Genomic DNA, 285,055 nt, shown 5'->3' with positions numbered 1-285,055 from the left:
AATTGTGTATACATGCAAAAGATCTAAAATTGTACTGTTAGTAGCTTATGTTTGCCCATTTGTTTCAGGATGAAATGCAGATGAGAAATCAATCTTTGTTCCTAAATCAGCAAACAAAGTAGTCCAGAAATTATTGCAGAATCTAGAATCATAGTCAGAAATAATAACTTTTGGCAAACCATGGTTAGTGAAAACAATCTTCAAAAACAATTGAGCAGCTTGAGATGCAGTTAATGTTTTCTTACATGGAATGAAATATGCTTGTTTGCTAAATCGATCTACAATAGTCCAAATCATATCATGATTAGCTTGGGTGTTAGGAAAACCAGTAATAAAATCCATTGAAATATGTTCCCATGGTGGTTCTGGAATTGGTAAAGGCATTAATAAACCATATTGCTTACCATGGTGTCGCTTAACTCTTTGATAAATTAAACATTCAGATACAAAGTTAGAAACATCAAATTCCATCTGTGGCCAGTAACAATCTTCAACCAATGTACGCAAAGTAGAAATAATACCTCTATGGCCTTGATATGGGAGACAATGAATTTTGTGCAACACAAATGATCTAAATGGAACATTTATACATAACATTTTCTCATAAAACATAAATCCATCAAAATAAGACAATGAATCTATTGGAATCCAATTACTTGTAACTAATTTATTCCAATCAGCTTGAAAACTAGGGTCTTGATCATAGGTATCTTTAATAGGGTTAAGGGAATCAAAAGATATAACGAAGATATTATGGATAGTTGGTCTTCTACTCAAGGCATCGACAACAACATTTTCTTTTTCGGGTTGATATTGGATAAGTGGATGAAAACTTTGAATAAAAGCAGCCCATTTAATATGACGGTCAGAGATTTGTGGTTGATTAAGGAGATGTTTGATACTTTGTCGGTGAGTTTTAATCATGAATTCAGATCCCATTAAATAGTGTTTCCATTGTCGTAAAGCTTGTACTACTGCTAGCAATTCCTTATCATAAGTAGAATACTTGAGTTGAGATGGTTTAAGTTTGTAGCTAGAGTAGGCTATCGGATGTGAATCTTGCATAAGGATATCTCCTATTCGAGATCCACTAGTATATGTGACTACTAGGAAGAATGGTATAGTAAAGTCAGGTAGTTGCAATACAGGGACATGTGTTAAGGCATATTTTAGTAAATCAATAGACTTTTGCTGATTATCAGACCAATGATACACAATACCTTTCTTTAATAATTTTGTCAAAGGTAATGCAAGCAATGAAAAATTTCTCACAAATTTTCTGTAAAAGCTAGCAAGACCTAAGAAAGAATGTAATTCATGCACATTTTTAGGTATCGGCCAATTCAAAATTGCTTCTATCTTTTTAGGATCAACTTTAATACTGTCAAAAGAAACAATGTGGGTTCGGAAAAATTCACTCTTTTGAGGATTAGCATATAATTGATTCTCTTTCAATAATCTGAAAACCAAGGATACATGTTCATAATGCTCATTCTCATTCTTACTGAAAACCAATATGTCATCAAAGAAAACAATTACACAATATTGATGCTTCAAAAATATGCGATTCATCATACGACTCAATGTGGTTGGTGCATTAGTTAAACCAAGGCATAACAAGGAATTCATAATGTCCAAATTGTGTTCTAAATGTAGTTTTGAAAATATCAGGTGTATCCAAAATCGTACTTGATTGTATCCATATTTAAGATATATCTTGCTAAATATTGTAGCCCCTTGTAGTCTATCCATGAGGTCATCTACCCTAGGGATTGGATATCTATTCTTGACAGTGATCTTATTTAGGGCACGATAATCAATGCACATCCTATAGGTGTTATTTTTCTTTTTAACTAATAGGATAGGTGCACCAAAAGGAGAACTACTGGGCCTAATGAGTCCTCGAGTTAACAATTCTTCAACTTGGGTTTAAATTTCTTTCTGTTCAATTTGATTATGTCGATAAGGTGCTTTACATGGTGGTTGAGAACCTCGTATTAAGTCTATTTTATGATCTTTAGGGCGTGTAGGTGGTAAGCCATGTGGTAAATCAACAGCAAAACAATCTAGGATGCATCTGATTTTCCTTAACTTCAATTTCAATGTGTAATAAGCAATCAATTTAGCGGCACTCAAGATTGCCCCAATAGGTACTGAGAAATCCTAAAGCAACGAGAGCTCAATATGAACCTCAAGAGGTGGAGCTTTGGTTGCCAATGGTGAAACCTTGTTGTAGGTAGCTCGAATGAGAGCTGTCGAATTGAGCTCAAGCTCATGGAGAATGAGAGCTTTGGTTGCCAATGGTGAAACCTTGTTGTAGGTAACTCGAATGAGAGCTGAAGTAATTCCGAATGAGAGCTAAAGCAATGCCGAATTGAGTTCAAGCTCATGGAGAACATGATTCTAATACCAGTTGAAGGGAGAGGCCCAAGTGGAAGCATGAGCAAGCAGAAGTAAGAGAGGTGTGAGCTATGGCAGGTGGAGCAAGAGAGCAAGAGAGAAAGACTCAAGATGTGGAAACTCCAATAGTCACAATGTGTGATTGGCCTTTCTTTTATTCAAGTGTAACTAAAAGAATAAAGAATGAAGTGATAGTGATGGGCACCCATCGCCTTGTAGAGTGCTAAAGCGGGTACTGTCAATGTAGTAATACACAGGCGGCTAGGCACAGACACCTTTAACCCCAACACTTTTGAGGACTAATCTGTGTTGTCATTATTCAAGTTTAGACAAATATGTGTGGGCATTTCCTAAATTCTCATTTGAGTTGCTTTGATATAATTAGTTGACAATCAATATTATCCAAAACTCCCTCTAGCTGAATGAGTTGTCCATGCATAACAAACTCCACATAAAGGTGAGAGAAGTCCATAGTAAAATTTTCCAAGTGTTTTAGCTAGTCACAACCCAAGACAATATCAATGGGGCCCATTTCTAATGTAATTAGATCAATTGATGTCGCATAGTTTTCAATAAAGCATAGGAAAACCTTTGAGTATACATGTGTATTGAATTCTTTATCACCATTTTCCACTTGAACTTTGAGGGGGTGTTGTAATTGTATATGAAAACATTTCAATCTATCAATGGCTCATTTGTTGACAAAACTATGTGTGCTACCACTTTGACCAAGATTAATACATGCTTTCCATTAATTTTGGCCTGAATGCACAATGTTCTAGGCCTCCTAGATTCTATCCTTGCATCCATAGAGATTGAGCAAAGGGAATTGGCAGCTTGAGGGGGTTTGGTAGGAGTATTCAAATCAATACCATTAGGCAAGCAACCACCTAGATTAGAGAAAGGAAAACACATCCTCCAGGTCATAGAATTGTTCTTTCTCTAAATTCTTTGCATAGTCCTCATTCTTAGTATGTACTAAGGTATTTGTAGCATTTAAATCATGTGATTCCTCATCTTCATTTTGCCAATCTTCCATAATATACATGTTATGAACTTTAGCATTTACTACTTTGTAGGGACATTTTGAGGCATGGTCCGCCATCTCACACTTAAAACGTAAGCCCTTTTCTTTCCAATCCTTCATAATATCCAGTGGAATCAATATTTTACCACTTTGACCACTCAATGTTGATGTATTTTGAGCCTTGTTTTTAGCATACTTACCATCTTTATGTGGGCTAAGTGCTATCCCAAAACTCCCTTGTTTGAGATATATATATATATATATATATATATATATATATATATATATATATATATATATATATATATATATATATATATATATATATACACTAGAGGTTGTCCAAGAAAACCTTCCCTTGATTCATGACCCTCTAGCAAGAAAGCGATGTATCCCTTTACATACCATCTTCTTCATGGTTCGTGACCTTTGCGAGTCTAATAACTATGGCGCACACAATGGACATGTATGATAACCTAAAGGTAAGGAGACCTGTCTCAACACCCCTATTTAATCAATACAAACTTGAACGAGCTATGTTAGATATCACCGACAAGAACAGAAGGCTACTTACCTGAGCACTCTCCGAATCCTGGAAATTCATGCATGGTCCACATGAGAGAGAGAGAGAGAGGTGATTTTATTTAAAGAAGAAAATTTAAGAGAGAGAATATAGATTTTATGAGGAGAAAGTAATCATAAGAATAGGTGGCCTTAGTTAGGGTGGGAGAAGATAGCTCTAGCTAAGGTATAATGAAATGGGTATTAAATAGCACATCTCATGTAAGTCTAATGAACTTACATGAGACCTCCATATATTAATGGAGCAAAGTAAAAATGTGCACAAATGGATATTATTTATCTCACCATTTAGAGTAGGTTCATCATATCCTTCTCTTGCCAAAATCTAGGTGAATTTCTCGATAAATTTTATGATTTAACTATACCCTTGTATAAAAACATTTTACATGAAAAATAAATACCCCTCTTGTGACTAAATATGTAGCTTGTAAAATATATTATTTTGTGGATTATATATTCTTTCTTGTGGATTTTGGGGAGTTGAAGAAAGTCTTGGCTAAAGGTAGTGACCTCAAGGGTCTATTCAAAATTGATATGGTTACCATTCTATTGTGTTATGCTACCATAACACACTATCTATCGAACACAAGAGAGGTTAGAGCCACTTTATCAAAGGTTGAAAATAGAAATTAAGAGATGGTTGGTATGGACTTGAGATGTGCTCAAGCTCCATCTTAAAGAGAACTCAAAGACACATAAACATGAAGAGGGTCTTCATAGACTTGAGAAACAGTTGATGGATGCTCTAGCATGTGCTCAAGCTCTATCTAAAAGGCATCTGAAAGACAAAGGAGGTACCATGAATCTATATTACAAAGGTTCCTCACCATAAGGAGAGAGTTCATACAACTCAGAGCACGTGCTCAAGCTCTATCTCAGAGATAGATAAAAATTCATAGAGAATAGATAGTGTTAATACAACATGTGCTCAAGCATTGTCTCATAAGTGTACTAATCACACCTTGACTTTCACTTATCAATGCCAAATTATTTTTATGAGCTAGACTTGAATTTAGGTTCCCTAGATGTGTAGGCTACTTGTCATTGTGACTCTATCTCCTTTGCTTGTGGAATGTTCATATCTATATTAGTAAGATAAACACTACTCAACTGCATTTGGATGTTGAAGTCCAATCCATGTAAAAAACACTAGTCAACTGCCTTTTTGCCTCTTCAAAATTTTGACAGTCCTTCCGCTCATGATCTGGACTATCACACCACATGCAATGATGGACATGATCATTCCTGGAAGAATTTGCAGGAGTAGAAGTTGGGGCTGTTACTCCATTTTGGTCATCTTGATTTGTAAGTCTTTTAAGTTCTTTGAAATTTCCTCCACCATATCTTCAATAGTCAATTTTGCAGATGGACTGACAATTGCAGAAGGATTAGGCATAGACATAGACATAGGATGAGAAAAAGGAGAAGTAGTGGATGGTGCAACATGAGAAGTACAAGAGGTTGTGGTAGGAGAAGACATCATTGATGGTGACTGCATTCCGTTCTACAAGCGAGCCTTCCATCTCTACCTCTTTGCAAGTGTAGAAACCGCATTGATAGCATCATTTAATCCATCTTCAATCCCATACGCTATGCAGAGTCTTCAATAAGTTCTCCCAACTCATCCTAAAGTGCAAGATCAGCCACCTACAAGAATAATTCCACTTTCTCCGAGTTCAGAGCTCTTTGCTCTAGTGCATACAACTGGTTGTATCGCTCTTCAAACTCTTGCAACAAGACCTTTGTTGGGCTAATAGACCCACTCTCTGAATGTCTTCCACGTGTAGCAATACCATAATCCTCTGATAAATATTCATATTTGAGTGCTTTCTTGAAAACATTCTAGTTAGAGTCTTGCACAAACAAATCTGTCACTCTAACCCGCAAAGCGGGTCGGCCATCAAATAATTTTTGCTCGCTACCCATAGCCTCAATTGCCTTGGTTGCACCAAGCATATGCTATTATTCTTGATACAATAGTCATTGTTGATCCAATTGTTGATGTTGTAATTGTTGCTACTGTAACTGCTGTTGTTGTTGCATAGATAACTGCATCTACTGATTTTTCATCATAATGATTGAAGAGAGAGTTTGTAATTAAGTCTTCATCTCATTGGTCGAAAAGGAAGAAGCAATCGATGATGAAGGTGGATTGTTCGAAGAGTCTTCCATCATGATGATCAGAAGGGATGTTTCACATCGGGTTTACCAGATGTTGCACAGAATTCGTGTGGGAGTTCGTGAAAGTCACTCGCCACAAGGACGCTTTGCGATGGGAGAACTCAGCGTAAATAATTATCCAAAAGAATTTTAGATTCAAGAAGAATGAGGAAACAAATTCTTGATTAAAGATATAGACAAGATATAGGTTCAAATGATTCTCGGATATGATCAAAAGATTTTGAGGAAGACAAGGTCGAATTCTCAAACTAAGAGGGAAGAGAAGAAGGTGGAATGTCAGGTTTTGAGGAAATGTTTTCAAGGAAGCAAGAAGCACCAAGCTCAAACTGAAGCCACTCTCATAGAATTTGACAATGAAAACTTCAAAGAGGGCAAGGAGCTCATAGCTCAAAAGCCACTTCATGGATCGACCTTCAAAGTAGGCAAGAAGATTAAAGCTCAACTCAAGCCACTTTCATACGCGACTCGATGTCAGAAACTTCAATGTAGGAGAGGGTCTTAAAGCTCGACCTCAAACCTTTTCTCCTGAACTCGATGGCAATCTTCGAAGAGGTAAGGAGCTTAAAGCTCGACTCAAAAGCCTCTCATACATGGTCATCATGGAGAGATCAAGAAGGGTATCAGTTTGTGGAAATGCTACAGAAAGAAATTCCAAGGAAGACTTTGATGAATGTATATTAGAGCATTCCATAACTTACGAGGCTTGACAACACTACCTTAGAATAATCAAAGAGCTGAGCCAAAATCAATGGCAGTCATAAATTGCATTCAAGGAAGAAGAGATGATTGACATGATGTGTTCCAATGTAGAAGTCTCATCATAAAAATTAGGCCATAGTTAATTCTCCAAGTACTGACTGATCTCCAATACCATGATGGAACATGCTTGCTCCTTGATGCTACAAGAAGCTCTATTCTATAAACTTATCAACAAGTGATTGATTGAACTTGGGCTTTGAGCCACCCTCCAAGGTGAGTTGAGGCAGAAGCTGCCCTACGTATTTGTTGAAGCCTCATGGGTTTTGTCAAAAGATAGGACCCAAGTCCCTTTTTAACAACCAGGTCAATAGGGAAGCCAACATTTAAAACTAGCTTTGCATTCTCGATCTATCAAGGATGCAGTGATAGGCAATAAATTCCACTTAAATGTCCATGATATGAGCAAATAACCTTGTTGTATTCAAGGTCCCAACATTTGACTTGCTTATCATCTCTGGCAAAGAACATGTAAAGAAATCTTGGACTAACTGCAAGCCCTCGTGCTTGCTCAATATGCCCTTATAGCCTTTGTAGGCTGCTAAATGTTAAACCTATTTCACATATGAAGAGACATATCATCTGCATTGGCAACATTTTCAAGAAATACTCACTGACGATGTAAAACTTATGACATTTTCCTTTGATCCTTGATTATTCAAAAATGGATACCTTCATATGAACCTATTTTTCCATGCAATGTGCCCTATCAAGAATATGCTTTGGAAGATAATTTCATGCCCAATCATTCATGTGATTTCCAATTTAAAATAGGCTAGGATGATTTTTCTTCCAAGAGATACATCAGTGCCAGGTTGATAATTCCTTATTGGATTCAGCTATAGGGATAGAATAGTAATATGGGTTTGGAAAATGGATTCTCAGGAAGTGGTAAGTCACGAAAAGTTTAAGAAATCCATGTTTTTTATAGTCATGATGTTTGTATCGCCCCATTACTTTAATTCTATCTGCCAGCAAGACTTTGACCACCTCCTCATAGCTGTAGTGATTCTGTTCAATTTGTTGGCGTTCGATGTGCAGGATCGAGTTCACATGTGCCTCATGAAAGATGAATAACTTAATAATCTTCAAGTCCTCCAACCATTTTAGCCGCTTCAAATTGTTTTAAAGATAGGTAAACCAGTTGGCATCTATATAGCAGTAACCTGCACTCCAAGTCTAATGCCTTTCCACATACAGTGGTGAAGGGTTGTAGAGGCAATCCAGGATCCCCATCATGTCGGTTCTTTTGCGATAACTTGAAGAATTCATTGCAGTCTTGAATATGATATGAAATATGAGGAACTTGCTCCATGCCTCGTAGGTCTGGAAGCAACAACAACCCAGCAGCGAGTAAAAGAAAAATATATTTTAGTAAAAACATCACTTCACTCTTCTTGATTTATTCTTATCTTGATTGTGTTATTCGTTGGTTCACTCTGATACCAACTATAACATGTTCAAACATTGACACGTTTTAGTAGCCCATCAAGAGGGATACCTAAAGGATGCCATCAGGCACTCCTGAAGAATGTCACAGGTTTAGTCAGATAGCACCTTCAGAGTCTTCCTCGCAATAGAGTGTATCGGCCAACCCTATGAGGATCGACCTGAGTTCTTCTGGGTTCTAACATATAGGTCATTCTAGCATCCTTCTTGCATCTTTAGATGATCAATTTTGTGAAGTTATCTGAACCAAAGCAGACTCGTATTGCACTTGGTTCAAAGGGAATGGGAAATGAGAGGGATGCACTACTCAACCTCTTTGCCCATAGGCAAAGTCCCATTCCGACTCCCTAAAATGCTACGAACCAGGGTTCTAACCTAGACACCCTAAGGTAAATATCTTTATTGAATTTTTGAGAAGCCTCCCAACTCACCAGGACCACCTAGCCATTGGTTGCATCCATCAAGGGATTTGCACCCACGTGCTTCCCTTGGCGAATAGGAACATTTTTAGTTTTTTAATTACCTAAGAGTACATTAATGAAGACATATACAAATAGCTTCATTGATTAGTCCCATTAAATACACGTTTCTTCATGTAATCTTATGCACTGACATGAAGACAATATTAGACAAGTTTTTTTTCAAGGAAAAGTAATTATTATATTGAGAATCCATGTGAAGTACAGGTTTCCATCCACTGTACAATCTCGCAATCCCTAAGGATACTATATCATTTTTCCTCCAAGAATCTGCCATTGCACTAGTAACAGGGGCCTCAAGAATCCATCTTGAGTCACGTAGACCATTTGAGTAGGACCCAAAGGCATGGGATTTATAGCCAAAGCCCCCCTTGGCACCCAAGCATCCTCCTACTTGTTTGGTCCACATTCCCGTCATGGTTATTTAGAACCCCTTGGATAGGGTTGGTGGCCAGCTACTGGGGATGGCTTGGCATACACCTCCAAGATTTTAACCTGATTCATTATACAAGATTCGTATGGAAGCTTTGGTTAAACAATCCTTTCACAAACAGTGCTCCTAAAATTACAAGCACAAACAATAATGTGGTTGAGTGCTCAAAATACCTCCTAAGGTGGAGTTCCTTTTTGAACTCTTAGCATTCAACCTTCGGATTTTCTTGTCTTGATGTTAATTGCAATGCCCCAATGTGGGGGTAGGGAGTATCCTTGTTTTCGGATGGTAAATTTTTTCTAAGTTCTATAGCTCTTGGGTTGGGTTTTCGGCAAGATCTAGATAATCCAATCTAAGATCCCCAAGGACCATTTGAGGGGGTTGGCATTGATGATGGACCACTTGGCTAGATGGGTTTGTGTGCCTACACTTAGCACATTGGTGGTCATTATGATCCTCACATGGCCACTGACTTATCACTTATTATATTTAATTTGTTACACCTACCTACAATTGGCATAGATATAGCTCTAATTGATTAATATAGTTAGTTATGCACTGTTTGACTTAGTAGGCCACTTTTCTTTATGTTATATCTTATCTATACTTTGTATACATTGTATTGTGTGTGGAAGAAGAAGAAGAAACTAGCAAGAAAATGTTTTGGTATCCATCTCTCTTCTTATGTTCTTGAGTGATCTTCCTCCTATGTGTATAGTATGTGTTTGGTGCAACAACTCAAACAAGTCCCCCACCATGTGATTCTTGACATGGTATCAGAGTAGCATCACTAAGAAAGGCTAGTTTTGAAGGCTGAAGTAAAGAAAAAGCAAGGATTTGAGCAAGCATGCAACCAATAAGAAGCTCTCACTACAAGAGAAAGGCCCTATAGATGCGTACTGTACATGCAAAATAGCGGGAGCGTTTATCAACACGTCTATTGGCGCTAGTATATAGACGTGAAAAACATGTCTATATACCCGGTTTTTAAACGCGCTTATAGATGCGAAAATAAATGCATAGATTTTTCCTTTCTCATAAAGTCCCTAAATATGATCAAACATCTTAATAGCTAGTATTTTTTAGAATACATTGAGGCATCTCATATATCCTGTGGGAGTTCAAAAGCTACATATCTGCTGCTTCACCATTTTTTCTTCGGTCTTCGACAACATCCAAGGTGCACGCTGTCGTCGCGTTAAGAGTTGAAGGTCTACCACTGGGGCTTTTAGTGCAGAAGAAGAGTTTAGGATTCAAGAATCGGGAAGGGAAAATAGATTGGGGTTTAATAAGATCCGGGATTTAGAAATGATTTTGGTTCAGAAGAAGAGTTCAAGCCTATTTACTATGTACTTAGCATACATGAACAGAAGGAATAAGTCTATTTTGATCACATCAAATGCCTTTGAATACATACATCATATCATAAAGGATATTTTCAGATTCTCAATTTATTTATGAATGTCAAATGCAAGCTCTAATGGCATTTATTTCAAGTACATAGATGGATTTCAACCCTTTGGATCAAGTATATTGAAGATAGATTCAAATGCATCCAAGATTTGGGCCAAAGATACATGAAATGAATTGAAGAAGTATAATTTTAGCTTCAGCCCTGTTTTAAAACAGAAAATTCCAGCCCATAATCAAGTTTAAATTGAGTGCATAAACTCAAGAAGAAGCACTTCTGATCATACATGAACAAAGTCCTGAAGAAAAGAGGTCATTTCCTTCCATTACAACCATTAAAAACCCATGTTTGCTCATAAAAATGGACCATAACAGTGGGCTGCCCTGTTTATGACTAGTTATTTCAGCCCATAACAGCCCGTATGTCTTCAATATCCTCGCCCTTTACTTGCCCCGAAGTCACTCAAGTACTTGGGTACAAGTCGGGCTTCATTGGACCAAGAATATGGTAGACAAAATGAGAGAAATTGTGCATAAGAGCAGGCTGAATACTCTTCTCTCAGATTTCCCTCTTTTATAGAATGTTTCAGCATGCATTTTCGTCAGACCAAAGAGGCAGAGAAGTGGATCTCTCACCATGTTTACATCTTCAGTAGTTGGGTATGTTGATCTTCAGTTTGCATGCTCCATTTCATGCACCATAGCTCCAACTCTCTCCAGTTTGCCTCAGACCGTGCAGCCCGCATTTTGCGCCAAAAAATGCGGGCTGCTCCCTGCTCAGTCCCTGGTCACTTTTTTATCAGCCTAGGTCACTTGCTGGTCACTTAAGTTTGTTACTCCAGGTCCCATGTGGACCTAGTGGACTTTTGGCAGTTTTTGGCATCTTTCTTGGGTTCTGACCATATTTTTGTACCTGAATTAATGTGATTTATCCTGCAGACTGTCAATTTCTTCCAAATGACCAAGTTGTAGGTTCCCATAGACTTATTTTTCATAAGTATACATGGTATAACTGAAAATTATATGCTAAATACAAAATAACTTGTATAACTAAGGTGGTTATTGGATAACAATGTCTGAATTTTGTATGCAAATTTCTCATATAACTTTCAGTGAAGCTCTTCTGTGTTCATAAGAATCCCATGATTTATATTATGAACAGTAAACTCTTTGACAATGCGGTAACTCGATCTTTCCTTTGGGTCCGATGCGTGGTCAAGCTCATCTCATACGTCCAATGCTACGTAAATCCTCCCTTACATTGACAGAATCAAGAGCCCCAATTAAGTGATCCCATAATGTAGAGGCAACATTCTTGAATATATGTATGGGATCCAACAGGTAATTGATCTTGAGTTCAGTCCAATATGGGAGACGAAAGAATATAGAGAATCTAAGGCACAAATAATATATTATTTCTCGTTCTCATAATGGAGTGTACTTTAAAGACAAACAAAAGAAGTAAACTAGTTACCGACTCATGCCAAGTGGAGGATGATCATTGGCGTGTGTCCAAGTGTCCTTCCAATCTTGAATGGTCAGAGATTGTGGAGTTCTTTCATTAGTGGGGGGTGCATATGTGGGGTGGTCAATAGGAAGAAAAAGATGATCATTGTCATAGATAACCTTCTTCAAGCGTGTTGGTCTAGAAGAAACCAGAGAGGGACCACAAATTGGACATGCATGATATCCTGATGTAGTTAAACCTGTAGAAACAAGTGGATTAATGATGACATATATTTGATTAAGGGTAAGAATGAATAAAATAGAGTACGCAACTACCTGAACACTCTCCATAGCCTGGAAAGTCATGCATGGTCCACAACAACATGCCCTTTAAAGTGAAATCTCTAGAGGACAATGATGCGTCACACCTTGCACCTCAATACCTCTCCATAGCATTTCTAGCTCCTCGATCAAAGGCTCTAAGTAAACGTCCATGTTTTTTACTTTGTGTTTTCTAGGAATCAAAAGGGACAACATTACATGTCCTTTTTTTATTGCCATGGACAGAGGGATATTATAGTTAACCAATACCACTAGCCATACACTATATGAGGTGCTTTTGATGCCAAATGGATTTATTTCATCTAATCCTAGACCAAATCTCAAATTTCTGGGCTCTTCTTTGAAAGTAGGCCACAAATTGTCTACGTGTTGCCAAGCTGGTGTGTCTGAAGGAATTCTCCACTTTCCATCACTTGAATGGTGACTAGCCTGCCATGACATGAGTCTCGCAATAGATTCACACTTAAACATAAGTTGAATACGTGGAATAATAGGAAAATGTCGCAAAACCTTACGAGGCACATCCATTGATTTCATCTCCTGGTTGTATCTTGGCTCACCACAAATAGGACACTATCGTGCAGATGCATGATCCCCACGAAACAAGATGCAATCATTGACACATGCATGGATTTTAACGTAATCAAGACCTCCAAGGGATGTCAAGAAACGCCTTGCTTTCTTCCTTCTAGTTGATAATTTATTTCCATTTGGAAGTATTTGTGACAATAACATGCATATATTGTGCAAATAGAGTTAACAAACCGCGAATATTGTCTAGAAGTATTTATGAATTAATATCAAATGATACATACTTCAATAATGCATTCAAGCTAGCATTACTCCACCCATAAATGGTTTGTAAGTTCAGTACCTCGAGAGATGCACGTAGAACGGAGTATGTGCAACCTTCGTACAATGGAGTTTTCGATGCTATGTGTAGTGGGTCATCTATCTCTCTAATGGCGCCCTCCCCCCGAACCTCATGGAAAAATAAATCATGTACCATGTTGTCCAAAATCTCTTCCTCCAAAACTTGATGGGGCATTTAAAGAGGGCTGCTATCATCGTCATTAGTCTCTACTCTTCTTGAGGACTCAGCCTCCTCGCGTTGACGCTTCACAACCTCTCTACGCCCTGGAGGGACCATTTGAGGATGTGGTACCGCATCCTACTCAATTAAAAAAATGAGGTTTTATTTAATGGTGAAGATGCAACATAGACCAATACTATTTGTGCAAATAAAGTAGTAAAAATTACTGGGTCTTTTTCTTGGTCCCACTCTCCGTACATGCTGAGGTGTGACATTGTGATTCAACGTGCTTGAAAAAAACATCATCGACAACAATCATGCATACATTTGATTTTCTGTCGCAGCAAAGTGTCTTGATTGTGAAGACGCAATGTCTCATCCTCACTGGAGGATGTACTGTTTGTTGACTCAGCATGTCCCATACTAGTAGAAGATGACGACATAATTACACCTGAATCATAAGGACATATATGATTTCATTTGGCATATATGTCATATTCGCTAAACATTTTGATACTTACAACATGGAGACAAACATTTTGATATTGAAAGACTAGGAAAGTCATGTTGATCCAAAAACAACCATAAGCTAGCGTTTTAATAAGTTTAATTGTAATCGCATCTATCAACGTGTGTAGTATCTTTTATCTGCAGATATAGATGCGCAATTACATGCACTTACAGACGTGCCATGCGAATATAATTTTTTTTTAAAGTTGTGGCTTTTTTTCAAACCAGTGCTTTCCTGTGTTTTTTGCGCGTTTTTTGCAGTTCGAGCTCGACATCACTAATCATATCTATTTATCACTTCATGAAGACAAGGAGGGAAGAAAATAAGAGTAAAAAGAGGAGGAAGGAAGAGCTAGAGAGTAAAGAACAAGAGCCAAACAGCAAGGAAGAGAAGAAGAATCAAGAAACCTACCAAGGGAAGGGAGGAGGAGGACAAGGAGCTTGCAACCTAGCCGCCACCCATCGGAACAAGCAAAGAAGGTGAGTTCTTCTTCTCTCTCTCAATCTTCTTTACTTTCTCTTTGTCTGTTTGTCTCACTCTCTCTCTCTTTACATGCTTTAGACAATCTATGGAAGCTTCACGCCATTTTTTATAATAGTTTTTGAAAATATGGACCGACTTTGCGCGTCTGTAGATGCGCCTGGCTGACAGTCTAGATGCATTTTTAGATGCGTATATAGACGCGCTGTTGGCCTAATTAATTAGAGTTAAGGTCTGAGTTTTTTTTATTGTTTAGTATTATGCTTTCATGTCTGTTGGCCCATCCACAATGCAAAGTAGACGAGGGTATAGACGCGCTAACAGACACGAATTAGAACTGCATCTTTCAAAGCTTCCTGATTTTGTAGTAATGGATTTTTGCTTGTGTAGATGTGGAATCCTGGATCTTCCAGCACTGATCCTGATTTGGAACGCATGAACAACATGTTAGCAGAGTTTTCTAGAGGTGTTAGTAGTTTTTTTGGAGGTTTTCAGAACAAGGAGGAATTCATGGGGGAGATGACCAGTTATCTTGGTCGCCCTCCCACTGCAGAGGAGGTTTTTAGTGTCATGTATGGGACACCTATCACATCTTTGTCTAGCACTGATGCACAAACACCAAACCTTGGCACACCAAACCTTGGTACACCTCTAACAGGTACTCCACGCACTATACATACACACAGATTAGCTGATGCACAAGGATCAGCTGAAGTACATGGATCAGCCGAAGCACGTGCATCTACAGAAGCACGTGCATCGAGTGAGATAGAGGGTAGTGCCCGTCGAGGGAGGAGGGAGAGTCGTGCGGGAGGACGAGGAGGTCGAGGGCTTTGTGGGGGTTGCCTAGGAGGTGGCTCTCGATCACCCTCACCGGGAAATGAGAGAGGTGAGCCTCCACAAATGTACTACTCTGTCCAGATGTTGGTGGTATCATGCATAACCCTCAGGGGAGGGAAGTGATAGCCTACTTGAGGAGTGTCGTGCATGCCATATACAAAGATTGTATGATTTCCTTCAAGCACCAAAAAAGTGGTTTATGGCAAGAGGTGCTAAGGGCAGTACATAGAAGGTACCCTAATCCCGAGAATTCATGATTCTCAGATGATTGGGGATGGTCAAAGGTGAGAGACACACTTCATAACAAGAGGTCTCACCTTATGACCCGCGCCAAGGAGTCATTGCGGAGACAAGAGCAGAGGCACCCTAGATATGGCCAACCACCCAATTACCACCGCAGGGAGTGGAAAGAGGCCAAGAAGAGAGCAGCAGAGAAAAGGATAAGTCGCTAGCATGCAGATGTAGGACCTATCTAGATGGCAACCATGGGATCGTCGCATTATGGATTGGGTGGCAGGGAGTCATGGGAGACTGAGTTTGTAAGTATTATTTGATTCCTTTTTTTAAATTAAAATTTGTAATTTGTTTCAATTCATTATGTAGTTTGTTCTAATATGTTGTATGTTAAAATTGTTTTGTAGTATCATATCGTTGGTAGGATACCTACTCCTAGAGAGGTAGGCTACCATTAAGGTCATAACCGGGCATCCACTTGCCAGCATTTCTACGAGGAGGGACTAATCACAGAGGAGCAATACAATCGTGCCATTGAGAAGCTAGATAAGAGGATCTCCCATGTCCCCTTCTTGAACTTGAGTAAAATTCTTGGACATGTTTATCATTTCTTTCTGATGAGTCACCCTGCATATTGATCTCTTTGGTAATCATGAGAGAGACCAACTCATCAAAATCTAGAAATAGCTTCCGTATACATAAAAAAGTGACAAATGATTTCCAAGCCTTCTCATTATTCAGGCCACCAAAGTAGATAAAATTAAATTATCATCATCAGGTATTGCATCAATAATTGCTAAAGCATCTACAATGCTCCTTAACTTCAAAATATATTCATTGATAGAGAGTTTTCCTTTCTTCAAGGTATTCAACTCTTGCTTGAGTTGAATCTTTCGTATCTTTGTATTTACTGAAAACATGTTTTCAAAAAATATCCAAGCTGCATGTGAAGTTTCTGCATTCTTAATATGTCCCAGCAAGCCTAGTATTATCAATAATTACATATAGCCAATACATCACCTTTTTGTCTTTTGCATTCCATTATTTCTATGCCTTTAATTCATTTGTAGCCTCACAAGCACGCCCATCTCCTCTAACTCCTTTTCTTCACCTCAAACAAACTCATAAAGGCCCTTTCTAATGAGGTAGTTCGTCACACTAAATTTTCATGAAGGGTAGTTGTTCTTATCTAGCTTCTCAATGATGAGACTTCCACTGTTCTCTACCATTATCACAAAAATGATACAAAATAGCAAGCAAATCTTCTGCAACCTTTCACAACAAGTGCATAGCAATACATTGAGCAATCTTTTTCACTAATTTCTCAATATTACATGTAATCTAAAACCTATTTGAATATAAAACTTATGTTTGCTTCATGGCAAACACCTCAAAAATTACATATTCAAAATATGCAACCCATGTATTCACTTTTGGTCGATACAGCTAAAATCACATTATACCTTGAAATTGTTGTCCACAACCTTTTTGGCTCTAAAACAGGGCCCGAAACGGCCACACATACCCAAAAAAGTAATGGGATATCCCGAAAGGGCTTATCTACAGAATATACGGTGCTCTACTTGCACATTAAATTTCACACAGCAATCTGAGATTTTCACTCCGCCCTACCTTCAATGCCTCCACAAGAACTATCCAAGAGAAAGAGTGGATGAATGAGAGACACTACAACAAAAAGGCTCCATAGACGTGCTTGTAAACGCAATATTTGAGTTGTGTTTAAAAATGTCGGGCGCATTTATTACCGCGTCTACTAGCGCGTCTAAAATTTCGCGTCTACAAGATACATTACTTACAAAATCTAGGTTATGTGCAGATGGGTGATGATTCATGACACCCAATTTCACATATTGGAAAGGTTCCCTTGTCCTTACATGATGGCGCGGCAAGAAATATACTTGATGTTGTGCATATAGATGTTTGGGGGCGTACATAGAATCTATCTCTTGGTGGCAGTGAATACTTTGTCACATTTATTGATGATTGTTCAAGGAAGCTATGGGTATATTTCATGAAGGAAAATAGTGATGTGTTTGAGCACTTCAAATCTTCTAAGATAGCTGTTAAAATAGAAACAAACTTGAAAGTTAAGTGCTTGAAATTAGATAGAGGGGGAGAGTACCTCTCTAATGAGTTTATAGCTTCTTAAGGTCTCATGGGATAAAGAGATAGTTTACTTGCAAGTATATCCATAGCAAAATAGGGTTGTAGAAAGAAAATATACATATTGTAGAAGTTGCATAGGCATTGATGGGTGAAAAGAATATGCCAAAACATTTAAATTGGTTTGAAGCTCTTTATACTACTATCTATATTATGAACAGAACTCCCACAGTTGCAGTTCATGGGATGACCCTGGAAGAATACTTTACAAGCAAGAAGCTCAATGTGTCATATTTGAAAGTGTTTGGTTGTACATAGAATCTATCTCTTGGTGGCAGTGAATACTTTGTCACATTTATTGATGATTGTTCAAGGAAGCTATGGGTTTATTTCATGAAGGAAAACAATGACGTATTTGAGCACTTTAAATCTTTTAAGATAGTTGTCGAAATAGATACAAGCTTGAAAGTTAGGTACTTGAGATCAGATGGAGGGGGAGAGTACCTCTCTAATGAGTTTATATCTTCTTGAGGTCTCATGGGATAAAGAGATAGTTTACTTGTAGGTATACCCACAGCAAATGGGGTTGCAAAAAGAAAGATAGGCATATTACAGAAGTTCCACAAGTATTGATGGGTGAAAAGAATATACCAAAACATTTTTGGTTTGAAGCTCTTTATACTATTATCTATATTATGAATAGATTTTCCATAGTTGAAGTTCATGGGATGACCCTTGAAGATTATTTACAAGCAAGAAGCTCGATGTGACATATTTGAAAGTGTTTGGTTGTATTGCATATGTTCATGTGCCAAGTGAGTTGCAAAAGAAGCTTGATCTAAAGGTGAAAAATATATTTTTATTGGATACTCTTTTGAGTAGAAAGGGTATCGTCATTATAACCCTGTCACATGTGAGTTTAGAGTAAGCAAGGATGTTATTTTTTATGAGATGAGAAGTTGGCATGCATCTACTTGTGATGTATTAGATTATGACAATGATCATGATAGCTATGTGCAAAAAGAAAACCAAGAACTATGGAGCCTTAGTGGACTAGAAATATTATTTGATACTACATCTATAGTTAGTTCTTCATCTACGAGACTAAGGAGTAGCCCCACATCTTCAGGTGGATCTACAAGTGTTGTAAGTAAAGACAAAGGAAAGAAGAAAGTGTTGGATGGTAATGATGTATCTATGAGAGCAGGATTTAAATGTCCAAGACATGCCAAAAAATAGTAGAATGATGCAAATTTAAAGTGGAAATTAAAGCTCGACGGAAGCGGAAGACGTAGATCCGACGATTTTAAGTGGTCGTGGAAGACGAGAATGTAAATTTTGACCTTTGCAGCAGTGGTTGCAAATTTTTCCTAAATTTTTCAAGTGTTGGACTGAAGTAAGATAACTTCTTGATTGTTTCAGGACTTCAAGTTAGACGCATAAGATTTTTCAAATGTGGAATTGGTGGCTAGACGAAGGAGAAGCGGGAGGCCAAAATTTTGGAGGGGTCAAATAATACCCAAGATTTGAAGGGTCGTAACCCTTAAGGGCCCTTAGGTCCAAAATTAACTAAATGGAGAGGGGGAGTGGGATGGGCATTTTTGACAACGTTGATAAGAACATTGCCATTTTTGGTAAGATTTGGAGATTAGGGAGGTGTGGGGCAACAAACAAGTACCCAACTTGATCAACTCAATGGATTTCTCAAATTTTTTGCTCTCAATCACCAAATGTCTTGTGTAAATTGGCTATCTGGATGGAGACTTCAAGATTTAGTCTTTCTCTCTCCTCTCTTTTCTCTTCTCTTGATGCATGTTTCTATGGTTAACCTATGAGAGAAGGGGGTGGGCTCATTTGAGAGATTTTGATTGAGAGATAATGTTGAGACATGATGTATCATAGATTGATGTTTGGAGGAGTATTAATAGCGGCTATTAGTGAACATCAACGGTGTTTACCACAGCACAGAGGAGCGGGAAATGGAAAAAGAGAAAAAGAAAAGGCACCTTAAATGGCAACTAGACTCGAGAAAAAATTAAATGCACGGGCACGATCCTCAAGAAGTCTTGGAGTCGCCCAAGGAGAGTAAAAGAATAAAAAAGTGCACCATTAAGTGCGAAAACACTTCCAAAACCTTGTAAAAGAGCGCGAGGCTCACTCCTGTGCAAATTGTATGCATTAGTTGGGGATAGGATAGCCTAGAATGGTGGGAAATGAGGAAATGGGCCTAGGCTAATGGTCGGCCATGTAAAAAAGGGGGATGACCACCCATGGAAATTAGGGCATGTATATAAAGTTGAAAAGTGAATGGGAAGCTCATTCTTGTGTGTGGCTAAAGCTTCTTCTTCTTCTTCTTCTCTTGTTTCTTGCCTTCTTGCTTGTGCTTGAGAGAGGGATTGAGAGAGTGTGAGGGAGTGAGGGAATGATTGTGTGAGAGTGAGGGATCTTGGAGAAGAAGCTCTCCATCTTCTCTCTTCATCTTCTCCTCCTCTCTTCTCTTCTTTTGTCTTGCATATGGCTATGGAGGATGAAGCTCATGGGAGAGGGATTGAGGTTGCTTGAGCTTGCCTCAAGGATCATGGAGCTACCGATGTGCAAGAAAGAGGAGGGCACTTGATCAAGCATCAAGGTAAGCTCACTACACCCGTAAGGAAGGCATTGCGCGTCGGCTATGTGAGAGGTAGCCATGGCCGCTCGGTTCGAAACACTTGAGCAATAAGTGGTCCGTAGGTCTCAGGGTAGAGCTTGAAGCTCCCTGCCATTTTGGTTCCGTTGCCACAGCACAGAGGGGGGTAATGTTTACCGCAGCACAGAGGAGCGGGAAATGGAAAAAGAAAAAAAGAAAATGCGCCTTAAATGGCAACTAGACCCGGGAAAAATTTAAATGCACGGGCACGATCCTCAAGAAGACTTGGAGTCACCCAAGGAAAGTAAAAGAATAATAAGCGCACCATTAAGTGCGAAAACACTTCCAAAACCTTGTAAAAGAGTGCCAGGCTCACTCCTGTGCAAATTGTATGCATTAGTTGGGGATAGGATAGACTAGAACGGTGGGAAATGAGGAAATGGGCCTAGGCTAATGGCCGGCCATGTAAAAAAGGGGGACGACCGCCCATGGAAATTAGGGCATGTATATAAAGTTGAAAAGTGAATGGGAAGCTCATTCTTGTGTGTGGCTAAAGCTTCTTCTTCTTCTTCTTCTCTTGTTTCTTGCCTTCTTGCTTGTGCTTGAGAGAGGGATTGAGAGAGTGTGAGGGAGTGAGGGAGTGATTGTGTGAGAGTGAGGGATCTTGGAGAAGAAGCTCTCCATCTTCTCTCTTCATCTTCTCCTCCTCTCTTCTCTTCTTTTGTCTCGCACGTGGCTATGGAGGATGAAGCTCATGGGAGAGGGATTGAGGTTGCTTGAGCTTGCCTCAAGGATCGTGGAGCTACCAGTGTGCAAGAAAGAGGAGGGCACTCGATCGAGCATCAAGGTAAGCTCACTACACCCGTAAGGAAGGCATTGCACGTCGGCTATGTGAGAGGTAGCCATGGCCACTCGGTTCGAAACACTTGAGCAATAAGTGGTCCGTAGGTCTTGGGGTAGAGCTTGAAGCTCCCCGCCATTTTGGTTCCGTTGTGGGGGCTGGCGAAATCGAGCCTTGAGCGTCGCGCGCATCAGATCGAGCATGGAAGTAGGGTTTGCAACCTGAACCAGTGCTCGAGATAACTAGGAGATTTAGGAGGTTTTAATCCGTGGAACACGTAAGTATTTGGGTTTGTTGGAAGCATTAGATTAGGACTACTATTTTGCATTTCTCTTTTTCATATTGGCTGCACTAGATTAAGGTTAGATTAGGGTAAGAAAAGAGAAAATAGAGGTTCTAGCTGCTGCTGGAAATAGGAAAACAGGGGATCAGATTCAAGTTTTTGGGTGGAACAGGGACAGGGAACTGGCTGTAAGGTTTTGCAGTGCTGGAAAAGGACTTTAAGAGGCCTGGGAGGCCAGGATAGACCTCATTTCTTTAGTTGGCCTTGTGTGTGTATGTGTGTGTGTGTGTGTGTGAGAGAGAGAGAGCTTCTGGTTCACAGGACGAGGAAAGGCGACCCCGATTCTAGGCCCATTCGATTCGTGCTGCTTAAGGTGAGTCTGGTGTGTTCCATTAGTGCTCTAATCAGTTATGGGGAGTCTGTGGTGATTGAGTGCAGCAGGCATTAGGAAGGATTCAAACGCGCCGGAATCACGCCCGCCACTAACGCACTCAAACCAACCCGCAGTGGTCCGATCCCCAAAATCGAACCACCCGAGTTCTAGAGTCGAACCGTCCGACTGAGAGAGAGTCGGACTAGCCTGGTCCAATTGCCAAAATTGAACCAACCCGATCGGACGTGCCACGTGGCACTCGGACTGTCCATTAGAATCGGACCATCGTAGTCGGACCATTAGAGCCGGGACTCGGACCAGTCCATAGCGGAGCACTTCGAAAATAGGACCACCCTCTTGGTCCGATTCCCAGAATTGGACCACCAACCCCGTTCGAGTGTTAGAGTCGGACCAGAACGGTCCGATTGCCAGAATCGGACCGTCCGACTCCTAGAGTCGGACCAGCCTTGTCCGATTCCCAAAATCGGACCATATTGCCAAAACAAAAAGATAAGGATCTTTTGCTGGCCTTGCCACAGACCTGACTCCAGGGCACAACCCTGAACACCCCCAGGACCCAGTTGGCCATTAGAACCTCAGAGATTAATCGAACTTAGGGTGTAGAAAGACCATAGAATAGCCAAGAACCGAGTTGGGAATTCAAATTAGGCTGGGAACGGGGGTAGAAACAAGGTGAAGTTTGCATTAAATGTTTTCTGCATCGGCATTTCACACTTGTGCTCCACTAAACCTGCACAGCAAGAAAAGAGAAAAGCCTGTTTTCGCACCAAGCACCACAAACGCACCAAGCACAACATGTGAGTAAGGATCGCCGCTGCTTGCAAATAACAAGGAACGCATCTGGATATCTAATAACCTTAAGGAACCCACTAGTAGGAAAAGACCACCAAGACTTAGATAGGTGCCTGAGTGCCCTACTAGTAGTATCTCGAGAAAACACGAAGACACGGGAAGCAACAAGATAGAGGAGTGGAAGCTGCCGGAGCTGATTGGATTCATTGACAATCTCATGGAGCTGGAAGCAGAAACAATGTCGGGATCAAGAGGTGACCAAGGGGAAGACCAATTAGACTTAGGAGAATTTCCAACCTCGGTCCAAGAATTGGTCCACTACTACGATCTACTCACCAAGACCGTGATCCAAGGTAGACCTGTAGAGGAAGTGGTGGCTAACCTGGAAGAAGAGAGAAGAGCTATCAAGAGAGCGCTGGAAGGTATAATTTCCTACAACCATGAGCAAAGGGCTAGAAGGCTCCAGCAAGACGTGGACATGTACGAGGCTAGACAAGTGCTAGACCTAGCTGGGGCAGCCAAGTCTGGACCGAACGTAGAGAGGGAACGGGCAGCAAAGGCTGGCATGACGTTGAGTGAACTGGTGGCAAAGCGACTCATGGACAATACATCTATGGAACAAAGTGCTACTGCCCTAGCCACCGCACTACTGTCAGGATTGGGAGTTACGCAAGGGGCTAAAGGGTAGCCTAGAATCCCCGTAGTAGCAAAATAACTAGCTCGATATGAACCTAGCAGTGACCTGTACAGCTTCATGGAGCAATTCGAGCAAGTATGTGAGGCGAATGGTCTTACTGACCCTATGCAGTGAGCTCAAGCCTTTGGCCTGTGCTTAGGCAACAAGGGGAGGACCTGGTACTCTAGTCTGGATGATGCAAAACGTACAAACTTCACTCGCTGTAAGGGCCTCTTCATCAAGAGGTTTTCGGAGGCAGGGTATTCGGATAACCTCATTGTTAGGTTGATGAATATCAGTCAAAGGGAGAAGGAGGACGTTAGGGACTACGTTACTCAGGTGCGTAGCCTCTACAAGAGAATCCCTGCCAATGAGCGACCTACCGAGAGGGCAGTGTCTACAGTGTTCATGAACGGGATTCAAAGCGAGGAGCTCTACAAGGATTTGGCCAGTAACTCCACCTTACAACGAGATGTGCTAGCTCGAGTCTTCGAGGAGGCAATACGCGTAGATGATCAACTCAGGGAACGTAGCATGAGGACTACCAACTGAGACAGTGCAAGCCAGAGGGACCTTGAGAGATCAATCACCTTAGGGAAAAAAGCAACTGCTAGCGCGCAAGACAAGGGAAAGAGTGCAGACCACCACCAAGGGATGGCAGAGATGAAAATGGAGATTGCATGGTTGCAAGAGCTCATTAGAAAGCTTGTGAGATTGCATGTACAATGTGTGTACTGTGGCGGCAATCACCTCCAGTGGAGTGCCAAGACCCTGGATCTCGACCGTGCTCAAATTGCCTGAGATTCGGGCATGATGCAGAGCATTGCAGAATGCCGAGGAGATTCCCATACACGTAGTAGTACAACCCTCCATACTTAGGTAATAGGCCACCTAATTTCTTTGGCAGGGGAACCCAGTTAGCTCTTCCAGCACCAACTGATTCAAGACCTGCCGTGCCTAGGCTGGAGATGAACCCAACTGGTATACCCAAACCATCAGGGCCTTTTGTGACTCACCCACCTAGCGATGCTCCTGTTCACTTTGTGGAGGAGCCTAATGAGGAAGAGGCATATGTAAATCCATATATATCCTACGACGAGGAGGGCAACCTAGTCCTGATGGACTATCATCCAGTGCCGTTGATAGCTTTAGGAAGAGGACGAGGCAGAGGCTTTGGAGGGCCTAGCCAGGATCCAGCCACATGCTGGACTTGCGGCCACCCATGCCACATTTCATCATGCTACCCAGAGCGAGAACAAGCTAACAAAGACAAAGCGGATCTCCGATGCACAGAGTGTGGAATCACACATCTGTTTCCTGACTGTCCTAGGTGGAAGCCATCAATGAGCACTGCCAACATGCCATCGGTGCCTTTGGGGCTCTTTGGAGTTGAAACTTTTGATAGTGAGGATATGCCCATCCCACTACATGCTATGATGCGAGCTCAAACGAAACAAGCAGGCATCTCCTTGCCAGGACCAAGTAACCTTGATGCAACCTCAATAGGGAAGAAAAGCCGGAGGAGACGAAAAAAGAGAACCGATGTGAAGATAACCCTTAAAGATGAGGAAACGACTACTTTAGTAATGGGAAAGAAGGTCACAGACGTAGAGGCAGAGACCTCGGCTCCTAAGACAGCAGAGCTAGGGAGTGCCAAGGTGGGGGAATATCCCCACCCCAAACGGCAACTCGAGGCTATAGCCAAGGTCAAGGAGTGGATCAAGGACGCCCAAAAGCACCTCAAGGATGTTGAACCCATATTGGAAGACCCTATGGACGACTTCTCCAGTGTTAGCACACCAGTCTCACCCTCAAAACCACAGGCTGGGAGCATACCTGCACCACTAGGAGCGACTCAGCAGCAAGGCCGGGGGGAAACTTACCAGGACAAATAGAATGCATGGCCTAGAACTGCTAGCCTCAGAGGAAGACAAGGGTCCAGTAGCCTCCTCACAACCTTGCTGTCCACTCCAGTAACTCTAAGCTTGGAGGATCTGCTTAGGCAAAACCACTCCTTGTGGTGGCAGGACTTAAAAGACTCGATCGAGGGACACGTAGAACTTGTGGGTGCTGATCCGCAAGACCATGATGCAGTTACACGGATCCCAAGTCTAACTCTACACTCAGATCCTAATTCCTTGCACATCAATGCTTTTTGGGAAGGCACTGAAATGCACGCAGTTTTGCCCGTCCTAGCCTTAGGAGACATGACTCGGAAAGGAATTGTGGACACAGGCGCCAGTGTTAGTGTGCTAAACCATGCAGTCCTAGAGGCATGGGGAAACCCTCTTGTAGAGATCGCTAGATTCAATGTCACGCTAGCAAACGGAATGAGGGTAAGACCATTTGGGGTCTTAAAGAATTGGCCGGTAAAGATTGCCGGTGTGCAATTCTCGGTAAACTTCATTGTCATGGAGGGAGTGGATTACGACATACTATTAGGCCGATCTTGGATGAGGAATGCACGAGTCATAGAGGACTGGGGCAATGGATTGATTTTCTTAGGGAACAGAACTAGTGCAGTGAGGGTAGTGATGGACACTTGGACGACGACGCCTGTTGACCTGGTTGCCATCTTAGCCATGCTAAAAGGTAATACTCAAACGACCAAGCCCTATGGATCGCTCGCTAGATATATTCCTTGCCTTGAGGATGAGAGGGATTGGATGCACGTGTTGGCAACCATTGACCTACCATTCTCGGATGGGGAAGGACCACATCAGAAGGCTGCTAAAACCACTACCATGCCAACTGAGGAGCCAGTTGTGCCGCTTTGCATGATGGCAGGAAGCTCACTCAACCCAGGCAATCTGGCCTCGTCCCGCATCCCCAACAACAAATTAGAGCTTTAGGAAATCGTAGAGTATCTAACCGATAAATTGAATGGCAATTTGGCTGCTAACTTAAAACCTCTACGTGACCTTTTAGCTAAACCAGAATGGAAATGGACCAAGGTCCATGACCTGAACTTGTTATATAACTGGGCTTTAGTTACTGACGACAAGGAGATTGAAGAGGGAAGCTTAGGGGATGATGAGCAGTCGGAAGGACCGGACCTGGATGATGAGGAGTATGAGGACTGTCACTCTACGGGAGAAGAGAGTGAAGAAGAGGTAGACACGATAGAGTACGACACAGAGGGAAAAGCGATAGAGCAAATCAGGGAAAACTTAAGGCCTAGGAAAGAAGGGATCAGTCGGAACGAAAAAGGAGTCATGCTAATGGAGTGTGACAGATCGTGGCTAGAACAAATAGGAGCTATGGACTACGAGCAAGCCGGAGTAGCACAACCATGGGTAATCCTAGTGCTCAAGACAAATTCACCTACAGAACTACGACCCCCTAGGGAAACACCTTCCTCAAGTGAGAGATGCGAGTTCAACTCAAAGTCAGAAGTTAGCACTGAGAGTGATCCCGAGATACCGCAACCCTCTAAGGTCAAACGCACCAAGGGAGACTTGCCAATCCACCTGAGGCGCAGGAGGCTAAAAGAGGAGGCCACGAAGCAAGCAAGGGACTCAGAAGCGGAAAGGTAGAGGAAACCACAGGATCTACCCAAACGGTTTACAAAATTTAAAAAAGGTGACAGAGTGATGGTTCTGTTAGGTGCAAAAAGACAAGGTCAAACTAGTGAACCGATTGAGGGACCCGCCAAAGTCAAAGAGGTTAACTTGGCTGGGAAAGGGAAAAAGTCAAGACCTGTGTTCGTTGCAGATGACTTGGGGGAGGAGGAAGAGACCAAACTCATTGCGCTCCTGCAAGAGTACATTGACGTATTTGCCTCGAACTTAAGGGAGTCGACCCTAGGGTCATGACTCATAACATCCCAATGGTTCCAGATGCAGTGCCAACAAAACAACGACCTTACCCCATGAATCCCAAGCACGCCCTTGCAATGGAGGAGATTGATAAACTCATGAGGCCAGGTTTCATATATGAGATCGATCACACGGACTGGGTGTCACCTATCATGATTGTCATGAAGAAAAATGGAAAAATCTGAGTGCGCGTAAACTACAAAAAGGTGAATGCCGCTACGAAAAGGGATAACTATCCTTTACCTTACACCGAGCACATGCTGGAGAGGGTAGCAGGGAAGGAAGCCTATAGTTTTTTGGATGGTTTCTCGGGTTATAATCAAGTGCAAGTGCACCCCGACGATAGGCACAAGACTGCCTTTGCCACGGAATGGGGCGTGTTCGCCTACATTGTCATGCCTTTTGGGCTAATGAATGCACCTGCAACTTTCCAACGCCTAATGTGCACTATCTTTAAGGACATGCTTAGGCGCGAACTGGAAGTGTTCGTAGACGACCTATGTTTACACTCTAGTTGGGCCGAACACTTGAAGAATTTGAGAGCTGTCTTTGAAAAGTGTAGGCTGTACCACCTCTCGCTAAACCCCTTAAAGTGCCAGTTCTGGGTAAAACACGGATACACGAACTACTGATTTTTCCAAAGTCAGAGTCATTGTTGACCTACCGCCGCCCGACAACTACAAGGGAGTTCAGTGCTTCTTGGGACACACTGGATATTATCGATGATTTGTGCTAAATTATGCACTAATAGCTAGACCATTGTACAAGCTATTGATAGTGTTTGAGTGGACAGAGGAATGCCAGCGCGCATATGAGGAGTTGAAAAAGGCTCTTACGACTGCACCAATCTTGCAAGCCCCAGACTGGAACGTAACGTTCCATGTACACATAGACGCCTCTAAGTTCGCTATTGGAGCCGTGCTATGCCAGCCTGGTGAGCATAACTTGGATTATCCGGTGAGTTTTTCCAACAGCAGGCAGCTCACAGAGACCGAGATGAACTATTCCACGATGGAAAGGGAGGGGTTGGCCATGGTATTTGCGGTAAAGAAATTTAGGCATTACCTGTTGGCCACTCCCTTTGTCTTCTTTGTTGACCATCAAGCCCTACTGTATCTTGTGAACAAGCCTTGCGCTACTGGGCACATAGCTAGATGATTACTCCTTTTACTGGAGTTTGACTTCTCTGTGGTTGTATGCAAAGGAAAGTAGCACTACATGGCTGACCACATGTCCCGCATACCCACAGGAGAAGCTGCTGGGCAAGGCATGCCTGACGATTTGCCGGATGCCCATCTTTTTAACTTGTCTAGTGAACGAGAATTATTTAAAGCAGATCTAACGCCGTATTGTGCCGATGACATAGTGCAAGTGCTAGAAAAAGGACTACCAGAGCGACCCATTGAGAAGGCCAGGCTGAAGAGACTTATCTTGAAAATTCAGCCATACCAACTGATAGTAGCTGGCCAACTCTATAGGTTGGGACAAGAAGATTTATTGCAGAAATGCGTATGTGAGCGCGAGATGCACGATGCATTGAACGAAGCACATGGCGGAATCGCTGGAGGACACTTTAGCGGGGACATAACAGCCCGAAAAGTGCTACAATCCCAGCTATAGTGGCCCACCCTATTCCGCGATGCAGCTAAATTTGTAAAGCACTACGATGAGTGCCAAAGGACCAAAGTACCTATGCGAAAGGACAAGATGGAGTTGACCCCTGTCATAGCCCGACAACCCTTCGAAAAATTGGGCATCGATTTTATTGGACATGTCAGTCCTGCAGCACAATATTCCCAAGCTCGATACATCATAGTGGCGACCGATTATCTAACGAAATGGGCAGAGGCATGAGCCACGAGGAAGAACGATGCTAGGACCACCGCAAAGTTCTTGTGGGAGCAAGTCATTTCACGATTTGGCTATCCAATCGAACTTGTAAGAGGCCAAGGCACACACTTCATTAATGAAGTGATTGCCCACTTGCTCTCTACCTTCCTAATAATTCATTGGAGGTCCTTTCCCTATTACCCTCAGGCTAATGGCCAAGCCGAATCCACAAATAAAATCCTAGTCAACATGCTTACAAAAGCCGTGTCTACTTCGAGAAGTGACTGGGACAACAAGCTAATGGCGGCCTTGTGGGCCTATTGCACAGCTTATAAAACAACTGTAGGACAGACGCCCTTTAGGCTGACGTACGGAACTGAAGCCATTTTACCCTTAGAATTCTTCATCCCTAGTTTGAGGCTAGCAGTCTAGGAGCGTTGGGAGGGAAGAGATGCTTGGACCAACTGCTTGGTGGAACTCGAGCACTTAACGGAGACCCGACTCCTCGCCACTCACTCTCTGATTTGTGCTCTGATTTGTGAAAAGGCTCGACAAAAAATGTGGTTTGACAAGCATGTCAAGCAGCGAGACTTTGAACAAGGGGACTTGTTCTGTTGTACTTGGTAAAAAGACATAAAAAGAAGATGAAGTTTCGGGGGCTAGGGTCTTTCAGAGTACGCATGATCGGTAGGACCGGGAATGTCGAGTTGGAGACACTTGACGGTGAAGGAATAGACTTTTTAATGGCAGCCGCATTAAGAAGTGCTATTCTCCTTCACATCCATTACATGAGCCACCCATGCTAGAACCCCCACTAAACGTCCGCATGGCTACTATAACTGACCTTACAGATCAGGACGAAGAAGCAGTGGCACCGGCGTACCTGCAGATCATAGTCGCAATAGGAGCAGTGTATTCTTTCAAAGCCTTGATTGATGAAGGTGCCGACTACAACATCTTGACGCATGACCATTGGGCACGCATTGGTCAATCGAAACTACAGCCCACTAACGCTAAACTCACCCTGTTTGGGGGTACCGCTTACCCACTCCTAGGGAAGTGCAAGGTGGTCATTTCCATCGAGTCTGAAAGTTTACCAGCCTTCTTCCATGTGTTACCTGACACTAAAGGAGCTGGTAATGTGTCACTATTGAGTCGAACTTTCAAGAAGCAAACCAACTGCAATGTGGATTACAACCTAAATCACATACATCTTGCTATCAGCAATGTGGACATAGTGACGACTTTCAGCAAGGGCTGTCTTAATTCCCCCACCTTTACGAAGCCACCGGTAGAAACCCCTACGATCACGCTCCAGTAGGCCTTCTTGACAAAACGCTTGCTTCGGATGTTCGTGCATTACCATGGCACTTGGGAGGAATACGAACTTAGACCACTAAAGTTCCCAAAATTGCTGCCGAACTGATAGCAAACGATGAAATCTCGAAGGATCAAGCTGCCCTCAAAAGACTTATCACTTCGTATCGTAAGCCTCCTTGTTCTGCCCTGAACAGGAGTTGCACGAGCTCACGCAGATGGCAAGCTCACCTTCCACATTCTTGCAGCAGTGGTTTACGCTAAGGATCCAATGGGAGAAAAAAGGTTGTCGAATAATGACCAATGCTGAGCAATGCAGGGCAGTTAAAACTATCAAATATGACCCCACTTATGTGGCACCTATCTCGTTTAGGGTCTTGGCCATCACCCGTAATCAGCAGTTGGACAGTCGCCCACCCCTACATTGACCAATTCCTCACCGAAGAGGAATTACATGTTGCCAGTCGCCTCAATACTGGAGATCTCTTCCACGACGTTTTGACCTACATTTCCCAAGTCTCCATCCAACCATCTACTCTAGATTGTCATGCCCAACTCGAATACAATCCAAGCTTCTATGATTGGCTATTGGCACCTTAGCTCACCTAAATCCTTCATCTCAAACTTCTTCAAATGGTTCTTGATTTCGTGATCCTATTGTCACTGTCACCTGGACCAAGGACATACTTAGTATAGAAGATTAATAGATTGAAGAAGATGAGAGTGCCACACGAAACGGCGCTTACCTTGTCCTTCCTCTACTAATCCTAGGAAGGATTCTTTGAAAGATCCCCGACGGAGGGGGAAGCAATGTGAGCAAGAGCAGAGCAAAACTGAAAAGTTATGCTATCTAGCCAACAAATAGTTATAATTAAGTAAGTTTCTATGGAAGAATAATGCAGAGTAAAACAATAGCAATGGTCAAGCCTCTAAGCAAGTGTACCCATTTTGGGCACATATATTTTTCTCTCAAACTGAGTTCTGATTAGAAATAAGCTGATTGTTAGGCATTAATGTTGGCATGGTGTGTTGACAGGTCACCACCATGGCAGGACAGGACAAAGGGGGCAAACTCCCATTCTCTGAACAGAAAATGACGAAATTCGGCATCAACATCGAGACGCGAGGATTCAGTTAGTTCACTTTCAAGCACACACTGAATCTGGACGAGGCCATCCTGGAGGAACCCACGATCAAAGACTTGGTGGACAGATGCCACTTCCACAAGTACGTGGAAAAGGTGGGGTAGGCTGTGGATTACAGCATGTGTACGGATTTCCTGAGGAACTTCGACAAAAACAGGAACTGTGGCACCGTCACAGTAAGGACAGGGGAGCAAGAAAGAAGAATCAAAGTGCCTCTCAATGCAACAATCATAGAAAAGGCCCTGGGGCTTATGCCCAAGAAAGAGAGACGGCCGAGACGAGATGTTTACACCATGCTGGGGGTCAAGAAAGAAGCGGTGCACACCGTGGATGGAATCAGCTTGGCTGACATCCCAAACCCAGCAGTGAAATTACAAGCGAAGATGATCCATACCCTCTTCTTGGGCCAACGGTACAATGCGTTGATGAACAGGATCGGGGTCCCACTGTTGGAAAGCATAGCAGCAGGAGTTCCTGAAGAGATAGACTGGAATGGATTCGTACAGAAGACCATTCAAAGTTCAGCTACCCTCCTCATTCCGGCAGAAGCACCAGCAGGAGGAGAATCCCCTGCCTCCACCGCACGCTCCGCAAGGAAGAAACCTGCGTCAAAGGCAGCTACAATCAGATATGGGGGTATCCTGACAGCCATCATAGATGAAGAAATAAAGGATGAGGGCATCATGGATGAGGAAGATGCGCATCAAAGCCCACCTCACCACGAAGGAGGGGAATATAGCGAAAGAACAATAAGTGACAAGGGAGAGCAGGAGGTGCCACCTCCACGAGCGAGCAAGTATGTGAGGCGAACGGTCTTACTGACCCTGCGCAGTGAGGTCAAGCCTTCAGCCTGTGCTTAGGCGACAAGGGGAGGACTTTTTACTCTAGTCTGGATGACGCAGAACGTACAAACTTCGCTCGCCTTAAGGGCCTCTTCATCAAGAGGTTTTCGGAGGCAGGGTATTCGGATAACCTCATTGTTAGGTTGATGAATATCAGTCAAAGGGAGAAGGAGGACGTTAGGGACTACGTTACTCAGGTGCGTAGCCTCTACAAGAGAATCCCTGCCAATGAGCGACCTACTGAGAGGGCAGTGTCTATAGTGTTCATGAACTGGATTCGGAGCGAGGAGCTCTACGAGGCTTTGGCCAGTAACTCTACCTTACAACAAGACGTGCTAGCTCGAGTCTTCGAGGAGGCAATACGCGTAGATGATCAACTTAGGGAACGTAGCATGAGGACTACCAACTGAGATAGTGCAAGCCAGAGGGACCTTGAGAGATCAATCACCTCAGGGGAAAAAGCAACTGCTAGCGCGCAGGACAAGGGAAAGAGTGCAGACCACGACCAAGGGATGGCAGAGATGAGAATGGAGATTGCACAGTTGCAAGAGCTCATTAGAAAGCCTGTGAGATCGCATGTACAATGTGTGTACTGCAGCGGCAATCACCTCCCAATGGAGTGCCAAGAACCTAGATCTCGGCCGTGCTCAAATTGCGGTAGATTCAGGCATGATGCAGCACATTGCAGAATGCCGAGGAGATTTCCATACACGCAGCAGTACAACCCTCCATACTTAGGTAATAGGCCACCTAATTTCTTTGGCAGGGGAACCCAGTTAGCTCTTCCAACAGGAGATGAACCCAACTGGTAAACCCAGACCACCAGGGCCTTTTGTGACTCACCCACCTAGCGATGCTCCTGTTCACTTTGTGAAGGAGCCTAATGAGGAAGAGGCATATGTCAATCTATATATATCCTACGACGAGGAGGGCAACATAGTCCTGATGGACTATCGGCCAGTGTCGGTGATGGCTTTAGGAAGAGGACGAGGCAGAGGCTTTGGAGGGCCTAGCTAGAATCCAGTCACATGCTGGACTTGCGGCCACCCAGGCCACATTTCATCACGCTGCCCAGAGCAAGAACAAGCTAACAAAGACAAAGCGGATCTCCCATGCACAGAGTGTGGAATCACACATCTGTTTCCTGACTGTCCTAGGCGGAAGCCATCAACGAGCACTGCCAACATGCCATCGATGCCTTTGGGGCTCTTTGGAGTTGAAACTTTTGGTAGTGAGGATACACCCATCCCACTACACGTTATGATGCGAGCTCAAACGAAACAAGCAGGCATCTCCTTGCCAGGACCAAGTAACCTTGATGCAACCTCAATAGGGAAGAAAAGCCGGAGGAGATGGAAAAAGAGAACCGATGCGAAGATAACCCTTAAAACTGAGGAAATGACTACGCTGGTAATGGGAAAGAAGGTCACAGACGCAGGGGCAGAGACCTCGGCTCCTAAGACAGTAGAGCTAGGGAGTGCCAAGGTGGGGAAATATCCCCACCCCAAACGGCAACTCGAGGCTATAGCCAAGGTCAAGGAGTGGGTCAAGGATGCCCAAAAGCACCTCAAGGATGCTGAACCCATATTGGAAGACCCTATGGACGACTTCTCCAGTGTTAGCACACCAGTCTCGCCCTCAAAACCACAGGCTTGGAGCATACCTGCACCACTAGGAGCGACTCAGCAGCAAGGCCGGGGGGAAGCTTACCAGGACAGACAGAATGCATGGCCTAGAACTGCTAGCCTCAGAGAAAGACAAGGGTCTAGTAGCCTCCTCACAACCTTGCTGTCCACTCCAGTAACTCTAAGCTTGGAGGATCTGCTTAGGCAAAACCACTCCTTATGGCAGGAGTTAAAAGACTCGATCAAGGGACACGTAGAACTTGCGGGTGCTGATCCGCAAGACCATGATGCAGTTACACGGATCCCAAGTCTAACTCTACACTCAGATCCTAAGTCCTTGCACATCAATGCTTTTTGGGAAGGCACTGAAATGCACGCAGTTTTGCCCATCCTAGCCTTAGGAGACATGACTCGGAAAGGAATTGTGGACACAGGCGCCGGTGTTAGTGTGCTAAACCATGTGGTCCTAGAGGCATGGGGAAACCCTCCTGTAGAGACCACTAGATTCAATGTCATGCTAGCAAATGGAATGAGGGTAAGACCATTTGGGGTCTTAAAGAATTGGCCGGTGAAGATTGCCGATGTGCAATTCTCGATAAACTTCATTGTCATGAAGGGAGTGGATTACGACATACTATTAGGTCGAACTTGGACGAGGAATGCACGAGTCATAGAGGACTGGGGCAATGGATTGATTTTCCTAGGGAATAGAACTAGTGCAGTGAGGGTACAGATGGACACTTGGACGACGACGCCTGTTGACTTGGCTGCCATCTCAGCCATGCTAAAAGGCGACACTCAAACAACCAAGCCCTATGGATCGCTCGCTAGATATATTCCTTGCCCTGAGGATGAGAGGGATTGGATGCACGTCCTTGAGTATATCCAGAAGGTCCTTGAGTGGTTTCATATGCAGGATGTTAAGCCTCTTGGCTACCCTTTGCCTTCTCATGTGAAGGTGAGCTAGGACAATTGTCCATAGTCTAATGATGTCGTGATGTTGCGCATCCACCATTGTAAACTTGAGGGCGGAATTTTTTGCCAAGACTTTGAACACATTAGTCTGCATCATTAGGAATTTATTTTCCATTGCGTGTATCTTTTTGTTTGCATTTGCATAACGCACAAGCACAAGTAGTTAGGCTAGGCACAATTTCTTCAATGCATTCATAATTTTTTGTGTGGAAGTATCGTTTGAATGATTGTATTACATGGTTTTTAATTTGCAAACCGCTTGAATGATTGGGCACAAAAGTCTTTTTCAAGGTATATTTTTTATTAGGGCACAATGCATGGAAAAATAGGTTCATATGAAGGTATCCATTTTTAAGACTCAAGGGTTGAAAGTTTTACATCATCAGACATCGAGGAACATGGAATTTGCCCTCTAACTCAAGGAGAAGACTGGAGATGTTTTTATAGCCTCAATGCTGCAAGCTGTATTGTGATGATGATAGAAATTCTAAGAGGGATGCTTTACATAGGATCTAAAGTTCTTGAGTAGGTTACTTGGATCATCTTAGATGAATTTCATTACATGAGAGGCAGGGAGGTTTAGGATTGTATCTTGTTGTTGATAAAAAGGGCCAATTTAGAGATGATAACTTTAACAAATCAGGCAACATCTTCCAGGAGGATGGCTTGACGGCTTGACCTCTCCCAATGGAGGTGGATGAGGAATGGGAAGGGGCAAGAGATCAGAGGGAAGGAGAGCTTGTAACCAATCTCATAACAACCATCAAAGCTGATGGATTTTGCTATGAAGGATAATTGATTCAGAGCCAGACATGAGGGATGTCTTGAATAATGCAACACAATGCCTCAATGAGGAGGACAGGGAGCTACGTCCAAGTAGTGTCCAACTTACTGCTTTTGGAGAAAGGCATAGTAATGCATCATGCAGGACTACTTCCTATTGTGAAAGAGGTGGGTGAGATTTTGTTCCAAGAAGGCTTGCTAAGAAGGGTTTGAATATGCTTGCAAAGACTGTAGTGTTTACAACGGTTCAAAAATGGGACGGAGACAGTCAACCGCGCAGGATGTTTTCTCAAGAGTTCATACAAATGAGTGGAAGGGCAGGCCGACGTGGAAAGGATGAGCGAGGCATCTCTATGATTGATGAGGAGATTGACATGATTACCTGTAGAGATGGCTTGCTCAGACTTCTTTTGCAGTCATGGCATGCGTCGTCCGTTCCTACACGCTCTCTGCCCTCGTCCTCTGCCTCCACCGGCACTCCCGCCACCCAAAAAGCGCCACCCTCGCCTCCTCAAACCCACCCCGACATCGCTACCCTTATCAATATTTCCACCGTGACGGCAACTGCCATCGCCGAATCACATCACATTGGACCTCAATCAGCCTTGCTGTCATAACAACACCACTCATCAGACATCACGTAGGATAATCAAGACATTAATCCTGGTGCACCGGTCCCAGCTGATGTACCTGCAATAATACACACTCCCACGAATATTATTATCCACATTGGGACGTCCACCGGCTCTCCAAACTAGGACCACAAGACGTCGAACAGGTACCAATACTTCCTTAGAAACAAGGTCGACCATGGAACGTCGTCAACAACATATTGCGCTAGCAAACATGCCGCCAAGATTGCTTTACGATGAAAAAAACAAAGCGACATCTTTTTGCTTAATAGCCTTAAAAGCTATTATTGCATTAAGGCTTTAGCAATAAGTTAAACGGTAGCCTTTAAAGAAGGACTATGGAATAAAAAGCCTAAAGCTTTGTTCAGAAAAGCTAAAAGTACAACGTAAGAAGAAGAGGAGGAAAATCTATATAAGAGAGGTTCTACCCGTGAGAAATTAAAAAAAACAAGTGTGTAAGGCTTGAGGTTGAGAGTGAATCCCTCGCCTCCTTCGAAGACCGCCATCGAATTTCGGAGAGAAGGTTTGAGGACGAGCTTTAAGCCCCTTGCCTACATCGAAGATTCCATCATTGCAAGTTGCTATGAAGATTGGTTTGAGTTTAGCTTAAATCTTCTCACCTATTTTTTTGAAGATCATCAACAAATTTCGTTGACATCAGGCTTTCGAGTCGAGCTTCGTGCTCCTCAAAATCTCTCCATACATCAAGCTTTCGAGTCGAGCTTCGTGCTCCATGCAATAAAGTTATCTTAACATCCATTTGATAAAGGTCCAGATCTAGATGAGCAACCAAAGCTAGTACCAAGCATAGGATAGTCATCTTGACTACAAGAGAAAAGACTTCATTGAATTCAATGCCATGCTCCTTTTCAAAACCCTTAGAAACCAATCTGGTCTTATAGGCATGCTTGGATGTCCAAGGGTGCTCTTCAACTTGTACATCCACTTGCATGGCAATGCATGCTTTACACCAAGCAAAGGAACCAACTCCCATGTATGATTTTTCTATAAAGAGTCAAACTTTGATTGCATGGCCCTCTTCCAAGAGCAACTATCACCACAATGCATGGTCTCATTGTAAGTGAGAGGCTCACCTATGTACCACCATCACATAATCAACGAAGGGCTAAAACCACTTAGTAGGAGTGGCTCTAGCAGAGAGCATCTCAAGGTAGACTTGCATGGCAATGCATGCTTTACACCAAGCAAAGGAACCAACTCCCATGTATGATTTTTCTATAAAGAGTCAAACTTTGATTGCATGGCCCTCTTCCAAGAGCAACTATCACCACAGTGCATGGTCTCATTGTAAGTGAGAGGCTCACCTATGTACCACCATCACATAATCAACAAAGGGCTAAAACCACTTAGTAGGAGTGGCTCTAGCAGAGAGCATCTCAAGGTAGATAGAGGAGCTTGCGCATTCTGTTTAACATCATGGTCATGGACTACTGGAGCATGAACTACTATTGTAGGCTATCTAGTTGGCTATACAGGAGCACGAGGCTCCTCTTGAAAGATAACTATGCGTAAAGTTGACTATCTACTCAAGTTGCTCATGCATCTAAAAGAAATTTCTTGGAGTGGAACAATGGCTAAAGACTAATTAGAAAGATGTACAGGATGCAATATCTAAGCTTATGAAAAGACAAATATGAAAAGACAAAATAGCTATTCTAGGAACCACTCCAATTCCATGAAAGATAGAGCAAGTAAGTGGCCAACTACAACTATAACTCCAACTTCAAACAAAGATGATATGATGGAAGAATTAGTGAAAAGGATGCGGGATTTGTAGTTTAAGATTTCAAAGTTAGATTAGAAAGGCCGTTATTCTCGGCATCTTCCAAATCTAAAGCTCCAAAATCATAAAGGGTTTGTGTGCAGATGTATATGATGTGATAGTATAGACTATGCCCAAAAAGATTGTGATATCTACAAGGATTCCAAGGAAGTGAAAAGCATGATGCTATGCCTCATGAAATTTTCTCACCTAATGTATCCATGGAATTTGCATCAAACGAAAAGAAGCAAGACCAAAGTAAAGCTAAAGACAAAACATCCAACTTATAAATTACAATCTTATATTGAAATAGCCCACCAATTTGAAGAAAATATTAAAAGAGAGGATTATGAAGACACGAAGTGGATTCTACTTTGGCTGAAATTCTTAGAGTTGCTAAGTAATAATTTCATGATGAAATCATTGACATTATAATGAAGAAGCACCAAATTGTGGGTGAATCAATCAGTGCCATTGTGCAAGGAGAAGAAGAATTGTTTTCACAAGGTATATAAGATATATAAGAATGAGATGCATAGACAAGAAGAAGAAGATACTAAGTCCCTATATAAAGAATCATTAGGTCAAATATGCTACAAACACTCTCCTAAGAGTAGGTTACCTTGAAGAGATGACACAATGCAACGTGTGCCACACTGCATCCAAATGAGACTTCCTTAGAAGTTGCATGAACTGACTCTCCAAACCAATTGTGTAATTTAGATATTCCCTAGTGATTGTCAACTAAATAAGGCTTACCACAACCTTTCTACACATAGTGACATCCTTAATTGCATCACTCTCATATGTATAAGCTTAGCATTAACATCTAAAGGTATCAAGATTTTCTTACAATCAACCATACTATGATTTTTCAATATATCCAAAGCATACTATCTCTGTAACATCCATATGTCCTCTAGATTCTTGATTATCTCTATACCAAGAAAATAGTGCAACTCTCTCAAATGCTTCATTTCAAACTCAACCTTGAGAAGACTCTTCACATTGTCAATATTTGTCTTACTATCACTATAATAATCAAGACATATACATATATAGTGATAACCACAATACCCATATTACTCTCATATGTATAAACTGAGTGATCAACCTGTCCTCTGTAGTATCTAATGCTAACAAGATATTCTATAATCCTATCATGCCATGTATTGGATACTTGCTTCAGCCTATATAAGGCCTTATGAGATCTATATACATAATCAAGATAACTGTCATCCACATAATCAGGTGGCTACTCAACACAAACTTCTTCATGCAACTCCCCATGCACTACAAGGATTTGGGCCAATAGCGACGCCGATTAGCGACGGCGAATAGCAGCGTCGCTATTAGCGTCGCTATTGGCATCGCTATTGGCGTCGCAAAATGCGTCGCTATTTGCATCGCATTTGCGACGCAAATAGTGACGCCAATAGCGAAGGGCCGCAGGGAAAAAACGCGGCCGAAACCCGAGTGCGATTTTCATTTCTTTTGCTTCGAGTTTTGAGAGCGAGAGCGAGGGAGAGAGCGACTATCGTGAGAGAAGAAGAGGAAGAAGACTTGCCGCCGCCGCCGTTGTTCGCGAAGGAGAGGAGGAGCCTTCATCGCAAAGAGAAGCCGCCCCACGCTCGCCATATCTCATTGGTGAGTTTCCCTCTCTCTTTCTTTTGCTTGTTCAAGGTTTAAATCACTCTCTTTTACTTGTTTAGGAGAGGAAATGAAAGAGAAAGAGAGGGAGAGGGAGAGAGAGGGAGAGAAAGAGAGGGAGAGGGAGAGGGAGAGGGAGAGAAAGAGAAAGAGAGGGAGAGTGCATTCTCTCTCTCCCTCTCCCTTTTGCTTGTTTAATGTTTAAATCACTTTCTTTTTTGCTTGTTTAGGAGAGGAAATGAGAGAGTAAGAGAGAAAGAGAGGGAGAGGGAGAGGGAGAGGGAGAGGGAGAGGGAGAGGGAGAGGGAGGGGGAGGAAATGAGAGAGGGAGAGAAAGAGAAAGAGAGGGAGAGGGAGGAAGAGTGCATTCTCTCTCTCCCTCTCCCTTTTGCTTGTTTAATGTTTAAATCACTTTCTTTTTTGCTTGTTTAGGAGAGGAAATGAGAGAGAAAGAGAGGGAGAGAAAGAGAGGGAGAGGGAGAGGGAGGGGAAGGAAATGAGAGAGGGAGAGAAAGAAAAAGAGAGGGAGAGTGCATTGTCTCTCTCCCTCTCCCTTTTGTTTATTTAATGTTTAAATCACTTTTTTTTTGCTTGTTTAGGAAATGAGAGAGAAAGAGAGATAGAAAGGGAGAGAAAGAGAAAGAGAGGGAGAGGGAGAGGGAGAGGGAGGGGAAGGAAATGAGAGAGGGAGAGAAAGAGAAAGAGAGGGAGAGTGCATTCTCTCTCACCCTCTCCCTTTTGCTTGTTTAATGTTTAAATCACTTTTTTTTTTGCTTGTTTAGGAGAGGAAACGAGAGAGTAAGAGAGGGAGAGGGAGAGGGAGAGGGAGAGGGAGGGGGAGGAAACGAGAGAGGGAGAGAAAGAGAAAGAGAGGGAGAGGGAGGGAGAGTGCATTCTCTCTCTCCCTCTCCCTTTTGCTTGTTTAATGTTTAAATCACTTTCTTTTTTGCTTGTTTAGGAGAGGAAATGAGAGAGAAAGAGAGGGAGAGAAAGAGAGGGAGAGGGAGAGGGAGGGGAAGGAAATGAGAGAGGGAGAGAAAGAAAAAGAGAGGGAGAGTGCATTGTCTCTCTCCCTCTCCCTTTTGTTTATTTAATGTTTAAATCACTTTATTTTTTGCTTGTTTAGGAAATGAGAGAGAAAGAGAGATAGAGAGGGAGAGAAAGAGAAAGAGAGGGAGAGGGAGAGGGAGGGGAAGGGGAAGGAAATGATAGAGGGAGAGAAAGAGAAAGAGAGGGAGAGTGCATTCTCTCTCTCCCTCTCCCTTTTGCTTGTTTAATGTTTAAATCACTTTCTTTTTTGCTTGTTTAGGAGAGGAAACGAGAGAGTAAGAGAGGGAGAGGGAGAGGGAGAGGGAGAGAAAGAGAAAGAGAAAGAGAAAGAGAGGGAGAGGGAGAGGGAGGGGGAGGAAATGAGAGAGGGAGAGAAAGAGAAAGAGAAAGAGAGGGAGAAGGAGGGAGAGTGCATTCTCTCTCTCCCTCTCCCTTTTGCTTGTTTAATGTTTAAATCACTTTTTTTTTGCTTGTTTAGGAGAGGAAATGAGAGAGAAAGAGAGGGAGACGGAGAGGGAGGGGAAGAAAATGAGAGAGGGATAGAAAGAGAAAGAGAGGGAGAGTGCATTGTCTCTCTCCCTCTCCCTTTTGCTTGGAGGATGTTTAAATCACTTTATTTTTTGCTTGTTTAGGAAATGAGAGAGAAAGAGAGATAGAGAGGGAGAGGGAGAGAAAGAGAAAGAGAGGGAGAGGGAGAGGGAGAGGGAGGGGAAGGAAATGAGAGAGGGAGAGAAAGAGAACGAGAGGGAGAGGGTGAGGGTGAGAGAGAGTGTGTGCATTCTCTCTCTCACGACGGGTTTGGTTGTTTGTTGTTTGAATCACTTTCTTTTTTGCTTGTTTAGGAGAGGAAATGAGAGAGAAAGAGAGAAAGAGAGAAAGAGAGGGAGAGGGAGAGAGAGGGAGAGAAAGAGAGGGAGAGGGAGGGGAAGGAAATTTAAGATGATAGACTTATCGATAATGGTATGCAATATGCTTTGCCATGGGCCACGTACATTGGTGACTCCTTAAGATGGCTTAAAAATGGTCAATTCCTTCATAATGTCCAAGTAGGGGATCTAATTGTGATATGCATAATTCATTGTTTTTGTATTAACTTTATAGGCATAACAAATTAGAAATCATGCCAACTAGTCAACGGAAGGACTAAAAGAAAATGATACCCTAGCTAATGGTCATTACGGTACTTCATCAAAATGAACCCAAAAGTATTGTTATAGAAGAAGAAACCCTTAAATTGAGTATAGGATATTTTCTCTCAGGTCTTATGACTATGAGTAGAATTGATTGAAATAATTTTTATTACTATAGTTATTAAATTTCATAGATGGCGCGCATTAATTTTAATACGCGATCCTAGGACAAAAAAACCACATTTCTAAGATGCTTTTTGTTGAGACTGATTTATTATTAGACTAAGAGATCCTCAATGATGCTCAAAATGGATTACTTATACTCAAAGCCGAGATATAACAAATAATTATCTACCGGGACAAACAAATCCTTGAGCATGATACAAGGCCGAGATATAACATTGGAAAATCTCTCAACTACTATATACAATGCAAGATTTATGGTCAACTTGCAACTTGACGTACATCTCCATAAAGCTATCCATTTAAGCCTCGTTTGCTGTAATGTAGATAAGATGGAAAACGAAGAAGGTCTTATTGTTCAAGACCGCGAGACGTATCTTAATTAGCGTGTCCCATGTCCTTGCTCTCAATGCAAGTTGGCAATTAGACGAAAACGCCGATTGTCTATAGAACACGTACGACGATTTGGCGAGTTCCAATCTGAGAACATTGATCAGGCGATTGCGGATTTTCAGCAAACGGTAATTTGAAGTTAATATTAATCATGCATTGTACTCTCAAGCTAATTGAAAACCATACACAATAAGATTGAGTCTTGTTGGCAAATTTTCTATCCAGGGGGGTGATGTCTCGACCCAAGGGGGAGTGCACCCTTTGCGGCCAATTAGAAGAGTTCGTGGACGTGCGATGGATGGATTGCAAGAGCCAATCGACCACTCGCAAGGCCCATCTATCTATACCATCAATGCCAAAGGAGACAGACAACCTTCCCGACCTACCTACAATCTTGGAGCCTGAGATGGAGGCAATGATCGATGCATTGATTCCCATGGATGTTGAGACATCTGACCCGCTTAGAGAGGAAGCATCCATACCATTATATAATGGGTGCCGAGTATCTTGGTTGAAGACATTGCTTGCACTCTTAAGTGTGCAAGCAAAATACGGTTGGAGCGATACGAGTGTGACTGAGTTATTCAGGTACCTTGCACATAGGCTTCATTGATTTTTTTTTAAACAGTATTATTGCAAACATTTGTGTTTTTTCAAGGTGTTTTATGATTTTTTTCAGGTTATTGAAATATCATATATTACCACCTGCAAATACCATGCCTGAGTCTCGTGATGATGCACGACATGTTTTACGGAAGCAGACAATGGCTACCAACAGTGAAACCAGACAATGAAATGCTATGGACGCTGAAGGATGATGATAGGCTGACTGGAGATGTGGTGGTTGGAAATGGGGTAGAAAAAAGAATGGATGCCTCAATGGAAGAGAAGGTGAATCGCTTTTATATGTTGCACCATGCCTCCATGGAGACGTGGCTCGCCAAGTACCAGATTGCAAGGCAAGATCGTGAGGAAGCGCGAGCTGAATTCTGACGCAGTACGCGTCACCGACCGATTCGATATCCCGAAGGCATGGAGGAGATGCCGCGGTTTATGTCAACACGATGGTTGCATGGAGTCTTGACCGCAGCATCCAGCGAAGGGACAGAGGTCTCAATGGAGGAGTGGGAGTTCTCGAGGGGATGTAGTCCAAAGGTAATGAGGGGTTTAGAATGTGTCGTATCTAAATTTGCTTGCTACATCTAATTTGAGTGTTTCATTGTACAATACAAAATATATAGTGCAGCGTGGTCGCGTGGATGGCATTTTCAGTGGAGCGTATTGACAAAATGCGCTCCACAATGGACTATGGTGTCATGGCAAGGTTTGAGCAAGAGAGCTGGTGACGAGCAACGGATCCGAACACGGTTGTGGATGAGATGGAGTATTTTGGGAACTTGCAAAGTATTATTACGGTGGATTACCGTAGCTTCTCCATGATACTATTCGATGTGCAGTGGTTCAAAGTGGTACTTGGAGGAGCTGGAGCAACAGTTCGACGAGGTCCATCTGGATTTCTCGAAATAGATTTCGAAAAAAAATGGACGGATTTGCGTGACACCTTTGTGTTGCCGGCCCATTGTGAACAGATGCAAATAGTCATTTGCTTGCTAATTGTAATATGACATGGTTTATGTCACAATGGTTTGAACTCACTTTGTAAGTGTTTGTGAACAAGTAATCTTCTATCCAAACCCGCGACAACCTCGATGGTGGTATATTATACCTTCAACTCCTCGAGGTGCGAGAGTATATGATCAAAGCGATGTTCCAGGCATAGATGAAAAAAATATGCAAATAGAGGGGTCGATATTACAAGGGGTGGAGGCCATCGCAAGCTTGGAGCCCGCATCGGCTAACAATGATGGAAATACATAAGTCGTAGAATTTTTTGAGAACGAGGCAGACTCGTTCTTTTGTGGTGACATGTCTATCGACCTTCCAGTGTATGCAGAGTTATGTCAGGAGATTAACATGGGACCATAGAATACTTCATTCTTGGAGAATTGTATTACTCAATTCGTTGTTTAGATCTTCCATAAAGGTAGATAAGATATGCATTTTAAGAGGGATTTTTCAAAAATGATTTATATTATTGTGCTTTGCATAGTTTAAATTGATTATTCTAACATCATTTTTTATCTGTGCAGGTGACATTTTCAGGATGAGTCGAGGGATGAGCGATGAGGAGTTTCAGAACATGATGGCACGCATGTCTCCAGATCAGCTCGCGAGATTCAGAGAGATGGCAGACCAGGAGCTGTCTCGTTCTTCGTCAGGGCGCTCTACTAGATCTGCTTCAGCGCGATTAGATGCTTCAGCTTCGAGCAGACGATCTCGACGCTCACGACTTGGGCCAAAGGGAGGGACTGCAGGAGGATCAGGGGGGTGCTGATGTGGAGACACGGACGTGGTGTCTCCGTCTCGTCGTTCAGCTGGAGCTGCGTCACCTCCAGGATTTGTCACACTTGTGGGGACGTCTACTCCAGTTACTCCGGCTTTTGCGCAGCCGTCGGCAAGTGGCACGCCTTTTGGTGGCACTCCTTTTGGTGGCACCCCTTTGAGTGGCACTCCGGGAGAGGGTACCCCCGTCGGTACACCGGATGTACAGGGGTCTCCTGGATATGCCTAGGAGCGTGGACGGAGATGGGAGAGGGCCCATCTTAGGCAGACTCCTAGGGGTTATGGATACCTAGTGGATAGTAGGTCAAGAGCCATCATCATGAATGATGAGGGGAGGAGGGTGATGGCTCGCATGAGGAAGTTGTGCCAATAAGTTTTTCGGCACAACGTCCTGGATCATTGAAGGAACATACCGGAGGGGAGCAAGGACTACATAGTAGCATCCTTGCACGAGGAGTTTCCGGTGCCAGCCGCAGTAGATAGATTCTCTACGGGCTGGATGATGGATTGCATGCATACATACATGTCACATAGACGATCCGACGCATGCAAGGCAATCAAGAGTGGGGCTCCAAAGCCCAAGTAGTTAGATGCAGACGACTGGCGCCAACTAATGAAGAAGGCTACAGATTCGCCAGGATGTTGGAGTCAGCAGCAGCGGGAGGCGGCGAGGGCACGAATCGAGGCCGGAGCAGTGCATCATCTTGGCAGTGGCAGCCACAGGACATATTTGGAGGACTTTGTAAGTTTCTCTTTTGTTTTGCTTATTTGTTTTTTTGAAATATTCTTTGTACTGACAATCATGTTTCTAACAGTTAGCATTTTGTTTTCTTTGCAGCACTCCATTACAAATCGCGATCTGCAAGGCCTTGAGACTCAATATGTAGAGAGGCACGGTCTCAGGGCATTGATCGACCGATTGTATAGACGCGGCGGCCCTGTAAGTCACTCATCTTTCTTGTCCGTAGTTACCATGAGATATTTGAATGCATTATTGTATGGTGGATTGATATGTTGTTTCTTTTTCTACAGAATCCGTTTGATGCTCCTTTGCGGCGGGATGAGCTTTCGGGGGACGAGGATTTGTAGCTCGCCCTTGGATCCTTAGAGCTCACACACCTTTAGTCTTTAGTCGCCTGATCTATGTAGACATTTTCTATGTATTAGTGATATCGTTTCATGATTATACCAATCGCATTTTATGCGATCATGTATTTATTTCATGTATCAGTTTTATGATTTCAGTATACATTCTTTTTGTTTGCAAGCGCTTTGTATGCAGCAGTGCAGAAACTATTTTGTATGGCTCTCATACAGCACACAATGCTATATGTGGCAGGGCAGCTTGTTGCCCTGCCACAAAAAAAAAAATCTCTGTTACCGTCGCTATTTGCGTCGCAAATTTACTGCTCGCGTCACTATTGGCATTCCTATGAGCGTCGCAACTTTACAAGTTGTGTCGCTATATGCATCGCTATTTGCGTCGCTATCTGCGACGCAGATAGCGACGCATATAGCGACGCATATAGCGATGATTCTATGGCATCGTCAATAACGACGCTTTTTGCCACGACGGGGGCAAATTTTGTTGTTTGTATTTTCATCGCTTTAAACGTCGGTATAAGGTCTATATCTTGTAGTGATGTAAAAAGTCATTTTTAGTATCCATCTTATGCATGATCCAACCCTTTCATGCAAACATTGCTATGATAGCCGTCATAGTAGCTATTTTAGCTACTAGACCAAAAGCCTCCTCATAATCAATATCATGAGTATACACACCCTTTAGCAACTAGCCTTACCATATAGCACTCAATCCATCCATCCTTATATAAACCCATTTGTAGCCAAAAATTTTCTTACCTTCAAGTAAAGATACCAAATCCCATGTGTCCTTTTCCTTAAGTACATTCATTTCTTTGTCCATAGAATTATTATCCCAATGCTCATTACCTATTACATCCTCAAAACTAGTGGCCTCTATATCTTGCACAACCTTAGCCGTGTTTGCATACTGATGAGCTACATAGCTATCATATGTCAATCATTGCATGGGCTTTCATACTCCTCTGGACTTGGATCACTAGTAGGCGGCTTAGCATCCTCTTGTGCTTTCCTTACACCCAGTATCTTCATAGATGGAATATCAAGCTCTTCATCTAGGCTTTGTCCAAAACCATCCAAATCCACATCAACATGAGAGAAACCCAAACCATACATCAATCATAATAGGTGAGTTCCCAACATGTCTATTAACAAACCCATGACTAGGAGACTCCTATGGCCCACTCAATCTCTATGACTATTCACCTATTTTTTGCATAGCCACTCTCATGCACATCAGCCCTAGCTGTATCATGTACATCAGTATACTAGCTACTCATTTCATCAAAGACAACATCCTTACTAACTCTCAACTCATGTGTAAGAAGGTTATAATATTTGTATCCCTTTTCTCAAGAGAATATCCCAAAAAAACACATTTTTTTGCTGTAGGATCCAATTTACTATGCAAATAATCAAGAATATCCATATAAGCAATGCATTCAAATACTTTCAAGTGGGAAAATTTTGGCTTTTTACATGCATACTTTTCCTCGGATGTCATGCAATATACAGCAACATGCATCATAGGTCTCCTATTTATAATACATATAATAGTAGCAACTACTTCAGCCCAATAGTAGTCGGACAATTTTATTTCAAATATCAATGCTCTAGCCACCTTTGCAGTATGCATGTTTTTCCTCTCACCAATTCCATTTTGGTACAAAGTGCACTTACATGTAAAACTATCTCTAAGAACTTTTTTTCAAAAAATTTAAAAAACTCATTAAAGAAGTACTCTCCCCCTCCATCCAACCTTAGGCATTTAATATATAACCTTATATCCTTCTCAACCAAAGGTTTAAAGCTTTTAAAGTGAGTAAATACCTCACTTTTCTTATGCTACATAACGTCAACCTATACTTTTCGAGTATGATTATCAATGAAAGAGATATAATACTTCCAACCACTCATAGCTATAGTTTTTGCAAGAACCCATACATCAAAATTTATCAACTCAAGTGACTTCTTACATATATGCTTTTCATGTGGAAATGCATACCTTGACATCTTTCCGAATTGGCATGCTACATATACCTTATACGTGCTATCAACTCTAAACTTTGGTAATCCATCCACAATTTATTTTGACTGCGTATTTTTCAATCACTGCATCTTTACATAACCAATCCACTTATGCTTAATTTCAATGGCAACCATAAAACTTGAACCTTGTGCAAACACAGCAGCATCCATTTTAGGCAAACCTATATCAAAAGTAAACAATGTGCTAGTATGCTTACACTTTGCAATTAATCTGCAACCATTTTTAGGGTCCTCTACATGACAACCATCATATGTAAACCAAACCTTGTTCCCCCATTTGACTAATAGAAACCCAATTTTTATCTATATTTGGTACATGTAGAACATCATCTAGGTACCTTATTTTATGATCTTACATACTCAAGGGAACATTGCTATCAAGAATCTCATGGTGGGAGGACTTGCTTGAGCTGCTGCACCAAACATACACTATAGACACAAGAGGAAGCTCACTCAAGAATACAAGAAGAGAGATGGAGGCAAAAACGTTTTCTTGCTAGTTTTTTCTTCTTCTTCCACACACAATACAATGTACACAAAGTATAGATAAGATACAACATAAAGGAAAGTGGCCTACTAAGTCAAACAGTGCATAACTGACTATACTAATCAACTGGCATTGTAATTATGCCAGGTGTAGGAAGGTGCAATAAACTAAATATAATAAGTGATAAGTTAGTAGCCATGTGAGGATCATAATGATGACCAATGTGCCAAGTGTAGACATGCGGACCCATCTAGCTAAGTGGTCCATCATCAATATTCACACGTATTTAGCTTGCCATCTCAAGATGCAACAAACTGAATATAATAAGTGATAAGTTAGTGGCCATGTGAGGATCATAATGGCCACCGATATGCCAAGTGTAGACATGCGGACCCACATAGCTAGGTGGTCCATCATCAATGTTCACATGTATTTAGCTTGCTATCTCAATACTCCCCCTCAAGCTCAATTATATCTCTGCAACTCCAAGTAAGCTTCAAAACTTCCAAAGCTTCTCTACACCCAATGCCTTTGTGAAAATGTCAGCTATCTAATCCCGTGTACTAACATATACCAAGTTAATATCTCCTGCACAAGTACATTCTCTCTCACAAAGTGGTAGTGCACCTCAATGTGTTTTGTCTTAGCATGGAACAATGTGTTCCTAGCTAGTTGTATGCTGCTCATATTGTCACAATAAATGACAACTAGACCATCTCCCTGCACATCCAAATCACCTAATAGCTTTTGTAGCCATACCACCTCACATGCTACCATAGTAGCACCTATATACTCGTCCTCTGTGCTCAATAAAGCAAGTCTAGATTGCTTTTTGCTGCTCCACTACACTATCAAGGGAAAACATGAATCCACTGGTAGATCTTCTGTCTGACATGCTATTAGCCCAATTTGCATCATCTGTGTATCCAAACACATGGAAATCCTTACCTACCACATAAGAAAGGTCCATAATGTAAAGTAGACTTTACATACCTTAATATACATCTAGTTGCATCCTTACCTGCCATATGGAAATCCTTACCTGCCACATAAGAAAGGTCCATAATGTAAAGTAGACTTTACATACCTCAATATACATCTAGCTGCATCCAAATGAGGCTTTCTAGGCATCTGCATAAACTGATTGGCAAGGCCAACAACACAACTCAAGTCTGGTCGTGTGATAGTCATGTAAATCAAACTCCCTACTATCCTCTTAAACATAATAGGGCCTTCTATCTCATCCTCAATATGCCATCATACCATACTTGGATAACATAGCCAAGCCATATTGCCTTTGGGATAGCCATATACAATCATCACATCCAATCACCTCAATACCAAGAAAGTGTCTCAGCTCACCCAAATCCTTCATCTCAAACTCTTTCTTCAAAAAGTCCTTAACTTCAACAATCCCATTGTCATCACTATCACCTGTAATAATCAAGTCATCCACATACATGACTATGATGACTAAACTTGCATCTCCCTTGCTCACATAAAGTGAGTGATCAACATTAGAAATATAAAAGTCAATATTAACAAGATACTCTCCGATCTTGTCAAACTATGCTCTAGGTATTTGCTTTAGCCCATAGAGTGTCTTCTTTAACTTGCACACATATGTGGAATGCTCTAAATCCTCATAACCTATTGGTTGCTCTATATACACCTCTTCTTGCAATTCACCATGCAATAACGTATTTTTAACATCCATTTTTTGTAAATTCCAACCTTTGGCTACTTCCAAATCAAACACACATCTAACAATTGTTATCCTAGCAACTATATTGACTATCTCTTCATAATCTATGTCATATGCTTGAGTATAGCCTTTTGCAACCAATATAGCCTTATATATGCTAACCGAACCATCTGCATTATGCTTGATTTTGTAAACCCACTCTCAGCCAATAGCTTTCTTGCCCTTAGGCAAGGGTACCAAATCCCAAGTCTTATTGGCTTCTAATGCAGCCATCTCCCCGCCCATTACTACATCCCAATGAGCATGACCAATAGCATCTTCAAAACAAGTGGGCTCAATATCCTCAGCTACCTTCACCATATAAGCATAATGGTGAGCTACATAACCTTCAAAATCAAATTTTTTAATAGGTTATCTGACCCTGCTAGATGTACATACCATTGGATCACTCAATGGAGCCTTTACATGACTACATGCTCTGTGTGCACCTGGTGTCCTAATTGAAGGAATACAAGCTCAACATCCAAAATCTTTGAGCCACTAGAATCTCCATCAAATCCCAAATGACTAGTAGATGCATCATTACCATCCAACACTTTCTTCTTCCCTTTGTCTTTATCTGTAATACTTATAGATCCACCTAAAGATGTGGAGCTACTCCTTAAGCCTCATACACCAAGGGCTAACTATAGATGTAGTACCAAATTATGTTTCTGATCCACTAAGGCTCTGTGATTCTTTCTTTTCTTTCTACATATAGCTATCATTATCATTATCATCATCTAATACATCACCAGTAGATGCATACCAACTGCTTATCTCATAAAGAATAACGTCCCTGCTCACTATGAACTCCCCTGTGATAGGATTACAACAATGATGCCATTTTTGCTCAAAAGAGTATCCAATTAAAATATATTTTTCAGCCTTTGGATCAAGCTTCTTTCGTAGCTCATATGGCATGTGAACATATGCAATATAGCCAAACACTTTTAAGTGTAACACATCGGGCTTCTTGCATGTAAAGCATTCTTCGAGGGTCATCCCATGAACTGCAGCTGCTATGGGAGTTCTTTCATAATATAGACAACAGTATGAACAGCATCAAATAAAAAAAAATTGGCATATTTTTTCCAGCCCCATCAATGCCCATGTAACTTCTACAATATGTCTATTTTTTCTTTCTGCAACCCCACTTTGTTGTGGGATATACCTACAAGTAAACTATCTCTTTATCCCATGAGACCTCAAGAAGCCAGTAAACTCATTAGAGAGGTACTCTCCCCCTCCATCTAATCTCAAACACATAACTTTTAATATTGTTTCTATTTCAACAGCGGCCTTGAAATATTTAAGGTGCTCAAATACATCACTCTTTCCCTTCATGAAATATACCCATAGCTTCCTTGAACAATTACATAAATGTGACAAACTATTTATTGCCACCAAGAGGTACATTCTATGTAGGCCCCCAACATTTGTATGCACAACATCAAGTATATTTCTACTCACATCTCTGTCATACAAAAAGGGTTTTCTTGCCTACCTACCAAATTAGCATGCTTCACATACTTTATGAAATTTTGCAACTCTAAAAGCAGGCAACCCTATAACCAATCCTTTGGACTACATTAATTTCAATATTTGCAAATTTACATGTCCAATGCATTTATGCCATATTTTAATGTTTTCAATAACCACTCCTTTTCCTTTAGCATACATTAACTTGAAACAAACTCATAAAGGGCCTTTCCAATTAGGAAGTTCATCAGACAAAACTTCCATGAAGGGCAGTTGTTCATCACATTCTATTTTTGGCACTAAAAGAATAAGCTTTAATCGCAACTAACATACATGTGATTCTTAAGTAGTTGAAAGATAATACAAAGATGTACAACTAGCATACAAAAGAAATGAAGAGGCTGAAATCTTTGTCACTAATAGCACCCACACTAAGAAAAGTGGACTATAAAAGCAAAAGGCCTATGATTGTCACAATGGATACTAGTCCTATAGGGATTGGATGGCCTATTTGGTAAGTTGATGAGGAAGGATGTAGGTATGAAATGAGGCTTGGTGCTATGGTCTTGAATCAATGATAAAAAAAGTATCCACAAATAAAAAGGGAGTTATGGAGAGTGGTTACAACATTAAAGTGTGACTCAAAGAATATTGTATTGGAGCTTCAGTTATTATTCAATTATTATTGAGATAGATTTCTTACCTCTACTTGGCATGATTACTAGTTTCTCCACTCCAAACATCATTATGCTATGGTGGATTGCCTATATGAAAACCTTGAACTTGGAGTTTCATCATATTTCAAGAAAACATAATTCAATTGCAAATATACTATCAAGAGCTATGAGGAAGATATGGTTTCTAAGGGTGAAGAAGTTGGTTGTGCATGTGTAGTACTTGACCATATATTCCTTGTTTCTTCAATTGACTATTTTTTGGAAGACATGTATGATGGTCAATGGCTGCTAATTGGTCATTACTTGAGCATGTTGTCAAGGCAAGTGGGGCAAATTGATCGAGTATTCAAAGGCATATTGGTATTTCTTAAACAATGGGTATTTTTGGAAGTATGCAAACCAAAGAAATGGAACCACATTGAGGGTAATATGTGACAAAGTGACACAATAGTAGATGATGGAAGAATTTCATAAAAGTCTATGGGCTAGTCATAGAGGTGTATGAGATACCTTTGCAAAAATCAAAGAAAGATATTAGTGGAAAGGTATGTAAAAATATGTACTATAGGTTGTGGAGACTTATTCTACTCTCCAAATGTATTCATTAGTACATTATCATGATGGGCTACATCCTACATATCCATTTAGCCATGCATGACCTATGCTTCTTTGGCAAATGGGGTACATTGCACTTGTGATAGAAGATCTTACAAATAAACTAGAAGGATGAGCTTTGAGATTAAGACTACCAATGTGGTATGCAAATTTCTCTTAGAAGATGTGATGTGCCGCTATGGTTGTGTTGAAAAAGTAATTACTGATAGAGGAGAATTGCATGTAGATGAAGGTAGGGAATTCTTCTCAAGGATAGGGATAAAGAGAGGATAAAGCTTGCCTTCACTACAATTTATAAGGAAATGGAAAAAGTAAGAGATCGCATTGAAGACTTGGCTGAAGCATCCAAAGGGAAAATTCATGAGTGGTCTAGGTTAGTTCCTTATGGTTTATGGGTTGATTATACTACACATAATGCAGCCACTTGAAGTTTGGTCCATATTACTCATCCATGGGAGTCATACCTTCATTAAAGCATTAGAATGATTACTTGGCTTGTGCATAATGTTAAAAATGCAATCCATACTTGCAAGACAAAACCAACTCACTATTGATGTAGCAACGGTGTGTTAAGAATGAGGTTGAATCCTAGGCCAATAGAGGAAGATTCATGTAATTGGATAGATCAAAGGTCATTTGTCACCTTAAGGTTCTAGGCTAGATGGCTATTCCAATTTGCATAAATCTTCCAAATAGGTGCAAACTAGTGTGAACAATATTGTGATGGGTAACCTCCCAAGAACACTAGGATGTAACCTCTCAAGAAGAGGAGGAATGGCACTCCCAACCCAGTCTCTAACATAGCATTAGAGCTAAGGTTACTCGACTTAGGTGGCATTGGACCTCAACCAAGGTGTGACTTGAGGGGATATTGGAAATGCAATCCACACTTGCTAGAGAAAGTCGGCTATCAATATAGGAGTGATATGTTGAGATTGGGTTTGAATCCTAGGCCAATAGAGGAAGGTTTCCACGATTGGATAGACTAGATCCATCACCTTAAGGTTTTTGAGGGCTAGATAGCTATTCTAATTTGTGGAAGATTTTCAATTAAGTGCACACTAGCATGAAGAAAAACAGGGTGGATGATAATAGTGCTCCTCACACAATTTTTAATATGGTATCAAAGCTTAGGTTGGTGAACCAATGGCACTAAGACCTCAATCTCAATGTTTCTTGGAGGGAGGGGGGTTGTTGAAAATTCATTCCACACTTGCCAGAGAAAACTAGCTCACTATTGGTGTAGTGGTGATGTGTTGAGACTCGGTTTGAATCCTGGTCTAATAGAGGAAGTTTTCCATAATTGGATAAATCGAAGGTCATCCATCAACTTAAGGTTTTGGGGGATAGATGGCTATTCTAATTTGTGGGAAGCATGTAGTTAAGCATGCACTAACATGAACAATATTGGGATAGATGACCTCATGGGAAGGTGTGACCTCCTTCAAACAATATTGGGATATGTGACCTCTTGCAAAGGGGAGGTGTAGCACTTTCCCACCACCAATTTCTAATACATTGTAATATCCCCACCGCATCTACACATGAATGAGGAGCTTGCAGAGGGGATAAAGCAAAGGGTTAAACTAGCCTTAGTATTCTTTATAATACATATATATTCTCTATTTTCCATAATTCACTACAACCATCATTGTATCTTGATCAGCATCATCATCATCAACAAAAACTATTGAGACTCATCATCCTCACCATCAACATATCAAATGCTTCAATCAACATGACTAGACGAAAGAAAGGAGGGAGAGAGAGACATACTGAGAATTACAATAAAAGAGTGATAGTCGATGAACAGTCCAAGGGATAACACGAAGGCTAAAGGCTATACAATAGTCATACAATGAGATACCACTAGTATTCTTTTATATTTTATTATTGCTAAGCTAGCACCATATTGTGTAGAGGGAGGGAGGGAGGGAGGAAAGAGAAGTAGGAAAAGAGGAGAGAGGAAGAGATAGAGAAGAGAGAGAAAGAGAAAGAGAAAGAGATGCAAGGCTCAAGGGGGAAGGAGGAGATTAAAGGTAAAAGAGCAGCTCAAGATTTCAGAGCAAGATCTGACATCCTCTTGCCATTATCTACCTCACTGGCCATCGACCCTTGTGTCCCTCTAAACTTCTCCATTCCCCCTAATATTGCACTTCATATTTGATTAAATTACTCTACTCATGAACACCTTAAGCTTTGTTATCCAATGACTATTGAATCCCATATGCTCTTCCCTCCTACCACCCTTCATCTGTCACTCAAATCCTCATACAAAGAGCTATTCTTTTTGTAGCCAAGGATACCCTCCTTTCTCATATCAAAATATTATACATCCTACTTCCTGTCCAAGCACCACTCCCTTGTTTGGCCTTCATATGAACCCAAGGGTACCCTCCTTTGTCATATCAAAACCCCACATAGTCTACTTCTTATCCTAGCACCACTCCCTTGTTTGACTTTAATCCAAATCCAACAACATGTTGTCGAGACCAAAATGTACCCGACAGTGGCTCTAGGTCTCTAGCCATGTCTCCTATGCTCACCAAACCACCCGCATGGCCTCGTGGCCAAGAGTATCTAGAGGCTACACACTACTCTAAATAAATCTTGCGGTTGTATCAATTTGTAATCCAACAATTTTTTCCATTCCCAACTCGTAGAAAGGGAGTATATCACACATACAAGTGATCAACACCTCATTGCACACACACACAGAACACCCCCCAGTCGATCGTTGTGGCTCCTGTGACTCTCCTACACCCGGCACAATTGGCCCAAGGATACATCATCTAAACATAAAACACAATCATAACATTGTGACTCCTGTGACTCTCCTACACCTTGCAGATTGGCCCAAGGATATGTCATCTAAACATAAAACACAATCATAACATTGTCCACTCTTGTGATAAAGTGTTTCAGGAAATATTTCTGTTTCCTCACTTAATCAGTCCCCAAAGTAAATCGTACTATCCTATAGCCCAAGGATCCTCACGCTCTCATCATTGGTCAGTAGTTTTAGCAGCCAATTGCAATGCATCCAGGAGACTTTCTCTTTCTTAATACCATGTATAAGAATACAAATGCAAGGTGTGACTCCATATAGTGCTCAAACAAATTAACCACAAATTAGCCAATGTGTCATGTGAAAAGTATTCTTTCAACGATTTCCTTTCTAACATATTGCTTCATTGCTTATAAATGACATTGGACTAATCCGTGCTATTATTCTTTTAAACTTAAATGAAGTGAGTCATATATGCCATGATATGTATGAAAATCAAAATTCAATTGATGCTTAACTTTCCACAACTCTTTTTCCCCTATCGTTTAGATTTTGCAATTGTGCACTAGTTTAAAAGAGTGTTTTGTGTCATTTTTTCATGTAGAAAAGTGATAAACACACACTTTCACATAAAGATGGAGGTAGCCTGAGGTAAATCTCCATGCCCTACCTTCACCATACATCCACACACATATACCTAATTTATTGTACTTTTTTATGCATGAAAATCAATTTGTTTCATTTTAAAAAACTATTTTTATGACTTTTTATCATTTATTTTAATATTAATTAAATTTTTTAACTTTTCAAATTTATCAAGCTTATATGGATTGTAATTCATCATTATATTCGATATAACTCTATAGGAACACCATTTGAACCATAGAAACCCATGAAATTATCATTTTTCTACTAAATCCCGCATTGCGGGTTTTACGATTTTGATTTTTATTATGTGAATTGCTAGAAATTACTAATTATTCTATAATTTTAGATAGATTCAAGTATAGCAACCATTTTCAATCAAGTATTTCGAAAATGAGAAGCCGTTGTTGACATCTCTTTTGCGTTTTCTTTTTCCATTCCTTATATCTCATCACAAACTGGCACCCATTCCCTCTCATCCTCTCAGCCCATATGAACCACGTTTATGGCAAAGGAGAAAGAGAAGAGACAAAGACTAAAATCTAACCTTTTCATTTATTATGTCAAATCTTGCATGGTCTTGAGCAAATCAAAGCATAGAATTGCAGCAATCCATGGCCAGGTGGAGGAAGCCTGATGCGAACAGTTGCAAAACTCCATTTTTCCTTAAAAATAGGATGCAAAAAGATTTGCACTCCCTCCCTTCTCAAGATATTATTTTTGGTTTTTGTGGCTCTTTAATCTACTTTAGTGAATCAAATTTTAAAATAACCGGTTCACTCCTTCACATTCACACACTCTCATAAGTGGTTTGGGGCAAAATGAAGAAAAAAACTACCTCAGATTCATGATCTGACTGGATCGGCGGCTTTCTAGCATCGAAATTTATTACCTTGGCCTCTGTCACTTGCTTTCTAATTTTTGGATCAGGTAGCTACTTCATAGCACTAAATCTTACTGCCATTAAATGGGGGTTCAAACAACGGACTCCGATCGATGAATGGACACTTGCATTGGATTCCCAATGTCGAAATGTGTCTAGGAAAACTCCAACTCCTTGATCCGTAATCATTCCATTTTTCGCTCAAAACACCTCTTTTATAGCTCTCATGCCACTTTTGCACTCTGAATGCAGCTCTAAAATTCAACTCTCGTTGGTGACACGGGATAGGGTGACTCAGCCCATCGAACCCATGAACTAATCTACATAAAGAGCATCCAAATGCTACAAATAGGATACACGACAAAGCACAAACACAGCCATTACCCTACCCCTAACAAAATCATGACATGAATTCCACAAGAGATAGGCCAAGCTGACAAAGATCTAGAGCTAGTCGCTAACCAACTTCTCCAACACAGACAGGCTAAAAAAACTACCAAATGGGTTATCCTAAGTGGTGGTCTGGCATGCTTACCTAACTTAGGATAACTAGACCAAGAACTCCAACTAGGCGAGGACTCCTATAGCTTGGGCTACTAAAAATCATATATTTTTTAGTTTACCACATTTTTCTTCTGTAGTACTTTATACTTAGGTGCATAAAAAGGAGGGAGCTAAACTCAAGGAGAATAGAGCATCGTCCTTAGGTCTAGTCTTGGTATCCAAGTGACACAATTCTCTTTTTTCCTTCTACTCACTTTTATTTTTGCTCTCCAACCATCCTTATTTATTTATTGGCTAAATGTCACCCCCAAGAAGACAAGACGTCCGGGTCAAACTCATCCCCATATCAAAAGAAAATGGCAATTTGTGGGAGAGCCTAGTCAAGCATTGAGGCATGTTGATAATGGGAAAATGGATTGACAAGGCATTCATTGGGAAACTATTAATGATTCCATTATTGTCGTAAAGTGGCCTGAAGCTAAAAATGGGGTGATTAAAGATGAAAAGAGAGATATATTGGCTAAAAATATCATTATAAGTAGCACTACATAGAGAAGTTATGAAGCAACAATCTCATGAAGAAGAGGAAGGCAATTTTATTCATAGAAGTGATTACTTCCGTACACACTAGGCAAGAGCTAAACTGAAATAGTTGTGAAGATAAGTGAATAGGAAACTTTGCTTTTGCTCAAGACAAGGGCAAGCAATCAATCTCTAAGCTAGATAGAAAACCTAGGGAAGAACATCAAGCAATTCTTAGAGAACTCTTTAAGGCACAAGAACAACAATGGATTCCCATCAATACACAGTTTCCCAGTCCTAGTGCGAAGGTCAATATACTTAACAACTTTCAATGCTGCTAAAAATAGACCCCCCATGCTAAAAACTATGATGATCTTGGGGATACCGCCATAAATGATGACGGAGAGTTAGCATACAGCTGCAATGGGTTCCCAAAGCATTGCTACATGCTCAAGGGTATTATGCAAAAAACCCATGGTTTCAATTACCCAAACCACCTATACCACCACCTCTATTACTCATAGCCCACAATTCACCCAAAGCAAGAAAAAGAAGGAAATTACCTAAATATGGATCAAGGAAAGAGAAACCCAAGTGCCCACCTCATGGTATTGCTCTTGTTGCACATGAATGCTTAAATGAGGAAAATTTTGCGCCATTAAGAAGAAATAAGTAGCCATTTGAGGCACCACCTAGCCCTGCCTAGAAGTCCCAAGTCTTTTAGAAACTCTTCACCTAAGCAGAAACACAAAGCCCAACAATAAAACAGACTCATGCAATAGCTTAACACGTGCAAATAAACCAAAAACTAGTCATGTACATTGCCACACCTGACCATGATAAGGATTTGACCATGCAGTCATCCTCGACCAGAAAAAGTAGCTAGTCAATTTACTCTTCTACTACTACTACTTTCCAATGGGGGTCTCAACAGTCACAGCCTTTGGCCATGACATAGGCCACATCCACAAAGGAACAATCCACTCTCAAAAGTGATGTTTCAAAAAATGTCTTCATCGCATCAAAACCCCCAATACACCTAAAGCCTAGTCTCATGAAGAAAACTCTTGAGATAGTGGTTGATGAGATAGCACAACAAACCAATGAGCCATCAATGAAATATTTAGTCTAGCTAGATACAAAGTTGGCATTGCTCACAAAAGCACATATCTACAATGACATTGGAAATTCAATGGACGAGCACAAATAGCTCTTAGAAAATCCATTGACATTGGATAAGCAACAACACATTTGCTCTCGCTACACAACCATTTCCGAGGAACTTATAAATGGTATGCCAAAAGCCACAACTAGAGAGTTACATTCAATTCCATCTTTCTACATCGCCCTTTGAACAAAGGAAACCTAGAGGCACTAAAATGGAAAGAGAAAGGACAAGGTGCCTTTGAGCACAAATGGCATTATAACCACAATCCAGCAGCTAAAATTGGCCATTCACTCGTGACAATAGCTAAGCAAAGGAAATCTATTTGGATCTCCATGCTTGACCTCACATATGTTAGCAAGATTTCACATATACTCTTGTAGAAGAAGTCCTCCATCGTTCTTCCTACTCCTAGCCTACTAGCCTTGTGTAGGTCCAAAAACATCCCTTATGTGATAAACTCCTTGTAGAAGAAGACCTACACGTGGCTAGCTAGCTAGGAGTAGGAAGAACAATGCTTGATGTTAGTACATATGTATTTTGCCTTACCCCAAGACTCAACACTTTTGGATGGCTATGCTTCATTTGAGTACAATCCTCACTCTTCGAGTGGTTTAATCCATGGTTGTGTGACACAACACCTAATCTATCTCTTGATTTTTCATTGGTGCAACCCACTCCTTTATCTAAGGATACAAAGTAGAGTGACGTCCACGACTTTCCCTCACATGACTAGAGCTTGAAAGAGCAATCATCTCACAGGTCTTGGCCAAGAATCCATACCTCCTAAAGGAATCCTTAACAAAGGCTCAAAAGGGAATGAATCACAATCCTTAAAGACACATCCCCAAGGAATCATAAAACACACATGAACCCCTTAATCCCAAGATTCCTTTAGAGCAAACCCAAGATCTAAAATAGTAATTATCATCAACTACCACCAATACCAAACCCATTGACAGCTACTACTTGTCATCAAGATGTGGAAACACAACAACTGCACTTCCCATCTATGACTAAACTCACCAAATCCTCCAAGGGAAATACTCCCAATGCTTTGAGAAAGAGTGATACTAGCACAAAACCAACGAGCTCAAGTGAGTTAGCAGCTCTCAAGTCAAGCTTAACTCGACCAAAGCCTCCAAGTTAGCTAACTTGCAGCTGTTGAAAAACTTAAAGGATGTTACAATGGAAATTTCTCACAATGAAAATTAGATAGTGACTACCTACCTTAGGGAATTGAGTGATAAATCACATTTATTGGCCATGTTTATGCCCAATTTGATGTTGGAATCCTCCCTAAGGAATTTGAGGAATTCTTGGCATTCCCACTATCTTGGAAAGAGTAGGAACATCTCAGTGAGCAATAGGGTGATCACCTAAATTACCTTTTAAGACTCACTTCTAGATGAGGAGGCTAAGGAATGTCATTTGGTCCCCACACTCCATAATGTGTTGTGCTCACGAACCATCAAGGTTATTAGCACTAGAAGAGAAAGTAGAGAATGGTAGCTCATTCGAGTAAGTATGGTACACTATGAGAGCCTCACTGGTTGAACTCGCTCATGACCATTTCAAAGTAAAGACGAGCCATTTGTAATTCCCAAATCTATCCAACATACATAGCTCCGACTTCCCTTCGAGTCCCTACCATTGTACAAGAAGTCACATTAGCTAGACCTCTCTTAGACCTTCCCTTACTCCACAAAATCTTCACAGAAGAAGAGCTCCATGTTGTGAGTAAATTAAATCAATGAGGTGTGCTACTTGATGTTGCTGCATACCTTGTGAGTAAATTAAATCAATGAGGTGTGCTACTTGATGTCGCATCATATCTAACCCTCATAGCAAATCGCATCATATCTAACCCTCATAGCAAATCGCATCATATCTAACCCTCATAGCAAAACTATCACAACTTCTTGCCATAGACGTTGTACACCAATACAATCATGATTTTTATCAATGGCTCACATCTTGGTAGAGTAACCATGTACCATAATCCACAATACTTGTGCATTACACTTTTATACACAATAACATTTACAAAAACACAAAAAAAAAACAAAAACATAAAAAATCCATGCACACCACAGTATTAGTATCCCCACAATGCGTGAAAGCATTGCAACATTTTTCATGTGGGGAGAAAGCAAGCAGAGGCAATTGACTATTAACAAAACAAACTAGTAAGTAATGTTAAACAATAACTTTCAAGGTAAGTGATGTTAAAATACAATTTTTGATTTTTTTTAAGTCCTCATTGAACTTGACTACATATGCTCTCAACTTTTATCAAGTGAATGCATACAAGTAGGTGGTGAATGATATCCTTAAAGCAGCAACCAAGGAGCATCAAGTCAACAAGCAATGGAAGGGCCCATAGACACAAGGAAGAGTGAAGCCATGGACGTATAGGATTCTCAACCAAATCCAAGGGAATGAAAAGAACTCTGATATCAAAGAGCTAATTTCATTCAAACCTCACCTACTACCTCAAGCTCTTTATTGTTCCAGCATGAATAGCAACAACTACCCAAGAATTTCAACCATTTCTCAACTTTGAGCTCTTCATCGACAACAAATTCTTCACAGCTTCAAATCGAGGCTTAAAGATCGAACAAATCTACTCACTTAAAGAATAGTCATTCTTAGTTTTCCAAGTCCTAAAAATTTGCTATCCTTTTGGCAAGGAGGAAATCACTCATTGTATGGCATTGTTGTATCATTCTAAACAAACAAATAAATAAATGCATGATCATTGCACTGCACTTAAGGGTTCTCAAATTAGGTATGTTTGGTGACCTAGATCAATCGGCTCTGCCCCTAATCCCCTAGCCCTTTGGTTCATTCCCCCCCTACTCACTCAGGGTTCATCAAGGGTAGGACATACCTAGGAAACATGCATATAGTTAGACATGTCACCTTGGGTCACTTGCATAGTGTCTTATTTGTATCACATCAATGTTGCAACAAAGCAAGGTGAAAAAGCATTAGAAGAAGAGACCATTCTCTTCAATCTCACTGGAAGCAGCTACAACTACTAAAGACCCTTATGCTTAAGTCATTCAACTACGATACATCTTACCTAGCTTATGAATGATGTCCTCAAAATCTTCTTCAAGTGGGTTTTTGATCAATATCAACACTTTTTTTCAATCGATCTTACCTTTGCTTCATCAATAGCACAGCTATAAGAAATGGTACGACTATCATCTAACTAATTAATACCTAAGTATTCATATGCACTCACATAATATCTACACCATAACTTATGCATGGTTTGGGCCCACAAGTGTGGAAAACACTTCAAGTTCACTTGGAATTCGACCTGTTTCCCAAACCAACAAAATATGTCCAATGCATGACAAGAAGACTAGCACTATACCCTAAGAAATAATTGCACGAGAGATTTTGTAATTGTAAGTACTGAAGATCCCAAGGAGTCATGTGCTATCAAATACTCTTCAAGTTCTTTCATCCTCAACCCAATACTTATGAACTTTGACTCACCATGAAAACTTGCAAGGAGATTAATCACCATAGGAACCCACCAAGAGAGTCCCAAAGAATACCACCAACTTTAGGAATTAGGTCACCTACCACCACTCTAGCCACAACTTACCTTACAATAAGAAGCTTCTATGCCATCAATAACCTAAAGAAGTCCTCCAAGGACAACACACGACGGTCCCTAGCATCCATGTCTTTGATGTGAGCTAAAGCATGCCGCCTATGAGTGATAGAGAGTGCCATGGGATGAACATGGAATTAGCCCTCCTCTAGGAGGGGGATAATGTTAACCACAAAAGTAAGCAACATGTAATGTGCAAGTAAGCACCAAGAAGGAGCTTAACTTTTTGGATTATTACCACAACATAATGTGCATGAAGCACTTGCATCTTTGAATTGCCAAAAGGTTGGAACAATTTTATTAATTCATTATGTAAATCCACAATCCGAGTGTGATCTTGTGCAATTTGTAATGATAGCATAGATTGCTGTGGAAAAACCACAAAGGTTCTCCATACGAAAATTATGCAATAAGAGATGACCGGTCTTGAGGCCCAAAAGAGGGCTAGATACCCAAGAGGGATGGGGAAACCCTAATGTATATTAAAAAGATGAGAACGAATAGAACAAGGTATTCATGCGTGTGCAAACTTTGTGGACTTGCCTTCTTGCTTTCTAGAGAGAGAGAGAGAGAGAGAGAGAGAGAGTGAGTGAGTGAGAGTGAGAGTGAGTGAGCGTGTGTGTGTGTGTGTGTGTGTGTGTGTGTGTGTGTGTGTGTGTGTGTGTGTGTGTGTGTGTGTGTGTGTGTGTGTGTGTGTGTGTGTGTGTGTGTGTGTGTGTGTGTGTGTGTGTGTGTGTGTGATTGAGAGCAAGAGAGTCAAAGAGTGAGGATGAGGAACCAAGAGGGTGAAGCTCTTCTCACCTTCTCTCAAAGCACTCTCTCTTGCCATGCCCATGCTTCTCTTCCACATGTGGAGGTCATAGAGGGTTTGAGAGTTGAAGGAGCACTCACTTGGATTGTGGAGTGTGCAAATGCGTCCTTCATGGGACTGAAGGAAGGCCATGCCACTCACCACAAACAAATGCTTGCATTCTTGTGTGAGAGACTACACAAGAGATAGTTGTTGATTCTCGTGCATCAAAGCTCTTGAAGTAAGAAGTGTGTGTCCAACATCCCAATACGTTGAGCTCGTGTAGCACAATAGTAGGAGTGGAATAAGAAGTAGCACATATAAGCAATGTCACACTGAGTCAAGCTTGGGTGCCCTTTGTTATGCATACAATGTATTTTTAATATATTATATAATAGGTCATTATATCTTATTAGTTTTTGATTGAATAGTAATGCCCGTAATGCAACTACTAGGTTTTGAGCATCTTATGGTGTTTCATAGTTTTAGTAGATGTATTTCAAAAGTTGATGCCCTAAGATGGAAGTTTTGAAAGGAGAATCCCCTCCCATGATGGGATATAATCTAAGCATTGCATGATAAGACTATGTTAACTAGCATAAATTTTGTATTGAAAAATGATAGCATAAATACTAGATAAGGAAATAATGATAGTCAAAGTTTTACACTAGAAGGATTATTAGAATCCCTTCTTTGTTAGTCTTGTGTTCAATAGGATGTTTGGTTGTACTTATTATCTAATTGCATTGAATAGGATGTTGGGGTCCTTTAAGGAGAGTTGGACCCAGAAAGATACTAGGTTCATAACATCAATTTGAATGGATATTGGATTGTTTTTAAGATATGAATAGCAAATTAAGCACTATCTAGTTTTGCCTAGGTTAAAGAGGAAGGATAGCTAGTTATGACTAGATTAAATAATATTCAAGCATTGTTTATATACCGATTTCAATTGAGGATTGGTCATAGAGCATTAGTTGAGAAAAGTAGGTACATCCTAACAAAAAGGAATGTTATTTCCTCGTACAAGTAAGGTTTAAACCTTATCTCGAAACCCAATATAAAGGATAGATAAGTAAATCAATCAGATAAAGATGTAGGGGATTATACATGCTTAAAGGACTCCCTTTCAAGGATCCTTGTGTAAAGAGGATCTCTATAGCCTTAATAAATCACGATGTTAAACTTTATATGCCCATAAAAGGGGATTATGGTTCAAGCAAATGATAAAGACCCTTAAGTCCAAGTACTTAACATAGAAGGATTAAGGATTCCTAAGAAAGGGAATTCAAACCCAACCTAAGATGCAAATACAAATCAAAGGATTTAATTCTTTTTGAAGGGTTGAGTTGACACTTTCCCTAAAGTTAATGGCAACCTAACAAATCAAGTGGAATCTCAAGTTGGAAGATGGTACTTAGAAAGAATTCCAATGCATAGTTTGCACTTCAAAAATAGTGTGATGCATTAGGAAGGATTGTTTGTCGATTGCATATTTTGATTAAAGTTCGTACAAATCAAGTTGAACTTAGATGTTTTAACGTGTCCACCTATTCCCTTTAGGACACATCAATCCATCAGAAAGGAGGTCTAGAAAGCTCCGCCCGGCACTCCCATGGAATGTCACAGGTTTTGCGATCTAGGACTTTCCGCATCTACCACGTAGCAGAAGTATTCTGGCCGTTCCCACTTAGGACCGACCTGAATCAGGGTTTTCCCTAATGGTCATTTCCTAAATGGCAACTAGCATCATTGAACCCCGAGCGAACTACTTTACGTAGAAACGTCAGGGCCGTAGCGGATTCACACTACACTTGGTTCAAGGAGAATGGGAAACGAGAGGGATGCAAAGCTCGACCTCTCTGCCATAAGGCATAGCCCCATTCCATTCCCCCTAAAACAGCATAAATCGGGATTATTATAACTTAGACTCTAGGTTAGCGCCCTTGCTGCTCGTGTCCTTTGAAATGATCATCTTGCTATCATTTATGATTGAGAAAAGTTCCCGGCCAACTGGGACCACCCATCCGTAGGATGGACCCATGGCCACATCCACCGCACTTTCCTCAAGTTGTTTTAGTTATCTAATTACCTACCACATTTAGTTGGACATGTATCAAGTAGCTTCCTTAATTAGCCCGTTAGACACCGGTTCCTTCACGTAATCATAGCACTTGACATAGAAAAGCAGTCTCAAACAAGTTCCTTTTCAACAGGTTATCATATTTATCTTTGAAATACATTTATTAAGTCTAGCCCGTAGGCTTATCCATAATTTGTCCGAAGGCTATCCAGCAATCCATAGGGATTATTAAGCCAAGATTCCGCCCGTAGACTAGTATGCGGGCCTCGAGATCCAATCTTGAGTCACGTTGGCCTCTTGTGCAGGGCCCGAAAGGCAAGGGATTTACGGCCAGAGCCCCCCCTGGCACCCAAGCGTCCTCCTGCTCCAAGTAGCACTCAATAGAGAGACCTCTCGCGATGGGTTCGGTCCACCTTCCCGGCGCGGTTAACAACCCCCTTGGTTAGGGTCAGGCAGTCAGTCGAGGGTAACTGAAGCTACCTCTCCCTTCAGGCCTTCAACCTAAAGCATTAAATATCTTTTCATCCTTTAGTTCCTTAAGGAAACAATACAAACAATGCTTTCTAAACTGTTACAAGGACAAACAATTCCAGTGGTCGTTTATTTTGGCCAACTGCTAAGGAGTGAATCCTTCTTTCCAAATGCATCTAGCACTCGATCCTCCGGGATCAATTGCGACTTGGCAAGATCCCCAAGGGTTTGTTTGTTAATCCTTATGTCCTTGGGTTAGGGCTGTACCAATACCTTAAGTTCTATTAGCAGTAACTATGTTATTCCAAATTACTGATTGGTCTTTTGCTTCCAAGCAATTATCTAATTCCCTTATCTTGGTCACCTTTCCCAAGAAAGGTACTACATCAGGATGACTACTCATCCTCTTGCAAGATAAACTTGTGCAAGAATCTGCTAATGTCCTTCTGAGGAATTGACCATTTCCTTGTGATCAAACCACAAGATCATGCGACTCTGCAACTTGTTGCACAAGTGTCGCATCTAAGCCATGGGACTATTTTACCCATCGAACAGCATCTCCTAATCATGGAATCATGATTAGATAGGAAAAAGGGTTAGGGTGTCTTCATAACCAATCCATTCCTAATTGCACTAGGCCAACCTTGTCGGTCCTAGGGTTCCAATTCAGACCGAGTTTCATCCTTTTAGCGAGCGATCCTTAGGGTAAAAACCCTCGATCATTTCTCACAAGTATGTCCTACTGTCCCTACATTCCGTGAATGTGGGCAGGTTTTTAGGGTATGAGAGTTTCAGCTTGGCAATAAGAGCGACTAGGTCATGTCCTCAACGTGCTAAATCCTAGTTAGCACTTGGGATATGTTGCATCGATTTAACCATTCCTAAGCGAGTCCCTCGCGGTTTAGGTGTTTAGGGTAAACCAATTTACTTGTCTATTCTTGACAATATTTACGATACCATTCTCATAATCACATGATTCATTTCTTATGTATGATTAGATTTACAATCCCTAACTTTTCTTATTAAGATCAAAGCGTATGTTAAGTTATGGCATAATTCCTATTGATCCTTCTATAACATGCAATCAAGATTCATGCTACTAAGCTTTAGGGTTTTATGTTTAAAACGAACCATGCAGCATTTTCCTAGTTTCATTTCTGAATTAATTATTCGTATGCTGAATTTACACAACCTTTCGTAACTACTTACGTAATTGATTGAGACTTATGCCAATTTCCTAGAAATTAATCTACTTCATGCAGCCCTGGAATCATTTCCATGCTTGTAAATTCCTACTGTTGTTAGCCATCTTCTTTAATGAATCATTGCGAAGAAAGAGATGTCTAATAATGCAACATGCGATTTTATCTTTCCATGCATAATCGAAGTGTACAATAATAATTTCGATTTTGTAAAGATGATCATTAGTTGATTTAAATTCGTTGCTTTGCAATGCATAAAAACCACTTGCTAAGAATGCATAGAGATCTTATGCTTTTTTTTTGTTCGTTTTATTGAAAAATACAATTGACCCATTTCTTCAATCGTGAGTTATTTCCTTTAAATTAGCCAATGTATTTCGAGCGCAAAAGTGCATCTTATCAAATTAGGTGGATTTTGACAAGCATAAGGGCAACCTATTTCCATGAATTAACCATGCATGTTTGTAATACTTCGACGTAAATCAAGAAATAGGAAGAAAACCTGGACTTGTGGATTCGGTGAAATGTCCAAATGAATGTTGGGAGATGATCCTCCTGTGGTTGTGCCTTGTGCCTTTTTAGGAGCCATCGCGTATTCAACCTTCTTGCCTTGGCCCGCAGACTTATGATCTTGGCCCGTCTCCCTCACACGTGCAATTCCAATGGTTTTAAAAGGCTTGTGTGGGAAGGTTTTAAAAGGAAACCCGGGGTTAAAACCTTGTGGAAATGGTGCGCAGATCGGTCGCAGATAGCTCACGTGGTGAATCCCGGAAGGTCCCCAAGAACAAAGAACTCTACCTTTTTGCACAAATAACAATGTAAAAGCATGCACGACAAGAGGCAAGAGACAAATTGGGTTCAATCTCCCCCATGCCTTGTGTGAGCGCTTCACAAAGCATGTATTTTATGTATATTTCCAATCTTCATGCTCAATAATAGCCCAATTACAAAAATATGACAAGCTTTTAGCTTTTGAGTTTGCTTTCTACAAAAATAGAAGAATAAAGCTAATGGACGGTGCCCATAGAGTCTGGCACGCCCAATCTCAATGTCCAAGTAGAAATAACATATCCAGGCGCATAGACGCATACAAAATAATAATAAATAATCAATGTCTCAATAGACATAACAAAATATAGGCGTGGCGCCTATCAAAATATAGTCCAAAGGTCGAATACCCGCTAGACTCCAATGCTTTCCTCCGCCACTGCTGCTATCTCTACACATCAACTGAAGCATTCACAATCGTTAGTAAAATAATACAATTAAACCGACAAAAGTGAATACCTAGCAGTCTTCAGCTACATAAATAAATCAAATAGTTAGAAATAAATCCTAACCTTAATTTATTACGAGTGCGCACTCTAAACTCATAAACGTTTATTAATTTAATATGCATTTTGCGGAATCACCCGCTATGGAATCACCCATGTACACACTAAATTAATGAAACGTCCGAAAAGGACAGGCGTCCCCATCAACTTCTCGCACAAAGAATCCTCTTTGTGTATGAGCCCCGGTCATCTAAGTTTACGAAATCCACCGTAAAACCTCACGGAATCCACCGTGGCACGGAATCCACCGTGGAATATGCCTCCTGGCATCAGGAAATGCTATGAAAAAGGCTTAAAAAAACCCGACTAGAATAAGCTTTGTGGGGGATGCAAGGGAAAGGGTTAATTCCTAAGGATGCAAGGGAAAAGGCCTTAATTGCGAGGGTGTAAAGACCACTTTGTAGGGCCAATGAAAAAGGGGTTTTAATATTGGCTATTGCGAATCTACAAGAAGGGGGTTTTACAAAAAAAAGAACCCGGCTATGGTGGGCTTAATAGGGGATGCAAGGGAAAAAAGGGTGCTTAAAAACCCAGGGTTATAAGGATCACTTGGGAAAACTTATGAAAGTCCAATGAAGGGAGCTTTAATTTGACTTTGTGGAATGAAAGGGGGAAAAAAGGGGCTTAATTCTCGGGGGGGGGGGGGGGGGGGGAGGGGTGGGGGTGGTGGTGTAAGGGCTTTGTAGCTATACCATGCCGTTGCTACCGATTCCACCTATATAGGGAGTAGTAGTGACTCAATGCCCTGCCTTGTTTCCACTCTACGTGTGATTTCCTATGCCCAGTGGTGAACCCTCTTATGTGCGGCGTCACGAGGGTGTAGTCCTGGGATGTGTCTATGTTGTCCCGCTTTTGGATTGAATAATACAAGAGTATACCTTGAGCTCATATTATGTTACCTTTCTGTGCCGTGTTGAGTGCGTAACGAGGGCAGGTTTATCACACTTGGTATCAGAGCAATTCTTGCTCGGAGTGAAGGAGTGCTCACGGAAGCAGGAGAAAGGATCTAGTGCCCCGAAGAGATCGAAGTTCTAACGACCCACAGCACGACGCCCTGCGTCGTGTCGCCCCACATCGTGACGCCCCACGTCGTGTCGCCCCCCCGACGCATCGCCCCGGCGTGACACCCCAATCGCGACATCCCACCATCTGAAGACATGATGCGGCTTCCCCGCGGCACGACCCACACCACCACCGGCGAAACGCAGCTTCCCCGCGTCGACACCACCACCAACCACATGGAGGACGAAAGGGAGAACGTCACCCTCCCAACACTGGAGGAGAGAAAGAAGAGTAGGGGACAAGAATGGAGAGTGGCCCAGGAGGAGAAAGTGGCCGGACTAGAAAGACAGTTAGATGGTATGTCAGGCATGCTAGAATCAATATGGAGGGAACATGCAGATGAAAGAAGAGGAGGAAGAAAGGAGAAAAAAGCTAGAAGTAGAGCAGGGCTATAGAGAATGGGTGATTCAACAACAAGAAGAGGAGAAAAGACACCGAATGCAAGAGGAGATAGATAGAACGGGTAGAGAGGAGACATCTAGGAGGGCGCAAGATACAAGGAAGAAGAAGGAGAAAGTAGTAGAATTAGGAAGCAAAAAGAAAGACAAGAAGAAGGAGAAGAAGCACCATCGCAAAGAAGAGGGAGATAACAGTAGTTCAGAAGATGATTATGAAAAATTCAAGATGCCCCAACCCACCAAGTACAAGGGAGAGAGGGATGGTTTGGTTCTGAAGAAGTGGATTGCAGAGGTGGACAGGTACTTAAAGTATTCACGAATTACTGAAGACAGGAAGGCGGAGGTGGCAGCCAGAGGGGGGGGGGGGGTGGTGGTGGTGGTGTAAGGGCTTTGTAGCTATACCATGCCGTTGCTACCGATTCCACCTATATAGGGAGTAGTAGTGACTCAATGCCCTGCCTTGTTTCCACTCTACGTGCGATTCCCTATGCCCAGTGGTGAACCCTCTTATGTGTGGCGTCACGAGGGTGTAGTCCTGGGATGTGTCTATGTTGTCCCGCTTTTGGATTGAATAATACAAGAGTATACCTTGAGCTCATATTATGTTACCTTTCTGTGCCGTGTTGAGTGCGTAACGAGTGCAGGTTTATCACACTTGGTATCAGAGTAATTCTTGCTCGGAGTGAAGGAGTGCTCACGGAAGCAGGAGAAAGGATCCAGTGCCCCGAAGAGATCGAAGTTCTAACGACCCACAGCACGACGCCCCGCGTCGTGTCGCCCCACATCGCGACGCCCCACGTCGTGTCGCCCCCCCGACGCATCGCCCCAGCGTGACGCCCCAATCGCGACATCCCACCATCTGAAGACATGATGCGGCTTCCCCGCGGCACGACCCACACCACCACCAGCGAAACGCAGCTTCCCCGCGTCGACACCACCACCAACCACATGGAGGACGAAAGGGAGAACGTCACCCTCCCAACATTGGAGGAGAGAAAGAAGAGTAGGGGACAAGAATGGAGAGTGGCCCAGGAGGAGAAAGTGGCCGGACTAGAAAGACAGTTAGATGGTATGTCAGGCATGCTAGAATCAATATGGAGGGAACATGCAGATGAAAGAAGAGGAGGAAGAAAGGAGGAAAAAGCTAGAAGTAGAGCAGGGCTATAGAGAATGGGTGATTCAACAACAAGAAGAGGAGAAAAGACACCGAATGCAAGAGGAGATAGATAGAACGGGTAGAGAGGAGACATCTAGGAGGGCGCAAGATACAAGGAAGAAGAAGGAGAAAGTAGTAGAATTAGGAAGCAAAAAGAAAGACAAGAAGAAGGAGAAGAAGCACCATCGCAAAGAAGAGGGAGATAACAGTAGTTCAGAAGATGATTATGAAAAATTCAAGATGCCCCAACCCACCAAGTACAAGGGAGAGAGGGATGGTTTGGTTCTGAAGAAGTGGATTGCAGAGGTGGACATGTACTTAAAGTATTCACGAATTACTGAAGACAGGAAGGCGGAGGTGGCAGCCATTTACTTGGAGGAGGACGCTGCCAGTTGGTACTTGCTAGAACAAGAGTAGGGCCACACAATCTGTTCGTGGGAAGAGCTCCAGGAAGAACTGAAGGACTACTTTATTCCAAAGCTGGAGAAATTCAAAGTGAGAGATGAATGGAGGAACCTCAAGCAAACACAGGGAAAGATGAAAGAATATGTCAGCAAATATAGGCAGATCATGCTGCAACTACCAAACATGGATACAGATACTAAGCTACATGGATTTTTGTTTGGGATGCAAGAATGGGCGAGAAGAGATGTGGAGAGACAGGAGCCAACAAGCTTAGCAGAAGCCATGAGAATGGCCGAACGACTGGTGGACCTGGAAGGCAGAAGAACAGCACAAGGAAATCAAAACAGGTTCAACAACAACTTCAACAACACCTTCAACAACAACAACTCATGGAACCAGAGACCCAATGCTCCTAGAGGGGCATTCATAGATACAAGGAGCCAAAACAACACGACCACCACGGCCGTATCACAAACCGCCTTAGTACCGAGAGGAGCAGCAGGAAGATGGGGAAACAATCACTACAGGCCAACCCCTAGTACATCATATGGGCCAGCAAGATCAAGCACGTCATGGTGGAGACCCCCAGGCCCGTTCGTCGGAATCAGATGCTTCAAATGCGGGGGTCCACACTACCAAAACAGATGCCCAATAGAAGATACAGCTTCGTTAAGTGGATCAAGGGTGAATGCAACTAGTGCATATGGAGGAGAAGAACTACAACCACCGTGAATCCAGGAAATCCCTAGTGGGAGTGAAGAAAGCATGGACCACCCAAGGGTAGGGTCAGTTAGTGCCCGACCCCAATGCATGGCAGCCAGAGTAGCAGCAGTCCATCATCTATACATCAAAGGCCAAGTGGGCGAGGGTAACCAACCCATCATGGTGGACACAGGAGCAACACACAACTTCATGACACCAGGGTGTGCAGCAAAACATGGACTAAAACTGTCGAAGGACCCAGAAGGACTAACAGTGACATTCGCACAAGGAGAAGCCAAGGAGGTGAAACAAGTCTTTGCAGTCCAAGTAGCAGCCGACAAGTGGAAGGCGAAACTCAACTTCTTAGTAATCCCCATGGATGATTTTGAAGTGATACTGGGATTGGAATTCTATGACAAGTATGTCATTGCAATGTTTGGTAAAGGTGTAAATGAAATGATGTTAGATATGCAAGGAGAAGGCGTTAGAGTACCATGTGAAAAAATGCAACTGCTTGGCAGGACCCCAATCAAAGTGCAAATGAAGGAAAATAAGCCAGGAGTAGCTTGCCAAACAATGAAGCAGACTACAACCCAACCAAAGGGCCAGACCCAAAGTGTACCGGTCCAGGGGACCGTTATCAGGCCACGTATCATGACTTGTAGTGCCAAGCAAGTCGAAAAATCAGTCAAACAAGGAGATATGGTCTATCTATGCATGATCCAACTGATTGAAGAAGAAGAAAGTGGCAAGAAACCCAGACAACAGAACAAGAAAATAGAGGTGGCAGAAATACTAGAAGAGTTCAAAGATGCGATGCTACCTGAGCTACCCAAGGGTCTACCACCCAGGCGAGATGTAGATCACAAAATTGAGCTAATCCCCGGGTCTGCCCCACCAGCCCGAGCTCCCTATCGCATGAATCACATCGAACTAATGGAACTGAAGAAGCAACTGCATGAATTAGAAGAACAAGGATTCATCCGCCCTAGCAAATCTCCCTTTGGCGCCCCAGTGCTATTTGTAAAGAAGAAGGATGGGGGACTCAGACTCTGTGTAGATTATAGGGCCCTTAACAAAATCACCATAAAAAACAAATACCCCATGCCCCTAGTGGAGGATCTCTTAGATAGGTTACACGGGGCCAAGTACTTTAGCCGAATTGACCTTAGATTCGGATACCACCAAATCCGCATAGCAGAAGAAGATATCCCCAAAACAGCATTCCATACCCGATATGGTAGTTTTGAGTGGCTAGTACTAGGATTCGGCCTAAGCAATGGGCCAGGCACATTTTGTGGCCTCATGGATGGAGTCTTTAGACCGAAGATGGATATCTTTGTCATTATCTACATAGATGACCTCCTAGTCCTACAGTAAAACATTAGAAGAACATAAGCAGCACCTACGCCGAGTTTTTGAGAAACTACGGCAGCACCAGCTATATGCCAAGCCCGAAAAATGTGAGTTTGCAGTAAAAGAGTTGGAGTTCTTAGGCTTTATTGTAGGAGCAGATGGAATCAAAGTGGATCCTAAGAAGGTGGAAGCCGTCCAAAGATGGCCCCTACTCAAGAATGTAAGAGAAGTGCAGGAGTTTCTCGGCTTCACAGTGTTTTGCCGAAGATTTATAAAAGATTACATCCTCATCACTGCCCCCCTCTCCCACCTCACCAAGGAAGATCACCCTTTTACATGGGGGAATGCGCAACAGGAAGCCTTTGAGCAAATGAAGAAGTGCATGAGCCAAACTCCTGTCCTAAAGGTGCCGAACTTTACCAAACCCTTTGAAATTTCCACAGATGCATCCGACTACGGCATAGGAGGTGTCCTGGTACAGGAGGGTCACCCCATTGCTTATGAGTCAAAGAAGTTCACCGGTGTTGAAACAAGGTGGAGCACGCATGAGAAGGAAATGTTGGCAATCATACACTGCCTTAGAAAATGGAAGCATTATGTTCAAGACAAGCATATAGTCATCTTCACTGACAACATCTCCCTCAAATACTTCCAATCTCAGCCCAAGTTATTGGCAAAGCAAGCCCGCTGGCTAGACTTCCTAGCCGAATTCGACCTGGAGATTAAACACAAACCCGGCTCCACGAACAAGATAGCATATGCATTGAGCCGGAAAGCAGACCTAAAAGCTGTTAGCGTGGTCAGCAGCAACTTCATAGAACTCGTCAAAGAGGCCCTAGAGCAAGACCAAGAAATGCACAAAATAATCAAAGATGTGGAAGCAGAGAAGACCCCACACGGAATGTATACCTTAGAGGAAGGTATCCTCTTTCTAGGCAAAAGATTGTATATCCCCAACAATGTGGAATTGAAGAAACTCATAATGCATGAGATACATGATGGCAAGATTGGAGGCCACAAAGGGCAAAGCAAGACCTTGGAGGCCCTCAGGAAGCAGTTCTTCTGGCCAAACATGAAGGAAGAAGTAATAGACTACATCAAAACTTGCTCCACTTGCCAAATGGTCAAAGCACCACGATCAAGACCAGCAGGTCTACTACAGCCATTACCAGTACCCAACCGCCCTTGGGACGTCATCGGCATGGACTTCATTGTGGAACTACCTGAGTCCCATGGGTACACAATCATCTTTGTAGTGGTGGACTATTTTTCCAAACAAGCTCACTTCATCCCAGCCAAACCACCACTGAACGCCAAGGAGGTAGTATGCCTCTTCTTCACACATGTATTCAAACTTCATGGCTTACCGCTGGCTATTGTATCAGATAGAGATGGAAGATTCATGAGCGACATGTGCAAGGAACTCTTCAAGACTCTGGAAACACAGTTGAGATTCTCATCATCCTTCCACCCAGAGACAGATGGACAGACAGAACGAGTCGACCAAGGCATCGAAGATTATCTCCGAAGCTATGCCCGAGTGGACCAGAAAGATTGGGCATTGTACCTTGATGTTTTGGAATTCCACTATAATAGCTCCATATACTCGGCAACCGGGTACACCCCCTTCGAGTTAGCAACAGGAAAAGAAGTCATAACACCGTTGGCCTTAGCATCCGGAGCGGCCAAAGCAGAAGATCAAGATGCAGAAGAATTCTTGAAGAAATGAAGAGACCGCAATGCAGCAACTAAACAAAGCATAGAGCAGAGCAAGATCACCAAACAAAAAGAGAGAGGCTGTACTATTCGCCAAAGGAGACATGGTCCTAGTGAGCTCTAAGAATATGTCACTTCCCAAAAACATGACCCCCAAATTCAATCACCGTTACTATGGACCCTACCGAATCACTCAAGTGCTGAACGAAGTCACCTATAAGCTGTTGGACCTACCAGACAGTGTTTGTGTTCATAACGCATTTCATGCTCGTCTTCTGCGCAGGTTCTATCCCGACAACCAATGGGGACGGCGCGTACCAATGCTCCATTCCAACGGTCCCTTTGAAGTAGAAGCCTTCCTCTGACGCCGAGAACAAAGAGGCTTCCCCGAATACCTCAGCAAGTGGCGCGGGCGTCCACTCAAGGGGGCCACTTGGATCTTAGAAGTGGAGGCCCGTGAACGCGGAAAGGATGCCTTCGCCCTTTGGCTCGAGGAGAACCCCCCAGCTCCTTCCAACGACCCTTGAGCCTTTCCAGTACTTCAACAAATAATGCGGTTCTCAAGCATAGACCCACACGTGCCCCCACTCCTCAAATGTAATCGAGTCGAGGGTGGACCCGCATGGTAGCAACCATCCAAGAAACAACTCCAGTAAATAAAAAGCCCCAACGTCCTAGCGCAATAGACACTGGCCAGTCTGATAGCATAGACTGTGTTAAGACCCCGCGGTCCCTTAGACCACACTGACCAGCTTGATAGGAAAAGCTGTGTTAAGACCCCGGATGAGTCAAATAACAAACGCTACCCTTGCTGAGGTCAGCAATCCAGTAAGCGGGGGTGAGTGTAAGGGCTTTGTAGCTATACCATGCCGTTGCTACCGATTGCACCTATATAGGGAGTAGTAGTGACTCAAAGCCCTGCCTTGTTTCCACTCTACGTGTGATTCCCTATGCCCAGTGGTGAACCCTCTTATGTGCGGCGTCATGAGGGTGTAGTCCTGGGATGTGTCTATGTTGTCCCACTTTTGGATTGAATAATACAAGAGTATACCTTGAGCTCATATTGTGTTACCTTTTTGTGCCGTGTTGAGTGCGTAACGAGTGCAGGTTTATCACGGGGGGGGCGGGGAAGGCAAGGGAAAGGCTTTATTTCCCGGGGTAAGAATCCCTTTGTTTAAGAACACAAGGGGGGAAAGGGGGCTTAAAGGGCCCCCCCCTTAGGAGCTTCTAAGGCTTCTAGACTCAGCACGTGGCAGGACTTGAGGACGGCGGCCAACTAAGCAAGCATAGAGGCATGTAATGGCTTCTGACGTTGGCAGCAGCGGCTCGGTCTTCAGGCAGCGGCTGCTCCAATCGGCGGCAAGCTGGTGCAGCCTGGTACTCAACGGCCTTACCACCCTCCTCACGCAGAGATTCTCAGCTTTTCCTCCTCTCTCTCGGAGCATTCAGAACGGCATAGCTCCACCCTCTCACTCACACGACACCTCAAAGCGAACGTTGCTCTCTTCTCCCTTTCTCTTGGCCTAGCGGCATTACAGCTCTTCCCTCTCTTTACTTTCCCCCTCCCCACAGGGGGTTTTTATAGGGTAGGGGGAGGAGACCTCTCCCTCCCACACGGCCAAATGCATGGCCATTCTCCCCCCCATGACCTCTACAAGGAGGCTTACACACCCGCACCTTACTCCCCCTCCTCCAGCACAGCCTTTGGCTGGCGGGGAAAGAAGGATTTAAAAAAATTTGCCATAAATCTTCTCAATTATCCCCTTGACCTCCTCCCAAGAGGAGGTTCACTTGAAAATATGCGGTTTCTTTAAACCTTAGACTCGATTATGCCAATGGAGATCATGATACATCGTGTTAAAGTTCACACCGTCCATAACTTTGATGTCGGAATTTCCTTGCATGAGGCTCACGCGGGCTAGTAACATTTTTCAACAGAAATATTACAGATGTGCACTAGGCTTCCCCCAAGGCTAGTCATGGAGCCCTTCACCAACAACATGTTGTTTTTGTTTGCTTAGGAGGCTAGGATTGGCACAAGATGCGAGAGGTCTATCTGTAGGGATTAGATACTAGGTAGGAGATGGAAGGGTGTTGGGGGGGTTGGCCATAAATCTATTGGATATCCAGGATTAGTCTAACCCACAATGAGCCAAGGATGGTTCTCCCAAAAGACCCTGATGAGGGCGGATTGGTGGTATTTTTGATGCCAGGAGGCATATTCCACGGTGGATTCCGTGCCACGGTGGATTCCGTGAGGTTTTACGGTGGATTCCGTAAACTTAGATGACCGGGGCTCATACACAAAGAGGATTCTTTGTGCGAGAAGTTGATGGGGACGCCTGTCCTTTTCGGGCGTTTCATTAATTTAGTGTGTACATGGGTGATTCCATAGCGGGTGATTCCGCAAAATGCATATTAAATTAATAAACGTTTATGAGTTTAGAGTGCGCACTTGTAATAAATTAAGGTTAGGATTTATTTCTGACTATTTGATTTATTTATGTAGCTGAAGACTGCTAGGTATTCACTTTTGTCGGTTTAATTGTATTATTTTACTAACGATTGTGAATGCTTCAGTTGATGTGTAGAGATAGCAGCAGTGGCGGAGGAAAGCATTGGAGTCTAGCGAGTATTCGACCTTTGGACTATATTTTGATAGGCGCCACGCCTATATTTTGTTATGTCTATTGAGACATCGATTATTTATTATTATTTTGTATGCGCCTATGCGCCTGGATATGTTATTTCTATTTGGACATTGAGATTGGGCGTGCCAGACTCTATGGGCACCGTCCATTAGCTTTATTCTTCTATTTTTGTAGAAAGCAAACTCAAAAGCTAAAAGCTTGTCATATTTTTGTAATTGGGCTATTATTGAGCATGAAGATTGGAAATATACATAAAATACATGCTTTGTGAAGCGCTCACACAAGGCATGGGGGAAGTTGAACCCAATTTGTCTCTTGCCTCTTGTCGTGCATGCTTTTACATTGTTATTTGTGCAAAAAGGTAGAGTTCTTTGTTCTTGGGGACCTTCCGGGATTCACCACGTGAGCTATCTACGACCGATCTACGCACCAATGGTATCAGAGCGGAGCAGAGATCAAGAGCTTCCAATCGCTACCAATCTCGGGCGAAGGCGGAGCTCCAGGAACAAACGGGCTCTACAGTCAATCTCATCGCGAACCGTCGATACAGGCAGACTTCTGGCGATCAAGAACCCCTGTTTCCACTGTCAGATCGTGAAGGACCAGGCTCTGCAGGCGGAGGACCACGCATTCATCTCCATCAACAAGTCGTTGAAAAACAGTGAGCAAACTCTTAATCCTCTTCATTAAAAGCTTAATCTTAAGCTTCTAAGCCTTAAAGAAGCTTGAGAAGCTTCATAATTCAAAATCGTGGCCTCAGAAGACCCCCGAAATTTTCGCGTGAAGAAAAAACGGACCCCCCCTCACGAAATCGACGCCGCCTGCTAGTCCTTCCTTAAGCTTCATAAGCTTAAGCTTAATCACTTAAGCTTAAGGCTTTCTGCAAGTTACACAGGTCAGACAAGTCAGCAAACTCCGGGTCTCGCACTTCTGAAGTTAAGTTCCGCAAGTCGACGGTAATCAAGTTCTGTAAGTTCTGCAAGTCGGCCTAAGTTCAGCAAGTCAACAACTCTGCAAGTCAGACTAAATCAGAACTAACTAGTGCTTAAAACTCCTAGAAGACTTGTTCGTATGCAAAAACTCTGAACTGGAAAGTTGTTCGCAGCAAGCTGTTCTACCTATCTGCAAGTTCGTTGAAGTACTTTCAGCAAACGGAGACAGAAATATTGCAGAATTTCTGAAAATTGAAGAAATACCCAAAAATACATAGCTTGTAACCCCAAATTTGAGCTACGCTCATCCCGCTAACCTGATTTCGAGTGAGAAAGGTTTGTTGAGTTTTGCAGGATGACTACCCCACATATGGATGATCCTATGGCTGAAGACGACTTACCTGAGCCTACCATGGAACAAAAGCTGGATCTAATCATGCTACAATTGGAAGAAGAGCGAAGAGCTAGGCAAGCATTGCAAACGCAATTGACAAAACTTCAAAGAGCGTCCACTGACAAAGAAGAACCTCAAGCTGAAGATTTGATTCGACGTACCATCGACGCCACTCTTGAAGCACAAACCATTCGCAAGGAATCCAAGATAAGTAAACGAAGTTTCAAGTTTCGCACTTTCAATGGCATAAGAGAAGGAAAGACTGTTTTATCATTCGTTAGCCAGTTTGATGACTATTTCCATGAGGAAACTTATCTCGAAAAAGATAAAATCAAGTGTGTTACTAATCATCTGATAGACAGAGCATCACTTTGGTGGACTGTAGTCCGCAAGAGCATAGAATGTCCTGCTACATGGGAAGATTTCAAGAAGAAGTTCATGCAAAATTTCCTTCCACCGCAATTTCATGAGAAGGCTATCAAGCAATGGGATTTACTTCAACTGCGAGATCGTGAGCCTATTCCACAGTATACAGTGCGTTTTTGGAATGCACTTCTACAGCTACGCATGCTTGAAGACGTACCAGAGACGACACATAAGCGGAAGTATATGCCTGGACTTCTTGGGCATTACTACGCTGAAGTGAACATGTTCAAGCCTGCTACCCTTGAAGACGCCATCTCCTTAGCTCACAACACTGAAGATAAGTTACGCAGAAGAGATCGACGACCACAACCATTCCAAGCTAACGGTAATTATGGATCTAAACAATTCAATTCCAATTTTAGAAGGTCTAATCCAGGTCGTTTCTCATCACCATCTTTTCGCAAGAATTGGCCTAAACCACCTGCATTACCATCCACTATCAATCCAAATCCAAAGCCTATTCCACAAGCAAATCCAAATGTACCCAGACTTCCAGCCATTGCAAATAATGTAACCAAAGCCAAGCCAATAGTATGCTACAAGTGTCACCAGCCAGGGCATCTCGTAGCAAATTGTCATTCAAAGAAGCCATCAGCACATATCAACTACCTTGGAGCTATGGATGAAGACGAGCATGAGGATATGCCGGATTTCACTGAAGAAGAGGATGATATTACTACTACATCCGACACTTTACCAGGTATGCCTACATCACATTCATTGTTGACTATGAAATGTATGGTGCATGGAAAAGAAAGAACTATCTTGCATGATGACGGTAGTACCCATGACTTTATTTCAGCAAAATTGGTAAAGGAATTAAAATTGCATACAGTACCTACGCATTATCGCATAAAAGCTGCATTTTTAGGCACTAGGTACAATGGCACACAAGAAGTACAAGATTTAGAAATTCAAATTGGTTCATATATTGAAAGAAGAAATTTCTTAGTTGTTCCATTACAGTCAAGCGACATTATTCTAGGAATGCCATGGAGACACCAGCATAATCCAAATATAGATTATTCTACGCACACAATGAATATTAATTTTCAAGGAAAATCTATTACATTATATGGTATGCATGCATCTCATATTTTTCCAGTGCTTTCGCATACTCAAGCAAAACGTGCACTACGCAAGAATACTAAATCATATCTCATTTGGGTGAATGAATTGCATGCAAAGGAAAATCATATGCATCCTAGGCATAAGGAATTTCTTGCATATTTTAAGGACTGTTTTGCCAAAGACCTACCACCAGGTTTACCACCATCACGTCCAGAAGACCATAAGATTGATCTAATACCTGGCACACAACCACCTTGCAAAGCACCATATAGGCACAATCAAATATAGCAAAAAGAAATCCAGAGTCAAGTTGAAGAATTACTAAATAGAGGCCTAATTCGACCTAGCAGTTCTCCATTCGGTGCACCTGTGCTTCTAGTCAAGAAAAAGAATAATACCTATCGTATGTGTATTGACTACCGAGCATTAAATAAGATCACTGTTAAGAATAGGTATCCTATACCTAGAGTTGATGACCTTATGGACAAACTGCAAGGATCTTCTATATTTAGTAAAATTGACCTTAAGTCTGGATATCATCAGGTGAGGCTAGATAGATCTGACATATTTAAGACTGCATTCAGAACACAGTTTGGCCATTACGAATTCTTAGTCATGCCATTCGGATTAACTAATGCACCTGCTACTTTCAGTAGAATGATGAACCGTATCTTTCTAAAATATCAGTATTGTGTGATTGTTTTCTTTGATGATATTTTGGTGTTCAGTCAAAGTGAAAAAGAGCATTATGAGCATTTATCATTAGTTTTTCAATTGCTGAAAGAAAATCAATTGTTTGCAAATCCTGAAAAGAGTGAATTCTTTAAGACAGAAATAGAATATTTAGGTCATATTGTATCAAAAGAAGGAATTAAAGTTGATCCTAAGAAAATTGACGCAATATTGCATTGGCCTGTTCCTAAAAATGTACATGAATTATGCTCATTCCTTGGTCTTGCTAGTTTCTATAGGAAGTTTGTACGTAATTTCTCATTACTTGCTTTACCATTAACCAAACTTCTTAAGAAAGGAATTGTTTATCAATGGACTGAAAACCAGCAAAAATCCTTTGACTTACTGAAACGTGCATTAACCAATGCCCCTGTTTTACAATTGCCTGACTTTAACAGACCATTCTTTCTAGTTGTGACCGATGCTAGCGGATCAGGAATAGGAGCCGTATTAATGCAAGACAACCATCCAATAGCATATTCTAGTTCTAAGCTGAAACCCTCTGAGCTCAAATATTCTACTTATGACAAAGAACTATTAGCAGTTGTACAAGCATTAAAACAATGGAAGCATTATTTAATGGGTTCAGAATTCATGATAAAGACTGACCAGCAAAGCATTAGACATCTACTTAGCCAACCCCAAATTTCTGACTGTCATATCAAATGGGCTTCCTTCATTCAAAGTTTTCATCCTATCGTTCAATACCAACCTGGAAAAGAAAATGTAGTTGCTGATGCATTGAGTAGAAGACCTGCAATTCATAATATTTCCATCATATCTTTTGATTCTTCGATTGCTATGAAAGATACATATCACCAGGATATTACTTTTCATTCTGATTGGCAAAAATTAGTTCAAAATAATTTCATTCCTGTTGATTCATTATCATATAATGATGGATTTATGTTCTTTGAAAAGAGACTGTGTGTTACTATTCCATTCCGATCTTTTGTTTTGAATGAAATTCATTGTCCCCCATATCAAGGTCATAGAGGTATCATATCTACATTACGCATGTTAACTGAAGATTTTTATTGGTCGCATATGGATGCAGATGTATCTAATTTCGTTTCTGAATGTTTGATTTGTCAAAGAATAAAGAGACATCATGGTAAACAGTATGGATTATTAATGCCTTTATCTATTCCATCTAAACCTTGGGAACATATATCTATGGATTTCATTACTGGTTTACCAAATACTAAATCTAACCATGACATGATTTGGACAATTGTAGATAGATTTAGTAAGCAAGCATATTTCATTGCATGTAAGAAAACTTTAACAGCATCACAAGCAGCACAGTTATTTCTGAAAACTGTTTTTACTAACCATGGATTGCCAAAAGTGATCATTTCAGATCGAGATTCTAGATTTTGTAACAATTTTTGGATAACACTGTTTGCAAATCTAGGCACAAAGATTGATTTTTCATCTGCATTTCATCCAGAAACAAATGGACAAACAGAAGCCACAAATAGCACCATTCTAGATCTTTTACGTGCATACACTATCTCTAAACCTCAGACATGGGATACTCATTTACATTTATTACAGTTTGCATACAACAATACACCGCACACATCTACAAAGAAAGCACCTTTTGAAGTTATTTATGGATATAGATTATCTACACCTATTGCATCTTCGTCTAATAGAATTCAAAGTGCTGATGATATTGCTACTATGCATAATAGTATTTTTGATGAGGTTAAGGATATGATTGCTAAAGCCCAACAATCATATACCAAACAAGCCAACAAGAAAAGACAAGCCATGAATTTCAAAGTTGATGATTATGTTTGGCTTAGAATAGAAAAGCGTAGACTGCAAAGTGTAGATAGACACCCAGTTGTCAAGTTAGCTCCTAGATTCTATGGACCATTTAGAATCATTCATAAGATTAATGACAATGCCTTCAAGTTAGAATTGCCATCTCATTGGAAAATTCATAATACATTTCATATTAGTTTATTGAGACCATTTAGAGGCCAATTACCTATCCACCCTGTTTATGAAAACCCACCTTTTTTATAAGAAGAAACTGAAATACTTGAACCAGAAGCCATCATAGACACTGACTACATGACCACTAGAACTGGCCGAAGGTATTTTAGATATCTAGTAAAATTTAAGAACCATCCTGTAGAGGAAGCACAATGGATGCACGCTACTTAAATGCTTTCCCCACTCTGTTAGCTCCACATTGAGCTAATAGCAATTGAGGTCAATTGCTATCCCACCCCGGGGGTATGATGCCAGGAGGCATATTCCACGGTGGATTCCGTGAGGTTTTACGGTGGATTCCGTAAACTTAGATGACCGGGGCTCATACACAAAGAGGATTCTTTGTGCGAGAAGTTGATGGGGACGCCTGTCCTTTTCGGGCGTTTCATTAATTTAGTGTGTACATGGGTGATTCCATAGTGGGTGATTCCACAAAATGCATATTAAATTAATAAACGTTTATGAGTTTAGAGTGCGCACTCGTAATAAATTAAGGTTAGGATTTATTTCTGACTATTTGATTTATTTATGTAGCTGAAGACTGCTAGGTATTCACTTTTGTCGGTTTAATTGTATTATTTTACTAACGATTGTGAATGCTTCAGTTGATGTGTAGAGGTAGCAGCAGTGGCGGAGGAAAGCATTGGAGTCTAGCGAGTATTCGACCTTTGGACTATATTTTGATAGGCGCCACGCCTATATTTTGTTATGTCTATTGAGACATCGATTATTTATTATTATTTTGTATGCGCCTATGCGCCTGGATATGTTATTTCTATTTGGACATTGAGATTGGATGTGCCAGACTCTATGGGCACTGTCCATTAGCTTTATTCTTCTATTTTTGTAGCAAGCAAACTCAAAAGCTAAAAGCTTGTCATATTTTTGTAATTGGGCTATTATTGAGCATGAAGATTGGAAATATACATAAAATACATGCTTTGTGAAGCGCTCACACAAGGCATGGGGGAGATTGAACCCAATTTGTCTCTTGCCTCTTGTCGTGCATGCTTTTACATTGTTATTTGTGCAAAAAGGTAGAGTTCTTTGTTCTTGGGGACCTTCCGGGATTCACCACGTGAGCTATCTGCGACCGATCTGCGCACCAATTTTACCTTCGGGCAAAGTCCTATACATTTACGGTTGATTTGATGTAATAAAACAAGATCACCTAGCTTGGAATAAAGGATTACTTTCTAAAGGAATTGCATTCGATTGTTTTTTTGTTGTGACAAAGTTACATGAACGAACCTTGTTCATAATGGGTTAATTAAGGAACTTGTTTTTATACGTTACACTAAATGTAGTAGGTAATTAGATAATTAAGAAAACTTGTCACAAAAGGAAAATAGAAGGGTGTGGATTCATCCTATGGTAGGGTGGTCTCAGTTAGCAAGGAGGTTTCCCTTAGAAGTGACATATTAGGAGAAATTAGAAATGGCTGAATGTGTCACAGGAAATTGTCTTAGATCTAGACCTAGGGAGACTTTACCTTATGGGCTAAGGGGTTGATGCTTTATCTCCCCCTCATTTCTCACTCTCTTCGAACCAAGTGCAATATGGGTCTACTTCTATTTGGGTTGACTTGCACAAGCAACTGCCCAAGGTTGACGCTAGAAGAATTTTTATAGGTTAATCCTCATGGGGATGGAGCAGTGCCTCCTTTGGAAGGTCGACTCAAGTGACACTTGGCAACTAAGTCTGGATATTCCAAGGGAGTTTTGGATGGCATCATCTAGGAGCTTAACCTTGATCATGTCTATAATTTATCCTCATTGCTCCTTGTCGAGTGAGTTAAGCTATTGAACATAGCATGGAAATGGGAATTCTTGTGAGGTAGAATAGATTCAAGCAAGAGCATGACCTTTGATTTTTGACTAGACTTAAACTCAATTGGACACCTAGTGTGAGATGAATATGCTTACTTCATAGTGCTTCATTTCTCTTCTTGGTGCCATCATACTCCTTGCTTCCAACCTTGCCTCCTTATTCAATCCTAATGGACAAAGGTTGAGTACTCAATAACAACAACCAAGAAGAGCGAAGCAATAATAGAGAATAAATGCAAGAGCGAATGGCTCAAGCCACAATTACCAATGGTCTTAGCCTTGCCATATTTTTACGCAATCTCATTTCTTTGCTTACTTTAGATTCTCAAGCTCTCTCCAACGGGGAAGAAGATAGTTTTTAATGCTTGTTCATAAATAAACATGGCTTTCTCATTGTAGAAATTCATGCTGTATGTATTTGTACAAGTATTTAAACTATCGTGATGCTTGCACCTATTAGATAGGGGTTCTTTATGTCCATTTGATTCAAAAAAAAAGTTTTATACAGTCCAAACTACAATGATTAGAACCTTACTTCCTATATGCTTTGTAAGTAATTTCAGCCACTTGTAATTGCATGATATGCAAATTCCAAACATGTTAGGCAACATTTTACAAGTTGTGAAGTTAATGAGTGGTTGTTTTGAAAAAAATTCAAACATGTTTTCTTTTAGATCTTCATTAAGTTTGGTTGCACTTAACAAAATGTTTTTCTCTACTCCATCCTTGCACCTTTTTCAACTTTAAGTTGCCATGTATCTTTTGGCTTGACAAATAGTTACTTCTTCTTAGTTCACTTGCTTAGAGGAGGGATTGTGGGAGCGGGTTGCCAATGCCTTCACCAAAAACTATTTAGTGCTTGCCTTGAGGATTTGTTTGCGTTTGTCTCCTCAAGGCATACTTGATGTCTCAATTCCTCGTGAAAGTCATTAGGGTTGATTTATTTTGTCATGCTCAGCCAGTTGAGTATTGCTCTCAGTTGGATCTCCTACGCATAAAGAGTGTTTGGAGGTACTCATTCAAGCAAACTTGTGTGAAAGCCAAAAATAAGAAAGGAAAAGAAAATACTACTTTGCCATTGCATTTAGCTAGATCGCATGCTTTATCAACGTGTAATCTAAAGAAGACCATACGAAACAACCACATGTATGAGACGCGAATCACTTGATTGAATCGTTGTAGGGGATACTTTGGTTGTCCATCAATGTGGTTAGAGGGTATAATATGATGGTCCTATGATTGGACGAAGGATGGATGATTGGATTAGCTAGTTAATCAGAGCTTAGTTCAAAGTTTTATGGTTCTTGCAATGTTATCCTTCCCTCTTCGAGTGAAGCTCGTGTGTGTGGAAGGTGGTACACACTCTTCCTTGTTCGAGGGAAGCAGGCCATGGCTTCCTCCTTCATCCTATGCAGGCTGTGCCCGTCCCGCTCTCTCCACACCTCGCACCTCCTCCACGCGCCCCCTCCCTGCCCTGAGAGACAATCCTTCGCTAATCATCACTCACGCCGGCTCTCTTCCTCCCCCTCTCCTCATCTTATCAGCAGAAGAGGCCTGCGCCCCCCTGGATTGCTCCTCGCTTTTGTCGCAGCTGCCGGTGATGGCGCAAGCGGCCCTCTCGGCGTGCAGACGGCGGTGGACGCGGCCAGCACGGTAGGTGGTCCTTCCTTTGTTCCAAACATCGCCAATGATGCTCCTTCTGTGGCAGGCAATGGCCATGGCAGCAGCACATCCTCTTCTCTACCGAGTCCCGGCCAGACAGCCAATGGCCAGGCCTCGGCCACCATCGGAGAAGATGATTTTGAACTGGATTACAAGATTTATGCAAGTAATACCATGGATGACTTTGGACCCCCTCCTGCCACCCCAATCCCATTTGGAGGTCCTTTCGAGGAGTATTATGATGTCGTCATCGGGGAGGATTATATTCCCAAGCAGGAGAAACCTACCAGCAGTCTGCTGATGTTCTTGGATGAGCTTAATGCCAAACAGAAAGCCATGGAAGAGGAGAAAGCTAAGAATGCAAGTAAGCCTCTCTTTGGCAACAGGCTTGGTGATCGGCCCCTGTTCTCCAACAACAGGCCATTGTTTTCTCAGAATCAGCCTGCTGAAACCACGAGGTCAATCTCTGAACAGAGGGCTCCACCGTCTGACAACAGGCCATTGTTTTCACAAACAAGCCCCTCAGCAGGTACAATTGATCAGAAGCCTTCTTTTGCCCCCACCAATTTGATTGGGGGAACTAGGGAGCAGATGCCTCTGGCTTCCCAGACAAGCCAACCACAAAGGACAGGAGAAGGCGCTGTTACCATACAAACAAGCACAGAATCAACACCGCCTGTGTATCAGAGCAAGCCTAACTCAGACCAGTCACCTCAAACCAGCATGCCATCAGTGTCCCACTTCAATCATCTGGGAGCAAACACAGGAGGCAGTCCACCAGTGGTTGCACAATCCAGGAGTGCAGAGAAAGCTGGGTTTAGCAGTGGGCCTCCTCCTCTGACTCCCCAGATCGGCCAATCACAAGGGACAGCACGAGGCACTGTCAGCATGCAAGAGAGCACAGAACCACCACCTTCTGTATATCAGAGCAGGTCTGTCCAAGGGAGCTCAGACCAGCTGCCCACGTTTCCATCCCCACCTTCAATTCCTAAAACCAGGCCCATGGACGAAACTAGCAAGCCATCATTCTCCCACTTCAATAATCTGGAAGCAAATACAGATAGAAGGCTGCCAGCGGTTGCCCAATCCAAGAAAGCAGAGGAAGCTAGGTTTAGCAGCAGGCCTCCTCCTCTCAAAAAATTCATTGAAGGAGAAACCGGGCCCATGGAAGAGATCAGAATGGCAGTGGTGTCCACCTTCAATCATCTGGAAGCAAACACAGATAGCAGTCTGCCAGCGGTTGCACAATCCAGGGATGCAGAGGAAACTGGTTTAGGCAGCAGGCCTCCTTCTCCCCTTAAAACATCCGTTGAAGGACCTGCTCAACCTTTGTATTCTATAGCCAGTGAAACAAGTCCTAGGGCAAATCCTCCTCAAATGGAGCCGCTAGTGTCAAGTGAAGATAGCAAAATACAATCCTTTTCCCATAGGTCTGTGTCAGAACCGTATGACAACAGCAGGACATTGGTCTCTAACAGTGAGGTTGCAGCAGCTAGATCTATGAAGGATATGAGTGGTGATGGGAGGCTTTTGTATCCTCAGACCAGCTCCTTGCAAGGGCCACATGATAACAGCAGTTATTTGGCACCAGGAAGGAGAATACATGAAGGCAGCAGCCCTGGATATCCTCAAAGTAAGCCCATTGACAAAGCTACTGGCAGTGAACCTGTGCTTTCGCAAAATAGATTAGCAAGACAGTTTATGGACAACAGGCTCAGTGAAGGAGCAACGGATAGTCGCAACACGTTTTCAAAGCCTCTGGAAGAAGCTACAGAGAGCAGTAGACCATCATCACCACAGTGGACTGATGACAGTAACAGACAGTTGGTTTCTCAAACTGGACCTTTTAGCCAGCAATCCAGGTTTGGGGAACCTGTGAATCTTGCTTTTCCAGAAAGTTCATTGTCCTTCAATCAACATGCTGACAAAAATGATGTAATTGATATTATTCCGGACAAAAGCAGTGGTGTTTACCAGAGTGCTGAGCTTGCTGACATCAACAAGGTTAATAACAAAGCTGTAGAGAACCCCTTGATAGGTGGCAGACTTGACACAGGTGGTAATGCTGGTTCAGATGTTTTACCTATTGAGAGCACAAGTAAGGATATTGTACCTTTGAGCAGCAGCCTTTTAGGGTTTAAAAACCAAGTGCAGGTAGGAAGTTTCATTGGGACTTCTGTTGCAACTGATCGTGCTGCTATTACAGGGACATCTGATGGCTCTGCAGAACCAATCTCTGTGTCCCAATACTACGAACCAAAGAAAGGGGATATAGTTCTAGGTGTGGTTGTGGGTGGAAATGATTCAAAACTTGATCTAGAAATCGGTGCAGAGGAACATGGTCTGCTGTCTTTCAGGGACTTCCAAACTTTACCAATGAATAATTTGGAAAATGGTTTCTTTAGTCTAGAAGATAACAGTGAGGTGCAGGGAGGATTTGTAGCTCCTACAGGCAGACATTTTCTTTTAGAAGACAAAGCAGTGTATGACAGTGCTTCTCAAGCTGACTACATTGATAATGGGACTATTTTGCTTGCTGAAGTTCAAGATCAGACCATTCTGGGCAGCAAAGCGATTCTGTCATGCAGATCAGTATCTAGACGGTTTGCTTGGCATCGTATCAAACAGGTTTTTTTGACTCCTGACTTTGCCATCCTCTGTTGCTTGTTATCATTGAACTCAGAGATGAAAATGTTTTAACTGTCTTGAAAGAAAGATGATAGTTTGTTGATGAAACATGTTTCCACTAACTTAGGGTAGCATCAGCTATTTCTGGTGCCTGTAGGCGCCTAATTAGTGGGGTTTGACAATCTTCATTCAGATGTTTTGTTGGAGAAGTTGCATGTCCACTAGAATGGAAGTGACTCTCCAACAGTTTCCCTGGTACCACCTTCTTCATCATACTCTGGCTATCCTTTACCATTGTGAGCAGCAAGTCACCCTTACAGTTTGTGTGCTAGAGAAGTGCATCTAGAACTTGTCAATGTAACAAAAAGTGGCGGACTTGCTGTTGCTGATCAGATTTTCAACAAGGCCATGTTGTTAACATTCTTGTTTTGCCTTTCACTTTTCACCCCCCTTTGGCCTTATGATTTAATTTCAGGAGATAGTGGACAACATTGACTTCTAGCTTATCGAAAGGGTGGATTAATCTCATTGTTAAGGAAGGTGATGGTAAGATACAAAATTAGGTCAAAATTATTCTGCAATTATTGGCCAATTTGTTCGGTTCTCATACAACCCCAAAAAGAAATTAGAAAAGAGATCAATTAAAATGAAACACGAGTAGTTTTAGTTGGACAAATGTCTCAAAAAGTTCTATTAATGGGACCAAGGGATAGGGTCACTTTTGTACCCTTAATTGCCACTTATAGCATCATTGTGCCCTGCCTTCATCGTCAAACTCTATCATTTTCATTGCCATCCTTGCAGCCGTCATCCTTTGACACACTCAGGACTCAGATTGGTGCTGCTGTTTGCTGCTCAGGTGTCCTCACTTGCTCATGGATGTATGACCAGCTGCCAAATATAGGAGTTTGCTGTGCAAGACTATTCTAGACAACACCATGCTGCTGCCTTGACCTGCCTAGTCACCAAACACAGCCTCCTGCTGCCCCACGACATCTTAGACAGCTGCATTCTTCTGTCTCCTACTGCTAAGCTGCTGGTGCTGCTATCTATGTAGAGAGTGCTACCTGCCTCGTCATCATTAGCTCCAGATTGCTATGTTTTGCAGTTCCCTTCTGCTGTGCAGGTGATGGGAAGTCTAAATACAGGTTTTTGAGGCAGTCTGACACTGGAGTGCTGGTTGGTTGCTTATTCCAGGATTTAATCAAGTACAGCACACTCTTGATACACCCATCTTGGTGATTTTGCAGCATCATCGACCCTCAAGTGACAGAGGCTTGTCTAGGACTTCTGCCTCTGCAGCGAGTCTTCACTTCCGCTCCAGTTACATCATAGACTGTAGTTGTTCCTCTGCTCCTTGAGCTTCCATTCATGTGTACCTTGCTTGTTCATAAGTTGCATTATCATTCAATTTCATTTCATCTCAGCATACATTTGCTAGTCATGTTGTTCATACACTCTATGCTCTTTGTTAGCCCTAATATTCTCACTTACGGTGCCAAATCTCAGATCCTCCCATGATACCAGAGTCAAATGTCTTGACATTTGAGTTTCTGAGGACACTTGCGTTTTCAAGGTACACAAATTAAAACCCTAATGTCTCAACTTTGCCCCCATCATGCAGAATAGATCAAACTCTCCTCCATCATCGATAGGATCACATCACACAAACCTTGGGCAATTATGAAGAGCAAAGTTTTTGGAATATGTGAACCGAAAGTATTCATCATTGAGGAGGCCCATCTCCTGTCCTCCACATACAGCTAATCTTCTTCCACTTGGCTCTCTCATGTTGGCCTCAACATATTGAGGCACCTCAATTGGGGCAACCAACGAGCATCTAGAGCTCCTAGTTGGATGAGAATAAACCGCTTTTTGGATTATGAGGATCGTATGTCCTCATGATAGCTAGGGTTGAGAGCAAGTTTGTTGTAAGAAATGCTAGAGCAAGCAAAAGAAATACAAAATGTACGATGCATGTAAACGTTATTTGATGAATGCTCAATGAAGATTAGGGTGTATAGAAGTGATGAATGATACAAGAGGTGAGCCTTGAACCTTGGTCTCAAGGACTAGGGCAGAGGTGAGCCAAGAGTGTGTTGTACTCCACCCTCATTGCCCTAAAGGTCCCACCACAAAGAGATCAAGGCATCATACCATGGGTGTCATGATGGGCTGCCCAAGGGCCAATTAGAATTGCAGAGCAATGGATATCTCCTATGGGGTAGCACAAGTGAATGGATCTTATGTTTAAAAAAAGTATTGATAGTAGGACTTCCTTTAAAGAATATTCATGTGGCAATGGTGTTGATAGTGGAGGTTTCACAAAGCATAGGAGAGGAAAAATTGCCATAGCACTTTTGATTGCTGCATGTGGGAATCCAAGTCAACCTCTCTTTGAAGAGGTTATAGAGAGGGATGCTTACACACAATGCAAGGTTTTTCATTTGGAGCGATGCCTACTCTCATAGGTCTTCATTCATTCTAGACATTCTATTTCACAAAAACAAAATACAATGCAAGGGGTAATGAAAGGCGTAATAAAAATGGGATGCATGAATGCAACATGTGTCACTTGATCAAGGCCATCGTCAGGGAATTGTTCACATACTCAAACCCCCCTTTACAATGTTGATCATCTTGATGCAAAGGAAAGATGATACAAAGAGATGATGAAATAGATACAATGACAAAATCCCTATAAGTACCAAGAGAAGAAATTGCCCTCTCTCACCATTGAAAGAAGAAATAAGTACATGTCTTACATGGAAACTTGTGAAATAAATGACCTCTATGTTGAGCTAAATTACAATTAGCTTTTACATTCCCAAAACTCAAGTTAATTAATGAATTTTAACCATTCTTTTGAATCGGGAGCGATTTAAGAGAGTTTCAGTGTCCCACATATATACCCTAATTTGGGAGGTCCTAAACTTTTTATAAATAGATAACCTACCCTCCCATTTAGCCAATCTCGTTTTTGCAGGTTTCAAGCGCTCTAGCTCTGCTGCCTACATCTTGTTCGCGGAGGATATCTTGGATGAGACTGGTTGTGTCACGAGGATGTAAAATTTTAGTACTTTGCTTAGCATTTCATTAAAAGTTAATCAAATGTGCAAATGTGACTTGCATATATGAAGTGTAAGTTAGTTATTTCATAGTGTGGGACCTAGGACCTTGAAATATCAATTGATCCCAAAGGCAAAAGTTGTAATAAGTTATGTATGAGAGGTGCTGGGTGGTACGCAGTATCAGATTTGGGCCTAGACCAATTTATTGGCCACTAATGTCAATGTTTTCATTAGAGACTAGGCATTAATTAATTAATTAACGCCTATCTAAGGGTCAATTCTGCTTAGGGATACTTGGAAGACAAATTGGCCTAGCCAATTTAATTATTGGTAGGTGGAATTATTTTGTGGATACTAGAATAATTATTAAATTGATTTTCATATGCTAGATAATGCTAGAAAATGGGATTAGGAGGTTGCTACATGGCAAAACTTGCCCATACAAGTGGGAGAAAGGGTTTTAGGGGCTAGTGGAAGCCTATTCCAACCATTGTGAGAGAGAAGAATATTGTTAGAGAGCAAGGACATGCTGTTGATGTGATTTGTAGCCACCAATGATCATTCCTACAACAAGTGATTGCAATTTGGAGCCCTCCAGGAGCATATGACAGTAGCCCAAGGTCCTTTTGGTGCAAGTGATAGCATACGGGAGGGGGCATATTCTTTTTGGTGATCCTAAGCTGTAGATGACAGCTTCCATGGTTGTTTGAGTAGGGCAACAACAAATTTTCAGCATTTCTTCGGATAAAATTTTGAAATTTCTCTTCTATGGCATTGTCTCTTATCCCCTTGCCATCTCTTAAGTTATTTCAGTAGAATCTAGCCATTTGAGTCATTAGAGGTGGAGATATTGAAAAGTCTTTGTTGTAAATCCTAATTTACAGTAGAAATTAGGATTTGACAGCCACCTTAGGATGCATGCTCAAAATAGAGGGCCTATGACTTGAATTCTAGTGGCTGAAATTGAGGAATTTCTGGGAGATTCTAGAGGCCAACCAGCCAATATTAGATTTGGGGCTGAATTTGTCTTTCAAGGAGCAGGGTGAAGGTCAATTTCTGTGCAAACCAAGGGGCAAATTGGTTTGAACGCTGGAGGAGAGAGAAACTCAGCAAACATAGGTGGCGACTTGTCGAGCTAATGATGTTAGGAGTAAACTCAAGGTGCAGATTGTAGGTGTCAGTTCTAGGGTATCGGGTGAGAGCTCCTAGATGTAGGCGACAACTCAAGGATTCCAGTGTCAGCGCGTAGATGGAGACGAAAATTGGAATCAGGCGCAAGGTGGTATTGGACAGTAATGGGAAGCTTTGACCGTGATGTCCTTCGCGAATGGGGTGTAGGAGGCAAAGATACAGCCCTTTAAACTTATAAAAACGAGATTGAGGGAGAGTGGTGGGTTGCATGCCTATTTATAGAAAGTTTGGGGGCACCTAAATTAGGGTTTTGCTTGTGGGACATAGTAATTGCAACTAGCCTTCCTTCTCGGTTAGGGTGGTTTAACCTGATTAAGCACTTAATTACAGCAATTAGCAAATGAACATAAACTGAAATGCTCACTTTACCTTCATAAAGTTGGACAATGGACACCCTGTTGGCCCCAAAACTGGCGCCCCTTTCAGTATTTCTTTAATTTCAATTGTTGATGGATAAATTACAAGCCGAGATTTCACAATCTCCTTGGCTGATTCAAAAGCCCCTTGCTATTCCAATAATCAGCAAAGTATTCGGGCAAATTGCCCCTTGATTTTCACCCAGGACTTGCTCTAATGGAACCCCAACTGGTCAAATGCTGCCCCAAATTCACAATAGATGGGCTGGCATCTGAAATCCTCACAATTCTATGAATTTCCGGTGCTGATTTCAGTGTACAATGCCTTTGAATGATGGCACGGGTCCCAAGGTGGCTGCTAAACCCTAATTACTGCTGTAATTTAGGGTTTACAGCAGTAAACTCTCAGCTGTCCACCAAATTTAGTTGTACTCTGCTACCCATGGCTGAGAATTGCTGAGAATACTTGAGCATAGACTGGAGGAGATGAGAGAATGCTGTAGAAAAGAGAGAAAATCAGCTGAAATGTATCTTCTGATTTGTAGCTCTGATGACAAATCTGATGGCATCAACAGCTTCAAAAGGGAGGTAAAACACCAGCTCAGCTGGCGAGCCCTCCTCTTCTATCGCCGCCTCTCTTGAGACGGAAGAGAAAACCTGCTGCCCCTTGTCTTGTCGCGGCGCGTGATCAGTCATCGTTGCCTCTCAGAGCCAAATCTGATCACCTCCTCTCCCTCCACCAAGCTCCGAATGGCTGACATTCAGCTTCCACCACCCTCCAATAGCCTTCTCCCTAGTTGCATGGGAAAGTTTTGCCAAGTGGCAGCTTTCCTAATGCATTTTCAGCCATTAAATTAATTTTTCAGAATTAATTAATTCTGAAAATTAATTTCAGCCCTTTTGACCCTGCCCAAAATTAAACATGCCCATCTGGAATGAAATCGGCCAAGCCATTTACAACTTGGAGTGGTTCCCAACCTTTGTTGACCCTTAGACTAGCATTAATTAATTAATTAATGCTAGTCCCTAGTGTCACCTTTGACACTGAATGGCCAAACAATTGTCCTAGGGTCCAACCTGGCACCAACTGACCACCAAAACCCAGTTGGCATAACTTAACACAACTTTTGTCTTTAACACCCACTGCATCCTCGGGGTCCTTGGCCTGTTCCCATGAAATAACTGCCATGTGTATCACATGTGCTAAACAACCTTGCACATTTGATTAGTAACTTAATCAAATATTACTAGCAAGATTAAAGCATCTCAAAATTTCACGTCCCCATGAAAGACCTCCCCCTTGAAAACCTTGCAATTGTCCTCGATTGCATTGCATTGGGCCAAAGCAAAAGTATATTGCACTGGATTTTCAATTTGGTATGATAGTCACCACAACATTGGCCACTGTTGTCACACCGTTGCATATGCGCAAAACTTATTGAAAATTTCCAGCCAGCAAAACATAATAGAAAACTGAAAAACAGTCCAAAACTGTTGCTAGAAACTATTGGATGCATCCATAACTCATGTTTCTCAACCGTTCTGACTTCAAAACCACAGTAAAGCATATTCTCAGCATAAACCATGGCTGAAACTTTCAATGACATTAGTTTAAATGTGGCTGTCCATGGAATCAGCTGTAAACCATTAAAAACCGAGCATGACTTGATCATAAACTGATCATGGACTAATATGAGAACTAATCACAAATGGCTGCAAATGTGACTCCAAACTAATCACAAGCTGATGGTAAAAAAAAACTGATCAGAAACTGATGCAAAACTGATCCTAAAGTGATCATAAACGGTTCTCAAACTGATCAAAAACTGAGCTGAAACTAATTAGAATTGATCTCAAAATTGAGGTAAAAACTCATGCCAAACTGTTCCAAAAACTCATGCATAAGTATAGTCTCAGAGCCGCAGTGACAACCATTCTTATATACATGTATCTCACAGTGACTAGTACATTGAGTAGTGACCTCATGGCAGACATACTGTCAGCACAGTACCTTGGATGCATGCTGAATATATCCACTACATACGAGAGCTGTCCAAAACCGGTGGAGTGGAAGTGCTACCTCCCCCTTGAGCATCAGACAATGCTTTGGACGCGTGCTCTGCTGAACCTGAGTAAGCCCGATCCAAAGTCGGCTCTAACTGAAAGGCATTGAGATAAAGTTGCAACAACTGAGGATGGTCTGCCAAGTCATCCTTCTCCATCCATTTTGCATCCATTGGTGAATAATTTTGAAACTTCACCAAATATCTTCTGGAAACTTTACCTCTGACCTTCCTTTCCTTATGTGCCAAAATCTGCTCGGGTACCAAAATCTCATCTAGTTCCTCAACCTTTGGTTGAATTTCAGCAGATACATCTTCTGGCACATCACCATGAAAAGGTCTCAACAAACTGATATGAAAGGCATTGTGTATCCGCCAATGTGGAGGTAATTTCAGCCAATATGCAACATCGCTAACTTTTTCCAACACTTAAAAGGGCCCATAGTATCTCGTGCTTAACTTCGGATACAACCTCTCTCTTCCCTTCATCTTTTTCAGCCTTGCCTTTTCGAAACGCAGCAATATATAATCGCCCTCTGCAAACTGCGAAGCACGTCTATGGCGATCAACTGCCCGCTTTTGCTTGTCCTGTGATCTCTGAAGTGCATACTTTATCTTTGCATAGGTTGCATCCAAGCTTTCCACAAAGTGATCAGCCTCAAAGATCTTATCCTTAGTGTGAAAAATAGGTGGAACCTTCTTGCCATCCTCAACCACCTTAAATGGAGCCTTGTCAGTGGAACTATGCACCGTATTATTGTATGCAAACTCAACCAATGGCAAATACTGCTCCCACTGTGTCTTGTGGTCTGAAACATAGCATCTCAAAAGATCCAACACTGGAATTTGCTTCCTCAGACAGACCATCTGTCTGCGGATGGAAGGATGATGAGAATTTCAGCGTGGTACCCATATTTTCAAACAACCCCTTCCAAAATAGACTGGTCATCCGAGGGTCTCGATCACTGATGATCGAGTCAGGCATACCATGATACTTGAAAATGTGTTGCATAAATAATCGTGCCATATGGTCAACCTTTATCTTTTTCCTCACCGGAATGAAATGGGCTTGTTTGCTAAACTTGCAAATAATAGTACATATTCCATCATTCCCTGTAGGTGTCCTAGGAAGCTCAAAGATAAAGTTCATAGCAATGCTCTGCCAAGGCCTATCTGGAATAGGCAAGGGCTGCAACAAGCCCGGCATCTTTTGCCTATCATGCTTTACCTTCTGACATATGATGCATCCCCTAATAAACTGCTCTACATCATCCCTCAAAGCTGGCCAATAAAAGAAATGCTCCACTGCCTTGACTGTGGCATCAATACCTCTGTGTCCTGCATACGGAGGAGCATGACTTTCAATGATCACTCTAGGCCTCAACTGCTTTGTGACACACAGTCGTCCATGCATCAACAAAAATCCATCTCTTAGCATAAAATGCTCATGCCTTTGGCCATTGCAAAGCTAATCATAAACATTAGCAAAGTCTGAATCAGCAGCATATTGCTCTTTCATGGCATCCAACTCAGTGTGATAAACCATAGTGACGGCTGAAATTTGTGGCTTACGTGACAGTGCATCAGCCACAACATTCTTTTTACCATCAATGTGTACAATCTGAAAATGAAACATAGAGAGAAAATTTGCCCATCTCGTATGCTTCTCTGACAACTTTGTTTGCATTAGAAAGTACCTCAAAGTCTGATGGTCTGTCTGCATTGTAAAATCAGCCCCCAACAAATAATGTTTCCACGTAGATAGTGCATGAATTACAGCCAAGAGCTCTTTCTCATAAACCTATAAATTCCTCTCTACACCGTGGAGAATTCGGCTCTCATAAGCCATAACTTGGCCATCTTGCATAAGGACAACCCCAATGCTGTTACCACATACATCACACTGAACCACAAATGACTTCCTTAGATCAAGTAACATAAGCATAGGATCTGAAGTCATCTTTTCCTTCAACTCTTCAAATGCTGAAATTTCCACTGCTGTCCATCTAAATGGCACATCTTTCTTTTGCAAAGCATGCAATGGAGATGCAATCTCAGCAAATCCGCGTATATACTTCCTATAGTAAGAACATAAACCCAAGAAGCTGCGGATCTCATGAACATGTTAGCCTGCTCTCTTTTCATTCTCAGTCTATCATCTCCTGGTTGTGTGCTCCTGTCAGAGTCTGGCAGGAGACAGAGGAGCTCTGTCAGTTTTGTGTTTGCTGATTTAGTCTGCATTCCCTTCTCGGGTGGCACTCAGCCCAAAATGGGCTTTTTTGTGTGCAGTCGGCCAGTTTGTGGGCAGGTCGGCCAGTTTCAGCCAAGTTGGCCAGTTTTGGCTAGTTTGGGGCTATATATAGCAGCCCCCCCAGTCATTCTCTTATACATTCTTTGCAGATTCTGCACACACTCCCTCCTCTCCCACTCTGGCATTGGTGCTGCCATTGTTTCCAGTCTGTTCTAGTGCCCTCACTGACGTTCCGGGCTGCGTGCAGGGACTAATCAGTCCACAGTTTTGTATTCAGCATTCATTACAGTCAGTGTAGATTTTCTTCCTTCATTTTCTGCTTTCTCTCTCTCCTCCTCTGTGTTTGTGTTCTTCCGTTGCGCACTCTCACATGGTATCAGAGCCTGACTGAGAGCACGGAGGACCTAACCTTGTGGAGAGATACCTCACCCCTTTTGTTGCTGTCGCCTCATCTCCAACTGCCCAAGCGGCCCCTCCAGGTGGCCATTCTTCTTGCGTCTGCTGCATACGACTTCTCCAGAGGGTGCCACGTTATCAAACGACCCCTCCTGCTTGCATTTACCATCAGGCGGCCTCTCCTTCAGCTGGGCGACACATCATCAGGCTGCGTTTTCTTGATGTGGTGGTCGTTTCCACTCCTGGCGGCTCATCTCCTGCTGGCGACCCACATCCAGGCTCCGTTTTGGTGCTGGCAGCTTTTGTTCTGGTGATCTTCATCAGCTACTTTTGCGATTTGCAGCTCCAGGTGTTTGTAGGCTATCACAGCTTGCGTTTTGCAAAATACCAAACACCAAAGAAAACTGTGCCGAAGCTGAAGTATGACCAGCAGTATGGTCACCACCCTAAGGAAGTAGCATTCACTACTTGTGTATCTTCCCTATACATACTTTTACTAGGGCCATAATAATAAGCAAGTTTTCTTTTTCTTACCAGTTTTCAGGCTTTGACGACTCAGAGGATGAGCTCCTTTCTCATCATTCCTCTGAGCGGAGGCGGGATTATCAGGAGTTTCGACCTCGGGAGGAGACTCCTCGCACTCGTCCCTCTTCAGTTCATGCATCTCAGAGGGTTCCATCTACCGTGAAGGTGCCTTTCGTGAAGACTGCTTCAGATGTGCGGATGCCTTCCTTGATTCCCTCTATTCAGGTGCCGATTCTCCCTTCCTTTCCGAAGGAAGATAAGTTGGATGGTTCCAACTACTCCCTCTGGTCGTGCAAGGTGGAGTGCATCCTCGATACATTCGACCTATGGGAGCTTGTTTCTTCGCCCATCGACCGTCCCCCCATGGATTCATCTGATGGTGCCTCTATGGACCGTGCAGCCTTATGGGATAGGCTCAACTCTCGAGCCCGTTCCTTTCTTTTTATGAGTTTACATGATTCCATTCTTGTACATGTTCACAGGTTACAGACTGCGGCGGAAGTGTGGAAGAAGCTTGCGTCTTTATATCAGCACAAGTCGTTTGCCCACAAGATTTCCTTGGAGAAGAAGTTGCGGATGCCTAGTCTTGATGATTCTTCTTCCATGAAGGAGCACATCACGAAGATGGAGGACATGCAAGGCGAGCTAGCCTCTCTTGGTCGTGTGATATCGTTCGAGGATATGGCAATGATTCTGTTGACTCAGCTGCCATCACCCCGCTATGATGTCTTCTACACCAGCCTCATCACCTCGAGGATCCGCGAGAAACTCCTATGGGAGGAACTTTCCCTGCTTGTCTTGGAGCATGACGAGCGACTCAAAGAGGTGGGTGCCAGTGGCTCCACCAAGGCTTTTACTGCAGGTACAGGTGGTGGCAAGAAGAAGAAGCAACAGAAGGAGAAGGCCAAGGACAAGAAGGAGGAGGACAAGGAGGATGCGAAGGAGAAGAAGCCCAAGTGCCCCCACTATGGGAAGGGTACTCATCCCGAGGAGAAGTGTTGGCAGAAGTACCCCCATTTGAAGCCCAAGGAGAAGGACTCGAAGGCGGCCCCCGCCACGACAGAGTTTGCGTTTGTGCATGTCTTTGTTGACGAGGATACAACCCTAGCTTCTACCACTCAGGAGAAGCCTTGGCTTGTGGACAGTGGAGCATCTTCACATATGACCTTCAGACAGGATTGGCTTCAAGATCTTTGTTCCAGAGGGGGCACTGTCACCATTGGTGACAATTCTACAGTTCCTGTTCGAGGCGTGGGGACTCTACCTATGTTTTCTGATAGGCGGTCTTCTTCCGCCAAAGTTCTCTATGTACCTGATTTGGGTTTTAACCTATTGTTTGTGCATGGTCTTACTCAGCTAGGTACCCGAGTCATTTTTACACAGGATGCAGTCACAGTGGAGGATGCTTCTACAGGTGATGCTCTTTGGACAGGTACACAGGATGGTGGGCTTTATAAGCTCATAGCCTTGGCTGCGAGGGCTTCCCATGAACTTGGGCTGCTTTGGCATGCTCGGTATGGTCATTTGAACCTTGATTCTATTCGGCGGGCTTCTTGGAGGAAGATGGTGGAGGGACTTCTAGATTTCCCTCCTCTTCACACTTTGTGCCCTAGCTGCTTGAGGGGCAAGCAGCATAGGCAGCCTCACCCTCAGGTTGCCTCTAGGAGGGCTACTTCTCTGCTTGAGTTGGTTCACACCGACCTTTGCGGACCTATGGGCACGGCCTCCCTTGGGAAGGCCAAGTATTTGATGCTGATTGTGGACGACTTCAGTCGTTATGTGTGGCCTTATTTCTTGGAGTACAAGAGCGAGGCGTACTCCCATTTCTGCGAGTGGAAGGTGTTTGTGGAGACACAAACAACTTCCAAAGTTCGTGGCGTTCGAGCTGATCACATGGTGAGTTCACTTCTCACCTTTTCTCTTAGTTTTGCAGGGATCACGACATTCGGGTGGAGTATTTCCATCCGAACACACCATCAGAAAATGGTGTGGTGGAGCGTGCGAATCGGACCATGGTGGAGATGGCCCGATCTATGCTGGAGCATAGGAGTCTTCCTCATTCCCTTTGGGGTGAGGCGGTGGCTACAGCGGTGCATATTCGCAACCGCTCTCCGACTTCGGCTTTACAGGACACGACTCCCTATGAGGCTTTCTTTGGGAAGAAGCCTTCCGTGTCCCACTTTCGCATCTTTGGGTGCGATGCTTTTGTCCATGTGGACAAGAAGAAGAGGAAGACAAAGCTCGACTCTAAGTCGAGAAAGCTTATCTTCGTGGGCTATAGCACGACCACGAAGGGATATCGGCTCTACGACCCGACGACACGGAAGATTGAGGTGAGCAGGGATGTGATCTTTGATGAGGTTTCGGCCTCCGAGGATCCGATTGATGGTTCTATTACAGGTGCTTCTTCGACATCGACGGACCACCCCCCACCTTCTCTACCTTCTCTTCCTTCAAGGATACCCCTTAGCACCTCTCCTTTGTCATCGCCTCCTCCCCCTCCCATTCCTCCTCCTACTACGGCTTCCCCTCCCCCTTTGGCGGATGTGACTCCTTCTTCTACGAGTTCTTCCACCCCTTCAGACTCCCCTCCGGAGTCTTCTCGGGATACACAGCCATCAGATGGGGAGCCTTCTTCAGATGAGGAGGATCTACCTTCACTTGGTGAGGGGGAGTCCCTCGCAGACACAGGTGCTTTGCAGGTTCCGGAGACTACTCGGTCTCCCTCGCAGCAGGAGGAGTCTCTTAGGATTCCCTTATGGTATCGTCGGCTCATGTAGGATTCAGGTGTTACTCACTTTCCTGCTTCTTCTACAGGTCCACGCAGATCAGCCCGCTTATAGGCCCAGCGAGATAGTTCACTATGTGTGAACTATGCTCTTATGTCTCAGATTCTTCAGGGTTCCGAGCCTTCCACTGTGGAGGAGGCTCTTGCACAGGATATTTGGAGACAGGCTATGCAGGTAGAGCTCGATTCCATCGAGCAGAACCATACTTGGGAGCTTGTACCGCGTCCCAAGAAATGGAAGGTGATAGGTGTAAAATGGGTCTTTAAGACCAAGTATCTTGCCGATGGCTCCTTGGACAAGCATAAGGCTCTGCTTGTTGCCAAGGGTTTTGCACAGCGAGCAGGATTGGACTACTTTGAGACTTTTGCTCCTACAGCTCGGATGTCTACCATTCGAGTTATTTTGGCTCTTGCAGCTCACCACCGTTGGCCTGTTTATCAGATGGACGTCAAGTCAGCCTTTCTGAATGGCGTCCTTGAGGAGGAGATCTATGTTTCACAGCCTCCTGGTTTTCTTGTGCAGGGGAAGGAGGATCATGTCTACAGGCTGCGGAAGGCCCTTTATGGCTTGAAGTAGGCTCCTCGTGCTTGGTACCAGAGGATTGACCGCTTCTTTCTACAGAGTGGTATTCAGCACTCCGATCATGATCCCAACCTCTACTTTCGGGTTGTGGGTTTTCTTTGTGTTTTCCTTATTTTGTATGTCGATGATCTTATCATTACAGGGAGCGACACTCTGCAGGTGGAGCATACTCGGTCCATTCTTCAGTAGGAGTTTGACATGACGGATCTAGGGATCCTTCACTTCTTTCTAGGACTGGAGATCTATCAGATGGCACAGGGCATCTTTGTCTCGCAGCATAGGTACATCTCCGAGCTTCTTTCGGAGTTTGGTGTGGCCGAGTGTCGGCCTATTTCTTGCCCCATGGACCCTGAGTCCAAGCTTTTGGCAGATGGAGTCCCCCTTACAGATGCCACTCGTTACAGGTGCCTTGTAGGCTCTCTCATCTGGTTGATTCACACTCGGACGGATATCTCTTTTGTGGTGGCTTTGTTGTCTTCTTTTATGAAGATTCCTACACAGGATCACTGGAGGGCAGCCTTGCGTGTTCTTCGGTATTTACAGGGGGCTCGATCCTACGGGATCATGTATGGAGATGGGATCACCCTTTCTGGATGGAGTGATTCTGATTGGGTAGGTGATGTGGATTCGAGACGATCCACTACAGGTTATGCTTTCACCCTTGGATCCGGTGCTGTCTCTTGGAGCAGCAAGAAGCAGCCTACTGTGGCACTTTCTTCTACAGAGGCTGAGTATCGGGCCCTATGTTCGACTGTTATGGAGGCAGTTTGGCTCCGTCGCTTGCTGGCGGAGATTGGCTTTTCCCAGACAAGACCTACGGAGCTGCGCGTGGACAACCAGAGTGCCCTTGCTCTGGCAAAGAACCCGGTGTTTCATGCTCGCACGAAGCACATTGAGGTTCAGTATCACTATGTTCGAGAGCGGATCGTGGATTCAGAGCTGGTGGTGGCCTATTGTCCCACGGCGGCCAATGCGGCTGATCTCTTCACGAAGCCTTTGCCTCAGGCTTCTTTGCTCCATCACATGCAGTTATTGGGTCTTCAGACCCTCCCAGGATCTGAGAGGGGGTGTTAGCCTACTCTCTTTTCATTCTCAGTCTGTCATCTCCTGGTTGTGAGCTCCTGTCAGAGTCTGGCAGGAGACAGAGGAGCTCTGTCAGTTTTGTGTTTGCTGATTTAGTCTGCATTCCCTTCTCGGGTGGCACTCAGCCCAAAATGGGCTTTTTTGTGTGCAGTCGGCCAGTTTGTGGGCAGGTCGGCCAGTTTCAGCCAGGTCGGCTAGTTTTGGCTGGTTTGGGGCTATATATAGCAGCTCCCCCAGTCATTCTCTTACACATTCTTCTGCAGATTCAGCACACACTCCCTCTTCTCCCACTCCGGCATTGGTGCTGCCATTGCTTCCAGTCTGTTCTGGTACCCTCACTGACGCTCCGGGCTGCGTGCAGGGACTGATCAGTCCACAGTTTTGTATTCAACATTCATTACAGTCGGTGCAGATTTTCTTCCTTCATTTTCTGCTTTCTCTCTCTTCTCCTCTGTGTTCGTGTTCTTCTTCCGTTGCGGACTCTCACAGAACATTCTTCAAAGCTGGCCATGAATGTATTGCTTCAACCTTAGCAGGGTCCATACGAATACCATCAGCCGATACAATATGTCCCAAGAAGTGGATTTCATGCAAAAAGAATTCACTCTTGTCATTGATAACCAGCTTATGCTTACGTAGCTCATTGAAAACAATGTCCAAGTGCTTTCTATGCTCCGTCTCATTCTTTGAATAGACAATCATGTCATCAAAGAAATGTCAGAGTGCAGCGGTGCGGAAGCGTAGGACTGAGAGAGAGAGAACGCAGAGAGAAAAGGGAGAGAAAGAGACAGTGTACAATGAAGATCTGCTGTATAAAGAATGCTGAATACAAAGATATACACGGGTGCAGTGTGTTGGACTGCGTGTCTCCACCTCGACGATGCGACCTGCTGTCCACCTCGAAGTCTGCTGCAATCTGCACTGTCTGCTGTCTGAAATCTGTGAACAGAGACAGAAAACTGCGCGGCACCGGTCTGTAATCTGCGACAGAGAAGAGTGTGTAGACTGCTGGAAACGTCGGCAATAAATAGGTGAAAAACCACCTAGAACGGGGCGCCAAAATAGGGCGCAGCCTGGAATAAATCCGCTGCAGGCAGTCGGACTGCCACGTGGCAGTCCGACTGCTGCTGGTCCGACTGCAGCAGTCCGACTGCTGCTGCTGGTCCAACTGCCCTCCAAAACAGGCTATGATCTCTGACACCCCCTCTCAGAGCCTGGACAGGGCAAAATCCTGAGGGATCTGGAATGTTGCCGAAGTAGAGCCTGAGGAAGCGCCTTCGTAAACAAATCCGCAAGATTATCCTCCGTCTTGCAATACTCCACAGTGATGGTCTCATCCAGAAGCTTTTCTTGGATGAAGTGGTACTGGATCTCAATGTGCTTCGTCCGGGCATGAAAAACAGGATTCCTTGCCAAGGCAATGCAACTCTCATTGTCACATCGCAGCAATGTAGGACTAGTCTGGGGGCACCCAAGCTCCTCCAACAATCTCCGAAGCCACACAACCTCGCATGTGGTGGAAGATGCGGCCCGATACTCCGCCTCAGTAGACGAAAGGGCTACCGTGGGCTGCTTCTTGCTACTCCATGAAATAACACCTGCACCCAAAGTAAAGCAGTAACCTGTTGTAGACCGCCTGTGGTCCACGTCACCGGCCCAATCCGAGTCGCTCCAACCTGCAAGTACAAGATCTGACCCATCTGTCCCTGCGGGATAATGAATCCCCAAATCAGACGTCCCCCTCAGATACCGAAGTATCCTCTGAGCAGCCTGCCAATGCACCGTCTTAGGTTCACTCATGAACCCTGCCAAGAGCCCAACAGCAAAACATAGATCAACCCTCGTGTTGAGAAGCCAAATCAAAGACCCTATCAACTGTCGATAGCGGGAAGCATCCGCCAAAGGAGAAGTTGAATGGGAAGTGGCCTTCCAGTTCGGATCCATAGGAGTAGAGAGGGCCCGACAATCTTCCATCTCAAAAGTCACCAAGAGCTCCTGTACATATCTCTGTTGGGAGAGAAAGATCCCCCTCTGAGACTGATAAATCTCATGGCCTAAAAAGAAATGGAGTAGCCCCAAATCCGTCATCTCGAACGTCCGATGTAAAGCTGACTTTGTCTCCTGGACCTGCTGTGCATCATCACCTGTGACAATCAAATCATCAACATATAATACAAACAGCACACAACCATCCTCGGAAGTGTGAACATACAGCTGCGGATCGGCCTTGGACCGCCGATATCCCAACTGAGTCTTGAGGAACGAATCAATCTTCTCGTTCCAAGCTCGCGGGGCCTGCTTGAGACCATACAGGGCCTTCTTCAACCTGTAGACTTTCCCATCTGAAGAACCAAAGCCAGGAGGCTGCTCAACGTAGATCTCCTCCTTCAAATCACCATTCAGGAAGGCCGACTTCACATCCAGCTGATAAACAAGCCATCTCCTATGGCCAGCCAAAGCAAGAACAGCTCTAATGGTTGCCATACGAGCTGTAGGGGCAAAGGTGTCATGACAGTCAATCCCTGGGCGGTGGGCAAAACCCTTAGCAACAAGGCGAGCCTTGTGCTTATCCAAAGTACCATCACTGAGATATTTGGTCTTGAAGACCCACTTGACTCCAATCACCTTCTTCTTCGGGGGGCGAGGCACAAGTGACCAAGTGCCATTCCTCTCAATAGCCTCCAACTCAGCTTCCATAGCTTTCTTCCATGGGGCGGACTGTAAAGCCTCCTTCACGGAGGTGGGCTCTCGATCCTGCATAACTCGGGACATCAAACAATAATTGGAGCAAACAAGCTCCGAAGAATGCGCCTGGTGCCTCCGTGAGCGCCGCGGACCATCCTGCGGTCCCCACTCCTCAGGAACCCCCTCGATCCCTGAATCACGGAGTGTGTCACGGGCCCAGCGAGGAGGAGGCCGAACCTCCCCTCGTCGTTCTCCATCAGTAGAAGACTCTGGAATGTCCACCGGTGGTAACTCCGCAGAAGGATCCGGTGGAACAGCAGAATCTGTGTCAGAAACAGAATCATAATCAAACGGCACAGGCTCTAGTGGAACTATAGAAGGAGCCAAACTCTCCCCTGGATCTCCAAGAACGGGATGCTCCTCACCCGTTGAAGAAGTCGGAACCTCCACAAACCGCACATCACGGCTAGTATATACATCCCGCTTGACGGGATCATACAGTCGGTAGCCTTGGGACTGGGAGCTGTAGCCAACAAATACCTGTTTTCGGGAAGCCGCTTCAAATTTGTCACGGTGAGCCTTGGGAATGTGAACATAGGCATCACACCCAAAGACCCGAAAGTAAGAAACATCTGGCTTCGTCCCAAAATAAGCCTCAAATGGAGTCATCCCTTCCACGGCCAAAGTAGGGGATCGATTAAGGATGTGGACTGCAGTAGCCACAGCCTCGGCCCAGAGAACCTGAGGGGTCTGTCGGTGCTCCATCATGGTGCGCGCCATCTCGATCACACTGCGGTTCTTCCGTTCTAGAATACCATTTTCTTGAGGAGTATTGGTATTGGCAAACTCCTGGTGAATTCCTCTATCTGCACAAAACCGAGCAAATTCATTAGACACAAATTCACCTCCCTTGTCGGATCGCAAGGTCTTCAACTTCCGGCCTGATCGGTTCTGCTCAAAGAGAAGCCAATCCTTGAAGTGCGAGAAAGCTTCTGACTTTAGTGCCAAAAAGTAGGCCCATGTCATCCTGCTGTAGTCATCCACGATCAGCATGAAGTACGAGCTCCCACGCAGGGACTCATTCCTCATAGAGCCACATAGATCCGTAGATACTAGCTCCATCGGTGAAGTAGACCGCCGCGAAGCTGTGTGGGGAATGGCATTCCGATGCTGCTTCCCCCGTATGCAGGAGACACATGGCTGCTGGCTCACCACTATATCCGGCAACCCTCGAACAAGCTGTCCACGTGACGCCTTCCAAAGATAGTCATAGTTCAGGTGACCAAACCGAGCATGCCATAATTCAGACTGTGACTGTGAGGTAAGAAGAAGAGAAGAGAGGGCAGTGGAAGACTTCAGTTTGTAAATGCCGTTCTCCTCATATCCAGATGATAGAACCTTCCTCGATTCACGATCAAGGACTCGCACAGTAGAACTGTCAAATTCCACCAAAAGACCAAGGGAGCAAATCTTATGAACTGAAAGGAGATGGTACCCCAAACCTGGTACATGCAAAACCTCTGAGGTATGGGTGCCACCTCGTCCATCCGGAATAAGCTGCATCTTACCCCGACCTGCAATAGAAACTGAAGAGCTGTCTCCAATGAGAACCTGCCCACGCGAAGGTCGCAGCTGGGCAACACCATCTGATGAAGGAGTCATGTGCCGTGAGGCACCACTATCAATAATCCACTCTCGAGATTGGGGAGTCGCCATCGCAGCATCAGAAGCATTCGGTGAAGCGTCCTCAATGACAACTAAATGTAGAAATGCAGCTGATGAGGGTGCAGCCACCGCTCCAGAATCCTTGGTTTCCTTCTTCTTGGTGTCCTTCGAGTCTTTGTCAGGGCAATCCTTCTTCCAATGGCCAGTCTTTCCACAAATATGGCATGTGGAGTCTTTGTCCTTGTCCTTCTCCTTGTCCTTCTTGGACTTGTTATCCCCCTTCTTCTTCTTTTGGTCCTTCCCCTTCTTCTGAGAGGCTTGACCTGTCAACGCCTCCGTCTTGGAAGCATTCTGTCCCTTTAACTGTTCCTCTTGGTCCAAGACCATAGGAACCAACTCTTCCCACCGAAGAGTAGACTCTCGCCCCGAAGCAATAAGGGCAGAGTAAAATGTACCGAATCGTGGCGGCAACTGGGACAAGAGTGTAATCGCCATGTCTTCGGAGGAAATTGGCTTCCCCGCATTCTGAACCTGCATCTGTAGCTGCCTTAGCTTGTTAATGTGTTCCCTTAGCGAAGAAGACTTATTGACGGACAAGGTCCGCATCTGTACCTCCAAAGAAACCCTCTTCATCAGGGTCATCCGATTGTACATTTGATCAAGCTCCAGCCATATCTCACGAGCCACCGTCAAGTGCTCGATGTGAGCGATCACGGCTGTAGTGCATGATAGAAAGAGAAAGGATCGAATCCTGGCATTCAGTTTGTCCCAATGAGACTGGGCCCTGGCCAACTCCGCACAAGCATCGGAAGAGAGTTTGGACTCATCTCTTACCGAAGGCCGGTCAATATCTTCCTGTACCAACTCCGCCAAATCATAGGACTCAAGAATGGCCAACATCATAACGCGCCAAATGCGGTAGTTGTCGCCGTCGAGCTTCTGATCTGTAGGAAGAGCCGGTAACACAAGCACCTTCCGGTCCATAATCGCCTGGAACTCCAAGTCCATCTCTGTAGACATCTTCACCTGCAATGCCTTCTCAAACGCAAAAGCAGCCCCCTCTGACTGAGTAAACTCAGCCTGCTAAGGCTCTTCCGCGTCCCGAAGCTTCTTCACCCGCCGGAGGCGATGAAAAAGCAAAACCTGCACTTTTAGGTTGAAAACTCAAACTTCCTCCGCGTCAAACAGCAGTAAACAGCAGCAAATCCACCACCTGTACTCCTTTCCTGTGCGCCCACACTCGTTTCAGCCTTGTTCCAAGGCGCAGCCCTCTTGTCTGCCCTTAAACGCAAAAAACGCAAATTTGTGTCGCGATGGAAACTCCTTTTCAGGTTGATTCTGCGCTCAGTCAGCCCTCAAACACTGCTCTGATACCATGTCAGAGTGCAGCGGTGCGGAAGCGTAGGACTGAGAGAGAGAGAACGCAGAGAGAAAAGGGAGAGAAAGAGACAGTGTACAATGAAGATCTGCTGTATAAAGAATGCTGAATACAAAGATATACACGGGCGCAGTGTGTTGGACTGCGTGTCTCCACCTCGACGATGCGACCTGCTGTCCACCTCGAAGTCTGCTGCAATCTGCACTGTCTGCTGTCTGAAATCTGTGAACAGAGACAGAAAACTGCGCGGCACCGGTCTGTAATCTGCGACAGAGAAGAGTGTGTAGACTGCTGGAAACGTCGGCAATAAATAGGCGAAAAACAACCTAGAACGGGGCGCCAAAATAGGGCGCAGCCTGGAATAAATCCGCTGCAGGCAGTCGGACTGCCACGTGGCAGTCCGACTGCTGCTGGTCCGACTGCAGCAGTCCGACTGCTGCTGCTGGTCCAACTGCCCTCCAAAACAGGCTATGATCTCTGACAAGAAAGTACCCACAAATGCTCTATGTGGCCGAAAGATGCGATCCATCGTCCGATAAAAAGTGGCAGGAGCATTCGTAAGTCCAAAAGGCACGACAAGAATTCATATAACCCAAAAGATGTCCTAAAAGTTGTCTTAGGCACATCCTCCGATCTAATGCGTATCTGATGATACCCACTTTTCAAATCTATACGGCTGAATATTGCTGCCCCCTGCAATCTATCCATAACATCATCGATCTGAGGGATCGGAAAGTGGTTCTTTATCGTGATCTTGTTCAGAGCACGATAGTCAATGCACATATGCCATGAACCATCCTTTTTCTGCACCAAAAGCACTGGAGAACATAAAGGAGATGAGTTGGGCTGAATCAGCCCTTTTTCTAACAGCTCATTTACCTGACTCATAATCTCCTCGTGTTGGGTTGCACCGACTCTATAGGGTGGTTTATTAGGAGGTCTACTTCTAGGGATAAGGTCTATGCCATGATCTTCGGGTCTTTCAGGTGCTAGCTGCCTTGGAAGTGATTGAGAGAAGCAATCAACATACATTTTCAGAAATGACATGCGATCCTCCTCTAATTTAGACATATTCCCAACATTCTCACCATCATCCTTATCCTTAGCAAAAACTAAATACGCTGAAATATGATTTTTCATTACTTTAGAAATAGCAGCTGCAGATACAACAGGGACAGATTCCCCTTTCGACTTTACATCAAGTGCGAGCGTCTTTCCCTTATGTTGAATAGTGATCTCTTTTGCATATGAATCAATCACTGCATGCATACAATGGCACCATGGTATACTAAGAAACACATCACAACCCTCAAGTGGAGCAATTTAAAACTCTTCGGTGTCTATATATCCCTGTATGTCAATGGAAGCTTTCCAATGAGTGGTGTGACAGGTTCTGCATGACCCTTACATGCCATTCCAACTTCCCCCATGGCTCCCATCTCATCCTCTTTGATGCCTCGACGGGCTGCTATGTCAGTAGAGATGAAGTTGGCTGCACCATTATCAAAGAAGATCAATGCATGCTGATCCCTAATTTTGCCCCATATGCTCTGCACAACTCAGTAGCATCATCATTGGGCTGATCACTAACAACATCGGGCACCAATCCCATTGATGTTTTGGGCCTTTTACCCTTAGGATCTCCCTGATTTTCTGATTTTGCAGCTTGCTGCCTATTGGGACAGTTCTTTGCAATATGACCCTCCTGTTCACAAATAAAGCATTTATTTGTAGCCATCAATTCCCTATGTTGTGCCAATGTTTTTGAGCCCTTTCTTTGCTGTTTTGGCCTCTTTTCAGGCTGGTTTTCAGATATGCCCCTTTTCTTAGCCTTAAACAACTTTTTATTCGGCTTCTCCCCGCTCTCTTGGAAGCCCGAATCCTTTCCACGTAGCAAAGCATCGGCTGTAGCAGCAGTCTCTATGAGCTGAGACATGCTAGATACAGTGGATTTTATGCAAAAATCCCTGATTCCTTTGGGCAGTCCACATACATATTTTTCCACTTGCTCATGAAGGGATACGGCACGATAAGAAGTGACGGGCAGCAATGCATCCCAAAACTTCTTATTGTATTGCTCTAAATTCTTGCATTCCTTAGCATCAAGCTTGTTCCAAGCTGTCATGATGTCCACCTCAAAGGTACTAGTCAACCAATTCGATGCAAACATTTGCTTGAATTGTACCCATGTTGACGGTGCTCTACCTTGCATCAAGAGCGTGGACCACCACTGCAATGCATTCCCTTTCAAGAAAGTGGCTGCCTTTCGAATCTTAGAGGATTCGGTGAAGTTTCCCCTTGAATAGGCTGCATCAAACTGCTGAATGAAGGTCAAAGCTTTCAGCCTATCTTGTGCACCACTGAGGACTCAAACTTCACTGCTTTTCCACCCTCATCATAGTCTTTTGCTTCCCCTTTGGGAGTCAAGTTGTCATACATTGGCTGCTGCAAAAAGGGTGCATTTGCTGTATTTACATCATGACCAAGCCCAAATGAAGCATTTGGATAACCAGCAGTCATTCCTTGAGCCCCATAAGCATTCGGGGGTGTAGATGCATTGCCAAACATTCCACTTTGTGCCCCAGGCATCAAGCCAATGCTACCATACATAGGGTTTTGCACATTTCTAGCCATACCCGAAAACAATGGGCCTTGCACACCATGCATTGGCTGCTGCATACCATAGGGATTTGTGCCATGCATTTCCGTATGCGGCCCTTGGCCAACCATTGCATGAAAAATCGTGTTACCACCAAAGTATCCTGGCTGCCCCATCATAGCATGCATGCCCGGCTGTCCAAAATCCATTGGATTGGCACTTCCATAATGGCCTTGCATTTGCATTCCTTGCCCCATAGGTACCAACTGTTTAGCTTCATTGGCCTCTTTAGGAGCTTTAAGTGAAGGATTTGGCACTACCTTCGGTGCATCTTGCTGTCTCGAAGGTGTAGAAGTTGATTTCTTCTTCTTGCCCTTACTGTCCTTCTTCTGAGCATTCAAAAATCGGGTGAACTGAGGATCCTTTGCCAATTCAACAAAGAGATTTGCTGCTGTCCTCATCCGATTCTTGACCTGGTCATCAAATTCCTCTTCACTTTGTTGGTCATCTATCTCATGATGGCTTGAAGGCCCTGCATCTTTTCCAACAGCAACATTTTCAGCTTGTTGTCCATCATGAGAGCCTCGTCCAAGATTAGGCATTGCATTTCCTTCATTCCCATGAGAATGTCCATACTGAGAGGCATCATCATTGCTTGATTCCATCTCACTATATGAAGACATGTTGCTGTAATTTCTCAGCTGAGCACAAAAATCAGCACTAGCACAAAGCTTTGGTTTGCAATCAGGTGCCTTGGGCTCACCAAATCAAGAGATTGAGTGGTTATCCCGGCAATGGAACCATGCAACCAGCCTTCCTTCTCGGTTAGGGTGCTTTAACCTGATTAAGCACTTAATTACAGCAATTAGCAAATGAACATAAACTGAAGTGCTCACTTTACCTTCATAAACTTGGACAGTGGATACCTTGTTGGCCCCAAAACTGGCGCCGCTTTTAGTATTTCTTTAATTTCAATTGTTGATGGATAAATTACAAGCCGAGATTTCACAATCTCTTTGGCTGATTCAAAAGCCCCTTGCTATTCCAATAATCAGCAAAGTATTCGGGCAAATTGCCCCTTGATTTTCACCCAGGACTTGCTCTAATGGAACCCCAATTGGTCAAATGCTGCCCCAAATTCACAATAGATGGGCTGGCATCTGAAATCCTCACAATTCTAGGAATTTCCGGTGCTGATTTCAGTGTACGATGCCTTTGAATGATGGCACGGGTCCCAAGGTGGCTGCTAAACCCTAATTACTGCTGTAATTTAGGGTTTACAGCAGTAAACTCTCAGCTGTCCACCAAATTTAGTTGTACTCTGCTACCCATGGCTGAGAATTGCTGAGAATACTTGAGCATAGACTGGAGGAGATGAGAGAATGCTGTAGAAAAGAGAGAAAATCAGCTGTAATGTATCTTCTGATTCGTAGCTCTGATGACAAATCTGATGGCATCAACAGCTTCAAAAGGGAGGTAAAACACCAGCTCAGCTGATGAGCCCTCCTCTTCTACCGCCGCCTCTCTTGAGACGGAAGAGAAAACCTGCTGCCCCTTGTCTTGTCGCGGCGCGTGATCAGTCATCGTTGCCTCTCAGAGCCAAATCTGATCACCTCCTCTCCCTCCACCAAGCTCCGAATGGCTGACATTCAGCTTCCACCACCCTCCAATAGCCTTCTCCCTAGTTGCATGGGAAAGTTTTGCCAAGTGGCAGCTTTCCTAATGCATTTTCAGCCATTGAATTAATTTTTTAGAATTAATTAATTCTGAAAATTAATTTCAGCCCTTTTGACCCTGCCCAAAATTAAACATGCCCATCTGGAATGAAATCGGCCAGGCCATTTGCAACTTGGAGTGGTTACCAACCTTTGTTGATCCTTAGACTAGCATTAATTAATTAATTAATGCTAGTCTCTAGTATCACCATTGACACTTAATGGCCAAACAATTGTCCTAGGGTCCAACCTGGCACCAACTGACCACCAAAACCTAGTTGGCATAACTTAACAAAACTTTTACCTTTAACACCCACTGCATCCTCAGGGTCCTTGGCCCGTTTTCATGAAATAACTGCCATGTGCATCACATATGCTCACGTCCCCGTGACAGTAACTCTCTAGGATTGTGTTTCTTTTTAAAAGAATAAGGTTTCTTCATTATTTAAGTGTGTTTTGGGGCTGTTTAAGTTAGGTAATGCATTTTTAGCTCTATAGAGGGTACTTGTTGAAGAGAAGGTAGCTTGACAAGCGAGGCAATAGCGAGATGCCGATTAGGACCCAATGACATGGAGGACCTCCACTATAGAAGTCAAAGATGGAGTCGGGAAGACTTGGCATGGTGCCCACACCATTTATAGGCATTGATGAGATGGCACCTGTAGTGGTAGTACTCCTAGAGCCAATCTGAAATGTGCCTTCCTTTTGGGATGGGGTGGTGATTAACCTGATTATATATCAGTAAGAAATAAATTCATAAAAACTGAAATTAACACTTCACCACTTAAATGTGAGAGAGTCGACATCCATTTGGCCCCAAAATTGGTGCCATGTGCGGTATTTCTTTAGCTTGTATTCCTCGAATCTTGTAGTAGATGTTGTGGCTGAAAGTCCTGTCAGCTTTGTTTTAACATTTTCAGTCTCTTTATCTCTTCTTGTTGGAGTTTTATGTGATGTTACCTGCTGCCCAAATGTTAGGAAACATCATCATCCTCTTCAAATCGAAAAAGAGGGACATATTCGAATCCATTGTATCAAGGTCTTGGATCACAAGAGAAATGGCCTTTTGAATTCTGAGATACCTTTTCCTTTCCAAATCAATTTAGATGTGTGCTTGAGTTCTTGTCTTTGATAGATCAATCATACCACCCAATGTCATCTTTTACCTACTATTAATGTAGATATTCGCCAGAAAAAAAGGGTGTGTGTCTATCTTCAAGCTTTCTTGCAGTTGCCATTTGTGTGGAGGGAGGGAGGTTTGTATTGCATATTTGACTAAGTACTGTATGTAATAGTAGAATCTCATTGTTTAACTGCTTCAGATCCTATATTAAAATTGCCATTGTCATCAACATTGTACCATGGCTAGTTCATGCCATTGATACAACATTTTCAGGCTGCAAGAGTGGCTAAGGCTTCAAAAGAAATTGTCTGACTTCTGTTTTTGTGCACTGCTTGGCAAATTTCAGATAATGCAGGCAGGTGAACCAATTGAAATTGAAATCATGCAGTTCAATGATGGGGGCCTCTTGGGCTTTTTGGAGGTAGTATCTCTATTTTGTCTTCTTCTGGTTTGAAAGCTAATTGATAAGGTTTTCTTCAATCTTCCAATGTTGAGTTGTTTTGGCTGAAGCATGTATTTGTATTTTCAAAAATGCCTTCCTAAAATCTCTTTTTGGAGTTTAAGGATTCTTTCTCGTCATTGATGCAGGGTATTCGTGCTTTTTTACCCAGATCTGAGCTTCTTCGAAAACCAGAGAGTACAGCTGCTCTTAAGGATTATGTACAATATCACCTTTTCTGTTACTTTTCAACTAATGGAGGATGCTGTTTTGATCTCTTATTTTGTATGTGTAGGTCGGAAGAGCTCTGTCGGTTTCAGTAATTCAGGTTGATGAGGAGCAGTCAAACATAATCATAAGTGAGGTTAAACCATGGGTATGTCACTATAATCTTGTAACCCACCCTTTCTGGTTGGCAAGGTGGTGAATCTTTTCCTGCATCTAGTGGACATGTTGTCTCAAGAGAGTAGATAAGCTGGTTTATCATTGGTTTCATTTTGCATTCCAAGAGAGCAAATAAGTTCACTTAATTAGTGGTTGGTCTGCCCTAAGCTGAAGGGTCCTCAAGAGGTATATGGTCCAGAGTCCACTGTGTGAACGGTGGAAGAGTAATGATAGGGACTAGAAGCTGTCTCTCCTGTTTGGTAAAGCAACGTCTACTTAGTTGAGGCGCTTTTGTAATTTAATATGTTGATGAGGCTTTTTACGAGTTGTGATGAGTTTTAGAGCTGCTCTAGAGAGTGGAAGGATTCTAAGTTGGGCACTACCTATACTCAAAGTGGAACCTAGAGAGTGGATTTGGTGGGATCCTTCAAAAAGATCCCTGTGCTATCCATTCTAGTATTCAGCCAGGTTAGAAATGCTCAAGATTAAGTTGTACTTTGGACTAATCGTAGGGACATGGCTGGCAGAAGGTGACCGTTAGCCAGACCATTCTAAATTTGCATCAGACAAAGACTCAGAAACAATGCATATGGTCCATTGCTTGGAAGATTTGGCAGAGAGCTTCTAAGGTGGGACTTTTCAGAGGTCAATCCAGAGATATTATCGCTGGGTAAGCTGTGGCTTGACGCATTATTTTCAGTCCTGAAACTAGGAATTTCCAGGTAGTCAGATTGAGGTGCTTTTGTCATTTAATATGTTGATGAGGCTTTTTACGGGTTGGGATGAGTTTTAGGGATGCTCTAGAGAGTGTAATGATTCTAAGTTGGGAGAGGAGAGCACTACCTATACTCAAAGGGGAACCTAGGGTGTGGATTTGGCGGGATCCTTCAGACAAGGCTGGCAGAATGTTACCGTTAGCCAAACCATTCTTAATTTGGCATCAGACAAAGACTCAGAAACAATGCACATATGGTCTATTGCTCGTCAGATTTGGCAGAGAGCTTCTAAGGTTGGACTTTTCAGAAGTAAATGGAGAGATATTATCACTATATAAGCTGTGGCTTGGAGCATTATTTTCAGTCCTGAAACTAGGATTTTCCAGGTAGTCAGATTGTTGTAGCCAGCAGAGACACACTATTTACTTCCCACCTTAGATTTTATGTCTCGTAGTCAGCTCAGAAAATGGCAAAGCCAGTGATCACCAACAATATTTGTTGCTTGCTGAAAAGAAGCATTTCGTGCTTGAGAGCTTGAAACTTCACTTCTCTTAGAGGGGGTGAATTCTAGACAGCATGATTAGTCAGGCAGGATAAATACAATATTGCATGTTTGCTGGGTTTGATCTGCTTAGATGGTTTTTTAAAAACTATATGAACTGATTTTTATTTCCAAATGATGATTTATGCTAATTGGGATTAATTGAGGTGACACTTTTAACAAATCTCCTGGATACTCCTGAATTTTTTCTGTTGGTGTCATAGTATCTCTGCAGTGCTATCGTGTCTATGGGTGAAAGTCATGACTCATAATGGCTGTGCTGAGACTTTTCCAGTGTTTGAAGGACAGAGAGAACTATTTGTATGGTTTAGATAGACTCCACTAGGGTTGGCTTGGACCAGATTTCAGAGGCAGCAGCCACAGGTAGCAGCAGACTGCTAGTTTTAGATACTAGTCTAGAGATGACGTCTTGGGCCTAGGTTGTGTGTAGGGTATTTTTGTAAATGGTAGAGTGGTAAGTTATTGAATGCATTTTATTTATATGTGCTATGTGTCAGGAACTTGTGCAGGCTTTATGCTGTCCCACCCTTATCCTGTACATATTTAGCGAAACTTGTTGTGTTGTGGGAATGAAGTAACACTTTGACTATTGTTCTTTGCATGTTTGTTTTGTAGATGCTTTCAAAGTCCCTGCTATGTTTCTAATCAGGCATTTAGTTGATCTTTCATCATACTCTTTCAGATGCATAAAAATCTTCAGCTTGGGTCAGTGCATGATGTTATTGTCACTAGATTATATCCCTATGGTATTCAAGTTGAAATCAAGGATACCCGAATCAGGTAAATTTTTGTTAAAGTATGCTAGTCTTCAATATTGCCTTCCAACAAAGTTCACGTATATGACCTTTGAATGAATGTGGGTCTTTATGTTCCAGAGGTTTTGTGCACATATCAAACCTGTCTAGAGAATATGTGAGGTCAGTCACAGATGTTTTCTCAGAAGGTGAAGCAGCAAAAGTAATGTTGATCAAAGGTCGAAATCCACAACAAGTTTCTTTCAGGTGAGAAGTTTTAGGTGGTTCTCTTTGAATTGGCAGAATTCTGCAGTGGTGCAAAAAGCTATTTAGTGATGCTTATGTTATAGTTAAGAAGGATGCAAGAAGGGGACTGTATCTTGAATTCACTAAAATGTTTGTTTCTGTGTGTCAAGATCTCATGTTGAAATGTGTGGTAAATTTTGGCTATTGTAACATATTGAACCTTAAGAAAGACTCTAGATATCAAATGACTCTTTTTTTACAAGTGTAAATTAAGCAACTGCATGCTTTGCAATTGCATATAGTAGAGAAGCTCTCAATTTTACTTGACATAATGTGCATGTTTTGATCTTTGTTTATGCTTTTAACATTATTGATATTGACACATATCTGATCTTTTGGATTGCAGCATTGCTGATTTGGAAAGTGAGTCAGGCCTCATCTTTCGAGATAAAGCGGTATTGTTTCCTCTCAATCTGGATGATCAATCCCGGCCATTTTAAAAATAGCAGTATTTTGCTTAAAAAGTGAGCTCCAACAAAATGTTTTAATGATTTTATCGAAATAGTGGAGCTACTCATCATTTTAGCTTGATAAAGATCCGTTACAAATAGTTGTGGACCTAGGAGATTTGGATAGGAATCCAAATAATATTGGGTTTCATATATTGCTTCAATTTCTTTCTCCACCTCTTGCAAATTGGATAACATGTTTTTGCACTTAGCCAAATGAAGAACTAAATAAAGCTAGGAAATCTATTGGTTGGTTTAAAACATTTCACCTGCATATACCATTTTTAGATTGGTTTTTGCTTTTGCAAAGGAACACGGTCATAATCTAAAGCAATTTAGTTAGGTTCAGATTGTATCCTCAGGGCTGTATAACGTGTCCCGTTGATGAACTGATTCCACACTTGGTACATAGAGAGTGTGAAATGAGAGGGAGTAAGCGTAACCCCTTTACTGTAGCATAGTCACACACCATTCCCTTGGAATGGGATTAACTTGGGTTCTAAGCTGAATACAACAATTTATAGTTATGCAAATGTGAAAGTAATGGAGACAGCGTTAGAGATGGCCCCCCCAAGGAAAATGGGATTAACTTGGGCTCTAAGATGAATACAATAATTTTTAGTTATGGAAATGTGAAAGTAATGGAGACAATGTTGGAGTCCCCCCCCCCGCACCCCCCTCGTGGCTCTAAAAAAAAGGAATTTACTTTTGCTTAACGTAAGTCCTTTAGGGAAGAGGCTCAGTTACAATCAACTAGAGAGTGATGAGAAGTAGTCCTCACTCTCACAAAATCATGAAAAGATGTACATGTACACATGCATCATTTACTATGCAATAAGAACAATTGATTTCTTTATAAGATGAGAATAGAAAGAGGAAAAATCAAACTTCCTTTGTTGATGAACAACAATACATCAATATGACTTGTTTCTTATTATGAAATGAAGAAGAGCTCAAGAAGGAAGGGCTGTAATGAATTTACAGGTCCTATAAAACAACAATACAAGAAAAGAGAATATGGAGATGTTTGATAGTGGAGAGTGGAGAATAATGATGTAGATGAATATGACTAACTTTAGGCTATTTCCAGCTATTATGTTAGCGTTTACCACCAAGAAAATTGATATAGAATGAGAAAAAATGAGCTCTTTTTATAAGGAAAAGGGAAGAGCTAGTATAAAAAGGAAAAGTGTAGTAGTACAAGATAAGTATCCAACCACATGTCATGAGATGTGACAAGTGATAGGATGCTCGGAAGCTTGTGTGACTAAGTGTTTGTCTCTTTTCTATGGCTTTCCTTTTGGGTTGAGTAATGTCAAGAATAGAAACAACCAAATTTAATAAGCACTACTAGAACACAAAACTTACTATTTTTAAATTGTTATCTTCATTTTTTAGAACTAGCATTTTTACTACTTGAGATGTTTTTGAAATACCTGCGATAAAATTCATTGTGATAGATTCACATGGAGCATTAGACACACAAGAAATGATTGCAGCAATATTGTACTCTTCTTCTTGTTATCCTTGGATTTTTGATATGCTAAACAAGTCTCGATAAAGTTATGCGTATCTCTTTGTAATGTTAGCAAAAAAAAGAGGTTAAATTGCATTTAAAGTAGCTGTCCTCTTCCTATGTCCTACATAAGAAGGTTCATGACTTTCTTTAAGCTTTTTATGCCGGATAAGAAAAGTAATATAAAGGGAAGGATTCATAAGAAGATAACTATCTTTGATGAAATAATGTGGATGAGAATCTCCTTGTAGTAAATTTGCCCAAACTATTGCAAAATCAGCATCTTGGTCATAAGCAGTCTTCAATACTTGGAAATTTCAATGATAAGCCATTGTAATAGTTGGAATTCAAGGTATTATATAGAGTGCATTAGCAACTACATTATGTTTTCTCGGAGTGTACATAATTTGAAAATGAAACATAGACAAGAAATTTTCCTATCTTGCATATTTCTTCTGTAAACGCTTTTGAGTCTTAAAATACTTTAAGCTCTAATGATTGGTTTTTATAAAGAATTCATTGCTTAAAAGATAATGCTTCCATGTCTTCAAAGCATGAATCACAACTAAGAGTTACTTTTCATAAATGCAGTTGATAGTGATTCTCTTCATTTTGTTCATTTTGTTGAAGCAGTTGATAGTGATCCTCTTCATTTTGGTCAAAAATAAGATTATTAATAATTATTGAAGAAAATTGACATATTGTAGCAATTTTGTGTATATCTTGTGATAATCAGTCTTTAGATCAATGCGCTTAAAAACCTTTAAGCCTCCTAGACAATCCAAAATGTTGTGAATTTTGGGAATAGGAAATTGATTCTTCACAATGATTTTGTTGAGTGCTCTATAATGAATGCACATTATGAATGTACCATCTTTCTTTTGAATTAGAAAAATTGATGAACAAAATGGTGATCTACTTAGTGTAATTAGTCCATGATTGTATAGGACTTTGACTTGCTTTTTGATTTTTTCTTGTTGAGAGGGGACTTACACAGTATGGTGCTATATTTAGAGGAGAACTAGAAGTTTCTAGATCTACTTTAATAATATCTCAACTAGTTGAGAATTTGAAATAGATGGTGAAGACAAAATTGTTCCTTGGAAAACTTCAAAGTATTTGACGGGAATATAAGTTCCATTGGAGTAACTTTCAAAAATAGCAAACTCTTGAATTTTAGCAGTCGCCAACTTTAGATTTTGAAGATCTTCATTGCATAGGTTCACTGGTTCATGGTTTGTTTCTTTGATCATGAGCATCTGGTTTTGCCTTTTAAAACCACTCATTGTGTGGGATTCTAGTCAAATCGACCATCCCCAAGTGGAAAAGGTCTTGAGTCATTTAGGATTTCTAGTCAATTTGATCACTTGACTAAACTTTTAGTTCCTCTTTGGCATCTCATGCATGACTATCCAATTGTGATTATAGGGCATTTTGGCCATTGGCCACCTTTGAATGAAAAGATGAGCATTTAATCATTTTTTAAAATACTACTCGAATATACAAATCTTATTTAAGCTTAATGAGCATCAAATTAATGTGAATTATTGAGCCAATACATCTTGAGAGTTGTTAATATATAAAAGGTTGGTTACATGGCAGGTTTTCCTGGATGGATTCATCATTGGTTATAAATTGTAGGGTAGTTGTGATGTTGAATCCCACTTGGAACTCAAGGTACACAACTGGTTGCTCTCTATTCACCCATCTGAAGCCCATGAAAACTCCCCAATTTGTACAAGAATCAGGATCCAAGAAAACCAACTGACGTATGCATGTGATTCTTGCTCCTGCTATTGTGCAAAATACATCCATTGTCAACCTCACCCTCTCCAGCATCACCAACCACATCATCCTTGAGATATAGGGCCATGCCATTTTTGTTCTGTGAGTCCAACAGCTGCATCTCTATTCACAATGGCAGCATGAGGCCACTTAATCTAGTGACTCTCAGACTGGGTTGTCAAGGCTGAACTACTCTCCCTTTTGCCCACATGTATTCAACCTGTTGCTGTTGCATGTAGAGTGCTGAGACAATGCTGATCCACCAGTGTGGAAGCCTACCCCAGCCATGGTACACTGCAGACCCTGTCATAGGCTTTCTCAAAGTCTAAAAGCAGTGCTATCACTGTCCACTGTGCTAGGCCCGATCTGAGAAAAACAAAAAACCTTCCCCATTAAGAGGGGAAACTAATCCAACAAACAGGCCTGCCAGTATCTGCGAAGGGCTGAAAATCAACAGGGGGAGCTTCACCTTCTCTCAGAAGGTGGAAAGGGGATGATGCCCTAAATGGGCCATCCTCTCCAGGTTGTTTCTGTGCTTCCGGCGCTTGGAATACCTGAAGCATCCCCTGCTCCATGAAGGGTGCAAGGAGGGACCATTCCATCCCCCTAGTGACTAGTGATGGGGTACACCCACAAACATATTCCCTATTTCCATTCATGCTAAAATCTGGCATTTCTGAAACAATTGTATAGAAGTTAGTGGCCAGCTCTATCACCTCCTCTAGGAAAGTCTCCACCCTCGCATATTGGTCTCGACGGTTGTGAATCTGATCCCTAATCATGTTAGGCCAATGTATCCGGAAGAACTCTCAGCACATGTTATCTGTTTCTGTTCCCATAGAGTAGCTGTGGCTCACAAGTACTCCGTTGTCCCATCCTCTATGCTAGCTGCATCTCCTGCATCTGGAGTGTATGGACTCCTAGGGAGTCTTGTAGTAGCTGCTGAATGGCTGCTAAGTCTCTACGTAGAGCCCTCTCCTCCAACACTGCTGCTTCAGGCATATATCACATCCTCTTGGTGTTGGGTGTAAAGTCCCTTAATCTCCGTGTATAAACTTATACGGGTGTGAACACACCCTTATTTGTACCCTAACATATAAATACATTTTATTCTTTGTGTACCGTGACAAGCTAGTACACTGATCTTGGGATTCTCTTACTCTCACACTCAACACTGTTGCTGTTCCACTTTTGACTTGCATTCCATTGCACACTCATCCCAATAAAATGGTATCATAGCTACGGCTAAGGTGTGCGTGCTTCCTGAGGATTGTGCGGGTGAGTTCTAGTGTGTGCGCGCGAGAAGAGAACTGCAGGTCGTCACTTTTGCAGGCAGACGACAATGTCTTCAGGAATCAACATGACCAGGGGAGGCCAGCATCACCAGGTAGACTAGGCGACAACAGGCGTTCGTCAATCGTGACTAGATGATAGCGTGGCAGGCAGGTGATGGCCTAGTAGAAGCACCTGACAGTTGACGGAGACAGGCGGCAATCAACGCGATAGCAGGCGACGTCATCTGACAGGTCACGTTGGTCATGTCAAAACATTTTCAGATTTGATTCGTCATTTTTTTAAATTTCTTATCAAGCAAGCCCCTTTCTCATTGACGGGAGTTCACTCGTGTAAGCACAGTTCTTAGATTTGTGTAAATTTGTGCCCGAAAATTTGGGGCTTTCTTAGATTTGATGCTATTCATTTATAACAGTGACATTGGACCTGAAAATTGCAAAAATTGTGCACATTAGCTTTGAAATTTTAGGGCTTTTCATGTATCAATGAAATTTTGCTCAGTTGAGCCGAATTTATTGACATTGGTGCACATTTGGACACGAGAAATTTGAGGCTTTTGCAAAATTTTACTAAATTTGCTTGTTTTATGCTCTTAAGAACATGTATTAGTGCAATTGGGACAGATTGGTTAGTGAAATTTTGGGGCTTTTGTTGAAATTTGTGAATTTTGGTAAAATTGATGTGTGAAATGCACTTTGGGGACATTGTTGAAACAATCTTGGTGGTGGAAGTGGTGTAATTCAAGTTTATTATTTCCTTCTTCTGAGATTTTGGAGAAATTGCAGAGAATTTTGGTGGTTTTGTGTATCAGAAGTGCTTCTGGGCACATATGTATGCAATACACATGTTAGGCAGCTCCTATTGAGTTGATGTATTGCTGAATATTCATGGTGCAACAGTCTTAGTGATCATTTGCAGATATGGGATAGCTGCAAATGTATTTTTGGTGATATTGCTGAAGTGGGAGTCACCTTGCAATGATGTATGCATGGAATGTATGCTGAAATCTTAGTTATATTGATGAAAGTCATTCTTTCTACTGCTATACATGTATTTGAATCAAATCTTGCTCTTATTTCCTAAAATTTTGGGTTGAAATTAGCTGAATATTCAGCTTGTTATTTACTGTCATAAAATACAGCATTGGTACTTGGCACTTTGCTGAAATATGGCCACTAATGCCCCTAGCAGTAGTGACACTGAATGATGCAAGGGATTTTGTTTCTCAAGGATTGTGATGATGCTCTTTTGGAAAACAGACCTGTAGCTATGATATATAAGGATTGGGCTAGACTCAACAAGAAGGCCATTGCATACATTAAAATGGCTGTATCTGATAATGTCCTTATAGACATTAAGCATCTTGATATGGCTTATGTCATATGGAAAAAGTTAATGGACACTTATGAAAGTACAACTCTAGTGAATCAAGTGCATCTTACGCACAAGCTTGTGAATATGAGTTGGATGAGTCTAAGCCGGCATCTGAGAATTTGCGTTCTTTCACAGGGATTTTGAGTCAGTTGTTGCAAGATTGGTTTGCAGTCCTTTAATGATAAACTCAAAGCTATTTTCTTTTTGATGACTTTGCTTGATAGCTGGGAGTTTTTGGTTGTTTCACTTAGTAACAACCTTGCTCTAAATAACCTTTAATGGTGTTAGGGGCTCTATTCTCAATGAGGAGATCAGAAGAAAGTCCAATGGAGAAAGCAGTGGTTCAACCTATCATCTTAGAGGCAAGTTAGAGAAGAGGGATAATGGAAGAAACAAAGGCAAAAGTATGAGTAAAAGCAAGGGCAAACAACAGGATCTTACTTGCTATCCATGTGGGCGTTAAGGGCATACAAAGCCGGATTGTCGGTACTACAAGAAAGAGCAAGAAAGAAAGAAAGAAAGAGCAAGAAAAGAAAAAGAAGGATGACAAGAAAGATGATGATAGCTCTCCCTCAAAAGAAGTTACAAAGGCAAATGTTGCATCTAGTATGGTTATTCAAGAGCTCTCTGACATTGGAGAGATACTTGTTGTAGCCTCATGCAATGATGTAGATGTTATGGCAGTAATAGGTGATATGCACATCACCAAAAGGGAGGTGATTGATGCCTTACTTTCAGCTCATGATAGGCTGTCCCAATCATGGATAGTGGACAGCGGTGTCTCTTTTCATGTTACTCCCTCTTTGGAGTCGTTTTCTGAATACATTGCAAGTTGCCTAGGCAAGGTTTACTTGGGCAACAATTATGCATGTGAGATAGAGGATGTAGGTACCATTCACTTGGCCCTTGAAAACGGCCAAGAGCTGATTTTACAAGATGTCAGATATGTACTTGGCATAAAGAAAAATCTATTGTCAGTTGGGCAACTTGATGTAAGAGGATATTGTATTACCTTTGGTGGTGGATCTTGGAAGGTCCACAAGGGCTCTATGTTGATTGTTAAGGGGAGTAAAAAGGGGACTTTGTACTATTGGCATTGTAAAGAAATACTTGGCAAGTTTTTGGCTGTGGCTGAAGTTTTTCCAGAGATGGAACATTGGCACAAAAGACTTGGCCATATAAGCCAGAAAGACCTTCAGATTCTCTTCTCTTTAGGGAGATTCGATGTAGAAGGCTTTGGTCTCGACTTTCGTAATGATTGCATATATGGAAAACATATGAAGTCTCCTTATTAATCTGATGTCGTTAAGAAGTCCAATGCTCTTGATTTAGTATGCTTTGATGTGTACACTATGCCTATTAATTCACATGGGGGTGCACAACACTTTGTCACTTTTATTGATGATTTCAGTAGAGTCCTGGGTGTATGTGTTAAAGAGCAAAAAGGAAGTGTTGGGTGCTTTTAAAAGGTTTCATGCTTTTGTTACCACACAGAAAAGGCTTGAGTTAAAAGCTATAAGAATGGATAATGGAGGCGAGTATGTCTCTAATGGGTTCAAAAAGTTTTGTGAGATGCATGGCATTAAGAGGGAGTTGACAGCCCCTTACAATCTTGTACCAAATGGTGTGACTGAAAGATATAATTACACATTTTGTGAGAGAGTTAGATGCATGTTGTCCATAGCTAATCTCACAGAGCAGTTCTGGGGAGAGGCTATTAAAATTGCAGTTCATGTCTCTAATGGGTTCAAAAAGTTTTGTGAGATGCATGGCATTAAGAGGGAGTTGACAGCCCCTTATAATCTTGCATCAAATGGTGTGGTTGAAAGATATAATCGCACATTTTGTGAGAGAGTCAGATGTATATTGTCCATAGCTAATCTCACAGAGCAGTTCTGAGGAGAGCCTATTAAAATTGTAGTTCATGTATGCAATCGCTCTCCCAGTCGTGCATTAGAAAATGGCATTCCTGAAGAGGTTTGGTCTGGCAAGCTTGCTTCATATGACTATTTGCGTGTCTTTGGTTATGATGCCTTTGTGCATGTTCCTATAAATCACTGGACTAAACTTGACATGAAATTCATCAAGGGCATCTTCATGGGATATAGAGATGAGGGAGAGATGGGTTATAGAGTTTGGCTTCCTTAGGATAGGAAGATAGTACGCAGGCATGATGTAGTATTTAATATGGCAAATTTGCTGAAAAATGCTACTTAGGGTGACCTTGACAAAAAGAAGGTCAAATTTTAGCATGAACAGCCAGCCATTCAACAGCCATTAGCTGAAGATTTTGTTCCTTTTGATGCTGAAAATGAGTAGCAACCTAGTGTGCTACAGCCAGAAGATAATGGACAGCAAGTAGATGCACAAGATGGAATAGGACAGTGAGAAGAACATGCTGAAAATAGGTTACAGCAACAAGAAAATGCTGAAAATCAGCCACCAGGTGATGGTGTACGGGTACCTAAGGATGTAGGCCCATTGCCTAACAATACAGATCATTGGGTAAGAAGGTGTACACGTGTTAGAAGGCAGCCATAGAGGTTTCAGCCATCTTTGGATTGCATTTTATTGACCGATGAAGGTGAGCCTCTGACATTTAGAGAGATATAGTTGTGTGAAAGCAAGAGAAAGTGGAAGCTTGCTATGCAGGAAGAGATAAAGTCTCTGTATGCAAATAACACATGGGAGCTTGTATCTCTGCCCAAGGATAGGAAAGCTATCCCTAACAAATGGGTTTACAAGGTGAAATATATTGATGGGAAGCTTAAGTATAGGGCATGTTTGGTTGCTAATGGCTATACAAAAAAGGAAAGCATAGACTTCTAGGAGGTTTTTTCACTAGTGGTGAAGATGACTACTCTCCGTGTTTTGTTTGCTCTCACTGCATCCTTGGATTTAGAGTTGCATCAGATGGATGTGAAGACTTCTTTTCTTCATGATGACTTGGATGAAGAGCTGTACATGAAACAACCCGAAGGTTTTGCTATTGTAGGGAAAGAGCATTTGGTTTGTAAGTTAAAACGCAACTTATATGGGCTGAAACAAGCCCCTAGACAGTGGTATAAAAAGTTTGATACTTTCATGCTCAGCCGTGGATTTAAACGTAGTCATGCAAATCACTGCTTATACACTAAAAAGGCTGATGATGGAAGCCTTATTGTGCTAGTCTTATATGTGGATGACATGTTGATTGCAGGAAAGCATAAGAGTACTTTAAAAGCTCTTAAAAGCAGTTGAGTTCAACCTTCTCAATGAAAGATTTGGGGGACAGCTGAACACATTTTGGGCATGCGCATTAAAAGAGATAGAGGCAACACTTGTTGTTTCCATCACAGGACAAGTACATTAGCAAGGTACTTGATAGGTTTAATATGGCTGATGCTAATCCTCTTGGTGTGCCTTTACTGCCACATACAAAGCATAGCAAAGCTTATTGCCCAAAGGATAATGCAGCTGCTAGTGCTATGAAGGGTATACCTTATACATCAACTTGTGGTTCTTTGATGTATGCCATGGTTGCAACTCGCCCTGACATTGCTCATGCAGTGGGAGTTATTAGTAGATTCATGTCTAACCCTGGCAAGCCACATTGGGAAGCAATGAAGTGTATCTTCAGATACTTAAAAGGTACACAAGAGAAGTGTATATGCTATGGAAAGGGTACACTAGAGTTGCAAGGATTCTGTGATTCTGACATGGCAAGAGATCTTGATACTAGGAAATCTACCAGTGGATATGTCTTTACTTTGGCTGGTGGGGCTATTTCTTTGTGTTCAAGGTTGCAAAAAATTGTTGCATTGAGTACTACAGAGGTTGAATATATTTCAGCCACAGAAGCTTCTAAGGAAGCTATTTGGCTTGGCTATTTGGTCAAGGGTTTTGATCTCTCTTCATGTACTCTAGTGCTTGGTTGTAATAGCTAGAGTGCCGTATGTTTGGCTAAGAATCCCATGTTTCATGCACGTACCAAACACATAGATGTTTGGTACCACTTCATTCGACAGGTCTTGGATGATGGTCTTGTCACACTGACTAAGGTCAAAACCCAAGATAACCCTGCAGATGTTCTCATTAAGAGTCATGCAAAGGCTCAGCATGAGCATTGCATCCGATTAGTGGGAGTTGGCTAGCTTGAAGGTACCGCTTCAGGCCTTTAAGTGGGAGGTTGTTGGGTGAAAAGTCCCTTCAGGTGTAAAGTCCCTTAATCTGTGTGTATAAACTTATATGGGTGTGAATACACCCTTATTTGTACCCTAACATATAAATTCATTTGGTACAATTATCTTGGGATTCTCTCACTCTCACACTCAACACTGTTGCTATTCCACTTTTGACTTGCATTCCATTGCGCACTCATCCCAGCACTTGACTGATCCCACTCGATTTTCCAAGAGTCCATGCCACCTTATCTGCAAATTTTTCCACCTGGTCGTAGTATCTAGAATAAAGTTCCGTGATTTGTCTGCATAATGCCTTGTGCTCATAGGTTGAGTTAGGGATCAACATTAACAGGGATCCAGGGCCAGCTGATATAGAGTCACATCACATGGTTCCTTTGATATACCAAGCATCCAAACTGCTGTAAAGGGACTTCAACTTTGAAAGCAACATCAATAGTCACTCTAGACCGTTGACTAATTATCTTGTATCCAAGCTTGACGAATACTTATTTGAAGTTTTTGTGACTATTAAGTAAATGGATTCTCATCTTCTAATTGTCCTTGTGGTCATGGCTTATTCGATGTATCGAGATCTAGGTCAATCACATCCACATCTATGATTCTATCTCTAGTATATGTCTTCAAGATCTACATGTCAAATGCAAAAGATAAAACCTTCTTTACTTGTTAAAGGAGGTTGAGATTGTTAGAAACAAGTATGGTATCATCAACATATAGAGCAAGAATAACAAAACTATCATTAGAGCACTTGACATTTAAGTTAGGATTTGAAGAACAAGAGATAAAACCTTAGGTAAGGAAGGGATCAATCTTTTGATACCAAGCTCGTAAAGATTGTTGGAGACCATAGAGTGCCTGACGAAGTCTACAAGTAAGATTTTCTTTATATTTGACTAAAAATCCCTCTGGTTGCTCCATGATATCTCTTCCTTTAAATCACCATTAGGAACAACAATTCTCACATCCATTTGGTGAACCTCCAAATCAAACTCAACGGCAAAAACTAATAAGATCTGAATGCTGGTAATACAAACAATAGGTGAGAAAGTTTCTTGATAATCAACTCCTGCAATTTGTGAGAAACCTTTGGCAACTAGCCTTGCTTTGAATTTTATGAGCTTGAGCTCAAAAGCTATGGAGGATTGTGTTAGGGTTTCAGAGAGCAGCTTGGTTTTTTACTTAGTGTGCATTTGTTTACTCAACCATTTCAAGAAATTTTTATATGAGAATGCAGCTTGGTTAATGGGCTTCCAAAGCCCTATGAACCTGGGTACGATTGCGGGACGTGGTGACTGTGCAGAGCGTACGAATCAGACTGCACCGTTTTTTGTCTGCGAGCTGGTTTTCTTGCACATGGTAGTTGATGTTATGAAGAGTTCTCTTCAAGTGTGTTCTTCAGTAATTGCAGCAACCATAAATGACAAGAGCATCCCCTTTTTCATCATTCTTCTCTGCTTTGCTGAAGTGGGGTTGCTGTGCACGACATGTTTTCTCTTACTAAACGCAAAGCATCCACCTTTACCTTTATTGCTTTATGCTTGGCCTCCAATCACTGAACTTCACCTTTCTAATGTATGATATCTCATAATTACTTGCTGAATCCATGTAGCACATAGACCCAAATTGATGCACTTTACATTTGACCAATGTGGTCATGAAATTAATTTACCTAACTGCTAACAAAGCCTGATCTGCTTCATTGAAATGGAAGAGCATTTGGTTTGTACAAGATATCCTCACTTCCAAAGATCTTATTGAAAGGCATAATGCAAAGGGATGCCTTTGAAATCATCCAATTATGAGTCAAAAGATCCAGAACAAATCCAGAGCCTTTTACTACAAATCTGTTCACATGAAAAATTGTACTGCTCTATTTAATTACAGGAGCTAAGAATATTTCTTTTTTCAGAGCTCTAAATTTGGGTTTATATCCCTTTTTGTTTAACAGAGTTGATGCTAATTGGTTCGTTTGCTGCAGCGTGTTTACCGTGAAGCGGAGGAGATGGCTCGCAAAAGTTTGTTGGATCTTACAGAAGATCGACAAATATTTGGCTCAAGAGTTATAGCTGGCACCAACCTGGAATTTCCAGATCTAACCATTGCTAATTTTGATTGGCTTCATTTGAGTGACAAGATCTCTTCTGAAACCTGAAAATCTTCACACGAATCTGTCCCTTTAGGTATGGGTTTCTGTTCAATATGAGTGTACTTAATAGTAGACTCATACTTTTGATGCCTGAAAATCTTCACACAAATCTGTCACTACAGGTATGGGTCTCTGTTCGATATACTTAATAGTAGACTCATTTGATTATTTTTTAAATAGTAGCACTGGGAGGGTTGTGCTCGAAAAATATCAAATCCTGCTTGCAGCCTGTATGCTTGGATACCTCCCTCTTCCATCACTAATTTCCATTTGTGCAATTGCACCCTTGCTTCCGCCTGAATGTAATGGTTACTCGGAGGCCTTCACTAAATCAGTTGTATTCAAGCTCTGGATAAGCTGTCCTATGGCAAACTTATAAGGAGTATAGTGCTCAAGAACTTATTTGAAGTCTATTTTTGCTGATGAGGTGGAACTTGATATTTTGGCATTTTGGTCAAAATACTCGGAATCATTATACAGCTTCTGTCAAGAGTAGCTATCAGGCAACTTTTGGCTATCTGCAGAACTACAAAGAAAGCCTTCTTTATCACAAATTCCAGTGATATCTTATTTGCTTTGATTTAGGACAAATGGAATGAATAGTAAGAGTCTTACTACCATAAAATTGTTTTTTGCACACCTAAACCTTTACAGGAATTACAACTCTTCTTGTACAATTAGTGCCGATGTTGGTTGCACAATTTCTCTTCTTGTAAGCAACCAACATCTATGTAACATGCAATCAAAGGCTATTTTTGGTATTACTACAGCTTATACTTTTGCTCCTTGCTTTAGATCATCTTCACAATCTCTTGCTCTTCCTTCTTTCCTTTCCTCTTCCCTATATTCTTTTTTTGACTGTGTCTTCTCAGACTTCAATAATTATAAACTTGACTGAATGTAACCTGACTGCAATTTTGAACTATACATTGGAGCAACACATTCTGCCTTGATTTGGAAGTGCATTTCCATGTTGAATAATTTTCATCAGCCAATCAAGAGATCTGTCACCAAGAATTTTCATAATTTCAAAGTGGGAGAAGAGCATTTATGCCTTCCATGATTACATATATAATTCAAATATAACATTTAACTATCCAATATCTAGAGCTAAGGTGCATTACATGCAAGCTTCCTACACAAAGGCCTTAAAAGTAAACCAATGTTGTCAAAGATCTTATAGTTTCTAGGATCCATTTGTTTTGATGCAAGCAAGCTTCTTTGCACCATGATGTGCGATACTTAACTCATTTTAAGCAAGCCCAACTGAGTGATCAACCTTGTGGGCAAGTTGATAGGAGGGCTTATTTGTAAACTCAAGCTAACATACTATTTACTACCAAGACAAATTATGGAGCACAACAATTTTGGAATTTGGTTCTAGAATCAACTACTCTAGTCTTCCTTCTTTTGTTGTTATTTGGTATTGTAATACACTTGTTGAGAAATCATTTGGTTTTTCTACTCTTATGTAGCATGCATTACATGAAACTTGGGAAGGATTGCATGATATGGATAGAGGATCAGAGAGACTAAGGAGTCAAGAATCCACTCCCCTCACTAGCAAGAGACAAGCATTTTCCTCTTAGGTTCTCCAAGTATTCGATGGGGAGATTTTTGCCTAAAGCAATAAGAATGGCAAAGATACTAGAACAAGAGTTTGATGGTGTCATGAACAATCAAACAAAAACTACTTGAGAAATTGTCATAAGGAATTGGAGTAAATTAGCCTTGCCTTTGAGCCATGACAGCTTCACTTGTTGCTAGAAATGGGCTAGAAAACTACCTCTACTAGTAAGAATGATGCTACTATTGTCTTGTCTAGCAACTATAGCAATGGAGGATCTTGTTCTATGGCAATGTACATGGTAGATGTAGTTGTTTATATATGAAGCACATGTTTTCCTTATGATAAATGGAGTTTATGGCTTTGTGATGGATCATGGTTAGCCTTAGTTACTCTTGCTTGGAAAATTTGGCATGTTGTGTTCATATTTTAGCATTCATTTTTGTGTTTCATCCAAGAGTTTGCTTTCTAGCATTTTCGATCATTTTGAGATTTCCAAGAAATTTTCATGATATGATATAGAATTGTCTAAAAAATGAGGTATCTTTCGGTGTGTAATCCCAAAATCAAACCTATAATTGGGATCTTGAGTTGAGACACTCCTTGCATGCAAAATGTTCTTTGAAAATGTCATAAAATGCCCATTTAGAGGGTATTAAAACTCATTTGCAAATTCAAGTTTATTAGATGTAAAATTAATTGCATGAGTGGATAATTTGCAACAAACTTAGATAGACCAACAATGGTTGAATGCATAGTACCAATTGATATTTGTCATTCAACATCACAATTCTTACCTAGCTCAAATATGTATGGTTAAAGCAGCGCTTCCCCCCTCCAACACACACACACACACAGACAAACCTATAGCCATATACCTACCATGATAACTCCTTGTGTATATTGATTGCTTAGACCATCGTAATCTCTTAGGTCATTTTTGGAATTTGATTTGGAATTTGATTCTTGGACCATTCTATGTATCCTATCTAGATATCCTAGGTCATTCTTAGATCTATCAATGTCCTATCAAGTAAGGAACAATTCTTTTATACTACCAATCGCATGGTTTTCCCATTACAATTTTAGGAACTACCTAAAAACTAGAGCTGTTAAAAATAGTAATGATAAAAATTTGCACTCGCTAGAGTCCATAAGTGGAAAGGAAGTTCCCAAGTGCATCAAGAGTTGTTGGAAGTATCACTTTCATTAGCTACCATAAATACTAATTGCTAAAAATAGCAAATAATGCCTAACAACTAGAAATAACAAGAGACTAAGATAGAGTCCTAGAGAAATGAATGATTAATTTTTGGATATATTTAAGGCATCATTGGTGCTCCTCTAAATGGTATCTCTATTTTGTGAGACTAGTCTATTGTATTTTAGAGTTAGTTTATAAAACACTTGTAAGTGGACGAGATGGAGAAAAGGGTAGTCATGAAATTCCAGGGGTATGTTGCAAAGGCTTAATCTAAAGATGAAGTATTGTAAGTGGACAAAAGATGGACAAAATGGTTGAGGCTACCCACCCAAAAAGGAACCCTATGAAAATAAGGTGAAATTGAATAGAGTGCTCATGTTAGCATTTATAAACTTAAGTTCTCTTGCTTCCTTCTTCTTGCTTTTTACTTTCACTATAGCCCAAGCTTAAGAGAGAGTGTATTTGTGTATGAGACAGTGAAGGTGAGGAGGAGAAGCTCCCTATTTCATCTCTTTATTATTCTACTCTTGCCATCACCACGTGGGAAGCTTGAAATGGTCACAACTACACCATGAGAGAGGGAGAGTGAGAGTAAGAGTATGAGGGAGAGAATGATGGAACATTGAGGAGAAACACTCTTCTTCATTCTTGCATCTATGCTTCTTTCTCGTGCTTTACTACTCTTCGAGTGACTATGAAGATGAAGTTAGATTAGATGGAAGAGGTGGCTAGAGAGCAACAAGAGCGCATCGCTTGGATCAGAAGGCCATCAAAGCACCTTTTGATGTATTAAACCACAAGGAAGATAAGTTTTGGTGAGTCCACACCTTTGAGATTTTTATTTTTTTATTGGCTTAATAGGTTTGAGTGGAGAGCGCATAGTTGGTTTGGAGCTATAGTATAAGTTGGCTATGTGAGAGTAGCTAGAGCTATAGAGAGAGTGGAAACAATAAGAGTTTTGCCAATGTCTTGCTATTGAATACTTGGAGTCAAATATCTTGGTTACATTTTTAAGGAAAATATGGAGTCATTTCTTTTGTATTTTCTTGTACTCATACCATTGTGTCAGAATAGGGCCCCTTATCGAGCAAAGCTACATAGACTTGTACTAGTATAGGTGGCCTTTTTGAGCCACTTGCACTTGCCAAAAGAGGGGATCTTTTTAACAATGACATGTGATTAGTTTAGGAAGGCAAAATTAGAAGGTAACTATTTTGATGGAATAGGAAGAGGATAGTGGGAAGTATAGAAATTAGACATAGAAAAAGAGTAGATTATAAGGAGTGTAGATTAAAGCTTGCTTGTCATCATGGAGCTTTGTGAATGAGGAAATTCACAAGCATACCACACAAGACATTAGGTTTACTTTGGACCAATTTTTTCTCTACAAAGAGAAAGTGTTTGGACCAATTTAGAAAGAGCTATCATAATAGATCACATCATTTCTTTGTTTTAATTTGGGCTAAAAAACAAGCATTTTTTCTCTAGAGAGAAAGTGTTTCAACCAATCAAGAAAGAGCTATCATAACATACCACATCATTTCTTTGGATTTTGGATACATATTTAAAAAAATTGAAATGAAAATGTTTTATAATTCATATCTAGAAAATAAGAAATTAAAAGCAAAGTTTTTTGTTCTTTATATATTGATATTTTTCTTTTAAAGATGTCAAAGTGTTATCATCTCATATAATGAATATATTCCCCTTTCAAAGTGTGGCCATCTCATTTAATGAAGAAATAACTTTTTCTTCAAAGAAGAGTTGTTTCTTGTCATTACTATTCTCCATTCTTTTGTGAGCTCTATTTAAAAGTTCTCCCCTTTGTACTTTTAGTATTTAAGCTTCTTCTTCTTGCATTTTTTGTTTGCTCTTCTACTACTTATAGCAATGACAACACCACAACCTACATGTCCACACTTCTATATTAGAAGTATTACATTATATAACAATTTTGTTGTAGAAAACTATATGTGCATCCCTATCATAATCTCTATTGGGAGCTAGGTTATGCTACAAACTAGAAAGAGAAACAAGAGTAGTGTAAATGCATCCTTACAAAGGTAGGGTAAGAAACTTTTGAATGGTTGATAATAGTAGTAGGCGTGTAAAGGAAGTGTTGATACCACATGCATACATGCACTATGGCTACACCTATGACAACAACCATCTGATTTTCCAATGCACATACTAAATTGTATGCTATTTCTTTCACTTTGATAGAAGTCACATTATTGTATTGTACTTGATTGAACTTTGTGTTTAGGAACATACATATATTTGTCAAACTTTGTGGATTGGTAACCATTGGAGAATATTGTGGGTATTATTGATGTATTTCATTGATGAACTTCTTTATACTACAAGGTTTGGCAAATCTCTAGTAGAGTAGGGGGTGTTTTTTAATGATTAATTTTATGTGACACCTAATCGTTCAATGGGCTATGAAAATTTACTACTAGCATGCTCCATTGCCTACAATTAATAGCCTCAAATGACCACTTCCTATGGTGGAAACAAGTGAATGCTATAGAGTTAAGCTATATCAGCAAATATAAACAACAAAACATTACAACCATGTGGTTTATACCTTACATATATTTGTTGACTTTCTCTATCATGAAGAGATGAGAAAGACCTTATCTATGTACATCACAAGGTCAAAAAGTATCTTGATTTCTTGGATGACAAGGTCAAAAAGTGTCTTGATTTCTTGGATGACAAGTGGGATATGAAAGAGCTACATGATGTTACGTGCAAGGTTGATAAGTGAGCACATGGTTCCCACTAAGAATTTTATTTTTGTGTGCTATTATGTGATATGACACATTGTGAATAGAAGTGCTGATGAATCAATACTTGGCGTGGGATATTCAAGATCCTCAAATGGTATTGGATGTATGGCTAGAGAATGAGCAACTCAATGTAAGTTTTGGTATCTCCCTACATCAAGCTAGAGTAGGTCTAGAAAATGAGGACTTGGACATATCTACCAGCTATACATTTTGGTGCAACAACAAAAAGGTAAGTTGAAACTTAACCATGAAGTTCTATAATCGCTTACCTTTCACACTCCTAAGCCCTCACAACCTATCCCCCTATATTAGTATTGCATGCCAGCCTAGACACCACTGCAATACTATTTTCTTGTCATAAGCTCTCATAATCATTATGTTTAATGTTTAGATTCTCCTCACATTCATTCTTTACTGTGGTTCATGGGCCATCTTTCCAACATCTAGACATGTGTTTACATTGTGTGTGGGCTGAGTTATCTTTATCACTTTCACCCTCCTTGAAAGTAGAGGGATTTCTAGAACTCCCTTCATTTTTAAATCTATGAGCTTTACTAGTGTGAGAGCTTTGTCATATGTAAAATAAAATAGTTTAAGGGAGTTGATATCTTTAGGCATGAATGTAACCTAATGTATGTGGGTAGCTAGGATATAACTATCTTTGAAGAACTCTCTTAAAAAGTCATTGGTTGCCTCATGCAAACTAAAACCAACCTTCCTTCTCAGATAGGGTGATAGTTGACTTGGTTTTACACAAATTTCAACAAGCAATACAATTCACAAACCCAAAATTTAAACATTGCCACAAATAATCTTGGATAGCTGACACTCGGTTGGTCCAACAAGTGGTGCCCCTTCTAACAAACTACAATGAATGTTTTTAGCTCTTTTACCCAAAAATTTGAAATAGATGATACCAAAAAGGCTGGCATAACAAATACAACCTGAACATCACGAAATATGCATAACAACTTGGAAATTGGAAATAAATAATCATAGAACACAATTCATAGTGCAGAAGAGAATAGCGGTGTCCATTGATAGGATAATTTGTAATAATTAGGAGTACAATGTGGATAAGTATGCCATGTATGGATATAAGAGGATGCCTATATCATTTGACATTTAAGGAGTACTTTAGACTACATGCGTGTAGTAGGAACGTCATAGCAAATCCATTAGTCAACACGTGGCATAGCCTAGTGGGTGATTGCAAGGAGCCATAACTTGAACCCACATATCCCTAACTAAAATACAACAACAAAATGATATGCAACTAAAGCTGGGAAACTAACTAAGCCTCACCGAGAGCCTTGGGCCCCGTAATGAGCCATACTAAGCAGCTAAGGGAAGAGCCTAGATGTAGGACTAGGAGTACCTTGAATCCTCCAGTGCAATCCTTAGATAGTGCATTACATCAATGGAAGAGAAAAGAAACTACATGATATGCAAGAACTAAAGACTAAGGGGACTAGTTGTTTCAATTAGCAGAATTGACAACAAGTTCATCCACAATATTCTCAGCAGCACCCTATTGCTACCATCTCAAAAAAGCTTGCAATAAATTATATATCACACATCATCTATTGGTCTTGATTAGGGTCTTAATTATGTCTATGATTGAATCTTTTCCATCTCCATGCCTTGTAGCTTTATCTTGAACTTTTACGACTACAAACATTTTTTGCACCTAGAATCCTTCATAGAACTTGAAAGTCATACATTTAGGGTGCTTTGCTCCCTAAGGCATATGCTGCAGACTTCCTTCACATGGTGAACAAAATTTTGTCATGTGAGTTCCCTCAGAGTGTGATGGTCCCATCTTATCTAGCTAGAAAGCTTGTAGCTTCAGTTTCATTTTTGCCACAAGTTCCTGTGCTTCATTCCTTCCCTGTAGAGCTTGCTGCAAGTCATCCTAGCAACACAACATTATTATGCAACTATTCTCAACATGTATATTATATTCTTGGTTTGATTTCAATAAAATTTTAGCAACTTTAGTAAGGAAATAATATTGAAACATTTCATATGGGCCATTAACAACCATACCCATCTTGGCCACAATTGCTGACCAAGCCTGCTTTGCTACAGTCAAAACCTGAGTTGACATCTCCTGATGGTTAGCAACAGTAATCAGTAAACCTTCAACTTCAATGTCCAAATTATTGAAAACATGCTTTTTTATCTATTGTAGAGGCATTGAAAATTTTTAAAGCATCTAAATTTCGACCATAAGGTCTAATTCTACTAGATTATCATAGCACAATCTTCCTTTTTTTTTCAACCCCTCAAACCATTAAGTAAATAGTTTTGCTAACATCTTACCTTGAACTACTTGCTCGTTGGTTGTTTCCAACTTCTTCTAGCACACATCCTTCTCCATTGACCATGCTTGCAAGCTCTACACTTCTCGCTCCTTTGTCCCTCACACACAAGAAGTTGTTCTCCTCCACTTGCTTTCCTCCAAAGCTGAAGTGAGTTCGTCCACCCCCCACCCCCACCCCCACCCCCACCCCCACCCCCACCCCCACCCCCACCCCCACCTCTCTCTTTCTCTCTCTCTCTCTCACCCTCTCCTCAAGCTCTTTAGCTTCTATCACAAATTCTCTGTCTCTCTACCTCTCAAACTGGGAAATCCAAGAAGGTGAGAAGAAGACATGGAGAAGTTCTAGACAAGATGTGGGAGAGAGAGCTCACAAGTGTAATAGGAACCACTTCCCAGTCTCCACAGTTTAGCTCATAAGCAATAAAGAAAAATTTAGTGATGGTCAATAGAGAGAAAGAGAGAAGAGATAAGCTTTTGATTATGAGTAGTTTGGTATGCCCACATTAGGATTTTTTTCAACCTTATATATGAATTTTGAATTTTAAACTTTGGGCAAGGCCTAATTCTCATCAATGCACACCACTCGTTCCTTTCAAGCTTGCCTTCAAGGTCTTGTGATCTGTTAGACTATCTAATCTCCTAAAAATTCTAACTCACTCCACTCACATGCTATTAAATGTGCCTTAGTTTACAATTTACAAGGGATTGAGCTTGGCGCTTAGAAAAAATTACTTTTACATCTTTTTGTTCGTTTAGCCCTTGTGATATTTCAATGTCAGCATATTTATCATTTTTCACGCCATTTTGAATTTCGTTAATGCCAGTGTTTTGATCTTCTCTCTTTTCTCCACCTTTTCTTGCTTCATGGCCATTTTATTTGCTTTTTTCTGCTTTGAACTTGTAAGCGGTTAACATTACCCCCCTCATTATTTGAGTGCTAGTCTCGTGGCACTAGTAAAGATGCTTGGAACTTGTGTGGAATGGCAGTTGGAAGAGTAAGAGGTCACATGATGTTGAGGGAATGGTAATCCTCATCGTCAATGATCCTTTTTAGCACTTCAAGGTACTTGCAATGAAATAATGCATGCTGTGTGGGATGAGTGGGCGAGTGGTGTGTGCAATTTGGAGCAAGCTTGTATAAAGATATCCAAGACTCCTTCGGATTGTCCCACACTTGAGGACCCAATCAGTGAAGGGTTATTAGTGCAGTGAGGTGGTTGTTAGCAAGACAAGTCAGTGAATTTCTTGGGATATCCTACCATTGAGGACCCTAACAATCCATGGGGAAGGGTTTAGGGGGTTGAGGATAGAGCCAACTGATTGAAGTCACTAGATACCCTCAACTCGAGGACCCATAGGTGTATGTGCATATGCTTTTTTTTGTAGGTGTGATATAAGTACTCCTTCTCCTTTCCCTTGTCTTGAGGTTGTGGAAGTAAGGGCTTTAATGAACACTCAAGATAAGCCTTGCTCACCAAAAGTATCCTTTGATGGAGATACGAGTGCTCACTAGGGTAGATGGCAAGAAGAGGTGAATAACTGATAAAGCAACTTTCGTTCATATATTCCAAGAGGTTGATACAAAAAGCATACAGCATGGTAGCTCAAAGGATCAATTTGTATGTGGTGTACCTACAATTCTTGCATTAATATAAAAAAATAAGGGATGCAACGTTTCCTTCTCTGTAGCTCTTTTTTGGTTCAATAGAACCACTGACAACTTAAGATAATTGCATGTCATTTACAAAGGCTAGGTTGGGACAATTCTGGAAGGTGTCCACAAACTTACTGAAGGAAGGGACTAGATCCCACTTTTGGAACCTCAAGCTACCCAGAGATATTTGGTGTTGATGTTGAGATGAGAGGATAGCCATATCTGCCATGAAGGTCAGGGTTGAAGTCAACCCTATGCTTTCGTGGGTAGGGTAGGCAGCTCAGGTTTCCTCTCTCTATAAAAATAGCTCTACAGAAGGCTATCCAAGTTAGTTGTGCCTCAAACCCAGCACCTTCCAAGGTGTTTCTAACATCTTATTCCAGTAGAAGCCTTTCTCCTTCTACTGCTATAAGTCAAGGTTTTGGATTTTCTATTCAATCCATCACTTTTCGAATGCCTCACAAACCTCAATCACTTGGTCAATAATATTGACAGGAAGTGTTAACTTTAGCTTTTGTGTCATGGTGAAGGTGAAGGTCATTCATGCATCTAGTGGCTCTCTTCTCTCTAGTTCTCTGACCTTCTCTTCCCATTGAATGATGACCGCCTTTGGTTCTTTCAAGAATGTTACATCTGGTACTTGTTGAGGTGCTACCTTGAATTGAAGCCCAAATTTATCCAACTACTTCTTCCATTGTTGTTTTGGACCCTTAGTGCATCTGAAGAAGTAGATTCATCGAGAGATTGCTGAATGTTTGTTTACTCAAGATGGAATTCTAGATCCTCTTCCTCATCCCGATCTCCTATATCAATTGAGGGTGATGACAATGTAGGCTCTCATGGAATCTTGAAGCCTAGTCTCATCACCTACTTAGTGAGCACTTCCTCCTTAAGTTGGTGTGCCACTTCATCTCTTGTGGGCTCACACTTGGGTGGCTAGGGTAGTGGTCCTATGGTGCTTTCAAGAGCCTCTCTAGCCATTTGCAATTTTATTTTAAGCCCTTCCACCGTGTCCTCCTCAATTGGCCTAGTGATTTTTGTTAGAGCTTTACTAAAGCTCCTATGTTGAATCTTCATTATTTTATTTGTCATTTCAGCCCAATCCCTCACTACTTTCTTGTCATGCATTTCTTTCATGAGACTATGAGCAAGCTCCTACATAGATCTTGCACTTCTCTCCTCTAGCTGCTTAATCTTTTTCTTGGCTTGCTCTAGTCCCTAATCCTGCCACTTGGTTAATGCTTCTAGTATGGTAATTTTCTCCTTTTTGCCTCAATTGGAGCTCCTCCTTTTCCTTGATTAACTCCGCATTTTGTTCAAGGCACTCCTGGTTCTTAGTGGCTTCTTCCATTGCTCTACCAATTTGAGCAACCTATCCTTCATCTACACTATTTCTCTTCATCATGTTCCAGCTAGCCAATTTGGTTTGTCTTAGATTTTCTTCTAATTGGGCTATGATGGTTGTGGCTTCCTTATGGCACATGTTCCATATTTCCATGTTCTCCTTTTCTTGATCATATTGGTGGAGTGCTTCCTCATACTTTTCATTTCCTATCACTGCCAAGGTTGCTATTTCCATCTTAAGGGCATAGATGTCATATATACTGCCTTTGAAGGGTGACATAGGCTTCTTTTTGTTCTCCAACATAAACACTGCTTGCTTTCTTCCTTCCTTCTTGTGGTCTCTTTGTTCTTACAAAATCTTGAGTAGGTCATCAAAATCATGTCCATGCCCTTGGGTGATGAGAGGCATGTGTGAGGATGTTCCTTCTATTTTCTTGGGATCTTTTCTCCCCTCCCTTTTGATTCTATCTCTTCCATAGCCAATCTTTTTGATCCTATGACTATTGGTCCCTTTGAATTTCTTTAGCCCAATAAATAGATGGCATCTAACCATTGCATCTATTCTACCAAAGTTGCATGGTTGCCTTGCTCGCTTATAAGGGGTGGTGGTAGGAGTGGTGTGCTTGGTGGTAAGGTTGCTTTTTTTGCCACGACCTGGTTGAGGTAGTGGTGGTAAAGGTTGAACCCAGTTCCTTTCCCTTGCCTTTGAGTGTCTTAGGCACCTCCTCACTTGTGGTGCTCCCCACTTTCTCTACACTTTTGCTTGAACCTATTCCAAGTTGGGGTGGGTTAGGTGGAACTCTAGCGTGTGCAGTTCTTCCCCTTCTAGTCTCTTTTACTCAATTCCTTATGGCCCGATGATAATCTTCCCTCTCCTTTGTGGCTGAGGACACTCACTCCTATCATTTTGTCAACAATGCCGTTTGGAGTCGCATATCCCAATGCCACAACTAGAAGGACAACATGCATCTTAGTTCTTCCCAAAAGGCATTAATATGTAGTGAATACGACATTGAAGAGGGTGTCACACTTGGAATGTGGGGCTCATTGTCAACCTCTCATGCTAATATTGAATACCCTTGTCCTTTAACCCCATGACTTGAACTCAGTTTTGCCTCATTAGTCCCAAGAGTAATGACACCTTACTAGCAATTTCGTGTCAACCTCATTGGCTTTGTTTCTTCTTCATGGTTGGGCTTTCGTCTCTAGGTCATGTTGAGACAAGGTAGGTTCACCTAGTTTTGTTGAAGAGGTTCCTACCCTTGGCTCATCATCAATGATCATATGTAAGTTGGAGAGGAGGGTAGCTCTATACTAGGCATGTCTTGATCCTAATGGTCTGGTATTTGTAGAGAATATATGGCACAACATGAGCAAGAAGTAGAGAACACATAGTAAATATGAGAAGAATAGAAAATGCTTTAATTTCAAATGATCTGATACAAATATGGCTTTGTCCACCCATGCATTTCCACTATGAAGCTTAGATGGTGATCTAGACAGATGATAGGTGAAGAGCTTAAGGGTAGCTGTAAGAACTTTAACTAGGTGAAAGATAGATTGATGATAGATTTGGAGGGGCCTTCCTTTTATAGCTTGAGAACGTAGTCTAGTCAGCTTGTATGACCATATTATGAACCTTCCCTAGTCAGATAAGGAATATTGTAGAAAATATTCCTTTTATTGTAACTCACACACCTTGCAACTCGATGCATTGTGCCTCGAGTTATTGGCAACATAACTACTCTATCTAACCCAAATGCTAGATCCACAAAGATCACCTTTTTGCCATTCGGTCACATAGGCCTCATCTGACATACAAGTCAGGACCCAACCAATGTATGTGCTCACACATGGATTCTCCTCATAATGGGTGCGTTATAACTTAGAGCACCATGGATCATTGGTGGCATCTTATGAGAGTAGGGCATTGAGCATATCTAACACCCCCCTCAATATCCACCCGCAGGTGCACTACATCATTAGTCTCCAATGTCGAGTCTTTGAAGATGAATTTGAAGGAGATCCTTCGTAAGAGATTTGGTGAAGATATCTACTCCATTCTCCTCCATTGGGACAATAGAACAGCTCTACTATCCCATCCTCCTCAATCAAGTTACACACATAGTGATATTGGATCTCGATGTGTTTGATGTGTGCATGAAAAACTAGATTCTTGGAAACAGTGATGCAACTTAGATTGTCACATCTTAGCACTATTGGATATTCATATTGTACTCCCATATGCCATAGGATCCTCCTTAACCATGCTGTTCACATGTAGCAAAACAAGCTAGCTTGTACTCTGCTTCAATGCCACAGTTTGTTACTTCTTACTGATTTGAGAGAATATTCTTGAATCTAAAGAGAAACAATATCTAGAAACTGATTTCTTGGAATCATTATCACCTGGCCACCTGAGTCATAGTTCCCCATAAGAGTGCTTCTAGAACTGTATGTGATACCATAGTCAAGAGTTCCCTTTAAGTATCTAAGGATCTGCATCCCAACTTTTCAATGACTTTCTTGGGTTTGTTTGAGAACTTGCTCAAAACACCAATAGAAAAACTAATACCTAGCCTGGTGTTACACAAGTAGATGAGGCTGCCAACCAACCTGCTTTATCTCCCAATGTCTGCTAGTGCTAATGTATCCTCAATTGATAACTTTATATTTCTCTTATCCTTATAACCTCTGTAGCACTGCATAGTTAAGCACACTGACCCCTGCTCCTGTGTCCACGATCCCCCTTCTCGTTGTATCCCCAAAAGCTAGGACTGGCAGGACTGCATGCATTTTTGAGCCCTCCCAGAAGGCATTGATATGCAAGGACTTAGGGCTTGAGTGTAGCGTCAAACTTGGCAAGTGCGTTTCCGCATCCTGGTCTTGAGCATTTCTTGGGGCTTGCTCGTGTGGTCTTTCGATCCACCATTTGAGATCCTTCCACAGGGTAGAGTGCTGCCTGAGCAGCTCTCCCAATGCAACCATTACAGGGGTGGTCACTAGTGTGGTTAGGAGATCGCTAAACACCTGTCCTGCCCTATGTGCAGACTGTCTGGACCAATGGCCACGGCTGTCCTGTGGTTCTGTTACGTCTAGGCCTGGCCTTGTCTTTGTCTGTACTGCTTGTGGCATAGCCGCCTCGACAGACTTAGGGTGGGGTAGCGATGACGGCGCACTCATGCTGGAGAGGCCCTCGATCTCATCCTCCGTGATGGGCTCGACATCCTTGAGGTGCTGTTGAGCCTCCCTCACCCATTCCTTTACCTTTTCTATGGCCTCCAATTGCCGCCTGGGGTGTGGGTATTCCCCTACTTTGGCGCTCTCCGGTTGCGCAGTTCTAGGGGCTGAAGTTTCTGCCTCTGTGTCTGAGACTTTCTTGCCGTGGGGCAAGGTCGTAATACTGTCGGTTTTTAGTGCGACCTTGGCCTCTAACCTCTTCTTTTTTCGCCTACGGCTTTTCTTTCCTACAGAGGTAGTGTCGAGATTGCTAGGTCCTGGCAGAGAGACGTCGGCCTGCTTCGTTTGTGCTCGGGTCATCACTCGTAGGGGGATAGGTGTGGCCTCCCCATCGGGGTTTTCAACACCAAACAGTCCCAGCGGGACAGACGGCAAATTAGCTGTACCAGAAGGCGGCTTCCGTTTTGGGCAATCTATGAAAAGATGAGTGATTCCGCACTTTGCACACCTTTGGTCGGCTTTGTCCCTATTTTGCTGCTCTCTTTTTGGGCACCGTGAGGAGACATGACCGGGATGTCCACATGTCCAACAAGTGACTGGATCTGGTGGCTGCCCTCCCAGGCCTCTACCCCGTCCTCGTCCTAGTGCCATCACCGGTAGTGGTCGGTAATCCATGAGGATTGCATTGCCCTCGTCGTCATGCGAGACGTACGGGTATATGTAGGTTTCTTCGTCACTGGGCTCCTCTACGTAATGCACAGGAGCATCGCTCGGTGGGTGGGTCACATAGGGACTAGGCGGCCTAGGGATACCAGTAGGGTTTATGTCCACCCTGGGGACCGTTGGCTTCGTGTCGTTAGGTGCTGGTAGGGTAAGAGGAGCTCCCCTTCCGTAGAATGGCTGTGGCCTGTTAGTCGGATAGAGCTGGCCGTAGGGCTGCGTGTATGGTAGTCTTCGTGGTAGTCTGCAGTGTGCGACATCATGGCCGAACCTTCCGCAATTAGTGCAGGGTCTTGACCTAGGGTCCTGACATTCTACTGGCAGGTGGTTTCCTCCGCAGTACACACACTGGGGCATGCGGACGCGTAGGTCGCCTTAACATGTCCTGTATTTTGGCCAGTTCTGTCTTGACCTCGGCCAAGCCATGGTCTGCCTCGGCGGCCTTCCCCTTATCGTGGGATGATGCGTTGGATCGCTAGCTAGAGGTTGGCGTTCGTTCTAAACTCTGTGGGTCGATTTCTTCCGGGTTCGAGCTCCTGGAGCTCCACTCCCTCAGTTGGTCATCGACCCTAATGGCCTCCTCAAAAACCCTAGCCACCACGTCCCTTTGCAAGCTCGAATTGCCCGCTAGTGCTTTGTACAATTCTTCATCTCGAATCCCGCTGATGAACACGGTTGACACTGCCCTGTCAGTCAGCGGTCTTTCGCCCAAGGGGATTCTCTTAAGGAGACTTGTAACGTGGGTCACGTAGTCGCGGATGCCCTCCTTCTCCTTCTGCTTGACGTTCATCAGACGCACTAGCAGGTTGTCCGAGTATCCGGGTTCGGCAAACCTCTTGACGAAGAGGTCCTTGAGGTTATTGAAGTTGGCTCGTTCTATATCATCTAGACTTGTATACCACGTCCTACCCTTATCGCTTAAGCAAAGTCCGAATGCTTGCGAACGTTGGGTCTGGTCGTTGAGGCCATTGGCTTCGCAGACCTGCTCGAACTGCTCGACAAAGCTGTACGGGTCGTCCGGTGGTTGGTACTTGTCGAGTTGCTTAACAACAATAGGTATTTTGGCTTGGCTCTTTGAACCCTGGTTTGCCCCTAGTCCTGCAAGTAGTGAGGTTGCTAGCGCAGCGGCATTTTGTTCCGCCGCAGTGTTATCGAGCAGCCGTTTCATGAGGGGCTCGCCCAGCATCAGGTCTCCCTCGAGTGCTCTTTCCTGGTCTGTTCGGTTTCGGCCAGCCAAGTTCAACACTCGCTGCACCTCATGCAGCTCCATGCTTTGCCTTAGGCTCCTGGCTTGTTGGTCCCTATTACAGTCTGCTATGCTGTGCAATGCCTTGCGGGCTAGCCTCCTCTCCTCCTCTAGGTCTGCAATGATTGCCTCCGCTGTCCTGCCATGGTGTTCGTACCGGCCGTGCGCATCGTAACTGCTCATCATTTGCTGTATGGCCTCGGGAAATGTGCTAACATCTAGCTCCCCTGCAAACCGATGATCTGAACCTCCTTCTGTCATGGTAAAATTCTCGCGCCTGGTTGTCAATCAAATCCTTGTCGTTGTTGCTCCTTGCTTGATCCTGCCCTGCGTTCTGTGCGTCTATTATGCTTGGGTTTTCTCCTAGTGGTGGGTTTTTTGGCAATTTATCTGAGTGAGTTCTTTTTTAATTTTTGAATGCAGTCCTCAACTTAGGGTCACTCGTAAGTGTGTTGTCCCTCGTGCACTCGTGCTCAAACAGGCTTTCGACTTTTCTAAGTGCTCCTCAAGTGCGGAAATTCAATCAGAGTGCTGTGAGTGCTTCCCCTGCATCTTACTCACTCTTGCTCGTTTTGGGCCTGACAGGCTTGCTACTCTAGTCCTGGCTGCCTTACGGGTCACTGGGGGAGTGCCCCAGTGTGTCCCTGGATGGGTCAGGTTTGTTTTGATTTGACTCTGGGAGTCAGACGTCCGATTTACCAGTGGTCTGATTTACCAGTGGTCCGATTGTGGGGATCGGACCAGGTACGTTAGGGCGAAGTGGGGGTCTTAGGGTCCACGTGTCCGATTCTCAAGAATCGGACGGGCGAGTGTGCGAGGGATCGGTCCGATTCTAGGAGGTCCGATCGGACATGGTTCGACTGGTGACGTGTATTACTCCGTCCGATCGGACCGGGTGGGTCCGAGTCAGAGCGTCCGAGTAGTTGAGTCGGACAGGTTGGTCCGAGCGTCCGATTTTAACAAAAAGGGGCCGGTCGGTCCGAGTGCCACGTGGTCCGTCCGATCGGACCAGTTAGTCCGAGTCCACGATCTCTTTGTTTGCAGAAGATCCCACAGTTTGATTGCTTTTTTGTGGAATTGAGGTGGAAGAAAATTCTGCAAAAATTTCTTTTAAAAAGCCTCCCAAGTAGTAGAACAATCAATACTTTTCCAGACAATAGTCCACCATAGCGATGCTCTGTCTACTAAACGATTAGTGACACACTTGAGTTTGTCTTTTTCGGTATACTATTCTTCATGGAAATAATCATCAAACTGACTGATAAAAGCGAGAACAGTCTTTCCATCACGTAGCCCATTAAAAGTACGGAATTTGAAATTTCTTTTACTTATCTTGGCTTCTTTCTGGATAGATTGTGTTTCAAGTGTCACATCGATCGTATGTCGTATAACATCTTCGGGTTGCGATCCATCTTGATCGACAGTAGATCGTTGAAGAGTGGCCAACTGAGCTTGCAAAGTTTGATGTGCTCTTCGTTCCTCTTGAAGTTGCATCATAATTAAGTCCAATTTTTGCTCCATCATTGTTTTCGGTAAATCACCTTCAGCCATAAAATCTTCCATATTTTTATCGGTCATCCTGCAAAATTTCAAACAACCTCACATACTCGAAATCTTGTTAGCAGGATGAGTGTAGCTCAAAGTCGTGTTTACAAGGCTTGCTTAAAAAAAAAAGGCTTTTTGCGATCTTTCTTCTTTGCGGATGCAGAAGTTGCTGAAATCCTTATTCAACGAACACTTTGCCCGTGAAGATTGCGTATAGCAATCTGCTTGCTGAAAATTATCTCTGTCATAGTACTGGTGTGAACAGAGGCTTGCAAGGAGGTTGAAATGAGTTTGGAATTGACCCAGTGTGAATGCAATCTCTGCCATAGTACTGGTGTGAATAGAGGCTTGCAAGGAGGTTGAAACGAGTTCGGGATTGACCCAGGGTGAATGCCATCTATGGAGAAGATTTAAGCTTGGATTTTTGAAACTTTAGTAATAGCTTAAAACCTTAAGCTTTAGCTTTTAGAGAAGAAAGCTTTAACTAATGATTTGATCTGCGTCGGGATGAGAGGATGCAGCGCTGACGTCGACGTCACCACCAGGGAGTGCATACTGCCGCTGTCGGCGTTGAATTCTTGGAAAGCTTAAGCTTTTTAACCTTAATCAACTTAAACTTCATAAAGTTTCTTCTCTGCTCTCTGTTATGACCAAAGTCCTTAGCGATCCAACAGCACAGCAGGGGGTTGTTCACCACCAGGAACACGCTGGTATTGACGGATTGTCGTGAGATTGACTGTAGAGCATGTTCATTCCAGGAGCTTTGCCGTCGTGTAAGATGGTAAGCAATTGGAAGCCCTTGATCTCAGCTTTGCTCTGATACACAAATCTTATGCGCTGTATGCGTACGTAGCGAGCGCCGAAAGGTCCCCAAGAACAAAGAACTCTACTTTAAGCTCAAAATTCAAGAGAATAGACTTGCACGACATGAGGCAAAAAGACCAATTGGGTACAATCTCCCCCCATGCTTTGTGTGAGTGCTCTACAAGGCATGTATTTATAAATTTATTCATTTCAAAGCTAAAAAATAGCCCAATTTTACAATTAGCATGCTTTTGGCTTTTGTGCTAGCTTTTGTCCAAGTAAAGAATAAAGCGGTTGGGCAGCCCAAGAGTCAGCTGTGCCCAAATACAATATCCAATAATGAATATTTAAACCATGCACCCATGCGCATACAAAATAATAAATATTTATTGAGCACTTCAATAAATAAGCGCACCTAAATAAATATCAGCGCCATGCCTTTAATGATAAGACGCGCGCCCATAAAAAAAAGATAATTTCTTCTAAGTAAACTGAATATACGCAATTAGTGTGCTTTTGGCTTTTGTGCTAGCTTTTGTCCAAATAAAGAATAAAGTGGTTGGGCGATCCAAGAGTCGGGTTGTGTCCAAATACAATATACAATAATGAATATTTAAATCGTGCGCCCATGCGCATACAAAATAATAAATATTTATTGAGCACTTCAATAAATAAGCGCACCTAAATAAATATTAGCGCCACGCCTTTAATGATAAGACGTGTGCCCATAAAAAAAAAGATAATTTCTTCTAAGTAAATTGAATACACGCAATTGCCCAGTGCTTGCCAATGCCACCACCACCTCCTCTACAAATCCACTAAAGCATTCACAATTGTTAGAAAATAATAAAATTACAATGACAAATGTGAATACTTAGCAGTCTTCAGCTACAAAATAAACAGGTTGGAACTCTGTCGTAACCTTAATTTAATATGAGTGCGCACTCAAAACTCATAAATATCCATTAACTCAAATATGTATTTTGCGGAATCACTCGCTATGGAATCACCCACTTGCACATTAAATTAAGGTGATGCCCAAAAAGGACAAGCGTCCCCACCAACTTCTCGCACAAGGAATCCACCTTGTGTACGAGCCTTGGCAAATAAATATAGTTTTAGGGAATCCATCGCAAAACCTCACGGAATCCACCGTGGAATAAAAACTCACGGAATCCACCGTGATCTCACAGAATCCACCATGGAATATGCCTCTTGGCATCAGTTGTTGTGATTATATTCCTTCTAATCCTCATCCTCTTCCCTTGTCCCAGGGTCATTACTAGAATTGGCCTATAGTCGATGAGAATTGGATTTCCCTCTTCATCATATGAGATGTAAGGGTTCATGTATGTCTCCTAGACATAATGCACAGGAGCATCACTTTGTGGCAACATTATAATCAATGCAGGGGGTCTAGGTATGCTGGTTGGATTAATCTTTGCCCTAGGTGGAGGTGGTCTTTGATCATTAGGAGACAGGAGAGCTAATGGAGCTCCCTATCCAAAGATAAATTGTTTATTCATTGAAAATTATTGCTAGCATTGCTATTGATAAGAAAAAATTTGGGGCATTCTATAGTGGATGGAATTGTGACCATACCTTCAACAATTGGCACATGGCCTAGGCTTATATTGTGGAAATTCTGTTGGGGCAAGTGGTTACCATTGTAGTGCACACATTGGATATTGAATCTAGTGGGTCTCTTCAAAGCTTCTTAGAGCTTAACTATGATAATGTGGCTCGATTTTAATAATTTTGATTTTTATTAGCGAGGAAAAGAGGCTTTTTTGCTTTAACATATTAATTTTGAAACTCCAGTTTGAGATTAGACATCTCATGAGAGATGTCTAGGCATTTGCCCTTGTCATGAGATTTGGATGTGAATGGTGATGATGCATGTTGGTTGGATAGCCTTTCTTTTAACAAGTCATCAACTTGTATGCCCTTGTCATGAGATTTGGATGTGAATGGTGATGATGCATGTTGGCTGGATAGCCTTTCTTTTAACAAGTCATCAACTTGTATGGCTTCATCAAACATACTTGCCAATACATCTCCTTGCAATGTTGAGTTTCTCTTGCCCGGGTCTTGTACAACTCTTCATGTTTATGCCATTGATGAAGACCATGGATATTGCTCTAGCATTAGGTTATTCAGTGGTAGGGATTCATTCGTAGAGACTTCTCACATGAGTGACATAGTCTCGGATCTCCTCGTCTTTTTGGCTCACATTCATGAGCTTGACAATTAGGTTATTTGGATATCTCACCTCTAAGAAGGGTTTTATGAACAAATTCTCAAGGACATTAAAATTATTCTTCTCAATATTGTTTGGGCTTGTGAATCATGTTTGGCCCTTTTCACCTGCTGCAGAGCGTCCAAAGGCTTGCACTCTTTTGTCCACATCCATGAGGTTATTTTCCTCACATACTTGCTTGAACTATTCAACAAAGCTGTAAGGACCATCTTCTATCCTATATCTATCAACTTGCTTAGTGATGATTTGTATTTTTATTTTGCCTCTAGTTTCTATGTTGCTCCTAATCCACTCAAGAGTGTGGTGGCTAGAGCAACATTAGATTTTTCTATAGAAGTTAGATCCAATAGTTTCTTGAGAAGGAGCTCATAAGAACCTCATCTACATCATCTCTAGCTGCCGTCCCTTTGGCTAGGTCTAGGATACTTTGACCTAACTCTACATGCCTCCTTCATCTTTCTTGTCTTTGATTTCTTGTGAATAGTGCCACTTGTCTTATGAGGTCCTTCCCAAGTTTTTTCTTAGCCTCAACACTAGCTAGGATATTAGCTATGGGTCTTCCTGAATGTTCTACTCTCATGTGTTGGCCATAAAAAAGTGTGATCATTTGCTAGATGTCTGTAGGGAACTCAATGGCATCAAGTTCCAGACCATTGTCCATATTAGAGCTTGATCTAGACGTGACCACACGCTATTCTTGGTTTACCCGACTGTTGATATAGCTAATGCGCTCTAATAGAGAAGTGGGAGTTCCTATTGTTCTTCCCTAGAGAGACGTAAGATTCTGAGGACCTAGTTTTGAAGTTTGTGATTGCAGCACTTAAAGTGCCAAGAAGGGTCCTTTGTAGCCATTTATGGCTAGGTAGGCACGTTTTATCCTTTCTACTTTTTGTGTGTATGGGTTGGTTTTCATCTCTTGGATGATGTATTTTGGTACATCAATGTGACCTTGTGGGTTTGATTTCCTTTCCTTGACCAATTGTTTTTCTATGGTCTCAAGTTCAACAAAGTTTCCAATTTAACTCTCTATTAGTTCCCTCTTCATGTCCCTTGCTTTTTTTGTTCTTTGATATGTTTGTTTGTTCATCTCATGTGGGTTTTTCTCCAGTAGACTTATTCAACTCATTGACATTGAAATCTTCCTTTACAAGGCAAGGGTTGCAACCATCTAGGTCAAGACTTGAATGTGGATGTTGTGAAACTTGATTCTGGTGTGTATCGACTTAACTAAAATCCTTCAATTGTAAGATCGAAACAAGATTTTGGACGAGTACCTTGGTTGCACTAACAATGTCTTGGTAGTCCTCGAGTGGTCAAAGGAATTGTAAGGATAGGCGATCATTTTTTCCCTAAAGTTATCTTGGTATTCCTTGAGTGGTCAAAGGAATTGTATGGATGGGTGATAACATTTTCCCTAGCACTTGGATCACTCAATTTCCATGGGCTCTATTTCGCTTGTTGGTACTCCTTTAAATGTGTGTCATTTAAAGCCTAATCGAGGCTTTTGCTTTTGTATTCGTATTCTCTAGCTTTTATTATGCGTTATTGGAATTGAAAAGCACTAAATGTGCTAGAGCCTTGAAAAACACAAGATGATGTATTGAGGGAATCTTCTTGAGCAAAATCAATGCCTTAAGCATTTATGCCCCAGTCAATGAGACAATGTCACGAGTATGAATTGAACAAGGTGTCTCGATTTGTGCACTTCGTGCAATTTGAAGCAATGTGCCACCAACCTTTGAGGTAATTAGGCTCTCGATGAAATCTCGACTCACTATGTTGTGATGGGGTGGTGCATACTCAAGATAGTGATAGTGCTGCAATAAATTGCTCGAAGTAGTAATGGTGCTGAAATTTGCTTGAGGAGGCAAGAATTTGGAGTCTTCTCAAGACAATGTGTTCATGTGTACTACTCAAAGCAAAAGCATGGCCAAAATGGCACTCAAGGTGATGGTCAAGCGGCCAAAGGAGATACTTGGAGCAATGGCTAGCTGGTGGTTGCAGGTAGATTGGCTAAAGGTGGGGTGGAGATTCGCAATGGCGGAGTGAAGGAGGGGGATTCCGAGTAACTTATGGCTAGAGCTTAAAAATTGTGGTGGAGCTTAGAACCAAAGCTCTAGACAGGGTTCCAAGAGACAAGGAGGGAAATCCTTTTCCGATTAAGGTTGAAGGTTATCCCTCGGAAAGTGGAGAAACAAAAGCTGAGTTCACAGGACAAGCGCATGGTGGGGATTCAGGCTAGTGCTGCAACTGGTCCGTACGCTCAAGTGCTATGCCTTTGATGGCTGGAATCAAAGTCATGAGAGCGGGGGTTGGAAATTCTCATGTGGATCATGACAAAAGTGACGACGCCCTTCAATGCTCACCAGACTACGGGTATGGGGAAGTTGGTCCAAGCAAGAGAGTTACCCTCTCTTACTATATCATCTTCCACCCTCTCTTACTATATCATCTTCCAAGCACGCACCATGGAAGTCTCAAGCTCTTGTCCCTTGTCAATGGTTCACATCTAATAGAGATGTCTCGAGTGGGAGCTATGTCTATGTCCTTACTAGAGAAAGTAATAGCACTCTCTTAGTACACTCAATATAAGATTGGACTTGTGACATTGTGCTTAAGGCAACTAGAGACAATGTGGATTTCAGGGTATAGATAGGTTAGCCCCTCGTGGGTTCATGGATAACACGGACCTAGGATACTCCAAAATGCCTCCTAAGGGTGGCCCTTGAGGTGTGGGGACGAAGAGCCCTATGTATCAAAGGAGGGCGTTCTCATGCTTTACCACCTCAATGTGTTCTTGCCTTGGCTTAAGAGTCATCACTCAAGTTTGGACTTAAGTATGTGGGTGGAAATTGCAAGTCTAGTGCTCAATGCCAAGAGGGAAGACCCTACTTTTATAAAGTCCTATAGCAAGCTCCAAGAGCCCAAGATGTAATTAGTTTATCCCATGAGACCATGGGACCAAAAAGGTGATTCTCCAATCTCCTATGATACTCATGGAGTGGTGTAGGTCAACCAGTTAGACTTAAATACACCCTATTGCAACATGACTATTCTTGCTATGTTCAACTATCAAGATCCTTCCTACTTGTGTCTAGAATACTATCATGAAATCATGATCTTCAATGCAATCTCAGCCCTTCAAAATTGAAAATTATCCTCATTTTTTGATGCAAAGAGATTAGTATTGAATGTTTACCCATGCTTGTGCTTTTTGAGTTGCTTGCCAATGACTACAACTAGCTAGTTGTCATCTAATGCTTCACTCAAGGTATGATCATGACTCTTCATAAAAAAACATGATGAAAAAAAGGGACAATTAGCAAAATTTAAAAGATTTATTGAACCCAAAATCCCTTCAGACACATAAGATTTTATAGTTGCTTGCTAGTGCCTAAAATACGAGTTCGTGTCAAGGGGTTATGCGTTGTTTTTGTATTTTTAATATTTTTATGAACAAAAAAAAGCAAGTTTCCTAAATCTAATTAGTCTTTTGAAATTCAATACTACTTAGTAAAAAAATAATCATGGATTAGTTCCATTCCAATTTGCCCTTCCTAAACTAAGACATATAAGGTTTTTGCATCAAGCTCTTCATGGCGAGAAATCCCATTTCACTCGAGCTTGTTGTATTCCATACGTGGTCTATGATTGATGACTCAACAAGTGAGATTTTGACAAATTACTTTGCCTACATGTTGTACCTAGATGGAAATACGTATATTAATTGAGATATCTCAGGGTCTCTCAGCCTACAAGCTCTCCTACCATCTACTCCCACTGACTTGGCTAGACTTGGACTAAATCCACAACCTATCAAGAAAATAGAATGAATCAAAGGAATAGTCAGATCTAGAGAACTCACAAACTATTGTAGTCTAGGTGTTCATTAATGAGCTCCAAAGCTACAATGATCCCCTCAACCATGCTCACAAGCTCCGCACTTCTCACTCCTTCATCCCTCATATGCAAGTCATCAATATCCTCTACTTGTTTTCCTCCAAGATGAAGTGCCTCTCTCTCTCTCTCTCTCTCTCTCTCTCTCTCTCTCTCTCTCTCTCTCTCTCCCCCAAGGCCCCTCAAGCTCTTTGTTGGCTTCTATCACAAACTCTCTATATCTTAACCTCTCAAATTAGAAAATCCAAGAAGAAGAGATGGAGAAGTTGTAGACAAGATGTAGGAGAGCGAACTCACAAGACTAGCTAGAAACCACTTCCCAATCTCCACAACCTAGCTCACAAGCAACAAAGAAAGCTTTAGCGATGGTTGACACATAGAAAGAGAGAAGAGATAAGACTTTGACTATTAGTTTTTTGGAGCACTTACATTAAGACTTTTCAACCTTATATATGACTTTTTAAATTTAGTGCTTGTGAGCCGTCCCTTTCAAGCCTATATTTAGGGTCTTGTGACCCATCAAACTATCTACACGAAGAAAAATTTAATTTCACATCTTTTTCTCCATTTAGGCCCTGTAACATTTCAATGTTACCATATTTCTCACTTTCATGCCATGCGATCCTTTGACATTTTTTGCTACTTGCGCTTTTCTAATTTAAGTTTCTTTTTCTATGTACTTGCTAGTATATGTATCAAAATTGGTTTCTACCTCTGTTAGAATCTATGTTAGTAAGTCATTTATAATGATTTTTTTGATGATAAGAGTGTTTGAGTTAAAATGGGAAAAATCCTATGTTATGGGAAAATTAAAATTTCCAAGGTCAACGTTTGTTATAGTAAGTTTGTCTAGTTTTATGAGTTTAGGAAGAGATAATATGGTTGAGAAGTATCATTTTTAGTATGCTTATTATTCTCTTTTGATTTTGAGCTTGGCTATGTGATCAGGCCATACATCTATGCTTTGAATATGATTAGCCTACTTGACTATTATTAGCTAATACTATTATTTTATGGTGAATATCAATATTAGCAAGGTCATTGATGATAGCATATGATGAGAAGTATGTTGGACTGGCAAGACTTGGTAACTCTATCTTTTCGTAATAACTCTCAAGAAAAAGTGGGCGGTGTTTTAAAACACCGTTGGAACTCCTTCCAATTAGCCGCAAGTATTGGTTCAGGGTTACATTTGCTAAACTATGTCATAGTACAAAGTCTTCACAAGACAAAAGATAAAAAAAAACCTGCAAAAAAACTTGCATACATTCAAATGAAAACTAAAATTTATTTAATGAAATTTGAATGTCATTGACATCATTGTAGTCAAAACTCCATAGTTAACAAAATATGATTTAAGGAAATGTGATATTAAAGGCATTGTTACTTACTCTTTATGTGCTCATGAACTAAAGTTGCATGTTCCATAGGCTTGATTGTGCCTTCTCACATGCGGCCTTTGGTATCTTCACTCTTTTATGATGAAATTGTCCATTTGATTTCCATGCCCAAACAATTGAATCAACATGTTCCCATACCTTTGGGTTTGCCTTATTCTCCATCTAATACTTATTCCAACAATCATGATAAACCTCTTCATCAGTCATACCCTTCCTTTTTGCACATGGTGCCCAATATTGGATGAAAACTTTTTTGGTAGTTTGGTGATGTCCTATCCACCTCAACATTTGACTCAGCAATTGCAAGCCAAATGGGATAGATGTTGCCATCATTTGGATGTAGTAAGAGGAAGTCTCCATGTTGCACATCATTATACGGCTTGAATTCTTCCTTTGGTTTCAAAGAACGTGACCCACAATAGTGTTCATTCCATTGCTCAAATCCTAAAAAAATTTCATCTTTTTTGGAGTCTCCATTTTCTAATGCGATGCTAAAATAATCTATTGGACATGTCCTTGGCCAAAAGTCTGCATATTATGCAAAATTTTGCTTTGCTTGACTAACATGACTCTCAATCTCTTTAATAACATTATCCCAATAGTCAATAACATGCTTGAAGTACAAAGGGATATCTTGAACCTTTCCCGTGTTCTCCCAAAACCTCATATGAGCCTTTATTCCTGGTATAACTAAGTCACGATCCTTGACAAAACTAGCCATTGGCAACAATTCAGGACATTCGCTTGGAAGTAGTGATCTACCTTAGGCATCCTTCTTCCATAACTCTATACCCCCATCCTTAGGCATCCAATCAACTATTTTTGGATGCACTTTATATTGCATTACCGGACTAGTTCCATGCATAAAAAACCAAAATTGGAGTGGCTTTGAGTGGCCAACAAGGGCATTGGGTCCATCACAAAGGTATCCATCAACAAGAACTCGTTTAAGTAAAAATGGGGCTGGCATTGATGATGTAGATGTTCATATTACCTCCATAAAATTTGGGAATGTGTATACTATTTTTGTTCTCAAGGCTTCTAAATATCGACCAAACATTGCATCTATGTCCTCATGTGTATGACCCACCATCAAAAAACCAAAATGCATAGTTTTGAAAACCCCCCTTGCAACAAGACGTGAGAGATATGCGAATACATATCTATTCTTATTCTCTGATGCAAAATTGTCCATTTGTAGTAACAAATTTTTTGGGAGCTTATGAAATGAGTGCTCCTAGGTAGAGGAAGCACTTTTCCTCTCCATTTGATGAGCAGTCATTTATATACAACTTAGCACTACAAGGATGTTTATGGGGTGGTTGTAGTTGTCGTTTGCCACCATGAGCTATATGGTAATCTAGTGCATTTCTACAATTCAAAGCTTTAAACAAGGAAATTTTACCCCTTGTTAGACTAGTGGTTGCTAGATCCCCAAGCTCATGTCTATCTGATCTCTCTAAGTTATGCAAACAAAATGCAATAGATCCAATTGTGAGATTAGGATAAGAAGGCCATAAACCATTTAGCACAAAGTGCCCATAGTGACCTTCTCCATGATTATGAGTGATTGCTCCAATAAGTGACACCTAGTCCAACTCTTTTAATACTTGAGTTAATCTAGAGATTGTAGTCTTCTTTTGATCCATTCTATCATGATTGATGTACACATTTTTTTGGTTGAACCTTTGAGTACCTATGCCATGTGCAGTAGAGGTTCCTACAACTTAGTTGCTGTGCCATATGAAGTTGTCTATTTGTGGATATTCTTTTAGTCTCTCCTAGATATCCTTTATGGCTTAGAGTTGAGCTTTTAAAGAGCTACAAATGGTGCACTTAGAAAATTGACTAGACCTACTCAATGTCACGTGCGGATACTCTTTATTCCAAATTCTATTGATTGTTGACTCTGACATTTCTTCTTTGTAACCTAGTTATTGCAGTGACGAATTCACCTCACATAAAATGTCAACTTGCTTATATGTATCTGGAATAACCAATTGAGTTTCTTTGACCCCATCAAGAAATGTCCTACTTCTGTTTGGCACATGTTCTCCATTTTTTTTCAACAAACTCTTTAAGAAATGACCTTGCCATCCCCAAATGTGCTTGAATTCTCTTTAGTCTTTTTCTATTTCCATGGACATAACACCTTGCTCCACTCTCAAATCTGCTTCTATAATGATAAAAGGTTGTTTTAGGAATTCCATGCACTGTGTACCATGCCATGCAACATACTGTGGAACCATATATCTTGAAAGTGTACTTGATCTTCCTTGAACTGTCATGGTGCCAAGCAGTGGAAAGCATATCATATACATAATTAGTTCAAGATTCAGAGTTTTGCCTCTAAAATTATCTGCGTATTTGCATCACACTATCACGATTTGCATATTGGCAACATCTATTAGAGCAACAATCCATAGTAGCTACTTGTTGTATTGAACCAAGTGAAGTATATGTGCTAGCAATTGTTGGAGATATGCCTCTTGGAACCCTCTTGATGAAAGTATACTTCCTTTTCTTAGAGAATGGTTTATTAGAAGCCATATCTAGGATTCCACCAGTTGAAGTACTTAAGTTTTCTATTGGCGATTGGTCCAAAGAAGAAAGTGGTAGTGGACTACCATCCAACAAAGTCACTGTGAAAGTATACTCTATGCTAACCCCAATACAACTCTCTCCCAAGTAGTCAAAATGTATAGCATTATCAGGATGCACAAATAGTATAACACCTTTGTGGCAATTGTGAACCTTACTCTCATCCCATAAGGTGACACACTGATCCTTCCATGATGACGAATCCTTAAATCATCTTCTTGGAGTGGGATAGATGACATTGCATCATCGTGGTTTGAGATAGGTGACATTGCATCAAGCAGTATAGAACCATTAGAGGGTGTACTTTCTCCATACATATGCAAGACATCCACATTTTTAGTAACACCATAGTGCTTTATTTGTTCACAACCATCAACTAGAGATGCTGAAGTTGTAGTATTCTCTTTATCAACTAATAGCCTTACACCCAATAAAAGCCATCGAATAGCTCTCCACACAGCATGTTTCAACTCTTTCACATCTAAAGTAGGAAAAGGAACCATGAAATTTTTGAAGCATTCATTCACTATCATAGAAACATTGCCATCCCAATCTTTGATCCACCATAGATTGCATTTGGACAAGTTGAGCATATGGAACCAAAACTAACTTCTACATTATCCAATAGCAAATAAACGTTGTCTCCACCTTGTAAGATATAATCTATAAAACACAAATAATAGTCTTAGACAATGCTAGCATGAAACTAAATAGAGATATGCAAAACTTCTAGATAACCAAACATAGAATATCAAAATACAACCCATTGAGCATATCAAACCTCTACCTAATGTGATGAAGAAAAGATTTACTACCAAACATGGAAAATCTCCATCTCAATGAGAGTTTTCTAAGATCAAAGAGAGTTAATGTGTTGAGCTCAGCCACATGACCAATTTGAAACTTAATAAATGATTTATTTCAATTTGAAAGCCTTGCCACATCATGAAGTATATCTCCTTTAGCTAGTGATTGGCCATATGGCACACCTATTTCAACTATCTCTATTATGGGATATATCTCATAAAGAAAGGGGAGATATAAGCTTGACCACATGGCCAATCTTTGCCCCACAAAGATATCAAGAGAGTTATACATTCTTGAGGAGAGGATTGATACAAATTGGACCTCACACTTACACTCTTTTTCAAAGTTATCCCAAAATTATTGCCAAAATGAGATGGTTGAGACAAGCTTGCATACATGCTCAAGATCTAATTCAAAGGCATTCGAAAGAGGCAAATGAGATACCACGAATGTGTATTGCCAAGGTTCTCCTTGATAAAGAGAGTTTTGAGTCATGTCAAATACATATCAAATAGATAGTGTTTCTTGAGCACATGTTGAAGCACTATCTCATTGATATTATTTATGCCATAAGGGTTATAAAAGGTAAGGTGGATGTGAGTCATAATGAACATGGATATAAGAATATGACCATATCAATGAGAGAGGAGGTACTATTTTCCCATGCCCTCAAAGATAGATGGAAAACAATATTATCAAGCTCTTCCTCATAGGTAGAGGGTTGATATAAGCTCAAGCATGTGCTCAAGCCGTGTCCCATTATCTTGCCAAGTTTCCTCCCTATATATGTCTTAAGGACACCTCAAAGTCATATGAAACATAGAAGGATGCTTTGGATTTGATCACATGCTCAAGCTCCCTCTCAAAAGCATCTAAAATAGAAGGAAGTCAATATACAAAAAAAGTCAGTGTTGATACCAGCTTGAGCATGTGCTCAAGCTCAATTAGAGTGGAGAAACTATGGTATTTCCCTTAGAGATGGAGGGAAACAATATTACCAAGATTTTTCCCAGTGAAAAGTGGATCCAAGATTAAGAGCATGTTGTCTCATAGCCATCTCAATGAGAGAGGAGGTACTATTTTGCCACGCGCTCAAAGATAGAGGGGAAACAATATTATCAATCTCTTCTTATTAGATAGAGGTTTCATACAAGCTTGAGCACATGCTCAAGCTATGTCCCATTATCTTGCCAAGTTTTCTTCCTCTATGTCTCAAAGACACCTCACAAAGTCATATGAAACATAGAAGGCACCTATAGGCTTGATCACATGCTCAAGCCCCCTCTCAAATACATCTAAAAGAGAAATGAAGTCAATATAAAACACACAGTGTTGATACCAACTCGAGCACGTGCTCAAGCTCAATGAGAAAAGGAAAACTATCGTATTGCCCATAGAGATGGAGGGAAACAATATTACCAAGCTCCTCCTCGATGAATAGTGAATCCAAGCTTGAGAGCATGTTGTCCCATAGCCATCTCAATGAGAGAAGAGGTACTATTTTTCCATGACCTCAAAGGTAGAGGGGAAACAATACTATCAAGCTCTTCCTAGTAGATGGAGGGTTGATGCAAGCTTGAGCACATGCTCAAGCCATGTCCCATTATCTTGCCAAGTTTTCTTCCTCTATGTCTCAAAGACACCTCAAAATCATATGAAACACATAAGGATACTATAGGCTTGATCACATGCTCAAACTCCGGCTCAAATACACCTAAAGGAGAAAGGAAGTCAATATTTAAAAAATAGTGTTGATACAAGCTTAAGCAGTCTCAATGAGAGAGGATAAATTATTTTTCCATGCCCTCAAAGGAAAAGGGGGAAACCCTATTAACAACCTCCTTCCCCATAAGGAGAGGGTTGATATGAGATCAAGTGCATGCTCAAGCTCCATCCCAAAGACAACTTTCAGTCTCATAATAAAGAGAGGGTTGATACTAGCTCAAGGTCTATATAGGCTTGAGCACATGCTCAAGCTCTATCCCATTATCTTGCCAAGTTTCCCTTCCCCATGTCTCAAAGACACCTTGAAGTCATATGAAACACAAAATGCTACTATAATCTTCATCATGTGCTCAAGCTCCCTCTCAAATACATCTAAAAGAAAAAGGAAGTCTATACTAAAAATATGGTGTTGATACTAGCTTGAGCACATGCTCAAGCTTAATGGAGAGGGGAAACTACTGAGTTTCCCTCAGAGATGAAGGGGAAGCAATATTACCAAGCTCCTCTCCCTGGTGAAGGGGTGGATCCAAGTCTAAGAGTGCATTGTCTCATAGCCATCTTAGTGAGTGAAGAGAAACTACTTTTCCATGCCCTCAAAGGAAGAGGGGGGAACCTTCCTAACAAGATCCTTCCGCATAAGGAGAGGGTTGATACGAGCTTGGAGCATGTGCTCAAGTTGTCCCAAAGACAACTCAAGTCACATAATAAAGAGAGAATTGATACTACCAAGCTCTATCGTCTCACTTTCTTTTCAAGCTCCTTGCCCTCCCACTTACATAGAGGATTGATACAAGCTTGACCAAACCATAGCATCTCACTATATTGCCAAGTTCCTTGCCCTCCCACTTAAATAGAGGGTTGATAAAAGCTTGAGCATGCTCAAGCGTTTTTTGAGAGGTAGCTCAAACTCGTTTCAAAGTGAGAGAGGATTGATATAAGTGTGATCATGTGCTCAATCTCAAATATAGAGGGGAAATAATATTACCAAGCTGCTTCCCGATAGAGTGAGGGTGGATACAAGCTTAAGCATGTGCTCAAGCTCTATCCTAAAGAGATCTCAAAGCCACATAAAAGTGGAGAGGATCTGTATAGATGTGAGCACATGCTCAAGTTGTGTCCCATTATCTTGCCAAGTTTCCCTCCCTTGTGTCTAGAAGACACCTCAAAGTCATGTGAAACACAAAAGGCTACTATAGGCCTAATCACGTGCTCAAGCTCCTCTCAAATACATCTAAAAGAGAAAGGAAGTCAAAACAAAATAGACAATGTTGATACCACCTTCAGCACATGTTTAATCTTTGCCCTAAAGAGAACTCAAAGCCACATAAAAATGGAGAGGGTCTATATAAGCTTGGGCACATTCTCAAGCTGTGTTCTATTATCTTGCCAAGTTTCCCTCCCCTGCATCTCAAAAACACCTCAAAGTCATATGAAACACAGAAGGCTGCTATAGGCTTGATCATATGCTCATGCTCCCTCTCAAATACATCTAGAATAGAAAGGAAGTCAACATAAAAAAGACAGTGCTGGTACCATCTTGAGCACGTGCTCAAGCTCAATGAGAGAGGGGGAAACTATCATGTCACCGTCAGTAGAGGCAGATGGGAAACAATATTACCAAGCTCCTCCTAGTGAAGAGGGTTGATACAAGCTTGAGCATGTGCTGAAGCTTTGTCCTAAAGAGACCTCAACTTCACATAAAAGAGACCTCAAACTCCCGTTATCTCACCAAGCTACCATCCCTTGTGTGTTACAGACACCTTAAAGTCATATCACACAAAGAAGATTTACATCATATGACTTCCCTTTTTATATTTTAAATTGCCATAGGCAAAGCTTGGTCTAATTCTTACACAATTGTCATTATTTGTGCAACAAGTATTAGAAAATTCAAGTGGATGTGAGCCGTAAGGAACATGGGTATAAGAAGATGTCTAGCATTTGATGGATAACGTGTTTGATGACTAGCATTCCACCCTGCATAATTGACTTTCCATAATTCACAAGTGCAAAGAGTTCATGAACCTATGCACATTTAAGTTCCTCTCTAGTCCTCATGCATAGAAAACAATTATCTATTGAGGCATAACCTTTGATACATACCTCACATCTTGCACTGTGAATAAGGATTGCATAATGGGTCATTGTAGTCATACATCTTAGGTCACTTATGTTAGATATCAACTTCCACAAATTAATTAGGGCTTCACCTTTTGCATTTATTTAGAATTATTTCCTAACAGTAGTGGAAGTTTAAAAGACCACGAGAGTTTGCAATGTGTCCATGAGGAGCAAGCTGAAAATAGCTAGTATGGGAAAAAGGTGGATGTTTTCTTGTAGTGGATATCTTCCTATTGACCCAACGGAACCCCATTTTTAGCTAGCATGGGTAAAAAATAGATATTTATTTTCTTGACAATGGATCTCTTACTATTGACTTGACCAACATATGCATGAATTGACAACCCATCTAGCCACCTCAAAGACAAAAGTCTAACCATTGGATTGCATGTATCTAGTAAGAAGAGCTCAAGTGTGTACCATGCAAGCATCACCCAAGCACTTTGATGTACTCAAGCTTAGCATAGAGGATACATGTTTGGGGTTTATTGCCAAGGCTTTAGGGATATAGGATTTAGGGTTTATCACTTAAGGTTTAAAGTCTAAGGTTTAGGGTTTTTAGGTTTTTAAAGGGTAAGATAATAAATGTATATCTTAAATCTAGAATGGTTAAGATGCTACTAATAGTTAAATTAATATTGAGCTAACGTTAGTCTTATCTAATCTGGTATTAATTGAACTAACATAAAAGCCAAATGAATAAAATGTCACTAATGTAAAAGTAATGACAATTAAACAAATGTAAATCAAACTACTATTGGTTTAACTCCTAATATTAAACTAGCATTTGTCAACCTCTATGCACATAGAAACTAATGTTAGTTAGTTTTAATGCTAAAATAGCTTTAGTTAGAAACTAGATATAAACTAACCCTAAGAGCATAATGGGCTACCATTACAGTAATATAGGAAATAAATCTAGAAAAGTTTATATCCACATCTATGTTACTATCAATAGTGCATCTAAGCATGTTAATCAACATGTCTAATGTTCATTTGTGTATATTGTTAAACATGTGCATGACATGATTCTATAGACTAGATTGAACAAAATAATACAACAAGCAAATCAATAAAAAATAAATTTTGAAACACTGACATAGTAATCCAATTAATAAAAAATACCCACATTTACTTTAAAAAAAAGAGGAAGAAAATTCTATTTTCCTTCTTCGAGCTTGGCTATACACCCATGGAATGGTCCTTCATTGCCCCTCCTTTGAGCTTCTCTCTTGAATTATGAAGGAAAAGGAAAAGAAAATACAGTTTATTTCTTCAAAGTGAGGATGGCAAGAAGAAGGATGGGAAGAAAAAGAAAATAAAAAGCAAAAAATTTAACAAAAATGATATTTCTATAATGATATGAGAAGAAAGAAAAATACATTATTATTCTTTGAGTGTGCTTGCACATTGCACACAAAAAGTCCTTCAATAGCTAATGAGGGTTTTGCTATCCCTTTATGCAAGGTACTTAACTTTCCTAGATTGAGGAAAGATAAACTTTAGTAATCAATTCGATTTCTTATCCTTAACTACACCATCTAGACATTACATACATTAATTTTGTTGGTTGTGTAAAGTCATCCTAAGGTTATCTAGCCTTGGATCTAGCACGACCTCCTCCAACTCTTGCCATGGCAACATTACTACAACTTTGAGTTATAAAGCACTACTTTGACTATGGGTATTTGATGCAACATGGCCTCCTCCAACTTCAATAATGTTGTCTTCTCCACAAGAATTGATGGCGACAACCCTACCTACATCTCCAAAGTCAACATGGTTCTCATGTCCACCCCATCTTGCCTAGATCATTGCATTCTTTATTTCCAAGGGTAATTGATGTTTGTGTGATTAACTTTAGTGTGTCTATGTTGGCTTGTGTGATCGATGTGGTCTTATAGAGCAATGATGTTCTTAGTGAAACCTAGGAACGTTATATGCTTTGGGGTGACATTTGCAATGCTATCTACATCAAATATATCCTCCTCTCTAGTATTAACAATGTGATTGATGATCAACTCAACCTATAGTAGAGGAGTGTGTTTGGCAATAGTCTTGCTAGCATGAAATCACATGATGAGATGCATAGGTATGCTTGCATCTATTCAACAGATGGTAAGTGCAAGTTTTAATGATTTTTTAAAGGTGCTCATGAGTGCAATTTTAATATAGATTTAAATGTTCTTTTACATCCACTTTGTTTGTTATTTTTATGCACTAATAGTATTAGAAAATAGATTGTGAGACTAGAATAGTGAAAGTGAAAGTGATATAGTAATGGAGAATTTCTCTAATATAATGTTAGAAAATAGAATGCATGAATATAAAATGCATACATGAATGCTACTTACTCTACTCTATTTCGCTACTCCTTAAGTAGTTACCATTGAGTGGAAATGTGAGTGGAAGGTAGAAGCACGAGTTGAAGTAAGAGAAGCAAGAGTTGTGGCTGATGGAGCAAGAGAGAAATAGAAGGAGACACCATATGTGGGAACTCCAATAGTCACAATGTCTGACTAGCCTTCCCTTATTCAATAGCCACTAGAAGAATCAAGATTGAGGTGACAATAATGAGCGCTTGGTACCTGCACTATATAGGTGGGTGGATACAATGTATAGTGAGTAAATGTGGGAGACTAGGCATAAGCACCTTTGCCCCCCCAACAACCTCCCAATTAAAGAAAAATGTGCCTTAGTGAGGAGTAAAAGAACAAAGAGAAAATTACAACCTGTATAAAGAGTACAACAAGATGAGAAAATGCATCATCTCATCCTATGCCAATTAACCTCCTAAGGAAGGCATATCATTCCACTATGAGACTTTTAGGGAGGAGATTTGTAGGATTCATATTTGTAGGTACCTTGACAAGCTAAATGGACTTGTTCTCTACCACCTCCCTAATGAAGTAATAGTGCACCATAGTATGCTTTGTCTTCACATGGAAGACTAGATTACATGCCATGTGAATGGCACTCATTGAATTTGAATGCAATGTAGGAGCAATAGTCGTACCAAGATCTGCAACTAGATAGCCTAACTATAGGCCATCTTTTGTTGTTTGCACCTTGGACATCGAAGAAATAACACCTCTCGCATAGATAAAGATACAACCATATGTGGATATCCTATTGTTTGCATGTTATGCATAATCTAAGTTGGTGTAATTGAAAACTCCTATATCCTAGCTATCATAGCAAATGAACATATTTTATGTGCCTTTCATGTATCACATGATACTCTTCAAGGCATCCAAATGCTGCCTACTAGGTTTAGCCATATAGCAAGCCATGAATCTGACTACAAATGCTATGTCAGGACAAGTGGTTATCATGGTATACATTAAAATGTCCACAAACAGATGCATATGAAGCCTTGGATGACTCTTTGTATGTACTTCTTTTGGAATCAGTAAAGAAGTCTCTTAGAGGGATTGCATGTAATACGCATACAAAGTATGTGTGAGGCTTGTCCAATTTCCTTCATCCAAAGGTCTTGAGGTGATTCTTTAACGCATCTAGCTTAGCATGAGTACTCTCAGCTATAAGCATATCATCAATATAAAGCACCAAGATAATAAGACTACCAGCATGTGCTATCTTCTTGTATAATCACAAATTCATAGCACTGTGTGAATATCCCTACGAATGCATAAAAGCATCAAAATTATGGTATCACTCTCTACGTGCTTGCTTGAGCCCATAAAGACCTTCAATTTGCACACTAGGTATTTCTGGCCTTCCTTAGCAAATCTCTTAGGCTACTATATATAAATCTCATCATTCAAGTCTCCATGTACGAAAGTTGTCTTAACGTCCCTTTGATAAAGATTCACATCCAACTAAGCTACCAAGGCCAATAGCAAGCATAGGGTAGTCATCTTGACCACAAGAGAAAAGACTTTATTAAAGTCAACACCATAATCATACTTAAAACCCTTTGCAATCGATATAGCATTATATGGTAGCTTGGGGTGACTAGGGATACTCTTCAACTTATAACCTACTTGCATGTCAATGCACATTTCTTGTCAACTTATACACCTAATTGCATGGCAATACACATTTCTCATCAGCCAAGGAAACTAAGTCCAATATTCAATTCTTTTTCAGTGAATCAAACTTAGATTGCATATCCCTCTCCAAAGAATGAGAATCATCTATGTGTATATCCTCCTCATAGGTAAGTGGCTCAATGGAGTCTGTCACCATGACATAATCCATAGAGATCTTATAGCATTCAAGAGGATGTGAAGCTCTAGTAGAGCATCTCAAAGCTAGCTATAGAGGCTATATGGAATATCATCTAGGTTTAACAACATGATCCTATACAATAGGCTAGTTGTGGGCCACTACATTGACAAGTGTTGTAGGTTGTCTCACTAGGGATGGCTGAATGGTAACAAGAGGATCCTCCTAAAAGACTACCCTACATTATAAAAAAGATTAGTGTGTACACCAGAAAGACATAGGGTTTTTGTGAAGTGATTCACGAAAGAGGAGAAGAGATATACTTAAGATCTACAAACACTAATGAACAACCATTTTATTTATTTCTGCTTTAAGCCACATCTATCAATATGTATCTCAATCCATGTCCCAAGAAGAAACCATATTTATATTATGAGCATCCACTCATTACCTTGATCATCCTCATAAACATAGTGTTTCTCTTGATCTCTCATCTTGCATCATACAAATATCAAGATCTTTTTTTTTAGTTCTAGTATAAGTAGCAAGATAATATCCTTAGGTTTCATTTACATCATGAAGCTTCACACTTAAATGTGTGATCAATCACAACCTTCATCCCATGATATTGGAGAGTTGCTGCAAAAGGAAAAATATTGATGTGGACAAATACAAAGGGTGAAGAGTGCCTTGATGAGTTTTTGAGGTTTACTCTCTTTGATTTCTCATGCTCCCTTTGAGTTGACTCCTTTATTGATTTACCTAGACTATAGGCATTAGTGACAACCTCCCATAATAGCCCTTTTCTAATGACATCACATTTCCATGAAGCTAATAATCACTTTTGATGATGGTGCATGAGAATCACTTTTATCAAAAGGAAGGTGGAATTGTGAGAGATAACCTACACCCCTTTCTATCACGAGGTGTATGACATTGTAAGCCAACATCCAGCTCTAGACATCGGATCTAATATCCAATTTGATAACTCATGTTCAAAACTAAGTCAAATTCAACTCATTGAGTATATGGCTTATGATTCTTGCAAGAAGTAGCGATGCACTATGATAATCCTTTGGATGAGCATAAGATAAGATGAAATAACGACCTTTTGAAAGCTTCAATGAACCAAACTCCTTACTATGACATAATAATAGACACCTTCAATAGGATGACTGTAGTTACGATTGCCACCTTTAATTCATGATGGATGCTTGATCTTTGCCATCTACTTCACAAAATTATAATACTTGTGAGCCTTCAGTAATCATCAATTGGGCAGGAGGTTCTCAAATAGGTGCATGCAAATATGGTGAAGGAGATTAACAAGAAAACAACCCTACTTTAGAATTGCATTATTATAACTTATTCTTTAGACTTGTTGATAATAAACCAATACATTCTTTTGATAATCTCCCTCTTTGTCCATCACACACACACACACACACACACACACACACACACACACACACACACACACACACACACACACACACACACACACACACACACACACACACACACACACACACACACACACACACACACACACACACACACACACACACACACACACACACACACACACACACACACACACACACACACACACACACACACACACACACACACACACACACACACACACACACACACACACACACACACACACACACACACACACACACACACACACACACACACACACACACCTCCCATGGAATCACATTATATTTTCATTTTGGCTAATGCATCGATTGCTCTCTCTTCCTCTCTTAGGATTAAGAGTTGAGCATGATGATTAAGCTCTAATTAACATCATGTGTGATTTAATGCAAGTTTTCAAATAACTAAGAAGTTAGCAACAAGCAACATTATCGAACTATTATCGAAATAGGAAATCCAACATACACAAGGTAACCAACTAGTCATTATGGTTATTATTTCAGGTACACCAATCAATCAAATGGGTCTCTTTTAAAAAAAAGTAGACTAGTAAAAATCAATAGTTAAAATTTAAAGATTCATTTCATAATGTGCACCTGGTTCTATTTGCATGGTTTCCTGACCCTTGTGTCAAAATTCGAATCCTAGTTGAAGCTCATAGACGAAGGAGGTGACAACTCTAATGTTTGAAAATAAAAAATAGTTTGTTAGAGATGTACCTCTTAGTACTTAAAATGTAAATTTAAAATTCAAAATTTTGAGGTATTTAATAGTACAACCAGGAGACTTAGAGTTGATTGAAGTTTAAATGTAATCACTATGAGGTTAAATACTTTACACCATAAAATTAGAATCCTGAAAGCATAAAACATGGGGTTTGCACATGTGTAGTCAAACCTTCTCTCAAGCTGACCACATGCTCATGCTTCTTCAAACTATATTTTAGATAGAAGCTTGGTTCTATATAGAAGCACATGGACAAGCTCTACCTTCTTAAAGAGAGCCCATTGATAGAAGAGGTGCTTTAGGCTTGAGCACATAGCCAAGCTCTACCTCAAGGAGGAAGGAGAATCAAACCCTATCTTTGTCTTTGAGACATCTTAGGAGATAGAGCTTCAGCACATACTAAAGCCCATAATAACCATCTCTTTTTAACACACCTACCTTTGAGGTGTGTCTAGGATAGAGCTTGAGCATATGATCAAGCTTGAATAAACCTCTCTTCCTTTTGGGAAGAAGGGGAGAGGGGGAGAGCTTGGGCACATGACCAAGCTAGTGATAATCCCCTCCTTTATTATGTGGCTTTAAGATGTCCTTATGCCACAACTTGTTGACCACATGCTCAAGCTTTCCCAGCCCTTGTGTCGAAATTTGAATTCTAGTTGAAGCCTGTAGAATAGGGAGGTGACAACTCTAATGTTCGAAAGTGAAAAAATTGTTTGTTAGAGATATACCTCTTTGCAGTTAAGATATAAATTCAAAATTCAAAATTTTAAGGTATTTAATAGTACAACCACAAGACTTGGAATTGATTGAAGTTCAAATGCAATCAGTGTGAGGTTAAATACTTTACACCATAAAATTAGAATCTTGAAAGCATAAAACATCGGGTTTGCACATGTGTTATCAAAACTTTGCTCAAGCTTCACCATGTGCTCATACCTCTTCAAATAGTCTTTTAGATAGAAGCTTGATCCTATATAGAAGCACATGGATAAGCTCTACCTTCTTGAAGAGATCCCACTGATAGAAGAGGTGCTAAAGCCAAGCTCTACCTCAAGGAGGAAATAGAGTCAAACCCTATCTTTGTCTTTGAGACATCTTAGGAGATAGAGCTTGAGCACACACTAAGGCCCATAATAACCATCTCTTTTTAACACACCTTTGAGGTGTCTCTAGGATAGGGCTTGAGCATGTGATCAAGCTTGGATACACCTCTCTTCCTTTTGGGGAGGGGGAGAGGGGGGAGGGGGAGAGCTTGGGGGCACATGACCAAGCTAGTGGTAATCCCCCTCCTTTATTATGTTGCTTTAAGATGTCCTTGTGCCAGAGCTTGTTGACCATATGCTTGGCCCTTGTGTCAAAATTCGAATCCTAGTTGAAGCTCATAGAATAGGGAGGTGACAACTCTAATGTTCAAAAATCAAAAAATTATTTGTTAGAGATGTATCTCTTAGTACTTAAAATGTAAATTTGAAATTCAAAATTTTGAGGTATTTAATAGTACAACTAGGAGACTTAGAATTGATTCAAGTTTAATGCAATCACTATATGAGGTTAAATACTTTACACCATAAAATTAGAATCTTAAAAGCATAAAACATTGGGTTTGCACATGTGTAGTCAAACCTTCTCTCAAGCTTGACCACATGCTCATGCTTCTTCAAAATATCTTTTAGATAGAAGCTTGGACCTATATAGAAGCACATGGACAAGCTCTACCTTCTTAAAGAGATCCCACTAATAGAAGAGGTGCTACAAGCTTGAGCACATAGCCAATCTCTTCCTCAAGGAGGAAAGAGAGTCAAACTCTATCTTTGTCTTTGAGGCATATTAGGAGATAGAGCTTGAGCACACACTAAGGCCCATAATAACTATCTCTTTTTAATACACCTTTGAGGTGTCTCTAGGATAGATCTTGAGCACGTGATCAAGCTTGGATAAACCTCTCTTCCATTTGGGGGGGGGGGGGGGCAGAGAGGGGGAGAGCTTGGGCACATGATCAAGCTAGTGGTAGTTCCCCTCCTAAGATGTCTTTGTGCTAGAGTTTGTTGACCACATGCTCAAGATTTCTCGGCATGTGTCAATATTTGAATCCTAGTTGAAGCTTGTAGAAGAGGGAGGTGACAACTCTAATGTTTGAAAATAAAAAAAATGTTTGTTAGAGATGTACCTCATAGTACTTAAAATCTAAATTTGGAATTCAAAATTTTGAGAAACCCTATATTTGTCTTTGAGATGTCTTAGGAGATAGAGCTTGAGCACACACTAAGGCCCATAATAACCATCTCTTTTTAACACACCTTTGAGGCGTCTCTAGGATAGGGCTTGAGCATGTGATCAAGCTTGATAAACCTCTCTTCCTTTGGTAATCCCCTCCTTTAGTATGTGACTTTAAGATGTATTTGTGCCAGAGCTTGTTGACCACATGCTCAAGCTTTCCTAGCCCTTGTGTCGAAATTTGAATCCTAGTTAAAGCCCATAGAAGAGGAAGGTGACAACTCTAATGCTCAAAAATGAAAAAATAGTTTGTTGGAGATATACCTCTTTATAGTTAAGATGTAAATTTGAAATTCAAAATTTTGTGGTACAACTAGGAGACTTGGATTCACTGAAGTTCAAATTCAATCACTGCGAGGTTAACTACTTTACAATATAAAATTAGAATCTTGAAAGCATAAAACATTGGGTTTGCACATGTATTGTCTTCTCTCAAGCTTCACCATGTGTTCATACCTCTTCAATATGTCTTTTAGATAGAAGCTTGGTCCTATATAGAAGCACATGGATAAGCTTTACCTTCTTGAAGAGAGCTCATTGATAGAAGAGGTGCTATAGGCTTGAGCACATAGCCAAGCTCTACCTCAAGGAGGAAAGAGACTCAAACCCTATCTTAGGAGATAGAGCTTGAACACACACTAAGGCCCATAATAACCATATCGTTTTAACAAACCTTTGGGGTTTCTCTAGGATAGAGCTTGAGCATGTGATCAAGCTTGGATAAACCCCTCTTCCTAAGATGTCTTTGTGCCAGAGCTTGTCGACCACATGCTCAAGCTTGTATCAACCCTCTCTTCATAGGGGAAATCTCTTTTAGATAGAGCTTGAGTATGTGGTTTATTCCCCTCCACCAGGAGGTTTGTGAGACAGAATGACAATAGCAATGTATAAGTTATCCCCATTCAGCGAGATGTTTATGAAACACATATTGAGTAGCTTGCATGAATACTTTCACTTGGGTATAAGGAGCTTAGTAAGAAACCGAGACAACAGATCTTGGACACATGCTCAAGCTTCTATCAACCATCTCTTTTATTATGTGGCTTTAAGATGTCTTTGGAAGGGAACTTGAGCATGTGCTTAAGCTCATATGAACTCTATCTTTATGGGGAAAGAGGTTGTCAAGATAATCTCCCCCTCTCCCTTTGAAGGCATGGAAAAATAGTTTCTCCTCCATCATTGAGATAGTCATCTTCTTACAAACATGTCCCTTATGACTCATCCACTTTACTTTTCTAATCCTTGTAACACAAATAATATCGATTATGAATCATCTCTTTCCTTTTGTGGGAGGTGCTTCATAAGATAAGTTCCTAGTTTCTCCTTTCTAGTTTGGATGTATTCGAGGGAGAGCTTGAGCCTGTGATTAAGCCCATGTTAACCTTCTTTGTTTGATATGATTATGAGGTGTAAGTGAGATAGAGAGGAGGGGAATTTTGCAAGATGAGAGCTTGAGCACATACTCAAGAATGTATAGACCCTATGCATTTTTATGTCATCGTGAGATCTCCTTACAGTAGAGCATGGGCACATCCTCAAGCTTGTATCAACCCTCTCTTTACAGATCGAGGAGTTTTATAATGTTGTTCCCCTCTATCTCTAAGTGTAGCATGGTAGTTTCCAAACCCTATTTATTTGATATGATTCTTTGATATGTCTTTGGGTCCTAGCTTGTGCACATTCTCAAGATTGGTAAAACCCCTCTCCTTATGGGGAAGGAGCTTCTCAAGGGGATTTTAACCCCTCCCCATGAGGACATGGAGAAAATTTCTCCTCTCTCATTGAGAGGGCTACCCTTATTTGATATGACTTTCTAATATGCCTTTAAAAAAGAGCTTAATCAAGATTGTATCAGCTCTATATTTATGGTGGAGGGTGGTACTTACTCCTCTTTACTAAGATGTCCTTTTTGTATGAATTTGAACATGTCTTTGAGAGAGAGATTCAAGCTTGTACCAATCCTTTATTTTTGGGAGGCACTTTTTGCAAGATAGGTGCATAGTTTCTCTTGTCTCTTTCACATGTATTTGAGAGAGATCTTGAGCATGTGATCGAGCCTATAGCAACTCTCTTTATTCGATGTGAGTGTGATGTGTTTTTTTAGGTAGAGCAGAGGGCAATCTGTAAACATGGTGAGATAGAGCTTGATGATGCATGTTTTAGGTAGAGGGGAGGACACCAATAAAAATGGTGGGACAGAGTTTGACCATGTGCTCAAGCCTATGTAGACCCTCTACATTTTGTTGACTTTGAGATCTCTTTGGGATAAAGCTTGAAGCATGCATCAACATTCTCTCTATGGGGGAGGAGCTTGGTAACATTCTTTCCCCTCTTTGTTTGATGTGAGTCTGATATGCCTTTTAGATAGAGAGGAGGGAAACTTGTAAACATGGTGGAGTAGAGATTGACGATGCATATTTTAGGTAGGGGGAGGGAAACATGTAAAGATCACTTGACCTTGTGCTCAAGCCTATATAGAACCTCTCCATTTTTTGACTTTGACATCTCTTTGGGACCAACATTCTCTCTATGGGGGAGGAGCTTGGTAACATTCTTCCCCTCTATCTCTGAGTGCATCACAGTAGTTTCCCCTCTCTCATTGAGGTGTTTATGAGATAGAGCCTGAGCACTTACTCAATCTTAAACAATTTCCTTTTTATATGGATTTTTGAAATATCTTTGAGACATAGCTTGAGCACAAGCTTGTATCGACCCTTTCTTACTAGGGGAGGAGCCTCACAAGATAGGTTATTGGTGTCTGCTTTCCACTCCTACCCCCTTTAGATGTATTCAGGGAGAGAGCTTGAGCATGTGATCTAGCCTATAATGATCTTCTTTGTTTGCCATGACTATGAGGTGTCTTTGAGAAAGAGGGGACTCAGGGAAACTAGGCATTTTGATATGACACTTTGATATGTCTTTGGGTTGTAGCTTGTGCATCTTCTTAAGCTGGTAAAAACCCTCTCCTTAGGGGGGAGGAGCCTCTCAAGAGTGTTTACCCTCTCCCTTGGAGGGCATGTACAAATATTATTCTCTCTCATTGAGACGGCTATTAGTCAGTGTGCCTCAAGCTTGTATCCAAACCCTATCTATATGATATGACTTTTCATATGCCTCTGGAAAAGAGCTTAATAATATGCTCAAGCTTGTATCGACCCTATATCTAATGGGCAGGACTTGTATTTGTTGACTGCAGCATTGTAGTTTCTCCTCTCTCATTGAGATGTCTTTTGTATACGAATTTTTGTCATGGGGGGAGGAGCTTCTCAAGAGTGTTTACCTTGTCAAAGGCAGATGGAAAATAATATTACCAAGCTCCTCCTTGGTGAAGAGGGTTGACACAAGCTTGAGCATGTGCTCAAGATTTTTCCTAAAGAGACCTCACATTCACATAAAGGAGACCTCGAAATCCCATTATCTCACCAAGCTACCATCCCTTGTGTGCTACAAACACCTCAAAGTCATATCACTATTCTCCTTGATGTATATGAGGTTGAAAAAATGTAGCGAGATGTTGAAGATACAATGTTTACTAGGGGATGGGAACTCACATGTGACGCTGAAAGACCAACCATTGATAAGCTAGTCAAAGCATTTGATGGTATGAAAAAGACAACCTCATGAAAGAAACAGGTTATATCTACCGAGACCAAGATATCAACACAAAAAGTACAATCATCAAAAGAGGGACAACTAGCACTTGTATCAATCATTCCAACTGATCCACTAGATCCAATAAAGGAACAAGAGCCTTTATTGATACTAGAAGTTGACAAGAGACAAGTTGCAAAGCTCAAAAAGAAGTCAAGGTCCCCAGGACTGAATGCATATGCAGAATCCTTTCCATTTGGATTAGATAGGCAATACTCTATCCTTGTAGTCAAATGTAGGGAAGCTCCACCACATTACATTTGTAAGCCAAAGGAGCATGTCTATGTAAATTATATACTAAGTAAGTTTCAATTAGAGCCCACTCCAAGTTCCTTTTGTGAATATTTGATGCCCATATATAAGAATAATCATGGGGAGATTGTTCCAAGGCCAAGGAAATTGGTGAAAGAGGAGGAGTTAGATAATTATCACTACTACATCCTAGGTGGCCAATACTGAATTTATGGAGCAATAATACTTGGTAAATGAATTTTCATGAAAATGAAAGCATTAAGCAACACTATGTTAGGCAAATTGCATGTATTGTTGTGGATGCCCCGCCAGTCTAGGTATCAATGGCCATATCCATCTTGTCTAATGAAGAAATGCAGGAGCACATTGAGAAACAACCTTATAAGAGTACCCTAGAGCACTTGAGATCCCAGTGGATAACCTATGGAAGACCTTCAAAAACTGCACCATGTGTGACCAAGTGTGCCGAAAGTAGCCAACAATGGGACGTGAGTATCTCTAATCAATTGTTCTCTCAACTAGTTTGATTGATCTATAGTTTCTTGTTTATGTAGCTTTTATGAGAAATAAATTGAACCTTGTACTTGTGTCAATGCAAAAAATTGTTAGTATTTCTGAAATGAGTGTTGGCCAAGGCTTTTAGCAAAGGTTTTCCCACATGGTTATGTGTGAAGAAAATATCTATAAGACATGGCTGAGGATCTTGGATAGTGCAATGGAGGGGAAACTAGATGGGAAAAAAACAATGGTAAGTACCTTTCATTGTCAGGTTGGATTAATAGACAAAGATATAAGAATGTTACAAAGAGAGATTATGCAAAAAAGGATATTACTTGCAAAGGGTACAAAGGACACAGATAAGATTGACATATTTGATAGGGTAAAATAGATCAAGTAGGATCGGGTTGTGTAGGTGGAACTACTTCTCATATTCAACACATTTGTTAAGGAAAAATGTAATAGTGTCAAACTAAAAGATGATAACAAAATGATATCAAAGTATATCCTAAAATATTTTAATCAAGGCCATTTGAAGTAAGTTATTGCATCAAACTTCTTTGTCATCAAAGCGATAGTCACATTATACCCGATTGAATGAGTTTATTAAAAACCTTGATAGATTAATGATCCTAAACTCTTATTACATTTATTGGTATACAACGTGGAGAGCACAAGTTAAAATCACTTTCTATCATGTTTTTATAATGAGGAGGTTGATATATGTATTATATGTACAAATTCTTACACAAAGAGGTTCAAAATTTTTGTCTCATGTTTCTAAAAGAAAAAAAATACATGTAAACTAGGTCCCACTAAGCGCACTAGCTGCCCATAAAATTATAATTGACCCTTTCTGTTGCGAAGGTTGACAAAATAGAGTGATGGACAAACTTAAAATTCTCAAAGTTGGAAGAATAGAGTTTTTAACTATTCTTTACTAAATTTAATTCAATGCCATTGGGAAAACTTAAAATTCTCAAAGTCTATTGTTCAACCTAGATACATGCCATGATGGATGTTTCCATAGCCAAGCATGGGCACAAAATCTAATTACTAAGTGGAAAAAAGAGATTACAATCTTAGCAAAAACACAGGCACAAAATCTAATTAATAAGAGTAGAATACTCTTCAACTTGAACACTTGATAAGGTGGATATCTACATGCCCAAGCTAAGGTCTCAAATTTTTGTTGAAAACTCATAATCCAAGGGGAACAAAAAAGCCAAAACCATTGACATTAAGGTCCCATAAGCTCATTGCAACTTATTGTTAACCATAAAACTCAATCCTTTATCTTGTCAAGATTCTAGCAAATAAAGTTTGAGCTAAAATTTATAGTACAAAAACAATGAATGATCCTAAAATTTGACACCTTCAACTTTATCTAATCTGCTTGGTCGCATGGCCAAGCCCTTCTCATATATTGAGAATGATAAATAGCAAAAAGATTTCCATAATGACTCAAAGACTAGGCCAAGTGACAAAAAAAGATTACAAATAGTCAAGTGACAGAAAGGGGTTAAATAAATCTAAAAAGAATTGGGCATGCTGGGAATGAGACTTTTCCCATTTTACCTAAAACACTCTTTGATGCTTTTGTTGCTTATTTAAATGCCTATACTACTGCATTGAGAACATATCTTATAGCAACATGTACTCTCATGGTGTGGGCTGATATTTTAAAATCATTTTGTAGATATTTCCATTGTATATTTCATCAGTATACCCTTGATATATTATAGTGAATGCATGTCCAATTCCACCATACCTATTCTCTTGTTATCCTCATTAGATTGTATAATGTGTAAGCATGAGAGTTTATCTACATACTTGAAGCCCATTTTCTTTTGACTACCATAAGGGAGCTACCTCACTATTAATCACCTTCTTGATCCTATGTATACATTCAAGGACCTAGCATTATGTTTAGTGAAACAAAAACATGAAGACTTGCCTCTCGTAGCTTAGCCAAACACTTAGACACTAACAGAGAGAACCAATGAGAAACAATGAAAGAACTTGATAACAACACAAGAACCAAACACAACATCACTATTATAAAGTAGAATGTGCATCATATACAATATCCAAATTTAATTATTACACGATTTCAACCACACAAGTACTTAGACTCTCATCTCTATGAGGCTTTCAGGTCAAAGTTTCACTAAGGTCTACAAGGCACCAAGCTAGGGTGTTTCTCTTTAAATTTGACCCCAAATGGGTTTATAGTATCACAAGAAAGGTGGGATTTCTAAAAAGAGAATAGGGGATAGAGAAGAGGGATCTTGCTCTTTGTGATTTTAGCTTTTATAAACTACAAAGTGGGCACTCAAATCAATGATTTGCTTGACATAATTGATAATGTAACCTTATCATCGAACTTGTAATGAAAGCTTAAGGCTAAGCTAAAGCCTTATCTTATATATATACTTTTCAACTTTATACAATGTTGCCATAACCATGCATTGCAATTGTATGTTGTCCTTAGTTTAGGCTTGCATAATCAAAGCCATCAACATAGGTAGCCATCCATCATGTTGTAAGAGAACCTTCTCTCTCTCAGATTCAATTCCTTGTTCACTATTGATTGCAATTATAAATTGATTGTTGCACCCATTCAACCATGTCTAGTGCCAATACACCAACTCTCCCTCATCCAAATAATCTACCATTTCCTAGAGTTGACCACGTTGGTCATAATGTTCTTACTACACGATGCTAATCCCGTTAGCACTTCCTTCATAATGCTCACTCCTCCCATGATTAAATGTGCATGAGACCAAGGACATCAACTCACAAGCTCCGCACTTCTCACTTCTTCGTCCCTCATGTGCAAGAAGTCGATCTCCTCTACTTGTTTTCCTCCAAGATGATGTGAGTCTATCCTCTCTCTCTCTCCCTCCCTCCCTCCCTCCCTCCCTCCCTCCCTCCCTCCCTCCCTCTCTCTCTCTCTCTCTCTCTCTCTCTCTCTCTCTCTCTCTCTCTCTCTCTCTCTCTCTCTCTCTCTCTCTCTCTCTCTCTCTCTCTCTCTCTCTCTCTCTCTCTCTCTCTCTCTCTCCAAGACCCCTCAAGCTCTTTGGGTTCTATCACAAAACTCTTTATATCTCCACCTCTCAAACTAGAAAATCCAAGAAGAAGAAATGGAAAAGTTTTAGACAAGATGTAGGAGAGAAGGCTCACAATACTAGCTAGGAACCACTTCGCAGTCTCCACAACCTAGCTCACAAGCAACAAAGAAAGCTTTAGTGATGGTCGACACATAGAAAGAGAGAAGATATAAGACTTTGATTATTAGTTTTTTGGAGTGCATACATTAAGGTTTTTCAACCTTATATATGACTTTTGAAATTTAAACCTTGGGTAGGATATAATTCTCATCAGTGCTTGCGAGCCATCCCTTTCAAGCCTTATCTTCAGGGTCTTGTGACCCATCAAACTATCTAATTCCCTAAAAAAATCGACCCACTCTATTTGCACGATATTAAATGCATGTTAATTTACAATTTGTATAGGAGTGATGCCGGCACTAAGAAAAATTGAATTTGACATCTTTTTCTTCGTTCAGGCTCTATAACATATCAATGTTGGCATATTTATCATTTTTTATGCCATGCAATCCTTTGTCATTTTTTGCTACTTGCGCTTTTCTAATTTAAGTTTCTTTTTCTATGTACTTGTGAGTATATGTATCAAAATTGATTTCTACGTATGTTAGAATCTATGTTAGTAAGTAATTTATAATGATTTTTTTGATGATGCTTTTGTTGCTTATTTCGATGCCTATACTAATGCATTGAGAGCATATCTTATAGCAACATGTATTCTCATGGTGTGGGCTGATATTTTAAAATAATTTTTTAGATATTTCCATTGTACATTTCATAAGTAAGCCCTTGATATATTATAGTGAATGCATGTCCAATTCCACCATACCTATTCTCTTGTTATCCTCATTAGATCGTATAGTGTGTAAGCATGATAGTTTATCTACATACTTGAAGCCCATTTTCTTTTGACTGCCATAAGGGATCTACCTCACTATTAATCACCTTCTTGATCCTATGTATACATTCAAGGACCTTGAATTATGTTTAGTGAAAAAAAATGAATACTTGCCTCTCGTGGCTTAGCCAAATAGTTAGACACTATAGAGAACCAATGAGAAATGATGAAAGAACTTGATACTAACAGAAGAAGCAAACACAACAACATGACTATTATAAAGTAGAATGTGCATCATATACAAAATCCAAATTTAATTATTACACCATTTCAACCACACATGTACTTAGGCTCTCATCTCTTTGAGGCTCTCAAGTCAAAGTTTCACTAAGGTCTACAAGGCACCAAGCTAGGGTGCTTCTGTCTAAATTTGATCCCAAATGGGTTTACAGTATTACAAGAAAGGTGGGCCTTCTAAAAAGAGTATATGGGACAGAGAATAGGGATCTTACTTTTTGTGATTTTAGTTTTTATAAACTACGAATTGGGCACTCAAATCAATGATTTACTTGACATAATTGATAATGTAACCTTATCATATGGAACTTGTAATGAAAGCTTAAGGTTAAGCTAAAGCCTTATCTTATATATTTGCTTTTTTAGCTTTATACAATGGTGCCATAGCAATGTTTTTTAGTTGTATGTTGTCCATAGCCTAGGCTTTCATAATCAAAGCCATCAACATAGGCAGTCAGTGCACCATGTTGTAAGAGCACCTTCTCTATCTCAGATTCACCTCCTTGTTTAGTGTTGATTGCAATTATAAATTGATTGTGTGCACCCATTCAACCATGTGTAGGCCAATATACCAACTCTCTCTCATCCAAATAATCTTCCATTGCCTAGAGTTGACCATGTTAATCCTAATGTTCTTACTACACAATGCTACTCCCATTAACTTTCTTCATAATGCTCAGTCCTCCCATAATTGAATGTGCATGATACCAAGCACATCAACTCATAGAATTCTTATCAATTCTACTAATCTCCAATCACATTTTCCACCTTCAAATCCTTCCACGGTATAATCAATTATGAATACAATGCAATTAGCCTATAATTTAGATACCATATCAGCCACCATCAAATCATGCCAACTTGAATAGTCCATTGTTATTATCATATTGCAAATGCTAACTCAACAATGAGCTTGCTATATCGTCACTGCTTACACTTACATGCTCATTTTCTATATTGAGTTTGTGTATCTAATACAATCTACAACAATGGCTCATGTAATTTTTACCATGATCAAATTTGCATTCCAATATGAGCCCAATCAGGATTGGATGGGCAATTGGGAAAGATGATGAGGAAGGGCAAAGATATGCAATTCAATTTGGTGCTAAAGTGTTGACTGAATGATGGCAGAGAAGGTATCCACAAGTAAAAAGAGAATTATGGGGAATCGTGATAGCCCTTAAATGTGATAATGAATATTTTGTGGGTGCTCATGTAGTCATTGAGACTGATTTTTTGCCAGTATTGGGTATGATTACTAGTTGTGCTACCCCGGACATTACTATGCTCCAATAGATTACATACATCAAATCTTTAAACCTTGAATTTCAGCATATTGCAGGAAGAGATAACCTAGTTGACAAACATATTATCTTGAGCACCCTATGAGAATGAAGATGGGATGATGGACGAGAAGGAAGAAGATGAATTTCTTGTTGCTAAAAATGATGTTTTGATTGGTGAAATTGAATTGGTAGCCATTGTAACTATAGGTACAACTCTCATGAATGCAAGGACAACATTAAATGCAATAAATGCAGTAGCTGGTTGGTTTATCAGGTACAAGTGCTATAAGAGTGAATTCAACAAATGCTATGTATCTTATGTAGGTTGTTTTGAAAGATAAATATGCAGGAGAGTGGCTGAGAATTGGTTAATACCTCAACAAAATATCACATCCATGTCATAGTAGAGTACCATCTTCATAGCAATAATTGACACTTCATATAGGGAGTCCATCTTAGTTGAAAGTGTAACATGACCCTAGGCATACATGTCACAAGGCTAAAATTGATGCTTCATCTAGAGAGTCCATCTTAGCTTAAAGCGTAAGATAACCCTACATGTCACAAAGCATATTAAGCTTGATATTGACCCCACATAACCATGATCTTTGGTCTTTTGGACTAATGTATCCAATCTTGATACACTTGCTCCAAATCTCAAAATGTTGAATCTCAAACCTTAGAACTAACCATATTAGCCTTTCCCATAAGCCAAAACCATAAGTTTGCATCGAGTAGACACATGTGATCTGAAGTAAAACCTTGCTTGCTAACTAAGGGAAAACCATGGAACTCTCTCCTACAGAAAACACAAAGCTCTAGCTCTACTAAAATCAACTTGACCTCTCTTGTTATGTTTCCAAAAACATCTTTTTCTTGCATCCATCATGGCTAGAAAAAATGTCATCGTGTCTTTGCTAAGTTCTTTTTAGGTTACCAAAAACTACTTCAAAGCATCTAGAATTTGGGATCACTTAATTAGGGTGCCAAATTCCTCACATGCAAGAGGGGATCCATGTAGTATAGGCAAGATGGTAGGAGCTTCACAATGAGTGGTGCCAAATAGGAAGATCATTCAACTTTGCATAACATGGATATTATCAAAGAAGGAAGAAACTTTTGTAAAACAACTCATTACAACATCTTGGCATACTCATATTAGGATGGATGAGATGTTTGAAGGGAGCTTTTACAAATGTCAAAAGAAGAGATATGGAGGAGTTATTTGGCTCGAAGTCCCATGATTGTACATGATGATCAAGGTAAGTTAATGTTTACAACCACACACATTTTATTTTTAAATTCATGTTTCATAGGAGAAACTAAACAAGTATATATCCTATTTGGAGTTCATTGCTTCCTACTACCATCTCTCATTGAGCATTGAGGAACGTACGAGAAGATATTTCTAGAAAGGTGGGATTTCTAGAAAAAGCATATGGGATAGAGAATAGGGATCTTGCTCTTTGTGATTTTAGGATTTATGAACTACAAATTGGGCACTCAAATCAATGATTTACTTGACATAATTGATCATGTAACCTTATCATGGAACTTGTAATGAAAGCTTAAGGTTAAGCTAAATCCTTAATCTTATATTTATGATTTTTAGCTTTATACAATGTTGCCATAGCCATGCTTTTTAGTTGTATGCTATCCATAGTCTAGGCTTTCAACATAGGTAGCTAGTGCACCATGTTGTAAGAGCACCTTCTCTATCTGAGATTCACATCCTTGTTTAGTGTTGCTTGCAATTATAAATAGATTGTTGCACCCATTCAACCATGTCTAGAGCCAATACCAACTCTCCCTCATCCAAATAATCTACCATTTCCTAGAGTTGACCATGTTAGTCATAATGTTCTTACTACACAATGCTAATCCCGTTAGCACTTCCTTCATATTGCTCACTCCTCCCATAATTGAATGTGCATGAGACCAATGACATCAACTCATAGGCTTCTTTTCCATTCTACTTTTCTCCAATCACATTTTCCACCTTCAAATCCCTCCATGGTGTAATCAATGAAGAATATAATGAAATTAGCCTATAGTTTAGCCACCATATCAGCCATCAACTCATAGGCTTCTTTTCCATTCTACTCCTGTCCTGTAAGGTGCCTGCCCCCATCAGTTGTCCAGGCACACTTTTAGCGGTCTATCGAGAAACGAATCTAAGCGTTGCTGCCCGGCATTCCCATGGAGTATTTCGGGTTTTGTCGCTTAAGGTTTCCCAAATCCGCCTCGCAACGAAACGTTCACTGCTAGACCCATTAGGATTGACTTGAAATTTGGGCTCCTAGTGGCCAAGGTCTCCTAACAGCATTCTAGCGTCAGATCTTGGACATCCTACTTTAAGTAGAGATACCCAAGCCGAAGCTGACCCATGCCACACTTGGTTCAAAGAGAATGGGAAATGAGAGGGATGCACTGCTCAACCTCTCTGCCCGTAGGGCATAGTCCCATTCCGGTCCCCTAAAACGGCATGAAACATGGTTCTAATATAACAATTCCTAAGGGTCGTTGGACGTGTGAGAAGCCTCCCAGTTCTCTAGGACCACCCTGCTGTAGGACAGACCCGTCGGGGGTCTACCCACCCTCTTCCCTTGATAGCTTTAGTTTTCTAATTAGGTCCTACCACATTTATGTGCGACACTTAAAATCAGCTTCATTAATTAAGCCTTTAAGGAAACGAGGTTCGTTCGCATAACTTACATCATAGACACAAAAACAGAGCAAAAAGCAATCTATTGACAAACAAGTTCCTTAACTTATCTTCAAGTTAATCTTTGTCTCTCGCCCATACAGGAGAAATTGTGTATCCCTTCTGTCCAACAGAAGTATCTCTTCTGCCTTGTAGAAGTAACTAGTCCAATTCACATGGCACCACAAACTCAATCCTTTATCTAGAATAGGATCTCCTAACAAGCCCAGACGTTGGGGGCCACAGAGGTCTTCAACTCCATTCTAGACCTAGCAAGGGGTTTCTAGAGCTCTAACTGACCCGCAAGCTATCTAGGAGTGAAACATCATTCCCGTGGTTGGCCTTTTCACCACTCGACCTTCGGCCCATGAATCGAGCAGTGCCCTCTTTGGGTTAATCTGCAATGCAATCTGGAGGTGATCCACCCGTGCAAAATATCCTTCCTTAATTAAATCCTTTAAGAATCAAGCACAACCAAGGCATTCATCCTTAATATCATTTTCCAAGAAAACATTCCTTTATTTCCATGGCGACTTGTCATCACAGACCCTTGCCATGTATTTACCATAAATCACAAGCACTTGGAATAATCATCCAAACAACAAACTGACAACTAGTTGAATGTAAAAGCATTTAGGATGTTGTTAGATCAACCAACAAAACCAATTGTATTCTTTCCAAACAATACTAGAATAGATGATATAATATTTCCATTGCCAGAGTATCTCTAATCATTTGTAAGTTCTAGGCTCAAAATAGATGCAACTCATATTACTCAGGTTAAATGTAGTTACAAGAGTAAAGTTTATTCCAATACAAGTTGTATTTCATGTCGATAAAATTTCTAGGATTTCTAATCATCCTGAAGAGGTGTTGTCTGTTCAAGATCTTCGTCTTCATCTGATTCCTCTATATATCCATAGACTGCACTTGTGTAGCTTCGTTTTCTTGGAGGTTCAATATCTTCTGGAGACTTAAGTTAGGGCAGTCTACTTGGACATGCCCTAGCTCTTTGCAATGAAAGTATTGATGGTAGGGACATCTTCTACGGATGTGCTTTATCTCTCCGCACCTGTGGCATCTCTTATCCAGATCTCAGGAGTCATCTTTGCCATAGTTGCCCGATTTAAGTTCTTGGATGATTGGATTCGCTCAGAGTAATGCATCTTGTAAGTTCGTTGGATGCGTTGCTTCAAGATGATAGTTTAGAGGGGTGTTTAGGCCATGGCAAAAATTGGATACTTGCTATGCAATATCCACAGGTGGCGCATATTTTAGTAGGGTTAAAAACTTTGAGTAGTAAACTTCCAAGGTTAATTCCAACTACTTGAGCTTGAAAAATTTAATCATCCTCAAAGTCGGATAGGTTGGTGGAAGGTATCGTCCGCGTACAACATCTTCTACGTGCACCCAAGTGACAGCGGCTTCAAAAATACCTTGATCCTTGCACCATTGCTTCCATCATAATTGAGCCCGGCCAACTAGCTTAAGTTTGGCTATCATTGCTTGATTGGTAGAAGCAGTTCGCGAAGCAAAAAAATAATTGTCCATCAACTCAATCCATATCTCTGCCTTTGCTATGGCGTCTATTCCTTCTCCATCAAACTCGGGTGCCTTAATTTGCTTGAGAAGAAATTCCTTCTCTTGCATGTCAACATTTGTGGGTACAGGAGGTGCCTAACAATCAAGCCATACCATTTAGGTTATTCTATTTAGGATATGTCTATGAACCATACATTAAGAAATCACACATCATTACGAAGTTTGGCTCTGATACCAACTATAAGGTGCCCACCCATTGGCTGTCCAGTCATGCTTTTAGCGGTCTATCCAGAAACAAATCTAAGTATCACACATAAATGTGGTAGGACCTAATTAGAAAACTAAAGCTATCAAGGGAAGTGGGTGGGCAGACCCCTGACGGGTCTGTCCTACGGCAGGGGTGGTCCTACTGAACTGGGAGGCTTCTCACAAGGTTTTAGCGACGTCTGATGACCCTTAGGAATTGTTAGATTAGAACCCTGATTCATGCCATTTTAGGGGACCGGAATGGGACTATGCCCTATGGGCAGAGAGGTTGAGCAGTGCATCCCTCTAATTACCCATTCTCTTTGAACCAAGTGCGGCATGGGTCTGCTTCGGCTTGGGTATCTCTGCGTAAAGTAGGATGTCCAAGATCCGATGCTAGAATGTTGTTAGGAGACCTTGGCCACTAGGAGCCCAAATTTCAGGTCGATCCTAGTTGGTTTGGCCATGAACGTTCTGTTTTGCGAGGCGGATTTGGGAAACCCTAGGCGACAAAACCCGAAATATTCCATGGGAGTGCCGGGGAGTGACGCTTAGATTTGTTTCTCGATAGACCGCTAAAAGTGTGCCTAGATAGCCGATGGGCGTGCAGCTTACATCTCTAATCACATTTTCCAAGGACATAATTTCATAGGCTTCTTTTCCATTCTACTCCTCTCCAATCACATTTTCCACTTTCAAATTCCTCCATGGTATAATCAATGAACAATGTAATGAACTTAGCCTATAGTTTACCTATCATATCAGCCATCAAATCATGCCACCTTGAATGGTCCACCAATTTTATCCTATAGCAAGTGCTTACTCAATGTTGGTCTTGCTATATCGGCACTTTTTACACTTATATGCTCATTTTCTATAATGAATTTGTGTACCCAATACAATCTATCACAATGGCTCATGTCATATTTTCCATTGTCAAATTTGAATTTTGATAGCCTAGTACATCGTATTACATTGGATATCATCCATTCCACATATCTCCACATATCTAAGCTTCAACTTTCAAGCCACCTAACAAATTCCATGCCATCACTACCACAAGGCATCCAAATCTAAAAGGGTCCTCATAGTCATGCAGAATCATATATATTCACTCTACTACATCCTCAAGCTTTGATGTCTAAATCTTATCTCCTATCCTTACACCCATCATTTCTATATCATCTACACTCAAGGGATCATTTCCTATTTCCTCTCACATTGTTGAAACTTCTCATATCTCAAGTGTTTATTGGTTTTCTTCTCCTCCCCAAAGAATCACAACTCTTGATGCTCTTTACGTCTACACCCTACTCATTGTCCATCTTGGATATCTCCCAATGGCCTCTTCCCAAGATTTTTAAACTTACCCTCTTCCTCATCAATTTTTGCACATGCAAATAGCCCTTTCCCATTCATTCACTCTACACTATCTTCAAGCTTTGACATCAAAATCTTATATTATATTTTAGTACATGTCATTTCTATCTCCTCTATACCCATGGATTATCATTTTCCCTTTCTTCTCACACCTCTGAACCTTTTGACTTGTCAAAAAATCACTCACTTTCTCCTCCTTTCCAAAGAAGAAGAACTCTTGATGCTCTTTGCATCCATTCCCTACTCAAAAGTGGAAAGCTCCATGATACTAAACTACCACCCATCCTTGAGGTTGACAACACCAGCCATTCAAAAATCTCTTAAAGATCCAAATCAAGAAGTTTGGTGTCATGCAATGCATAACAAGATGATGGATCTACATCAAAACAACACTTTGGATCTAGTCCCTCTACCATTCAACAAGAATCTATTCTCTTGCAAATGGGTTCTAAGGTGCAAATATAATTTGGATAGCTCCACCTCAAACTTCAAAGCCCACAGAACAACTCGTGGTTTCTTAGAGGTATATCGTGTGGATTGTGCCACTTATACATACTCATCCACATTGAGCACAACTTCTTTTAGGATCCTTGTTGCCCTTGTTATAGATGTCAAGATCTTCAACTTCATCTTGTTGATATTAAAGCCACTTTTTTATATGGTGATCTATTTGAACATGTCTATATGGCCTAGCTCCCACACCTTTACAACCCCTAAAAATCCACCTATGTGTGCTAACTTTGCAAGGCCATTTATGGATTCAAACAAAGCCCTTGGTAGTGGTACTAGAAGATCCATATCTATCTTGTGAAGAATGATCTTCATCAAATCCTCAGGGAAGTTACTTTATGTATATCCTCTACATCACGTGCGTTCGAGGCCTATTTATAAATATCATTATCTGTGAATTTTTCATGAGTAAAACATAACCCTTTTCTATTCAATCTGTAAATAACCCCTTTATATTACACCCTTTTGTATGTAAAAAATGTATAAAAATGGTATTTTAAAAATACCTTATTTTGAACCCACGTGATGCACACATATATTCACGAGTAACTTACTCGAGATCAAATTAAAGATGAACACAATCTCTACATCTTCAATAATGATAATTTCTTCATTTCTTTTTTTAAAACTACTTTATTGACTAGAAAATAAAAGTGGTCACCTACTACCACATGCAATAACTCTCACCTAGCTCCTAGTGATTGTGGATCTCCCTACCACTCTTTTGTACTTGTATATATACCACATTGTAGTAGCTCTTCAATGTAGTTCTCTTATAGAGTAGTAATGCAATAGTAGTAGAGTACATTAAGCATGGCAAGTACCATTATTGGAGAGCTGATGATAATTGTCATTCTTTCTATGTGGATGTTTGATGGAAGTGGCTAGGGTCACTAGTTTGGAGGAGTTTCTTATGAGAAGCTCCTGCCTTTTGATTTTTGACACCAAATCGTAGATGGATTGAGAAGAGATAGAATGTGTGCTTTCATTGCTTATGAAAGCACACCAAGAAGGTGGTAAGGAGGAATGAAGAAGGGTGGCTTGGAGCTTCTCTAAGATCTCCAAGTCTATGATCAAAGCTTCATCAAGGAGAGTTTGCTTTACGAATGAAGTTAATGGTGTCTTTAATGTACCAAATAAGCCACTTCAAGGCTTTCCAATGAACTTGGGTAGGGTTTTGTAAGTACTTGGAGAGGGTATATCACACATAGCAAGGGTCATTTTGAGTACATGTGATAAGTTAGAAAGTGCATCCTAGAATTTGGATACATGCTCCTAGGAGGGGGAATGAGCATCATAATACTCAAGTTTAGTAGAGGTAGAATAGGAGTGAAGATAAGAGAGCAAGATTGAAATTGAAATTTATGAAAAAATTGAGTAACATACCCTTTTTAGTGGAGTCAAGTGGAGTGTTGATCCATTTTGATCTCGATACCTAGAAACTATGAGAGGGGACCATTGCTAGTATAAGAAACGTGGGCAACAACATGGATTTTGCACTCAACAATTGGATTTTGAATGGAACACTTACAAACATGAGAACTTCGATCACTTTTTGAATCTAATTATTTATCTATTCTAGCTCTAAACCAATTGTCCATCATTTCTCTTTATCCAAGAAAGAAAAGAATACAATATTGACTTTGAGGTATAGTGAGCTCACCTACTTACATTTCCCTATTGTATCTAGAGCATGAAGGCTCATCATTGGTTCCACACTTCATGTAATGAATTCCTCAAATGAACACATGAAATCATTCTTGTTTGCATGAAGCACATCACTAGTCAAAGAGAAATATGGAGAAGATGAAGGAGAAGAAGAATAAATACTAGAGCATTTCTTCGTCATGTCCCTCGTTGTCACACGGGATTCGTGTGGGGGTTCGTGAAAGTTACTTGCCAGGGATACTTTGAGATGGGAGAATGCAACAAAATAAAACTTATTTAGAAGAATTTTCTTTTTTGAATGAGGAAAACAAATTCTTGTTTAAAAATATTGGCAAGATACAGGTTTATAAGACTTTCGGATTTGATCTCAAGAGTTTTGGGAAAGACAAGGGTGAATTCTCAATCTGAGAAAGATGAGAAGAAGGTGGAATCAAGAAAGGCGAGGACCATTAATCTCGACTCGGAAGCCACTTCATGGAACTTGTTGACGATCTTCAAAAGTAGGCGAGAAGCTTTAAGCTCAAATCAAGCCAATCTTCATAGCGACTCGCGATGACAGAAACTTCGATGTAGGCAAGGGGCTTAAAGCTCGTCCTCAAGCCTTGTCTCCAAAATTCAATGGCGGTCTTTGAAGAAGGCAAGGGATTCAAGCTCAACCTCTAGCCTTTCACACTTTTTTTGATGGCCCCTCTCTCGAACTTGTTGACAAAGTTTCAAAGAAGCGAGGAACATTAAGCTCGACTCAAGAGCCTCTCTTCATACTCTTCTTGGAGAGATCAAGGAGTATATCCAAACCCCTCATACTCCTTTTCTTATATAGATTTTTCTACCTCACATTGAGACGATTTTTCTTACTTAAGCTTGTTTTAAAGCAAGCGTTTTTAGCAAAAACGATGGGCTTATTAGCTTAAAGCTTTTAAGCTTTGAACAATTAAAGCTAGCTTCAATCGAATACTTTTTCCACCTTTATGCATCTTCAACAACTGCCAATCTACGTTGAACAAACTCCCCTATTAGGCTACCATCATCATAAGCCATCAACTCTGCTTGCAAGCACTCATGCATGCTATCCTTCCTGTCATCACATCTATTGGCTTTCCTCTCATAACTGAGTACTCCACCTATGAGGCATGGGATTGATTGTGTGAGATGAAAAGATCTCCGATCAGCAGCTTCCTTGACCTGGGAGTAGCAAAAGGACCATAGCAATTGAATAGGATCAGCATGCATAAACCTCCTTTGACCTCTTTTACCATTTGGGAAGCGAATGACCATCCTACAGACTGTTGCATCTACCTGTCAGGTTCCTCTGGTAAAGGTGGATAATAACAACGTTTGCGAATGCTGCTATTCTCTTGTGAAGCTACTTCTACATCTTTCAAAGGAGTCTCACTTCTCCCATCAGCAGATTGAGGTTGACTTAATTCTACTGACTACTCCCGTGTATCCTGTTGAGGGCTGAAATGATGAACGGGTTGCCTCTTACCCATCCAACCTCCAATCCTCACTAAGAGAACTAAAGAGGGGCACCACCTAGCCAAAGGGAGGATGGGCTAGGACATCCCTATTCTCAAAGAGAATCAAGAGAGCCAAGACACAATTTTACAAGAGAGAATATATGTGCTAGACACCACATTGGAATATAAGAGAGAGAGATGAGAGGAGAGGGAGACAAGAGGAGAAGAGGTAGAGGAAGCTTGCCATTATGCTACATGGAATGAGAAGATGAGAAGAGAGGGAGATAATAGGAGAAGAGGCAGAGGAAGCTTGCCATTATACTACATAATAAAAGAACTTACTCATAGCTTACCTCAAAGAGATGAGGATATTGTAGAGTGCTCTCATGGACTTGTCATTGTCCTCCCTCCCTTCTTCATTCTCCATGGGCTTTTTATATAGCCTCCATGAGGGATTAGATTAAGCTAATCTTCTTGATTAACATAATCCTAGATGATGTATGGCATCTTTGAAAATATGGAGAGTAGTGGATGGGACAAGTCCCCACCTTGGTCATCATGCAAGAAGCCAAGGGTGGTGGTAGACAAAATAGAGAAATGGAGCTAGATTACAAGAGGTGGGTACCTAAAGCACATTATTATAATATATTTACAAGAAGGATAGAGTGGAAAGTTGGTGTGGTGAAAGAGAGAAGAAAATTGCATGTAGCCAGCAGTCTGCGCCTTCGTAACTTTAAATCCGTGAGGAATTTAAAAAAAGTTTCTTCTGCAACTTTGTAGACCAGGTTGAAACCGATCAGCCTTTGCAAGAACTTTCTTGAAATTCACTTTTTCTTGGGAGTTATTGAGATTATAAAAAATGGCTTTCAAAAGCTGCTTTGACTTTAGTCCCCCATATATATATAAATACATATAAGCATGTGACAAAAGGGGTCCATGCTTGTAAGCTTTTGTGCAAGATCCAAATGACACCATGATGTGGATATTGACTTGTGTGCTAGGGTGAGGTATCCTCTAATGATGGTGATAGATTCCAAATCTTAGTGATGCAGACGGAGCCCATGTGTAGTTGGAGGCTAGTCCTTTGAAAAATCTATGCATTCATTCAACTCCTAGGTGTAATCCATTTTCATTTTCACTAAGATAACCATCCCTTTTACCCTTTACATTGACATGCCTTCTAAGAACTTGTCCCCCCCATTTGCTAGAGTTATCATAATCGAGAAGCAATGTAGCATACCTAGTGCTTGAAGAGTAAACCCAAAGTGATATGGTAAGCTCTTGATAGGGGCTTTGGCCAAATTTTGTGGTAGTAATCCGGGTTGTAAAAAACCCGGATCATTAGCCCTTCCCTTAGGCTAGAGGTATTCATGCCTCTAGCTTGATAATGATGGTCCAATAGAGCAAGGAGGACTGCACCCCCTCATTGGTAGCTCTTCATTGAATGACTGCTCCAAAGTGTTCATATTTCTTTGAAAATAAGGCTTCAGTCGCCATCCATTTACCCTTGTCTTGTGAACCTTCCCATCCATGTCACCTAGCTTATAGCTGCCATTTGGATATCTCCTTATGACCATGAATGGCCCTTCCCACTTGAACACAAGTTTAGCATCCTTTCTGTTATCAAAGTGGTTATCATAGCGTAGCACAAGTGATCCTTCCCTTATGTGTTTGCTAGCCAGCTTCTTATTAAAGGTCTTCCTCCTCTCTTCAGCCTGCATGGAATAGTGTTGGACTGTTGCTTCTGTATCTAACTCCAGCCTCTCTAGATCCAAGATCCTTTCCTCTAACTTCTTATCTTGATTCTTCTCTTGACTGGCTACTAAAACACGCAAACTGGCCAGTTCCACCTCTATAGGAAGCAAAGCTTCTTGGCCATAGACGAGGTGAAATGGAGTATAGCCAAGCAAGGTTCTAAATGAAGTCCTGTAGGCTCAAAGAGCTGCATTCAATTTTTTATCCCAGTGCTTGGGGTGCATGTGTACCTGCTTGGTAATTATCTTACAAATCAGCCCATTCACTTTTTCGACCAAACCATTACACTGTGGATAGTAGAGAGTAGAATGCATGTGCTTGATTTTTAGCCTTTCCATTAGCTCCCCTACTAGGTTTGCCCTAAAACCAGGACCCCGATCAGAGATAATTTCCAAAGATGTGCCAAACCTGCAACAAATATTTTCAAACATAAATTTTCCCACTTCTTGGGCTGTGATCCTACTAGTTGCTGAAGCCTCTGCCCACCTCGTCATGTAGTCCACTCCCATTATGATGTATTCCTTGCCAGATTGAGTTCGTGGGAGTGGCCCTATTGCATCAATTCCCCATTTCTCAAATGGGCCATATGTAGTTATGGGATTTTGTTCCTCATGCACTAGCTTCCTTGGTCCGGCCTTTTGGCAATCGTCACAAGTGCGGCACCAATTTTGCACATCTTGATGTAGACTAGGCCACACAAAACCGGCTTGGAGAATCTTTCTGCTGGTTATTTCTTGAGCAAAATGTCCGCTACAAACCTCTTCATGGCAGCTCTTAATCACATCTATAATCTCCTTTGATGTTGGCACGCTTCTAAGCACTGCATCCTTTCCTTTGCAATACAACACATCATTTATCAAGCGGTATTTAGTGGCCTTAGTAGCTAGCCACCTTTTCTCACTTTTACTCATATGTGTAGGTGCCTCACCTTGCTCAAGAAAATAAAGCACATCTTGTAGTTGAAACTTACCCTGAAACAAGGGAAGCTTTACTGTAATGATGCCCACCATTACCTCTTTCAATTTTTCAGCTGCTAGAGCATCTGCGTCGCCATTTGTGCGCCTTGGCACAAAATAGATTTGGGCTTTCTGTAGCTTTCTTATGAGAGTTTTAGCTTCCCTCATTTTCACTGCTAAGTTATCATTTTTACAAGCCCAGATTCCTTTCATTTGCTTAACAATGAGCATAGAATCCCCAAAAACATTAAGTCGAGTGACACCATGTGAAAGACACCACCTCAAACCTAAAAGCAAGGCTTGATATTCTGCCTCATTATTAGAATGGACATCCTCCAAGCTAATACCTTCTCCATAAAGTTTGTCACCTTCAGGACTGAACACCACTATTCCTGTTGCCGCTTTGTCTTTAATACGCTTGTAGGCTCCATCAAAGTAGAGGGCATGGGCATTCTCCACCCGTGGCGGCTCCTCAAGAGGAGGTGTCTCCTCTTTTACCTTTCCCTTCTTCTTTTCCTTCTTTTGATGGCATCTATGGGTCAACAAATCAGCTAGGCAAGCTCGAGTAGAATCCTCCACCTTGAAGGTGTAGTCAAACTCTTGGAGTTGTATCACCCACTTAGCGATTCTAGCTGAAACATCCATGTGCTGTAAGACATAGGGAAAATGCTCTTCTGTCGTGATCACTGTGAATGGCCTAGGGAGAAGATAAGGACGAAACTTTCTTACAGCAAACATTAGAGACAAAACCATCACCTCGACCATCTTGTACCCTCGTTCTGATGCTGTCATTACTCTACTAGAAAAGTAAACTGGTCTCATTAGGCCAGTTTTAGCATCCTTTTGTATTAGTGCTGCCCCTAGAGCATCTTCCCCAAAACTCGGATTGACAAAAAACTCCTGATCCCAACAAGGCTGTAAAATTATAGGAAGGGTGCTAAGAGCCTTCTTCACCTCGTGAAAGCACCTTTCGTTGTCGTCACTCCATAGAAGCTCCTCAGAGTGGGTTAACTGTTGTAGTGGAAATATTAATTGGAAGAGGAGATGAATGAACCGCCCCATATATCACACCTTCTGAATGAAAGAGGTTAGTTGCTTCACAGAAGATGGTGATGGCACCGCCAATAGGGCCTTAACTTTGTTTGGATCTGCTTCAATGCCCCTCTCACTTACGACATGCCCTAACAAAGTTACACTGCTTTCGCCAATGCGACACTTCTCATGGTTTAATTGCCCCCCCATTTGTGCAAGGCGGTTGAAAGCTTCATCCACCTTTCCTAGATGTAAAGCCTTAGAACTATAAATACAAAAATCATCAATAAAGACCCTGATGGATTTTCCAAAATATGGTTGGAAGACATAATTCATGAAGCGCTGGAAGGTAGTTGGGGCATTTGTTAATCCAAATGGCATTACTTTGTAAGCAAAACAACCCCAAGGTGTAATGAAGGTGGTCTTCTGTTGATCCTCCTCAGCTATTCGGATCTGGAAATAACCTGAATACCCATCACAAATAGTGTATCTCTCATGCCCGGCCACCTCGTTGAGTATTTCATCCTGAAAGGGAAGAGGAAAGTGATCTCTCTTAGTTGCGGCATTTAGCGGCTTGTAATCCACACAAATCCTCAATTTTCCATTCTTCTTAGGTATCACCACCATAGGTGAAACCCACTCTGAGTCCCCTATTGGATAGTTGAAGCCTGCCTTTAAAAGTCGTTGCACCTCAGTGAGTAGAGCGTTTTGTTGAACTACTCCCAATCGTCGTAGTCGCTGCACCATTGGCCGTGCTCCCTCTTTTAGATTAATGTGATGTTGTACTGCTGTCACACCTGTGATGTGTTCATAATCAGAAATAAAAAGTGCAGAGTATTTTATCACCACTTCCATGTAGGCTGCCTTCTCCTCAACTGATAGATCCTTAGCCAACACTTTTTCTAACCCCTCCTTCTTGACCTTTGGAAGCTGCTGCGAAATTTCACTACCAGAAGGCCCTTTTAATGTAATCCCCATCACTTCTACAGAGCTTTCTTCCTCCTCATTAGAAGACTCTCCCTCTGTCATAGATGACCAACCCTCACTGGAACTCCATTCATCAGCGGTGGTTTCTAACACAAGATCCTCCTGTCGGCCCTCCTTCATGTTGTAGATAGTGCTCTTCCATTTTTTATGCAGCCCCTTTTGTGGCCTTAGCTCTAAAGCCCCTGTCTCCCAATCTTGTCTGGCTTTCATTCCCATTAGCCATGGTCGCCCAAGAATGAGCGGATAGCCGTCCCCTTTCATTGGCATCACATACATGTCAAGCTCCAATTGCACTCCACACACCTTTACCTTGACTTTGTTTATAACTCCCAAACAATTTACTACTACATTGTTAGCCATTTTGGCCCCAAATTTAGTAGTTTCATTTACCTCTAATCCCAAACGATGCATCAACTTTTCTGTCATGACACAAATCTCTGCACCTCCATCCACATATGTCTTTGACACTCTCTGTCCATTGATTTCGGCTTCCACTAGAGGCACAATATCTTTCATCTTTCTAGCCTGGATTGCATTCACATGTCTATTCTTCATGGATCTAATGCTTACCATCTTGGACCATTGTCATCGCACTGTTGGAGATAGATATAGTAATTGTGGCCATGAAAATTTTGGCCCTTGATTCTTCATATCAGCAAGCAAATCATAAGCTTTAGTACCTTTACCCAGGGAAAAATCATCTGGCTCAATGTATCGGCGTGAGCGAGCCCTCCTCTTTTTAATGTTGCGTGTCTTTGCAGCCATTGATGACTCTGCCTCCTCTTCCATATTTTCAACCTCCTTTGGTGGTGTAGGTTCCATTCTCTCAATTCTCTAGGCTTTCTTCACCGGCATTGCTTCAACCTCTACTACTTTGGCCTTCCCTTTGACATCACTCTCATCTAAACTAATTATCCTAACATCATGATTCTCTGGCGGTTGGACAGGCAAGGGCGGCACCTCTGCAAGTGGTCGAGGATGCTGGAGAACTTGAACTGGTGGTGGAGGCCTTGGATTCGGTGGAACAAACCTTTCCCTAGGTGGTGTCACTTGTTGTCCCCTCCTTGGTTGGAACCCATTTCCTGGAAAACGCATGGGATGAGGGCAAAAGTACATACCATGGCTAGTCTCCCCACAATTATAGCAAACATACTCTCTTTCTTGCCTCCTTGGACCTCGATTGCCTTCATTTATGAGGAGAGGGGGTCACACTCCTTGCACCAAATTTAACGAAAGGCTTTCAAGTTGATTAGTAATGCGTTGTAGGAGCTCTTGCTGTGGTATCTCCGATTCAGGTAGGGCCTCTGCTATTTCTCTAGGCCTTGGCATGGTTGGTAAAACCTGTATGGGCTCAACTCCCCCCTTCAACTGGGCTTGATACTTCAATTTTCTATCTTTCTCCCTCCCATAAGTGACTGATTCTTCATAGGATGTGGGAAACTTTCCTTTGACCTTATCCCTTAGTAGAGGGTGGAGTCCGGCTAGAAAGCAATCTTTCTTAAGGCAATCAGGTACTCTTTCTCCCTCGGCTAAAGAGGCTGTCCATTTATCCCACAATTTTATAAACATGCCTTCATAGGTTTGGTATTCCCCTGCTACGGTTTGGCGAAGATCTAAGAGCTGTCTCCAAATATCTTCAGGTGGCTTTGTATCTTGGTACTTGTGTATGAATGCGGTCTTGAGATCCTCCCAATTACCCCTTGTAGCCTTCGGGAGAGCTTGATACCACACTCGAGCATCACCTTTTAGAACTAAAGAGAAGGCCCGTACTTTGGTTGCTTCATCATCCTGGCCTGTGACTAGGAAGGCCATTTCCAAGTCATCCAAAAAGTCTAGAGCTTTCTCCCCTTTGTGCCCAAAAAAACTTGGAAATGCCATGTTGCCTTAGTAGAGTATGAAGATGAAAACGTCTAGACTTAAGTTGTATTTTATAAGGGGAAGGATGAATGGGTTCACAGATGCATTGATTTCAGCAAGACGTCTAGGCCCCAGTATGCTTCTAATAATGCCTTGGAATCTAAGTTTTGTGCTAGCTACAATATGCACAGTTTGCATAGCAAGTGGGCGGATAGGTCCATACAACTCGTTCTGATTCATGAGAAACTATTATAATAGGATAAATACATGTACATTGAAGGATGCATTGTAGTCTAGCATTGGGAAGATTATAGGTTCTGGTGATACAAGAATCTCCCTTAATCTTTCAGCCCCAAAGCACATGACAAGACGCTGCTGGAAGAAAATCTTCCTACTGATGCACACATTAACTCGGATGTTTTGTACAGAGTGAAAGGTGTAGAAATTCGGGCCATTATTATTATTCATGAGTGGAGACTACTTAAGGAAGTAGAGAGAATGCACTTTCTTGAATTATGAAGAATTTTTCCCGGAGTGTTTCTTTTTGGAACCCACCAACTTTGCTATACGGAGAATTTTCTCACCAGTAATTGTTCTTGCCTTGGTGTGTCCATCCTCGGCGACATATATTTCATAAGGTGTGATGGCCATCTTTTCAACCACACCCAACCTTCGAGCTAACAACAGTTGAAGGTAGTCTCCATACTTTGCACTTTTACAAAACTCCACACCGTTCATGCATAGTTGTCCTCCTTTGATATGGATTAGGCCAGAGAGAGAGAGGGATTTGATGATTTGGAGACAAGGACCTCTCAGAAGGGCCTTCACTTTGTTTGCAAAATACTCACCACAATTATGAGAACCTAGCAATTGATGGCGACATAATTTTTCCCTTGTGAGATAATGGAATTTCTAAAGTGAACACCTTTTACCCGCATGCGTGCCGTCATCCAATAGGCATACTTTCTTTCTTGAGCTTCTTTAGGAGACAATTTTGGGAGTCGTGGACTTCGACCAGCTTCAAACATAGTTGGTGAAGGCGTTGAGGAAGAGCCACTTGGGGAACTTGTTGTAGAGGATGCACCACTATGTGTTGTATCATTCCACATAAGGAGGTAGAGAATTGTGGTTGAGAATGTCCTTAGTGGGGGCACCAAAAATGAGGGCTGAAATGATGAACGGGTTACCTCTTACCCATCCAACCTCCAATCCTCACTAAGAGAACTAAAGAGGGGCACCACCTAGCCAAAGGGAGGATGGGCTAGGACATCCCTATTCTCAAAGAGAATCAAGAGAGCCAAGACACAATTTTACAAGAGAGAATATATGTGCTAGACACCACATTGGAATATAAGAGAGAGAGATGAGAGGAGAGGGAGACAAGAGGAGAAGAGGTAGAAGAAGCTTGCCATTATGCTACATGGAATGAGAAGATGAGAAGAGAGGGAGATAATAGGAGAAGGGGTAGAGGAAGCTTGCCATTATGCTACATGGAATGAGAAGAGGAGAAGAGAGGGAGATAATAGGAGAAGAGGTAGAGGAAGCTTGCCATTATACTACATAATAAAAGAACTTACTCATAGCTTACCTCAAAGAGTTGAGGATATTGTAGAGTGCTCTCATGGACTTGTCATTGTCCTCCCTCCCTTCTTCATTCTCCATGGGCTCTTTATATAGCCTCCATGAGGGATTAGATTAAGCTAATCTTCTTGATTAACATAATCCTAGATGATGTATGGCATCTTTGAAAATATGGAGAGTAGTGGATGGGACAAGTCCCCACCTTGGTCATCATGCAAGAAGCCAAGGGTGGTGGTAGACAAAATAGAGAAATGGAGCTAGATTACAAGAGGTGGGTACCTAAAGCACATTATTATAATATATTTACAAGAAGGATAGAGTGGAAAGTTGGTGTGGTGAAAGAGAGAAGAAAATTGCATGTAGCCAGCAGTCTGCGCCTTTGTAACTTTAAATCCGTGAGGAATTTGAAAAAAGTTTCTTCTGCAACTTTGTAGACCAGGTTGAAACCGATCAGCCTTTGCAAGAACTTTCTTGAAATTCACTTTTTCTTGGGAGTTATTGAGATTATAAAAAATGGCTTTCAAAAGCTGCTTTGACTTTAGTCCCCCATATGTATATAAATACATATAAGCATGTGACAAAAGGGGTCCATGCTTGTAAGCTTTTGTGCAAGATCCAAATGACACCATGATGTGGATATTGACTTGTGTGCTAGGGTGAGGTGTCCTCTAATGATGGTGATAGATTCCAAATCTTAGTGATACAGACGGAGCCCATGTGTAGTTGGAGGCTAGTCCTTTGAAAAATCTATGCATTCACTCAACTCCTAGGTGTAATCCATTTTCATCTTCACTAAGATAACCATCCCTTTTACCCTTTACATTGACATGCCTTCTAAGAACTTGTTCCCCCCATTTGCTAGAGTTATCATAATCGAGAAGCAATGTAGCATACCTAGTGCTTGAAGAGTAAACCCAAAGTGATATAGTAAGCTTTTGATAGGGGCTTTGGCCAAATTTTGTGGTAGTAATCCGGGTTGTAAAAAACCCAGATCACTGTAAGGAGGCAACAAGGCCTGTTGAAGTTCCTCCTCCTCCTCTACATGAGACTTTGGGTATACTTGATGACATGTAATTTGATTCTCTTGGTTGCTAAGATGGATGAATATTCATATGCTATTGCTCCAAAGGTCCTTTATCCTTGTACGACACAATATCCTCCAAAAGGCGTTTAGCCCCTATCATGCCTTCCCATGATCGCATCCACTGGCCAGTTATAGGATCCAAAATCATCAATGTCGGCATCTTTGATAGTTTATAGTATGTGCACACTTTTCTTCCCTCCTCTGTATCATAATAAACAATGTAGCTTGAAAACTCCTTAGTGGACTGCAAGTTTATAAGCAACCATTTTTCTTGTGTTGCCGCCTCTATTATTGCATGTTCAAAAGAGCCTTGAAACATAAGGGAAAATGGAGACCTGTAAAGAGCAGCCAAGCTATCTTTGTTTCCATCCATAGCACTTGCACCATTTGCCTCAATACGAGCGTGAACATTTGCTTCATTTTGAAAATTTTGAAAAGTATTCACTGAAGAAGGCTAGTTGGAAGTCTGTGCCATGTGATGTGCTTGTTATTGAAACACATGAAGCAGCTCCATAATTTTAGTTTTGACTACTTAGTCCCATGTCATGACCAACATAGAGTTTGCAAGCCTCCATAATTTCTCAATATGCCCTTTTAGCTTTTGTAGGCTGCTAAATGTTGAACCAATTTCACATATGAAGAGACATATCATCTGCACTAGCAACATTCGAATTACAAGTCAACATGGGGAAAGTCCAAAGTGAAGGATCAATAGTACGACCTTTTCCTTTAGTCTTTGAGTCTTCAAAATAGAAACCTTCATATGAACCTATTTTTCCATGCATTGTGCCCTAACAAGAATATGCTTTGGAAGAGAATATCGTGCCCAATCAATCATGCAATTTGCAAATTAAAACCATGTAATGCAATCATTCAAACGATGCTTCCACACAAAAAATTATGAATGCACTGAAGAAATTGTGCCTAGCCTAACTACATGTGCTTGTGCGTCATGCAAAATGCAAACAAAAAGACATGCACAATGGAAAATAAATTCCTAATGATGCTAACTAATGTGTCCAAATTCTTAGGTTTGGAATGGTGGTGTAGAGTCACGACATCGTTCTCACTCATGGTTGTCTTCTCACTGAGAGATCCACTCTCAACCTCTTACCAAATGGGAAGAAAAAAAAGACAAGTAAGAGATGGAGCTGAGCTTCTATATCCCAAGTTCCTCACTTATTTAGTTACAGTCCCTCGCTCTCAACAATATTAACACAAGATAGAAGCAAATAATCAAGAAGTGGGGTTGCTTTAAGTTTGTAAATACATGAATGTGGCCTCTAAATAGTTTTTTTCTCTTTATGCCTTTTGCCAAAGGATGCCTTCTACCAAAAGTTGGACACACTATCCACTTTAAATGCTTATGACTAGTGCTTCTAATAGTGTGTGTCCATAACCCTCATGTTTGCTGTGGATCTTCTAATTCTAACTTTGGCAAATATTACAAGCTACATGGGAATGAGCCCAACTCACATGATGTTACAATAATAATAAAGTTTGTGCATCTGCTAGAAATATGATGGAATAGATTATGTCTTGCACATTATAGGTGGACAATGCCTAAAATAATATGATGAAGCCCAAAAAAATTCTCTTTTGAAAATTAATTCTGCCACTCAACATAAATGCTTACTCTTAACTTTGACTTAAATTTGCATCATTCTTTGTTATTCACTTCTAAAGGCTAGCATTGATGACTAATTTCTCTTTTTACTATCGTATAAAGATCATAGAGAATTCTTGCAATGATGAGAATATTATTTTTTAGATGGCTAAAATCAATCAAAAGATGTGAATAAACTAAGATAGTCTTCTCAATTTTGAAAGCATATATTCTCCACCTTGTAATCTAGGGCAATTAAATGAAAATCCAACTCAAATTTTAAAGTTCAATTTGTTTGGAATATCTTATAGCAATGGGAAAAAGTTAAAGAAGGGCTTCTCCTCTAAGATGATAAACAAAAGAAATTTTACTTGAAGTTTAAATTTTAATTTAATGAAATATATTGTTGTAATGGGAAAATTGAGGAGAAGGGCTTATGCGGTAGTTAAGATGATAAACAAACCACTAACGAGAGTCACAAGAAAGATGATAAGAGGAAAGAGATCATTCAACAAGTGTTTTGAATTTCCCTTGTCCTTCTTCTATCTCTTAAGGATGTCTGCTTGATGCTTAATAGGATTGGGATACAAGAATTGCTAAGACTAGACCAAGAAATGAACTTCCAAGGGACTCAAAGTCAAGGCCTTTAAATACCTTTTCAAAGACCACAACCAAGTAACTATTCATTATTATGAAATAAAGGTAAATAATGGGTAAGGCTCAAAATTTCAAGTTATGCAATTTCAATTCTTCTATTTTCTAAGAAATATAAATTCATAGGCTCAAAATTTTAGGTTGTGTAGATTCAATTCTTCAATTCCAATAAGAAAGAAAAAGTCATACATTTAAATCTTATTAAAAATTTCTCATAAAAATTTTCTTTTTCCTTTCAGATGACAAACACAAGGAACTTTCCTCTCAATCACAACATAGCCCATGTTGATCAAAGACTTGTTAAACAAAGATAAAATGGGTTTTTCTACCCAATAGAGATAAGACCTTAAAGTAAAGGTAGAAATGTGGGGATAGGCAACCTTAGATTTTCAAGTTCTCACCAACCAAGAGAATCTAGTTGAAATATACTAGACTATCAAGGAACTCATTAGCCAAGTGCAGTATCTTTGGAGACTACATCAGAGTCACTTTCACTCACATCCACTTTTTAATTTTCTTCGGATTGATCAAGAACTATGACCCAACCACCGAATCTAAAAGGTTTCAATACAACATAAAAACTAACTTATTAGGAGAAATATGGTCTCTCCTTTTTGCCCCTTAAGGGGTTTCTCTCACCTCTCTCTCTCTAAAAAGAGATTCCAAAAGAATATTATAATAAGAGATCTACAATCAAGCAAATATCATATTTGTATTTTCAATAGATTTCACCTACTATTTTATTCCCAAATTGTAGGATAAGGTCACTTTTTCTCAAAATCCTCATAACCTTAAAAATACAATTCTATTTTCTCTAAAAACAGAGCCAATCATTAATATATGACTCTTTAATGCCCTCATGACTTTTTAACATGAAAATATCTTAGAATCATTCTCATTCTTTCTTCTTAAAAGGGCGGAAGTTAAAAAATGATATAAAATGACGTACACATCATATTTTAAGATTATGTTTTATCCAGAGACACCTTTGTGACTCGACAGTTTCCTTGTAAATTTTTATCTTTTTTGGACAAGTATATGCCTATTTTGGGGCATTTTTTCATTCTCTCTCAAAGCTCTATTGGGGGTAAAGGCGCCTCTGCCTAGCCACCCGTGTATTACTACATTGACAGTCACCGTCACTACACACTGCAAGTGGCAGGTGCGCGTCACCGTCACTTTATTCTTCATTCTTTTAGTGACAGTTTAAATAAAGGAAGGCCCGGTCACACATTGTGATTGTTGGAGTTCCCATTTCTAGTCTCTCCCTTTCTTGCTCTTGCTCTCCCGCCATGGCTCTCGAGTCCAACCTTCGATCCATCGCTCCCTTTCAACTGGTATCAGAGCTTTGCTTTCCGACTCTTGATCTTGTTTTGTGGCATTCTCAGCATCCCATCGACTCCCTACTTGCATTGGGTCTCCTTCCCGACAGCCATATACGACTCCTTCGAGCTCCCGTCACTCCCCGGCTTCCCGAGCACCTTCTCGACATTGTTGGGCGCCTTCAGGGCATTACATCAAAGGTATTTGATCATTTTCTTCACGGTTTACTTTAGTTCTTAGGTCTCACAGCTGTAAACAAGATTGGGGCAGCCACCATTGAAGCTCCCTTGCTTCATATCTCACTTGCCTTTGAACAAGACTTGCTGGAGCTTGTTTGAGGCCTTCCTTGGCTTTAATCGGACCCCTCCAAAGCTTGGCCACCATTTTTTGCAGCCCTAGGACCAGCATTTACAATTGGTGGAATCATGTAGCCCTCCCATATGCGTCTTTAGCATTGACAGTCACAACAACAACTCTCCCCCTCCATTGGCACTTGGAAAGGCTCCATTTAGGGCATATGAACATGCTTTGATGCTTGGTTTTGATGGTTGATGTGTTGGCATAGCATTTGGACTGATTTAACATAGTTTTGGGATTGTCATAATAGTCCATAGGCAATTTATGACAGTGTTACACTGACATTTGATGCTACAGCTTGTTTGGCATTGTCATTTGATGCCCAATTGGTCCCGTTTGATGCCCGGATGTTAGGGGAATGTATGCCTATTGTCGAGCAACCATTTGGAGCTGATTTTGGTGCTGAAATTCTCAATTTTGAATAGTAAATCACTATTGTACATAGTTGGGTTGAAGTCATTTTACTCATGTATACTTATGCCTATGCTTTTCAGGCTATGTTTCAGGCATATATGGTGATGTATTGACACTTGGGGCTCGACATAGAGCTTGATTTTGATTCGGGATCATTGGTTGAGCTTGAGCTCTCTTTGCAAAGTATTTGGATGCTCCGTCTTGGATGTACTTATGGCATGTATGTTGCTTATGTCTGATCGGTCTTGACATGCTTAGCCTATGCCATTACTACATGCTAGTTACATTTTTTGGAGCCTATTGCTACTGGAGGTCGGTCTTGGCTTGACCTTGGATTCTTGGAGCTTACTTGAGCTATTTATTGGCTTGCCACAGTTGTATCTTGGGATGTACTTGATATCTTACATGCTTATGGATGCTACATACGGATGCTCTACTGCCTACAGGATGTACTATTGATGTATTGTCTTGGACTTATGTCATTGGCACTACATACATACAGCTTTTGTGCCAGTGGGAGCATTCTTGAATGCTTATCAGACATTGAGCAGGTGGTACTTTTATGCATTGAGTTGTTACATGCTATTGAGCAGTTTTACAGACACTTGAGACTTTGGGACTTCTTACCCTTTGGGATGATACATCATATGTCTTGGTTCACTGTATGCTCATGAGCTAAGCCTCAGTTTTGGATCCATATCTTTGTGAACTGACACCTACTTGTGTCAAGTTTTGATAGTGGTAGGAACACTTTGCCCTGTTAACTGGGGGGTGTGCCTACTCACTGGCAGATGTTTGTATGACATACTTGGGTGTTGGATTCATGCTTATCGATTGTCATATGCTTATGCTATGCCTGCATGATGCCAGCTTTGGTCTTGGCAGTATCTGATTGCCTTGGGATCCAATTTTGGCACTGTTAGCTCTCTTTTGCTGAAATCTGAAATTTATTACAACAAGCATATATGTATGGACTGACATGGATTTTTCATGCAAAAATACTCTGAAATGATGTACTTTCACTAGTACTTGGTGGGTAGCAGCTTTGGTTCCACTTTCTTTGCCATTTTTTCTCGATTTTGGTGATTTTTTAGTCATTTTCTGTAGTAAACAACATGCAGTTTTGAACTGTCTACAGTCTTCCAGCCTGCATTATGGCCACTGATCATGCTATTTTCAACATCACTAAGCTTGATGGTATGAATTACTCTTATTGGAAGAGCTAGATTTGGCAGGTGTTGGTGCAAAAATTGCAGATCAAACCTTTGAGGTTAAGCGGGCATCCGCCTGCAACTATGCCAAATGAGGAATGGCTTCAGCTTGATGAGTTATGCAAGTCCACTATTGTATTGTCTCTCACAGAACAGGTTTACTATAATGTCTTTGAGGAATAACAGAGTGCATGACAATTGTGGGAAAAGATAAAAAATCTCTATGACAAGAAAAGTCCAGCAAGTCAGATGTATTGGCTGAAGCAGCTTATGGATCTGCACATGAAGGAGAATGTGACTATGTCTGCTCACTTGAGTCAGTTCCATGCTATACTCAAGAACTTGGCTTTGCAGGACATTACTTTTGTAGAGGATGTCACTCCTCTTTTCTTACTTGGTACTCTTAATGAGTCACGGGATGTATTCTGCACTGCATTATATGCCTCTACTGCTACCTTGAAATTATCTGATGTTGAGAGTGCTCTTCTGTAGGAAGAGGTTAACCGTAAGAATTTGGATGCCTCTCATGTGTCTCATACTATGACAGTTAGAGGCAGGAATGATGGATATGGAAAGCATGGCAGTGGTAGTGGCCATGGACAGGATTCTCAGAAATCTCGATCCAAGTCTCGTGGGAAGTCACGTAGCAAATCCCATGGCAAGAATGCAGATGTTACTTGTCACCATTGTGGGAAAAAGAGCCATATTAGGCCACAATGCCATGAATTGCGCAATGAAAGGCGCAAAGATAAGGGGAAAGACAAAGTGCAAGATAAGTCTTCTGATCGCAGCATAGTACCTGCAAAGTCCAATGTTAAAATTGAAGAGATCAATGTTATGCAGCCTAAGAATGTTGATGATGATGATTATATCCTAGCAGCCTCTTCTAGTGCTTTGCAGATGACAAAGATACACTCTATGTATGTACAGTGTTGGCTCTTGGACTCAGGTGCTTCCATTCATGTGACACCTTGCCAATAGTGGTTTCATTCATATCATACTGTTTCAAGTTCTGTGTGCTTGGGTGATGACAGCTCTCTTGATATTGTGGGCATTGGTGATGTTAGGCTACAGTTTTCTTTTGGCAGCAGTTTTGTTATGCAAGATGTACGTCGTGTTCCTGCTTTGACACGCAGTCTCATGTTAAGTGGACAGCTTGATGATGCAGGATATCATGTATGTTTTGGAGACTCTGCTTGGAAGATCACTCATGGCAGACTTGTGATTGCGAGAGGTGCCAAGGCTGGCAGTCTCTACCCCTTGATTATATCAGCTTCTTCCCTTGATCATGTTTTGTATCAGCTTCTTCCCTTGATTATATCAGCTTCTTCCCTTGATCAAGGCTGGCAGTCTCTACCCCTTGATTGTATCAGCTTCTTCCCTTGATCATGTTTTGTCTATGGGTTCTATCCCACATGTATCTCTTTGGCATGCCATATGTCTTTGAAGGGAATGCAAATGATTTCTGGTTTGCAGTACTTATCGCCCCTTGATTATGCATGTTTTGATTCATGTGAGCATTGTCTTTATGGTAGGCAGACTAGGTCTACGCATAAGAAGTCTAGTAGGCCACACATGAGTGAGCCCTTGGCATTGGTACATTCGGATGTCTGTGGGCCCATGCCTTGTCAGTCTATGGGTGGTGCAAAGTATTTTGTTATGTTCATAGATGATATTTCACAAAAAGTTTGGTCTTATCTCATTAAGCTAAAATCCGATGTCTTGGCTGTGTTTCAGAGATGGCTTGCATTGGTTGAGAACCAGTTTGGGTATAGGCTAAAATGCCTAAGGATAGATAATGGGGGTGAGTATGTCTCACGTGCTTTTGAGCAGTTATGTGATGAGAGGGGTATTAAGCGTCAGTTGACCGCCCCCTACACTCCCCCTAGAATGGTTTGGCTAAGTGAATGAATAGAACCATCCAAGTGCATGTACGCAGTATGCTTAGCCATGCAAGCCTACCACAGAGCTTTTGGGCTGAGGCAGTTAGTACAGCTGTGCATGTCATAAACAGATCACCCTCTAGTGGTTTGGATTTCCAGGTTGTAGAGGAAGTATGGACTGGAAAACCTCCCTCTTATGCGCATCTCTGTGTCTTTGGATGTGAGGCATTTTGCCATGTGCCTAGGGACAAGTGAAGTAAGTTGGATCCCAAGAGCGTCAAATGGATTTTCTTGGTTATGGGGATGCAAGCGAGATGGGTTACCGTCTTTGGGATCCGCAGGTGGCGCGGAAAGTCATCCGCAGTCATGATGTAGTCTTTCATGAAGACAAAATGCATAGGCAGCCTAAGAGAGTTGTTGAGATCCGCAAGGTCATATTTCAGGAGGAGCCGAGAGCTCCCACACAGCCAGTTGGACAGCCTATAGCTGTAGCAGATGCTCATGGTTAGCGTGTTGGACAGGTAGCTGGGCAGGCAACAGAGCCTGCCATGAGAGGGTCTACTAGAGATAGACGTCACCTGATAGATTTCAGCCCTCGATGCATTATGTCTTGGTTACAGATGCAGGGGAGCCTTTCCCCTATAATGAGGCTATGCGCAGGGGTGACAGTCACTCCTAGGAGAGGGCTATGCAGTCTGAGATAGACTCTCTGCATAAGAATGACACTTAGGATTTGGTTTCCTTGTCTATGGGCAAGAAGGATTTGCTATGCAAGTGGGTGTGCAAGCTAAAAAGTAACCCTGGACACCCCAAGTTGGCATACAAGGCTAGATTGGTAGCAAAGGGTTTTAAGCAAGAGCATGGTGTGGACTTTGACGAGGTCTTTTCTCCTGTGGTTAAGATGACCACCTTGCGCTTAGTCTTGGCTTTGGTTGCTCAGCTTGACTTGGATTTATACCAGATGGATGTCAAGACGGCTTTCTTACATGGGGACTTGCATGATGAGATTTATATGGAGGAGCCTAAGGGCTTTGCAGAACCAAGCAGGCAGCACCTAGTATGCAAATTGAAGAAAAGTCTTTATGGCTTGAAATAGGAACCTAGGGAATGGTATCATAAGTTTGATGCCTTTATGCAGTCCACAGGGCTACAGTCGAAGTGCTATGGATCCGTGTCTTTACATGAAGAAATCTCGTGATGGTTCTTTATTGATTTTGGTACTCTATGTGGATGATATGCTGATAGTAGGGAAATCTCATGATGAGCTAGATGCTCTTAAGGCTCAGCTCAAGAAGAGCTTTGAGATGAAAGATCTGGGATAGGCTACTCATATACTTGGTATGCGCATTAGACGCGACATGCATCAGGGACTCCTCTACTTGTCACAGAGAGAGTACATTCATAAAGTCCTTGAGCGCTTCCGCATGGAGGACATAAAGCCTATTGGTTGTCCATTGCCTTCTTATGTGAAGGTATCACAGGCTGATTGTCCGTAGACAGATGAGTAGAGGGCCGAGATGGCCAAGATTCCCTATGCATCTGCAGTGGGTAGTCTTATGTATGCCATGATAGCCATTCATCCAGATATTGCCTTTGCATTTGGTGTTGTGGCACGCTATATGGCTACACCTGGCAAGAAGCATTGGGATGCCATGAAGGGTATCATGAGGTACCTAAAGGGCATTGCAGATATGTGCATATGCTATGGAAGCCAGGATATAGGAGTCATGGGGTACACCGACTCTGATTATGCAGGACATGCAGATAGTAGGAAGTCCACTTCTCGCTATGTATTCACCTATGCTGGAGGTGCTGTTTCTTGGATGTCCAGGGTATAGAATGCACGGCCCTTTCTACTACAGAGGCCGAGTATGTTGCAACCACTGAGGCTTGCAAGGAGGCCATTTGGTTGGGTTGTTTAGTTGCTGACCTTGGTATTGATGCTATCCCTACACTGCATTCGGATTCTATGAGTGCTATTCAGTTAGCCAAGAATCACAGAATGTGGTCTTCCATGCGAAGACGAAACACACTGAGGTGAGGTATCACTTCATACGTGGGTTTTTTGAGGACAAGTCTGTTGATCTTGTCAAGATCTCGTTTGACCAGAATCTTGCAGATCTGCTCACGAAAAGCCTCTCTACAGAGCGCTTTGCCTTCCTAAGGAGGTTGATGGGCGTGGGATGAGATGACGTCTTTCCTCATCCTGTTGTACATGTGTACATGTTGTATGTCTTTTTTCCTTTTCTTTTCACTCCTCACTGGGGCAGATTCGCCTTTAAGTGGGAGGTTGTTGCGGGTAAAGGCGCCTCTGCCTAGCTGCCCATGTATTACTACACTGACAGTCACTGCCACTACACACTGCAGGTGGCGAGCGCCCGTCACCATCACTTTATTCTTTATTCTTTTAGTGACAGTTTGAATAAAGGAAGGCCCGGTCACACATTGTGACTGTTGGAGTTCCCATTTCTAGTCTCTCCCTTTCTTGCTCTTGCTCTCCTGCCATAGCTCTCAAGTCCAAACTTCGATCCATCGCTCCCTTTCAAGCTCTAGTTTTGTCCAAAATTTTGTGTACTCTTCTCCTTCCCTTCAGAATATGGTTTCTTGCATACAACTTCTTCTGAAGTAACACTCAATACTATCTATAATACTCTCTACCCTGCTACAAACAATCTCAGGAGTGGTTTTGATAGCATTTGCTGAAATCAAATAATCTCTATCTACAATACTCTCTACCGTGCTACAAGCAATCTCCCTCTTTAGTTAGTATGCTATAAGATATCTTCCTCTTCAACACTCTATACTACAAACAATCAAGTGATAATCGAGGTATCTTTATTTTTTTAATCTCTATGATGTTATTATTCTTTATAGTTTTTTTTTAATCCTTAAGTGTCAATTCATAGAGAGAGAGAGAGAGAGAGAGAGAACATTTTGGATAGAACAGAAGATAATATTGGATGCTAAATATAGGTAGATTAAAAGCTAAGATTACATGTAGATTAGGGGTTGATTAGGGTCTATCATGACTGAAATCAAGAGAAAGAGACAAGATCCAACTGGGTAAAAAAGAACACAAATATAGTGAATCAAAGGGGTGTAATCGTGTGATTTGAATATTAATCCAAGTTAAAATTGGCATATATTTTTCTTTACAAGATGATGCAGGTGCAGGACGTACCTCATACAATGACAAGTGCACAAAGGGAAGTTGGAGCTATGTATGTTGGGTCAATTTGAGATTTCCATATGGCTCATCTTTTCTCTGAAATGGTCATGAGATGATTTCCAATTGTAGCCTTTGATGCTCTCATAGTGTACCATACTTGCTCAGAGCTTCCATCCTCTCCTTCTTATTCTAGTACTGTTATTTCTTCTATGGTTTGGTGGCACAATGCATTACAAAATGTGGGGATTAAACAACATTTCTCAGTTTCCTCATTAGGGATGAGTCTTAGAAGGTCATCTATGCGGTTACTATATTGCTCACTAAGGTGTTTTTGCTCTTGCAAAAGTAGTGGGCATGCTAATAATTTATCAAATTTCTTACGTAGGATTCCAACATCAACTTTGGCCATAAACTCAAACAAAGAACATGAATTTATCACTCAATTCCTTAAGGCAAGTAGTCACTGTTTGATTTTCATTTTGGGCAATTTTTGCAAGTTAGGTTTGAGATAGGGGCTTTGGTCACAGGTTGAGCTTGACTTGAGAGATACTGACTCACTTGGACTTGTTGATTTTTTGTATCACTCTTTTCCAAGGTATTAGGGGTATAATCCTTGGTAGAGTTGGTGGGTTGAGTCGCAGCTGGGAAGTGTGACTATTGCATTTTCACATCTTGATGGGAAGTAGTAATTACCGAGTCAATGGGTTCGATATTGGTAGCAGATGAGGGAAACTATTGTTTTAAATCTTGGATTTGTTCGAAAGGACTTTTGGGGTTAGGGGTTCATATATTGTTGGTCCCTTGTGGGAGTGTCTTTAAGGACTGTGGTTCTTCCCATTTAGAGTCTCTCTTTTAAGGGTTTCTTCAAGAGGTGTGGATTCTTAGCCTAGGTGTTCAAGATTATTGCCCTTTGTTCCTCTATCATTGTGAGGAAATGTCTTACGTAATTCACTCTTCTTTACACATTTAATATACAGTTGCGCATACTTGGTGGTGGTGATTTTTATGTTTATCAGTGAAGTATAATCCAATTAATGCATTTTCAAAAAATGATTGAACCGTCAATTTTATAAATCGAAATCTAGTGAAACTTCACCCACATGCCGAGCATCATAAAAACTCATGGATATTAAAAAATTGGCCCCATCAAAAGCCTCTAGGACACCTTTCTGGAGGCTTGCGTCAGGGGCCTTGAATCTTGGGATTCAGGGCCCCAGACACCATCTGGACAGAGCCTTTGGACAGGTGTCCTAGCGACTTCTAATGAGGCCAAATTTTTTTTGGATAGTTAATGTATCCTAGAGAAGTCCGTAAGTAAAATTGCACATCAATCAGATCACTAGTTATATTTTTACAAAGCCTGAATACACTAATTCAAGTTTAAGGGTTTTTTAAAAGTTTTGCTATAAGCTTAAAGTTTCACCTTATTTTACGAATTTCACTTTTGAGTTTTGAGTTTTCTCTCCTAGAAGACATAGCACACACCAAGCAAGCGGTTAGAAGACACCCCTAGAAATCCCATGTATAGGCCACCTCCCCCAGCTGCTCCACCACCACCACCACCACCACCACACTGGAATCGCAAGTGTCAATGGAGGCTAGTCATATTGGATCTTTGTGAGATCCGCCATTAACAGAAGACCACACGCCTGATACCAAAGGTTCCAGTCCAAAAGCTGGTGCGAGAGATTATGGACGGCATATTGATTAAGAACAACAGGAGGCACTTCCTAGATGGATCACACTGGATTGCCCAAGCCCTCCTTGCACTATAGGAAGCTACCGAAGCTTACCTCATCGACTTTTTTGAAGATTTGGTCTATGCAATAGAGCATGCAAGGAGAGTCACCGTCACCGATAGGGATTTGCGGATAGTGAGGTTCTTCCGACGATGGAAGGAAAGTCCTCGCGGAGATCAACAATGATACGGGTGTCACTCTCCTCTCTCTCTTGGGAAGGTATTGTGTAGTCAGGTCGAGGTCCAAAAATGCTTTCTTGCAACCGCTCGAACTCCTCATATGAGATCTCATACTATGGCACCACATTCTCAATCTACTCTTGGATGCTCACAATGGCAGAGATGCCATCGACACTCGTGCCATCATATCAAGCCACCTCATCAACATGTGTTGGGGCATCTTGTATATCAAAATCTATAAAACCATCAGGTGCATCACACACCATGATACAATATAGTTCTTCTTCTCTTAGCTCCAAAATTTCTAGCACATCCTGCATGAGTAGGTATTCCACCCCTTGATGATGATAGCATGGAGAGAAGCAAGGGGTAGCTCATCGCTTGTCGGTGTCTCATCAGGGCAAGGAGGTGGGTGCACAATGGCTAAGCTTTGTGCTGCCTCTACACTCAGATCGAGTGTGATCTCCTTAGGCTCCCTCTTGAAATGCTCTATTTGTGGCTGAGAGGGTGTGTCGATGTCTTCGTCACTATCCTCTTACACCTCAGTGCACAAAACATATATGGCAAATGTTGCATTGCGCTCGATGAGATCCATCATGGCGTGGTCTTGGGATGAGGTGGGCACTGCTTTGGCATGGAGATGTTGCCCCACATGCACGAGGGCTTGATTTATCACCTTTGCATGGCTCGATCCAACACATAAACCATATAAGAAATCTATGGGGACACATCTGAGAGTAGAGTCTGGAATAGAGCAAATGATAAGAGTATAAAAGGGCTAATAGAGCATCAATAGAAGAGTCCATACACAATAAGAGGACTAATCCATTGCATAGCTATTAGAAACCTTATAGCCCAAAAAGTAAAAAATAGTTCTAGTAAGGGAAAGAAGAAGGTAATAGAGGAACCAACTACTACTTCTACGACTCTCCATGAGCTAATGGCTCAAATTGGTACTATGGAAGTGCCAATTAGTGAGGCAAGTCCCATATCCAAAGTCATCATAGCCAATCTAGAAAAGATCTCTCAGCCAATAGACACCACAAAGAATGCATAAGAAATTTCCAAGGGGTAGAGTGCAATACGAAGGATGGCCCTTGAGTGGATATGTGGAGAGCTAAAAGAAGACAAAGCCAATGCACTGGCCAACCAAGAGCTCTAGGACATATTGGAAAGAATAGGGGAGAAGTACAGAAGCTTCTTCATAAAATGTAAAAAGCAAGTTGAGGAGCTTGAGCTCAATTGTAGAAATGGGACAAGGCAACGGAGGAGATTCAAGAGAAGCAAGAGCAAGAGTTTCAACACTAGCTAAAGGAGTGCAACTTGGCACTCGCAGATCTCCAAAACTAGCTCAAAGAGCTTGACACTACACTTGAGAACCTCCAAGAAAAATGGGTGTACGAGATTTAGGATCAATAAAGGATCATGACTCAACACTTAAAAAGCTCCAAGATTAGCTCCAAGAATAGAAGACCCCTATGAATGAACTTTATGATAGACTTGAGAAGCAAGACTAGTTATTCATTTGCTAAAAAAGATAAATGATTGAGCTAAGCACACAAATAACAAACATAAGCTACCGGATCTTCCTTGCTAATATCAAATTGGCCCAAGAGAAATCAAAGTTAGACCTAAATGAGAGATATTATCAGGAGTATCAACAAATCCATGGCCAATGGAGTGCGTCATATGTGAGCTTGTAGGAGACCATCTTCATAAGCCTATCAAGGGTCATGAGCATGGTAGAAAGAGACACACAAAGGCTCTATCATTGATGAAGCTCTCCAATGACTTGGGAGCACCCTTGTACAATAAAAGCCAACACTGGATTCAGCTAGAAGCCTACAAATTAGTCATGGCAAAACAACAAGAGTTATTCATCAAAGTTGTGATAACCCATATGCCTTCATTTAAAAATCTAGAAGAACTTAAAGCCCAACTCGGATTGATCTCTAACATCTTAGAAAGTATGCCAACGCAAGAGGAATTATTTTTATAGTTGAGGTAGAAGGGCTATGATGAGCATGAAGGGCCAACCTAGGAGAATCTAGTTTGATAGTTGAGGTAGAAGGGCTATGATGAGCATGAACTCAAGGAAGCAAGCATGATGCAATTTGAAAGATGGCAAGGGCCAACCAAGGAGGACCTAGTTTGACAAATTGAGGTAGAAGGGCTATGATGAGTCCCTTGACACCTCCATTTCTATGAAAGGAGGCTCTATTCACACAACTTTAAAGGGTTGATTGCTTTGTTGCTTACATACAAGATTAAATTGTGCCTCAATGCATCTAGCAGTGGAAAGAATGCAATTCAAGATAGTATAATTTTTAATCAAAGAGTCAGGATCATCATATGGCTGTGGAGATAGCTTTGCCATGATCTTAGCACTTTTGGACATGGTGATACTATGCCTAGAGATAGGGGAATATCCTTCTTGAGAGGCAAAGGATGTTATAGTATATAGAGAGATGGTGCATGTCATTACTATGGGTAGTTTGGTTACTTTGAGAGGAAGTGCTTTCATAAGCAAAATGCCATGTTTAGGGGTCAAGAAAAGACCTATTTTGGATACTATGGAGGTAGATATAGTGGTGGTGGGGCTATGATTCTAGAGGTAGTTCATCATCTAGAGGCCACTACTTTGTTATAGAGTATGCATTTGGCAATATGATGCATCCCCTTCGAGAGGATGATTGGTTTTTGGATTTAGGAGCAACAAACCATGTGGTACACCATGCAAAATGGTTTGGTAGAATGCAACAAGTGCAAAATGAAGAGTGTGCGGCTACAAGAGATGACACATTGCATAAAATAATTCATATTGGATGGTGATGAGAGATGGGATAGAGAATAAGATTTGGACGTTCTATAAGTGCCTATTATCACTAAAAATTTAGCTTCAGTTGGGTCAAATGGCCGATGAAGGACTACAACTAAGGTTCAACAAGTATGGTTGCTTCATTGAGGAGTTCAAAAATAGAAAACCTAGTAGGCTTATTGCTCATGGTCAAAAGAAAGGTAGGTTGTTTGTCTATGGATGCATGAACTCTTGTTGTACAAAGCTCTATGTATAATGAGACTAGGCATGGACAAGATAAAGATGTCAAATTATGGCACAAAGGAATTGGTCATGTAAACGTGCAAAAAAGGCTTAAATAGATGTAGTCTAGATAGGTTTTTCTTAGGCTTTCACAACTTGGTTATGTAAATTATGATAATGTATGTGAGGCTTGTCAATTTGGCAAGTGGTCTAGACTCCCATTTCAAAAGACAGGGAGAATGAGAACTAATCCTTTGGAAGTGGTACACTCGAATATTTGAAATCTATGTTAGAATGTCTCTTTGAGTGGAAGATGCAAGTTCCATATCACTTTCATTGATTATTTCAATAGGATAACATGGGTGTACTTTTTGTAGCATAAAAGTGAAGCTTTTGAAAAGTTTTTGGAGTTTAAAGCCATGGTAGAAAAGAAAATTGGAAGTTACATAAAATGCTTGAGATTGAATAATGGAGAAGAATATATGTCAAATGAGTTCTCTTACTGTAAGAAGCTGGGAATAGTTAGAATGCTAATAATATGCCATGCCACATAGACACTGGTATATAAGGAGAGAAGTTGTAAATTTTCACATATTTTGACATATCAATACATTTACAATCTTTCTCTCCCTTCTTGCTCCAAGCTTCCATGGCTTCTTCATCTTTCCTGTCTTTCTCTCTCCAATTCTAGTCTTTCTCTCTCCTCGTCACTCTATTTCTCTCTCTTCCTGCAGTCTTTCTCTCTCCTCTGCAATCTTTCTCTCTCCTCTGCAATCTTTCTCTCTCCTCTTTCTCTCTCCCTAGTTCTCTCTCTGACAAGTGGTATCAGAGCTTCAGTCTTTGATCCATTATTTTCTTCCATTTTCACTCCCATTTTCCTATTTCAAAACCAATTTCAGACAAAAATGGTACAAGACAGTGACTAGTGGAGTGCTGCAGGACAACTACAGTTAGCAAATGACTACATCTGGAGATATCCAAGGTCAGATATGGCGGATAAGGGCTTAAATGGTTGGACGTCACCAAATTTTATGCAAAATTGAAGGTAACTAGGGTAAAGGATGGTTAACCGGGCTTAGTTTGAGAACAAACTGTGGTTACTTTGAAAAGAGGGGTTTCTCTTTCCCCTTTCCTGGAAATTCCTGCAGGTTCCATGGAGGTTCAGCCCAAGATCTGCTCATATCTCTCTTATCTCTGATCTTCCTGACCAACAATCACCTGGAATAGAATCCATTCAGCATGAGCTTCAAGTTGAGCACCAGCTTGCTCAAGATTGAGCAAGCATTCAGGCCAGGAACAGCCCCGAAAATTGCAGCGCAATTTTCGGGCTGATTCCAGCCCTGCCCTTGCTCAGCCTGCCTCACCTCCAGCTCTTGACACTCTCCTTGGTCCTTGGCAAGAGAAATCTTCAGCAAACAAGGGAGGATTCAGCTCCATTCATGATTCCTCAGCATCTCTTGAACCCTAGGTGAACAGTCCATGGGCAGCCATGAAAGCTTCAGCCCAAGCTTCCATTTCTTGACAATTTCTTGAAGATTCTTCATCCTTTTGGCCCGTGGAATCATTTCAGCAAGGATTCTTCAACAAATTGCAAGGATTAAGCATGGGATGGCTTAAGATTGAAGATCAAGAGCTTCTATGGAGCAAAAATTTGGGGGAAACGGGTTTAATGCTTCAATTTCAAGCATTTGAAGCTTCAAGATTGGTCTCAACCATCAGATAAGCAAGCTTTATGGATTATTTTGCTAACATTGGACAACCGGGAGCCCTATCAAGCATTTGGCAAGTTATTTTCAGCCATTGCAAGGTATTTCTCTTCAATTTTTAATCTCTCTCATTAATCCAATTGCTGAGCTTAAGCCATTTGACAGAGAGATTAAAGAATTGAACATTTTCATTAAATTTTCAGCCAACCTTTGCTTGAATTCACCTACTCATGAATGCAATGCTTGCCTAATGCATATTAGCTTCAATCAGTGAATTAAAGGCCTCAATCTGAGATTTCAGCATAACATTTGAATCTTATTGACTGAATACATTGATTGATGCTTTTGTTTGCTCTAATCCAATTGATTGGTTGATTCTCTTTTGCCTAAATTGGAAAATTGTAAAAGGGTAAGTACTGGCAATCAGTGAGTCACTGAATTGCATAGGTAAAACCCTTCTCCCACCTCAAGTTTTCTTATCAATCAATTGCATCTCATGCAAGGCTGAATGGATATTTTTCAATTGCATATCATGCTGATTGCTTAACACACTAGCCTCTCCCATGTTGATATTCCCATCGAGGAAAAAGGTGGATGCCGGGGGAGATAGTGGGACAAAAGAGAGGTGACCCTCCCTCACTATCGAAGATCTCGAAGGGGTGTAACCAACCGACCCGGGGGGCACTTTGCCCACCTCCCGGTGATTCGGAGCCCGTGTAGGGAGCCCGTCCTGCCGTTTTATCCCTCACACAGGTACAACGAGTGGAGAATTGAAGATTGAAGACTTTCCAACGACTCAAGTACCTACTGGATTAAAACAGGGTAAAACAGGGCATTTTCAGGTTACCCACAGGGTATTTACAGGTGGATACAGGTACACCCTTTGATACTGAAGCACAGGTGCAGGTACTACAGGGTACCCACAGGTCCTATATACCCCTTTGCAGGGTTTGGTAGCCATTTGAGGTTACTTTCTTGCATTACAGGGTCAAAACAGGGCACTTACAGGTCTAAACAGGGTGCAGGACTGGATAGTTCAGACTCTGAAATTCAATTACAGAATTTTTTGTCCTAAACTTGTTATAGTGTGCTATAGCTCATCTCGAAGAGGGCATTGTTAGCTTCGATTCGCACAAAAAGTTTTTGCAATCGGAGTTTTCTAGCCAAAGTTATAGCCGTTTTACTGACAGGGGGTACTGCAGGACTGCACTAGTATGGCAGGACATAAAGGCAAAAATAAGGTCCAGGAGGATTATGCACAACAAATCAGGGATTCCATGATGGAAAGCACACTTCAAGAGAACCCTGAAGAGCCTCAACAAGGAGAAATTAGTATACTCAATGATACTTTGTGTGCCCATGAACTAAGGCATAGAGAGCAACATGAGGCCATGCTGTCAAGAATGGATCAGATGGTTCAATCTACTGATCAGACAAAGGCTTCTATTGATAGATTGGTAATGTCCAACGACCTACTCATGGCACAAATCTCTAAACTTTTACAATTACAAGTGGCATCAAAAGAAGCTAATGAGAAGGCCTCTTCAAATACTGACCCTTCAGTCCCACTTCAGCTATCCAACCAAAATGGTCATGGAGATGGAATCATTGGAAGAAGAGGTATTCCAAATAGTCAGTATGAAGTGGGAGAAGCTTCACAAAGGCATGATGACTATTTGGGCAGCTTGAACGGAGCCAATACTCAAGCTTTTGGATTGCATACTCAACATTCTAGGGGTGCTTTACCAAAGGAAGATTACATGGTAATTCTCAGCCACCTGTTGGAAGATATCAGTCTCAATTTGGAGGTTCTGTACTTGGAAATTCTGATCAGCCAGTTTTGGGACAGCAACCCTTCCATGATAGAGAATTCAAGGACAAAATTGTTTTATCCAAATTCAATGGCCAGTCATCTTCACCATCAGAATTAGAGGAATGGACCTCTAAGATGGAGTCTTATTTTGACATATTTCCTAAAACTGATGTTATGAAGATACACTTTGCCTCCTTGCACTTAGAAGGATTTGCCCACACTTGGTGGAGGTATATCAAGAAAGAGAATGTACTTATTGAGAATTGGGAAGCTTTCAAGGCACTTATGGCTGAAGTCTTTGTTTCACCTCTTGAAAAAGAGAAGTTAGAACGAAGATGGTATGGTTTGGAACAAAGGGGCCTAAGTGTAAGAGAATATACAAACCAATTCCTCAACTTGACCATGTATGTGGAAAACATCAGTGATGAGGCCAAGTTACACAAGTTCATGTATGGATTAGAACCATCCTTGTCAGCTGATGTTATGGTGCAGAATCCTACTTCACTTTTCAAGGCTATTGAGCTTGCAGAGCGCTATGGAAGGAAGTATAAGAAAGAGTCTTCATTTCAGCAAAGTTATGGACAGCCAAGGACTGTTTTAAAGCAAGGGCAAGTTGGTAACAATTATGGCAGCAATCATATGCCTAGTGGGAGCTTACGGATACCAACTTATCCTCCATTTAATGCTTCTAGGCTTCAAAGCAATTTCAGGACAACAAACAGTCCAAAGGTTGAATTTAAGCAAGGTGACAATAAGCCTAAGTCTACTTCAGCCAATACAAATTCCAAAAATATTCCCATGGATCTTTACAAGGAAAGAAAGGACAAAGGCTTATGCTTCAAGTGTGGAGAAAAGTATTCTCCTGACCATGCTTCAAAGTGTGTATACAAAAATGCCAAGCCAAAAATTCAGAGTATGCTAGTTCTTGAGGACCTTGAAAATGACATAGATGAAGTTAATGCAGTCACAATCAATGTTGAAAATGAAGATTTCGAGGATGATGGTGGACAGGAGTACTTCTATGATCCATCTGACTCTTTTCCTTTTGATCCAGGCGGTGATATCCCATTTGATCCTAGTGGATTTTGTAATGAGTTGCCTGCTGCTACTAATTGTTCTATCTCTATGGATGCTTGGACGGGATCTAAGAGCCCTAATACACTTCGTATGAAGGGAAGCATATGTGGAAAGCCAGTGTTCATCTTGATAGATAGTGGTAGTACTCACAGTTTTGTCAATAAATCTATTATGTACAAGTTGAATTGTGTTCCCACCGACTTACAGCAGCCCATTCGAGTACAAGTGGCTAATGGTGAAGAGGAAACCAGCACGCAGATTTGCCCACAGGTTTCTTTGCAGATGGCTGAAAATTTTGAAGTCAAAGTAAACCTGATCACTTTGGAAATGGGGCCCATAGATATTGTACTTGGTTGTGATTGGTTGATGACCTTAGGCAGGATTACTATGGATTTCTCACAGTTATATATGGAGTTTTTCTCCAATGGACAGCTCATCCGTTTACAGGGGATCCCTAATAGATCTGATTTTCAGCTTATCACCATTCAACAACTAAAGAAAGAGTACAAAAAGCGCTCACAGATATTTGTATTGCATTTGAACAAAGAAACACAGGATCAGCCCAATAATTCAGCAAACCATCCAGCCTTGACAGCTCTTCTTGAGGAGTATAGAGATTTATTTGAAGTACCTACTTCATTGCCTCCTAAGAGAGTGGTGGATCACCCCATTGATTTGGAACCCAACTCAAAGACAATCAATAAGCCACCTTACAGATTATCAAAATGTGAACGAGAGGAAGTAGCCAAGCAAATCAAAGAGCTTCTTGAAATGGGATTTATTGAACCCAGTTCTTCACCGTATGCATCCCCAGTCCTGTTAGTCAAAAAGAAAGATGGATCTTTCAGAATGTGCATTGACTATAGGGATCTCAATAAGATAACAGTGAAGAACAGGTATCCTATATCCAGGATAGATGATTTACTTGATGAGCTTAAGGGGGCTCGATTCTTCACGAATATTGATTTGAGATCAGGGTATCATCAGATTCGCATGAGAGAGGGTGATGAGGTCAAGACTGCTTTTAGGACTGATCGTGGGCTCTACCATTTCTTGGTGATGCCATTCGGCCTTACAAACGCTCCAGCTACCTTTCAAAGCCTGATGAATAAGATTCTGCAACCTTTCCTCTTTTAGTTTGTCTTGGTGTTCTTTGACGACATTTTGATCTACAGCAAGACTTTTCAGGATCATTTGTCGCATATGAGGAAGGTTTTTGATGTGTTGAGACATCATAGGCTTTTTGCTAAGGAGAAGAAGTGTTCTTTCATGCAGACTGAAGTGGAATACTTGGGACATATAGTCAGTGAAAAAGGAATACAGGCTGATCCCAAGAAGGTGCAATGCATAAAAGATTGGCCAACGCCTACTACTACTACCTCTCTTAGAGGATTTCTTGGTCTATCTTCATTCTATCGCAGATTTATAAAGCATTATGCGGCAATTGCAGCCCCTTTAACTGACAGGTTGAAGAAAGAGGCTTTCTTTTGGGATGCTCTTGCAAATAGCAGTTTCAACCAGTTAAAGGAATTACTTACCTCTGCTCCTATTCTTGTATGCCCGGATTTCTCTAAAGAGTTTACTATACAGTGTGATGCTAGCGGCCGTGGCATTGGGGCTGTTTTGCTTCAGGAGCATGGAGTAATTGCATTTGAAAGCCGTAAGCTTACTGATAAGGAGATGGCCATGAATGTTTATGACCAAGAAATGTTCGCTATTCTGCATGCAATCAAGAAATGGCACCATTACTTATATGGCAGCCGGTTCAGAGTACATAGTGATCATCGCGTACTCAAGTATTTCCTTACTCAATCAAATCTTACTCCAAAGCAACGACGATGGGTGGCAACATTACAAAATTATGACTTTGACATCACTCATACAAGGGGCAAAGATAACATAGTGGCTGATTCTCTCTCTCGTATGTGGGCCTGCAAAGTATCAGCCATGACAGAATTACATAGTGATTGGATTGAAGAGCTACAAGAGGCATACCTCTTAGATGAGGAATTCAGCCAAATCTTTCAGAAATTACAGCAAGGTCTTATGGAAGAAAACTCACATTACCAGCTTAAAAATGGTCTTATTTGGTGGAAGGGCAAGATTGTTATTCCCTCTACTTCTTCTTTCAAGCAAAAAATTATGGAGGAGTTGCATTCTTCGCCTTTAGCTGGACACTTGGGAGTTTTCAAGACTTATGACAGGATCATCAAGAGCTTTTATTGGAAAGGACTGTGGAAAGATGTCAAGGACTTCGTTATGAAGTGTATGCCTTGTCAGCAAAATAAGGATAGCACCCATAAGCCAACAGGTTTGTTGCAGCCATTGCCTATTCCTACGGGTAAATGGACTCATATTACTATGGACTTTATCACTGGCTTACCTACTACCAAGAAGGGGTGGAATAGTATTTATGTGGTGGTTGACAGACTCACCAAAGCAGCTCATTTTATCCCAACAAAAATTCAGTTTACTGCTTCTCAGGTGGCCAACCAGTTTATGGAGCATATTTTCAGATTACATGGATTACCGCAGGTGATTGTCCATGATAGGGACTCAAAGTTTATGAGTAACTTTTGGCAAGCGGTATTTACATCTATGGGTACTAAGTTGGCTCCATCTACGGCTTAACATCCCCAAACTGATGGACAGACAGAGAGAGTTAATAAATGGTTGGAGACTTATCTTCGCCATTTTTGTTATGATGTCCAAACCTCATGGGATTCTTGATTACACCTGGCTGAGTTTGCTTATAATAATTCCACTCATGCGAGCATAGGAGTTTCACCCTTTGAGGCTTTGTATGGTTACAAGGTGCCCCTACCCACAGTCATTTTTAATGAAAAGATCAACCCTCATGGGAAGGAAGAGTTGGAAAGAATGCAGACCCTTCTTCAGCAATGCAAGGTGAATCTAAGGAAGGCTCAAGATCAGATGAAGATGTATGCTGATGAGAAGAGGAGGCCTTTAGAGTTCCAGGAAGGAGAGCTGGTTTTGTTGAAGGTGCCCAAATCTAAGTACTCTACATTGAAAGATGGATCCAGTAATAAGCTTGCCCACAGATTCTATGGCCCTTACAGGATCCTTAAGCGGTTTGGAGATTTGGCATACAGACTAGAGCTTCCCTTTTCTACAAAGATTCATAACATCTTCCATGTTAGTAAGCTCAAGCCCTAGTATGGTGATCCAGTGGATTTAGTTGATGAGCTGCCACCTATTGATGAAGATGGTCTTGTTCAATACATCCCAGAGGTTGTTATAGGTCAGCGCGAAAAGAAGCTTCGATCACATTCTATTGTGGAATATTTGATTAAATGGAGAGGTTTACCCTCTGAAGAGGCTTCTTGGAGACCTGATTCAATATTGGATGAGTATCCATACTTGAGGGATACATTGGTGGCTGAAGCCTATTGCTTTTGGAGCTAGTATTGATGCAGACTGGTTCAGGACAGCACGCTGTTTTAGAACAGTTTTTGTCGTACTTCATTTTCAGAATTGAGCTATCTACATAAGCTTAAAGTACTCTTCAAGAGCTTCATTTTGATATGTGGTACATCTCATTTGGACACTTCTATCAAAAGTTATGGCAGTTTTGGTCCAGCAAGGACTGTTATTTAAGCAAGTTGTCTACTTTCTTCTGGAACTATTTGTTGAAGATTCTATGGCTCCAATTGCTTCTGAAGTTCTTCAAATCATGTATATAATGGGTCCTTTTTCCGTTCTTCAAATTCAGCCCTTGTAAGGATAATCTTTCATTCATTTCCCATTTGTAAAGCTGTAAAACAGAGTAGTACTTTGTTCTATCCATCTCTCCTTTAGTTCTTTCTAGGTTTGTTTTTGAGGACAAAAACTTTTGGGAAGGGATGGATTATAAGAAGCTGGGAATAGTTAGAATGCTAATAATATGCCATGTCACATAGACACTGGTATATAAGGAGAGAAGTTGTAAATTTTCACATATTTTGACATATCAATACATTTACAATCTTTCTCTCCCTTCTTGCTCCAAGCTTCCATGGCTTCTTCATCTTTCCTGTCTTTCTCTCTCCAATTCTAGTCTTTCTCTCTCCTCGTCACTCTATTTCTCTCTCTTCCTGCAGTCTTTCTCTCTCCTCTGCAGTCTTTCTCTCTCCCTAGTTCTCTCTCTGACACTTACTACTTGAGAGACCATGTGATCAACAAATAAGATGCGTACAAGTATACACCACAACACAATGGTGTTGTAGAAAGGTAGAATGGGATTATTATGGAAGTTGCAAGGGCTATGATGAATTAGATGCAGATACCCTTGACTTATTAGGCAAAGGTATGACATACTGCAATCCATATCATGAACATGTCACCTACAACTTTGACTCATCACATGCTCTGTTTGATTGTGTATAACGTTCATGTCCTTGATGATTTTAGGAGGAAGATGAAACCGAAGGCTATTAAATGCATTTTTCTTGGGTATCTAGATGAGAAGAAGGGTTACAAATGCTATGATCCTATCACTAGGGAGGTCTACATGAGCACATATATAAGATTCAAGGAGTATGGGTCTTGGTATAAACCAAAAGCTATAGTTGAGATGGATGTTTATGAGACCAATGATGATTATGGTTATGGGAAGAAAATTACTGAAAATAATGGTAGTCAAATAAATTAGCATATTGAGGAGATGTCTAGACCTCATAAGACAATGAAGAAGTAGTGGCAATTATAGTCCATGGAGTGGGGGGGTTGAAAAGTGCACAAAAGAAGGAATAATTTGCACAAGAAAAGAAGCATATGGATAAATGTTTAGAGGATGAGACTATAAATGATATGCAAGAAAGTATGTACCAGATGATATGCAAGAGTGTAGGAAAGTATGTACTATCATATGCAAGAATTGTTGAGACACTATCTAGTGCACCTCAATTGAGTAGATTAGATATAGTGATGCATACTATTGATAGGTTGACATATGATGGATTCATAAAAATGCATTATTCATACATGGCATCTCATGTTCATCAGCGTACTTGCTTTGAAGAGGTAGTTGGAAACAAAGATTGGATGAAACCCATGGATGAGGAAATGGATGCATTCAAGACATGGGATCTAGTTGAGTTGCCTTATGGCATAAGGCAATTGGCTGAAAGTGGATGTATGAAGTCAAGTGTAAATTGGATGGCTCATTGGAAAGATACAAAGCAAGGTTGGTTGCAAAGGGTTATGCACAAACATATGGATTGGACTATGAGAAAACATTTAGTCTAGCATCAAAGATGACTATATTGAGACCATTGATTACCTTAACTTTCATCTATGGATGGAAATTATATCAAATGGATGTCAAGAATGCATTTTTGTATGGTACATTGAAAGAGGAAGTATATATGGTTTAGCTAGATGGGTATATACACCCTAAGTATCCACATTATGTGTGCAAATTGAGGAAGGCATTGTATGGATTGAAGCAAGCACTTAGAGCTTCATTTGAGAGAATCAACATGTTCTTATGGAGCATGGGGTCTCAACAAAGTATGGTTGATTATTCACTTTATGTTAGACATATAGAGGATAAAATGGTGGTTGTGGTTATCTATGTTGATGATCTTATCATTACACCTACTATAGAGAAAATAATTTTTGAAGTAAAGCATGGGCTACATAAGTAATTTGACATCAAAGACCTTGGTTTATTGAGATATTTTTTTGGAATTGAGGTGATTGACATCCCACATGGAATTTGGTTACTCCAAAGGTAATACTCATTGAAGATGTTAAAGAAGTATGGAATGACAAAATGTAAGCTAGTGGATAGACCATTGGATCAAAATAGATGATTGATGATGCATAGTATGTTGAGGATGTTACTATGTTCAAAAAGATGGTCAGTACTTGATCTAGCTAACCATAACAAGACCAGAATTCAGTTATTCAATGGGAGTGATAAGCTTGTTTATGCAGAAACCATGCAACTAACATTTGGATACAATGAGGTGAGTCTTGAGATATGTGAAGAAGACAATTAGCTTTGGCTTGTTCTATAAGAAATGGATCAATCCTACATTGTTTGTATACAGATATGTGAAGAAGACAATTAGCTTTGACTTGTTCTATGAGAAAGGGATCAAGCCTACATTGTTTGGATATATAGATGTAAACTTGACAAGAAGTGTCATGGATAGGAGATCCACCAATGGCTATGATTTTTCATTTGGTTTAGCCATGGTGAGTTGGAGCAGAAAGAAGTAACCCAAAATTTCTTTATCAAGGATGAAAGTAGAGTATAGAGGTATAGCATTGGTAGCATGTGAGCAAAAATGGCTAAGATTACCATTATGTGATATGGGGATAGAGATAGATGATGGAGCTATCATATATTATAATAACATTAGCAGCATTATGTTGGCAAAGAGCCTAGTCTACCATGAAAGGACGAAGCATATTGAAATGCACTGTCATTTCATTAGAGAGAATGCTATTGATGGAGAGATAGATTTGGTACATGTCCAAACCAATGACCAACTTACAAATATCTTTACCAAAGAATTAGGTAAAGATAAGTTTGAGTACTTTAGAAGTGCACTTGGGATATAATATCTACAAGATATATCCTATGTATATATAAATAAACTAGAGGCTATGTGTGAAGAGACTTAAAGGTCAAAAGGTATCTACCACTTTGGAGAAATACTCTGTGTGTATCTAGTTAACAATGGAAAATAGAGAAGAATGAAGAAGAAGAAGAAGAAGATAGCTTGAGTCTCCATACCTTGTTCCATTCTCCCTTCCATTGTGCATCCACATCGATTCTTTTCAAAGGATAGCACCACAACACACTCTTCCACTAACTAGGTCCTCAAGTGTGGGACAACATTCCAAGTTAACCTAGAATTTAACTCACCTCTCCCAATTACATATGCATAAGCACACAATCACTACATAAGTAATTATACACATCCCTTAGGAAAAGCAAAAGTGACAAATAAGTATCACATAGCTCCTTAAAAACCATCAACATTGGTAGTCCACACATATCACTATCCCTTCCATATTGGCCATCACCTCCTCCTCCTCCTCTCAATCCCTTTTACCATGCCATCCATATCTCTTTTTCCACATCACTCCCTCCCTCCCATGCAAATTTTACTTAGCAACTAGTATTTTGTATCCAATTTATTCTTTCAACAAGATTAAAGATTACTTGCATATAAACAAGTCCATGACCAGCTAAAAAGGACCACAAAAGGAGTAGGATGCCCAAGGAAAATGGGGCAACGCTAACTCCAATCATTTTGTATTTAAAGAATGACAAAGAATTGAACATGCTATTCATGTGTGTGAAAATTTTGAGCTTTTTTTTTCTTTCTTTGAATTTGTAAGGGAGAGAGTAAGAGTGAGGAAGAGTATGCATAAGGGACAAAGCAGGTGAAGCTTTCTTCTTCTTTCTCTTGAGCACTCTCTCATGCCTAAGATCATGCTTTCTTCTCGCATGCAAGGTTGTACAAGGTTGAGAATGAAAGGAGTGCACTCATGGGTTAGGGAGACTTGCAAGGGCATCCTCCATGCTTGAAGGGAAGCTATGTGAGCTCACTATAAGTAAATCTCAATATTCATGATGTGTGCGAGAGACTAGGTGAGAGATAGATATCATACTTCATGGATTGAGTCTCTTGAATGAATAAAAGGGTGTCAAAAGTCCCATCATTGAGCTTGTGTAGTGCAACATTCATATTGTAAGAATTGGTTGAACCTTATTTCTTATACATTTATTAGTAAGCTTGTAGTTCTTGGGATTAGCAAACGTTCTATGCAAAACTCTAATGTTTTTCTTAAGTAAGCTCAACCCCCAAATTTTAAAGGATATGCATGAAACAACAATTATACTTTTGTGCACTAAAATGAAGGTAGCTCATGACCTTCATTTTATATGCATTCTTAGGAATGATGCCACTCAGGTTATTCACGTTATATCATATTGTATCTTCTTAATGAGATTATTATGATTCTTAAAATCTATCCCCACTCAAAAGTTTAGACCTCCTAGAAAACCTCTACCTCCTTCCCTCTTCTTATTTCTATGATATTCACAATTATGACTACTCTCGCAATGGTTTCTACACATCTTGGTATTCCTACATTTGGGTGTAATCCTAAATATTGAAAAACCCTATATATGGTATTGGGTGCCTCTAGTAAAGGTTGATAAAGAGGGCATATAAATTATATTTTACCTTCTTCTTTACCATTTAAACACTATCTAAAGACCATTATCTTTTTAGTACCATTATTGTTCTAACTCTCATGCATATGAAGAATGTATTATGTTATTATGTCCCTTCTTCTAATGAATATAGACCTTCACAATTGTCAATATGTTAGAACCAATCTCAAACTACACTTTTAAGATACATCAAGATGCTAGATCATGTCACTTTGCCTTACAATCTCACAATGTTTTGATTGATAAGCATCGATATGAAGCTTAGAATGCTCTAAAACCAAATAACTCTGGTTAACATGTAACTAGCTAGAACAAGTGGTTTTTAAGATTAATTAAGAGCTTTCATGACTTACTAGTTACATGCTTTCATGATTTACTCATGTCATCAATGTCTCCAAATAGTTTTAGGTTATGACTTGCTAGTTACATGCTTTCATTATTTACTCATGCCATCAATGCCTGCAAATAGTTTTAGGTCACCTCATTATTACTCTATCCTTAAGGTTATCATACAAATTTCTTCATCAGTAGGGAATGGTGTAAACATGTGTGTTAAGATACTAAGGAACTAAGCCTTACGTACTATATAGCATGGAATAATGTTGTTTTTCATTTATGGTTAGAATACATTATTAAAAAGGGTAAAATGATATTCTTTGAAATATTTACTTAATTATTCTTATTTTCAGGGAAATTTTTAAATCATATATACTCAAAAGTATAAGTTTTATTTTTCTTATTTTTATCAAAGGATCTACTATTAGGAATAAGATAGTGAGGTTACTTTAAAGGTGCTTTTTAAATTTTTAGTTATCCTATACAATTCAATTTTTATTGAAAGAAATATTTTATTTACATATTCCACATTATGGAATATTTTTTGAATTGGATATTGAATATAAGATACTTTATTATTTTTTCAATGATCCTACTTGGTTCAAATTTTTATGCCACAAAATATAACCTAATGGAGCGAATTGCAAAAGGGTCTATGCTCAAATTAAGCTAGATATTTGTATATTTCTTTATATATATGTAGATACAAAGGATGTTGTGAAATTAGATTATTATGCTAGCCATTCTATACCTTTAATTATTTACTCTATGAAACATCCCTCTATATATTGTACTTTCCTTGAAATTAGGTATTTTGTGAGTTTTATTCCTTAAGGAAGCTTTTGAATCTCACCATTTTTCTCTTACATTCAAAATCTTTTGCCATCCCATCACTTTCTTTTAAAAGAAATATCCATTTGTAGAACTTTATGATTTGCCTTGTGCCATATTCCTTGAAGTTAAGTATCCTTTGAGTTTCATTCCTTAAGGAAGCTTTTGAATCTCACAATTGCTCTTACCTTCAAAATATTTTGCAATTGCATCACATTCTTTAAAAGAAATGTATTTTTGTAGCATTTTGTGATTTGCCTTGTGCCAAATAATTGTGGAGCACAATCGATTATTCGAGCTTAAGGTCAATATGATGTGGTAGGTGCATCTACAATAAAACTTTTAATTAGAATCCAGTCCTCCTTACAAAAATGTTGAGATGGCAAGCTCAACACGTGCGAATATTGATGATAAACTACCTAGCAAGATGGATCCACACATCTACACTTAGCATGTCGACGGTCATTATGATCTTGACATGGCCACTAAATTATCACTTATTATATTTAGTTTGTTGCACCTACCTACAACTGGCATAGATGTAGCACCAATTGATTAGTATATTCAAAGAGTTTGCATGATGATCTTGGCATTCCTTTGGTTAAGACGCTAGGTGTATAGAGAGTACATGGTAATGTAAAGGCTCCATTAACTGATCCAGTGGTATGTAGGTCTAGTAGGGTCAGATACCTTGTTAAAAGATTTGGTTTTGAAGATAATACAGTTCACCATTATGCTTATATGGTAAACATAGTTGAGGATGTTGAGTCCACTTATTTTTAGGATGTTGTTGGTCATGCTCATTGGGATGCAGCAATGGATGAGGAGATGATTGCATTATAGAAGCCAATACTACTTGGAATTTGGCACCCTTGCCTAAGGGCAAGAAAGCTATTGATTGTAAGTGGGTTTACAAAATCAAGAATAATGCAGATGGTTCAGTTAGTAGGTATAAGGCTAGGCTAGTTACAAAAGGCTATTCTCAAATATGTGGCATAGATTATGAAGAAACATTCGGCCCAATTGCTAGGATGGCAACTATTAGGTGTGTGATTGCTTTGGCGGTAGCCAAAGGTTGGAATTTGCAGTACATGGATGTCAAGAATGCCTTCTTGCATGGTGAATTACAAGAAGTGGCATATGGAGCATCTAGTAGTCTTGAGGATTTAGAGCATCACGCATATGTGTGTGCAGGTTAAAGAAAGCACTCTATGGACTGAGGTAAGCACCTAGAGCATAGTCTGACAAGATCATAGAGTATCTTGTCAACATTGGCTTTTATGTTCCTAATGCTAACCACTCACTTTATGTGAGAAAGGGACATGCAAGCATGGTCATCATAGTCATCTATATGGATGACTTGATTATTACAAGTGACAGTGACAATGGGATTACTGAAGTTAAAAACTTTTTAAAGAAGAAGTTTGTGATGAAGGATTTGGGTGAGCTGAGGTACTTTCTTGGTATTGAGGTGATAAGATGTGATGATGGTATATGGCTATCCGAAAGAAGATAGTATGGCTTGGATATGTTATTTAAGTATGGTATGATAATATGTAAGCCTCTTTCAGTACCATTGGAGCAAAATGTGAAATTGAGTGATGATGTTTGGAATGAGATAGAACCCTATTATGTTCAGGAGGATAGTAGGGAGTCTGATATACATGACTATCACAAGGCCAGACTTGAGTTATGTTGTTGGCCTTGTTAGTCAGTTTATCCAGATGCCTAGAAAGCCTCATTTGGATGTAGTTAGATGCATATTGAGATATGTGAAGTCCACTTTACATTATGGAATTTTTACGAGACAGGTTAGGATGTACACAACATTTGGATATACAGATGCAGATTGGGATGGTAGCATATCAGACAGGAGATTTACTAGTAGATTCATATTTTTCCTTGGTAGTGCAACAATTGCATGGAGAAGAAAAAAGAAATCTACAATTGATTTATCGAGTACAGAGGCTGAGTATAGAGGTGCTGCTATGGTAGCATGTGAGGTGGTATAGCTATAGAAGTTATTGGGTGATTTGGATGTGCATGGAGATAGTCTAGTTGTCATTCATTGTGACAACATGAGCAGCATACAACTAGCTAGAAACCTAGAGTTCCATGCTAGGACAAAACACATTGAGGTGCACTACCACTTTGTGAGAGAGAAGGTGCTTGTAGGAGAGATTGACTTGGTATATGTTAGTGCACATGATTAGATAGCTAACATTTTCACAAAGGTATTGGGTGTAGAGAAGCTTTGAAAGTTTCAAATTTTACTTGGAGTTGCAGACATACAATTAAGCTTGAGGGGGAGTGTTGAGATGGCAAGCTCAACACATGCGAACATTGATGATGGACCACCTAGCTAGATGGGTCCACACGTCTACACTTAGCACCTCAATGGTCATTATGATTCTCACATGGCCACAGACTTATCACTTATTAAATTTAGTTTGTTGTACCTACCTATAGTTGGCATAGTTGTAGTGCCAGTCAATTAGTATAGTCAGTTATGCAATATTTGACTTAGTAGGCCATTTTCCTTTATGTTGTATCTTATCTATACTTTGTGTACATTGTATTGTGTGTGAAAGAAGAAGAAGAAATGAGCACTTCCATCTCTCTTCTTGTGTTCTTGAGTGAGATTCCTCGTGTGTATGGTGTGTATTTATTAGCGCAGCAACTCAAGTAAGTCCCCTACTACACGGTTCTTAACAACTGAGATCTATAGTAACTATATTTTATAATGTACAACCTATTTCTCAAGCTCTGCTTTTACAATTTGGTTAGACTACTAACCATAATTTACCTATAAGTATATCTTATAATGTATAATCTTGTCCTTAAGCTCTTCTCTAATAGTTGGGTAAGACTTCTCTTGATGAATTACCTTGAGTTAGTACCATAATCTATTTTACGCATGTAAGGATATCAAATCCATATTTATTATCAGATTTTCCTATTTATGATTTGCCACATTGTCCACGCATGATATGTGTGGCTCTTAGTGGGCCTACAAAAAGGCGGATTAATTAGACATATTTAATAGGTAAAGACTTAAATATAAGAGCCAATATTGATAGGCCATGGTCCTCCTACGTATAAAGAGAGACATTAGAAAGATAGAACCTTGCGTATAAGATAATCATTACCATTCTAATAAATTTTTGATATAGCAATTTGAGAATATATTCAAGAAAGCATTGGAAAACTAGTTGGTACAATTGATTAAGTGAGGCCAAGTTTAATATGATTCTTGCAAAAAAGACTAGCCCTCCAAGGTGCCTAGTCTCATCCTCAAATTGAACCCATGACATGTACCATACCTTCTTGTGCTATATCTCTCCTGCCCATGTATTGATTATTGAAGAATGTAGAAGTAAATATTTAATTTGAACTTTGGTTTGAAATTTTGGGTGATGCACGACCCTTACAAGATACACCGGTCAAGGTGACTAACCAGTAGGCACCCCTAGCAGGGCCCCTACATAAATCTATCTTGAACTTTCATGATGAGCCTTGAAGTACCCCATAAACCACACATGGCTCCACTCCTATAGAGAGGCTTGCTTGGGATGCCACTTGACATCAAAGAAGTAGAAGTACTACCGTGGTTGAATCATCAGATCTTCACCATAATCAAAAATATAATTGGCATGATAATATGGGAGCCCATATTATAGGAATGTGGAGGTCTTTTTCTCCTCCATAATTGGTTGCTCTTGTTTTGCCTCTCTCTCTCTCTCTCTCTCTCTCTCTCTCTATCTATCTATGCACATTGGCATCTCAACTCTTTGATGATACTTCATGGGAGGATTGTATTTATACTCTTGGAGAAGGACCTATGAATGTCATGAAAAAGTTTGACATGTGTGTGGAAAATACTCAGGAAATGCAAGACAAGCAATAGATTTTCCTTTCCTCCTATTTACCCACATATTTATAGTACATTAGCCATTTGATTGGATCTTCTTGAATTGGCCCAACATTCACCAAGAGGTTTGTTACAATCATGGTTGAGTTGGAATTTTCATAGACTAGTGTGCCACTGTCCTCTGTGTGGGTAGCTACTTAAAACTATCCTTTCATACCTTCCTCCCCCCAGCCCACATGTTTTGATATGACCTTTCTTTGTTCCTTTGTTGTGGTTATTTTCTTCTGTATACATGCTTTATACATATTTTTAAAATTCAATTAGTTATCACATATGGACCTAGACTACAAGATATATGCCATATACTAATCTTTAAAGTGACAAGATTATTCATTAAAAAGATTACCCTCATTGTCACTAAAATTGTTAGTATACATGTCTTTGCAAATTTGTCATTATTTGAGTTGCTATTTGCAACACAAATTGCGATGCAAATTGTAATGCACATAGTGACATGTGTAAATTTATTTACAACATGAATAGTGACGATTTCATATGAATATTTTCTTGGGTGGTAGGGCTACATGACATGCTACTCTTCCAATCACACGTGCTGAACAATGTTCCATAAATGATCTCAATTTTCAAATAAATACAATATTGACAATGACATCTCATAAAACTACATTGACTAATAGGGTGGATAATCCAAAATAGAAAAATGTATCCATAAATATCACAAAATGCGAGTCCATGCAAGGGATGAGAAAGATATCCAAGGAAGCCTATATAGAAAGAGCCTGCATGGACCATACAACCAAAAAAGGAAGGGATATATGCTCCACAAATCCAAGCATTTGACATAGCTCCTCATAATCTAAGAGTTCATTCCAATGCAATGGAGTGTCAAATGGACTTTGTAATATAAACACTCAATCATTAATCCATAGTAGATAATGCATCACAAAAAATTTAGAAACTAAAAATAGAAAAGAGACATGACTTACTAGACTGCCACACATATATAATCTATTGATGAGTATAATGAGACCATGCCTCTCTACATACCGAGTCCCCAAACTTGTGGAATCACTGTTTGTGATCAAGTGTTGCAAGAAAAAAAAACTAGAATTGTTAGAAATAAGGTTATTAGTACAACTAGTATACCAAATAAGAAAGTGAACATAATCAAAAGAAACTTATGAAATCCTTCAAACAAAGAGAAGAGAGAAAATGTACCTACCTCAAAGGTTCAAAGAAGAATCCCTTCACCTTCACAGCTTCCCTCCCATTTCTCCTTCACACCCCTCTTCTTCTTCATGGGATGGTGGTAGCAACAACGGGGCTCTCTCTCTCTCTCTCTCTCTCTCTCTCTCTCTCTCTCTCTCTCTCGTTCATTGTCAAAATGCCACACTTAAGTTTTTGCCACTTTTTTTTCTTAGTACACCGTCATTATTTTCATTGCTAATAGTGTCACAATTTACATCGCTATATATATAGTGACTATGCCAATTCGCATCAGAAAAAATCGTTGCTATGTCTACATTTCCTTGTAGTGCTGCCCATTGATATCGTAGTGATTCATTTAAGTTTTTCTTTTTATTTGGCTAGTAGGTTAATACCTTATCTTCATTTTTATATTTATTATTTATTCTATTTTCATCATAGTAGTGTTTTTTATCATTTGAGCAATTTTTAATTTATTATGGATTGCTAATCTTAACATCTATTTTTTTCTTTCAATTCTAAGTACCGATTAGCCACGTGTTTGTATTTTTAGAGATATTTAATAATGACACTCTTGGAGGGAAGATTGGATACCATCGATATAGGGATTTGAATGTGCTTACTTTCTTAGAAGCTTGGATTGAGCATCTATGTGTGTGTACTAAATAAGAAAGGATATCATGCCAATTTTGTTGTAGCGGGTCTACATACATGGAAATCATTTATTTTAGTGTTTTATTTAGACGTTCTATTAACCTATTTCTTTGCAGGTGGTATAGGGATGGAAACATTTGTTTTACACCTAGACATTCACATTCTTGTCGAATTATGACTTCTTCTAATAAAAAATTTGCTAATCAAAATAGCTATTACATCTAGTAGTACCTTACCTTCACACCATATTGTAAGGTATTATGTTAGTATTATAATATATTTATTACCCTTATATGTTTGAGGGATTGGGCCAATTATGTGTGGAGCTATTAATCCAGATGGTTTATTAACTTTGATAGGTTGAAGTGAGTCTACTAGTTTGCCTATTGGTTCTTTGAAAGTTTGAGATCTTGTACAATTTTGTAGCTAGTTTGCTATCGATTTGACAAAATGTTGACCAATAAAAATTTCTCCTAATAAATTCTAAACACTTATAGAATCCTCAATGTCCAAATGAAGGATGTATATGAAAATAGTTAATATATTACATTTGTAAAGCTTTGAAAAGTACTATTTTTGGTTATTTTAAATTGTTTATATAATATAATACATTTCCTCAATGTAGCAAAACTTTTGTGCTTTTTTAATTCTTATACTTAAAATAATTATTTTAATATCTAGATCTTATTATTGAAGTCTTACTATTACTTGAGTATTTATTGTGAGCTCATCTATTGAAGTATTTTGTATATGAGTTATCCTAGATAATGCATCAGGGACAGTTGCCAGAGCCTTAACAATATTTAATCCCAAAACTATACGCTTGAATTGCAAGAATCTAGTGAAGTAATCATCTTGGAGGGTGACATTTCTTCATTAAAGTGATTAGTGGTTGATGGTTTATTTCTATAGTTAATTTTGATCCATGTACATATAAGTGTAATTTTTTAAGGGCCCATAAAATAGATAGAAGTTCTTTTTTCTGTGGTTAACTAATTAACTTAAAATTTTGTTAGTGAATAACTAGTAAAAAAAAATTGGTCTCCATTTCTCAAGGTCATCTAATTGTAGTAACACTGCTCCTAATCCTATATTAGAAGCATATGTTCTTAAAACAAACAATTTTTCAAAATTAGGGTAATTTAAGATTATTGCTCTAGAGATTATTTCTTTGAGTTTTTCAAAGGCTTGTTTACAATTATCAATCCATATAAATGTTTATTTCTTTTTTAATAATTCCCTCAATGGTTCAATTATTTGTGCTAGCTTAGGTAAAAACATGTTTGAAATGTTCATCATTCTTAGGAAGTGTTACGATTGCTTAATATGTTTAGGGAATTGTAGGCAACACATCCTCTCCATCAAAAGAAAAAACTTGGCATGGTGTGGGACACTTGCAAGGTTTGATGGCATACAAAAGAAAGAATATGTGATTTCACAATACCACAACTCCAAGAAATAATTAAGAACGATGGGTAGACAAACAACTAGCAATGAGTTGACCCCTTGGAGAACAAAACCAAAAGTACATCCAACAAAAATACTAAAAGAAAAATAGGGTATGATTTATGTCCTTTATCTTAATTTTTATTTTTTAAAAAATTAATTGATTTTTGTTATGGTTATGGCTTTGGTTTTTTTAAATTGTTATTGTGGTTTTTTTAATTTGAATACATTTTTTGGAGGGGAAGAAAAATGAAAAACAAAAGTTTGGTTATGTTGTTGTTGTGCACTTTTTTAATTTTGAAAATACATTTTAAAAGTGTTTATCATTTTTGTGATTTTATTGAATTTTTTAAAGTTAAATAAATTATGGCTTAATTTATGATGATTCTAATTTTTTTAAAGGGTCATTTTAACAAGGGTTTGGGATTTTTTTTCCAATATATATAGAAATGGGATTTAAGGCATTTTGGGTGATATATCATGTTCTATTTTGTCTTAATTTTTTTAAAAAAATTAAATGATGGGGTTTTCTTTGTTATTTGCTTTTTATTTTTTCTATCTTTAAAAAAATTATTTTTTTATTCTTATTATGTTTTTGGGCTTGCCATATGTCCATAGTAATAACTTTGATCGACGATTCTTCTTAGCTCTCCAAATATACATTTTTTAATGTGAAAAATATTGTTTTATGGAGAATTTACCCAAGATCTAGTAGTGGTAGTTTTTAATAACTTATCAGTCGCATGAATCTTGGTCTCTCTCTCTCTCTCTCTCTCTCTCTCTCTCTCTCTCTCTCTCTCTCTCTCTCTCTCTCATCAAATCATTGGCTAAATGGGAGCTTTCCCTTCTAATGGATGTTAGTGAGACAAGGGTGGAGGAGGCATGGTCATGGAGTGTGAAGCATAAAAGTACAAGAAAGCATGAGCCCTAAGATCATGTGATTATGCCAGTTGAAGGTTATCCTTGTACATCTCTATAATGTAGGATATAATAAGTATTTAGATATATTAGTTCATCTTTACCTCAAGGCATTGAATTGCAAAAATTTTCTCTAGTGATGTGAAATGATTTTTCTAATCTTCATATTCATTTACTTTTAGATGAGATATCCTATATTTCCTAATGCATGAGGTTTAAGTTGTCCTACCCTTTCTAGATTGTAGAAAAATGGCTTTCATTTTGAACTGACTCAAATGGTTTTTTCAATCTAATTGATGTGACTTAATGCTTATAAATATGAGCTTTTTGGGATAGTTATTCAATGGAATCCAATGAAAACTATGTTGTATCTTAGAGCCTAAACATATCATCCTACATATTCAATAATAAATAAAGTAGTGGTTAAATCTATGACTTGTTTGAGTTGTGATTTCATGTTCCTTTCTTTCACTAAAAGTGAGATTCATCTCCTTTTTTGAGCTCCTTGAATTTGGAATTTTGAACTCAAATATATTTTAAATTATGGATTGTGATATGCATGTTAATCATTAGCACTTTAGGGTCCCATCCTCCTCTCATTTTCTCAGAAATGTAGGTGATACTATGCATTCTAGTTATACTGTAGCATGGGTAAATGAGTCAAAATTGGTAGAATTGAGAAATAAGTGCGTGTAAGGGTTTGAAGTTCTTAGTGTCTGTGATAGAGATATTGATAATTGTATATCTAATGGTTTTGGCTCTATATTGACATCCGCCACTTTTGTTGGGTCTCTCTCAAACAAAGTATCAAGGGGAAGAAGTGATTATTTTAATCTCTCCTAGTTGAGCAAGGATTATATAGCATTGTAGGTTTGAGGGGGTTGTAGAAGGAGCTATAATTGAAGTTAGAGGAGGTAGGGAGTGCTCATCTATATCCATCCCCCTTTTTTTTTTTGTGGTTCATATAGAGAGCTAACCCAAATTCCTTACATCCACTAGTTCCCTTAGCAAGCAGGAGAGGAAAGTAGGACATCAAAAGTTAAAAAAAAATCCCACTACTTTGAGATAGATATAGATCTCATAAACTCTTTAAACATTGGGTCTTAATATGTCCTTCATACCTTGCCTGCACTGTTTCCTTCTTATATGATATAGTTTTTCATATTTGTTGTTTACTAGTGCCTCCAAGGAAGCTTTTATGATCTTGTATGTATAAGATAGATTCTCCTTATATGCTACATTATGGCTCAAGAAGTAGCAAGCCTATGCAACGGGTATTGACACACTTGATAGCCTATTGAACCATGGAACCTTTATTTTTTGGCTTCTAGTCCTTGATCTTTCTAAAGCAAGTTCCAAGGTTAAAGAGACAAAGTGTTGTCAGTTTCTACTAATATACATAACTAACATCGATGTCACTTTGTAGTGTGAATATTGTTGGGGGTAAAGGCACCTCTGCCTAGCCACCCATGTATTATTAAATTGATAGTACCTGCACCTGCACACTGTAGGTGGCGGGCGCCGGGGTAAAGGCACCTTTACCTAGCTGCCCATGTATTACTACACTGATAGTACCTATGCGTCACACTGCAGGCGGTGGATGTCCATCACTATCACTTCATTCTTTATTCTTTCAGTGACATTTGAATAAAGGGAAGGCCGATCACACATTGTGACTATTGGAGTTCCCACATTGTGTGTGTGACTCTGTCTCTTGCTCTTGTTCCTTCCACCATAGCTCTTGCTCTCCCTCATGCTTCCACTTTAGGGCTCACCTCCCTTCAATTGATATCAGGAACCTTCTTCTTCATGAGCTTGAGCTTGGTCTGGCATACTCTCAACTTCCATTTGAATACCTATAGCACTCATCTCTTTGTTGTTGGCAGCCATAGCCACTCCATTCGAGCTTCCTATTAGTTTCATTCCTCTTGGGCATGCTTTGAGCCTTCTCAAGTAAGGGGGAGCAGCCCCCATAGCTATCACCTTGCTAGTGCAGCATCACATTGTGTGGAATAGGTCCTCTTTTTAGCAGTAGCTCACATTTTTCATCTCCTATAGCATATCTTCTTCATTGGGCAGCTATACAAGCACTTATACACTTGGTTTTGATGCTTGGCATTGATCCTTCCACTCTTCGCATTCCATTTGAGCTCTAAGCTTCAGTTTTGGACTATTATACTAGTCCATAAACTGTCATAAAATAGGGCATCACTTATCTCATTGCCATTGGTTGGATGATGCCCGATTATGCCCAATTGATGCTTATATATTCGGGGATGCTATGTCATTGCTTGGAGTTGATTTTGGACTGATTTAACCACTTCATTTACTCGGTTTTGGCTGAGGTTTGTTGGCTAGAAATACAAGGTAGCACTCTATTTGATGCTTCTATGGTTAGCTTTGTTAGTCTTATGATGCTTGGTTATGCTGAAGTGATGTCTACACGTATGGGAATGCTATGCCCGTGTTATGGGTTGGATTTGGAGCTCATTTTGGTACTAAAATAGCTTAGTTTGACATTGTATTCATTGTTGTATACAACAGGGCTGAACCTCTTTTAACAGGGGTTTTATATGCCTATTGCTTCTGGCTATGATTCAAGTGTTCCATATGCACTCTCGATGTGTACTAATGATGCTAGTACATTGATATATCATATGCCCATGATTTGAGGTGGCTTTGAGATTCATCTGAGGACTAATTTACTCAGTTTTGATAGTGAATTTATTACCGTAATAACCAAGGTTGAAGCATATTTCGTTAGTGTATGCTCTACCTAATGGTCACATGTGCTTCTTGGGTGACTCATATGACTACACGAATGTATAGGGAGGTTGGCACATGTCTTGTATTGCTTTGGAATGCCTTTTGAGATTCTATCAAGCTCCATCTTGGTTGGCATTTGATTGACATTGGTCTACAATGGCATGCTTCATGACAGTCATTATGCCTATGGTCTATGCTTAACCCTTCGGTACATGCTTTGATGCGTATACCAAAAATCCATGCTCCTTTGTCTGTGTTTAATTGTCACTTGGAGCTTTAGTTGGGTGTTCATTTGTATACTTTGGAGCTCTTGGATGCTTATATGGGTTGTTAGAGATTTGACATTGATTGTTACATGTACTATATGTTATAGGTAATGCTTGATCGATCCCTTGCTCTGTGTCACAACTCTATAGAAACAGAATTTGTATCCTTTTTCATTAATTTTTCTATATAATTGAAGGGTGGATTTTAGGCCCCGAAATGTGCCTAAAAATAGCAGAAAAATGTGGAAATGCGGGGGAAAATGCTCAACCACGAAGGCGGCAGCTCGACCTAGGACGATTTTAAGCGTCAAGTGCTTGACGGGCGCCCCTACGACACCCCGAGAATTTTCATAATTTTTCCGTGTGCCTGTGCCAGTCAGTGGAGCTGCCGGTTAGTACGGGATGTCGAGACGAGTTCATAGAAATTTTCAGACGGACGATCGGAGTCCGTACGCGCAAGAGGACCCGAAACCGGCCGGGGTGCCCAAAGGGGGGCCCAATTTGGGAAATCCCAAGAGGTGCAAGGGAGGGGGGGTGACCTTTGGCAACCCCCCCCACAAAAATCGTGATGTAGGAGGGGGGCGGCGGCTATTTTTCAGCAGCCGAAAAAATCGCGCCCCCCCCCCCCCCCCTCCCGCACAATCATGATGACAGGCTGAACATAAGCCATGGAAGTGATCATGCCAGGCTCCTGCCTCCGGTCTACGCTCCGCATCGCCTCCTCTCACGCAAAAAATGGTGGACTGGTTGGAGAGAGAGAAAATCAGTCTTTCTCTCTCCTCCCTCTCTCTCCTCTTAACCTCCGTTCGTGCGTGGAAGGGTAGAATGGAAATGGATGGCCGGATGTATGCCGATTCTTGATGAGATTGAAGGGCAATGCCAAATCATTGTAGATCGCTGATTGCAAGCAGAATTCATGGCTGGAAATCAATCGTGGGACGTGCCAAATGTAATGGGAAAACCCGCAAGACACGGTAATAATCATTTTTACAAAGAAAATGACATTTTGATGCAAATTTGGTTGATAAAAATGTGTTCATATGGATTGAGTTTTGAGTATGTCGTGCTTTGAGTTGTTTTCTGGCTATTCATCATTTGAAAATCAGAAAAACATGTGTGGGATAGCAAAAAATAGAAAATCGAGACACGAAAAACCATAAAAATGAAGGGAAATAGGGTTTTTTGGGCTAAAAATGATGCAATAAATCAATCTACACCTACTAAAATTTCTGTTTCTGCTGAAATGAACTAAGGGCCATAGCCCATAAACTGAACTTAATTTTTAGAAATTAACAAATGGGAGAAAATGGGGAAAATTGCAAGAAAATGATGGAAAAACCCTAAAAAATAGGGAAATTTTATATTTTGGGCTTCGGAAAATTGGGAAAATTATGAGTAATGCCTGTGAATGTATAGTGAGGCTGAGGCATGAAGATTTGCTTCAGATCAGCCTTGCTTCCGTGTTTTAGTTCGGTTTTGCCCGCTTTTGATATGAAAAATAAGGGAAAAAGCTGTAAAATGCCATGCAACGAAGCACGAACGGTAGTTGGAAATCATTAAAAGAATGTTTTTGCACTTGTGCACAATACTGTTTGCTAAATGTTTGAGCACTAGGCATCCACCAAATGCATGGAGCATGAAAAAGAATTTAAAAGTATCAGTGATCAGCTCCTGGACATGCATTGCAATTGGTTTATGAGGATATGACCTACGTTGAGAGGCAGTGAGATACCCATGCTGTAGACTAGTCGTGGGGTCCTAAAGGGGAAAATAAGTGAGGACAATGGTACATTCCTGGACACGCTTATTTGGTACCTTGAGCGACGTTTGTGCGAAATGTCTAAATGTTGAGCGACGCATCGAGGGGCCAATCCCCAAGGTGTAGGAGAGTCGCAGAGGGTTGACGGCATTCAGCCGTAGGAGGAACCCCATGTGTATGTGATTCGAGCCTTTTGGCTATGTGAAAGGGACTCCCTCTGAGGAGTAATATTGGGTTAGGATCAGTTAGACTACAACGTATTACAAACGCAATGTTTAGGAAGGCAGAGATTTTGATAGACGCTCCTGGCCGCGAGGCCGAGGGGTTGTCTTGTGCGTAGTGACGAGGTCTGGCTAGTGCATGAGCCAGTGCCGGCCCGTTTTTAGGTCCATCAGTGGTGCGTCTGCCGGGAGCCGCTTAAAAGTGGCAATTCTCGAATTCTGGTTGTTTAGGGACCAACTAGCAGTTTATGCCAAAGGACACTGAGATTGATCCGTTATTTATTGATAAGCATCGTCTAGCAGAAATCCAAAAGCAAGAAAGAGACGAAAGAGCTAGGCGACGTGCTGAAATTTTTAGGAGATATTCCCCTAAGCGTAGCGGTGCTGAACCCTTACGAGGGAGTGGATCTAGTGGTCTTAGGACCACAAGCAGTAAGTTAGGAGAAGGTGGAAGCTCTAGCGCTCCCCTTCCTTCGATAAGCCAGTCCACGTCAAGTACGGGAGGTGTAACCCCACCGTCCCCTATTCCTAGTGCAAATCCAATCCTCGTCATGGCGCAGCCTATTGCAATTCCAGCAGGAACGACGGATTTGCCGGCTCTAGGTTACCCGCTACCCATTTTTAATGGGCTAGTTGAGGAAGATGCGGAACTCCACATTAGGGAGTTTCAAAAGCTGATGTTTAATTGTCGCATCCAAGAAGAAGGACATTTAATGATGTTCTTCAACATGACTCTCAAAGGAAGAGCCGCTATATGGTATCATGGTTTAGAAGCCGGAACCATATTGAACATTGATGCATTTTATGGAGCTTTTCGAAGGGAGTTTGCCCCTGAAAGGGGTGGGCAATATTGGTTGCGTGTACTCAACGTGACCCGCCAAGAACCACACGAAGATATTCGTGCTTATGCGAAGAAGATAAAAGAGGTTTTCCATAAGTTGGATACCTCTATTCCCATCCCCGCAGCTGCCCAATTGCAGTATTTCCTACATGGTTTGGACTTTAACATTCAATTGCAGTTGAGTAGTGTCCCCTTGGGGGATATAGACACTGCCATTACACGAGCACAAGAGGTGGAATCCCGACTACAAGCAGCCTATGCTTCTCGAGGCAATTCGAACATGGGTTTAGTATTGGGAAACAATATGGCAATAGCCAATGGCAGTAGTGGCCAAGGGATAGTGATGGCTAGTCCTAATGGGAGAGGGAACATGATACAGAATGTCCCTTTATTACCAGCTCCCCCTAGCATGTCGATGCCTACGGGCAGTCAAATAGCTCCAAGTGGTGGAGGCCAGGCGGTCAATTCTAACACCATGCCTGTGGTTCAACAACCAGTGCCTAATCGAATTGTTAGGCCGATGGAACGACATGGTAATGACCAAGGCTATGAGTCGAGTTCTTCCAACGTTCTTGGCGAGGTTAAGGACATGATGAAGCATTATACCGACATGATTACGGAGCAGTATCGGCAAATAGCCGTTGATGTCAACTTCCTTAAAAAACAACAAAATTTGATAGGAAGTAGATACCCAGAGGAGGGTGTACCTTCGAGGTTTAGTTGCAAATGGTGTGGTGGGCAGCACTATCCAAGAAATTGCCCAAATGTTAAGTGCGACATTTGTGGAAAATCCGGCCATTTATCAGCTACTTGCTGGAGTAAGATCAGTTCCCTCCAGCGAGGTAGTCGGCAACCAGGGCCTGTTAATCATCGGGCCCAAGGAAATGATTCCCAGCGAGAAGATGGGCCTAAACAAATACTTCAATGACCAAAGACTATAGTGGAGGAGCTACCAAGTGGTAGTGGGGTTAGTTTGATTGAGGCTATACGTGTTAACGATGCTGAAACCTCTAATTTACGAGCTGTTCTTACAAGAGGTCAAAAGGGTAGAGAAGCCGACAAGGATAAGCCTGTCGACGAAAACCCTAAACAAGGCGACAAAGGGACGCAAGTTTTGGATCCTGCCATGGAAGGGGGACCTTTGAAGCCCGTAGAAAGTAAAGCCGATAAGGAACCACCAAAGAAGAAGGTGAAAGTTAAGAAAGAGGCAATAAAGCCAGTTCAATGCCCTAAAGAGCGGATGGTTTGGCGTGAAAAGCGAGCTCTATCAAACTATCATGAATTCGATTTGGCGAGCTCTCTTTGTGAAGTCAAGCCAGATGTGAATCTTTTACAGCTTATTAAGCTTTCCCCAGGAGTACGCAAGGAATTTAGAAAGATCCTACGTACCGGGTATATCGTAGAACCTTTGGGTATTGCGCGAGTTGGTGATGACTGGTTTGAGCATGCTGAGAAGCATTGCCCAAGGGTTGCAGCCTATGTCGATGGGATATTAGTAGATTATGCCATTGTCGACACGGGATCATCTGTTAACATTATGAGTTCTGAACTGATGGAAAGGTTGGGCCTTGCGATTCAAAAAGATACCTCCACAATTCTCAGAATGGCAGATGATAGTTTGAGACAACCAGAAGGCTGCATTACTAAGATCCATGTCACTGTTGCAAATGTAGAATGCCTGTTGGACTTTAGGGTGATTCGTTTTGCAGGCCGCCCAAGTTATCAAGTATTACTTGGACGACCTTGGATCTTGCAAGCGGATTGCCAAGTAGATATACCCGCCGGTCGATTGATATTCGGCAGAGGTGCCCAGCGTGTGGTGGTTGATGCTTATCCTGAGTCCCCGCAGAGTGAGAGAGCTCCTCTATCTTCTACAGAATTGGAGACATTAGAAGATTTATCTGCCAGTGAGACATCATCGAGTGATGAGTCCAAAGAGGGATCCACCACGGAAGACATCTATCAGATCACTTTGAATGAGCCGATAGAGGGCCAAGATCGTATAAGAGATGCAGATGTCATCGAGCTAGACCTTGGTAGCTTGATAATTCGCGGCCAATCAAATTAGGTTCTATGCTCAGTACAGCTGAAAGAGAGGACTATGTGGCCTTGGTCCAGGAATTCCGTGATATCTTTGCCTGGAGTTATGATGAGTTGAGAGGCATTCCTCCTAGTCTTGCTGTTCATACAATTCCGTTGAAGGAGGGCAGTCGTCCTGTACGACAGAAAGTAAGGCGTATGCCTTTTGAACTGAGGGTCGGCCTGTTTGAAGAGTTGCAGAAGCTTCGAAAAGCGGGTTTGATTTTTCATGTGCAACACACGGAATGGTGTTCGCCAGTTGTGATTAGAAAGAAGAAGAATAATCAAATCCGTTTATGTGTAGACTTTAGGGAGCTGAATAAGCAGACAGTTAAGGACTATTACCCGTTGCCATTTATTGACCATATTTTAGATCAATTAGCAGGTAAGGAGATATATTTGTTTATGGATTGCTTTGCAGGATACAACCAAATGGCAATTGCAGAAGAGGACAAGTTGAAAACAACTTTTATCACTGTATTTGGTACTTTTGCGTACCATGTGATGGCCTTTGGTTTATGCAATGGGCCTGGTTCGTGGCAACGAACAGCAGATAAGACATTCGGTGACATATCCCCTGAAGAGTTGAAGGTGTTTATTGATGATTTAGGGGCCACCACCGTGAGAGAAAGGCAGTTGATCATTTTAAGAAAATGCTTCGAGCGCTGTAGACAATTTTGCATCGCCTTAAACCCACGGAAGTGTGTTTTTGGAGTACCTTATGGGCTATTGCTGGGTCATGTGGTCAGTTCGGTAGGAATTGCGACAGACCCCGAGAAGGTTAAAGTTACAGTTGCCATGGGTCCACCTCGCACTCCGAAGGAAGTTCATAGCTTTCTGTCTTCGGTTGGTTACTACCGTAGATTCATCAACGCCTTAGCAGAAAGAACGTTGCCGCTTACAAATTTATTGTCCTTTAGCTGTTCGTTTGTATGGGGTGACCCTTGTAAGGTAGCATTCGAGGATGTGAAACATGAGCTAGCAAGAGCACCCGTTTTAAAAGCACCTAAAAGAGGTGAGGTATTCTACATATTTTCAGCAGCCACGATGTATAGTATCAGCTGCTGTTTAGCCTAAATTTGGGAGGAGAAGTGGTACCACCCGATTGCTTTTGCTAGTCGGAAGCTGGGGGTATCCGAAATCAATTACACTTACATGGAGAAATTGTGTCTAGCGATGGTTTTTGGGACCAAGAAGTTCAGGCATTACATTCTCTATGAGAAAGTCGTGCTTTATACGAAGGCGGAGGGACTTCGACTATTGATGAATAAGTTACAGCCGCCAGATCGTTTAGCGAAGTGGTTAATCACTTTGCAGGAATTTGATTATGAAATCAAGAGTAAACCACCAAGGTTGCAAGGCATCGTGGAATGTCTTGTGGACTTTGGGGAGCCGAAAGAATCTGTGGCTGAAGGTAGTGACATGGAGTTGTTACTTAAGATAGATACGGCATCTATTCCCTCCTGGTATGCTGCAATAACGCATTATTTATCAACGGGAGAGGCGGGATCCGAATTATCTAAGGCTGAGAAAAGGAAAATTAAGCAGCAAGCGTTAAAGTTTGCCTTGATCGCAGGTACATTATATCGGCAAGGGGTTGATGATATCTATTTCCGGTGTGTGATGCCTGACGAGGTGCCATTCATTTTGGAAGAGTGCCATGATTTTGCTTGCGGTGGCCATTTTACAGCACAAAAGGCTTTAAGAGCAGGTTATTTGTGGCCTGCCATCTTCCAGGATGCGTTTGCGTATGTTAAGAGATGCGATATTTGTCAATGGCATGATAGTCGAGAGAATAGGAAACGACCACTCAACCCTACTATGGCGATACTTCCATTTGAGAAGTGGGGAATAGACTTTGTGGGTCCTATTACTCCGTCGTCGACTACGCAAAAGAGGTACATCATTGTCGCAACTGACTACTTCACAAAGTGGTCAGAAGCACGTGCAACAAGGAAAGATGATGCTAAAGAAACTGCTAGTTTCCTTTTAGAGCAGATAATATGCCGGTTTGGTCCGTCGAAAGAATTAGTGTCAGACCGCGGAACCCATTTCCTGAATAAGGTGATCAAAGGTTTGACAGAGATGTGGCAAATCAAGCATAACAAGACAACCCCATATAATCCGCAAGCCAATGGTCAGGTTGAAAGTACCAACAAGCAGCTTGTGGGCATCTTGTCCAAAATCGTGTCGGAAAAGAAACGAGATTGGGATAAAAAGTTATACGTGGCAGTGTGGGCTTATAATACGACCTTCAAACGAGCCACTGGCCATACCCCGTTCAAGTTAGTATATGGGGAGGAGTGTGTTTTGCCTTTAGAGATTGAGCTGCCAACTATTAGGTTTGTCATCAATCATTCTTTGAGCGATAAAGACACACTTTTTGAGCACTTGACGACACTGGCACATTTAGATGAGCTTAAGTTGCAGAGCTTATTGCACCAAGAAGTGGCGAAGCGCCGAATGAAGCAGCTACACGACCTCAAAGCCAAGAAATACACCTTTAAGAAAGGATAGCTTGTTCTGTATTATGACGCACGACGAGAATTATTTCCAGGCAAGCTAGAACCCAAATGGGATGGGCCCTATAGGATCGTTAGAATAGGAAAGAATAAATCTACAGTGTTGTTAGCTGACCTTGAGGGGATAGAATTTAAAAATAAGGTTAATCTTAATAAGATTAAACCTTATTATTTCTGACTGCACTAATGCTATGACTGCCTTGCAGGTCTAAGCGAGATCGATCAAACATCTGCAAGGAAATCGTGATAGAGGTTGATGGGTCGTCTGATCCCTTATTTAGAACACCTATATTTGGAACAGAGGTATCATTAGGGAAAGCTCATTTGGTGGAGCAAAGGATACAAGGTGATTGAGCAAGAAGGCGGGACATTTATTTGGGAGATCAAGGTCTTCTGCCATCACTGCCTACAAATATTGCCGAGTATCCCTGTTGAATTCAATGACGATGGAGGGATGGAACCTACAGTCCACCCATTGAATATGCTGAATTTCGATTACCATAATTACGAGTAGAGTTCAGGATGGCAAGGTATGTAAACCCTTTATGGACGTACACTTTGTACTTTGATGGGGTGTCCAGGGGTCCATGCAAAAAAGGAAGTGTAAGAGTTGTCATCCGAGACCCCCAACGACGCATTGTCATAAAGTTAGCTGCTTATCTCGGGGCGAATTTTACCAATAATATGGCAGAATACAAAGCCCTCATTATGGGTTTGAATATTGCGAAGAAGGGTGGTATCCGTCAGTTATTGGTGAAAGGGGACTCTCGATTGGTTTTAAATCAACTCAATGGGACGTACATGGTACGAAACCCCATCCTTTGTATGTACCATCATACTACCATGGCCCTGCTAGGCGAATTTGACAGTGTCTTTTCAGCTGATTCCACGGAATTGGAATCAGTTTGCCGATTCTTTGGCTAATCTTGCGTATGAAGAGGACCTCTTCTTTAATTGTGGCCCTTGTCCCGATATATCTATTGATGGTGAGACAGGACCCGGTCGTTTGTGGGGTATGCTTTCTGAACATGCCCTTTTTGGCAGACGATGGTTGCTTTGGGTGATGCAAAGGGTAAGCGAGACTCATCTGCCTTTATTATCTCAGACCCACAGACTGATTCGACGACATGTAATGCGAACACCTCTTGCGATATACGCAGGAGGGATAGGTCATAATCTAATGCACCTAGTGTAGGGCTACAAGCCCTGTTTCCCTGGGAATGGTATGCTTTGCTGTCTATCATAGTTGTTTCCAGGAGGATGTTCTGCATAGTCATTGTTTTATTTCATTAGGCCAAGAGGGCCGATGCAGTTTTGTAGTGAAGTGTTTGATTTCATTAGGCCAAGAGGGCCATTTCCCTGTCTAGTGCAGGTGCGTTTAATCGGGTTTTTGTTTTAAGTGTTGTGCTGGACAGGTTTCGTGTTTCGTGGAATTTGGTGGAGCCTGGAAGAGCCTTTGCTGCGATGGAAGCTTCTTGTGGCCAATCCAGGTGATATCTCTCCTTTACGAGTACTTTTCTTTCCTGTTATATGTGTATTTGTACTTGTCGAGGGGATATATTTTTGTTGGGGACCAGCAACCAAGGCATGAAGTCCCAAGTTTAGGCTAAGTATGTTTGAGGGAGGTCGGAGTAGTACGACGACATTGTTAGACATTGACAGACCTGTTTTAGAAGGAAGTCCTAGTGGCCTTGTCCTGCTAGCCTGCTAGGCAGCCGTTCTAGGAGTTCTTGTTAGTAGTGAGGCAGTTAGAGAAGCCTGCCAGAAGATAATAATGATGATGCCTAGAAACTTTGTATATCCTAAAAGATGACTATAAATACGACGGTGTGTAAAAAGGGGTTCTAACCCCTATTAAAGCAAAGAAAAGGAATGAAAATATATAAGCAGTTGATCATTGCCTTGCGAGGGCCTGGTAGGTTCCTGGGGACGAGTCAGACCCGTGACTGATACCTTGTCTTCCTAGGGGTGGCTTCTTGCTGAAAACCAAATGAAATAACCAAAACAAGGAAGGTTGGAGCGAAAATAAAAGTGAGCGTTAGAAAAGGATTAAGTGTCGCCTTGCGAGGGCTTGGTAGGTTCTTGGGTGCCGAGACAGGTCCTGAGACCGATGCCCTGTTCTCCTTGGGTCACTACGCTCAGCTCCCTCCTTTTTACATACCCAAGTCTGTTCATCCAATATAAACTCTAAAAGAGGAGATGTACTGAAAGAAAATACTCTTTGATCAGGCTATAGGAGTCCTCGCCTTGCAGGAGCTCCTGGTGGTGTTGTCTTTAGTTGGTAAGTAGTTCAGACTACCACTTAGGGCAACCTCTTTGATAGGTTTTTTAGTTTGGCTGTGTTGGAGCAGTTGGTTAGTGACTCACTTCGGATCTTCTATTAGATGATGCTCGGCCTATTCCTTGTGGATGTCATGCCTAGGTTCTGTCCAGGGGTAGGGGAGCATTGTGCTGAGTTTTATTATATATTTGTTTTGTATCAGTTTGATGCTTCTTTGGTTGTTTATGTGCAGATACGTTCGTGGGTTCGACGGACTGAGTCATCCTATCCCGTGGTCGCCAATGAAGGGTGGATTTTAGGCCCCGAAATGTGCCTAAAAATAGCAGAAAAATGTGGAAATGCGGGGGAAAATGCTCAACCACGAAGGCGGCAGGTCGACCTAGGACGATTTTAAGCGTCAAGTGCTTGACGGGCGCCCGTACGACACCCCGAGAATTTTCATAATTTTTCCGTGCACCTGTGCCAGTCAGTGGAGCTGCCGGTTAGTACGGGATGTCGAGACGAGTTCATAGAAATTTTCAGACGGACGATCGGAGTCCGTACGCGCAAGATGACCCGAAACCGGCCGGGGTGCCCAAAGGGGGGCCCAATTTGGGAAATCCCAAGAGGTGCAAGGGAGGGGGGGTGACCTTTGGCAACCCCCCCCCACAAAAATCGTGATGTAGGAGGGGGGCGGCGGCTGTTTTTCAGCAGCCGAAAAAATCGCGCCCCCCCCCCCCCCCCCCCGCACAATCATGATGACAGGCTGAACATAAGCCATGGAAGTGATCATGCCAGGCTCCTGCCTCCGGTCTACGCTCCGCATCGCCTCCTCTCACGCACAAAATGGTGGACTGGTTGGAGAGAGAGAAAATCAGTCTTTCTCTCTCCTCCCTCTCTCTCCTCTTAACCTCCGTTCGTGCGTGGAAGGGTAGAATGGAAATGGATGGCCGGATGTATGCCGATTCTTGATGAGATTGAAGGGCAATGCCAAATCATTGTAGATCGCTGATTGCAAGCAGAATTCATGGCTGGAAATCAATCGTGGGACGTGCCAAATGTAATGGGAAAACCCGCAAGACACGGTAATAATCATTTTTACAAAGAAAATGACATTTTGATGCAAATTTGGTTGATAAAAATGTGTTCATATGGATTGAGTTTTGAGTATGTCGTGCTTTGAGTTGTTTTCTGGCTGTTCATCATTTGAAAATCAGAAAAACATGTGTGGGATAGCAAAAAATAGAAAACCGAGACACGAAAAACCATAAAAATGAAGGGAAATAGGGTTTTTTGGGCTAAAAATGATGCAATAAATCAATCTACACCTACTAAAATTTCTGTTTCTGCTGAAATGAACTAAGGGCCACAGCCCATAAACTGAACTTAATTTTTAGCAATTAACAAATGGGAGAAAATGGGGAAAATTGCAAGAAAATGATGGAAAAACCCTAAAAAATAGGGAAATTTTATATTTTGGGCTTCGGAAAATTGGGAAAATTATGAGTAATGCCTGTGAATGTATAGTGAGGCTGAGGCATGAAGATTTGCTTCAGATCAGCCTTGCTTCCGTGTTTTAGTTCGGTTTTGCCCGCTTTTGATATGAAAAATAAGGGAAAAAGCCGTAAAATGCCATGCAATGAAGCACGAACGGTAGTTGGAAATCATTAAAAGAATGTTTTTGCACTTGTGCACAATACTGTTTGCTAAATGTTTGAGCACTAGGCATCCACCAAATGCATGGAGCATGAAAAAGAATTTAAAAGTATCAGTGATCAGCTCCTGGACATGCATTGCAATTGGTTTATGAGGATATGACCTACGTTGAGAGGCAGTGAGATACCCATGCTGTAGACTAGTCGTGGGGTCCTAAAGGGGAAAATAAGTGAGGACAATGGTACATTCCTGGACACGCTTATTTGGTACCTTGAGCGACGTTTGTGCGAAATGTCTAAATGTTGAGCGACGCATCGAGGGGCCAATCCCCAAGGTGTAGGAGAGTCGCAGAGGGTTGACGGCATTCAGCCGTAGGAGGAACCCCATGTGTATGTGATTCGAGCCTTTTGGCTATGTGAAAGGGACTCCCTCTGAGGAGTAATATTGGGTTAGGATCAGTTGGACTACAACGTATTACAAACGCAATGTTTAGGAAGGCAGAGATTTTGATAGACGCTCCTGGCCGTGAGGCCGAGGGGTTGTCTTGTGCGTAGTGACGAGGTCCGGCTAGTGCATGAGCCAGTGCCGGCCCATTTTTAGGTCCATCAATAATGATTTATTAAATTTATTTCCTTTGCACTAATTAGATATAAAGAGAAGTGCATTGGAGCTAGCCACTGATGAGTGGTCACAGGTTATGGTGGACCCACGCGGTGGGTTAGAGAAAAGATAGTTCACACTTCCACCTATATGACCCGATTGGGCGCCTGTGACTAGAACTCACGCATATCAGGGTTAGACTCGCATACAGAAAGGATTGATGCCTTGAAGTGTGGGCTAGATCCACCAAAACAAACAATTACAATCAACAAGATGGCATGATCATGAAATGCTTGTATAATGTGCATGTGTGGGCTGAAAGCTTGAAATGCACATTTCTTTGCATAGGAAAGTCACATGAAGATTCGGATACCATTTTTGCGATGTACACGGAAAAAGCTTTCATATGACACCCATATTGGGGGGGGGGGGGTCCCTAAATTTTAGGAGATCCCTAAATTTTAGGAGGAGGTCCCTAAAATTTAGGAGCCTCGAATTAGCCTAAAAATGCTAGTCCTAAAAAATAGGGATGTCATTCTAAAAATAGTAAGTTCTGTACTCTGACTGTGCTTACTAAATTTGGTTGTTTCTATTCTTGACAGTATTCAACCCAAAAAGGAAGGCCATAGAGAAGAGACAAGTGTCAAGACACTTGTCACACAAGTTTCCAAGTGTTCCACCACTTGTCACATCTCATGACATGTGGCTGGACACTTGTCTTGTGCTACTCCACTTTCCCCTTTTGTACTAGCTCTCCCCTCTCCTATAAATAAGAGCTCGTTTTTCTTCATTCAACATCATTTTTCTTTGCTGTAAACTCATGTACAGCACCCACAGATAGCCAGAAACTGGCCCCATCTATCCCCATCATCATCCCCCACTTCTCCATTATCAAATTCCTCCATATTCCCTCTTCTATCACTACTGTTTTACAGGATAGCAAGCTTGTAAATTCATTACAACACCTTCTTCTCGAGCTCTTTCTTCCATTTTAGCTACAAGAAGCAAGCCCTATCCATGTACTGTGCTGATCAATGATGGAGAAAGGTTGAATTCCCCTTTTTCTTCTCTCATACTGTAAAGAAATCAGTTCTTATCATTGCATAATAGATAATGCATGTGTGTTTGTACATCTTTGCATGATCTTATGAGAGTGAGAATTACTTCTTCTCACTCTCAGGTTGATTGTAACTGAGCTCTTCCCTAAGGGACTTGGGTTGAGTAGAAATACATTCCTTCGCGGGGGGGGGTGCCCATCTTCAACCCTCAATCTTGTCTCCATTACTTTTACATTTTCATGGCTGTAATTTTGTGAGTAATTTTCATTTTCAGCTTTAAGTGTTCATTCTCTTTTATATTAAATCTCGAAAACAAGCGAATATGGTGCGCAGATCGGACGCAGATAGCTCACGTGGTGAATCTCGGAAGGTCCCCAAGAACAAAGTACTCTACTTTTTAGCACAAAAACCCATGTAAAAGCAAGCACGACAAGAGGCAAGAGACAAATTGGGTTCAATCTCCCCCATGCCTTGTGTGAGCGCTTCACAAAGCATGTATTTAATGTATATTTCCAATCTTTATGCTCAATAATAGCCCAATTACAAAAATATGACAAGCTTTTAGCTTTTGAGTTTGCTTTCTACCAAAAATAGGAAAATAAAGCTAATGGACGGTGCCCATAGAGTCTGGCACGCCCAATCTCAATGTCCAAATAGAAATAACATATCCAGGCGCATAAGCGCATACAAAATAATAATAAATAATCGATGTCTCTATAGACATAACAAATTATAGGCGTGGTGCCTATCAAAATATAGTCCAAAGTCGAAAACCCGCTAGACTCCAATGCTTTCCTCCGCCACTGCTGCTATCTCTACACATCAACTGAAGCATTCACAATCGTTAGTAAAATAACACAATTAAACCGACAAAAGTGAATACCTAGCAGTCTTCAGCTACATAAATAAATCAACTGGTTAGAAATAAATCCTAACCTTAATTTATTACGAGTACGCACTCTAAACTCATAAACGCTTATTAATTTAATATGCATTTTGCGGAATCACCCGCTATGGAATCACCCATGTACACACTAAATTAATGAAACGCCCGAAAAGGACAGGTGTCCCCATCAACTTCTCGCACAAAGAATCCTCTTTGCATATGAGCCCCGGTCATCTAAGTTTACGGAATCCACCGTAAAACCTCACGGAATCCACCGTGGAATATGCCTCCTGGCATCATACCCCCGGGGTGGGATAGCAATTGACCTCAATTGCTATTAGCTCAATGTGGAGCTAACAGAGTGGGGAAAGCATTTAAGTCTCTAGCATGCATCCATTGTGCTTCCTCTACAGGATGGTTCTTAAATTTCACTAGATATCTAGAATACCTTCGGCCAGTTCTAGTGGTCATGTAATCAGTGTCTATGATGGCTTCTGGTTCAAGTATTTCAGTCTCTTCTTCTAGTAAAGGTGGGTTTTCATAGACAGGGTGGATAGGTAATTGTCCTCTAAATGGTCTCAATAAACTAATATGAAATGTATTATGAATTTTCCAATGAAATGGCAGTTCTAACTTGAATGCATTGTCATTAATCTTATGAATGATTCTAAATGGTCCGTAGAATCTAGGAGCTAATTTGACAACTGGATGTCTATCTACACTTTGCAGTCTACGCTTTTCTATTCTAAGCCAAACATAATCATCAACTTTGAAATTCATGGCTTGTCTTTTCTTGTTGGCTTGTTTGGTATATGATTGTTGGGCTTTAGCAATCATATCCTTTACCTCATCAAAAATAGTGTTATGCATAACAGCAATATCATCGGCACTTTGTATTCTATTAGACAAAGATGCAACAGGTGTAGATAATCTATATCCATAAATAACTTCAAAAGGTGCTTTCTTTGTAGATGTGTGCGGTGTATTGTTATATGCAAACTGTAATAAATGTAAATGAGTATCCCATGTCTGAGGTTTAGAGATAGTGTATGCACGTAAAAGATCTAGAATGGTGCTATTTGTGGCTTCTGTTTATCCATTTGTTTCTGGATGAAATGCAGATGAGAAATCAATCTTTGTGCCTAGATTTGCAAACAGTGTAATCCAAAAATTATTACAAAATCTAGAATCTCTATCTGAAATAATCACTTTCGGCAATCCATGGTTAGTAAAAACAGTTTTCAAAAATAACTGTGCTGCTTGTGATGCTGTTAAAATTTTCTTACATGCAATGAAATATGCTTGTTTACTAAATCTATCTACAATTGTTCAAATCATGTCATGGTTAGATTTAGTATTTGGTAAACCAGTAATGAAATCCATAGATATATGTTCCCAAGGTTTAGATGGAATAGATAAAGGCATTAATAATCCATACTGTTTACCATGATGTCTCTTTATTCTTTGACAAATCAAACATTCAGAAACAAAATTAGATGCATCTGCATCCATATGCGGCCAATAAAAATCTTCAGTTAACATGTGTAATGTAGAAATGATACCTCTATGACCTTGATATGGGGCACAATGAATTTCATTCAAAACAAAAGATCGGAATGGAATAGTAACACACAGTCTCTTTTCAAAGAACATGAATCCATCATTATATGACAATGAATCAACAGGAATGAAATTATTTTGAACTAATTTTTGCCAATCAGAATGAAAAGTAATATCCTGGTGATATGTGTCTTTCATAGCAATCAAAGAATCAAAAGATATGATAGAAATGTTATGAATTGCAGGTCTTCTACTCAATGCATCAGCAACTACATTTTCTTTTCCAGGTTGGTATTGAATGATAGGATGGAAACTTTGAATGAATGAAGCCCATTTGATATGACGGTCAGAAATTTGGGGTTGGCTAAGTAGATGTCTAATGCTTTGCTGGTCGATCTTTATCATGATTTCTGAACCCATTAAATAATGCTTCCATTGTTTTAATGCTTGGACAACTGCTAAGAGTTCCTTGTCATAAGTGGAATATTTAAGCTCAGAGGGTTTCAGCTTAGAACTAGAATATGCTATTGGATGGTTGTCTTGCATTAACACGGCTCCTATTCCTGATCCGCTAGCATCGGTCACAACTAAAAAGAATGGTCTGTTAAAGTCAGGCAATTGTAGAATAGGGGCATTGGTTAATGCACGTTTGAGTAAATCAAAGGATTTCTGCTGGTTTTCAGTCCATTGATAAACAATGCCTTTCTTAAGAAGTTTGGTCAATTGTAAAGCCAGTAATGAGAAATTACGTACAAACTTCCTATAGAAACTAGCAAGACCAAGGAATGAGCGTAATTCATGTACATTTTTAGGAATAGGCCAATGCAATATTGCATCAATTTTCTTAGGATCAACTTTTATTCCTTCTTTTGATACAATATGACCTAGATATTCTATTTCTGGTTTAAAGAATTCACTCTTGTCAGGATTTGCAAACAATTGATTTTCTTTCAGTAATTGAAAAACTAATGATAAATGCTCATAATGCTATTTTTCACTTTGACTGAATACTAAAATATCATCAAAGAAAACAATCACACAATATTGATATTTTAGAAAAATACGGTTCATCATTCTACTGAAAGTAGCAGGTGCATTAGTTAATCCAAATGGCATGACTAAGAATTCGTAATGGCCAAACTGTGTCCTGAATGCAGTCTTAAATATGTCGGATCTATCTAGCCTCACCTGATGATATCCAGATTTAAGGTCAATTTTACTAAATATAGAAGATCCTTGCAGTTTGTCCATAAGGTCATCGACTCTAGGTATAGGATACCTATTCTTTACAGTGATCTTGTTTAATGCTCGGTAGTCAATACACATGCGATAAGTATTATTCTTTTTCTTGACTAAGAGCACAGGTGCGCCGAATGGAGAACTGCTAGGTTGAATTAAGCCTCTATTTAGTAATTCTTCAACTTGACTCTGGATTTCTTTTTGCTCTATTTGATTGTGCCTATATGGGGCTTTGCAAGGTGGTTGTGTGCCAGGTATTAGGTCAATCTTATGGTCTTCTGGACGTGATGGAGGTAAACCTGGTGGTAGGTCTTCTGCAAAACAGTCCTTAAAATATGCAAGAAATTCCTTATGCCTAGGGTGCAGATGATTTTCCTTTGCGTGCAATTCATTCACCCAAATGAGATATGATTTAGTATTCTTGCGTAGTGCACGTTTTGCTTGAGTATGTGAAAGCAGTGGAAACATATGAGATGCATGCATACCAAATAATGTAATAGATTTTCCTTGAAAATTAATATTCATTGTGTGTGTGGAATAATCTATATTGGGATTATGTTGGTGTCTCCATGGCATTCCTAGAATAATGTCGCTTGACTGTAATGGGATAACTAAGAAATTTCTTCTTTCAATATATGGACCAATTTGAATTTCTAAATCTTGAACTTCTTGTGTGCCATTGTACCTAGTGCCTAAAAATGCAGCTTTTATGCGATAGTGCGTAGGTACAGTATGCAATTTCAATTCCTTTACCAATTTTGCTGAAATAAAGTCATGGGTACTACCGTCATCATGCAATATAGTTCTTTCTTTTCCATGCACCATACATTTCATAGTCAACAATGAATGTGAAGTAGGCATACCTAGTAAAGTGTCGGAAGTAGTAGTAGGATCATCTTCTTCTTCAGTGAAATCTGGCATATCCTCATGCTCGTCTTCGTCCATAGCTCCAAGGTAGTTGATATGTTCTGGTGGCTTCTTTGAATGACAATTTGCTGCGAGATGCCCTGGCTGGTGACACTTGTAGCATACGATGGGCTTGGCTTTGGTCACATTATTTGCAATGGCTGGGAGTCTGGGTATATTTGGATTTGCTTGTGGAATAGGCTTAGGATTTGGATTAACAGTGGATGGTAATGCAGGTGGTTTAGGCCAATTCTTGCGGAAAGATGGTGATGAGAAACGACCTAGATTAAATCTTCTGAAATTGGAATTGAATTGTTTAGATCCATAATTACCGTTTGCTTGGAATGGCTGTGGTCGTCGATCTCTTCTGCGTAACTTATCTTCAGTGTCGTGAGCTAAGGAGATGGCGTCTTCAAGGGTAGCAGGCTTGAACATATTCACCTCCGCGTAGTAATGTCCAAGAAGTCCAGACATATACTTCCGCTTATGTGTCGTCTCTAGTACGTCTTCAAGCATGCGTAGCTGTAAGAGTGCATTCCAAAAACGCTCTGTATACTGTGGAATAGACTCACGATCGCGCTGTTGAAGTAAATCCCATTGCTTGATAGCCTTCTCATGAAATTGCGGTGGTAGGAAATTTTGCATGAACTTCTTCTTGAAATCTTCCCAAGTAGCAGGACATTCTATGCTCTTGCGGACTACAGTCCACCAAAGTGATGCTCTGTCTATCAGATGATTAGTAACACACTTGATTTTATCTTTTTCGGGATAAGTTTCCTCATGGAAATAGTCATCAAACTGGCTAATGAATGATAAAACAGTCTTTCCTTCTCTTATGCCATTGAAAGTGCGAAACTTGAAACTTCGTTTACTTATCTTGGATTCCTTGCGAATGGTTTGTGCTTCAAGAGTGGCGTCGATGGTACGTCGAATCAAATCTTCAGCTTGAGGTTCTTCTTTATCAGTGGACGCTCCTTGTAGCTTTGTCAATTGCGCTTGCAAGGCTTGCCTAGCTCTTCGCTCTTCTTCCAATTGCAACATGATAAGATCCAGCTTTTGTTCCATGGTAGGCTCGGGTAGATCGTCTTCAGCCATAGGATCATCCATTTGTGGGGTAGTCATCCTGTAAAACTTAACAAACCTTTCTCACTCAAAATCAGTTAGCGGGATGAGCGTAGCTCAAATTTGGGGTTACAAGGCTATGTATTTTTGGGTATTTTCTTCTTCAATTTTCAGAAATTCTGCAATATTTCTGTCTCCGTGTGCTGAAAGTACTTCAACGAACGTGTAGATAGGTAGAACAGCTTGCTGCGAACAACTTTCCAGTTCAGAGTTTTTGCATACGAACAAGTCTTCTATGAGTTTTTAGCACTAGTCAGTTCTGATTTAGTCTGACTTGCAGAGTTGCAGACTTAACAGACTTGCAGAGTTGTTGACTTGCTGGACTTAGGCCGACTTGCAGAACTTGATTCCAAGTGACTTACTGAACTTGACTTCTGGAGCGCAGGACCCGGAGTTTATCGACTTCTCTGCCCTGTGTGACTTGCAAAAAGCTTAGAAGCTTTGTTTGACTTAATGGATTAAGAAGCTTAATCCGTCGTGGATTTTGAGGACAAGAATATGTCCTTCACGGATTTGCGCCGCCCTGGACAGCCTCACGCTGCCGATTGACGAATTGTTTGTTGAAGCTTTCTTAAGCTTATAACTAAGCTTATTAACTGATAACTTTAAGCTTTGAAGCTTAATGAAGAAAAAGAATTACTCTTTTTGTCTGTTATCCACGATTTTAGTGAAGAAGATGATTGCATGGTCCTCCGCCGACAGAGCCTGGTCCTTCGCGATCTGACAGTGGAAATAGGGGTTCTTGATCGCCAGAAGTCTGCCTGTATCGACGGTTCGCGATGAGATTGACTGTAGAGGCCGTTTGTTCCTGGAGCTCCGCCTTCGCCCGAGATTGGTAGCGATTGGAAGCTCTTGATCTCTGCTCCGCTCTGATACCACTGGTGCGCAGATCGGACGCAGATTGCTCACGTGGTGAATCCCGGAAGGTCCCCAAGAACAAAGTACTCTACTTTTTAGCACAAAAACCCATGTAAAAGCAAGCACGACAAGAGGCAAGAGATAAATTGGGTTCAATCTCCCCCATGCCTTGTGTGAGCGCTTCACAAAGCATGTATTTAATGTATATTTCCAATCTTTATGCTCAATAATAGCCCAATTACAAAAATATGACAAGCTTTTAGCTTTTGAGTTTGCTTTCTACCAAAAATAGGAAAATAAAGCTAATGGACGGTGCCCATAGAGTCTGGCACGCCCAATCTCAATGTCCAAATAGAAATAACATATCCAGGCGCATAAGCGCATACAAAATAATAATAAATAATCGATGTCTCTATAGACATAACAAATTATAGGCGTGGTGCCTATCAAAATATAGTCCAAAGTCGAAAACCCGCTAGACTCCAATGCTTTCCTCCGCCACTGCTGCTATCTCTACACATCAACTGAAGCATTCACAATCGTTAGTAAAATAACACAATTAAACCGACAAAAGTGAATACCTAGCAGTCTTCAGCTACATAAATAAATCAACTGGTTAGAAATAAATCCTAACCTTAATTTATTACGAGTGCGCACTCTAAACTCATAAACGTTTATTAATTTAATATGCATTTTGTGGAATCACCCGCTATGGAATCACCCATGTACACACTAAATTAATGAAACGCCCGAAAAGGACAGGCATCCCCATCAACTTCTCGCACAAAGAATCCTCTTTGCATATGAGCCCCGGTCATCTAAGTTTACGGAATCCACCGTAAAACCTCACGGAATCCACCGTGGAATATGCCTCCTGGCATTAGAATATCATAATTGTTAAGCATACTACGTTGTTCGGGGTGTTTACACTCTGGATGCTCTATTGATATACTGTCTTGGCTCCATGATGCCTTATGCATTCACATGCTACCTTTGAGCTTGGTTGCTCGATTGACATCAATATTTCTGCTAGTGGAAGATTCATGCTATCTTTGGATATTGCAGAGCTTGTGGTTTACGCAGTTGAGCTTCTTTGAGTAGATGAGACTGGGATCTCTTACATGTGTATGCTCTTGATAGATACTTGTTTGCATTGGATACTTTTGGGCTGATTTTATCCATTTTCTCTTTGAGCATATACTGAACTTTCTCAGGTATTTGGGTGTTTGGCTCATGGTTCTTGGTTGCTACTATGTTTATTACATGCCTGCTTCATGCAAGATCTGACCTCACTGTCACACTTGACTTTCGATCATTGTTAGCTCATTGTTTGCTCTCTTTTTCTCACTACTATGATTTATTACAGCAACCTATTTTATGCGGACTATGATGTATTTACTGAGATTAATCATGTCATTTTGATGTACTTTTGGTATTATTTGGTGGATAGCTAGACATTTTGGCAGTTTCTCTTATTTTTAGCTTGTTTTTTGGTAGTGGTTTTGGCCTATTTACTACTAATTACAGCATGCTATTTTTTGCATAGTTTGCCTCTGTTTGACTCATTATGGCTAGTCATCTCAAAGATATAGCTTTGTTTAACATTGCCAAGTTGGATGGCACCAACTATGGCTACTGGAAGTCTCAAATATGGCAAGATTTGGTGCAAAAACTAAATATTAAGCCACTAAGAAACAAAGATATTAAACTTGAGAACATGGATGATGATGATTGTGCTGATTTAGATGCACTATGCAAGTCCACTATCATTTTATCACTCTCTGAAGAGGTCCACAATAATGTTGTTGAAGATGAAGGTTAGAGTGCATGGTATCTATGGGAAAAGATTCAAGAACTTTATGCAAAGCAGAGCCCTACTTTGTAGATGTATTGGCTTAAATAGTTGATGGACCTTCGCATGAAGGAGGGGACCACATTGTCTACTCACTTTAGATAGTTTCATTCTATCATGAAGAATCTACTTCAACTGGGTATTGAGTTTTAGGATAATCTACATCCTTTGTTTTTGCTTGGCACTTTACATGAGTCTTGGGATGTATTTCGCACTTCAATCTATACCAAAAAACTTGATGGGCTGAAATTGAAAGATATAGAGAGAGCTCTTTTGATTGAAGAAATTAACAGAATAACAATGATGCTTCCCACAGTTCACATGGTTTATCCATTAGAGGTGGTAGAAGTGGCAAGAAAGATAATGATCGTCATGGAAAGGACTCTCAAAAGTCCCTGTCTAAGTCACATGGACGTAGAAAGTCTAGTGGCGTAAATCTAATCTTACATGCAATTATTGTGGGAAAGCAAGACACATACAACTGCAATGCCATGAGATGCATGATGAAAAGTGCAAAGAAAATGGGAAAGAAAAAGTGGAAGAGAAATTCAATGATCATAGCATTATACTTGCAAAGTCCAGCATAAAGATTGAGGAGATAAATGTCACACAGCCTAAGGAGTTCGATGGTGACTACATCTTAGCAGCCTCTTCATGTGATGCCTCTCAACTAACCGAGGCCCAATCTATGCATGCATAGTCTTGGCTCTTGGATTCAGGTACGTCTTTTCATGTGACACCCTACGATGAGTGGTTTGTAGTACTATGCACTTAGGTATCAGTCTCTTGCTATTGTTGGCATTAGTGATGTCACTCTACAGTTTTCCTATAGTAGCACTTTTGTTCAGCATAATGTATATTATGTACATGCCTTGACTAAAATCCTTATGTCTGTTGGGCAGCTTGATCATGCAGGTTATCATATATGCTTTGGTGATTCTGCATGGACGATAACTTGTGGCAGGGTTGTTCTTGTAAGAGGTGCCAAGTCTAGTAGCCTCTATCCCTTGGTTGTATTTGGTACTATTGACCATGTTTTGTTAGTGGGTTCTATCCCACATGTATCTCTTTGCTATGCTAATCTTGGGCATATGTCACTTAAGGGAATGAAAATTCTTAGTGCTTTGCAATATCTTTTGCCTTTTGACTACTCACATTTTGAGTCGTGTGATTATTGTTTATATGGCAGGCAGACTAGGAATTCACATAAAAAGTCTCGTACTCCATGCATGGGTGAGCCTTTGGCTCTTGTGCATTTAGATGTATGTGGACCCATGCCCTATCAATCTCATTAGGGGGTGCGAAGTACTTTGTCACATTTATTGACGATTATTCACGTAAGGTTTAGGCTTATCCCATAAAACAAAAATCTAATGACTTGGATGTCTTTCAACGTTGGCTTGCTTTAGCAAAGAATCAGTCTGGGCATATAGGACCAATAATGGGGTTGAGTACATCTCACGTGCCTTTGAGAAGTTTTGGGACAAGTGGGGTATTAAGCATCAATTGACTACCCCTTTCTCCCCTCCCTAGAATGGTATGGCTGAGCATATGAATAGGACTATCCAAGAGAGGGTCCACACTATGCTTAGCCAAGGAAGCTTACCACAATATTTTGGGCTGTTGAGGTAGTCTCTATTGACTTCTAGGTTGTAGAGAAGGTATGGATAGGAAAGCCTCCCTCATATGCTCATTTGTGTGTCTTCGGATGTGAGGCCTTCTGCCATGTGCCCAAGGAATAACATAATAAGCTGGATCCTAAAAGTGTAAAATGCATTTTCCTTGGCTATGGAGATGTAGGCGAGATGGGATATCATCTTTGGGATTTGCAAGCGCGGAAAGTGATCCACACCCATGATGTTGTGTTCCATGAGGACAAAGTGCACATATGCAAGCCTGAGAAAGTTGTTGAGATACGTAGGGTTGTCTTTGAGGAGGAGCCCCTTGCTCTTGCATAGCTGGCTAGATAGCCTACACCAACAGTTGATCCTCATGGACAAGATGTTAGACAGGATGTTAGACATGATGTTGGAAAAGTAGCATGGCCTGCATTGAGGCATTCTACTAGAGATAAATGACCTCTTGACCATTATGAGCCCTCCATAAAATATTTCTTGGTTACAGATGCAGGAGAGCCTCTCACCCATGATGAGGCTATGTGTAGGGATGACAATCACTCCTGGGAGATGGCTATGCAGTTTGAGATTGACTCATTGCATAAGAATCTTATGTGGGATTTGGTTTTCTTGCTTGGGCTTTGCCTTGGAAGTGGGTGTACAAGTTGAAAAGTAGCCTTAGACACCCTAGGCTGGCATACAAGGCCAAATTGGTAGCAAAGGGTTTTAAGTAGAAGCATGGTGTTGACTTTGATGAGGTCTTCTCCCATGTGGTTAAGATGGCCATCCTATGCTTATTCTTGGCTTTGGCTACATAGCTTGACTTGGACTTTTATCAGTTGGATATCAAGATCGCTTTCTTACATGGGGACTTGCATCATGAGATATGCATGGAGCATCCTAAGGGCTTTGCAAAGCCTGGCATGGAACACCTAGTGTGCAGATTAAGGAAGAGTCTTTATGGCTTTAAGCAGATACCTAGGAAATGGTACCACAAATTTGATGCATTCATGCAATCACAGGGCTACATCCATAGTGATATGGACCCATTCTTGTACACGAAGAAAGCCCGCGATGGTTCATTACTCATTTTGGTACTCTATGTGGATGACATACTTTTAGCACGAGAAGCTCATGATGAGCTAGATGCTCTTAAGACTCAGCTCAAGAAGATGAAAGATCTGGGACACGCCTCTCATATACTTGGTATACGCATTACGTGTGACAAGTATCAGGGACTACTCTATATGTCATAGAAGGAGTATATCCATAAAGTCCTTGAGGGCTTCCGTATGTAGATTTGAAGCCTATTGGCTGTCCATTGCCTTCTCATATGAAGGTATCACAAGATGATTGTCTGTAGACAGTTGTCCGCAGATAGATGAGCAAAGGGCCGAGATGGCCAAGATTTCCTATGCATCCACAATGGGCAGTCTTATGTATGTCATTATATCCAACTGTACAGATATTGCATTTGCAGTTACTGTTGTGGCACGTTATATGGCTACATCTGGCAAGAGGCATTGGGATGCCATGAAGGGTATCATGAGGTACTTGAGGGGAGCTATTGATATGTGCATATGTTATGATACCCAAGATATAGGAGTCATGGGATACACTGACTTTGACTATGTAGGATATGTAGATAGTAGGAAGTCCACTTCTGACTATGTGTTCACTTTTGCTAGAGGTGTTGTTTCATGGATGTCTCCAAGGTGCAGAAATGCACGACCCTTTCTACTACAGAGGCTGAGAATGTTGCAGCTACTGAGGCTTGCAAGGAGGCCATTTGGTTGGGTCGTTTGGTTGCTAACCTTAGTATTGTAGATGTTATCCCTACACTGCATTCAGATTCTATGAGTACTATCCACTTAGCCAAGAATTTGGTCTTCCATGAGAATACGAAACACATTGAGGTGAGATATCATTTCATTCATGAGGTTATTGAGGACAAGTCTATTGACCTTGTCAAGATCTCAACTGATCAGAATCCTACAAACTTGCTCACGAAAAGCCTCTCTACAAAGCACTTTGCCCTCCTTAGGAGGTTGATGGGCATTGGATGAGATAACATCTTTCCTCATCCTGCTCTATCTATATATATGTTGTACTATCTTTTCTTTTTTCTTTTCACTCCTCTCACTAAGGCAGATTCGACTTTAAGTGGGAGGTGGTTGGGGGTAAAGGCACCTTTGCCTAGCTGCCTGTGTATTACTACACTAATAGAACCCATGTTTGCACATTGTGTTTGCACATTGCAGGCAGCAGGCGCTGTCATCATGTTGGGGGTTGAAGGTCTTCCACCAGGGTTTAGAGTAGAAGAGGAGTGTGGGATTCAAGGTTAGGAGAGGGAGAAAAGATTGGGGTTTGATAAGACTTGGGTTTTAGAGATGGCTCAGTTGAAGAAGAAGACCTCAAGCTTTTTATTTTACTTAGCATACATGAATGGAATGAAAGACTTTGTCTTGATTACATCAAATGCATATGTGGATAATAAGCCAATACATTTAAGGATTATCTCAGATTTAATCCAAATGCATACTTCAAATGCAAGCTCAAACGGTTTCTATTTCATGAATATTAATGGACAATAACACCAAGATACAAGTATTTTGGTGGTAGACTCTACTACATCCAAGACATAGATCAAAATCTCAAGAAATGCATTGTCAAAGCATAAAATTTACTTCAACCCTATTTTAAAATAGTAATTTCCAGCCCATAAACAATCTCCAAAAAAGCACATAATCTCAAGAATAAGCCTCTCTAATCATTCTCAAATGAAGTCATGATGTTAAGAGGTAAATTCCTTCTCTTACAACCACATAGATCACTTGATTTCTCTTTAAAATGGACAAGAACAGTGGGCTGCCCTGTTTATGACTAGTTTTTTTAGTCCAAAATAGCCCATACACCTCCAAAATCCTCCCCTTTGCTTGCCCCAAATTCACTCAAGTACTTGGGTACAAGACGGGCTTCATGGTAAGAGAATGGAAGAAGATGTACATAAGAGCACGCTGAATACTTTTTCTAAGTTTTTCCCTTTTATGGACTGTCATACCACTCATTTTCGTCATACCAAATGGACGGACTAGAAGAGCTCTCACCTTCTTTATTTGCATCTCCTTCTTTAGCTTCAGTTTGCCTTGAGTTTGCATGCTTTGGGGCATGCACCATAGCCTTCAGCTCACCCTCCATTTGCCATAGGTATGTAGGCCCGAAATTTGTGCCGAAAAATGCGGGCTGCACTCCCTTCAGCTCCCACACTACAGTTTGATCATTTAGGTCACTTATAAGTCATATAAGTCCATTATTCCAGGTCCCATACAAACCTAGTGGACTTTTGGCACTTCTCTTGATTTCGAGGCAAATATTCCTCTTGAACCAATGTGACTTAGCCTGCAGACTGTCAATTACCTCCAATTGATCAAGTTGTGGGTTCCCATAGACTTAATTTTTGTCAATATACATGGTACAACTGAAAATTGCATGACAGTTACAAAAAAACTTATGAAATTAAGTGATATCTAAGTCGGATGTTGGGTAACAATGACTGAATTATGTATGAAAGTTTCTCATGTGAATCCTAATGAAGTTCTTCTACAAACATAAGAACTCTATGATTTATATCATGAACATAAAACTCTTTGACATTCACCCCCTCCTAACGTGCACATCCTCCGGCATGTGCCATTTCACAAAATTGCAGGTTAAGGAGGCTCTTCTTCTGACATATCTTCATCTTCATCCTCTAAGTCTCCTTCATCTTCCTTGTCTTCAAGTAGATGGCTCACATCCAAGTCATCAAGCTTATAAGTAGAAGACTCTCTTCGTTTGAAGAGCTTGATACATTTACCGACTATTGGTACCTTGACCATGGTTCCATCCATTTTAGCCAAAGTATAAGTAGCATTATTATGTACCACCTTCACCACATATGGTCCAAACCATCGCTTGGCTAGCTTCCTATGAGCACTATATTGACTATCCAGGATGCTGTCATTGACAAGTACCCAATCATTTTCTTGAATAGCTCTTGGACGGAGTCGATGATGCTTATCGAACCTCTTCTTATTCTTCAATCTTGCTGCCTTCAGCCTTTCAATGGATGTCTTGACATCTTCTGGCCTTCTTTCAAGTTGCCTTATGTGCAAAATTAGCAGCTCTTCTCTATTTATGCCTTCATCCCAAGGCAAGATACTCCATGTGATAATAGACTCCTCAATAGGCATAATAGGTGGCTGCCCATATATTAATTCAGCCCTGTTACTGCACTATGGGTAGTTCTGTTAGCCCATAACGCGAATGGAAGCATTCTAGGCCATTTTCTCATCTTTCCTCTGCAAGATTTTGCCAATGCTTTGAGAATTGGTTGATGACCTCTTTCACTCTTACCATTGCCTTCAGGATTGTAGGCTGATGTAAGAGATAGCTTGATTTCCAATTGAGCAAAGAAATGGCGAGCTTCATTGGCATCCAATTCTCCTCTATCAGCAGTTACTTTGGTAACACAGCCATACCTGCAAAATACTTCTTCAAGTAAAAATCTACAAATAGCTTGAGTGGACTTTGTTGTCAAGGCTTTTCCTTCCACTTGATTTGTGAGATCTTCTCTAGAAAGCACTAGATATCTCATGTTCCAAATTCCTATAGCCATGGTTACTAAATCAACAACCCATTTGTAATGAATAGATAAAGGAAAGGTAGGCTGAAGCCCATCTCTATGCTTAACCATAGAGTACATTTGACAAACATGACAAGTCTCGACATGCTCAATGTCTTTATACATGTTTTGCCACCAAAATTTCTCTTTTATTTTGGCAAAAGTGCCCCATATGCCTCTATGGCCAGCCCCAATAGGCTTTCATGAAATTCTTGCATGACCTGTTTTTGAGTCTTCTTATCTCCTAAGACACGAACATACGCTCTTTCTTTCTTTTTTGCATGCCTCCAAAGGTAGCCATCTTTGAGAAAGAACCCATAAGATTTTCTCTTGATTCTTTTGAACTCTTTATTAGTCAAATCTTCCTTCTTTGTCATAGTGCTCAGAAATTGGCCAATTTTTAGCCAATCACCTGCATAATATTCTTCTTTAAAGTGTGAACAAACAAAAAAAAAACATTGAGCATGATGTCTTTTAACTGCCCACCGTCCTTCCATGGTTGTTTCTTCTTTCTTTGCTGCTATAAATTTTGTTACAACAACTGAACCTGTTGTACTTGTTGTAATTAATGATGTACCTGCATTTTTGACAACTGTACCATCATTAGGAACAACTATACTTGCTATTTTCATATTTGAACCTGCAATTACATCATCATTTTTAGCAAATATTGATGCCAGGAGGCATATTTCACGGTGGATTCCGTGCCACGGTGGATTCCGTGAGGTTTTACGGTGGATTCCGTAAACTTAGATGACCGGGGCTCATACACAAAGAGGATTCTTTGTGCGAGAAGTTGATGGGGACCTTCCGGGATTCACTAGAGCCCCGGTCATCTAAGTTTACGGAATCCACCGTAAAACCTCACGGAATCCACCGTGGCACGGAATCCACCGTGAAATATGCCTCCTGGCATCATACCCCCGGGGTGGGATAGCAATTGACCTCAATTGCTATTAGCTCAATGTGGAGCTAACAGAGTGGGGAAAGCATTTAAGTCTCTAGCGTGCATCCATTGTGCTTCCTCTACAGGATGGTTCTTAAATTTTACTAGATATCTAGAATACCTTCGGCCAGTTCTAGTGGTCATGTAGTCAGTGTCTATGATGGCTTCTGGTTCAAGTATTTCAATCTCTTCCTCTAATAAAGGTGGGTTTTCATAAACAGGGTGGATAGGTAATTGGCCTCTAAATGGTCTCAATAAGCTAATGTGAAATGTATTGTGAATTTTCCAATGAGATGGTAATTCTAACTTGAATGCATTGTCATTAATTTTATGAATGATTCTAAATGGTCCATAGAATCTAGGAGCTAATTTGACAACTGGATGTCTATCTACACTTTGCAGTCTACGTTTTTCTATTCTCAACCAAACATAATCATCAACTTTGAAATTCATGGCTTGTCTTTTCTTGTTGGCTTGTTTGGTATATGATTGCTGGGCTTTAGCAATCATATCCTTAACGTCATCAAAAATACTGTTATGCATACTAGCAATATCATCAGCACTCTCAATTCTATTAGACAAAGATGCAACAGGTGTAGATAATCTATAGCCATAAATGACTTCAAAAGGTGCTTTCTTTGTAGATGTGTGCAGTGTATTGTTATATGCAAACTGTAATAAATGCAAATGAGTATCCCATGTCTGAGGTTTAGAGATAGTATATGCACGTAAAAGATCTAGAATGGTGCTGTTTGTGGCTTCTGTTTGTCCATTTGTTTCTGGATGAAATGCAGATGAGAAATCAATCTTTGTGCCTAGATTAGCAAACAGTGTAATCCAAAAATTGTTACAAAATCTAGAATCACGATCTGAAATGATAACTTTTGTTAATCCATGGTTAGTAAAAACAGTTTTAAAAAATAACTGTGCTGCTTGTGATGCTGTTAAAGTTTTCTTACATGGAATGAAATATGCTTGCTTACTAAATCTATCTACAACTGTCCAAATCATGTCATGGTTAGATTTAGTATTTGGTAAACCAGTAATGAAATCCATAGAAATATGTTCCCAAGGTTTAGATGGAATAGACAAAGGCATTAGTAATCCATACTATTTACCATGATGTCTTTTTATTCTTTGACAAATCAAACATTCAGAAACGAAATTAGATACATCTGCATCCATATGCGGCCAATAAAAATCTTCAGTTAACATATGTAATGTAGATATGATACCTCTATGACCTTGATATGGGGGACAATGAATTTCATTCAAAACAAAAGATCGCAATGGAATAGTAACACACAGTCTCTTTTCATAAAACATAAATCCATCATTATATGACAATGAATCAACAGGAATGAAATTATTTTGAACTAATTTATTCCAATCAGAATGAAAAGTAATATCCTGGTGATATGTATCTTTCATAGCAATCAAAGAATCAAAAGATATGACAGAAATATTATGAATTGCAGGTCTTCTACTCAATGCATCAGCAACTACATTTTCTTTTCCAGGTTGGTATTGAATGATAGGATGAAAACTTTGAATGAAGGATGCCCATTTGATATGACTGTCAGAAATTTGAGGTTGGCTAAGTAAATGTCTAATGCTTTGCTGGTCGGTCTTTATCATGAATTCTGAACCCATTAAGTAGTGTTTCCACTGTCTTAATGCTTTTACAACTGCTAATAGTTCTTTGTCATATGTGGAATATTTCAGCTCAGAGGGTTTCAGCTTACAACTAGAATATGCTATTGGATGATTGTCTTGCATTAGTACGGCTCCTATTCCTGATCCGCTAGCATCAGTCACAACTAGAAAGAATGGTCTATTAAAGTCAGGCAACTGTAGAACAGGAGCATTGGTTAATGCACGTTTCAGTAAGTCAAAGGATTTCTGCTGGTTTTCGGTCCATTGATAAACAATTCCTTTCTTTAGAAGTTTGGTTAATGGTAAAGCAAGTAATGAAAAATTACGTACAAACTTCCTACAGAAACTAGCAAGACCAAGGAATGAGCGTAATTCATGCACGTTTTTAGGAACATGCCAATTCAATATTGCATCAATTTTCTTAGGATCAACTTTAATTCCTTCAGATGATACAATATGACCTAAATACTCAATTTCTGTCTTAAAGAATTCACTCTTTTCAGGATTTGCAAACAATTGATTTTCTTTCAATAATTGAAAAACTAATGATAAATGCTCATAATGCTCATTCTCATTTTGACTAAATACCAAAATATCATCAAAGAAAACAATCACACAGTATTGATATTTCAAAAAGATACGATTCATCATTCTACTGAAAGTGGCAGGTGCATTAGTCAATCCGAATGGCATAACTAAGAATTCGTAATGGCCAAACTGTGTTCTGAATGCAGTTTTAAATATGTCAGATTTATCTAGCCGCACCTGATGATATCCAGACTTAAGGTCAATTTTACTAAATATAGAAGATCCCTGCAGTTTGTCCATAAGGTCATCAACTCTAGGTATAGGATACCTATTCTTTACAGTGATCTTATTTAAAGCTCGGTAATCAATACACATATGATAGGTATTATTCTTTTTCTTGACTAAGAGTACATGTGCACCGAATGGAGAACTGCTAGGTCGAATTAAACCTCTATTTAGTAATTCTTCAACTTGACTCTAGATTTCTTTTTGCTCTATCTGATTGTGCCTATATGGTGCTTTGCAAGGTGATTGTGTGCCAGGTATTAAATCAATCTTATGGTCTTCTGGATGTAAAGGTGGTAAGCCTGGTGGTAGGTCTTCTGCAAAACAGTCCTTAAAATATGTAAGAAATTCCTTATGCCTAGGGTGCATATGATTTTCCTTTGCGTGCAATTCATTCACCCAAATGAGATATGATTTAGCACTCTTGCGTAGTGTACGTTTTGCTTGAGTATGCGAAAGCAGTGGAAAAACATTAGATGCATGCATACCATATAATGTAATAGATTTTCCTTGAAAATTAATATTCATTGTGTGTGTGTGGAATAATCTATATCTGGATTATGCTGGTGTCGCCAAGGCATTCCTAAAATAATGTCACTCGACTGTAATGGAACAACTAAGAAATTTCCTCTTTCAGTGTATGAACCAATTTGAATCTCTAAATCTTGAACTTCTTGTGTACCATTATACCTAGTGCCTAAAAAATGCAGCTTTTATGTGATAATGCGTAGGTACAGTCTGTAATTTCAATTCCTTTACCAATTTTGCTGAAATAAAGTCATGAGTACTACCGTCATCATGCAAGATAGTCCTTTCCTTTCCATGCACCAAACATTTCATAGTCAATAATGAATGTGGAGTAGGCATACCTGGTAAAGTGTCGGAAGTAGTAGTAGTGTCATCATCATCTTCAATAAAATCAGACATATCCTCATGCTCGTCTTCGTCCATGGCTCCAAGATAGTTGATATGAGCTGGTGGCTTCTTTGAATGACAATTGGCTGCGAGATGCCCAGGCTGGTGACATTTATAGCATACTATTGGCTTGCCTTTGGTTACATTATTTGCAATGGTTGGAATTCTGGGTACATTTGGATTTGCTTGTGGAATAGGCTTAGGATTTGGATTGACATTGGATGGTAATGCAGGTGGTTTAGCCCAATTCTTGCGGAAAGATGGTGAAGAGAAACGACCTGGATTAAACCTTCTAAAATTGGAATTGAATTGTTTAGATCCATAATTATCATTGGCTTGGAATTGTTGTGGTCGTCTGTCTCTACCGCGTAACTTATCTTCAGTGTCATGAGCTAGTGAGATGGCGTCTTCAAGGGTAGCAGGCTTGAACATGTTCACTTCAGCGTAGTAATGTCCAAGAAGCCCAGACATATACTTTCGCTTATGTGTCGTCTCTGGTACGTCTTCAAGCATGCGTAGCTGTAGGAGTGCATTCCAAAAACGCTCTGTATACTGTGGAATAGGCTCACGATCCCGTTGTTGAAGTAGATCCCATTGCTTGATAGCCTTCTCATGAAATTGCGGTGGAAGGAAATTCTGCATGAACTTCTTCTTGAAATCTTCCCAAGTAGCAGGACATTCTATGCTCTTGCGTACTACAGTCCACCAAAGTGATGCTCTGTCTACCAAATGATTAGTAACACACTTGATTTTATCTTTTTCTGGATAGGTTTCCTCATGGAAATAGTCATCAAACTGGCTAATGAATGATAAAACAGTCTTTCCTTCTCGTATGCCATTGAAAGTGCGAAATTTGAAACTTCGTTTACTTATCTTTGATTCCTTGCAAATGGTTTGAGCTTCAAGGGTGGCGTCGATGGTACGTCGAATCAAATCTTCAGCTTGAGGTTCTTCTTTGTCGGTAGACTCTCTTTGTAATTTTGTCAATTGCGCTTGCAATGCTTGCCTAGCCCTTCGTTCTTCTTCCAATTGCAGCATGATTAGATCCATCTTTTGTTCCATAGTAGGCTCAGGTAGGTCGTCTTCAGCCATAGGATCATCCATATGTGGTGTCGTCATCCTGTAAAACTCAAAAGACCTTTCTCACTCAAAATCAGGTTAGCGGGATGAGCGTAGCTCAAGTTCGGGGTTACAAGGCTATGTATTTTTGGGTATTTCTTTCTCAATTTTTAGAAAATCTGCAATATTTCCTTCTTCATATGCTGAAAATACTTCAACGAACCTGTGGATAGGTAAAATACTTTGCCACGAATAACTTTGCAGTTCAAAGTTTTTGCACAGGAACAGCCCTTCTAGGAGTTTTGAGCACTAGTCAGTTCTGACTCCAGTTGACTAGTCTGACTTGCAGAGTTGCAGACTTAGCCGACTTGCAGAGTTGCAGACTTAGCCGACTTGCAGAGTTGCAGACTTGCAAAACTTAGTGAACTTGCAGAACTTGATTACAGTCGACTTGCAGGACTTGACTTCGGAAGTGCAGGACCTGAAGTTTATGAACTTGATTGTCTTGTGTAACTTGATGAAAGCTTAATGGCTTAAGCTTAATAGCTTAAGCTATGGAAGGGGGGGGGGGGGGTTGAGGAAAAAAAACGGCGCATGATATAAGGACGTGGGCAGCCGTTTCATGTCGTCGCGAAATTTTCGGGCATACTCAGATACCTCGATGACAAGTTTTGTGAGACTTCTTCAATTCCTTAAGCCTTTAAGCTTGAAGACTAAGCTTTTTGAAGAAAAGAGATATGAGCTTCTTACTGTATATCCACGACTTGTTTATGGAGATGAGGGAGTGGTCCTCCGCCTGTACAGCCTGGTCCTTCGCGATCTGACAGTAGAAACAGGGGTTCTTGCCTGTATCAACGGTTCGCGATGAGATTGACTGTAGAGCCCGATTGTTCTAGGAGCTCTGCCTTCGCTCGAGATGGGTAGCAATTGGAAGCTCTTGAACTCAGCTCCGCTCTGATACCACTGGATTCTTTGTGCGAGAAGTTGATGGGGACGCCTGTCCTTTTCGGGCGTTTCATTAATTTAGTGTGTACATGGGTGATTCCATAGCGGGTGATTCCGCAAAATACATGTTAAATTAATAAACGTTTATGAGTTTAGAGTGCGCACTCGTAATAAATTAAGGTTAGGATTTATTTCTAACCAGTTGCTTTATTTATGTAGCTGAAGACTACTAGGTATTCACTTTTGTCAGTTTAATTGTATTATTTTACTAACGATTGTGAATGCTTCAGTTGATGTGTAGAGATAACAGCAGTGGCGGAGGAAAGCATTGGAGTCTAGCGAGTATTCGACCTTTGGATTATATTTTGATAGGCGCCACGCCTATATTTTGTTATGTCTATTGAGGCATCGATTATTTATTATTATTTTGTATGCGCCTATGTGCAAGGATATGTTATTTCTATTTGGACATTGAGATTGGGCGTGCCAGACGCTACGGGCACTTATTTCCTATTTTTATAGAAAGCAAACTCAAAAGCTAAAAGCTTGTCATATTTTTGTAAATTGGGCTATTATTGAGCATGAAGATGGAAATATACATAAAATACATACTTCGTGAAGCGCTCACACAAGGCATGGGGGGAGATTGAACCCAATTGGTCTCTTGCTCTTGTCGTTCATGCTTTTACATTGTTTTTTGTGCAAAAAAGGTAGAGTTCATTGTTCTTGGGGACCTTCCGGGATTCACTACGTGAGCATATTGCGACCGATCTGCGCACCAAATATAGACTCTGTTTCTTCCTCATCCATCATCTCTTCTTCATCCTTATATCTGGCATGCAAAAGGATGTCAGAAACTGGATTATCTCTTCCTGCAATATGCTTCAAATCAGGATTTAAGGATTTAATATAGGCTATCCATCTTAGCATAGCTATGTCGGGAGTGGAGCAGTTGGCAATCATGCCCAAGAGTGGAAGACAATTTGTTTCAACTATTACATGTGCGCCCATGAAGTACTCCCGATCACACTTCAATGGAGTTACAACTCCCCAAAGTTCTCTTTTAATTTGAGCATACCTTCTTTGACATTCATTGAGAACCTTCGCTCCAAAGCGAATTGCCTATCTATTGCCCTCAAGATCATCTTGACCAACTGCCCATCCTATCCCAATAGGACTTGTGTCTACTGTGAGTATGATTGGCTGTCCATTAGAGTAATTAGCCCTCTTTAAGGTGGGGGTAGAAATTAGCAATTTCTTCAATTTTTGAATAGCTTGAGTATGCTCTTTTTCCCATATAAACCTTTGGCCTTTTCTTAACAGTTGATAAAGATTTTCAGCAACATGAGCGAAATGTGGGATCCAAATAAGATAGAAAACACATGCTCCAAGAAATCTTCTCACCTCCGAAGCATTTGTGCATATTTCCCGCATTTTGCTGATAGCATCAATCTTGATTGGAGAAGGCTTTCGGTCATATGGACCACACATATGCCCTACCACAAGAACTTCTTCGACTCTAAAAATAGATTTAGCACTTGAAAGAGTAAGATGAACTTTGTCCAATTTAGAAAAGATTTGAGCACAATCATTAATATGATCGGAAACAAACTTACGGCATCCAAGCTCATTGAGTTCTTCATTCTTCTCATGAATTTCACATCCTTTGATTGGTACATCATTAAGGAAAGGAAGAGTTAGTTGGGGAATATAATCTCTCAATACTTTATGCATGGCATTCATCATGTGAGCTACTGAATTTGTAGCTCCTTGAGGTAGAGTACACATGCAGACTAAACCAAGAGGCGTCTTCATTGTGGTAATGTCTCGGCTCTCCAAAGCAAGCTGAAATTGGTCATAACCCGAATATAAATCACCCATGGAATAAATTGCTCTACTTGCAAAGGACTGAGCAAATTCATCAACAATTGGCCCCGAACCAACATTTCTAATAGTGACTTTATTGACAGGCTGTAAATCTTGAATGAATCGCAAAGATCCATTCTTCTTAGGAACGGTAAACCATCGGTTGGAATACGGAGATGAAGATGGCTCCAATATTTTCATCTTTATCTTTTCATTTAAAAGCTCCAGTAACTTAGGAAAATGAGCCCTTGGTACCGAAATTGGTTTAAGATTCCAAGGAATGTGTGGGACCATGAAAATCACCATTGGTGCCACAACACTTTGATCCACACAGCCAATTTTATGAGGCTGAAATTAAAAAGGTTTTCCATGTTTCTTTAATATCTGCATGAAGGCTTGCTTTTTAGCTGGTAAGAGAAACGAGTCTTCACCAATTTTTAGCTCTTGTAAACTTTCAGCTATAAATTGGTGACCAATATCTTTGGGGTCACGAAGGCTTGGCTATTTGGATGCCCTTTCTGCCAGTCCTTCACTTTCGGGAGGTAGTGGAGTTGCCACCGGCTTGACCTTCTTGTCAACTGTCTTATACTTTGTCTCTACTCTTACCTCAACCTTGTTTGGCTATCCAAAAGCTTCATGATCTACAAATTCTTGAATTATGTCATAAATATCCAATGTGCATACCTGTATGGACTGATTTCCAGCTTGATTTTCTGTATGAACAGCTGCATGTATTTCAGCCAATGTATCATTATAAATCAGCCCATGAAATAGCCCTGAAATTTCTTCATTTTCAGCCAAAACATCAACTTGCTTCAGCTCTCATTCCACATGACCATAAATGCTTTCTTTCAGCCCTATTCATGGCTGAAAACTATTTATAATAGCCCACACTGTTGGCCGTAAATACCTGCAAGTCAGCTTTTGGCATAGCCCCCTTTACATGTGGAGGCAATTTTTTATGACATGAAGCACCACCATAGCCTCCACTTATAGCAATGCTATCCGAAAACCCTTAAATTCTCGGGCATTAGAAGGTACATGATGATCTCTCAATCGATCTCTATTCCAGTGATGATTTATACATACAGTCAGAAATTGGACAGTTTTGTCATTATCCTTACTTCTTATCCGAGCATATGATGAACCATCATCAAGGGCCTTTGTCTCCAAACAAGACTTAGAAATAAAAGGTTGACAAAGAATGATAGGATAGCTAGAGGAATCTTGAACAAAGAAATGAAATTCATCTTTTACATTACCAATAGTAACCCATACATAAGGACATGCCGCATAGAGATTGCCACAAGAATTATTGGCTACTTTCATGTGCTATCATGGGTCCACATCTATGGGCCATCTGCCATTCTCATAGAGACTTCTTGACATGACGTTGATCTTCGAGCCATGGTCTATAAGGGCAATGCATGGAGTCTCTCTTTCTCCAATCTTGACAACGGTTTCGGTGGTCACCCTTGCCCAATGGGTACGGGAGTAGTGACTACTAGGAATAAAATGAGCATCAATCTCTTCTTGCATGTTGTGAAGACGAGCTTCTTTCTTATGCATGGGTTGTTCTTTGGATTGAGAAGACCCCACCATAACATTCTCTGCAATAGCTTCTTCAATTTCTACTTCATAGATGTTTTCATCTTTGGCTTCTATGGCTGCAATCAATTCTTTGATTGCCTCCAATGGAATCCCTTGAGTATTCAGCTTCTCTTCATCCTGCAAATACACATGAAGTGCTTGCAAAAAAGCATGCACAGATTCTTTAGTTTCCTCACCAACATATTGTCTTTTCCGTTTAATTACATCAATTATTACATCATGAAATCCTCGTTTTGCAATTTTGAGAATTTCACCCAATTTAAATTCAATTCTGCTTCCTAGAATCCTTTCTTCTAGGATCCGCTTGAGATCCGTCGTAGTCTCTATGTCAGACTGTAGCTTGTAGCTGGGATGTTTACCTTTTCTCTTTCCTTCCGTCTTCTTTGCTTGTGGGGCATTTCCCATATCATGCTCTGGCGGTGGTGGATTTTCAGAAGCCTTCTGTTGTTCCGGTTTACTTCTTGTCACACATTTGGTTGGCCCCGAAGAGGAGGGACCGGCAACATCTTCATCTCTTCTTCTCTTTTCTTCTATCATAGCTGCATGATTATTAATTTTAGCCAACTGAGTGAAAGCTGAAAATGAATCAACTGGCTCGGTCCATCCGGTTCTTCCTCGGATGCATTGACTGGCAATAGTTAAATCATCTTTGGTTGCCTTGTCTCGCTCCATGCGATCTAAGGCCTGCATCCACACTTTAGATTTTGCATCAACTTTATATGCTTTAAAAATTTCATTAGTTGGCTCAATTTGCAGCCCATAGGTAGCTGCATCAACAGCTGCATAGGTTGTTCTTGTTGCCAAATCCTCCAGTCTTTTCTTCATGCCACCATTACCAAAATTTGGCTCAAGAGGAAGCTCGGTTTCGGTTGAATGAATTTTTCCATCCTTCCAAAAGACTAATTTTTGCGCCTCAGCTTCACGGAATGCACTGCACTCCCTCTTATCATGCTGTAGGCTATCACACTAGATACAGTGTCTTTTGAAGCCTTCTCGTACGGGTCTTTGGGCAGTTGTTTGTCCAATTTCTTCCACTTTCACATCAAGTCTTTCCACCTTGGAATTAATCTCTGTTAGATTAAGTTGGAGATCTCGCATGCTCTTGATCAACTTGTCCATAACATCCTTCTTTGGAAGTGGAACAATAGGATTTATTGGTTGCTCGGCCATAGAGACAGGAGGTCGAGATACAAGAATAGGCTCCTTTATGGATTCAATTGGTGCAGAGATAGACCCCCACCTTAGGCGCATCCGCTCTCTTCGAGCAATCATATTAACTGCTTCAGTGACATCACCCCAAGCAGTCTTCAATCTCGTCTCAAAGTCAAGATCTTCAAGCCGATCAATTAGCTTCTCTTGAAGAAAAGGATCTGCAGCCTTCAGAAACAATTCAATCTTTTGGCTTTCCATACCCTGCTGATCGTCAAGATCTAGTTGAGAAAATTTGCTTTCAAATTCATGGTGAAGAGCAGTGGTAGTTAGTCCCTTATTGGGCCTTTCAACCCATTCAGTGAAGACTTTCTTCGTCATGAGGCTAGAATCTTCAAGAAAAATTTCTTCTTGAAGAGCCTTCTTGAATGCAAACCATCCCGCATCTTTTTGAAAAAGACCATGAATCCGGTCCTGGAGGCCATGCACGGCCAAACGAGCAAAGTATCAGCTCCAAGCATGATGAGGAACTCCAAAGAAGACCATCTTGTCAATATAGAGGCGGATAAAAGAGGATGCATTTTTCCCATTGAATTGCTTGAGCTCTTGCCCAATTGCTTCCAAAGCTTTAATGGAAGTGGCATCATTCCGCTCTTCATCTTGTCTTCGTTGTTGTTGCAGTTGCAACTGCTGTTGAAATTGCAAGTGTTTTGTTGGCTCTCTTGCATCAGACGAACCAACTGCTGCAAGGCATCTCCTCCCAAACTTGATAATTCTCCCATTGTACTTTGTCTTCTGTGGGCTGACCTTCACGTCGGATTCACCATTGTCGTCATGTTGGGGGTTGAAGGTCTTCCACCGGGGTTTAGAGCAAAAGAGGAGTGTGGGATTCAAGGTTAGGAGAGGGAGAAAAATTGGGGTTTGATAAGACTTGGGCTTTAGAGATGACTCAATTGAAGAAGAATACGTCAAGCTTTTTCTTTTACTTAGCATACATGAATGGAATGAAAGACTTTTTCTTGATTACATCAAATGCATATGCGGATAATAAGCCAATGCATTTAAGGATTATCTCAGATTTAATCCAAATTCATACTTCAAATGCAAGCTCAAACAGTTTCTATTTCATGAATATTAATGGACAACAACTCCAAGATACAAGTATTTTGGTGATAGACTCTACTACATCCAATACATAGATCAAAATCTCATGAAATGCATTGTCAAAGCATAAAATTTACTTCAGCCCTGTTTTAAAACAGTAATTTCCAGCCCATAAACAAGCTCCAAAAAAGCACATAATCTCAAGAATAAGGCTCTCTAATCATTCTCAAATGAAGTCTTGATGTTAAGAGGTCAATTCCTTCTCTTACAACCACATAAAGCACTTGATTTCTCTTCAAAATGGACAAGAACAGTGGGCTGCCCTGTTTATGACTAGTTTTTTTAGTCCAAAACAGCCCATACACCTCCAAAATCCTCCCCTTTGCTTGCCCCAAATTCACTCAAGTACTTGGGTACAAGACGGGCTTCATGGTAAGAGAATGGAAGAAGATGTACATAAGAGCAGGCTGAATACTTTTTCTAAGTTTTCCCCTTTTATGGACTGTCATACCACTCATTTTCGTCATACCAAATGGACGGGCCAGAAGAGCTCTCACCTTCTTTGTTTGCATCTCCTTCTTTAGCTTCAGTTTGCCTTGAGTTTGCATGCTTTGGGGTATGCACCATAGCCTTCAGCTCACCCTCCATTTGCCAAAGGTATGTAGGCGCAAAATTTGTGCTAAAAAATGCGGGCTACACTCCCTTCAGCTCCCACACTACAGTTTGATCATTTAGGTCACTTATAAGTCATATAAGTCCATTATTCCAGGTCCCATACAAACCTAGTGGACTTTTGGCACTTCTCTTGCTTTCGAGGCAAATATTCCTCTTGAACCAATGTGACTTAGCCTGCAGACTGTCAATTACCTCCAGTTGATCAAGTTGTGGGTTCCCATAGACTTAATTTTTGTCAATATACATGGTACAACTGAAAATTGCATGACAATTACAAAAAAACTTATGAAATTAAGTGATATCTAAGTCGGATGTTGGGTAACAATGACTGAATTATGTATGAAAGTTTCTCATGTGAATCCTAATGAAGTTCTTCTGCAAACATAAGAACTCTATGATTTATATCATGAACAGAAAACTCTTTGACAGTGCCGAGGTAAAGGCACCTCTGCTTAGCCGCCCGTGTGTTACTACGCTGACAATACCCATGCCTGCACATTGCAGGGGCAGTGGGCGCCCGTCACTGTCACTTCATTCTTTATTCTTTCAGTGACACATGAGGAATCAACTCAACTAAAGTAACTTCTGAGCCCCACAACTCACAAGCAATTAACTCACCTAATAAATATTGCCTAGCCTATATCAACGACAGAACTCTCAAAATCTATGCAACTTCCAATGACAAAACTCTCAAAATCTATGCAACTTCCAATGGAAGAGTTTGAATTGCAATCAAATAGGCATGGTCCCAACCCCCAAGATTTCTGGCTCACTCACACCTTTGGCCATCAATGCTCGTACAACATATACATTATTATGTTACTACAAGTTATTAAGCAACACTAAGACTTAGCTTTGCTTACTTGGAAGGAATAAACTATTGTATTTGCACTTAAGGGTTTCAAGATCAATCATCACAATATGATCCTAAAGTTAAAAACATTATCAAATTTGTATCTTATGATATAGCCACATGTTTTTCCCTAAGGTGTATGTTTAAGAAAATTTCCAAGTTTTTCATGTTCCATACAAGGTTCTTGGGGGTATGTCCTCTCAATCTTTGCTTTGGTCAATCAAATTACTTGGAAGGGACATGACCCTAGCAGTCCAAGAATGCACAAAACCAGGATAACTAGGTAGCAAAGTATATGCATGGAGCTTTGCTCCTCACCATGAAACTTGCAAATCTAACCTCTCCTGCTCAGAAATACAAGCACACAAAAGAATTAAGGCATCTATCCACACCAATCAAGAGACAAGATTGGGTGGATCCTCCTTCAAACTCACACACCAAGAATCCATAGTTGTTGCACAAGTATGAGAGAGAAGAGAGGATGGACAAAAAGGGTGTGAGAAAGAAGGAAGAGAGAAGTTAAAGAGACACAAGCATAAGCTGTGATCCAACCTCCTCAACCACCTTTTCTTGAGACTCCCTTCGCACCTCTTTGTATCTTTATTGAATTGAAATAGTTTGACCATACAAAAGGACTAAAGTATGATCCTTTTACGTGTTGCATGCATTTAAGGCGAGCTCCCTAAGGTTGTAAAAACGAAAGACATATGAAATGGATCTTATAATTCCAAGTCAAGCATTTACAATGCACCAAAACATATATCAATGAAGTATAATGAATGTGCATATAGAATAAAGATTTTGGATAAAGTAAATGATTTGTCAATGGAGATGCCAAATCTTTTAGCCTTTTTTGGTGATGAAATCGGAGGCTATCATTCCTTCCACACTTTAATAGTGAGCTCCTGCAAACCAAAGAACCATGATGATTTCCATCTTTAGCTCCATGAAACACTTTCACTCTTTTAAATAATTCTTTCATACG

At 40.8% G+C, this 285,055-nt stretch overlaps 1 protein-coding gene and 2 pseudogenes across 4 annotated transcripts; 1 reads left to right on the top strand and 2 right to left on the bottom strand.

Moving 5' to 3' along the window:
* Nucleotides 1–87,221: 87,221 nt before the first annotated feature.
* LOC148033410 (uncharacterized) lies at nt 87,222–132,331 on the top strand. 4 transcript variants are annotated; one of them, XM_087681336.1, is made up of 9 exons: nt 87,222–89,677; nt 89,786–90,207; nt 116,020–116,100; nt 116,268–116,339; nt 116,414–116,494; nt 118,463–118,560; nt 118,656–118,781; nt 119,167–119,215; nt 131,400–132,331. In XM_087681336.1, exons 1-9 carry the CDS (start codon nt 87,307–87,309, stop codon nt 131,571–131,573), a joined length of 3,474 nt encoding a protein of 1,157 aa, XP_087537462.1. In that variant the 5' UTR covers nt 87,222–87,306; the 3' UTR covers nt 131,574–132,331. The 4 variants fall into 4 exon arrangements, with proteins under 4 accessions (XP_087537462.1, XP_087537459.1, XP_087537461.1 ...); XM_087681333.1 differs by having other exon boundaries at nt 87,222–90,207; nt 131,400–131,601; nt 131,690–132,331; XM_087681335.1 differs by having other exon boundaries at nt 87,222–90,207; nt 116,026–116,100.
* Nucleotides 96,558–98,848, bottom strand: LOC148033411 (uncharacterized; annotated as a pseudogene).
* A 6,633-nt stretch (nt 132,332–138,964) lies between the features above and the next one.
* On the bottom strand, nt 138,965–202,608 carry LOC148033409 (plant UBX domain-containing protein 16-like; annotated as a pseudogene).
* Nucleotides 202,609–285,055: the final 82,447 nt, after the last annotated feature.

Source organism: Lygodium microphyllum, chromosome 7 (assembly GCF_053477565.2).
Source record: "Lygodium microphyllum isolate KBCC chromosome 7, Lygodium_microphyllum_v1.1.10, whole genome shotgun sequence".
NCBI lineage: Eukaryota > Viridiplantae > Streptophyta > Polypodiopsida > Schizaeales > Lygodiaceae > Lygodium > Lygodium microphyllum.
Note: the sequence above shows the minus strand (reverse complement) of the source record. Positions and strands in the feature narration are given on the sequence as shown.

Coding starts and splice junctions, on each gene's coding strand:
- LOC148033410 (XM_087681333.1), top strand. CDS start 87,307: ATGGCTTCCTCCTTCATCCTATGCAGGCTGTGCCCGTCCCGCTCTCTC. Junction 116,101..116,267: donor GCCTCTTGGGCTTTTTGGAG/GTAGTATCTCTA, acceptor TCATTGATGCAG/GGTATTCGTGCTTTTTTACC. Junction 116,340..116,413: donor CAGCTGCTCTTAAGGATTAT/GTACAATATCAC, acceptor TTGTATGTGTAG/GTCGGAAGAGCTCTGTCGGT.